Raw genomic sequence first — 288358 nt, 5'->3', positions numbered from 1 at the left:
GATCATCTGATCTGGTAGATCACATTCAAATGGATTGTGGAAGGTTTCCCCTTCATTAGGTGCCCTCAGCCTTCACCCCACAGAACAAGTGCATTTAGTTAACACATAGAGCATTTCACACCACCCCTGTTTCTCCAAAATGGCAGTTCCCATTTGCCTCTAGTGAGGTGCTTATGATTTCCAAAGTGTGGTGCATTTTCTGAAAACATTTCTACTTGGGGCTACCTGTAAGGTTTTTTAATCATCCCTTCATGCAACTCGAGGACTTAAATGTGTACCTCACCTCTTATGTGCTTTACAATGGTCCTCCCCCAGCTCTTTGTGTGTGAGCCGTTTTTCCAAACAGAGATTTATCCTCTGCAGGTGCCTCCCTCTGGAACAGCCTCCCCGCCTCTCTCCATCTTTAGATGGAACACCTTAAGTTCCGGAAACTCCTCAAGACCTTTCTCTTCTCTTCCTCTTTCTCTCTCCCTCTCCCCTGCTAACCTCCTTTCATTTCTCTCCTGCCTACCGCCTCCTTCTCTTCAATAACACTGTTCAGTTTGTTGCAGACTGGTCGCCTGGTTCACCTCCAGAGCCTAACACATCCCAGGCCACCCCTTCAAGTCTCTGCACTTGCCTCCGGACCCCTTCGCATTGTTCAGCACTACCGCATTTCAGCATACCTTCCATGAGAGGGGTAACCTCCCTGTACTTAACCCAGAGCCCTGTTGGAGTGGGCGTTTTTGTTTCCCCCTGCCCCTGCATTCCCATCTGTACACCTACATGACGTGATTTTACTGAGGCCTAGTACGTTCGTTTGTCCTGTTTCCCCATGTGTCTCCTCTACTTAGCTTGATTGCGCTTGAAAACACTTCATGCAAGGTGTTGACAGAACTTCCTTGGGATATTCCTTTTATATTACACCCACACTTGAGGCAGAATACATCTTTTCAAATAGCCTACAACTCACCTTGGCGTTAAAAGATACATATTATAATACATGCATAGTCAATTTGTTCTTGGCAATACTCCAGTTTCACTGTGACCCAATATAGGCCCTCATTCCAACCCAGGCGTTAAGGGTTTAACGGTGCCGTCAATTTCCACCTTAACGCCTGCTTTTAGCAGGCGTTAAGTACCAAGGCGCTAAGCGTCCTTGGCGCTAATTACGGCACCGTAATTTACGGTGCCGTAATTAGCGCCTTCCCCACTCCCATTATGCCCTATGGGTCAAAAATGGGAATGGGGAAGGGTAAATGGGGATTGGGGATTTACCGCCCCACTCACCTTGGAATGGGGCGTTAAATCCGCCATCCACCATGGTGTAAACAGAGTTTACACCATGGTGGTAAAGTAGGGAACTTACCACCTGGGTTGGAATGAGGGCCACAGCGTTGTTTCCAATGCAATTGGCAACATAGAGAAGACAGATCATTGTACAATGAAATTAATTGTATGGTAGCTTTTTATTCTAAAACTTACTTTTCTTCTTCTTTGCAAAGCACCTTTGAATTTTTTGTTTTTAAGAGTGTAAATGATGGGGTTACGCATCGGGAGCACCCCGCTGTAGAATAAGGAGAATATTTTGCTCTGACTCACTGAGTATGTAGAGGCTGGTCTTAAGTTGACAATCATGAGTACTCTGTAGAATAGGACCACTACTGTGAGGTGAGAGGTGCATGTGGAAAACGCCTTGCTTCTCTGAGTTGTTGTCTGAATTTTGAGGATGGATAAGATGATTTGGACCTAGGATGCGAGGATCAGGAGACATGAACCCATTACCACTATTACACCGAGAGTAATAGTGAGTATTATTTCAATGGAGGTGGTGCTGGTGCAGGAGAGCTTTAGCAGAGCTGTTAAGTCACAGAAGAAGTGATTGATTTCATTAGACTTACAGAATGAGAATTTTGACAATAGGATGACATTAAATATAGGTACTAAGAAGCCACCGATCCAGGCTCCCGTGGCTAACTGGAGACACACAGACTTGTTAATTATCATTACGTAGTGGAAGGGATTGCAGATTGCAACATAGCGATCAAAGGACATGATGGTCAGGAGGAAAAATTCTGTAGCAATCATTCCCATGAAAAAGAACACCTCCACCAGGCACTCTTGAAGAGTGATGTGCAGGTTCAGGGTAAAGAAGCTGGTCAGCATTTTTGGGAACATAATTGAAGTGTAACAGATGTCAACAGGTGACAGGTTGGTGAGGGAGAAGTACATGGGCGTGTGCAGATGTGAATCAGAGTAAATCACAGACATGACCAGAAGGTTACCTGAAATGTTAACCATGTATATAATTAGAGCTGCAACAAGGAGGGGTACACGGAGCTGGGGAATGTCAGAAAAGGTCAGAAAAGACCTTTGCATGGAAATATAGCAGTTGAATAAAAGTGTCATAATTTGCTGCCCTCTCTTGCAATGACATTATCTGCCAACTCCTAGTACTCATGGAGCCCGAGGTGGCCAGCCTGAAACCAATAACTGAAGAACAGGCTGTTTTTCCAGCAAAGAGGCAAATGCCTGAAAAAAGATCATGAAAGAAGTTTCAGTGTTCCCTTGCTGCACATCAGATTGTGTAACAGTGGAAGAGCGATCCATGGTGACCCATGTGTCAAAGGGGGAGGAAGGAGACACTTGGCATTGAGCACCCCAGGACTTGAAGATAGTGTCTGAGGACTATCCAGCAGGTTTCGTGTGGAATGGCATAAGGATTGGCACTGGTGGAGACAAGGCTGCCAGGATACCCAATGTAGGGTCCTGGGAGATGTGAGTCTGAGATAGTGTGTTTCTCTAGGTTTCTCTATATCTTGCAGGGTCAAGGCACAGTAATGAGTAAAATCTTGGGGTTTGACTGTATTTGCAGATCAGGTTCCTAGCATGCCTTGAGTGAAATGATTCTGAACGTATCAAAGGTTTTGCAAAATATCTAACATTGGGAGAATAATGATTGTTTGGAAATTTCTTTGAAACACTTGTTGGCAACATTGGGGCCTAGAAAATCAATATGTGAAATGACTAAGCCAGAGATGTCCCAGGAGACATTCTGCTGATGTTAAGTCATGCACTGGGAGACAGATGTCTAATTTCTTACCTTTGGAATCTGCTTTACCAAAGTTCTTCAGAGTAACTCTTGGAATCCTTGCTTTGCAGTCTCTGAAGGAGATCCTTTACAGCAATGTGAGATTAAGCCTTTGTCTCCTGTCTCGTTACACCCGGAACCTGAGAGATTACAGAAGTCATGGAGGGGTATCTGCACTGAAAAGCATTGCATTGATATACATGGCTCTACCTAATGGAAGAGCTACATCACCATCCTGGAGTCAAGCTATGCAAATCTTGACCTTGTGGAAAAACAGTGGAGCAAATGCATTTCCCATCATGTTGTTGCTTAGGCTATAAGGAATTGAGCACAAAGGTTTTCCCCAATCTATATTATCTCAAACAAAGTGTTCACTTGCTCACACATTATTCAGACTGTTTGTTGTACTATACATGCAATAGGCACATTTCTTTTAGTGTAACACAGCAGACATAGTACACAAACAGTTTTATACATGTGTGCCCTAGTGCAAATGCTTTTAGATGTTCAGAGGTTATGTAACAGCAAATTTAGTGTTAAAAGCATTTACTTGATTTTTTTAAACCCTGGTGAATGTTTGACTTACTAAACATTCAATTCAATGTCTTTATTTTGGTGGGAACCCCCATACAGGTTTTGCAAACACAAACAAACCAGCATAAACAATTTCTTAATCTAAAACCACATACTATAACTATCAAGGCAACTGTCATAGAATCCTTGGCAACAGATGCAATATGAACCATACTTCAAACAGTAGAAACACACTACCAATAGAAAGCACACTGTGAATTAGTCCACCCCAAGCATCGTTATGACCCTTATACGGGCGACTCTATCATGTAATTCTAAGGGCCCGTTGAAGCATCAATATTTGGTACATAAGGAGTGCATTTCCCGCAGCCTCCCCTGCTCAACCATACCCCAGCAGGATCATTCTTCTAAGGTCCCAATAGCCCTCTTTCTATGTGGCCACACTCTGTGTAAATAAGAACCCAGCGAGAATGTAACTTTCACCCCAGAACACATAAGTAGAAAAGTAAGGGTAGGTCTGTAGTGTCCGAGTCCACTATCCCTAAGTTTGCCTATAAACCAGGTCTTCCTAAGATCTGCATAAATGGGGCAGAACAAGTATAAATGAACAAGTTTCTCTATAGCCCCACATGGACACTGGGGACTTCCTCCCCCTTTCCTTCTGCAGGTACATGCTGCTAGGGGCAAGATGCCCAACCTCTCTCTAGTAAGCATGATCACAAAGGAGAAGTAACCAGGCAGTAACTGACTAATTGAACACATACCACCACAATGAAAGGGCAGTAGGGAAATAGGGGTGAATTCTTTGACAGGAGAGAAAGCGAGAGAGATAAACAGACAAGACACCATGTACATGTTCACTTGATCAGAGGTGTTAGAAGGAGAGACAGGAAACATGAACCAGGAAATAAGGGGAAAGAGAAAAAAGAGGAGAACAAGAAAAGGAGGAACACGATGGAGAAAAAGATAAAGAAATAATATAGCAAGGGCAATGGTTGATGATTAAAGAGGATCAGAAGAACTGGAGATGGGGTAACAAGAATTCAAGTAGATAAAGAGGGGGGAGAATTCTTGAGCACATGTCATTTTTCATTATATAGAGAATGAACATTTGGCCAAATGGATAGTGTGAATTTAAAACAGAAAAGGAAAGTGAATCATACAGACGGTGCATTGTGGCTTGCTAGGAAAGCACTTAGAGCAGACTTTATCTGGGCACCTAGATAATCAAATTAAAAATGCTTTTCCTTCTCTACAAACCAGATCCACCAAGAAGGGAAGAGCTGCTTAATAGCTGTCAGTGTTTATCCCGCACATTCTTCCACTTTCATTCTGAATATTGAGCAAACTCAGAATTTCCGTGCAAACCCAGCCTGTAAATCTAAATGCTGCACTCATGCTAAACAGGTGGCAATCAATAATAGCAGAGTTACTGCTTCTATGTGTTAATACTACGTGAAGATGTGCGACAAAATTACTAAGAGACCAATTTGTTTGTCTTTTGCTGAACTGCATTCTGGTATTTGTAGTCTCCCAGTCAATAATGTCACAATTGTACACTTTTTGCCTAACATAGTTCTATAAGGATTTATATATTTGAGGGACACTATGGTATATGTACGTTTTAGGTTATCTTTATAAAGCAGAGTATTGTTGAAAGCCAGACGTGGAGTGAGGAGGGGAAATGATGAGAAGGCAAGTAAGTCATGAGTATTTGCCCATGATGTGACAATAGAGTTTGCAATCCTGGTCACTGGTGCAGTTATTTGCCCCTGATTGTGGCTGCTTTTCAGGCACAGGTAAAGGACACAGGTGGGTGGACAGCGTAACTTTTTTTCAGACGGTGGATGCAACCTTTTGGGTTTCTTTGAGGTTGGCAAGCTTGCTCAAGTATTTGGCTACCAGGATTCTTCTCAGGTTACCATGCGCCCAGTGCAGATGCTTACCCACAAGACCACAAGCACTTGTTTCATATTAGCATTGTGTTTTCTAGAGAATTTTTTTGGGCAGATTGCTCGGTTTAAAAGGTTGAGCAGGTTTTATACTTTGCAAGCATATTTATTGGAACATTTCCTCTCTCATGCTATTTTTCCAGTGTTCATTATTTGTTTTTAACAGTCCAATGCTATTTTGTCTTGCGAACTTTCTTCTAAGGAGAAGGTCAATTGAACTACATTTGTATATTTCACTTTAAGATATATGTTGATTTACTGTGCGCATATTCATGGGGGCCAGCTTTTGATTTTTCGCTATGGGGGCAGAGGTACCTGGGCATAGGTTATTCCTGCAGCCAATCATTTTTTACCTTTTTCTGTGCTGCTTAAATGCAGTTAGTTCGGGATGTACGATGTATCACAAAAGTTACCAAGAGACAGGCATAAAACAAGTGGCTTGTAGCACGCTGCTAACTAAAGAGTGTGATCCTTGGCAAATAATTGAATGTCACTGCATACTGCCTAAACACATTGTGAGTTCTCAAAGCCTGCAAAAATGTATACATAACAATACTACCTTCAAAAACAGGTCAAAATCAGTTTGTGATTGATGAAAGTCTTTGAGTGATGGGTTGTAAGTGTTTTCAAATATAGAGTGTCCGTGCCCACCGGCCATGGCTAGTGTTCTAAAATTTACAGTGGGCACGGCTGTAGGAATTGGCCACTGGCTATGTGCCAAAAATATCTATGGAATAACAAAACATTTGATATTTAAAGAAAAAACATTAGTTGCAGCGACGTTAAGGTGAGCAATACATTGTAACAAAACCTTTGAAATTCAAGGAAAAAACACATGTTTCAGGGACATTAAGGTGAGAAGTTAATGCTACAAAACCCCTAAAATGCAGTTAAAGCCATCTAAACTTTGCGCCCCATGTTGCGCAGCCTATCACCACAATGTTATTTATTTATTTATTTATTTATTTATATTTATACCGCACCGAAAGCTCGCAAGCATCCGGGGACAACAGAGTCACGAAGACAGAAGGTTCACAGGACAGTACAAAGAAAGGGAGAAGAAGTAGGCTCTACATGAGCGCAGGAGTGGCAGGGGTATTACTTATTTGGAGAGTGTGGTTTTCAGCTGTTTTCTGAATGATTGAATATTGCTTTCGAGTCCGAGGTTACGAGGTAACTCATTCCAGTGGGAAATGGCCTTACTGGGAAATGCTCTACCTAGGCCTATGGATTTAGCTCTGGGATGACTGGGTTTAAGCAGTCCTTGTTTCGCGGATCTTAAGCTTCGGCTCGGCTCATACCAACTGAATTCCCTCTTCAGGTATGCTGGGGCCGATCCATTTAGACAACGGTGAACCAGTGTCAGCGATTTGAAAATGATAGGTTCCTTCACTGCTAGCCAGTGGAGGTCGTTTCTGTCCTTTGTAATGTGGTCACGCATGGACTTGGACAATGCTGACATCAATGATGACAGGGAAAAGGTAGGGAACAAAGATGGAAGGTGGAGGGCTACAGAACAGTGCATTTTCCAAAGTCACCACCGGGGAATATGTATAGGGTATAGGTGGGCCACCCCACAATACATCTGTGCCTGTATTGCGTGTCTGTTTGGCATGCATGCCTATGTTTATATGTTATATGTTATGTTATTTAGCATTTGTATCATGCTGTTAGGGGGAATTCTCAGAAATTTACTAATTCCTCTCTACCTTAGGGACCCCTAGCTCTTTTGCTGGACTCTAGGACATTTTCATTTTTACCTGGAGAGTGAGACCCTTTTTCCCACTCTCTCATGTATTTTAATGTGATTTTAACTTTATGTTCCTTTTTGTTTTTGGAGTCTGACAAACTCCATAGGCATTTTTTTACATTGTAGCACACATCGCCTTCAGTGCAGTGCTACAGGGAAGTCTTTCAAGAGTTCCCCAAAGGTTTGAATACCTTTTCTCTTGGATAACTACTGTTTCCAAGAGCAGTAAAGTGAAATTGACTTTACTTTACAATAGTAACTATTTAGACCCAACACCCACTATCTTATACTAGAGTGCTGGAGGGACTACCTCGTATCCCCTTTGTCTAACTTCTCATATAACATTTTTATGTTACCCTTTCCTCGATGAATGGCTGGTGGCAGTGGTTTAATTTTTACTACCATGGTATGTCTTTACCGCGGGCTGCGTTTGCAGCTGCAGCAAAGCACCCTTGCATGCCATTTTTGTCAAAATGGCCCTGGTCTTTTTTTTCGCCATTTCTTTGTGGAAAGGTCCTTCTCGAGATTTACTCTGTGCACCAAACTAGGTTTGGTCCCTTTGATCGTTTTTTCTTTGGCGGGCTTTACGAATGAAACCCGGCTCTGGCTTCAGGGTGTCTGGTGGGGGCAGGAAGGGAGGGAGGTGTCCGAAACTCCCTATGCTTAGACTCCTAGGAGACAGAAATGCACTCCTTGGTGATTGGCCAGCTCGCTGTCCGGCAAGGACAGCCAGCCTGCTGGGTGATTGACAGCCAGGCTGGAACGAATGGGAGAAACCTGCATAAAAGGTGAGGCTTTTTGGCTTGGAAGACAGTGTTGACCACTGGACGAAGGAATACGAAGAGGAACTTGAGGAAATCGCCTGCTGCAACTCCTGGACCATTGGTTTGCCCGGTGAAGCCTTGCTGCTATGCTGAAGCTCCAAATTTGTATCAACAGAGAAGCCCCTGCAAGGACGACTTCTCCCTTTGAGTTGGTGGGACGTATCAACTCCAAAGTAAGCCACCTGGACATCCTTCTCTGAGCTGGTTGAAATTCCAAAGAGTTGCTGCTGGAACCGAATAAACCAGGGAGAGGAACACCAGTTTGTGTGCGTTGCTTTTAAGCTGACCAAGAGCTCCAGGAAGATCCACCGGACTCCCAGGAAGCAGGACTGACCGGGCCTGAGCCACCTAAACAGAGTGCTGCACCCCAGATGCAAGGAAAGCCCCTCTCTACTGTTAGGAACCGCAGTGGTGCTGTTTGTGGTAGACGCAAGGAGCTGAAACATAGAATTGCCACTTGTTGGAAGATAGCCGGTTGCTGTCGGTAACCGTCCCATTGCAGTGCAGGCGTCCCCAGACGTCCTCCCTCTTGTCTCCACGACTGAGGCCCAGGAACACCAGGATATGCAGAGCAGCACAGGAACATAAGTTATCTGCTGCTTTTCTTCTAACTAAAGGTACTGTAAACTCTAAGAGCACTTAGCTCTTGTTGTAGATTTGTTTCTACTCTTCACACCTAACAGCTTGTGGCCCTACATTGATTCTTCTTTTTCATCAAAGACTTCTAAAACATTGTGCTAAGACTTTTCTTACTTACCTTCAAGAAGTGCTTCAGCTACATAGACTTTTGCCTATTGACTTTGGCCTGGCCTATTTCCACTGAAAGACTCTTCTCTCCTCTGACATTGGGGAGGGTTGAAAAGTATCTGCCTGCTTAAGAAATATTCGAGATCTCTTGTTTGTTCTAATAACCTTTTCTTCGACACATCTCAGTACTATTCTAAATGCTAACAGTAATATATCAATATCTACAGTGTCCTGACTATTGATGTCACTTGAGGGTGCAGGAAGAGTCTGTATGACATCCCAAATGGGTGTTTACTGGTTTAGAGACTTAGAGTGTGTATTTTGGAGGTATTTGTGTGTTACTATTATATTGCTCCCTTCTAAAGAAGGCGTATACAAATGACCGGTAAATAAATAAATAATTGTTTTACCAAGAAACCTTGGGCGTAATTCATAGAAATCAGTGCACAAGTGGCCCATTTCAGCACACAGCGTATACATGGATTACAACATCCATAACCAGGCGTGGCGCAGAGTGGCGCAGCGACCGTGCAGCAGCACCAGTTACGCCCCCAACCCCACCCTGTGGGCCATGAACAGTGCACAAATCCAGTACATGGCGCAAAGGCCAGTGGAGCAGCATAGAGCCCCCCAACTACGAAAACGCATGTAAAACTCCCCGCGCACGCCCCAGTATAAACGTACCTGACTCGCACCAGCGAAAACACGTGTAAAACACCCCGCGCACCGCTCAGAATACACGTACCCAGCTCGTGCCAGCGAAAACGCGTGTAAAACTTCCCACGCACACCCCAGAATACACATACCCGCTCGTGCCAGGTAAATCGCATACATAAAGCACCCCCCTGTGGCGTGGGCTGCCTGTGGGGCATGCCCAGGGTGGTTGGGGTGCCTGTGTGTATTTGGGGGGTGCGCAGGAACTTACACACGCGATAGGCCCTGTACGAGCGGGGTACGTGTATTTGGGGGAGTGCGGGAATTCTCACACGCGATAGATTTTGTAGGAGCAGGGTACGTGCATTCGGGGGGTGCGCGTGATGTACCACACGTGATAGGCCCTGTGCAAGCATGCTACATGTATTTAGAGGGTGCATGGGAATTCTCACACGCAATAGTCCTTGTGGGAGCGGGGTACGTGTATTCGGGGGGTGCGCGGGAAGTACCATACGCGATAGGCCCTGTGCGAGCGTGCTACGTGTATTTGGGGGGTGCGCGGGAATTCTAACACGCGATAGTCCTTGTGGGAGCAGGGTACGTGTATTCGGAGTGTGCCCGGGAAGTACCACCTGCGATAGGCCCTGTGCGATCGTGCTATGTGTATTTGGGGGTGCGCAGGAAGTTACACACGCGATAGGCCTTGTGCGAGTGGGGTACGTGTATTCGGGGGGTGCGCGGGAAGTACCACATGCAATTTGGCATCCCTGGTGTGCGGTTTTCCTCCACCGCATGCCCTGCAGGCAGCCCACACCACAGGATACTTATCTACAACCCTCCCCATACCCTGCAGGCAGCCCACATGGCACCATGCACTTGTGAGCACACTTGGGCGCCCCGACTCATGTCCCCCTGCATCCACTCACCCACCCAGCATTGAGGGGGACCTGCTAGCAGGCCCCGGCTCATGTCCCCCTGCACCCACTCACCCACCCTGCAGTGAGGGGCACATGCCAGCTGGCCCCGACTCATGTCCCCACGCAGCCACTCAACCACCCAGCAGTGAGGGGAACCTGCCAGCAGGCCTGACTCAAGTCCCCCACCCACTCACCCACCCAGCAGTTAAGGGCACCTGCCAGCAGGCCCTGACTCATGTCCCCCTGCACCCACTCACCCAACCAGCAGTGGACTATGATGGATCATCTGGTGAGTATTGATGCGTGCAACTCAATGACAAGTGTGTTTGTCATGTGTGACCCGACCAGCTACAAGTTGGCTCTTACCCAACCTCAATCTCCCTCTCCACCTGTGTTGTTCACCAGGGTTCTGAACTTTCAGCCTCAATTCACAAAGAGAACGTGGCAGCTCTTGACTACTGCATTATCAGTTTTTTACACTAGTTCTAGTGCTATGCTGATGACAACCAACTCATTTCCTGGCTGCCCTTGGTCACCTCTTGTCCCTCCCTTATTTCAGATAGCCTCATTGACATTTGCATTTGGTGTACTACCAACGGTCTCTGTCTGAATGCCAGCAAGACTGACATCCTCCTCATTGATGCACCTTTTCCATCCTTTGCAATCAATCTCTGGCCAGCCCCACTTGGCCCCCCTCCTGCCTCCACCTGCAAGGCCATGAACCTCTGGGTCACCTTTGACTCAACACATCCCTTTTACACACACATTTGTGACGTATCCTGGAATGGATTAACTTATTGCTCCACCACCTCAAGGGTACTGTGTCCTCCCTAACATTCTCCTACATGCTCACAATCTGTCAAGCTCTGGTTCATTCAAGGTTGAGGTACTGTGACAGTCTCATTCAATAATCGACCGGCTTCCACCCTCCACCACTAATCCGGTACAGGACTGCAAGACTTGTCCTTGGCCACAAGCCCTGGGATCCCATCATTCCAGCTATGTGACCCCTTCACTGGCTACTAGTGGATGCAAGGATGTTACTTCAGACCCTCTGCATTGTGCACAAGGTTTCTTTGGGTCAGGGTAGGAGATGCCTTACACAATCCATCTACTAATTAATCCCCCCTTGAGTCTTTTCATCCTCTACCCCACACTCACTCAAGCTCAGTCGTTAAATGAATAATGAATGAGGTAGAAGCAGATCTGTGTGTACAGCTGACAGCTGGGAGCTCACTTTTGAACTGCCAACTGGCCTTGTTGAATCTTGAGGGGAGATATATCTGCCTCTGGTAGCACCTCAACACCTTCCTTCTTGCTCCTGCAATAGCCCCTCTTCTATGCAGCTGAACAGTTTCCTCTGTTGGCATTGTGCCCCTGCGCACACTCTGTCCATCGGATCAGGTACCTGCTCATCCTGCCTCCCTGCTGCACTGCCTACAGGCCTCCCATATCAATGGGTCCAGTGCTTGTCTCCATACAGTCCAGCACTCTTTGTCTGCACTCATCAGATTTGCCCTGTCCAAATCATCTTGCACTTGTCACTTGCTGGCTGCACTACCACTGTTGGAATGGACATTCTATCATTGCACTTCATTTGCCTTCTTTGGTCTGTTCTGTTTGTCACGTTCCCCTTCTCCTTCTTCCTGGGTCTTCAACTCTTTATCCCTTCTCCATGCACTAGCGTGTTCTGTATGTCACTGTGCCCAGTTTGATAGTTGTTTTGATTTTGTTTTCTCCCTTGTTCCCCTCCCTTTGTTTGTTTGCGCTCTGATCCACTTGTGTACGTGTGCAATCATGATGGTGCTGTGTGATGTTGACCTGACATGTATGTCACCATGTCCCTCTCATCACAGTTTTGAAATGCAGTAGCGTAGATGCCTCCTATGACACATGTACTGTGCAAAGTTGATTGTAGTCGAGTGCTACACATGAACATGCATGTTACATGTATCATGGTGTGTTCGGTTACATTTCTAGCTCTGTCTATCTGTGTGGTAACACTTGCTTATGCTAGGTGCCAACTATTTGTTACCATCTCTCATTTTTGATTAGCATGTATGCCCTCTAGAAGTTATGTGTGATGCAGGTGATGTGCAACATCCAATACATGTGTTGTATTCACATTTTGCACACATCCTTTACTGCTTTTGGAATGGCCATGCATTGCAATGCTACTGGATGCATGTTGGGGTTTGATTTGCCTGTGACATGGCTGTTTCATTATTTGTCTGTCAATGTCGGGAACTGTATGTGTGTAGTATGTGCTACTGACGTGCGTGTTCTTGTGTTTCTTTTTATGTTGCAGGTGATGACACACTGGGGCGGAGGATGAAGATGTCATACCAGACACAGTGGACAGTTCACATGACCAACCAGGCACCAGTGGGGGTCATGGGATGGCAGCCCACGAAAACCCACAGGTGCTCCAGGCCATCATGTCCAGAGCTGACTCTGAGTCAGGCTCTGATGTATCCTCTGACCACTATGTCGAGCCGGATCTGCATCATGACGTGTCATCGCCGGTTGGTGATCCTGTGTCGGATGGTCTTCTGTCTGCAACAACTGCAGTAGGGGGCCTGGCAGGGTTGGAATGTCCACCTGTGGTGGTTACGGGTGCACGGTCACACTCGACACCAGTTGGCCATGTTCCTAGGACATCAGGTCGACAGAGGGATGCAGTCCTGCAGCCGCAGGCGGCTCCGACCCAACAAGGCCTTGGGCCCAGCAGGTGTGATCTCCGGCAACGCGGTGGCCGTGTGGCACTGGGGTCAACTGAGTGGGAGCGTTCCATGTTTGCCATAGCACAGCAACAGGGGGGAGCAGTTGAGATGATTCCTCAAGGTATGGAAAGCGTGGCCCATTCCATCCTCCCTTCCGTTAGGCAAATGGTGCTCCATCAGCGGGTTACTCAGTCCACGTGCCGCTCACTCAGGCTGGGCATGACGGCGTATGACAGGGAGCGCCGGGCTGAAATGGCAGTGCTGCATGAAGCACTTAATTCTCAGGCAGAGGTGCACCGTGAGGCCCTGAGGGTGGAACAACAAGCCCTCCGATCTACTCTAGCTGACCTCATGATGGATCAGAGTAGGCAGACAGAAGACAGGTTTGCACAGCTTGAAAGAACCATCACGGCTGAACTCTGTGCAAGCCGGGAGTCACTCTGTTTGTCATGTGAAGCCATGCAAGCAGAACTTCGTCTCACAAGTCAGTCAATGCAGGATGAAGCATGTGTGACACGTGAGGAAATGCTGACCTCAGTCTCATTGCCCTCCAGGACCTGGCTTACCAGACCCGCATACTTTCTGCCGTTGAGGGGCAAGGCGTGGCTAGGCGTGGTGAGTCAATTGCACCACCTCCACCTTCTGATTCAGATCCAGATGGTGACAATGACAACCTATCTCCCACATAGGTCAGGCCGTGCAGGCGCTTAGCCCAGTGAGTTTTTTTTTACCTCGACATCTACACATGTGGGTGTAGAGGTGCACCCTGTACCTCCCCCCTCCTGGGTGCCCCCCGAACCCACAGGTCATATATGGGCATTTTAGAATTTTTTTTTTCCTGCAATTTTTTTTTCTTTTTTCCAACAGTTTTTAATCTGAATATAATCAACATTGTATGGATTTTGGTAAGTATGTTATCTTTTCATTTTAATTTTTCATTTGATTTAAATTTTCAGTTGTTTTGCTATTATTTTTCAATTATTTCACTTAGTTTGATTTTTATTTTTTTTAGGTTTTCTAGTTTTTTGATTTTGGTTTTGTTTAATTCGTTACTCTTTTCATTTTATTTCTTTCAATACATTATTTGAATTTATTTGTATTTTCTTTCAAATTCTATTTTTTTCTTTTTTATTTTGTCTATTGTGCGTACATGTGACAGTGTGGTGCTTTGTGGCATAGGAATGCATCCACTGTATATTCCTGCTGGGCCCATTCAGGCTTGTCTTGTGTATGTGTTTTGCTTGGGGTCCTGACACATATGCTACTCCTGCTTCCCTTTTCCATGGGCTCGCAAGGATGGCTCGGTGTAACAGCATATCACACATGGGCATTGGGCTTCCTTCATATATGTGGCCAGCCTGCAGTTCTACTTGTGTGTACACCCCTAGTGAGTATTCCAGATGGGTTCGCCTATGCATGTCTTCTGTTCACTTTGGTGAGTATTAAACTGACTGTACATTTCATCATGTTTCTTGAGATGTTTGTTATGTATTGAATGTGTACGTTGATGCACTTCCTGCTGTAGCTGGTACCATGCACCCTTTGTCTGCATACTACACACTGATGGTGGGAGGGGTCCATGTGCTGAGAATGTGGAATTGGGACAGTTTTCCCAGAGTGATTTTGATATGCCACATGAAGGCTGCACACTGAGTTACCCCTGTCACCACACATTTCCACAACCACCCATTCCTTGCTAGCACCACTCTGGCCATTTCCCAGCCCTGGCTGGTGTTTGGATGTGACATTGGAGTTATGACTACGTTGTTTGTCATTTTAATTATCATTTTGTGTCCTGGACCTGATCCCCCCTTCCACTGTTTGCACTTGGCCCTTGTGACAATCGGCCAATCAGGATGCTTGAGCCTGCCACCACTATCAAAAGCCCACTTAGGTGTGCCCCTGTCTAGACCTGTCCACATGCCTTCTCAGTCACTTGAGGACTGCCCTGCCTCCCCTGCCCCTGTCAGTGTCCCTCTGTCTCCCCCCCTTCATCATCACATCCCCTACTCTCCTTACCGGCAGGTTTCTCTCTCTCCCCTATGAGTGCTTTCTTTCACCATCTCCCCCATTGGTCATTTTGAGCTTGGCCCTCTCCTCCCTTCTCTCCTCCCTCTCCCTCTCCACCCCCCTTTGTCTTCCTCCTTGTACTCTGGCTGTCATTTCCAACCACTAGCCCAATTGCCATTGACCATGGTGATACATAGGGGCTTATTCTTTGCTGACATTTGCCCTCCTGCCTCAGTCCTTCCGCGCCCCACCTTCACCATTTTCAGTATTATTTTGACAGCTTATTTGATCATTAGTCCCTCCACCACTGATTACAGGTCATCTCTTCCCCCTTTCCCTTCTGTCTTTCTTCTCTGCCTCCCCAGTACTATGTTGAAACTTTGCAGACCTACCATAGTTTGTCACTTGTTTTGTTACTCCCCTCACCTCTTCCATTCTCTTCCTTCACTCCCGTCCTTATGTGACTCCTGCACTGCGACTATTCCCATCAGGCATGGGAATGTTGATGCTAGTTATATAATCCTACAATCTGTCCCTAGGCTCTCCCTTATTGGTCCTGGCATTTATTATATGTACTTTTCTTTTCCAGTTCATTCTCACACTGTGGACTGTTTGAAGGACATGTAGGAATGTACTGTTCTTCTCTCTTATTCACACCCTCATTGCTGCACTTTGATGAAGTTTGTGTGTTGTTCATTTCATCGATTTCAATGATTCAGTGATGGGTCACTGTCTGCAATTGCCGATGTGGTGTACTCTGTACATGATATGTTCTGCTGGTCAATAGCTGATGCAATATGGTGATTTATTTTGACATGTTAGGGGATTGGTGAGGTTTGAGACACAGGGGGGTCCTTGGTGCTATGTTCATATGTGCTGTTTACGGGACACCGGCATTCACTTCATTTCACAATCATGTATTCTAGACATGTCTATATGGACAAATACACTTAGGCAACACCGACCCCAGATACATTGCACCCAGATTGCCTTCTCATGCATTCTGTGTCACGACGATATATGTTCACTTCCGAGTCATTATTCGAGGAAGGGTGATATTTGGTTGTATGCCTTTTTTGAACTGATGAAGAGGTGTTTTCAGAAATGCAATGCACACTCACTGTGCTGTGCAGTGTTTGATATGGCCATTTGCTATTGTTCAGTGTGCATGGCGAAAGGTATTCAGACTTTTTTTGCTTGAACGACTGGTGGCATGCATTTGTGGCACCATTTTCTGGGTGTGAGATTTGGTCACTCCTTTCTTCCGGTTCCAGGTGAGGTATCATTGTCTGGTGACTACTTACTTTTCTCACATGGCACTTCATGACTATTGTGTCATGTGTGGTGCATATGGTTGGATGTTTTCACGTTGCATGCCATGGTATGGTGTGGCAGTCAGGGTCAAGGAGTGTTGGAAGGGTTTGGGTGGCATGCCAGTCTTTTCATGCCCTGTTTAGCAAGTGGGGGAAGGGGGAATGCCTTCAATGTGTTCCCTTTGGTCACATGGGATTGGTTTTGTTTTAGGTATCTAGGGATGCACACAATGCGGCACTTCCTTGGACACATTCTCAGGTTGGTAAGGTAGTGACAGTTAACTGTCCCTTTATCATCATCGATTGTGACCTGGTATGTGCCAGGCCTGTGTGCACTCTGCAGGGGTTGGAGTTTAGGTGAAAAATGTGGCCACAAGCTGGGTACGGGCTGCCTCGCCACATGCCCTTTCCCCTCCAATGCACAGCGGCCATGCATGTGGTTGGGGATGTGGAGGCAACGTTGTGCAGGACACATGCTGCCACAATGATCCTACACACTACTGGGGTTGCATATAGTAGCTGGCCACCGGAGCAGTCAAGGGAGGGAAAGCGTCACTTGAGCACTCCGAATGTGCGCTCCACTATTGCCCTAGTTGCAATATGGGCTGCGTTGTATCTTACCTGGGGTGGTGTGGTGGGGTTCCATATGGGTGTCATCATGTAGGTGCTCAGAGGGTAGGCACTGTCCCCTGGTAAGGTGATAATAGTTGTCATTAGTGGGGCTTTTGTATTTGTCTGTGTGTGACATGTATGCATGTGCACAGGCATTTGTACTCACCTAGGAGCCATGTGTCGCCATGCGTCAAAGCTTCCAGGGCCCGGCTCAGGGTAGACATTCTGAATATGAAACTATCATGGGCAGACACAGGGAAGTTTGCACATACATAGGTGATGATCCCCTTGGCATCACATACTACCTGCACTTTGATGGAATGCCAGTGCTTGCGGTTTCTAAAGATGTGCTCTGTGGCACTAGGTGGACGTAGGGCGACATGGGTGCAATCTATGGCACCGAGCACTTTGGGGAAGTGTGCCACCCTGTAGAAGTCCAGGACCACGGCCTGCCTTTCTGTGGGTGTTCTGTGCATGTATATGTGCCTGCGGGCTGAGGGGCGCCCAGTGATGATTTCCAACACCTGGTGTAGGCAGCATGACTGTGTGGCCTCTGAGACCCCCCCACTATGGCAGTTGTCCGCTGAAATGACCCAGTGACCAAAAAATGCAGTACATTGAGCACCTTCTCCAAGGGGCTCAATGCTTGGGAGCACAGGGTGGGTGATGTGAGGTCATCCTCCTACTCCCTAACCAGCTCTAGGATGATATGAGGTGGAAACCTATACCTACCATAGACCTGGTCATCAGGCATCCCAAAAAGGCTTATCCTGGCCAAAAAATGTTGTGGGGCCTGGCTATTCTCCTCCTCCTGCATTTTCCTACGATCACTGCTGCGAGGAACAGGACATTCATTGTAGCTGTATATGCTTGTTTGTTTTTTGCGCACATTTTTATGCTACGCGAGGGCACTTCCATCTGCTTTCGTGTGGCGGACGTAATTGTGTGTGTGCGTGTGTTTTGACGTGTGCGGGTTTTCCCTGTTGGATTCCATGAATACGTGTGGTTTGCGTGCGTGTGGGCGTTCCGTATACTTCCCAGCGGTACTTCCCCTGTTACGCCCTTATTTTCATGTGTTGTTCCCCATTCCACATGTTCCACCCCTTGTTCCGCCCCTTTTTGATTTGTGCGCTGACGTTGTGCGCTTTCGCTGTGCGCGTCAGCGCACGGCGTTCGGATGCGTTAATGACACATGCGCAGGTGTGTGCCACGCGCGACTTTGGCGCACATCCCGGAAATTACACACGCAGGGCCATCCATGTATCGCACACGTGCCATTTGCACGAGTGAGCTGGCTTTTTCACGCTTGTGCATGCTTGCGCCACTGATTTCGGCGTACATTTATTCCATGAATTACCCCCCTTGAGTTTAAGTGTTTATTTGAATACTTGTCACCGTGAATCTTGGTGTAACCACTCTATTGCTCACATTGACCCCTCTTGAGATAAGCCTGGCTGCTGTATGGGAGGATTGGTCCAAGAGACCCACCTCCCCTCAACCCTCTCCCCCCTGTGAAGTCCATGGCTCGTCAGGGGTTCCCCCTGCCACCAGGGCCCAGGTGGCGGGTGGACCACTGGCTGAAGACATTGACCAAACATGCTGTATTTAGCTAGGCCCTGGAAACCATTTTGTGGAATCAAAATGGTTTTTGCCCTGTGCACCACAGCGCGGCCCCCACCCCTGGAGAGTCTCACTTGTCCCTGCGGCCACAGCTCCCTGGCAGATCTGCTGAGAGCCCGTTCCCACGAACAGACGGACATGAGCTAGTGTTAAATGCAAACACTGTAACATTTCACCTTCCGCAGTGTATCACTGTTCCCAGTATGACCCGGCCAGCAGGGCCGGGGTGGAAAAGAACTGTAAAATGGTCTCCTGACAAAAGCAGAGCCCCCAAATACTAATGAGCAAACTACCTGTGAGGAAACTCTTCTCTCCATGACCTTTCTGACTAAAAACATGTAACCTCCATGAAGATGGCAGAATGTGTGCTTATATGGCATTCGGGTTGAAGTACCCACATCCCCGTAGCTATGCGCAAATGGTAAAAGTGTCCCGGGGTTTTCATGTTATATGTTTCGCCGAGAAGACTGCACCCCAAGGTCCCATGCCATAACTGAACTAATGCTGCTAGAGTGCAATGGAAGACAAATACAGCCCTATTGGGAGCTCATGTAAATGGTGCACGAAAATGTACAGTATGTATGTCCAAGTTCACCATGTGTCACTGCCATCAGTCTTATTAGCCGGTTGTTCCTGCGTGCTCCACCAACCTTACTACTACCTTGCTTACCGCGCATGTATAGAAATGTAACAAAATGTTATGGTTGTTAAATACTTAACATATAGGTAACACATTTGAAATGGCCATGTAAAAGGCACTAACAATGTTGAAAACATATGCTTTGAAAAGACTCAATGAGTATTGTATATTATATGAATGTTTATGCCTCTTCCACTTAAATCTGCAACACACGAGGAAAATACCTTTATGGGCATATCCAAGGCCATTCCCCCTTCCTCCCATTGAAGCCTGCCAGACGGAAAAGCAGAGGCCTGTGCTGCTCTGCTCCACCTCCCCCAATTCGGCTGGAGCCGCTTCAAACATTCACATTCCCCCGCAGCACCCAAGGCCACGGCCTGCCACCTGAATTATTTACAACCCAGCAGTAAACCCCGGCCATAAACACAGGCCCGAAGGTGCCCTTTCTTAGGCTCCACGACCCACCGGCTCACCTTAGGTTAATGGCCCCAGTAAAATTAGGACACCCAATATTATAGCAACCCTACAGGAACACATTCATAATGACTTTTAACGAGACATGATAACTCAGACAGCTCGTCCCTTGCCCTGAGACCCAACCTCGCGACCTATGATACCCGGTCAACAGGACGATGGTAACCATGTATTGATGTATCACCACAAGACCCCCCTCCTGTGCTGCATTAACCTGTAGAATAACCTATTGGAAGATTTACCGGGGAAGATAATATTGCAATGTTGAATGACTGCGGTGTGCGTGGCCTTAGGGCAGAAAGCCAGGAAAGACGCTCATCACTGACACTGGTCACGGCTAGCACAACAACACCGTCCGGATGAACCCAGCTGACCTGCCCGACGAGGGTAACCAGTGACGTCCACCAACCACGGCAAACCACATCACAGCGGCACCTATAGTTAGTCGTCGCCACCCAATCCCCACAAACTTGTGCCCCCTATAGTATGTAGCTTCCTATGACGTTTTTTGTAAATATATACGCCTGTCTTTGCTATTGTCAGACAGAGCGCTCTCGGAGTTTGCAGAGTCCTTTGCATGCCCTATTCTGATTGATAAACTCCCATTTAAGCTAATCCGCACTTTGTCTTAGCCTTATTCCCATCTTGGGAGAGTCCATTATTGTCTCTCATTGTGGGGAGGATCGTGCTATCTGGGGGACGCTCGCCTTCAGTGGTGACCCCGACAGCGTGATGATTATTTTCTCTTAACATATATATAAATATATATATCCCTACGGTCCCCTTTGGCACGAAAATCTCCGGTCGAAAAGGGATACGCATGGTGCGCCGGCTCCGGAAGGCTGCCCGCCAACGGCGACCGGTACGCTCAGAAGTGCGCACTCAACAGAGAGAGGGTACGGGATCCCGGTTGGAAAATCCCCTTTGAGTACTGCTCGCCGGAGACGGGGCTAACCGTTGAGTGTACAGCAACACCGCCTGGCCGGACCCTATTCGGAGACTCTCGGTTCAAGACGGGCACGTGGGTATTAAGTGCGAGGGAGTAGGGGAGGAAAACAGGACAGGGAATGAGGTTGTTTGAAAGGGGACACTGTGGGACTACTAAGAACCACTTTAGACTTTCTTTACTTTTTCTTCGCATATGGCCATTAGGATTAAGAGGTGAAAAGAGATAAAGAGACGGAAACCTAGCTCCGCGAGGGGGTAGAAGGCGGCGCCGCATAGTGCTATCTTGACTAGTACTGGGAATATATGAGGAAGTGAAAATAAGATAAAGGTGTCTGGTAAAAGGGAGACACGGCGAATGTATTAGGGACTGCTATTCTTTCTATTCTTCTCTCTGGGTTTATGGGGAAAAACAGGGTTAGTACAAAAAAAAAAAAAAAATAATGTAAGAAGAAAGACGAGTGTATATCAAAACTACAAGACAAATTAATATCAGATTAAGAAAGAAAGGGACAGCTAGTAAGGGAGGAAAGGGATTACAAATTGAGCAGTGAATAGAGTGTTGTCTATGAGTGTGTAAGCATCACATGTGCCAGAACATATTTGTCACGTTGAATGTATAAGAATGGTCATAAGTGTATAATTATGGTGTGGTCATGGTAAGTGTGACCAGAAGAAATTTTGCAAGGAAAAGAGCAATACAGTAAGGTGACTGTTTTTTTTTTGTTTTCCATTGGATAAATGTGCTGAAGATATTGGCGGGGTACGAAGGGTGCTTTGCTCTTGTATGTGCCCCCTAAAAGCATATGGGGAAAAAAGCTGTGTGCAGCAATTCTTAGATTGTTCAGGTGACGAAAGCACACGCAGGTCCCCACACACAGTGATACGCAAATACTCAGATATATCAGGTGACACATCTATATATCTATATAAGGAGATATATATATATATATATACACACAAATATACATCCGTATCGAGCAGCCACGAACTATGGGGACAGAAACACCATTAGCGCATATTTGTAAGAATCTACCTGGGTATGCTGAACGCATTATGAAATATCACGATCAGTGGATTACAGAGCTGAAGGGGGAAGGGTTACCGCAAATATGGCCGCCCGAAGGGGGATCGTTTGACAAGAGTGTCCTAGATATGGTAGGTACATGCATTTATTTGAAATACAAGGGGAAGCAGCTACATAATAGGAGAGAAATATTAGACCTATGGAGATTGTTTGAAGACGTACCCCCACCTAAGAAAAGGGAATTAGGTATTGATCTGCCATCTACCACTGACAATCCATTACTGATACCAATAGACGACAAGGTGTTGCCAGAAGGGGAGCCACCGGTAGAGGTAACTAGGTTGTACCCAATACTAAATAAGCCAGTGCCCGCAGAAGGATACAGTGACCCAACATATGTACCCCCAACAACAGTCACTACGACTCAAGGGCCAACAGCACCCCCACCGTATGAGAGTCATAGAGAGCGCGACCCGGTAAGCACACCAATAGTGAATATAGAGAAACTAACAGAAGACCTAGAGTCCAGGCACTCTGTAGCAAAAGACAAACTCTCGAGGATAAAAAGCATTTGTGAACAGACTGCGACTAATGCTGCTAGGTCAGAGCTCACATCAAGAGCGCAGAGTCAGGATAAAACCATTGAGGAGGGGTGGAAGAAGGGGGAGATATTGTTTAGGATCCAAGAAGAACCGGCCCGAATAATTGAACTAGAGGAGAGGGAGGAGCGCACTGACGATGAGATAAGGACCACAGGAGGTAGAGAGGAGTTATTGTGTGATATAGGAGAAGACTTAGAGGAAATTGAAAGATTAAGCATGGCAATGTGAGGAGGAAGTGAGGGGTTGGATGGCGCATGTTCAGGGAGAACCATGGATGAAGAGTGGGCGGGACGACTAAGGAATAGGTTGGGGAAAATGGCACCACTAGGAAAGAACGGAGTGAAGGTGAGTGCAAACAAGACAACAAAGGGGAGGTTACAACTCCCACTAATACACAGGGGAGGAGGGAGGCCGAATTACATACCCTGGGCTCAGATGGATAAGGCCAATTTGTTAAAGTTATTGCCCCCGTTATCAGGAGGGGCAAGCAAGTGGATATATGCATTTGAGAAACACACAGCCGGGGTACCTCTAGCAATAGGTGATGTGAAGAGTCTGCTAGTATCAGCAGTCGGGGATCAAGCTGACAGAGTATGGGTAAAGGCTGGCTTCCCGGGAGTAACGTTAGACTGCGATCACCATGATGGTGCCTCTTTTAACACAGTATGTGCCAGGGTGTGGGACGCATTAAGAGAGACGTTCCCAGACACCCCAGATTTGCAGTCAGTCATGCAATGTACGATGAAGGATGGGGAAGATGCTATGGATTACATTTTTCGGGTCCAGGAGATGTGGAGAGCAGAAACGGGCACGCCCTGGTATCAATCAACATAATTATTCTACTTCATAATAAAGAGGGGGCTCCCTAAAGAGGTACAAAAGGCACTTGACAAAATCACAGGTATTGAAGCAAAAGGATGGCCCGAAATACAGAGCATAATAGTTCACCACTGTAAACGAATAAAAGAGAGGGAAAAGGAGATAGCGCAGAAAAGATTGGCAGATGAGGCAAAATTAGTACAGACGAAGCTGGTGAAGGTCGCTGCAGCAGTAGCCGCGCTCCCACACAGCAGGGAGGGAGAAGAGGAGGAGGAGGGGCTGGTAGCAATACTGGGGAGGATGGCAACAAATTGGGCAGGAGCAGGGCAACGACAGTGGAACGAGCAGGAGGAGAGTGGAGGTCCGCAGTGACAAGAGTGGGCCCCTCGAGGGGGACGAGGTCGGTACAGGGGTCGTAGAGGGGGTGGACAAGGGTACGGGGGAATGGGAGGAAGTGGATGGCAAGGTCCCAGAGGTGCTCAGGGAAGCTGTTGGAACTGTGGGAGGTGGGGGCACTTTTCCAGAGAGTGCAGGAGTAGAACAAACAACGGATTTCCAGAGATAGAACACTATGGCAACCATCACCCGGGAAGCCCATATGGTCTTCCAATGGGGTGACAACAGAGGGAACAAGAGCAGGGTTACCCAGAGCAAAGGCAAGTGCATCACTACAGAACACAGAATCACCCACAAAACAACGACATTATGCACTACACCCCAGGCAACCCCTTCGCAACGAATGCCAATGGAGCACCAGCACCAGCCCCCTATGGTGGTGTGTCAGTAGTTTCAGGAAGTGTCTTCAGCCAGGGGGGATACAACGAGACAACCAGCATAGGACAGCCCACAGAGAACACTTGCGTGTCCTGTTCTATCTACAACCTACGATGCAGCGGAGGAACCATTGGTAGGGGCGCAGATAGGAGACAAGCAGTTCATATTAGGGCCTTCAAACTCCCCATGTAACACCTGTATCTACCCGATCAAAAAAGCAAAGGGAGGGGCTTGGAGGATGATCCAGGATTTATGCCCCCTAAATGACGTCATACAGAAAGAGTTCCCTTTAGTCCCGAACCCTGCTTCAATATCATGCAGCATCCCAAAAACGGCATTACATTTCACAGTGGTTGATTTGAAAAATGCATTCTTCTCCATCCCCTTGGCAGAAGAAAGCAGATACCTGACAGCATTCACATTAGGGTGAAAGAGATACGAGCATTGCAGGTTACCTCAGGGGTACTGTGAAAGTCCAAGCATATTCAACCGCATACTACACGAAGACCTGGGTAATTTATCAGTTGAAAGCACGATCATTCAGTACGTAGACATGAAGAGACATGCAGAAAAGACTCAGTAACACTTTTGACGCTGCTGGCGAATAAAGGGTACAAGGTGGACAAGGGAAAGCTACAATACTGTCAGTCAGAGGTGCTGTACCTGGGACAACTGATATCAAAAGACGGGAAAAGAATAATCCCTGACAGAGTGGAAGCAATAAGGTCAGTGAGAGAACCAACAACAGTGAAGGAGATGCAGAAATTCTTGGGAATGTGTAACTATTGTAGAGCATGGATATTAGATTATGCAGCCTACACCAGGCCATTACTGCAAGCACTCAAGGAGGCCCAGCAAGAGAACAGAAAAATAGAGTGGTCAGAAGAAATGAGTGACTCGTTTAAGTCACTAAAAGAGCTGATTTTGAGTGCTTCAGTACTCGCCAATCCTGATTATGAGCACAAATTTTACCTGTTCTCACATTGTAAGGGAACTCTTATGACAGCTGTACTGACACAAAAGACTTCCCTAGGACACAAACCATTGGCTTACTATAGTGGCACATTGGATGCGGTGATGCAAGGCCACTTCGCGTGCGAACAATCTCTCGCTGCCGCCGCGTTCGCCATTGAGAAAAGTGCCACAATAGTAATGGGGTGCCCTGCCACGTTGTTCGTGGAACACTCATTATTTGCAATACTTGAAAGATCAAAAAGTACACTGACCACACAGCGAGCAACTGCCTATGAAATAATATTGTCCAGCGCCAATATTCACGTGGTAAGGTGCAGGACAGTAAACCCGGCAACATTCATCAAAGAACCATGCACATTAGAGGACATGCAACAACACAATTGTGCAACTTACACAGGATAAAAGGGGGAGGGCACGGTGGTGTGCGAAAATGCCCTGAGCGAGGGAGAGGTGTACTTTGTGGATGGGTCAGCGTCGATTGACATGGACACATGAGAGAAACATGTGGGACTGGCAGTAGTGAGGCTAGAAGACGGTGAGTATGAAGTACTAGTACAGTACCGCCTCCCGTCCCATTTCTCAGCCCAAGCAGCGGAACGTATCGCCCTCATAGAAGCATTACATGCAGCTAAAGGATGTGCCATAACAAAATATACAGATTCAGCCTACATGACGACGACAGTACATGGAGGTCTAGCCCGGTGGGGGCGGAGGGGGTTTCGAAGGGCAGATGGGACCCCACTGCAACATGCTGAACTACTGAAAGAATTGATTGAGGCCCTAAAAGATCCAACAGTGGTAGCAATAGTGAAGTGCCAAGCACATACGTCCAACACAGACGTTGTATCTTTGGGGAACGCAGCAGCAGACGCTGCTGCCAAGGACGCTTCATATTTTGAAAGACATGGAGCAGGTGAGTACCTATTACAGCACAAAACGAGCAAAGAGCTCCCAGAAGGATACAATGCCATGCCCATATCACAAATACTAGAGCTGCAGGAAGGGGCCAGTTGTGATGAAAAGATGGTGTGGGAAAAAAGAGGGTACAGCCAATCGGCAACAGACTTACTATGCCGCCAAAATAACTCAGGAAAAGTAGTAATGCCCGTCAAACTGTTAGAGATAGCATTTCAGCAATTACACTTTCCCGCGCATAACACCAAACAACACATTGCAGCAGAAATACAAGAAGACTGGTTCTTGCCATGTCTCCAAGAACACATATCTAGATTGACGATGGAGTGCACAACGTGCCAAATATAAAACTCTGGAATGACTCTACGAACACTCAGGGGGACAATTCCAAAACCCATATGGCCCTTTAGAGAACTGCACATTGATTATGCAGACATGGGGGAGAGTTGTAATGGGGCACGCTACATGATAGTGGTTGTATGTCCATTTCCGAGGTGGGTGGAAGCAGGCCCATGTGCACGACCTGGTGCTAAAAGCGCTGCAAAGTTCCTAGTAAGGGAAGTGTTCCCGCATTGGGGAATTTGGGACGTAATTCGCTCAGACAACGGCACTCATTTTGTGAACGAGCTCTTCAAAGAAGGGACCACGTTATTGGGAATAAAACATAAATTGTGCTCGATTTATCATCCACAAAGTAATGGCGTTGTCGAAAAGATGAACGGACTGTTAAAAGGGAGACTGTCTAAATTGTGTTTTTCGTTAAAGAAAAACTGGATCTACTGTTTACCCCTTGCGCTGTTTGAGCTGAGGAATCAGCCGAGCAAGGACCACCATCTGTCCTCACACGAAATTGTGACAGGGAGACGGATGCACACTGCACATTCCCCACTACGCCAACACTCAGATGCACACAGAAGCGCCACAATATTGGGAGATGAATTCACAGAATACCTGAAGAAGCTAACTAGGGCAGCGGTGCAATCTCAAAGCAGCTCTCATCGCCATTCACAAGGGAAGAAGGAAACACAACGGTGTCCCTTGCAGAACATGAAGCACAGGCACAATTAATGCCAGGAGAGTTCATTTATGTCAGGAGCTTTGTGCGCCGGTGGAATGCCCCAAGGTTCCATGGGCCGTACGAAGTGGTATTTTGCACCCCTACAGCTGTAAAAGTAAAGGGGCTCAAATACTGGATACATTTGACGGATGTGCGAAAGGCATATAATAGTGTACAGGAAGAGGTGGATGGGGAGGCACAGACAACAGCAAACAAAAGTAATGAAAATGATGAGTGAACGTGAACAAGTGAATGGAGGAGTGTAACTGACAGACAAAAAAGTTAACGAAAGAAATTATATTACAGGTTATCGATCGAGATAAATGAATAAAAAAAAAAAACGTTCAAGTGTCACTAACGATATGAAAAATATGTATATTGTCTGCTCCCTTCTCTGTACTTTTCCCACCTTCCCCCCTTCCCTACCCAACCCATCTCCTTTCCATGACCTCCTGGCACAAACAGTGCCAAAAAAGAATGTTTACATACACGCACTTAATGCACTTTTATATCTCAAACAGGAACTACCATGGCATCTAACGGGCAGCCTGCAACGGATAGAATTGTTAGATATAGAGAAGTTTTAGCTGAAAGATGTAGATATTCGTATGAGTGTGGATTGTCTGTATGCATTACATTATTTTTTACAATGTTGTTTGGCTTGGTTACGTATTGGTTTATAGCGTTCATCTCTATCGAGATGAACGAGGGGGGAGGGAACAACGGGATTAATGCGACAAATGAAACAACAACTGCAAATACTAAAGAAGGTGATTTTTTGGTGTGGGACGGATCTAAACTTGTATGGGGATATTACACGACACCGCCCAATTTTGCTATCTCGCCAAATGGAAGACTGCAGGAAAAAACGCGAAACAGCACAACTTCCCTGCCGAAAGCATCTTATTACAATGCCCACAGTTTAAATGATCGCAACCCCTCTGTTATATCATGGTTATACAACACCCCCACCAGCGTGTCCACTCCCGCAATAGAAAACACACTGCTAGATAGTATAAAGAAAGTGAATGAAAAGATGGCTGTGAGAGACGAAGCATTATACAATGAATGGGGAAAGGGGGGCAAAGGGGAGAAAGGGGGGCCTACACTGTTCCTCGGCCACGGAACTGGGAGATATCTTAGAAATAACAGGAGGAAAAGGGAGGCGGGAAGGAGAAAATACGACGAATATTACGGGTTGGGACTGGACAAAATGGAAGCCCCACGACACCCCCACCAGACAAATAAATGGTATGCGGACATGAGTACAACGGCTAAGCAGACAACAAATGAGAGCTGTTATGTCTGCTCCCTCATTCCCCATGCTACAGGTACACCCAAAGTATTGCTGCCCAAAGAGTTGCCTATTGTCGATGCCCAATGTCTCCTTCATCTCACGTTGTGCAGAATTAAGAACACCTTCCAGGCGCATGAGGTAACTTTTAAAATGCTGCAGAATGAGAAGATATTTTATCCGAAGGCGGTAGGAGTGATATGTTTGGATGAACCATTTTTTATAATACAAGGGACACTATTTTCAGAAAATAAGTGGAAAGATGAAGAGATAATGTGCAAAGCTGAAGCGCTGCGAGGTGTGGCACCAGAGAAACTGCAATGGATAGAAAAAACTTGCACACCAGTCTGGAAGGAGCACATCTCAAAATTGACTTGGGTGACGGCCATTGAAAAGCCCTTCAAGCTACAAAAAGAAATAAACTATGAACTGTGTTTCAAGGGAGACGGGAAAGTCATCATGGGGGTAAACAAAAATTGCAACAAGACCCTCATCATCCCAGATATGAGAAAGGGGACAGCGGCCCTCATGGACACTTATTGGATATGTGGCAACCAGGCATACCTGCACCTCCCACAATCTTGGAGTGGCAGCTGCTCATTGGCTACCCTACATTACGCACTAATGGTGATCCCGGAAAGCCACATTGATGGGAGCAAGAGAATGCGAGAGACCCCTCAGCAGAATGAGGCCCAGCCAACTGCAGAGTCACAAGTATATGTCCTGTATCCCGGTAACAAGGAGGAGATGCTGTCACGAAACAAACGATCATCGAACTACATATCAAAAGCATCATCAGAGCTGCTAGCACAGATCCCGGATAGAAATCGATTATTCAGTTCTGCAGAAACTTTCTTTGCCTCACTCATCCCTAGCATCCAGGCACGAGCAAATGCAAAATGGCTCCAAATTACACGCTGGGAGCTGATCCAGCTGGCGAATGACACTGAAGAGGGATTTAACGTAATAAAGGTGGAACTGCGAGCACTACGGCTAATGACCATGCAAAATAGGTATGTCTTGGACCTGTTGACAGCAATGGATGGAGGTGTTTGCCGAAAAATTGGAAGTGCCTGCTGCACTTTCGTACCTTCCGAAGACGCGGATAATGGTTCCTTGTCCCATGTGATCGAAGCAGTACATAACCTAGGAGAAAGAATGAAAATGGAAGGTGGAGCAGAAGCAAGCACATGGTTTGACAACATCTTCTCCTGGGTCCCATCATGGCTGGGAATGACTGTTAAATTTTTGATGCCGACAGAAGTGTTCCTTCTTTTTATCTTTTGTATGTGCCAGGTGGGCCTTCGATGTTGTGCAAAAGCAGTACCAAATGGTGCAATGATGATGGTGACAATGGGCAACGTTCGCGGTACGGTACAACATATGCAGGAAGTAGAGGTACAAACAGGAACAGAAAACACACCAAGATACCAGATGGTGCCGAGGTACCACAGCGGAGATGTGGTAGACAGGCCGTGGCACACTACAATTAAAGAGCCCCGTATACTTGAATGGTATGAGGAGGTGTGGGTGGATTTGAACGAGGATGAAGGGTGTATATATCTGACGTGCACCCCGGACGAGTATGCTAGACGGGGAGAAAGCCTGCGAGGAGTGTGTAGGGCATGGATGCCCATAAAAGGTACCCCTGCATGGGATGAGGCTGTAGCTGAAGAAGTAGAACTCAAGAGGTTGAGGGAGTTACAGTATTTGTTACTTAAGTAACGAAAGGGGGGAAATGTATGGGAGGATTGGTCCAAGAGACCCCCCTCCCCTGCACCCTCTCCCCCTGTGAAGTCCATGGCTCGTCAGGGGTTCCCCCTGCCCCCAGGGCCCAGGTGGCAGGTGGACCACTGGCTGAAGACATTGACCAAACATGCTGTATTTAGCTAGGCCCTGGAAACCATTTTGTGGAATCAAAATGGTTTGAGCCCTGTGCACCACAGCGCAGCCCCCACCCCTGGAGAGTCTCACTTGTCCCTGTGGCCGCAGCTCCCTGGCAGATCTGCTGAGAGCCCGTTCCCACGAACAGACGGACATGAGCTAGTGTTAGATGCAAACACTGTAACATTTCACCTTCCGCAGTGTATCACTGTTCCCAGTATGCCCGGCCAGCAGGGCCGGGGTGGAAAAGAACTTTAATGGTCTCCTGACAAAAGCAGAGCCCCCAAATACTAATGAGCAAACTACCTGTGAGGAAACTCTTCTCTCCATGACCTTTCTGACTAAAAACATGTAACCTCAATGAAGATGGCAGAATGTGTGCTTATATGGCATTCGGGTTGAAGTACCCACATCCCCGTAGCTATGCGCAAATGGTAAAAGTGTCCCGGGGTTTTCATGTTATATGTTTCGCCGAGAAGACTGCACCCCAAGGTCCCATGCCATAACTGAACTAATGCTGCTAGAGTGCAATGGAAGACAAATACAGCCCTATTGGGAGCTCATGTAAATGGTGCACGAAAATGTACAGTATGTATGTCCAAGTTCACCATGTGTCACTGCCATCAGTCTTATTAGCCGGTTGTTCCTGCATGCTCCACCAACCTTACTACTACCTCGCTTACCGCGCATGTATAGAAATGTAACAAAATGTTGTGGTTGTTAAATACTTAACATATAGGTAACGCATTTGAAATGGCCATGTAAAAGGCACTAACAATGTTGAAAACATAAGCTTTGAAAAGACTCAATGAGTATTGTATATTATATGAATGTTTATGCCTCTTCCACTTAAATCTGCAATACACGGGGAAAATACCTTTATGGGCATATCCAAGGCCATTCCCCCTTCCTCCCATTGAAGCCTGCCAGACGGAAAAGCAGAGGCCTGTGCTGCTCTGCTCCACCTCCCCCAATTCGGCTGGAGCTGCTTCAAACATTCACATTCCCCCGCAGCACCCAAGGCCACGGCCTGCCACCTGAATTATTTACAACCCAGCAGTAAACCCCGGCCATAAACACAGGCCCGAAGGCGCCCTTTCTTAGGCTCCATGACCCACCGGCTCACCTTAGGTTAATGGCCCCTGTAAAATTAGGACACCAAATATTATAGCAACACTACAGGAACACATTCATAATGACTTCTAACGAGACATGATAACTCGGACAGCTGGTCCCTTGCCCTGAGACCCAACCTCGCGACCTATGATACCCGGTCAACAGGACAATGGTAACCATGTATTGATGTATCACCACAAGACCCCACTCTAGGTGCATTCCTCCTGTGCTGCATTAACCGGTAGAATAACCTATTGGAAGATTTACCGGGGAAGATAATATTGCAGTGTTGAATGACTGCGGTGTGCATGGCCTTAGGGCAGAAAGCCAGGAAAGACGTTCATCTCTGACACTGGTCACGGCTAGCACAACAACACCGTCCAGATGAACCCAGCTGACCTGCCCAGCCCGGCCCACGAGGGTAACCAGTGACGTCCACCGACCACGGCAAACCACATCACAGCGGCACCTATAGTTAGTAGTCGCCACCCAATCCCCACGAACTTGTGCCCCCTATAGTATGTAGGTTCTTATGACGTTTTTTGTAAATATATACGCCTGTCTTTGCTATTGTCAGACAGAGCGCTCTCGGAGTTTGCGGAGTTCTTTGCATGCCCTATTCTGATTGATAAACTCCCATTTAAGCTCATCCGCACTTTGTCTTAGCCTTATTCCCATCTTGGGAGAGTCCATTATTGTCTCTCATTGTGGGGAGGATCGTGCTATCTGGGGGACGCTCGCCTTCACTGCTCTACCACACTACCAACCTGTGTAGTTCAGACTTATACCAAAGATTGGGTCCTATTGCCAGGAGGCTAAGGTTGTTGTAGTGCTCCCTAAGGGCACTATCCCAAATTGTGACCTAATATACACCAATTGCCATTGGTATGGCCTTGAAGTGCTGAGTGCTGTGAGGATGAACGCCCCTTTGACGACTGTAGTCAGAGTCGAGAGGTAGTGAGAGGAGTTGTAAAATGCACATGTGCATTTATAGCCTGATCGAAGGTAGGTAGGGAATGGCTGGGTCCCTAACTGCGTCCCATATTGTCAGGAATAATCTGTATGGAATTTAAAATGTACACACCGAGTTGGGAAGGAATGGGATATACCCATGGTGTTAGACATATGTAAGGAGACAGGGGTAGCCAAGAATCTGAGAATGGTATTGGAGCAAGGCAAAGGGGCAGGGCCAGTTTTAGACCAGATTGCGCCCGAGGCGTGATACATCTTTGTCATCTCCATTTAGCTTCTCGCAAATCACCACGGATCACTTCAGCACATCCTCATAAACTCTCTCATTACGGTACACAATGAAACAATATGATCGGGTCTTACCCTTGGGTAAATGATCAGGGTAGCTTGCATTACACGATTCTGACTACCCCGAACAGTGAGGCAAAGTCCCCTTTGATTTTAATTGCAAGCGATCACAGGCATGTTTCAGCCATTTTATGCCTCATCTGTGTGGTGCAACTTGGTTCACATGTCAACTCAAGAAAGGAGCCTATTTATGGTCAAACGCATACCACCCAACTCTCCCTTAAAGAGCCATACTTTTGACACCAAAATACCAAAAACAGATGGATAGAAATCGGTGAAATAATGATAACCACTGGAAATTCCATTGTGTTTTAACTTGTATGTGCCGTTACAGAGGGGGACCTTCCATGTGCAAATTTGTCTTGATACTTTCTCCAATTGGAGCCCTGTCGAACTGCTGGCCCATGTGCTGATTAGAACCTGGATGTGGCTTATTAGTTTGGGACGGATTGCCTTTTTTGGGGTGGGACCAATACTGATATCCTTATGTTTTTTCCTTCTTTGAAAGGCACAGCAGGCTGACAACTATTAACTCAAAGGCTCTCCATAACAATTGCCATTGGTTATGATTAATTACATAGTTTTCCACCCATCACTTTGTAGATTTCCAAACCTTAAGGGACCCTCACAGAATGCCTTGCATGTCCTCATATTGTCGAAGGCATTGCCTTTTTTAACCTTCATAACGCTCTGGTTTAGCTCTGTTAAATTAGGGTTATCTAAACTCTTCACTTAACTTTTAGTGCAGTCACCTTCATATAGCTTGTATCCAAACTGTACTTCTCGAGACACCCTCACATAGCCACTAGAAGACCTCCATGCACTCATTTGCATACTTGTACCCCACCAGCAGATCCTAAGTTTAGGCCCCAGCAGAACACAGCAGAATCCCTCCTCGCCCACATTAGTTCTTTCATTCATTTGACTCGCTTAGGGGAGCGCTTGGAAACCTTAGAAGTGGGATCTATATGAACAAACGTCAGCGATTTCTGCCACCAGAAGGGTCCCCGGTCCACCCAGAGCCGACGTTCCTTGCAAAGGCCTGGTTTGGGAGATGAACAGCGAATGTTGCCTCCGGGTTTGTAACCCAAGGCTATACATCTGCCAGTCTACTTGTGGCGTTCCTCACTTCCTTTATTTTGCTGCAGTTGGAACATGTTTGTCATGGCACATTTGAAAAAGTACATGTAAAGTGCAGGAATGGTGATAGTGAGAGTGGCGAATCTGGTTAATGCAACGTTCTGCCCCTGGTCTTTATGAACAAGCTGCAAACATGGATGCCTCGCGCAAGCATCATTTCTGGTGATGACGATAAGCACTCACATTTACCTGTCACATACGGTCATATTAAATCTAAATGCTTTCACGGTTTTAGTTGCCCTATAAATGGCGGAGGAAAGGACTTTTGCGGCTCTGAACGCTCTCTTGCAAAATTATGACAATGCTCCATAAAGTACCTCTGCAACATATCACATGTTTTCTTTTGAAATAAACACCCGGATTCACTCTGTGGAGTGAGAGAAGCACCCACGGGCGAAGAACAGCTGAAATGTGAGACATGAGTACCGCACCGTGGGCTTGCTGAGAGGCAGTCTGACCGAGCAGTATTGGTGGGGGTGGAGTCCCAATGTAGTGGTGTTTCCTGGCTTTGCCAGAGCTGGAAGCGTGTTTTTAAATATCTCTCGGACAGTGTTTTCCCTGTGGTGCTATGCGGGGTGTTTGGATAGTCTTGCAGCATTTGGGATCATAGATTCTCTACCGGTTCCCCGGTTAGTCGAGTGATTTGTACATTCCTCTTTACGTTACTCATAAAACATTCTACTGTGCCGTTTGCTTGCGGCCACAATGGTGTGATTCGTCGATGTGCAAATCCCATGTATTCTGAGAATTCTTTGAAGTCTTGTCCCATTAAAGAAGGTCCATTATCTGACTTCAGGATTCTTGGGATGCCATATGTGGCGAACATCCTGTCAAGTGCGGGGGTGGTGTGATACGCAGAGGTTGATGGCACAAGTTGTAGATCCGGTTAGCGAGAATATTCATCTACGGCTACGAGGATGTATTCACCCCCTTCCAAAGGTCCGAAGAAGTCCACTGTGATTTCGTCTCACGCCTTTTCTGGTAGTTATGTCATGCACAGGGGTTCTGGCCATGTGTGTGGGTTTATGACCGCACATTTGGGGCAGTGCTTGGGAGGTCTTCTACTTGTGTGTTTAGGGGGGGAAACCATACCTTTTGTCTGAGTATCCTTTTTGTGGATACTATTCCTCTGTGGCCTTCATGAGCTAGATCTAGCACTTTGCGGCGTAGTATTCGGGTAATCATTATTTTCGTTCCTTTCAGCAAGAGTCCTTCATCTGTCTTGACTAGCTTGTCTTTGACTGCCATACAACAGGTGATGTCTTTCTTTCGTTTCCTCGCAGGTGCTCTCCCCCGCCTGTTTAGCCTATTTCCAGTGTCCTGTTTCAATGCATTGAAGTGAGACTTGCAATCCTTGGTCGTTCTCTGTTTCCTGTGCTATTTGATGCGGGTCCAGCCCTCTTGGTGTGTTACCCTGGTTAATGTAATGGATGTATTGATCTGCAATGGAGTGAGTGGTTTGAGGCTCCTTGCAGGGATGACGTGACAGGAAATCTGCTGGGTTGTGCTCCTTCCCTGGTCTGTGTACTATGTTGAAACTGTAGTTCTGTAATCCTAGCACCCCTCTGGCGATTCTCGGTGGCATCTTGGTCTGCAGATTCCCATAGATGAACAACAGTGCCTGATGGTCGGTGACTACTTTAAACGGTTTGCCGTACAGGAAGTAGCGGAAATGCTCACAGACCCACACCACTGCCTGTGAGTAAGCATGTTCCATTTTTGAGAGGCTCCTGCTGGCATAGGGTACGAATTGCCTCGCGGTGCTGTCCTTGGTATCGATTTGCATCAGGATGGCGCCAAGGCCGACTGGGCTAGTGTCCAACACTAACTCTGTTTCCTGTTTGGAGTTGAAGTAGGCCATGTTCTTGGCGTCTGATATGTGTTGTTTGATCGATTGGAATGCCTGTTGACACTCCTTTGTTCAAGTAAATTCAGTATTTAGTTTTGTCAGGGCTCTAAGGGGTTTGCTGATGGAGGCGTAGTCTTGTATGTAAAGGGTGCAGTAACTGGCAAGTCCAAGAAATGAGCGAAGATCTGATACGTTTCTGGGTGGTTCTGCCTCATTTAGTGTCGCAACTTTTTTGGTATCTGAGGTCATACCATCCGATGAAAATATGTGCCCAAAGAACCAGAAGGTTTGCTTTCTCAATTCACATTTGCCTTTGTTCAGAACGAGTTGCCGCATGCAGACTTGAGTAAGTGTGTTGTCGTGCTGTTCCTGGTCTTGCCCGAAAACTAGAATGTTGTCGCTAAAATTCAAGCAATTTGGTATGTGCTTTATTACGTTGTGGATTTCGGAGTGAAAAATGTCAGCAGGTGAGGAGACTCCGAAGCCGAGCCGCTTCTACCTGGATAGTCCTAAATGGGTGGAAAAAGTGGTGATGTATCTGGAGCTTTTGCTCAGTTCTAACTGATGATATCCCTTGTTGAGATCTAGTTTGGAGAATATGCTCATGCCATTTAACAGAAGCACCATATCGGCGATACGGGGAGCTTGGTGGCATTCTCGTAGAATGTCTTCATTCAGCCTGTGCATATCCACGCATAGGCATATGTTTGTTGAGTCCCTCTTTGGCATTGGACGATGGGGGACGCCCATGGGGTGGGCCCTTCTGCAGGTTCAATGATGTCTGCTTCAAGGAGTATGAGGAGTTCTATCTGTCATCCTTTAAATTTTCCAAGTCTTTTGAACAGAGCTGGGAATAGTTGTTACATTTTTGCTGTTGGGTCGAGATATTTGTGAACCATTAGTCTGTATAATACATGGATGAGGCCCATGTCAATGGCTGCCTTGTAGCTCAGGATGCGGCAGCTCTCTGAGGTGGCCTCAAGTACATGCACAGGGATTCTCCTTGACTGTCCTTTGTATGAACGTACACAACACCATAAAATACCCCTTGCATATCAGCTGTGTCTTTGATCCGTACGTGTAAATATGAAATGTTGCTGGTTGAAGCCACGGGGCTTTCGGTATGCTATTATAAACCTCTTTGCCGAAAACGTTGATGGTTGCTCCCATATCTACTAGTAACTCAGCAGCTATCTGGTTTACTTGAATGATGATGGTTGGGCTGTGTCCCTTCAACGTTGGGATGCCTAAAGCATACAGATATCCTTTTCTTCTCAGTTCCTCTCAATGCTTCTCACACCTCCTTGCGTCATCGTCAGATGATGCGCTCGACCTGCTGTCCGATTGTGAGTGCTCAAATAAATAGCATGTGTATCTCCAGGGTATTCTTCTTAACCTTGATGGTTTTGGTTTGCTGTCATGCCAGTCAATCAACGTTCTATCATGGGGTCTTCTCTTTGACTTTTCTTCTGTGGGTCTGCGCTCAGGAGGCTTGAATGTTTGGCTGTGTGCTCTCGGGGGCCTTTCACCGGTCTATCTTTTCCTAGTTTCTGTCTCCCTTCACCCCGCATCGGACCCCCATACATGCAGCACACCGCAGGCTGAGCAATGTTGGGTGATGGCGGGGCATAGGCCCTCAGGCAGAAATTCGTATCCGCACCTGTAACAGAACGGTTCACCATTACCTCTGGAAGTGGTGTCTAGCTTGTTAATACCTTCACATTTGCCATGGGTTATTTTCGTTTTACCCAGACCTTTGACTTGGGAAGCCAGGGCTGCATCAGGGCGTGCGAGGAACACGGTTTCCTCTACTGTGCATGGCCTCTGCAGTAGTCTTTCTCTAAAGTCCGCAAATTCACAGCCCACTATGATTGTTTACCTCAGCGCTTCGTTATTTGAGTAGTTGTTGAAGTTGCAGTGTTTCATGTTCACCCTTAGCTGCATGACAAAGGCATCCATAGATTCCCCTTTGGTTTGTTTGGTCATGTGGACCACGTGCTTTTCATAGTTCATGTTTGTGTGTGGAGTGAAATAGTCTGTCAGGGTCGATTTGAGGCTTGCATACGTGTCTGTTGTGTCATTGGGGAGCTCATCCATGATGTCTCTGACATTGGGGCCGATGGACAACATGAGGAGGCTGTGTTTCTTTTCTTCATCTACAGGCCCAATCGCCTTAATACACACCTTAAAGTCTCTAATCCATCTCTTCCAGCAAGGCCCTAGACTGCTGTTGAGTGATAAGGCGATCCTGCATTCTGTTGGGTAAGGTTGATGCAGGTGTGAGGGGCACAGTGAGTGTGTCATCCCCTGACATTTCATTGTTTGACTGTGCGCACTCTCTCCCTTCTTATGCTCTGTCCTGATGACAAGTCACACACAGTCTAATAGTATGCTTTCTGTGCTTGCGAGTGTGTGGTGTAACTGACCTTGGTGAGGAGTTATTCCCCGGTAGCTGTTGTAGGGGTTCACCAGGGAGAGCGAGAGAGAAAACACGTGGTGAGGATGGCGCTGCATGTTTTCATGTGTGCGCTCTTTTCGTAGTGCTGCCTGTTTCTTTCCAGGCCACGTGGTTCGTGTTTTCAGCGCAATGTGCATTTGTGAGCACCATGAATTGTTTCCAGACCGGCCAGGTCCTGATTCCACACCCACTGTAGATTACTGCAGGCCTCGGCAGGTCGGGCACTGCTCTGCTTAATGCTGCCTTGGAGTGTTCTAATTGTTTCCGGACCGGACTGTTTTCACTCTTCCAGTGACACCCCCTCTACCGCGGAATGGATGCCTGCTCTACACACCTCTGACTGGCGGAGGTAAGCTCCATGCGGGCCTCCACTGCCCCGGGCTAATCACTCGCCTTATCACAGAGGCAGGCCAATGCTCCTGCCCTCTGACAATTTCCGTGCTGTCCTTTTCTCCATTTGAGCCACCGCGAGGAGGGCTAACCGGCTCCGTGGATTCTGAGGCCTCGTCGTCAGTGTAGAATCGGGATCAGGTGTGGCTCGTAACATGCCCACATAGCCTCAATCATGCACTCTGCATTAAAGATTAGATGGAGATGGCAGGATGAATGCACACGTCTTTATTCATCAAACTCCCAACTGTAACTGTCGCTTCCCGCCTCCCACCCATCCCATTCCCGTAACTCCCACGTGATGTGGGAGTTCTCAAGAGGTGACGACGTTGCATCCTCCAACCGCTGACAGCCACTTTCAAGAGGTAGTTCTACTTTTATGTTAGTGGCTCTGTCGTGGTTTTTTACTTTTTAAATCTGGTCACCCTAAATAGCAGGGAGTCAAGAGCAGCAGACGACTTAGTAGACAGTGGTACATCTTACCAGAGCTTAAAAGTCAGAGAGTGTATATAGAGTATGGAAACGGTGAATGGGGAGACCATCACACAAGCATTCACCATTCACTTACCTTACCGCATGCATGGGGCCAGAGGTAGACAACAGACGACGGAGAACACAGCAAGTTGCTTCCTGCACCCAAGAGTCCTTGCTTTCTCCTGGACACACTGCTTCTTACAGCGGAGCTGCTTAATGAACTTGGGCTGCTCAGAGATCACAGGCAGCTAGCCGTCTTTGAGCCATCAAGCCAACCTCTCCCGTCTGTTCCTGTTCTTTCAAATAAGTGGCATGTCCTCTTGAGTCCCACATAGCGCATGCGCTCAATGTAGGGCACATGGAGCATGGGGCCCCGGAACAAGCAAATGTTACTTTTAACATGCTTCAATTGAGTTGCAGCTCATTGGATAAGGCAGGGCCCCTTGCTGAGCAAGGCTGTCTGCTCTGCCAGCCTGAATCACTCGCTGGCAGAGATATGTTTACCTTTGCTCCCTATTGTTGTGGCACACCCTTGAAGCTGGAACCCAAGGCAGCCACCTGGTCTGCCCGGTGCAAAGACTGGCCTTGGAAAGAGAGCTCTGGAGTGAGAGAATAAGGGTTGAGTAGATTGACTAGCAATTGGTGAGGTGTTTTTTGACAAATAAGCTCTTCAGGTCTTACCTGAAATACAGTTTTAATGGCGCCAGTTTTTTCAATGTTGGTACCTTGGTCTAGAGGCAGGGTGCCTAGAAGAACAACCCTGTTTCATGTTTTTGCCAGCCTTTGCAGTTTTTTGATTCAAAGACAATGCAGCTTCTGGTGGTGTACTGACCACCAAAGAAAGCTGATTTCTGGATAAAAAGTACAGGGGCCATGTTAATGGAGGTGTAAAAGCATTGTGTTTCGCGTTTATGCAGCAATGCAATGCTGTGCCCGATTCTGGAGCCCTTCCAAGTCGCAGCAGGGCAAAAAAGTGGAGGGTGCATCTCTGCTTGCTTTCCTTCTCCGTCATGGAGGAACACCCGAGTTTAGATCTGGGTGAGGTTTATTATGCAGGCGTAAAACCTATGAATTTCAATGGGTCTCCCCTCGAGACTGCTCCTGCCCAATCGCTGGCAGATTGCATTGGAATCCATCATAAGACGCTGTCTGCAAAGTGCAATGCACAGTCATTGCTCAGTTTCTCTGAAAGCAGAAAGTAAAAGTGCAGTAAAGGCAATTTCGGCTTATTTTACTCTTTACTTTTACATTCTGCTGTCAGAGTGATCGGAGTTACTTGCAGGGCACTCAGCAGCATGCAAGTGCAAGCGTTGATGGTCCCCTGCACGCACTTACCAATGGCCCCATACATGTTTTCCTTCCTGTTCTAGTTTATGCAATGGCTCCTCCATCATCTTGGGCCCTTGTGCAATTGCATCTTGGCCTCCTAGCCTTGCCCTCGTAGTGGGTGTTCCTGAGTGTTGGCATGCAGATTAGGCACTCTGTTGTTGAACTGAAAGAGGCAGGATGGTCAGATTAGGGTGGTTTATGAGGTGTGCCAACCCATGTTCAGGCCCACCAGCTTGCCTGCCCATCAAATTCAACCCACTTACCAGTTTGCTATGGAACCTGAAAATGCCATGATGCCACACACATGCACTGGATGGAACCTGAAAATGCCATGATGCCACACACATGCACTGGATGGATGCCACACACATGCACTGGATGGAACCGGAACATGCCATTATGCCACACACATGCACTGGATGGAACCTGAAAATGCCATGATGCCACACACATGCACTGGATGGATGCCACACACATGCACTGGATGGAACCGGAACATGCCATTATGCCACACACATGCACTGGATGGAACCTGAACATGCAATGATGCCACACACATGCACTGGATGGAACCGGAACATGCCATGATGCCACCACACACATGCACTGGATGGAACCTGAACATGCCATGATGCCACACACATGCACTAGATGGAACCTGAACATGCCATGATGCCACACACATGCACTGGATGGAACCTGAACATGCCATGATGCCACACACATGCACTGGATGCAACCTCAACATGCCATGATGCCACACACATGCACTGGATGGAACCTGAACATGCCATGATGCCACACACATGCACTGGATGGAACCGCAACATGCCATGATGCCACACACATGCACTGGATGGAACCGCAACATGCCATGATGCCACACACATGCACTGGATGGAACCTGAACATGCCATGATGCCACACACATGCACTGGATGGAACCTGAACATGCCATGATGACACACACATGCACTGGATGGAACCTGAACATGCCATGATGCAACACACATGCACTGGATGGAACTGTAACATGCCATGATGCCACACAGATGCACTGGATGGAACCTGAACATGCCATGATGCCACACACATGCACTGGATGGAACCTGAACATGCCATGATGCCACACACATGCACTGGATGGAACCTGAACATGCCATGATGCCACACACATGCACTGGATGGAACCTGAACATGCCATTATGCCACACACATGCACTGGATGGAACCGCAACATGCCATGATGCCACACACATGCACTGGATGGAACCTGAACATGCAATGATGCCACACACATGCACTGGATGGAACCTGAACATGCCATTATGCCACACACATGCACTGGATGGAACCTGAACATGCCATGATGCCACACACATGCACTGGATGGAACCGTAACATGCCATGATGCCACACAGATGCACTGGATGGAACCTGAACATGCCATGATGCCACACACATGCACTGGATGGAACCTGAACATGCCATTATGCCACACACATGCACTGGATGGAACCTGAACATGCCATGATGCCACACACATGCACTGGATGGAACCGGAACATGCCATGATGCCACACACATGCACTGGATGGATGCCACACACATGCACTGGATGGAACCGGAACATGCCATTATGCCACACACATGCACTGGATGGAACCTGAAAATGCCATGATGCCACACACATGCACTGGATGGATGCCACACACATGCACTGGATGGAACCGGAACATGCCATTATGCCACACACATGCACTGGATGGAACCTGAACATGCAATGATGCCACACACATGCACTGGATGGAACCGGAACATGCCATGATGCCACCACACACATGCACTGGATGGAACCTGAACATGCCATGATGCCACACACATGCACTAGATGGAACCTGAACATGCCATGATGCCACACACATGCACTGGATGGAACCTGAACATGCCATGATGCCACACACATGCACTGGATGCAACCTCAACATGCCATGATGCCACACACATGCACTGGATGGAACCTGAACATGCCATGATGCCACACACATGCACTGGATGGAACCGCAACATGCCATGATGCCACACACATGCACTGGATGGAACCGCAACATGCCATGATGCCACACACATGCACTGGATGGAACCTGAACATGCCATGATGCCACACACATGCACTGGATGGAACCTGAACATGCCATGATGCCACACACATGCACTGGATGGAACCTGAACATGCCATGATGCAACACACATGCACTGGATGGAACTGTAACATGCCATGATGCCACACAGATGCACTGGATGGAACCTGAACATGCCATGATGCCACACACATGCACTGGATGGAACCTGAACATGCCATGATGCCACACACATGCACTGGATGCAACCTCAACATGCCATGATGCCACACACATGCACTGGATGGAACCTGAACATGCCATGATGCCACACACATGCACTGGATGGAACCGCAACATGCCATGATGCCACACACATGCACTGGATGGAACCGCAACATGCCATGATGCCACACACATGCACTGGATGGAACCTGAACATGCCATGATGCCACACACATGCACTGGATGGAACCTGAACATGCCATGATGCCACACACATGCACTGGATGGAACCTGAACATGCCATGATGCAACACACATGCACTGGATGGAACTGTAACATGCCATGATGCCACACAGATGCACTGGATGGAACCTGAACATGCCATGATGCCACACACATGCACTGGATGGAACCTGAACATGCCATGATGCCACACACATGCACTGGATGGAACCTGAACATGCCATGATGCCACACACATGCACTGGATGGAACCTGAACATGCCATTATGCCACACACATGCACTGGATGGAACCGCAACATGCCATGATGCCACACACATGCACTGGATGGAACCTGAACATGCAATGATGCCACACACATGCACTGGATGGAACCTGAACATGCCATTATGCCACACACATGCACTGGATGGAACCTGAACATGCCATGATGCCACACACATGCACTGGATGGAACCGTAACATGCCATGATGCCACACAGATGCACTGGATGGAACCTGAACATGCCATGATGCCACACACATGCACTGGATGGAACCTGAACATGCCATTATGCCACACACATGCACTGGATGGAACCTGAACATGCCATGATGCCACACACATGCACTGGATGGAACCGGAACATGCCATGATGCCACACACATGCACTGGATGGAACCTGAACATGCCATGATGCCACACACATGCACTGGATGGAACCGGAACATGCCATGATGCCACACACATGCACTGGATGGAACCGGAACATGCCATGATGCCACACACATGCACTGGATGGAACCGGAACATGCCATGATGCCACACACATGCACTGGATGGAACCGGAACATGCCATGATGCCACACACATGCACTGGATGGAACCTGAACATGCCATTATGCCACACACATGCACTGGATGGAACCTGAAAATGCCATGATGCCACACACATGCACTGGATGGATGCCACACACATGCACTGGATGGAACCGGAACATGCCATTATGCCACACACATGCACTGGATGTTTGTTTGTTTGTTTGTTTATTTATTTATATTGCGCACCAGACCCTTAGGTTACCGGGCGCAGCAACAAGTATATGCGAAGCTTACAATGTTACAATGTTATATAAATGAATTTACAATATTACACCATATTGCACAAATTACAAGAATGTACAGATAAAGATTTGCCGTATTTACATGAATGTACAGTTAGCAATATACAGGATTTGCGGTAATAAGCATAAAGGTTGATGTCACGTCAGGGTGCATTGGGTCGAACTACACTTGTGAGTGTTCGGGTGTTAAGTCGTTGTTGGCGATAATGTGTTTGATAAGGTTCCTTCTGAAATGGGGGAAGGGTTGGTCAGCTCTTAGGTTAGGTGGCAGGGCGTTCCACAGGTTAGCAGCTTTCACAGGGAAGCAGGCGCCACCAATTTTGGCGAGTCTGAATCTAGGTACTGCCAAACAATTGGAATTGGCGACTCTCATGGGTCTATTAGAAGTTTTTCTTTTTATTTTGTCCATTAAGTAGCTGGGAGCTGCATTATTTAAGGCCTTATGGGTTAATGAGATCATTTTTAGCTGGATTTTATTCTCCGTAGAGAGCCATTTATGTTGCCGTCTAGTCGAGGAGATATGCTCCCTCTTTTTTATTCCTAATGCAGCTCTGAGAGCATTATTTTGTAGAATTTGAAGTCTTAGGGTGGTGGCTTTATTGGCGCTACTGTATAGGGCATTACAGTAGTCTAGTCGGGAAAGAATTAAGGCTCTAGCCAGGATTAGGCAGCTGGTATTGGACAGGAAGGGCTTGCCTGCTCTGATCAATTTACAAGTGTAGGCAGTAGTGGAGGCTAGGGAGTTTACCTGTTTAGTGAAGGACAGGGTAGAGTCGAGATAGAAACCAAGTGTTTTTACTTCCCTCGAGACTTTAATGGCATTTCCGTCTATGCTGAAGGCTGAGTAATCCGGGCCCAATTTGTTAATATTAGCTTGTGTGCCCAGAATGATCAACTCTGTCTTATCATCATTCAGGCAAAGACCGTGAGTGGCCATCCATGCCTGAATGATGAGATACACTCTATTCACCAACTCCCCATCCCTGCTGTGATCCCCAGAAAGTGGGAAGAGAATCTGTGTATCATCTGCATAGTTAGTGTAGGTGATACCGAGATTGTCCAGATCGTCGAACAGAGGTTTGGTGAATATATTGTAGAGGGTCGGAGAGACGCAGGATCCCTGAGGGACTCCACAAGTAATAGGTATAGGGTCAGCTGCTGCCGAAGGGGAAAAGACTCTCATAGTTCTCTCACTTAGAAAGGATTCTATCCAACTGATGGCTTGGGTGGAGAAGTGAGCGGCAACGTCCAGGTGTTTGCAGAGGACTTTGTGGTCCACAAGATCAAACGCAGCTGAGAGATCTAGTAGGAGGAGGAGGGCTGTCTTGCCCTGATCTCTCAGTTCGTCTATTTGGGCCTTTAAGTCAATCAGGGCTGTTTCCGTTCCGTGTAGTGGGCGGAAGCCAGATTGTCTAGTTCCTAGTAGTTTGTGCAGTTCAAGGTAGTTTTGAATCTGTATATAGGCCACTTTGTCCAGGATCTTTAGCAGAAACGGAACTGTAGTGATTGGGCGGTAATTGGTGGGGATAAGAGGATCTAGAGTTTGCTTTTTAAGCAACGGGAGCACCCAGGATTGTTTTAGATTAGCTGGGATGATGCCTGTAGAGAAGGATGCATTGACCAGTTTGGAGATAAATGGTGATAGGTCTCTGGCAGCGTCTTTTATTAGCTGTGCTGGGCAGATGTCACCTTTGCAGTTAGATGGTTTGAGGGTGAGGATAATTTTTTCAATCTCAAGTGTGGAAGTTTTGGTGAAGGAAAATTTGGTATGTTGAGGCATGTGGATCGCCTTAGGTGGTGACAGTGTGGGGAGTTTAAGCGAGTCTTTTTTCAGTTGAATTTTGTTTTGGAGGGTAGTGATTTTATTAGATAGAGCATATTGGATGTCAGAACACCAGGTCTGATCTTTAGTGCAAGTGTCTGGTATGGCAATAGGTGACTCAAGTTCCTTTAGGATGGAGAAGAGTTCCTTCATGCTTGATTTAGAATTGGCGATACGATCGTTGTATGAGTTTTTCTTAGCCAGACAGACTGCGTTTTTGTATTGACGGGAGATAGATATTAGGTTAGCCTTGTTCTCAGCAGTTGCACATATTTTCCAGTTGGATTCATATTTTCTCTTGGTGAGGCGTAAGGCCTTGAGTTCGGGCGTGAACCATTTATTTAGGTGGGCTTTGGGTTTACTTGTGCGCATTTTAAGTGGGGCAATTTTGTCCAAGGTATCAGTCATAATTTTGTTATACTCGTGAACTAAGGTGCCGGGGTCTAGATTGTCAGGCAAGGCGTTTAAGGTTGGAAGAATAGCGGGTATGACATTATGTATTGTCATAATCTTTTTATTTCTTGTGGGGCATGAAGGTGCCATGGGGACGACTGTAGAGGATGGTTGGGAGGTTAGGAGGTCAAAGGACACTAATGAGTGGTCAGACCATGATAAAGGCGAGATAGAGGAGATGACTGTAGTACAGTTAGAGTCAGCGATCCAGTCTAATATTCTACCTTTGGTATGGGTAGGGTTGTTGACTTTTTGGGAGAAGCCTAGGGAATTAATAGCTTGGGCGATGGTCGCGGCATGCACATCTGTTTTGTCGTTAAATCCTAAGTTAAAATCCCCTAATACCAGCAATTGAGAGGTGGTTTTAGTATTGAGGGTTAGTAACTTGTGTAGATCCTCTTCGAAGGTCCCAAGCGGGCCTGGAGGTCTATAGATTAGGTGAATAGTTAGGGATTGATTATTATTTATAAGGAGTTTAGCAGTGAGGGCTTCACAGGAATGTAGCGTTGGTGCAGGGGCTAGTCTTAGTGAGAGGCTTAATTTAGAGATAATGGCAATTCCGCCTCCGCGGGTGCCCTCTCGGTCTTGTCTGCATATAGTGTAGCCGTCAGGTATGGCTAACATAAGTGATGGGCCTGCTGCCTGGTGTAGCCAGGTTTCAGTTATAGCAATGAAGTCCAGGTTATTCTCAGTGATTAAATCAGCTATCTCAAGGGCATGTGCAACTAGTGACCTGGCATTGAGAAGTGCTCCTTTATAGGAATGGTCCTTAGTTTCCTCTTTGGTAAGTGTAGGATTAGGAGTGTTTTTAGCACTGGATTTAGTCTTGGGCACAGGTATTTGGGTGAGCGTTGAAGCTCGGGTGCGGTTGGAGGCGTAGCCTGTATTGCCAATTTGGTGTTTCATATCAGAATTTGTAAGAAGGAGGAGTCGTCTAGGTGTATCATGGAGTTTGTTAAGTCTAGCGCGTAGTTTGCTATTTCTATCGCGGGTGGAGCTAGGCTTGGAAGTGTAAGCTAGAGGTTCTGGCAGAGCTTGGTGTTTGGAGTCAGTATATGCATGCGTGTTAGTCATAATATCTGGTGATATATGTAATAGAGGTGCGAGTAAGTGTAGTGGGGTCTCTGTGTAGCTGCCCAGCTTGCTAGTAGCAGGAAGTGTAGCAATAGCCATGATGCAGTAGAAGCTTAGTAGGCTGGACATTGTGCGTAGCTAGTACTTGGATTGGTGGGTAGGTGGTTTACAACACAATGGATGGAACCTGAACATGCAATGATGCCACACACATGCACTGGATGGAACCGGAACATGCCATGATGCCACCACACACATGCACTGGATGGAACCTGAACATGCCATGATGCCACACACATGCACTGGATGGAACCTGAACATGCCATGATGCCACACACATGCACTGGATGCAACCTCAACATGCCATGATGCCACACACATGCACTGGATGGAACCTGAACATGCCATGATGCCACACACATGCACTGGATGCAATCCAGGCAGATAGGGCTGATACTGAAAAGCATGGCAGTCTAATGCTGATAAGTAAAGGTTGCATTCTTAAACTCTGTCCCACTGGATCATGCAATCAACAGTTCTTGCTTTTAGAGTATCTCCATACATGTTCTGCTGCCAATGCCTCATTGGGTGGTTTATTAGTCAGGTTTACACTAAATCTGACACAATATCAATTTATGTATTTATTGTGTCATTTGTTTCTGGCGCAACCGGGCAGCCGGGAGGCAAACGGGCGCCAAGGACGGAAATTAAATTAAGTGAAATTAAGTTTTTGTGCCATTGCTGGATTCCTTTAGAAGCTAGATTTGGCAGTGTGCCCCAATGCCAACCCAATACCATCTGTGTGCAGATCAGTGCTGCCTAACCACAGAATGCAAGGACAGCATGCAATAAGCGAAGAGCGGGCATGCAATGCACCACTGTGCACTGCACATGTCTGCCTGTGCAATCCACTCACGGTTCCAGGACTGTCCTCTGACGTTGCTGTAGCCAGAGTAGTGAAGGTTTGCACTTTCATGGTGCTGTGTGGGGATGCCTTTCAACAGGAATAGTGATCAGGCTGCACACTCAACACTAGAAATGGTCATATATTCTTGGACTACAGTCCTTCATTCTGCTAAGGTGCCACCTAATCTAACACCCCCTATTGTAAAAATCCACCCCCTTAATTCTGAAAACAGAAACAGGCTGCACTTGGAGTTAAAGGTTCCATTTTATTTAAATTAAATCAATTCAAAGGTGGTCCCATAACCTGATCTTGGGAAGGCACTCACAATATCACACAATCGCAGCAGCGTGTCTACACAATGGAGAACGCACCTACCTGTAAACATCTCACTACTTTTACACACTCACACAATTCTGCGAAGCAATCACTACTATATATAGACATCTATTTCTAAATAGCTTGATGCAACACAGAGTCCCATTTGAGCATTGTCGCTTTTTGGCCAGTATAAGTTAACAACATTCACAAAGCATATGCTGTTTGAATCACTTTAATCTGACCCAAAGACAGATTCTTAAAAGCATTTTATTTTCTCTAATATCAGTATCAAGGATTGGTATCAGAGAATGGGTACATAAATATCACAACCCAATAGGCTAGTGGATTTCTCACACTATGCCATATGACATCATCATTGCTGATTGGTTCAGAGAAAACACCACTTGATTTGATAGGTTCATCATATGTAAGAAATGTTAAAGGATTTGGTCCTGTGTAGTTCAGCAGACTCATATTAATATTCATATTTTCTTGACATATGGATTTTTGTGATTTGCATACTCATAACATATTCAGGGGTATGTGAGATGGTGCTATTCATATGTATATGATTTATTCATTATTAATAATTATGAATATTCCATGAATGGTCTCATGTTGTGGGGCAGGCACTCACAATTCCAGGACATTTGATTTATTTCTGCTTGGATCTTTGTCAATTACATCCAACATGATGTTCTGTATGATACCATGTACTTCAAAATAACAAGCTGCATGCCTGCGCATTCTACACATGGACGCTTTGTGTCAGAATAATGACTCTAGCTGACAGGGCCCCTTTGTGAAAGGTTTCTATTTGTCATGCAGAGATGGTGAATTTATGGCTGAGCTAAAATCAAAGATTAATACTTAATGGAAGCCAAGTCCTTTGAGGCTCGGTCTCTGAAACTAAGCCTCCCCACCATATGCTCATCTGACAATAATACAATGCAGGGAGACAACACATTGAGTTTTCTTGGAATGTAAATTGAATATATGTTAACTACTTTTCCAAGATGGCTATATGATTCTTTTCTTGTCCTGAGGCTAAAGTGTTACTTTGATGAAAGATAAAGGGCCTCATTACAAGTGAGGACGTAAGGAGTTAACAGCACCGGTAAAGGTGCCAGCGCCGTTAACCCCGTACCGCCTCATTACGGGGTCCCCTCGCGGGACCCGCTCTGGACGTCTGGACAGACCAGACCAGGGGACCAGCATGCTAACAACGGGCCCGTTATTAACGGGCCCGTTGTTAGCATGCTCCCCATTCCCATTGAGCCCTGTGGGGGCTCAAATGGGAATGGGGATAGTCTGGGTCCGGGTTCCCGGAATGGGGAAATACCAGGCCCTCCAAAGTCAGAATGGCCTGGTATTTCCCCATTCAGGGACCACGGACCTGGACCCGAGTTGGGAGGCAGCCATTCCCTTATAAAGGGCATGGCTACCTCCAAACTCGTAATGAGGTGCAAAGAGTTGTGGTCATCACTCATGACTGTCTGGACCACCCTTTACTTGTTGTTGAAATAGAATATGAACTGAAAATACCTTGTGTCATAGGATTGGCAGTGAAACAAGTGCAAAACCAATTTCAACACAAGGATACTATAATACAGATAATCCAATGTGTGTATTATTTCAGATATACTAAATGCAGTTATTTCTTTCCAGTGTGTTTACAGTATGCAACCCTTACTTAAAATGGTATTACAGTGATCTCTGCCCCATGTATTTATTTAAAAAGACAGTACACTTGGCAAACCCGTTGCTGTTTGGAAAAATATTTCACATTCATCATTGGGTTATGTATTTTGAATGAGAAAGACATTATAGATTTGAAAGCAGTCTTCCTTTTCAAGTGTTCTGTGTAGGCAAACGTTCTGATACTTTGAGCCCGGCTTTTCTTCATTTTTATGTGGAAAATCATGCCTTAGTTGAAGCCACATTGCAACAAGTTTATGTTCATGTGCAAAACAAAATAGCTGCCCTTTGGAACATATTTCCTTATGTTTTAGTAAGCGCAAATTCAGCAAATGTTCATTCTGGATCACACTCCTTTTGGTATTGAACTGTCCATTGTCAGTCCAAACTCCACAGGCTCCATGTTTCTTGTTTATGGAGTTTGGTGAAGTAAATAATGATTGAACGTTGTAAAGCATCACAATTTTGGTTTGTGGTTGGACTTAAATGCAATACCAGTCAAGCATCTACCCAGCCAAAATATGGATTTACTAGTGAAAGTAAAAAATGGGCTTGATGTAAGATTACACTTTGGCATAATGACAGCTGGGGAATTTTTCAATTGGTGGGAATAAATATTTGCCACAAATTTGGAAGAGGGAGCGATGGAGCCCGAACTCAACAAAAACATGTCCATAGGCTTGTCACCCAGATAACACATTTTGAATAATAAGTTAAAATGCTGTACTAAATACTTTCTATGAAATATTGGGTAAAAAGCCAGACAATTTGTAATCTGTTTTTTTAGAGTAATTAATTACAAAATCCAATAGATGCAAGTTACCAATAGTGCACGAGAGCCTTTCTATGATGCCTTTTCCCACAATATATGCCAGTATAAAAACATGTTCACACTTGCCTGGCCCATAACTGCACCTATGTATGCCAGTATACCCATACAAGTACATACACATATACGAAAATACTAATGTTTGCTTTGCACATTATGCCAGTATTGATACCATAAGAAAACAAGTCTAAACTGGCTCTGACAATACATGCCAGTAACAGCACATATGCCAAAGAAATACTTCTGCTGGCTTTGCCCTTAAACATCCTATGCCACAATAAGAAAACATGTTTAAACTGGCTGCTCTAATGCATGCCAAGCCAACCACATAATAACACTTATGTTTGCTTCATCACAAATGCCCAATAAAAATGCCATGCTAGACTGGCTGCACTGAAATTCCAGTCTAGTGATGTAATAACATTCATCATGGTTGCTTTCTCATAAATCCCAGTAAAAAATGTCATGTCAAATAACAAACGGCTAGACTGGCTGCACTAACATGCCAATCTAGCCACAAAATAACACTTATCGTGTTTGCTTCATCATGCCTTTGAAGGAAGACACAATAAATGGTATCATATGTTAGTCGGTAAGGTAGCTTAGTGGGTTGAGCGCTAGCTTCTGAGATTGGTGTATGACCTGCAGTTCACATATTTTATTCCCAACAAGGTCGACTCAGCCAAAAATCCTTCTGAGGTCAATAAAGTTAATACCCATTTTGATTGGCTAATGATACCTTATTATTATTATTATTATTATTATTATTATTATTATTATTATTATTATTATTATTATTATTATTATTATCATTATTATTAGTATTATTATTATTATTATTATTATTACATGCCTAGACTGTCATTTTGTTGTAGTAAGGCTTCTGTGGCATGACATTTTTCACTGGGCATCTATGATACAATATCATAGATGCCAAGTAAAGAGTGCCATGCTACGGTAAGAATTGGCTAGATTGATTGCATCCAACTGCCAGTTGAGCCACTTAATAACACTTATCATGCTTGCTTTATTACGCTTTTAAAGCAAGCATGATAAGTGTTGTCACGTGCGTAGCCTGGCATTTTGATGCAGTATGTTTAGCCATTTCTTACTGTGGCATGACATGTATTCACTGGTCATCTATCATGTCTCATAGATGCCCAATATAACAGCTCTCCTCTTCCTCCTTCCCCCCAGATCCCACCCCTGACCAAATCAGCCTCCCAGGTTGGCACAAACCCAACACAAGCACACCCAAACTTAATCACTCATTCAAACACAGATTCACACAGCATTCATTTAAAAAAGCATTCACACAGCATTCACTCGCTCATTCAAACACATTTACTTGCCCAATCAGGCAGCATTCATTTTAAACAGCATTTACTAAACACATATTCAATCAACATTCACACATCATTTACTCATCATACAAACACATATTCCTGTATTCATACAGCATTCACACGCTCATTTAAACACATCTCAAACTCTGAACTAAACACAGCCTCGCCTCTACAGCACAACAAACTGTACACCCTTCACTACACCACAACATGAAAACAAACCAGACATAGCCTTGCCCAACAGCAAATGGCTTGTTCCAACCGAAAAACACACCTACGCTCAGTGAATGGTGTCAACAGAACTGAAGCTGTCAACAGCACATCAAAGCTCTAGTGCTCTTTTCTCCTGCTCAGTTCTACTAACTAACCACCCGCCCTTTGCTTAACAGATCCACCAGAACAACAAGAAACCATGCAGGTGGTAATAGTACATGGTATAAAAACATTTACCGTAACATAACATATTCACTCATTTGAACCTCATTCACACAGCATTCACACGCCCATTTAAACATATATGCAGTCATTCAAACAGCATGCAGATGCTCATGTGTACATATATTCACACAGGGCCGTTGCTAGGTCTGGAAAAGATCTGGAGCTACGCTAATGTCGGGACTGTCTGGACTCGGGGCTAGCTAGCCTTTTGGTTGTAGCCCCTGAGCTCCTACATGGGGCTACAACCAAAATACCAGGCACTCAGCTACTCCCGAGCAACACCTCTGTATTCACACATCCGTTCAGCATTCGCTCGCTCATTTAAAAACAATAGTCATGCATTCAAACAGAATTCACACAGTATTCACTCACTCATTCACACTCACCCAACTACCCATTACACAAGCACACACACAAACATACATATCAGCATACACATACAAAGTGACATTTTACATTTTCCTCAGCCCGGTTCCAGATCCTGCTCCTCTGGCTCCCGCCGGAGCGCTGACAACATCGCACCCATGTCTGTTTCTATGTTTGGAGCGGTGCAGGAGCGTCACATCACACATACACACGTGCAGTTCCCCAGCCGACATCCCATATGGAGAATTCAAGGCTGGGGATGCAAAATGCTGCCCCCCCCCCCGCATTTCAACGCTCACTGAGCAAGCGCTGGGGAACTAAACTTTAAAAGGGGTAGCCAGGAGTTCTGGACTGGTGCAGCTCATTCATAATAGGATGGGGTTTACGTGGGTCAGCGCCCCCTCAGCCATTATGGATGCACCGCCCGTTCTTTGGCGGGTCTGCAGTTTTTTTTTTACTTTATTTTTTGGGGAAAGACAGCAAAATAAAAAAAAGAACACTTCCCTACTCCCCCCAACTTCCATGAAATAAACCATTTCACAACCAAAGGGACCATAGGAGCCGAACCCAGCAACAAAAGATGACTGATACGGATCGTGTTACACAATACCACAAGAATGACTCTTTGCTCATATGATAAAAGACAGTGTCCTCCCCTGTCCTATCCCCCCAAAGCAGCACAACCCATCACCGCCCTATGAAAGGCACAACATTGAAAGGAAAACCCCTAAAGGATAACTTCCACTCTTCTTAAACTCTAATTTCTCAACATTCCTATACATGTCTTTGCCACTACAAGGTCCAACCTCTGTGAACAGTCCGTTGCCTTAGAGTGGGCCTTAAATGGAATTAGAATTACAACAGCGCCAGTCGGATTCTTCTTGCATCATCACATGAATCTACATTACCACCCAGGTGGGGGACCCAGCCAATCAGATGGCTAGGAACGCAGGCTTGAACCGCTGGTACAAGCCGCGTTCCAAGCCGCCTGACGATCGGCTTGCCGGCCGCCATCTTCCCCCCACACTCTGTTCCCTTTTTTTTAATCCTTCCCTCCACGTACCCTTTTTCAGCAGAGGCGAGTACCGCCACTGTATCAGCTCCTTATCCATACGTCCTGCAGGCCGCCATGGAAAGGGAAGAGGGGCTCTGTACGGATCAGGTGTTATCGTCCCGGGGCCCTCTTTAAACATCCTTGCTCCGTTAGGGCCTTTAACTCGTGTCCATGCCGAAAACACCCGATCTGGCCCGCCGGATCGGGTATGTTAACGCCACAGTGTTCTTGTGTACTAAAGCAATAGCACTATGTAGCTTCTGTTCCATTATTAACAGTTCAACCATTAAAAACAAAAGACTGCACCACCCTGACTAATACCCTTGGAGCTCCAGCGTCAAGCCTCATTCTTGCTACTCGTCCCTAGCTCAGCTGGTGCCAGGCCCTGCACTGACCCACTGTTTACAGTGTCTCGCCAACTTTCCAGTGTTATAATGGAAGAGTGAACTGTTAGGGCTCCTCTAACTTTCTCTGTTAAATGTCTCATACCGAGGCACTTCCTTAATTTGCAGAATAATGGGCTGCATTCATCTATTGCCACAGTGATTGCACTGCCATGTGAATATACGGATGTCCTGATAACCTCCTGTGAACAGGTGGTCCCAGATAAGTGAGCCCTGTTGTCTGCAGGACAGTGAAAGGGAATGTCCTGCGACCATGTTCTACACATAGTGACATGTGATTACTCAAAGCTACGCTTTATTGTCTGAGTGTCCTGCAGCGGTGCTGTCCACGAAGCGTGTTGGTGCTGCATCAGATCAATTCAATACCTACAGTTGATTTGTTTAGTTTTTATAGGTAGTTTATAAAATGTCAGGCATGCAAAGCTTCTCACTCCAGGGCGTGCAATGAAGGTGTGGGTGTAGGGTAACATGGGTAGAAGCTGCAGCACTGACAGGTCTGAATCTCTTGCATCTACTTATTACAGTTATTCAGGGACCAATGGCTCTGAGAGACCAGTTCAGTACAGCAGCTGTTAGGTTATTACTCAAGTGTCAAGTGCCTGCGAATTGGCTTCTTGGGGCTATTTCCTCTGCAAAGGCATCTCTGCATGACTTCCACCCAGCTCACTTGGCTAAAAGGCAGGTCCTAAAGCCACAATGGTCATCAACTGCCACCTTCACGAGTGATAAGAAGGCTGTGCCACAGACTAGGTGGTCATGTGTTCTGCCATCTGGCCATGCCTTTTTGCATGTGTGTGGCTGTAACAGATCGGCTGTCTAGGACTGTGGAATGAAGAGCTGTAATGTGTGTGTGTTTTACATTAGGTCGCTGTCATGTTAGGCTCGGTCTACCATGTAAGATCATATGCTGTTTAAATGGAACATATGGGGCACTGTCAGAAGTGTAAAACACACGCATGCACATATTAAAGGCAGAATATCGACCAATATGCAAATGAACTTACCTTTGTGTTTTAATAACGGATGTGAATAGCTGTGTCAGTTTTCATGTGAATAAGAGAGAAGTAGGCATGTGGATTTTAAGCACTAGCTGAAAAGATACTTACAAGTTACAATACTAAAAAGGTGATACTTAGATCACAGCAGCAGGGATGCTAACCCACTGAGCTATGTGTCAGCTTTCAACACCACAGCCCCAACCCTTCCCCTTTACTTGGCATTGCCTTGGAAGATGTGGCTTCAAAAAGAACAGTCTGGAAACATTGTAACTAACAGCGTAATACTGAGGAGAACTAAACAATTACAAAGATCAAAACAAAATCATTAATCTGCTATTTCCTTAAAAAGAAAGATGTACTAAAAACACCTGCAGGGCGAGAAATGCACTCTAGGAGGAGAGTCAACGATGATGAATAGAGACAGGCTCACTAAAGGCGAGATTTCTACTACAGTGAGCATCCTGTAAATACAAGGAACACGTTACAGTAAAGGTCCAGACATGGAAGGGGAGTGCGGAGGGGTGTCGGCAGGATATGTAGGAGTTGGGGTTCAATAGTCTATTCCTATTCAAATGTATGCATGATGGGGGCCATACTATACCCACCCCCACTATTCCATGGATGGAGAAACAGTACAATACACAGGCTTCAGCTCAATAATTGGTCAGTCTGAAAATGTTATAAAAAGCTTACAGCGCAAGGAGCCTCCTCCAATGGCAGATCAGCAGCTTCACCTCCTAAAAGAAAGTGCTCAGCATTGGGACAAGAGAAAGGATTTGGAGGATATTAGATATCAGAATTCACATCAGGATCCTGGCACAGGAAGAAAGCTGCTCAGATGAAATTGAGCTTGGCCTGCTCTATGAGACCACCTTTTCTTTCGGACATGGTAATATAGAGGTGGAGGGCACATCCTGTGGGGAGCTCCGTCTCTGAGGGTTAGAGCACATCTAGCCAACACCTGCAGATTTTGGCTGAGGTAATTGTTAGCCATAAACAGCTGGAGACCAAGCCCTGAAAGGTTTTAGACATCACCTGCATCTGGAGACCATGCCTTATTAAAAGTTTCAGCCAAGAGGACATGCTTGAGTAAAAGTTGTTTTCCTTAACTGCAGCTTGAGTCAATCCATGTTTAAAAGTGTCAGCATCCAGAACTTTCATGATTAAAAGTTAAAGTTGGCTATGTGACTTGTGCAGTGGCTTAGGGGACTGGCCCACGGGGGACAGCAAACACAGTGTTCTGCATCTGTTGTCACGTCTGATGACACTGCAAGATATGCAAGCTAATGAGGGCTCAGTTTGGTCCTGAAAATTGTAACCAGGAATGGAACCACAAGTCTCGAAACACAGGGATAGTGTAAAAAAAAAATGATGTATTTGCGGATAAATGTAATGAAAATGCATCTGGTAAAAGTGCAGAGGGGCAAAGAACCAATAGGTGTGAATATATTTCACAAAGATGCTCTCACTTTCTAAAAGAGACTCTCTAAGTGCAAGCTATATTGATCAGAAGATTTCAAACAAGTCTTGAAGCCAGACTCAATGTTCCGAGCATGAAAACATCAAGCACTGTGTTGTGATTAACTTTGCATGCATCTGGAGCAAGTGACTAGAATCTTGAGATGGAATGCAGGGCTTAGAATGTTTATCTATGAGTGAGTTCCAGGTTTGTTAGTTGCAAGGATGTAAGCCCTGAGAGAGGATGCCGGTGGGTGTCCTATGTCCCCTTTTACTTACCTGACTCCAAGAACTGTATTTCACGTACCTGAGCTTAAGTAAATAACTCAACAGTTCACTGGAGTGTCAGAGTCATTTATGGCCAGACCCTGAATTCAACACACTGGTCTGGATCAGCGCTTCACTCTGGCGAGTTTGGGTCTATGAACACATGTCTGATAAGTTCCCTTCGGTCATGAGCGTATGGATAAGGCCTATCATTATGAGCCCCGCAAGGCCACGGCAGAGTGTCAGCAATCGTTTGCTTCCTGACTCTCTGGAAGTCTTAACAACCCCACTAGATCCTGCATGATTGCTACCAGATAATATTTCTATATTAAGGGGTGAATGCACATGGATCCCACCAGCTTCCAGACAAAGACTAACAAGGCTTTCAAGACACATGGTCTAGTTAGTCGTACTTGGCTAAATTGTATGCCCACATGGCACCACCCCTGATCTGTTTTTCTCTGCTGCCTCCCAATAAATGCCCCTCTCTAGGTTTTTCTTCTCCTCCTCATGCCTCCACTGAGGTTCTCCTCCATGTGATCTATTCCTTTCCCATCAGCGACTTAGCCCTATTTGTTCCCATTCAATCACTTTTCCTTCCGGGCCTTCCTCCTCTCCTTACCATCTTCCATCATTTTCCTTTCCCTGTTTCCGCTTTCTAACTGCTTCCTGTTTTCTGGCCTCCACTCTCCACCCGCCTCCAAGTTCCTTTTTTCTCCTTCCTCTGAGTCTTAATTGGAGTCATGATGGAGGCATTGTGGGAACCTCTGTGCAAAAAAGCAATTGGGCCTTCCCATTGGCTAGGGCTGGATTGGACCTCTGATATCTCATGTGTATACTTGACTCATGGGGTGAGTCAAGGCTCCAGGACAGGAGTGCAAAAACGGTGGATCACCATATGGAAGTCAGGCTGGTATTTAGTCACCCTCGACCCACCTCCCACATTTTGAATAAGAGGACATCTAAGGTGGGGCTGTGGCCACTCCTAGCACCCACGGTCTGCTATCCCCACCAACAATCTCTCCCTAATTCCATCGGTGAGCTTTGCAGTTTCACATGTGCAATGCTCCCAAGTAGATGTTCTGTTCTCTGCTTGCAGGAAGTGTGGTTTGTTGGAACCTGTAATCAGAGCTTGCAAGTCATTTACCTAATAGGGTAAGGGTACGAACATGGGGTCTAGAGGAGGCGTAATGTTTTGGGTGCTACAGAGTGGTCAGGCGCAGGGTACATTCGAAAGGACTGTCTCAATGGATATCTCCTTGCAAATACTCACTGCGGTATTGGCACGATAGCTGGTGTCAGACTAGGCACAGTCTCATGTCTCCAATACAAGGGATGTAGGGGGGCAGGATCTCCTGCAGATGTATATATCTGCCCCTCTACAAACACAAACCTTCCATACATAATGTCGGTTTGGACCAAGGTTAAGGATCGTGACAAAGGGTCAAGAAGAGGCGTAGTGTTTTGGGCGATACAGAGTGATCAAGAGCGGGTTCTCGCATCCAGATGTGGGTAGGGTCAGGCGAGATGGGGGCTACTATTACTTAAAATCAACCACGATCCGACGATAGGTAACTGGGTTGTTCATGGTGCTTTATCATATGACCGATGCAACATACTGAGAACAATTGATTTCCAGGCTACAAAGGCGTCAGTGGGATTACGATTGTGAGAGTGCAATGACCGAGCCCATGCTCTCATTTTAGCTTCACACCAGGTTTCAAAGTCATACAACCATAATTTGAATTGGGGGCCTCTCAGGGATCTCCAAGACATGGCAATTCTCCTCTTGACAAGTATAAATCTGTCCATAAATCTGATGACATGTTTGTGTCTGCCCTGTCTGGAATATGTACACAACAGGCACTCCATCGGGTCCAGTTGTATCTAGAAACCCCAGCCCCTATGCCAGCCAGTTCGATTCGGGACCAGAAATCTTGTACTTTCATTCATTTGCAGAACATGTGTATAAGGTCTGCGTTATCCTGGTAGCACCAGGGGCAGACAGACCGAGTGTTTTTCTTGAATTTGGCAACCTTGCTAGGGGTCATACAGGTGCGGTGAAGGACATTCCGTGATACGTTTTTAGGGAAACCTAGCACACGCTCCCACTCCTTGTCAGTGAGTACGGCGCCATATCAGTCTCAGACCAGGTTTTCTAATGCTGGATCTACCCAGTAAGAAGGTGTATAACCTCATTATAGGCCTTAAGCCATCATCCAGTGAGGAGACCAGGGCCAGGAATGTTGATTCTGCTGTTTCCTCAGGCCACCCACTCCATCTAAGTTTTGATACCCCCCTCACCTTCATATACCTAAGAAACTGTCCCTTGGTAAGGCCTAACTGGAGATTCAAATCCACCAGGTCCTTGAACCTTCCATTATCATCATATAATATCACAATAATCAGGGTGAGAGCAAAACACACACTTTCATCATTCTGAACCTATGTGCAAGAAAGACATTGGGCCTCATTAAGAGTGAGGCGTAACGGGTTAACAGGCTCCGCTAAAGGAGGCGGACCCGTTAAACCTGTTCCGCCTCATTACAAGCTCCCCTCGCGGGACCCGGTAAGTAACGCCTGGTCAAACCAGGCGCCCTTACCGTGTCCCGCAAGGGGAAGAGGGAGCAAACAACGGGTCGCTCGTGATCGGCCCGTTGTTTGCACCCTCTCCCATTCCCATTGAGCCCCATGGGGGCTCATATGGGAATGGGAAAGGTCCGGGCACAAGTTCCTGGAGGGAGGAATTACCGGGCCCTGCAAACTCGGAATGGGCTAGTAATTCCCCATTCTGGGAACCCGGACCTGGACCTGATTTCGGCGGCAGCCATGCCGCCAATAGCGGCATGGCTACCGCCAAAGTCATAATGAGGCCCATTGTTTCTCAAACAGTTGTGGCAATCGCTGGAGTTTTCACCTCAAGCCTTTAATGCACATATGTGAATCACAGTGTAACAGAAAGGACACTATAAACTTTATACAAATGAGTACAACATATATACAAGTACAGTCCAGTCAAATTGACTGGAATTAATGAACAAAGGCATGTTCTTTCGTTTTGAAATTTTGCAGGATTCAATCAACAGATAACATGTCCGCACTACACATGTTCACAGTGCACAGGTAACAGTGTTGATGTTGGACACTAGTGACAATAAAGAAGGTAGTCGACACGACTGTGTTTCGGCCAAAAATAAGCTGTAGAATGAAGCTTGAATGTAGTTGGCCTTCATCAGGATGATAGAGCAGGTTGGAGGAAAGGAGTATCCTTGTGGTCTCTGTCAAAAAATGACGAGAGAGAAGTGGTTCAGAAAGTGTGTGATCACATAAAGAATTACTTATTCAAAGAGGCTATTAATGTTAATATTAGCAAGAAAGGCAGTAATGGTGTTAGAATAACACCTCACTTGGCTTACCGTGTGCAGGAATACGCTACGGTAGGAGGCTCATGAGCTGATCTCCTGTTCCAAATGTAGGAGATTGGTACCACTTGTTTGCTTAGTGGAATCTGGCATGTCCGAGTGCCTTTAGAGAAAGACAAAAAGGGGATATCCAAGAGACTGTTATTCCAGGTGGAGCGCACTTAGACCAGATTCTTTGCTTCATCATGACTTCATTCATGTGTTTATAGATACCACTGAGAGTAGATAGCAGGTGTTGCTTCACTATTAGATAGTATTAGCAGTCCATGCATTTGACTTGTTCTAGCCACATTTGGATTCAAAATAGTTTTGCAAGATGCAATCTGTGTAGTACATACATTATTCTCATCATTGATGTGTGCCCACTCATTTTTAACGCAAACATGCCATTTTCAAAATGATCATGCTATTCACGGAATTTGCCGAAAACATGCCATCACTTTCATACTGATGTCCAGTCATTTTACGACTGGCTTGCTCAAACACATACAGATGCAACATTTTGCAGGATGCAATCTATGTGGTACATACATTATTTTCATCACTGATATGTGCCCACTCATTTTTGAGTGATGAACATTAGTGATGGACATTAGTGAAATTGTAAAGGAACCTAGGAAGGACAACCATTTTGACAATGCCGATTTTGCCCATGAGAGACAGTGGCAACCGAGACCACAAGGACATGGATTTCTTGTGGCCACCCACCACTTTCATTGTATTATGTTTATGTGTGTCCTCTGGTGTATGTGTGGTCTTTATTCCCAAAGAATACATCACCCAGAGGAGACCCAAGTCAGTTAGGACAACCAGGTTTTGTCCACAAAGACTGTCCAAAGGGAAGAGAGAGGATTTCCACCTAATGAAGTAGATTCCGGATAATTCTGCAATTCTATTCAGCACATCTAGGATCATGGGGAGATTGTGTTGCGGTTCACGTAGGTAGTGCAGAAAATTATCTGCATACATTGATATTAACCGTCCATGATGCCTGGTTCCAGGTATTCCTGGTGCAAGAATGCTGTTAGGGGTTCCATAGCTAGTATGTATAGCATGGGTGGAAGAGGGCAACCATGACGGGTCCCCCGGCATAAGTTCCATACTCCAGAAATCTTGCAGCCAGATTTCACCCACACTGTTGGTGACGTGTACAAAAACACTACCCGTCTGATGAAGCTCTCTCCCAGCCCAAAACTCCTCAGTGAGGCAAGCAACCATTCCTAGTATACCTAGTCAAATGCCTTGATGGCATTTCTGGACGCCACCACATAGCGTTCCTCTCGAGAGTTTGTTTGGTCATTAATAGGCTGAAGTCTGGGGAGGTTCAGGGTGGTACTGGGACCTGGTGTGACACCAGTTTGGAGCGTGTGTATCAGGGAGGAAATTAACTTGCGAAAGCGCACCGCCAGAACCGTTGTGAAAATCTTGATGTCATAGTTCAGCATTGCAAGAGGGCAATAAAATCACACCTGTCCATAGGTTTCCCAGGTTTGGGAATGGGTATCACCAGGGTCTCCCTCATGCTAGCTGGCATTATGCCCTTCTTGAATGCCTCTTCAAAGACCTTTATGAGTATTGGGGCTTGAGTAGGGCCATATGCCTTGTAGAACTCCAGAGGGAGTCCATCACTACCTGGCCTCTTACAGGTAGCGAGGGATGTGATTGCTTCACCTATTTCTTTCACAGTGATGGGCTGATCGAGGGAGGTTTGCTGGTCAGCAGTGAGTCTCTGGAGGCGAATCAGTGAGAGAGCTTCTTGGGGAACTAAGTTATCGTGGCTGTACAATTGAGTTTAGTAAGCAGCGAAGATATCATTGATCACCTGTTGAGATCTCCAAGAAACCCTGCACTCGTCGAGGAGCAGCGAGGTTCGGGGTCTAGGGTGTTGACATTTACAGAGCCACACCAATAGTCTCCCAGGTTTATCTCCCTCCGTGTGGGCCAGAGCCGTCTTGTGGCATAGTCAAATTTAGACAGTTCCCCCATGCCTCATGACACTGAGAACAGATCTCAGCCAGTTTATCCTCAGTCACTTCACAGTTCTGGTATTTGGCTTCTAGCAATGTAATCTCCTTCTCAATGGCCCCCAGCTCTTTCCTTAGTTTTCGTGAATGCCACAGGCACTCGCTATGGCCTCCCCTCTGTTTACTACCTTCATTGTTCCCCAGATGGTCCCACAGCTGTCCATGCTCCCGACATTATGATAGAATAGGTTAGTCATGGATGTTAATAGCTCTCTCCTGAAAAAATCTTCAGTCAACACACTAGTAGGCATGCACCATGTCGGGAAAGGGATGAAGTTCAAATCAACCATGAGGGGAGAGTGATCTGTCATTGTACGGCCCATGTATTCCACGCTGCAGAATTCAGTTAAGTGCCCCGACCCAACAAAGAGATGGTCAATTCTAGTGTGTAGTTTGTGGGAAGAAGAGTAATAGGATCAACCCATCGTATTTGGATGCAGCTCCCTCCAAATGTCGACTAGGTCTAGATCTGTTAAAGTGAGATTTAGGGCCTTGTTAGCTGGGGGGGTTGTCACGGGGGTAAAGGATCTGTCGAGCGTTATATCTCACACAGTTAAAGTCACATCCCCATAAAGTGAAGTGTTGCCATGGTATTGCCATGTGCCTGTGAGCCCCGACAAGTTCCAGGGGGCTCCCCTGCTTGTTCAAGATGAATTTCCCACTCAATCCCGACCCCCAAAGAGCCAAGAGTGTGTGACCTTGGTTTGTAATGCGTAAAGCGTCATCCCAGCGTCCGCCAGTTATGCCAGACATCAACCCCTGTGTGCCGTACTGCATGGAGTAAACAAAAATGTAACATTAACAACACAACTTAAAAACTTTGCCCAACAAAACCACTTTGTTCAGACATTCCGGTGCCGACGGGGCCTGGAGAGGCCGTTTTTGTACCAGCTAGCCAGACCAGCAACAGGCCGGTACCCAGTGTCAACTCATGAGCGGTTGAGTAAGACCAACAGTGGGTAACTGAATGTTGCCCCCACTGTGTACAAGAAGTATTTGTAGCAGCATCTGGTCTGAGACCCAGTAGCACTAATCAAGGGAAACCAGCAAAATGGGCCAGGAGTTACAGACTTGCTTTCCTGTCCAATAAGGAGCAATGCATATGCTAAGTGTATATGCAGCCTCAGGACTGTCCAAAAAGTATGATTTGCCATTGTAAAGGATGTTCAGTCTTGTAGGGCATATATGCATATATTTGAGCCCTATTTGCCTGAGCCTCGCTTTGATAGGCGCAAATGTGTTTCTGTAGTATAGTCTGGATAAATAGCGATTATGGAGTTGCCGTGTAGTATCTCGCCCCCTTCCGAGTGTCGTGAGATTACTTCCTGTCTCGGAACTTAAGTATCCTAGCAATCACTGGTCTAGGGTGGGATCCAGGGGGTGACCTCTTTTGGAGGGATCGGTTGGCTCGTTCAACTGCGAAACCCTGTAACAATTTACCTGGGCCAATCTCTTGTAGTAGTAGGTTTTCAAAGTAGGAGGTCAGATCCTGGCCTTCAGTTTCCTCTGGTACCCCCAAGCACAAGTATATTGTTCCTATATGATCTGCCTTCGGCATCCTCAAAACGCATTTCCAGCTGAGCGTTCTGTCTTTCCAGCTCCTTGACTCATACTTCTAGGTCTCTAGTGGGGACCAAAGTGTCATTCAGTAGGGACCCTGCAGTTGTGACTCTCTCAGACAACTGCCTGATGTTCTGTCTGAGTAGTAGTACATCAACTATTACCACATCTATCCTGTTCTGTAGAGATGTTTGCAAGGCAGCAATTGTGGCTAGAACGTGATTTTCCTGTGGGTCGTGGGTGGGATCTTGTGGCATTGTCTGCTCAGTGCCCATCTCCTGAGGTACCCCTATATGTTTGTTTCGGCCCGCAAACTAGTCCAGGATAATGGGTTTCTCTGTGTGCTTTGGGGTGGCATCGCAAGCGGTAAGTCACAAAGGCAGGGTGGGGAATGTGACTGCACACTACATTACCAGATAATCAAGACTGGGGTTATGAGGAGGCACAAGGTGATGTGATTGCTGTACCCCCCAGTTTGCACAGCATGGCCTTTGCTGCAGGAGGGTCTCACCCGGACCAGGTGGGCAAAACCAATGGTGAAGTCGCTGTGTGGTTGTGGTCGGGTAAAGAGATGGAGGGTACAGTGTGGGTGTAATACGCAGGCGTTGCCAGTAGTCCCCCACCCCCAAAAAGGGAAAAGCTGTATAGTTTGCAAGTCTCTGCTACCCCACCAGCTCGGGCTGGGAAGCAGCTGTTATCATCAGGAACAGCTTGTTCAGGGACCCCCCCTGCATGATTGACGGGTCGGGCCCTCAAAAATCCGACTCCAAAGCCAAGGTTCCTTGCAAGCGGATAATGCAGGCAGCTACTGCTGGGGCCACCATAGCAGGAAAGGAAACACAGCAGATAGACCGGGAGCATGGATATTTGGAGGTGCACTATGCCGGTGAGGATGCAGGCTGCTGCGTGGCTCCTGCCATTGTCCAGGCAGCTCCCACTCCAGGCCTGAGTATAAAGGCACAGTTCAGACCTGCAGCACCTTGCCGCAGCACACCAACCCCAGAATACAAAACAGCTTTCCAGGCGAGCAGCACCATAGCGTGCGCTGATGGCCGGTATGTCCGCTCAGTGTCCCAGCCCTGGCTCCGCTCCACCGAGGGCGGGATCTGCTCTCCAGCCCACACACCCTGTGGATTTTATATACCAGCAACCAGCTTCATTGGGTCCCGGCAGATGGCCACTCCAGATTCAGGCTGGACGTATGGACGTCGGCTCTCGGGCAGAGGTCAGATCAATATGGGCAACGTAGTTTGACCCCACTGGCAATTTTCTCTTTCAGCCACACTGATTCATGGCAGCTGCCATCTTAGTGAGTAGGGGTCTCCACTTCCAGTGCAAGTTTCTCCGCCGTGCCAGCATTGATTTGGGTTGGAATAAGGATGACCAGATGGGCGTCTGATTCTCTTACATTGGGATGTTTTCTTAGTGCAAATTCAAGCAGCATTGCTAACAGCTACCAGGATCAGGCCAGGATCTCGGTGGGAGCTCTAAGCAGTCACAGCCTCACTGCACGAGCTCAGGCCACGCCCCCCGAGGGGTCCACCATATACCTCCTCCAGGTAGACATTTCGGAATGGTGCCAGGGTCTCCTGAGTCCCTCTATATGATCCAGGTCAGTGACTCAATCACATACCCCACATTTCCATTAGACCCCATACCCCTAGATTATCTTTCCTATTTTATGGGTGTGAAAGGGGGTGATGACTCAAAAATCAGCAATCGACCCAAGTTTGCCTTTCCAATGTTCCACCCTCAAAGGTGGGCATATATATTCGTATGTCATGATAACATTGCGAATGTCGCATGGGCTGTTATATGCCCGAACTTTTGGACCCTTAAATAATATTTTAAAGCATCCATTGCCCATTTAATTGTGAGCCACAATGAGAGCATAGTTCCGCTACCTTGGAAATAATGTCCTGCTCACATGTACAATAGATGCTCATGTCTCTCTCTCTCTTCTGATAAAAAAATTCCCCACTAGGAATTAGTTCATGAATAAAGGTTGAAGAGAAGTATCTCAAAGTGAAAGAGATGTTCGCTGAGGGTGTTGATTAAGTAAAAAAGAAAACAAGTACGAGGGCAAATGAAGTGTCAAGTAGCAACATGTAGGCAAGGTTTTCATTGCTGCAGATGGGTGTGGGGCTAATATGCATTTCAGTAAATGAAATATTGGAACTCTAACTGCTTGACTCACAACCCCTTGCCCACCTCTACCAAACAATCAATAGAGCGCTCAACCAAGAGCTTTCAACTGCTGCTCAACTGAACTGAAGTTGAGCACTGGTTGAGATTTTCACATGCAAATTAGATTGCTGAACTCCAAGCAATCCTTGTAAGTGCTCAATCAAAGCTCAACTCCACCTCAACAGGTCCTCAACTTAACACATTGAGGGTTTGTTGAACATTGGTTTACTGAAAGTGCTCACATGTGAGTGCTCTACTTGTTTCACAGTTTCAATGGGACTAACGGTGGTGTGTAACTTGCATTGAATATATGCTTGGTGAACGCTCATTTAAAATGTTTGCATCGGCAGGGTTAAACTGGGAAAAGTAATGTGCACGACCCACATTTGCAAATCTTTTTCAGAACACACTATGGTGGGATAGTGCGAATGGAAGGCAGAAGGGTTCCCAATGTGCCCAGAGATGACAGTGCAGACAAACCACACTGATTGCCTTGATCACGGTCCCATCTTCTCAGGCCCTGAAGCGTTCTTCTTCTGGCACGCTCTTCACTCTTTAGTGTTTAATTAGAGACTTCTTGCTTGAAAAGAACGTCTACTTCAGCTGCCAGATGCTTAGGAGTACTCCCATTTCAGCTGCCAGATGCTTAAGAGTACTCCTATGTCAGTTGCCAGATGATCTAAGTCTGGGACTCAAACCTTTGATAATTCAGCATGTTTGATAATGGGCAAATGTGCATTTTACAGGAACCTTACAGTGAGCATTTAAGAAGTGTGTGACTTGTATCCAAAATCAAATGTACTCTTTTACAGCAAAAGGACAATATGAGTATTCACATTCAATAAATGCAGTTGTCCGTAACATATATGAAAAGGTTTTCTTGGATAGACAATTTGGCAAAAAATGGCACCTGGAAACAATACATATTGATAAACCATGTGTCCCTACAACAGTGCATTTTGTGGTTCTAACAGGTAAGTTATCTCTAGATTGCACACTTGTTTGAGCCCATTCCGTCCCACAGACAAGGGCATAAAGGCTTTGGGGCTTTCCTGGAATAGGTGATTTGTCAGGCAATTCAATGGCCAACAGTAACCTTGGACATGAAGGCCCACAGTTCAACTCTGTCAGTTTTCTGTTTGCATTTAGATGTGAGGTCCACAATATGTGTATTAACCAGTGAATCATATATACTTAGAGCTAGAAGGTGTTCAAGAAGGATCCCATGACCCTGCTTGACTAGTTTTCTTTAATGCCCATCCCATGGATAATAGACTGTCTCTTCCCCATTTAGTAAATGTAAACCAAACTCTTTCAAACGCGATTTTTGCTTTTCAGGATGAATTAGCCTGGTCATTTACTCCCATCTGGCCGCCAAAATGCTTACTGTGCATTCATTTGCTAAGGTTGGAAGGTTGAATTGGGTGATTCTGAGATGAATGTCGACCAATCTGCAGACCTCCTTTTCCTGGTCTGTCTCCAAACCTGGCTTCTTGAGTCTTCTGCATTTCACAAATAACAGACACCAGCCACTTTGTCTCAGGGGAGACTCCTCCTGGCATACTGATTACTGCCACGTCATCTTTGTGGACATCTTCAACATCCCCCATCAAGGGATCAGGGGCATTACAGCTGGGTAAGTGTGATGGGACACCATCAGTGAGGGAAGACTAGCTTGAACTTCATTGACCTTTATTAATAAAATTATACAGGTAGCTTTTTGTCTCTGGAAGTGAGGTCTGCTAATCAGCCCATTCCTTTCATATTGTTCCATACTAGAAAAGCATTATTCACGCATGTGACCTTGCTAAGGTGTCTACTGACACCTCTGAGCAGCTGCCTCTGTATTGGTAGCATGACAAAGCGATATGCGCATTCCTTTCAGCAACTGTTGCAACCAAGCATCCTGCATATCAGGATATTCCTTTAACTATGGACAACCTTGAGCCTAAATTGAATTATGTAATTGTGGGCCCCAGGAGCTGCTGGTAGGTGGCAAATATACAATTAAGCGATGTATGGTTATGACAGGGTGCTCTCTAGGACTTCAAAATTATTGTGGCCAAAACCTATTGATGTTTTTTTTATTATTAGCCAGGTTACCTGTGACCTTCCTGGTCAGGACCTCTGGTGTGTTCACTGCATGGGGCTGAGCTCCAACCAAAGCAAGCCAGTTGGGTGTGGCCCTAGCAAAAGACTGCCTTCCATGGAAAAGGTTTGACACCTCCACTATATATTTTATTTTTCATTTATTGGTCATTTGTTAGGCGCTTATACAATTAGCAAAAATTGTTTCAAAGCAGGAATAAAGGCAGGAATGTCCCAAGGAGTCACAGACAGGTCCAGCTGTAGGTAAACCAGGCACCCTACCGGCCAAAAAATCCCTCATTGTCGGCAATGGTATTGCTGGTTCCAGTAATGACGGCAAATCCGCTCATGCAGTTCTCTGAGACTACATGAATGGGGATTTACAGCATCACTCCGGCACATGTAATTGAGCGGCAATGGTAACTACATTTGCCGGTATCCTGGCAGATCTACTGCCAGGATACCAGCAAGCTTAGAATGAGGCCCATTCTTCACAAATTGTGGGTAGCGCGGTGTACCAAGATGAAAGGTCTTAGTTAAGTTCTGAGATTAATTTAGGTACCATGTCTCATCGAGGTCCCAGGGTAGTCTCACTAGTGCAGAGCTGGCGAAAAGAAGATTCCTTCGAGAGGAAAGGAGTTAGGCCCCAGCACAACAAAAGAAAATTATTGAGAGGCAGAAACAGAAGGATTGAGCGATGTTGCACAGGTTAGAACTTGAGGGCCAGAGTGAGGCATGCAAACAGACCTCTAGAGGGGAGGGGAGAATTTCAAGCAGTGTCACCCAAGGAAAACTTAGGTGACACCTCATTTAGGACTTAGTCCTGCCAGATGAGGTGGGAAATACAACTATAATTGGCTTGTAGCTCTGGAGTTAGCCTTCAAGCTAAAGGATGTGGAAATAGGATTATGGGGTACAGCACTGATGAGTTGCTTACCGGCACAGCATACTGTCATCATCATTCAGTTAGCCCCTCAGGAGAGGCCCATATGTGATGGCCACCATCATTAGGAAGTTCACCAAGACCAGAGCACACTACATAAGAGTTTTAAAGCAGTCACCAAAAGACACAACCACACGTTTGAGGCATTTACTAATTTACCCTTGAAGTATCTGTGTGGGTGCATCACTTGTAACACATTTGACAGATTGGAGGGAATGTATAATTGTGGTGGCACACACGGATTGCAATTTGTGAGGCATTATCACAACAATATCTAGTGGACACAAATATCACAGATACTAGGGAGTCTAAAGGCTGCTGATAGGTATGTGAGTACTTGTATGCAGAAAAAGGCTCAAGTGAGTATACCCAAACTAGAAGAAAAAGCTTCTGATAAAGGTCAAAGGTTATTGGGTTTCTTCAAAGAAAAGCCCCAAAAATATGATAGGAAATCCTAGCTACATGGCTCATCAGCACCAACAGAAAAGAGGAGTGAGGGTATTTCTAACACTGAGACATCAACACCCTCAATATACGAAGGCTGTCATCCATGTGGGTACATTATCCATAGGAAAGGCGATGCAGTCTGTAAGGGCAGAGCCAGACAGGCAATAGTCCCAGCTGGCCTCATGGAAGATGCCATCCTCAATGTGGGCTTCCTAGTGGATGTGTAACTCTGAGTGGGAAAGGTATCACACCACTTTAAGGGGATGTAGGGTGCACCCTATGACACCAGCCCAGATTGCAAGCTCAGAGGGTTTGATGGTCCCAGCCAATGCCCACTGGAAATGGTAGAATCCTGCTGAAGAAGGGAAACCTCCAAGCAGTGCATAGCGGTAACAGACTCCAACAGATTTCCTGTTACGGAATGACCATTCTAATCCCAAAATAATTGTGATGGTCACCAGATGTACAGCTAAGGAAGCAACCAGAGGAGAAGCACTTGAGACTATGGGCCCCCGAGGTTCTACCTTCTGGATAGTGCATGAGACCTCTCTAGTGCCTAGTCCAGATCCCAATCCCACTGAGGCACTTGCTCATATGGGACAGTGCTATTATTCTGACTACTGTGATAGCATTGGCCTCAGTGATCTCAGGGTTGCCTAGTGGCATAGCAAAGCAACCTGAGATGTAGGCCATGACAGCATCAGGCAAAGTGGACCTCCTAGAACTTAGTTAGTTGTCTCGCCTAAACCCCCAAGTCAGCCTGACTGTTTGCAAGGCACAGAGAGACTGCCCTGCTGCAGCAGGTCTGCAGACGCAGGCAGATGAACATGCTTTGGATGAGTAACCTTTGTTGCTCAAGGTTAACTGGGGGAATGGTCTTGTGTATATTGAGCCTGCAGATTCTGGGGCAGAAGGCGACCAGGGATTGGTTGTTCCCCAATGGCACAGGAGGGCTCTCCTATTCTTGGCTCATGACTTTCCTTTATCAGGTCGCTTAGGAGTGACTAAGGCAGGTGGACTGCTAATGTTGACTGGCCCCTATGGGTGCAAGTCATGAAGGGTGGCTTGCAAGAGCACCCAAGGAGATCATGGGATGTTCTCCTACTCAACCTGATGGTCACCTACGGATAAGTGCCACAGAACAGAGTAGGGTTTATTGTATTTGTTCTTCTGCTTGGCCATCATGTGCGGGGTCCCCTAAGTCTAGTGCAAGAGTCATACATGTCACCCCCACCTCGATCAGATAATGTTCATCATGACCAGTGCAGTCCAGGTGGAAAATGATTCCCTGTCTACTCTACAACTAAAAACCGATAGCCAATGGGATGTCTGTCTCTTTAACCTGACTCCAGGCCTACTGGATGTGACCAGCCACTCTGTCCTACACATTTCTGACAAAAGATACCTCAATTAGCACTACCTACACATTATGGCTAACTCAAAATTATTGGATTCATTTATTAGTTTGTCAAAGTATATTTGATCTACCCTCAATAACTAACTAGTTGGGCGGAAACATCTAATTTTATGCTTGATTAAGTTAAATGAGAAATTGATGGCAACATACACCCATAGTCCTCTTTCCTGAAGCTCATTCAGAAATTGAGCCTGAGTTCTCCAGCCTTTGAACATGACTATCTGGACCAATAGCAAAGGCCTTCTAACCAAAGTGTGAGTCTCCATCTTTGATGCGTATTATTGAAATCATCTGCACTTTCACTTCAAAGACACATTTGCGTGTGTTCCTCGAGTAACCATGCGCTAGTGACTCAATTTGTGAAATCAATGTATCAATGGCATTTTTGGGCAATGATGGATGCCCCGTCTCATAAGCACTGTACATTATACAACTCAAATGAGCAAACAAATAAATAATCCGTTTTGTTTTACAGCTTGCTTCCAATGTTCATTCAATCTTTGTTAGCAGCAGATCATGATATGTTTAATTCCACATCTAAGACCATCCCTTTCTCAAGTGGCTGTGAAAACATAAAGCCACGCAAGACAAACATCAACATGTTTCATTCCCATTGCCCTTGCTCAGGCGGACCCTTAAAACATGTTCATCATTAAAATTAGGCCCCGGTGCCACTTATGCCACTTGCTGGTTGGATAATAGTTCACAGAGAGCATCCGCTCTTGTCCCGAAAATCAATGACTCAAGTGTGCCAACCCTGCACATCCAATTTTAATTTAACCAATGAGGACCCTCCCTCCTGACCATACAAACCTCTGTGCATGTTGCGTGTGGGAGTGCCCTCCTCTCGATGAAGCAAAGGGACCAAATCCAAAAGGTCTCTCTTAATGTCTGCTCGCGTTTGTGTCTTTCTGTATTAGTCCTGATTTTACTAGGATGTTCGTGATGTTGCATGCATGTTTGTAGACATACATTGGTGGAGTATTTGGTAAATTTACCCAGTTCCAGACCCATTTGTTGAATCCTCCTTTGCTTAGATTGTATGGCATATTGTGTAAAAGGTTACTGGACACATTAATCTCTCTTGTCATTTAGGTTTAACTGGATCAGCTAGAATGTCATCCCGCTGCATAGCTTTTGCATGATCCGAACTCCGGTTCTTCATGGAAACCGTGTTCCATAAATGCTTGAAATAGCGTCGTCCCTACAACCACAAAGTCGCCATCTTTGCTACTGGTCCGGCTGGCTCCCAAGTATTGTAAAAATGCCAATGCATTGAGCAATGCCAGTGGATGAAACCAAGTTACTTGAAAATATGTATTCCGATCAGTCTATGCTCTGTTTACTCGCCTGCGGAAGAAACGGAGCCAACACAATAATATTTTTTAAGAATTGTAAGAAATTGAGATATTTATTACAGTTTGCTGCAATAAGAAACATTTGATAGTATGGGCCCTTCTAAAATTCCTGCATCAACTTACGTTCCCATCCCCTGTACACCTTATATATCAAAAGTGATGGGAACGAAAACACTAAAGTGCATAATCTAATTCAAGCTTGGACCATCCTGGGGAGGTGCCTTTTTCTGCTTAAGAGGCAATTCCGTGCTAAGTCCTTCTTCTGTTTCTCTCGTAGTCCATCATCATCCGAGGCACCTGCAAAGCCTTATCACATGACCAATTCCATTGCTAAGCAATATACAGTTTTCCAATAACGCACCTACTCATCACATTTCAGTGCAAGTCCTACACTGTTTCCCAGCACCAAAGTCCTTTATCTTAACATCGCCAGTTTATATTAGCAGCCGCCTAGAGCAGCTTGGACTGATAGAAGTGAACAATACACTCTAATAACTGCGTCCTTATATAAATGATCCACCAACCTTAATCTCAGGGGTGGCAGATTGTGCTGTTTTCATTAGCTGCAGAATACGTCTGTGTAAAAAGTTGAAACGGAGCTATACACATAAGGAATGGAAGAAACCTAAAACAGCCGAATTAAGAAAGCCACAAGACGATAACATTGAATTATTCCACCGCATGGCTTAATAGTTTGATGTTTGCTTTTTAAAACTCTGTGTCCAAAAAACGTATAAAGTTGTTGCAAAGTTTCAGCATGGACTTGCTATCATGACTTAATGCATCCACAACTGCCTTCAAATCCACCTACCACGCAGGGCAAAGAAAAGAACAATACCAGCAAAGAATGTTTTGTACAAAATAAGTAAGTTTTCTCCTCCACTCAAATTGTTCTTGAACATGATGCAGAGTGCACACCCCATGCTTTCATTTGGGTGATGTTTATATCCAAAGATGTTACGTCAAGCATAACCAACTAGCTTGTTTAACAGGTAGCATGTTCTTAGAGAAAATGTCATGTCCTTCATGAAATAATTCCCCTTTACTATCAATTGCTGTACACAATAATCAATTGGACATTGATAAGGGTTCAAACATGCGTTTTGTTTGACATACGAATGGTATATTTGGGTGCAGGTGGGGTGTGGGGGCGGGGTTGTAACCTCTTGCGGATTCGTGGGTAAACAGAGAAACCTTCTGTTTTAGACTAAATACATGCCTGGTGTGTGCCTGTGTGGACACCTTATTTGAAACATTTGGAGCTCTACTCCAAAGGGTCATGGACGTTTTGTGTATGTTTGTGTGCCTGACAATAATCTTTCTGTCTCATTGATGGAACCCAACCTGTGTAGAAACAGAACGGTTCCCCATTGCTCAGTGTGTCTTATTTCTCAAATGCTACCAATGCGCGGCCGAGAGTTTTCATTAGCCACTTAAAACAAAGAGGATCATTTTCTTGGTGTTGCAAATTCCACTCAGCCAAATCCAATGTACACTTGTCTCTCATTGTAGAAGTTCTAATATAGACCCCATACCAATGCTGAACTATTTGCATTGAGTCAAACAAACAGTAAATCCAACTGTAATATGAAATGAATACACCGTCCACTGGGCTTGACCAAATTTGGGGAACATTGCTCCTCCTCTTTTTCAGAAGGTCAGGAGTAACATTGGACGAACTCTTCAAACAAACACTTGCCGGGCACCTTGATTCATTTTGGAAGGTTGAGTCCCTACCACAGGAATGGGAGTTTTCTGTTGGCACCGACACCTCCTGGGTTGAACTCATGGCAGACTTCCAGTTTTTAAAGAGCCATTTGTCATCCAACCACGAGCTTCGGATCTAAGATCACTTTGCAGTTTTACTTAGCTAGTTAATTTATGCAATTAGAGCCCTGCCTACCTAATTGATTGAGTTTATTCAGCCAATCAGATTTGTGGACTCTCCTTAAATATGTTCAACCATATATTCAAGGCCCAGCTCACTTACGTTTGCTTTTTGGGCCGTGTAGGCTGTGCACTTTCTGCTCTTGTGCACTTTCCCTTTAGTGACCCTTTTTAAAATGTAGACAAGTTAAAAAAGATTCCTGCCCCTAATGCCATTCCCCCAAAAATGCAAATACACAAACAATGTTTTCATGTACCAGTTTCTACTTGTGTGTTTGTTGTTGTGGCCTGTTCTCCTCCCTTTCTGTTCTGTGTGTTTGCATGAGTAGTATAGTAGCTATTAGGATTTGTTCAGTTGTTGGAATCCTGGGGTTTGCCAGTGACCTGACTTACCTGAGGTTGTAGCTGGGTTCGGGGTATTAAGAGATAAGTCCTGTCTCTTTGGGAAACCACTTATTCAATGCCTAGGACAGGAGGAAGACTGGACTCAAAGGGGGCCTGCACCCAGAGGAAAACCTCTCTGCTGGTTGGTAGGAACTGGAGCTTGTTTGAGCCTGAGATGATCGGCCCATGAGATGGCTGGTAGGCAAGCTTTTGGATAGTTGGTGAGGAGAATGGACCAATACAGAACTAGACCAGGCATGCACAAGACTGAGAGAGACCCAGGAGGAGGATGGCAGCATAGCCTGCAGGGGAAATTGCTGCTCAAGCAGCAAAGGATAACCAGGAGAGAGAGAGAGACGGGAGGGGCATTGAGCTGTAAGGGGGTACGTGAATGAGGAGAGATACAGTGGGGAAAAAAACAGCATGTAGGTGATGGGCCAAAAGGGGCTTTACTGAGCAGTTATGACGAACTGGAGGATGCCGGCAGGGTGTAGAAATGCCTGCAAATGCTTCAATAGGAACCAGAAGCAGACCCACTATCTTAACAGGAACGCATGCGTGGCTAGCGCAGTCACCATTTTAGGTTGGGCCCATGCCAGTTCTAGCATCAAAGGCACGGCAGTTCCCAGTTAGCTGAGGTATCGTGCTGGGTCCTAACAGGGTTTTAATTTGGCTTGGTTTGGTTTGTTGTTTCATATTTTTAGGTTCTAGGGTTATGCTCATACACAGTTCTCAACTTTGCTATTTGTGGTTCACGTGATGAGCATGTGATGCTGGGAGGAGAGGAGGGATACAATTGTTGGGGGGGGGTGGATTCCCGAATTTTGGGACCTGGGACACGCAACATTCCTAATCCTCTGAGTTCACAGAGGAGGTTGAGACATTATGAGGGGTCAGAAGAAGGAGTGGGGAAAGAGGCAGGACCAGCAGTGGAAGCCTTGATTAGTAGCACAGAGGCTGCAGTGACAGGGGAGTGGTGGCCACACCCACTGAGGCAGGGGAAGCAGTGCCCCTAGTATATGCATTCACAGAGGAAGGAGAGCTAGGTCCTCTTTTGGACCACCCACAGTGGAATGGGAGTGAGGGCTTTTAATGCATATCTCCACAGGGACTGGGCCAGTAGTGGAGCAGGGGGCATGCTCCTGATCTGGGAGGAGGGGCGAGCAGCAGCAAGTAATTTGAGGGGGTATGGGGCAGCTCCTATCTGGTTGAGGGACATTGAGGAAATATTGGAATCCACCATCCAGGTAGAGAGTGCTGCTGATGATAAGGGGGTTGTCCGACTGGAGGAGAGTCAGGGAGGAGCGGTAAGCAGATATATGACACCCATGAAAGTGACATAGGTCTGTGGGATCACTGGAGAGCTTTACTAAATGCTCTGAGAGAGAGTTTGATGGCTTTAGTGGGCCCTTTGAAAACATAATGAGAACCTTAGTGGGTGGTGACACCCTATGAGAGAACCTTAAAATGGCATTGGGTAAATCTCCTATTCCAGATTTACAGGTGTCTGTCTGGCATTCAATTCACTGCCCATAATCTGGAAGTTCAAGAACCGGCGCCCTGCGCTAAACATATTTCCACTGCTGAAAAGTTGTTTGGCAGGCCTGCTGTCAATTCTGTGCTAGCTGCATACGCACAGACATGACATGGGGTCTCATGTCAGATACGACTTCTTGGGGGTGTCCCACTTGAGAGAAGTTGTCTTTCCTCTCACAATGCTACGCAACCACAGGTAGTGGATTCAACAGGGTCTTAGTTTTCATCTCCTCTCTAGCTAGTTCCTATGCAAGGTGGGAATGAGTGCAATAATTATCCCCTTTTAAAATACACCTGGGATGTGTAGGAATGATCCGATAAACTGTCTGATGTCCCAGGCACCTATAGGCGACAACAAGTGCATCAGGAGCAATGTCCAGTAGGAAACTCATTTGTCCTGGGTGCACAACCAATGCTTCACTGTACCCTGCATCAAAATTCTTGGCCTGTCAGTGATCATGTCAGCCCTTTTGCCTTGCAACTGCTTCTGGTTTGGAGTAGGCCACAGATCTCGCTCAGTTCCTGCTCCTCTTGTTGCAGTAGGCCAGGACTCTCATCCGGCACCTGTTTCCCTGTCTGCTTCCAAAGGCCTGCTAGAGTGGGACAGGTCCACTGTTCTGGGGAAAGATCACCCTGACCTTGGCCTCCAGCTGAGGACCACTCGCTCTGTTCTGGCAGGCCCCTCACGGCTGAAACCACCATGCCCACCATCTCAGGTGACTTTTCTGTGCCATTATGCAACTCTGAGATCACTGAATCCCGTGCTAAATCTGTAGACACCTCAGTGGCCACATGGCCTAATCCCACAGTAGTTGGGACCCCCTGGGACTTCAGGACTGGACTGGGAGTTACCAGTGATACCGGCTATTTGCACACACCAGCATGGAGTGCTTCACAGACTTACCTTCAAGGGCGTCCTCAATCATGGCTCGGTAAGTTCCTCAACTACGACCTGGGTCAGGGAGGTCATTACCCAAAAGACACGCTACTGATGTTGAGTCTTTGCAACACAGTGTAGGACAGTTTTACCTATATATATGAGGTCTCCCATTGCCATGGGATAGTCGCTAAGACTATCAAACACCCTCATCGGCTAGTTTCAAACTGTGGCATACTGTCCTTCCTTCACCCATTGTGTGGCAGCAGTGATTCTAGCCGCAGTGTCATGAAAACAGGAGATTCATTTCCCCTTTTACGGAGACGTGTTCCCGAAACATTTGAGAATTGGCAGGAACTGTGGCCCGCTCTCGGCTTTTGGTACTGATCCCTCTAAAATGCATTATGGAACTTTTGGTCACTACCTGACTTAGTGGGACTTTGTCTGCTAAGGTGCCCACACCGACTTTGGCCTCATCTATGAGAACAACAACCACAATGGCATTTTTGGAGTTACCCTTGCAGGCTGCATCTCACTTTCTATGTGTCAAAATCCCACACAGAAACAACCTCTTTGTGTTGAGGGTGCTATAAGTGGGGTTGGGGGGAATTACTGTAGCAATCATTTTGCCTCGCCCCATGTCCCCATTGCAAAAGGAGGTGATACCTCCTCTAACCACTTCAATGTTCAGACCCATAATTGTTCTGTAAATGGGGCTAAAACAGGTGGCACCATTAGCCTCTTAATTTCTTTAAAATGAAATGTAAGTAGCATAATTTAATGGGGGGAGAGCCCCTCCTTCTATCTTCATTTCTGTTACACAAGCCTGTTGAACTTTGTTGAGGCATTTGCTCTCGTGTAACCCCACATTACTTGTGAAGATACTACCCTCAGCTTGTTAAGCACTAGCCTCCCACATGGGACTAGCCTTCAGAAGGCATATTCAAATCCTGACTGGGCCAGCTCGACCCTTCAGGATATTGTGATTGTCCCATTGAGGGGCTTGGGAAAGGAAAGGATGGACTCAGGTGCTGTTCAGGGGCCTCAGACTATGTGAATAAAGGTCCAAACGATATCTGAAAAAGCCATGTCTTCGGTATTCTGTGGAATCTCAATTTTTCGTAGTAAGTTGAGGATGGAGAAGTGAGATTGTATTAGTGACATGAAGACACGTATTTTGCAATATAACACTTTTCTTTTAATGCAGCTGCAAGAAATTACAATTCAATCAAGAAAATGTGCTACTCCTACGGTACTGTTGGAAGGGCTATGAGCTAAATAATTTGTACATTTATTTATGTATTTATTTATTCACATTTGTTAAGTGCACAGCAGCCCGGAGGCATTGTGGCGCTAGTTACAGACAGTTCACATGGTTACAGAATGAAGGAACAATTGCGGTCATATATACAAGCCTGAGGCAAGGCAAGCGGTAGGTCAGTTGAATAGTAAGGTCTTGAGTTTTTTGCGGAAGGTGAGAAGAGAGTTTTCTGTTCTGATGTCAGTGGTGTGATGTCCTCACTTCCTTATCTAAGGACGACAGTCCTCTGTTTATGTTTGATCCGCGGGCTGAGACCCGCCTATGTTGAGGGGCGGGGTTACCGCCCAGAGGTTAGTCTAACGCATGGTCTTCAAGAATAAAGACGTGTTGCACCCCAGCTCCTTGTGCCGACTCTCCTTGCAGGTATGCACGTATGAAAAGGGCGACACTTGAGTACGAGCGTGAGGAGGTCCACGATTGACTACATCACACTGGCGACGAGGGAAATAAAGTTCCCACCGTGCCCAAAATCGTCGGTCCGCTGCTCGTGGTACATCCCCTGTCACCACTGGGAGCCCGGACCTTGATCGCACGTGGGCCCATATCGGCCCAAATCTCCAGCGCGAGTTTTTCGCGCGGGTGGAGCAGCTGTCAGCTCCCCGCGCAGACACCTTTCCGGGCGGTGGAGGAGTGGCCTCCCGCCAACGGCAACGCCCGGGGAGGCCCGGCCCAGCACACGAAGTAATCGGCGGGTGGAGCAAAGGCTCCCCGCGCGGGTGGAGCAATTGCCAGCTCCCCGCAGACACATCACCGGGCGGTGGAGGAGTGGCCTCCCGCCAACGGCAATGCGCACGAGCGGTGGAGGCGAAAACCTCCCGCTCCAACAGTCCGACAAAAAGGGGTAAGAGCGAGCCCTCTCCCCTCAGGCACAAATTAAATCACACCACGCACCTGTCGACATCAGCAGCTAAGGCCCCAGTTTGCAGCACCCCTGGTGGCAATAAAGTGCCACCGCACTAGGAATAGAAACCACAGCGCCCCCCCCTGCTGGCAACAGGGTGCCACCGCGCCAAGACTTTCTACTAAGACCCTGAACTACAGCGCTCCCCAGCTGCAGAGTGACAATCACACCCGGCTCAGCCAAATAACCACAGAAACAGTTTCATGAGTAATTCGGAGGAAGACTCACTAACCATCCCGGTAACACCAAGCAGCACAGGCTATAAGAAAATGACAGACAGCCTCCTAACACAGCTACCAGCAAATTTCGACCTCACCGACTCCGGCACCCTAGGATCAAGGTGGAAGAGGTGGCTGAGGGACTTTGAGGTATGCCTGAAAGCGGCAGGCGCACTGGAAGATGACCAAAAACTCAATCTTCTAAATCATGCTGTTGGACCAAATGTCCGAGACATTCTCGACGAAATTCCCGAGGACAGCACAGACACGTACGTCAAGCTAAAAACTACGCTCACGGAATATTTCACACCTCACACCAATGTGGACCATGAGCGGCACATTTTCCACACCACCAAACAACAAAAGGGTGAAACCATAGATGCATTCGTCATGAGATTACGAGCAAAAATGAAGCACTGTGATTTCAATAATTACTCTAATGAGGAAGCCCTCAGGTCACAGATCATAGTGGGATGTGAAAGTGCCGACTTCCGCAAATGACTCCTGCAGAAACCGCGCAGCCTTGACGAAATTCTTCGACTGGCTCGCTCGGATGCAGCCCTAGCTGCACAAGTGGAAGGTTTGGATGACATAAAGATTACACATGGAAAACACGAATGCCTCAACAAACTGGAAGGGACTGCAAGAAACAGTGATCCGTTCTGCTACCGGTGCGGACACTAATATGCCCACGAAGGAATATGCCCTGCAATAGGACAAAACTGTTCCGCGTGCGGTGGTGAAGACCACTACAAAGCCGTATGTCTGATCTTCCGCAGCAAGATGAGAGGGGCTGGAAGGAGCCACAAGCCCATACCAGAACCAGAACAAAATCAAACAACGCCCTACCGCAACCATCGAGGGTCACACCAGACCCATGAACAGGGGCGCCACAAACATCACGACGACCAGACGGAAAGAAGGTATGAGAAGAGAGAATGGAGGGAGAACAGAACACCACTTCCCAGGTCAAGGAGAAGACCACGGAGATACGTACGGTGCCTCATCGAACAATCACAGTCTGACAGCGCGTCCAGTGTTTCGTCGGATGAGAAAACATCTAAATCGGAAAGACACCCGGAAACACCAAGAAGGAAAGGATACCTATATGCGCTAGGAAACAGCACAGCAAAAGAGCATAGCCCAATCCTCAGAATACAAGTGAATCAAACGGCAGCAGAATTTCTAATTGACACGGGAGCAACCGTAAACGTGATCAGTGAGAAAGTCTACGAGAGCATACCTAATGCCCCCCGCCTGCAACCAGCGCGAACACTCATTTTTCCCTATGGATCAAAGACCCCGCTCGCATGTAAAGGCTTCTTCATGGCCTCGTGCCGATACAAAGAACATGAAAAGAAGATACCCATGCACGTCCTCGAAGCAGCGACTGAGAGCGGATGCATACTGAGTTATCAGGCAGCAATAGAAATGGGACTAATACACATATTGTACCGTCTTATGGTACGCAAATACCTAGACCCCACTGCAAACATAGAACATAGTCCCCTCACTATTCAAAGGCCTCGGGAAGCTGAAGGACAGGCAAATAGAACTCCACATTGACCCCAAGGTCCCACCCATAGCCCAACACTATCGAGGAATACCCATAAACATTCAAAAACAAGTGGAAAAGGAACTATCAAAATTGCTGGATGCAGACATCATTGAGCCGGCAGAAGGACCCACGCCATGGGTCTCCCCAATTGTACCAGTACCCAAAAAGGACTCTCAAGACATCCGAATATGCGTGGACATGAGAAGGCCGAATGAGGCAATACTAAGGGAACGCCATCAAGCCCCGAGGATAACAGATATGGTACATCTATTAAATGGGGCAACTGTGTTCTCTAAACTGGACCTCAACAAAGGGTACCATCATCTGGAACTATGCAAAAGCTCTCGATATATAACAACTTTCGCCACTCACCTAGGACTCTTCCGCTACAAACGGCTAAGTTTCGGTGTGTCGTCCGCTGCTGAAATCTTTCAGGCAGAAATTCACAATATCATCAAACATGTACCCAACTGCCTAAACTATAGGGACGACATCCTGGTGTTTGGTCAAACTCAAGAGCAACACGATGATACACTAATGAGAGTGTGCATGGCCCTGGAAGAGGCACGACTCACACTAAACAGAGACAAATGTGAATTTCGCAAGAAAACGCTCCGTTTTTTTGGTCACATATTCTCTGAAAAAGGAATGACACCCGACCCGGAAAAAGTGAGTGCACTCCGAGAAGCCCCGCCACCCGCGACTACATCAGACCTCAGGTCCTTCTTGGGCCTTGCGAGTTACTGCACCCGATACATACGAGATTTCGCATCCATCAGTGAACCCCTCCGAGCACTCACCAAACTCAACACAGAGTTTACATGGTCCCCTCAGTGCCAGGAAGCATTCCAAACGATTAAAGATCGCATATCCGACACCCAGAATATGGCATACTTCGACCCCAAAAGAACGACAGAACTCATTGTCGACGCCAGTCCAGTAGGCCTAGGCGCCATCCTGACACAACTCGATGAACGAGAAGAAAACAAGAAACATATCATATCTTATGCCAGTCGAAGCCTCTCCAACACCGAGCAAGCCTGCTCCCAGGCAGAGAAAGAAGGCCTGGCCGTGGTGTGGGCCTGTGAACATTTCCATTTGTTCCTATACGGAAAGCCTTTCGTAGTTGTAACGGACCACCAAGCCCTCATTTTCATTTATGGCAACCCTCAAGCTAAAATGCCACCACGCATAGCTCGATGGGCCCTCCGGCTACAGGACTATCAATTCTCCATCACTCACAGACCCGGAAAAGAACAGAACCCTGCCGACTTCCTCTCGAGACACCCGAAGGACGCGTGTGGACCAGAACCATCCATAGCTGACCAGTACATAAGATATGTCATTCACAGCAACACACCGCAAGGTCTGGACATGGATCGCATCATTAGTGAATCAAACACGGATCAAGGGATACAAACCATCCTCCGATGCCTAGAGACAGGGAGATGGAAGCATGCCAAGCAAATTCGAGAAAACATGAACGAAAATGTCAAGCGGGATCTCACCTGCTTCCTAGCTGTGAAGAAAGAACTGGCAAAATCAGACGAAGGGATGCTGCTAAAAGGAACAAAGCTAGTGATACCGCGCAGTCTGCGCCAGAAGATACTCGAACTTGCCCATGAAGGACACCGAGGAATTGTGTCCACCAAAAGGATGCTGAGGCAGAAAATATGGTTCCCACAGCTAGATACAGCAGTAGAAGAACTGCTACAAGACTGCCCCAAGAAATAGCCATCGATCACTTTGGGCCCATGGAAGGAGGAGAATACATTCTGGTGGCAGTAGACGAGTACTCAAGATACCCCGATCTACAGATAGTCCCATCAACATCTGCACACCACACCATACCAGTCCTAGATCGGATGTTCGCAACGTACGGAGTACCCAAAGTAGTTAAATCTGACAATGGACCTCCATTCACAGGACAGGACTTCCAAAGATTTGCCGAATACATGGGTTTCAGACACAGAAAGGTAACACCTCTGTGGCCACAAGCCAATGGGACCGTCGAACGGTTCATGAGCAACATCAAACGCACCACACAAATTGCTCACATCACGGGCGAACCTGTGGAAAACTGTTAAACCAACTCATGCGAGACTACAGAAATACGCCACACAGCACCACGGGGAAAACACCTTCAGAAGTGATGTTCGGGCGAACAATAAGAACAAGAATACCACACATAGCCATTGAGGAAGACCACTATGCAAGGGACGCAGAAATGAGAGTGAAGGATGCACGCATGAAGGAAACCATGAAAAGGGCCGCGGACACAAAACGACAAGCCAAGACAAATGATTTGGCGCCAGGAGATATGGTGATAGTCCGCCAGCCCCAGCCTCGAAAAAACGTAGCCCCATTCAGCGAGGAGCCTCTCATTGTCATCCGCAGGAAAGGATCACTCATCACCGCGGAAGGAGACCGCAGAACCATAACAAGGAACTCATCCCACTTCAGAAGGGTATCGAGAGCCCCAGCCCTAGGTGACACAAACCTGAGTGATGAGCTTAATCCATGGGATGCTCCATATGAAGGAGATAGAGAAGACTCCGAAGGAGAAGTGAATCCTGAGACATGGACAGATCTTTCGACAAGAATAGAAGGTCGACCAACCAGGACGAGGAAAAAGCCCCACCGCCTCATTGAGGAAATGAGCTAAGTTGGACTTAAAGTTTAGTAACGGGGGGATGTGATGTCCTCACTTCCTTATCTAAGGACGACAGTCCTCTGTTTATGTTTGATCCGCGGGCTGCGACCCGCGTATGTTGAGGGGCGGGGTTACCGCCCAGAGGTTAGTCTAACGCATGGTCTTCAAGAATAAAGACGTGTTGCACCCCAGCTCCTTGTGCCGACTCTCCTTGCAGGTATGCACGTATGAAAAGGGCGACACTTGAGTACGAGCGTGAGGAGGTCCACGATTGACTACATCACAAGTGGGTAGAGTGTTACAAAGCTTGGGGGCTAGGAAGGGGAAACTCCTACATCACATGCAGTGTGTAGTGTTGTGTACATGGATTATTAACATAGGTGCTCCCATTTAGCATTTGGGCCAATAAACGGGGGGTAACTTTGGGCGCTAACAATTAGTATAGGGGTGAGTTGCGTGGGCTAGATTTGTTGGGTCACAGAATCTGATAGTACTAACACTGCAGCAGGTGCTCAAACTCCATTGACTCTGCCAGTTTCAAAAAATAGATGAATGAAACAGCAGTGTGGTGAAATTCAGAATGCACAGTCAAAGACCTTGACCATAAATGCTCATTGTTCAAACAAAGCAAGCGCAGGAAGAAAGGAAGGGAGAATGTTTCAGTTTTCTGATCTGCAGGAAGAGATGATGAGCAGGAATGCAGTTTAGAGTTTGCCAAGAACCAGGGGGTGTGAGTTAGACTAGAAAAGGGGTGAGGGAGTCAGAAGATACTGTAAAGTGCTTGAATGTTCACACATGTGATGAAGTTAGAAGTGACTTCATGAGATGGGCTGGAGACTAATTCGGTGACATCACAGGGTTGGAGACAGAAATGTATAAATCCATAGGAGTGATATGATTGAGAAGTGGTGTTCTGGCAAAGGTTTAAAAGGAAAAGAAAGGGAGAAGGGAGGGGTTCCATTGGTTCTTCCTGGGGCCTGGCCCTGTCAGGTATGCTGTTGGAGTTTCCTGAAGAGAGGGAGCGCTGCCTGGTGCTTTCTGTCTCTTGCTGGGCTCTTGCTGGGCATTGACAGGTGAATCCTGTGGAAAGAGAGGCTGGGCTTGGAGAAGGGAGGGGGAACGCTGCATAGATGTGTCTCTGAAGACCGCAGCGGAGACTGGTGTAGCTGCCAAAGGGAATTTGGAAGGCCATGTTGAGTCAAGGGCAGAGCTGGCAGAGACGAGCTGATTGTACCTCGGAGCCAGAAAAAAATAAAGAGCTTAGCCTAGAGTAAGTATAAACAGGGCAATAATCATTCAATCATGCAATGAATTAGCTAGGACCCTTTCTGCAGGGTACTGTAATTTGGCCCAGTGTCAAAGTGACACAAAAGGCACATCTTCATCTGTCACTGAGGTACCGAGTGACAGATGAAGTAGCCTGATTCAAAATTTAGTAACTCGGAGTGCTGTTTCTTTCACACAGAAGGAGTCACTATCTTCATTATCCATAATTTCTCAAACTCAGTCTCGCAACAAACCCAACATTAGCTAATGGGAGGGGAAAGTTAATGAATCTATATCTATATCTATAGTACATTTGATTTCATAGCCAAAGTACTAGCCAGTGGGTCTAAGTGTGGTACTCAACCAATGCAAAGTGTTTCCTGTTTTTTCTCATGTGTTCATTCAATGTTTATTTCAAATGTTTCTATGCTTAACACTGTACCATATTTGAGATGGTTCGATGGACTACATATGCACTTTTTATCTCACTGATTTAATGAATTTAAAAGCGCCTTAGCGCATAAATATGAAAACATGTGGTGGCTATTATTGTGTCTGGTCTTTATTGTGCAGCCTGTCCAGTTGATGGTTTCCAGTGTAACAAGAACATGGTGTGTGCCTGGCTCAGTATAAAGGGTTCCATGTGTTAAAATTGCAGCAAAATTGGCTGTGGACACAAAATATCACGGCAAAAAGGCTGTGGTTTTTCCACAGCAATCCATGTAAAGGATGGGGGGACACCCCCGCAACCCCCACACCCATTATACCATCTATGGTGAGCGGGGGACACCCCGCAACCCTTGTTCCGCTTAAATGGTGTAATGGGGTACACCTTTAACGAGTCAAACCATGGCATTTTTGCCGTGATTTTTTGTACAGGCGCCATTTTTGCTGCGATGTTATCACTGCATACCGTATAAAGCCTTTTGGTGTTTAGCCAAAGATCCTGTTAATGTAACAAAATTGTGTCAAAGATTCCTGTTGTCCAAAATCCTGAGCAAACCACCAACTACCTAGTTGAAATGCCCATAAGAGTTCATCTTCCATCAACGTGTCTTCGTTCATGATCCACTGCCCTTGTTGAAAGCCACCAGTTTGGGAAAGAAAACTAGGCATACAAAGAGAGACCACCGTCATCTCGTTATTGGCCACTACCTCGTCGCCCGACCTCAGGAGAACTGCTGAGCTCCACTAAAGCAGGTGGCAATTAAAAAAATAAGACACAAATAACATCCTCCTTCTCTGATATAAACTTACTAGGAACAATCACAATTCTAATGCATGCTATGGAGGCTTCCTCCTGTGCATTCGTAAACCATCGGAAACACACTAGATGCAGCATGTACAGTAGGTTTGTAATACAATTCGTAGTGCAAAGCAGAGTTCAGCACCATGGTAGTACAGTTTGAAAAACACACACGATAGTGTTAATGCCTGTAATTAGACAAACTGAAAATTGCATGCAGAGGTCTTTTCATCAGATGGTGCAGAGTGAAAGGATTGGTACAAACAAGGCCAGAGGACAGTTCCTTCTCAAAGCAAAAAAAGAGCATTTTAAACTTCATTGGTTGAAGGAATATGAATCATGGTATGCAGATCTGCAGCGTCTGTCTTATCTGAAAGACTGCAAAACTCCTGAAAGCAGGGGGCACACATGAAACTGTTGGAAAGCCATCCACATTTCCAGTAATCAGTTGCATTGTAAGAAAACAAACCTTGTTCACATGTAACTGATGAATGTGATATTTTTTCAAACTTTTTGATCCTGCAGAAATAATGTTGGCTCCAGTCATTTTCTAAAATTAACGATTTATAAAAAAACATATTGAAATACAATGTTTAAAAACACATATTTGGAGAGCAGGGTCAGTAATATATAACAATGTGTGTTTTGCATACTCTATGTGGCATCAGAACATTGCCATACTCATTTTCCTTCTTCCAAGAAACTAAACTGTGGACACCCTAGGCAGGGGGCGGTGCACCACTTCCCTGACCAGCCTAGACAATCTTATACTCTATTGTGGTGATTTGGTGAAAGTGTAAAAGCAACGTGCAAGGCATGTACTCCAAGGCTCAATTTCACTGTCATGCACGCTGTCCCTGGTATTTGGCTTGGACTGAATAGCTTTTTCTTGAGTGCCTGGAAAAGACACTTGTCCGGTCCGAGTATGTTTAAACTTAAAGGCAGGGATGCTCTATAGTTTTTAGTCTTGGATTCCAGCTATTCTAACTTTTAAGTAGATCAGCTGCCATTTTGGATTATTTTTTTCTGTAGTGCTGTGGGCAGCTTGGTTGCTGCTGCTGTTTTGAATCTTCCCTTCTGGCTGCAGGACTTTACCTTCAAGGAGCCCATTGTGGCTGTCTCGTAAACTCTGCAGGTAAATGAAATCCTTTTTCTGGAACTGTGAGACCGAAAACTCATTCAGCTCTATTATGGCAATGATAAAGAGTTTGGTGGGCTTCACCGGACGGTAACAGCCCAGGGCCCATGCTATAGGCCTGAGCAAAGCAACCCCTCCAGGAGATAATAGCAATTTAAAAAAACAAACCAAAGATATCTGTGCTGCTCCATTCGCAGCATTGGGCAGGGGGAGTCAGGAGTGCCATGGAAATGGAAGGCGTGGCTCCGCTCGGAACCCCTCTTCCGTTTCCATAGCATAAACAGGAAGCCCGGCGTTGCAGCCAGGCGGAGGAGCCCTGTGTAGGCAAGGAGAGTGGAAGTTGTTGCGGGGCTGGATATGCGTGTGGGAGGCAGTGGAGGAAGGAGAACAGGCACCACCAGGTGGAGGATGAGTGCACAGAGCACTCGGGTTGCTCCGAACCCAACTTGCATCATTAAATTAAGGCCATGTTTGGAGCAACGTGATAGGCTGACGCATATGTCAACAGTGATAGTGTGTGTTGGTGTTTCTTCTGTTCATTTCAATGAAGTTGTTTGATATAGAAGACTGTCTTCTGTCTGGATTCCATCTGTAGAGAAACATGAGCTTCCCTTTCCTCAAGGCTCTCTGCAGTTCGGGCAAGGATAGTGCTCATCTCGGAGAGTCTGTTTCATTTTCAGAGGGAACAGTAGCACTTGTCTGCGTCACCCTCTGTGTTTAGTGCACTCCCCCCCCTGTTAGTTCTCCCCTTCCCTCTTCCCTGCACTTGCGCGATCCGATTAACACAAGGCCTAGTAAGATTGTTGGTTTGTCCTCCCTGTGTTCTCCCTCCTTGTCTTGTTGTGCCTAGAAACACTTGTGTACAGGCGCGTTATCAGATCATATATCATACCATGTGCCGGTCCTCCATAATTGTTCTCTTTAGAGTGGGGAACACATTTCTCTGGGCTGAACGGAAAGGGGAAACCCAGATTTCTCTGGGTTTCTCCTCTGTGAGAGAGGGGCATTCTGGGCTTGTAGTCCTTGTTTAGCTGACCCTTCCCAGTGCTCTGAGAAAGAAGTCCTGGGATATATTTATAAGGCTATTTCCTGTCTCGTAGACTTGTATCTACCACTTCCATGTACTTGTGATAATGACTTTGCGGTCACTCAGTCATACACCCCCTTTTCTATTCAAGACCCTAAGGTACTAGAAGCAGACAAATGAAAGTTTTTGTGTAGATAATATATCATTTCGTCTTAACATCAGGCTAAAAGAAAATGCAGCAAAATAAAATGAATTCCGATCCCCTTTGTGGAGACATTACTTTGTTGAATCAGACAGTATACAAAATGGCTGATAAAAAGATTGCTGTGAGAAATCAAAGTGTGCCACGTTGAAAAAATCTATTTTATTCATGACATGTAAAGAATTGGCTGCAGAAGTACTGTGTCATCAGATAGTAATGATGCTTCTATACTAATGTGTTCTAAGGTTACACAAGTTTCCCTTTTCACAATTGACCACATACAGAGGAAAATCATTGCACATTGTGACTCATTGTGTGGTAGATGTTGACTCTAACATTTCCTACATTTTATCCTTTGCAAGGCTCCTTTGAATTCTTTGTTTTTAAGAGTGTAAATGATGGGGTTACACATCGGGAGCACTCCGCTGTAGAATAAGGAAAATATTCTGCTCTGGCTCACTGAGTACGTCGAAGCTGGTTGTAAGTAGACAAAGATGAGAACTCCACAGAATAGGACCACTACTGTGAGGAGACAGATGCAAGTGGAAAACGCCTTACTTCTCTGAGTTGTGGTCTGGATTTTGAGAATCGATGAGATGATTTTGACATAGCACGAGAAGACCGGGACACATGAACACATTAGAACTATTGGCCCTAGAGCAATAGTGATTATTTCAGCGATGCGGTTGCTGGTGCAGGAGAGCTTCAGCAGGGCTGTGAAATCACAGAAGAAGTGGTTGATTTCACGGAACTTACAGAATGAAAATTTGGAAAATTGGAAAATAGGATTACATTAAATATAGGCACTAAGAGGCCACCAATCCAGGCTCCAGCGGCCAACTGAATGCAGACAGACTTGCTCATTATCATTACGTAGTGGAAGGGATTGCAGATAGCAACATAGCGATCAAAGGACATGATGGTCAGGAGGGAGAATTCTGTAGCAATCATTCCCATGAAAAAGAACACCTCCACCAGGCACTCCTAAAGAGTGATCTGCGGGTTCAGGATAAAGAAGCTGGTCAGCATTTTCGGGAACATAATGGAAGTGTAACAGATGTCAACAGGTGACAGGTTGGTGAGAAAGAAATACATGGGCGTGTGCAGATGTGAATCGGAATAAATTACAGACATGATCAGAAGGTTACCTGAAATGGTTACTAGGTATATAATCAGAGCTGCAACAAGGAGGGGAACACAGAGCTGCGGAATGTCAGAGAACCCTACCAGGATGAATTCTGTCCAAGATGTAAGGTTGTCGTCTCCCATCTGCAGAGAGGCACTCGTAGTTTTTCTAAAGAAGTATTTGTCTAAATGGAAAGAAAAAGACAATTCATGTTCCGAAAACGCCATTGCATGGATATAGAGCAGCTGAAGCAAAGTGCCATTTGTGCAATGGAGTTCCCAGTCAACACTACTAGGTGGCAGAAGAGCAAGCTCCCTTTTCCAGCAAATAAACAGAAGCCAATGCAGTAAATAAGATAATGAAAGATGCCTCAGTCTTTCATATTATCCCATTATATATATGTGCAGCAGTGGTACAGAGACCTAGAATGGCCCATGTATCCAGGAAGGAGTGAGGAGCAATTCTCGCCTTTGCGTCACTGCAGCCAAGACAAGAAGACAGTGCGTGAGTGAAGTATCTCCTTACACAAATTGAATGTTGAAATGTCTTTATTTATGCATAGGGATTACAACCCACTGGTCATCATAACACACAGAGCATAACTGAAGTTTTCTTGTGCATCATTCCTCCTGCAATTCCATTCTATCATTCTAGCACCCCCCCTTCCTATAACATTCTAATTCCATTACTATAGTCTCTCTGCATAAATGAATACACATACAAAGTGAATCATAAAACAAAAGCATACCTAACTAACAATAACAAGTAGACACTATAGTAAGCCCTACCTAATGCTTGAGATTTGAGGAGCATCATTGGTTTCTTGAGGAATTGTGTAAGTAGTGGCACTGGTGGAGATAAGAATGCCAATATTTCCAATATAGGGTACTCTGAGAAATAGAGCTTAGCCATTACCTCTCTGTAGGTTTTACTATATCTTATTGAGTCAAGGCACATGTTAGTGTTTGAGGTTTGCGTTAAGGGTGTATGTATTTTTTGAGAATCTTTCAACATCTTTTTGACAACATTTGTGTCTGGGGGCGTGATAGGATGAATGTGTGATAGGATTATGCCAGAGTTCTCACTGGAGACAATCTGCTGATTATTAGCAATGCGCTGCATGTTTTATGTGCTTTACCAAACCAATTCAGAGTCAGTCCTGGGATCCACACAGTTCAGTAACTGAAAGTCAACCTTGACAGCACTGTGTGATTAAGCATTTGACTCCTTTCTCCATTATTCCTGCAAGTGAAAGAGTACAGAAGGCACTTGAGAGGTCACTACACCGGACAGCATTCTTCACTGACTCTTTTCACTAACCCACAAACACCTTCCCGGGACATGTTTGTGCACAAACATGGAGAAATGCATTTGGCCCGAGTGTTGGTGCTTACCTTACATGGAGTTGAGCTAGACACGTCTTCACATATTTAGACTATTTATTGCAGTATGCATGCCATTAAGCATGCAAAGAAATTCAGTCAACACACTTAAAAAAATGATATACAGAACAATTGCAAAAACAGTTGATTCATGTTTGCCCAAAATATGTTTGAATGACACTGATTGTTCAAAACACCTGTTTGATCAATTCCATGTTATCTAGGCAAAGTAGTTGGTGTTGATTTCATTTGTTAAATTTATAGCACTGTTGCAAATATTTTGCTTACTAAACATTATAAGCCTGTTAAAAACATGCCGCTGTATTGAAAGGGCAAGTGGGAGGGAGAGGGTGAATTCTCAAAATGCAGATAAATTCAGAGAGAGATAAACTGCCAGGACACAGTGGATATTCTCCTTGTATAAGAAGTGGTGGGAGTAGAAGGAATAAACATTAACTGTGGAATTAGAGAGAGAGAGAAAGAGAGAGATAGAGAGAGGGAGAGGGAGAAAGACAGAGAGACCAAGAGAGAGAGTGAGAGAGAAGAACTTGACGAGAACAAGAAAAGGGGGAATCATTGTTACAGGAGAACATGAACAATAAGAGGTTGCACTAAGGACTATGGTTAATGGAGAATAACAGAATCAAGAGAATTAGATACGGGTAAGAACAATTTCAGGTAGCTAAAGAGACGGGAGAGTCCTGGGAAATAATGGTATTGCATTAAATAATGAACACATATTTTAACAATGGGAGAATGTGAGAATGGTTTCAAAAAGGAAAGTGAATCATAAAGAAGGTTCAGCAATAAACAACAAAACTGGTGATGACCACTGAGAGTCAATCATAGCAGAGATCCTCTGAGCCCACAGTCAGTCAAATCAGAAATGTGCCTTGTGCTCTACAAATCAGCTACATACAATGGCAGGATTTGTTTAATATCCACCATTATATTCTAGGACTCTCGTTCTGATTGTTTAGAAAAATATTAATTTTTGAGAAAATTCTCCCTGTTAAAATAAAAGCTCCCCTCATCCTGAACAATCCTAATCAATACACATAGAGTTTCTGTGTGTTGCTACTGTGTGCATGTGATATTGCCAACTGAAGGGAGAAATCTGGCATGCCTGTGTGAAAGCCACCTGTGGGGGTGATGTGGCATACAGGATATGTGACCTGACATAGACAGCATCACTGGGTTGATATCAGAGCATGTTATAACACTATCTGTTTCAAGTCTTCTTTAGGCTATTCTATGTATTTATTTTTCTTTGTAGCACCTCCTGGGAAATTTGGTTGAGGTATGGAAAATTCAAAGAAGGGAGATAGCAGAGTGGGTTTGTTTAAAATGCAACAGTGGAATAGGAAGGGGGTATAGGTGGACATATTCATAATAGGTCTGTGGCTGAACTGCGTATGTATTTATGGGATTTATGAAGTGTGAATCCAGCAGGGAGGCAGTGATATATAGGGGACAGACACATGGGCTAAGTAATTAAGGGTACATGAGTAGCAGAGTACCTGGGATGGGTAGGTAGATCAAGGAAGGGGAGGAGCCTAGAGGGGGAGAATAAGTGCTGACCCGATTGGAAAATGATTGGTGGGATGCTCTTCGAATTCTGGGATCGCCAGATCCTGCGTGAAGTGTATGGAGGGGGGTAGGGGGCACAATCTTATCTATGTTTGTACCTTTTCCCAGGGACAGAGTGCATTGGAGGAAAATACCTTATCCAGTTGTTCAGCTCTTACATTTAATTCTTTCCAACCTGGCAACATGGACTGTATTCTGGATATACTACACAGACATGTGTTACACAGTTAGACATGGACCTTCTTTAAAGTGCAAGTGTCTAAGATTCTTATTTTATCGAGAAGAACACGGTTACATTTGTTACATTTAGTTTCAAGTGAATTGCCTGCAGTTGAGATTTTTAGGACATCAGTTGATGGAGGTGCATTTGAGCAATTATGTAGTATGTTCTTTAATGCATTGTGGTCATTCTTCTTCAATGATTAGCTTTTGCAATACATGTTCCATAGTTGTGGGCACATGTACAATTGCATATTACCCTTTGTGACAAATCCCTGGATGGTGTCCCTTCTCCCCTAGGTGCAGCACCTTCCCATGGTGCCAGGGAGGTGAGGTTGCTACCCTATAGTTCCCCTGAGGGTGGTTCTCAGTGGGTGGATCTTCTGGGAGTAAATCCCCTATGGGGTTAGTGATGAGCTGGGGAGAATTATGTATCCCCATAGCCTACCTTACCCTGACCCACCTTCATCACCAACCGCACACAACACACTTCCCAATGTTCCTATCTGTTTCCTTAAAACCAATAAGGCAGGAAGTACTGGGACGAGGAAGAGTGTGGACTACTCAAGGGATACATATCCCTTATGACTGAGATGAGGGTGAGACCAACAGACTCACTAGGAGACCCTAAGATCAGTAATGAGATGAGCAGGAATGTATAGAGCACCTCTTTGAACCTCAATGAACTGTATAGTCATTATAGATTGTCTTTTGGCCAAGCAACCAGTGAAATAGAAGTGAGAAATTCAAACACAGAGATAGATCCTCCGAGGAGGAACCAGGTGCTGGGGAGACTATGGCTGGGAGTCGAAAGAAGCCAGCAAGGACAGCACGCTTCCCTGTCCACAGAACCTCTCCCCAGAGCTCCATCATGGTAGGGCTGTGTTTGAAAGCAGGAGAACGAAGCAACAGCTGTTCTAGAGAATCAGAGAGCTTGGCCTTATGTGACCACAAAGTCACTGCACAGTCACCACAGAGCTTGGTCGAAGAACGAAGTTTCCGAACAGGGGACATGAGACACAGAGAGCCGCGTGAGTACAGTGAGCAACCAGAGAAGGCTTGGGAGACTGAGAGGCTTGCTATGAAGCCTGAGAGACTGTATTGTTGTGCAATACGGGTTTGGTACCTAGAACCTGGGAGAAGTGGCATTCAAAGTCATCTTCTTCATGGCAGTCCCTGTCACACAAGGAAATCAGAACTGCCTTGATCACTAATAAAAGAAGAGAAGAAAAAGGGTCTGGAACCCGAAAGAGAAAAACCAAAGGGGTCTTGGACCCAAGAGAAAGAAATGACATCCCGGGTCATCTTCTTTGAAGCAGTCCCTGTCATCCAGGGAAACCAGGGCTTTCTTTATCACAAATAAGAGAAGCGAGCAAAAATGGGTTTGGGACCTGCAAGAGAAAAACCAAAGGGGTCTGGGAGCCTAGAGAAAGAAAACCAAAAATTAACTGAATCCAAAGCCATCACACTAGTCACAGTACCCGGCAGGATAGTGAGCCAGATGGACTGTGAACACAGAAGCAGTGTGGACATTGCAGGGGAAGGAGGAAATACCCCCTGGAGTTTCTATACATCAAGGAAGACGCCAAGAGAAGGTACTTGTTTCCTTGTACCGGGAAAGCTGTTGTGAGAAAGGACAGGGAAAGGGAGGCATACTCTCTGGTGTTGATTAACATTGTGAAAGGAGTCAAGAGAAAGGAGTCACTCTCTTGGCACCGTGAAGAGCCTACGAAAGATCAGGGAAGGGAGGCATGCCCCCTGGTGTTGATAAACATTGTGAAAGAAGCACAGAGAAGGGAGTAATTCTCTTGACATTGTGAACTACACTATAAAGGCCAAGAAGGATACAACGTTGGGGACGTCACTGAGATGCCTGAAAAAGGCTAGGAGTGGAGGGAGCTATCCCTCCCCTTGGGGACATCACAGAGATGCCTGAAAAAGGCTAGGAGTGGAGGGAGCTATCCCTCCCCTTGTAAGAAGACACAAAACGTTCTTTATATGTGCCTTATTGGAGTCCCAATCCAAAGGAAACACTTGAGACGATTTGATTTGTACTCCTTTGAGAAAAACATTTAATCTGGACCAAGAATACCACCCCTCTTCCTTAAGTATTAGTTCATAGTGTAAGGGTTGGAAATAGGTTGGACACAGGACGACACATTCTTTTTCTCTGAACTGATATCCTGACACATTACTTAGTATTTAGTTGAGGCAGGGAAATCCCTCTTAGAACTAGGGCCAGATAAGATTTTTCCTTTTTGATGTCTTACTAATGAAGGTCCTTAGCCAAATGCATGCCACCTGTATGTCGGTCTACTACTTCTACACCCTTGCACCTTACAGATCATTGCTTGTGCTTTTCAATTGACAAAGGTGGAATCTTCAGAGTAGAATACCCTACACGCGGTGCCAACCGAGGTGCATGCTCACCAATATGTCTGTCAATCAAATTGAGGCCAAATACTAGTTAGATATGAACACTATGAATCCCATTGTGCCACACACACACACACAAAACTGACACACAAACTACACACACAAACACATGCACAAAACAGACACACACACACACAAACACACACACACATACTCACACACACAAAACAGACACACACACAACACACACCCACACACACACGTGCACACACCGACAGACACACACACCGACACACGCACACTATAAAGATCAAATCTCCAGGGCTGATATTTCTAAGAGAAGGGATCTTTCTTAAATACTGTCTTATTGGGTCGTGAAATAATCTTACAATGTTTTTAGACAAATCCTTATACCATTTCTGCTGGAAATCCGACATTGGCTGGTTTGTCAGTCATGGTTACACCTACGCCATGTCAATGAAGTGAGGACGTTCAGTGTTATTGCTGGACTCAGAATGGGGCTGACGGCAAATTATACATGCAGTGCAAACATATGTTGCAGCCCTATACATTACACAATTCGGCATGTCTATGGATCCAGAACTGCCCTCTAGTTAATGGATCCTGAATAGTCAAGAGTTGCATTTTCCTGATGCTTTGAGCGAAAGCCACTCGCCAGTGCATTAGAAGTTCACCTCATGATCAGCCAAATATTCAAAATCAGAAACATGTATTTTACAAGTCAAAGTCAAAAATGGGCTTAAAGTAAAATTTCTCCTTCGAAGGTTCCTCTTAAATTCTCTGGAAAATCCCCAAAATGAATGCATCTTTCACTGGTACTAAACCCTCATTCCACAACGTTATTATTAATGTCTTTTCTACTGAAAGGTGCAGCCCCTTTGACCAGTCCATTAATCTAGAGCCGGTCATGACAGCAGTGCCAGACGGTATTCTGCCTCCGTCATCATGTGAACATGCATTGCCCCTGGTCCATTTTAAAGGGCTAATACTATGTCTCCTCTTTTCTATTCTTAAGCATCCAAACATTGAAGTTAATCTACTTCGCCACCCCTAATGTATACCTCGGGACCTCAATGGTTAACCCTCTTAAACTTCCTGCTGCTCATTGCTTTTAAGGACAGGCTGGAAGAGGATATTCTTTGTGAAATTGCTCACGGCCTAGTCTATCACTGACTCACTTCAGCAGGAATCTTTCTACATGGGTATCACCCATCTCATCTAATAGTGACGTCATTCAATGCTGCAGTTCTTTTCAGTAATATCTGCATGCCAGGAGATAAAGTAATTGTTATTGAACTGTTTTTGTTTGAGCCATTCCATTGTGGCATCTTTTGCCAATTGTGTTTTGATTTAGTGACAGTTTACTCAACACATTCCCAAAGTTCTGTGCCTCCATATTTTGCCGGTACCACCGAGCCCCAGCTCCCTGTGCATAGTTTATTCTCCAAAACTCTTGAGGAGAGTTATAGTCATCTAGCTTTAATCATGTGCTTGACTATGGATCTTGTCTCTTAGCTTCATCTATGTTTTCACTTCCTTATATTTGTTTTCTTATATTCGTAAAATTAGATATTCTCTGCCTGATTCATGGAATTATTTGCGCAGAAAATTGTGGGCATGCGCTCAAGTCCCTGTTCGTCGACTAATGGAACACAATGCGTGGGTCTTACCAGGGACTTGCAAGGAATCCGTGCCGGTCTTACACGTCACTGCGACAACAGAAATACCTTGTGCGAGACTCCTAGTGAAGGGCTGGCCAGGTCTGCGAAGCCACCTAAAAAGGATGCGGAACACATGGAATGGGGAAGAACAAGAAAAAATGTGGGCGTAATGAGGGACGTTCCGACAGGCAAAACAACCATATTCATGGAATTGAACAGTGATCGACGTCACGCAAAAAAGCACGTGCAAATCCCGAAACACCTACGCCACACGATAGCCGGCATAAACGTCAATGCACACACAAAGGAATGCATAAAAAGCATGCACGATCAACAATCACATGTATACAGCTACAATGAATGTACCATTTGTTGCAGCAGTGATGGTGGGACACCACAGGAGGAGGAGGATGGCCAGGGCCTGGATCTTCCACCCAAGAGCCAGCCTTTTTGGGATGCCCGAGGACCAGGTCTATTCCAGGTATAGGTTCCCCCCCATCTCATCCTAGACCTGGTCAGGGAGTGGGAAGATTACCTCACATCAGCCACCCTGGGCTCCCAAGCACTGAGCACCTTGCAAAAAGGTGCTCACTGAACCCAATTTTTTGGCCACTGGCTCATTCCAGCAGACCACCACCATAGTTGGTGGCATTTCACAGCCCACACAGTCATACTGCCTACACCAGGTGTTGGCAATAATAACTGCACGTCCTTCTGTCTGCTGGCATATCTATATGACCAGAACACCCGCAGAAAGGCAGGCAGTGGTCCAGGATTTGTATTGGGTGGCACACTTCCCAAAAGTGCTTGGTGCCATTGATTGCACCCATGTTGCTCTACGTCCACCTCGAGCAACAGAGCATATCTACCTCAACTGAAATCACTGGCACTCCTTCAATGTTCAGGTTGTGTGTGATGCCAAAGGCATCACTACTTCAGTCTATGCCAGCTATCCTGGCAGCACCCATGATAGTTACATCTTCAAGATGTCCCCCCTACACCATGTCCTGCAAGCTGGGAAGCATGGCAACACACGGCTCATTGGTGAGTATGAATGATATTGCACATGCATGTTGCACACCGAGAAATATACACGGTCAACAAATGACAAACATTCTCACCTCTACAGAAGACAGTGCCTACCCTGGGAGCACATACATGATGACTCCAATATGCCACCCCAATACACCTGCTCAAGTAAAATACAACACTGCCCAGTTCCCGGAACTTAAGGAGATAATGCTCCAGATAGAGGGCAGCAGGGAGCCGATTCCAGAGGGAGGCCCCTCCCGAGGATAAAGATCTCCCTCAAAATCTCTGCCTTGAGAACTGGCTCAATCGAAGAAGCTTGGATATAGATGAGGGAAGGGTTTGGGAGGGAGTGTATTAATGTAGGCATTGATGCAGGAAGGTAGGTCCCAGGCCCCAGAAAGCCTTTTGGACAATGCATAGGGCCTTACATTTCAGACTTGCAGCCACTGGGAGCCAGTGCACGGGGTTCAGCGCAAGAGAGATGGAGTCCCTGGGCTTGAGCCCAGGATAAATCTTGCAGTTATGTTCTGGATGAGTTGTAAAGGGCAAAGAGTAGAAGCAGAGAGGTTGAGAAAGAGGCTGTTACAGTATTGCAGCCTGGAGATAAGCAGGGCTCTGGTGACAGTGACCCTCTGGGTGAAAGTGAGAAAAGATAGAGTACCTCTGAGGAGGTGGACCTGATAGTTGGACTATCTACAGATGTCTGAAATGTGATATGAGAATCAAAGAGTGGAGTCGAAGAAGCCCACAAGGAATTTTCATCCTTGCAGGTGGGTGCGGCTGTAGGGCCAATGGAGTCTGGGCAGAGTGAAAGTGGGAAAGCGGGAGTAGTGGTCTCAATGTAAACGATCCCAGTCTTGCTGCCGTTAAGGCAGAGGTTGTTTGCAGCACACCATTGTGGACAGACAGTCAGATATGAGTGAGGAAGAGGAGGAGAGTGAGGGTAGCCTGAAAGAAAGTTGTCCCATATCCACATAAAACTGGACGCTACAGGTGAAAGTGGCAATTCCATGTGGTAAGGCAGCCATGTTCACGTTGAAGAACCAGGGGTATAGTTGAGATCCCTGGGGGATGGCACAGGTTGAAAGGCTTTGAGTACCACCTGGGATGGTCTGTCAGAAAGAAAGGAGGTTAACCACGGCAGAGTCTGATCGGTGAATCCTGTGCACCATACCCTCTGTAGTTGTCCCCTTCTGGTGCGGTGGGTCTGAATAATCAATCTATATGTCAACTGTGTAATCATTGAGAAATCCTGAAACATCATTATCCGAGCTCAGAGTGTGCATGATGCGCACAAACATGCCCCTATTGTGGGGTGTACAAACGAAGCGCAGTATACACCAACCAAATAATCACCATCCATAACTAACTATATAAAATCACATTTTACCTGTCTCCTTGGCATGCATTTGACAGTCAAATTTCATTCCATGAAAGAGCCATCATTCCCTGATGTAAGGATCTGCATATAAAAAACAAAATGAAACATAGTTCAGCTAACACATACAGGCCCCTAAAAAAGTAAAATCCACGGGCACCCCTCAGTGACATATAACACATGCAAATAGCAACTCCCAAGACAACCATCTACATGTCTCCCAGCACACATGTACAAACACCTGCACACTGCATGCAAATCATCCCCCACAATGCCTGCCCCCCTCAAAGACAAGCAACAAATTTGCATGTCACATATCCCAATTCATTACACAATGTCACATACACAATGCATGCATCACTCAACATGCTGCATGAACATGTAAAGACATCACATATGCAGATAATTGATCACAACAAATAGCTGGTACACCCCTGGCTGGAAGACTACCAATGCCATGAGAAGGCTGGCCATCAAGTGCGTACATTATCAATAAACATATTAGTTGTTCATTTGTCCGGCACTCATCCAACAACCCCAAATATTTCTAAGTGCACGCAGGGCAATAGGGTGGGGACAGGGGAAGGTAGCGAAGCAATTACTAACAGAGATTAATAATACAATCAAAACTACAAAGAAATCATGACAATAAGTAGGAGTGGAGACAAACCCACAATGCCCTGTGAGTGTTTACAACGTGCAAGTGTCCAGTTGAGGGTGGTAAGGGAAAAGCTTCTGATTAGTTCATGGAGAACAGCTTGGGGTGAAGTGCCACAAAATGAAACATAAATGTAAGTGCAACCTCCTGTGGTGAGGCTGAGCGTGAGCAGGTGCAGTATATACACAGATCATTGGATGATACATGTGGGGGTGGGGGGGTAGGGCTCCAAGGACTCATAAGTACACTGTACATCATGCACACTACTGTATCAATAGCACAGCAGAGGGGGGAGAAGGAAGAAGGGAAGAGGAAGGACTTGAGGATTGTTGTAAACTTAAGGAGGTCCTGCTCAAGATGCAGAGGGAGAGTGAGGCTATTACACAGAAGGCAGCACACAGAGGAAATTGATCCACCAACAGCCCTTTCTATACCAAAGTGCTTCACACTCAGGGAGTAGTTGTCAGAGGAAGGCAGGAGTCTAGAAATGTAGTATTCTATCAGTAAGCGTTGAAGATAGAGTGTACCCAGCCCCAGATAGACCTGTGGATGATACAGAGAGATTACAATGTCATCTGTGCTGACACTGAAGGCTTTCTAGTACAAGAGAGATGCAGTCCATGGGCCTGAGGAAAAATCATGTGCCTTGGGAACCTGCTCTGTGCAACCTGGAGGGGTCACAGGGTGGACCAAGGAACACTAAGGAGGAGGCTGTTGCAGTAGTGTAGGCTGGAGAGAACCAGAGCACGGGTAACATTGAGTCTCTGAGGGAAGGTGTGGAAGGTACAGTTACTTTGAGAAGCAAGAGCTGAAACTGGAACTTCTTGACAATATCATGAATATGAGGGATGAAGGAAAGGGAGGTGTCGGAGATGACTCCAATTTTCCTGACATCGGATGAGGGGGCAGGTGGTGAGCCCATGGAGGAAGGAGAGAGTGAATGGCAGAAGTGGGCTGCAGGAGATCCAATAGGGACAGTCTCGGTTTGTATGGCGTACAGGCCGATGTCAATAGCAGTGAACCAGGCCAGGATGGGTGAGAGGAAGTCCGGGTGAAGTTCAAGTGTGTTTGTAGGAACTTTGCAGAAAGTTGTGTGTTGTCAGCATAGCACTGACATTTGTGGGAGAATGACTCAATGAAGCATAGCAGCAGGGAAATGCATATGTTAAAGATGCATGAAAAAAGAATGGAGACCTGCGGGACGCCACAGGTGTAGAAGGAAGTAGGGTAGGAGAAAGGGCACAGAATGTTTTCGTAGGAATCATTGGTTAGGAATGAGCTAAGTCAGTCCACTGCCCCTTCCGAGATAACAAGTGTTGCATGGATCATTTCAATGAGGATGGAATGGCTCACTGTGTCAAATGCAGATGATATATCAAAGAGGATGAGGACATCAGGGGATTATGAATTAAGGGAGGCTAGCAGTTCTTCATGGGTGTACTGGAGATCAGTGTCTGTTGGTCAGGAAGGTTGGAATCCACACTGGTGTCCATGTACACTGCCAACAAGTACGTCATGGACGTCCATTTGTGAGAGGGCAAACTACTCAATCAGTTTCCGCAAGAATGCAGGGATTGAAATAGGGCAGTAGTTGGCGGGCCAGGAAGGCTCAGCAGATGGTATAGTAAGGATGGGGTGGGAGGGTTTGAAACCATCGAAACCGGTCGACCTCACCTGTTGTGGCTTCACCACAACATTTTATGATACCCCCAAGACCAACAGGGGTTACTGCATGAAGTTGAGAAAAACCCAGAAAGCATGGGCTTTTCCATCCCATAACTAGTGGGATAGTGCATTTTTTAGTGATAATTTGGTATCACCCAATCCACCCCCCCGGGCAACCACCCTCTTGCAAGGAACTTTTGAGTCATCAATGTTAAAATAAAATTACATGACCATCCCGATGCCTCCTTTTTTGCACTTACCATCTCTAGCTGTCTAGATTTAAGAATACGAGATTTAATCCCCCTCTCGCACTCTTACAATAGTGCAGGTTGCCCCCACTCACATCCTGGTTTTCCGCCCCCTCGCCCCTTTCCATCCTCCAGGTTGTTGGTGACCAGACACACCAAACCAAGCCAGACTACCCTCCAGCCAGGTAGCACGCCCAACTTTGCTTGGGGCCAGATATCCCACACGACACCTTCCTCCACCCAATAAAGCACCAGACCAGCTCTTTACCCTGTGTCCAAGAGAATAGGACCACGGTCAATACAAATCTCATTAGTTGTTTTGTCTTGCCCTTATCGGCACGTTGATGAACCTTTTCCCCAGTAAACCGTTCCCTGTGTATCAGTATCTCCCTACGGTTTGAGAAGGCAATTGCCACTCTGGCTCTTTGAGCTTTAATTTACCCTGTCGTTTTTCCTGATTTTCGCACAACTGGATTCAGTTGTTGGGTTTGATTTATTCAAGCAGTAGAAAGGCAGGACCCCCTCCAGCCGTTCGACACATTTTTGTTTACTTATCGCCTCTAGACAAACCAACCTTCCCTCCCTCCCCCTTTTTCTCCCCACCTCCTCCACACCATGGCAGAAGGTCATTACCTAGCATTTGCCGAAGAATTAGTTGACGACATCCTGGCCAACCCATCCCTGTTAGGGATTGACCTGGCACCAAACATCAACGGCAACACCGATGAATGGAACGAAATAGAAATTCTCAAGAAGAAGATCATCCGCTCCGAACTCCATGGAGCCCTTATGACAGAATACCTGAGGGCCCACGCTGCCCCAAATGGACTCATCATCCGTATAGAACCATGGATTTTCTTAGATAATCTCCAGTTCAGAAAAGATTGGTCCTTCATTGCGAACAAGTGTACTCGAGATTGGCTGATCTTAATCATCAATACAGCAAAAACAGTTACAGATAAACTAATAGCAGAACTCACGCTCAAAAGTAACACTCTCAAAACTAAAATTGCAATAGACATATATACAGCTAAACTAGCCCTTTTGGAAACATCTTTGAAAGAATTTAAAGACACCAATCTTAATAGAAAAATCTTGAAGCTTAAAAAGAACTTGCAGAACTTTACCCACGTACAAGTCTACCCGTATGTCGCCGACGAATATTTCACAGATGAGGCACGACAGTCAAGGAGAGATGCAGCACAATTGCACTTTCAGAACTCACAGAGAGGCCAAAATAGGTCATGGTCTAACTCCAGTTCTAACTCCGGCAACAGCTCTGGCAGCTATGGACGTCAAGGCCCAAGAGTCCACTACAACATCCCCGTACCACACAACACCCCTGCGGTACCTTTTTTGGGCCAGCGAGGCAGAGGGCAACGCGGACCCAGATGGCGCGCACCACCACAGTCGATGGTTGTAACACGCAGCAGAGGACAAGCAACAACTTTCCCACCTCCCTTATTATGAACAAATCATCGCACCAATTGACTCGACCAGAGGAAGAGATCCTACAAAAGGGTCTCTCATTTATACCCACAGCCAGATACGATCCTTTTCAAACCCGGATCGAATGTAATCAACTCCTACGGAAAATACATCTGCAGCAATTTTTTTAAGACAAATCTAATCCACAAAAGGACGCCACTGGTCTTAGACCCACCTCCCAGTTCTGCGTACCCTCTAGCGCCTACACGGCCGAATCTATCACGTTTCAGCAAGCCCTTATGAAAAAACTCTCAGAAATTGAAGACAATATTCCCTTCGTTCATAACAACTGCACCATAACCCAACTTGATGCCCTCTCTGCCCTTGCCAAAAATCAAGCAATAACCATCAAACCGGCAGACAAAGGAGGAGCTACAGTCATTCAGAATACCAATGACTACAACAATATGGTGGAAGCATACTACTTCGCAGTGACCGAACAGCCTCCTTGCAGGCTTTGATAGCACCTATCATTGAAGAAGCGGAAGCAGAAGGATATGTGAGCTCAAGGGAAGCAGCTTTTTTGATGCCACCGCATCCAAGGACTCCAGCCATGTAGGCTCTTCCAAAAATACACAAAACCACCCTGCCCACTCCGGGCCGTCCCATTGTTTCAGGGATCCAGTCTATCTTGGAACCTTTATCTCAATACATAGACTTTTTTATTAAGGACGAAATTCTGAAAATGCAATCTTATGTAAAAGACTCTACAGCAATGCTCATTCTTCTTGACTCTGTGCAATTCAACCCAGAACTTGATTGGCTAGTCACCATTGACATCGAATCTTTGTACACCAAGATCCCGCAACAAGAAACTCTTACCATGCTTAAAGATCTCTTGGACTCAGGCATTGACCTTCACGAGGTGCCTTCCACTTTCATATCCTCCTTGGCCGAAATAGCCCTCACAAAGAACTACTTCATGTTCAATGACCAATTTTACCAACAGATCTCGGGTACCGCTATGGGTGCCGCCTTCGCACCGAGCCTGGCCAATCTCTATGTCAACTCTTTTGTGCTCCAGCACATATATCCTCCTACCAACCCTTTTTGTGATAAACTGCTCATCTGGCGCCGCTATATAGATGACATCTTTATCATCTTCAGAGGCTCCAACGAAGAACTCTCGGCTTTTCATGAACGGCTCAATACACGCAACATCCATTTGCAGTTCACCATGGAACAAGACAGAAGCAAAACCCATTTTCTTGATTTAGACATTATGGCCTCACAAGGCGGGCTCATCTCCAAAGTTTACCGCTTGACACGGATAGGAATTCCCTCCTTACTTACTCGAGCTACCATCCCCAATCTCTCAGAGATAACTTACCATTTAGCCAATTTTTGCGGTACCGTCGTCTCTGCAGTAGGACGGAAGACTACACTGCTCAGTCTAAGACTCTCAAAAATCAACTCATTGAACGAGGCTATCCGCAGAGGATTGTCCAGAATACATACAGAAGGGCCAGAAGCATCCCACGCGCTTGTACCCTCGAACAACATCAGAAGGACCCAGATGTCACAACCATCACGGCTGTACTGAGTTACTCTCCTCTACTCAATAAAATCAAAAAGGAAATTAAGTCTCTATGGCCTATTCTCAATACTGGTGCGTCCAACATGCCCATGCCGAGTTTTGCACTTAAAAGAAGACGCAACCTGAGAGACGCCCTCGTCAACACGGTGCGGCCAGATACAGACACTGCCAAGAACACACAGGTCACCCTATGGAACCAGACCAATCCTGTGGGCCATAGTCCGTGTGGCCTTTGTTCAATGTGCACCCAGACAGTTCGGAGCACCAGTCTGGATATTGGCTGGACCACTCCCTGGATTCAGAAATTTTTCACCAACTACAATACCAAGGGAGTAATTTATATGATTACCTGTCCGTGCCACTTGCGATACATTGGGATGACTGCCCGAGAAGTAAAGAAACGGATGATTGAACATAGATCTTGCATCCGCACTAGGAAATTGACAGCAACTATTGTTCCGCATTTTTTGGCGGAAGGCCACACAGCAGAGTCTTTTCAATGGACCATTTTGGAAAAAATCAAGCGCCCAAAGCGAGGAGGCAACTATCACGCTATACTCTTTACTCAAGAACAGAAGTGGATTTTTCGCTTGAACACCTGCAAACAAGGGTTGAATGAAGCAATGCAGTGGCAAGAACTGGCGGTGCTACAGCATTGAACCCCGATATTCCACGAATCACTGTCCACTGGCAGATGTATCTATGTGATCAACGGGATAACATACAAAACATTTGTTGCATTTTCTATCTGCTATATGGTTTTCTGTTTCATCTACAAATGCCTTTTTCTTCCATTCATCCTCTCCACTCATTGGTATTTTCCTTGTTTACTCACTCGTGTTTCATTACCAACTTTTCTTGTCTTTTGCTTCGTTCTATCCCTCTGGCGCACCGGTGCACTCTACCCTTTTGATCATTGCACTTGTTAATTCCCTGGCATCACCCCCCCTTGCCGCATGTCCGTCCTGATCACGCACCCCTTCAATCGTTCACCCTTTTCACCCACCACACCTGACTCAGGCTCTTAGCCTCGCAGCCTCCCCTGCGACTCCACACGAGGATCCGGTTTCCTCCTCTACCTTTCACTCGCCCGCACCGTCACCAGTCCTAGTTCCCTCAACACACACACACCCACTGGTGCGCGAGCATTCATTGGCTCTGCGCGCGCCCATATCACTCCACGGGCCACGCCTTGTTCGGCCCCCTCCTCAGCCGTCTCACTCGCTATGTGGCTACTCTTGCTTAGCCCCAGCCCGGCAGCACACACACCTCCCGGAGTGTGTGCTCTGATTGGCCGCCCGCGGTGCACACTTCCGCCCGGGTTGCGCCTTGATAGGCCACCGTTCCACTGAACACGGCCGTGACGTGTTCACCGCCGATTGGCTCACGCGCCTACGACGGGCGTTGCCACGCCCCCATGCAGCGTCAGACGCAGCAGATATTCATCGCTGCAGCCGCTCAGTATACCTACAGTCTTGGGACTGAGCAGGCCGCAGCGTTCTCCGTCCCCGCCTTGAATTACCTCAGGTATGTGATTTTCCCCGCTTTTCTTAGCGTCACTCCAGGCTCATCCAGCCTCTCACTGCTTCACTTCCCCCGCAGACACGCCACTGGTGAGAGCTCATCTGTTGCTCCCAGCGGACCTCCTGGACAGCTTAGCCATCCTTTCCAGGTAGGTCCCTCTCTCTCCCTGCACACCGCACGGCTTTTTCTCTCTCTCCCCCCCTCCTCCCCTTCTCCCACGTGCACAGGTTTTGCCACATCTCCCTTCCTTCCCCCACGGGGTTGACTTGTCTATGTTTTTAGCCACCAATGCAGTGGCTTTCTGCTCTGAATTGGCGAGCACCTTGTTTGTGTTTGCATTCACTTGCCTTGCAACAGGTTCTGTAGCTATACTCTGGATGTACCATTGTTGCAACATTGCAGCTAGAGGTTAACTCATGCCCTCTCTACAATTATGTTTCTTGTGTCTCCCATTCCAGGATCCCCTTGCAGCCTGTTACTCCTGCCCTACTAAGAGGACAGACACTATTCAGTAGCACATGAAGATCGATCTTGTCCTGAAGAAGATGGTCGGTAACCACTCACGAACCATCGAAACCGGTCGACCTCACCTGTTGTGGCTTCACCACAACATTTTATGATACCCCCAAGACCAACAGGGTTACTGCATGAAGTTGAGAAAAACCCAGAAAGCATGGGCTTTTCCATCCCATAACTAGTGGGATAGTGCATTTATTAGTGATAATTTGGTATCACCGCCCCGGGCAACCACCCTCTTGCAAGGAACTTTTGAGTCATCAAGGTTAAAATAAAATTACATGACCATCCCGATGCATTCCCATCCTCCAGGTTGTTGGTGACCAGACACACCAAACCAAGCCAGACTACCCTCCAGCCAGGTAGCACGCCCAACTTTGCTTGGGGCCAGATATCCCACACGACACCTTCCTCCACCCAATAAAGCACCAGACCAGCTCTTTACCCTGTGTCCAAGAGAATAGGACCACGGTCAATACAAATCTCATTAGTTGTTTTGTCTTGTCCTTATCGGCACGTTGATGAACCTTTTCCCCAGTAAACCGTTCCCTGTGTATCGGTGAGTGGTATGGGGCACGATGTGTGGAGTGGTATGTTGGAAGAGCCTGTCACAATTAGGTTGTGTATGTCCTGGGTTTCTAAAAATAAATTACATGGAAGTGCATCATACAGGTACTGTGAAGGAGTAGGTGCATAAGATACAGTGGATGGTTTTGGAAGTACATAAATACTTACCTCTTGCACTCCCACCAGGACCATGCATGAGCTCACAATGGAATGCTGGCCACTGAGGGAACTGCTATGGAAGAGATTAGCAGACAACAGAACGCAATGTGATGAGGAAGCAACACTAAATGCATGCCAAAAGTAGGATTCAAACCAAGAAAGCATGGTCCTTGTCACAGCATACAAATGGTCATATACTGCATTCAATCAAATGCAGCAGTACCATGCACCCAGCTGTGGTGAATTTGATGCTGCAAACACCATGGTGCATGCATGCATGCCAGAACACCAACAATAGTAACACTAATATGCTGGTACACAATGTAGAATTCCTAACAAAAAAACAAGAATACCCACAGGATTGAAACTGGTGCTGCACACCATAATGGTTGATTCATAATCACGACATGCCAAAGGTGCCACCGAGACATAAACCCACAAATACTGCAAGGGATGTGAAGTGTCACTCATTGCACATGATCAAAGTGCCATGAGAAATACATCACAGAACCAGCAACACCTGTCACAAGCCACAAACAGTCAGCAACGCTACCCACTCCCAATCAACAATGAAAGGCCCACACAGTTATAATGCCCACATATTATAATGTGAAAACAGCGTCCCCACAAATCAATGAACATGACACCATGTCCAGACACATCATTAGAAACACACCCTATGAACCATGCACCCATTAAGAATTACTGGTGACCCACAAGACAAGTCAATCCCAAGTGAACAAATACAGTGCTACACTCCCATGTAAACACCACACCTACTGACCAGTGCCTCCCTGCACGCTCACTTCTACTTCCAGAGCGTCGGCAGGTAGTTTGTGGGCTAAGTGACACTCCTGGGCCTGCTTTGTTTTTGAATTTGCCTCCATTTTCCTATACCCAGACCCGTCCAAGCCCCTTGCTGCTCCCGACACCTTCCACATGCCTCCTCCTCCCTCCTCCCACCTCCCAGCCTGGCCCCGGACCCTGATTGGGCAATTTGGTATTCAGTATTCAATTTGGTGCTCCTGTTTCCCATCTGGAGCTCCGAGGTAAGGTTGCATGGCAAACAGCGTCCTGTGCTGCACTAGCGCACCCATCTAGTCTGCCCTAATATTTGAAACTTAGTAAAAATCCTTCTGGTGCTCTCTGCACCTTAACTAGCCCCGACCAACCTCCTGATTCTCCCTCCCGCCTCCCGACCTCCTAGCTTGGTGAATGGGCAGTGTTTCTTGCACCTGAACATGCCCCTCCAATACTCCTGACCCACCCCTCCTAATTAGGCAACTCCCGTATTTAATAGTCCTTCCCAGGGCAGCCCTCGGCCCGGCAGCCCTTACGGCTAAGGGCCCTGAGGCAAAGGGCGGCTCGTACAATGGCGGCTCCAAACTGTGTCAGCAGGTGTCATCAGGCGAAGGCAGTGAAGCCAACAGTCAACCGACACCAACAAAAACTGTAAGTGTGGCATGGGTGGGGCGTAGAGCAATTACTCTACTCCAGAAAGCTCTGTCACTCTACCTTACCTCTCCATAACATAGACTGCCATAGACTTACACCATGCATACTTAGAAAGATTTGTGACCACCAGCCTGAATCTATTCATGACTGGATTGTAAATGTTGCCTTGCATTGCATACAAACATACATGTCAATGTTAGCATGTGCCACACCTAGACGGAATTGTTAACATTAGCCTGTGTCGCATCCAGATAGGATTATGAATGTTAGCATATGCCACTCTTAGACTAAATTTATGAATGTTAGCATGTGCCACACTTAGACGGAATTGTTAACATTAGCTTGCATCACATCTAGATAAGATTATGAATGTTAGCATGTGCCACACCTAGATGCAATCGTCAACATTAGCATACACTGCATCTAGATAGGACTATGAATGTTAGCATGTGCCAAACTTAGACGAAACTTGTGAATGTTAGCATGTGCCACACGTAGACGGAATTGTTAACATTAGCCTGCGTTGCATCTAGATAGGATTATGGATGTTAGCATGGGCCACACTTAGCGGAATTGTTAACATTAGCCTGCGTCGCATCTAAATAGTACCATGAATGTTAGCATGTGCCACACTTAAATAAAACTTCTGAATGTTAGCATGTGCCACACATAGACGGAATTGTTAGCATTAGCGTGTGTCGCATATAGATAGGATTATGAATGTTAGCATGTGGCACACTTAGATGCAATCGTCAACATTAGCATGTGTCGCATCTAGACAGGATTATGAATGTTAGCTTGTGCCACACTTAGATGCAATCGTCAACATTAGCCTACGTCGCATCTACAGGATTATGAATGTTAGCCGGTGCCATACCTAGATGGAATTGTGAAGATTAGCATACACTGCATCTAGATAGGACTATGAATGTTAGCATGTGCCACACTTAGAAGGAATTGTGAACATTAGCCTGCATTGCATCTAGATAGGATTATGAATGTTAGCATATGCCACACTTAGACGGAAATTGTTATCATTAGCCTGTGTCGCATCTAAATAGGACCATGAATGTTAGCATGTGCCGCATTTAGACGAAACTTCTGAATGTTAGCATGTGCCACACTTAGACAGAATTGTGAACATTAGCCTGCGTCACATCTCGACAACTAGATAGGATTGTTAATGTCCGACATAGCCACAGTTAGATAGAATAGCGATTGTTTGCCAGTGGCAAGACTAGACTGCGTGGGGAATACTATCAAGGCCGGATTTAGATAGAACTGTGTATACCAGCTTGCTTCACATATAGACAGGATTTCAAAGGTGGGCCAGGGCCACATCAGTATACAAGGGTTGAATATTGATGGGCGTCATATATAGGAAGAATTGTGAATATTAGCCAGTACCGGATCTAGACAGAAATGCAGAGATATCCACACGCCACATCTAGAAAGAACATGGTAATTTAGCACATCACGTCTAGAGAGCGATGCCAATAACCAACCCACTAACAATTTCTCCCCTCTGCATACACCTCTCAAACTCTAACACAACCACAACCCTATAGCACAACAAACTGCACAAACTACACTGCAACAACAAAACAAGCCACACATAGACTTGCACAACAGCACACAAAGGCATCTAACCGGAAAGCACCCCAAGCCCAGCCAACTGTGTTTACCGGGCTGAGGCTGCCAACATCACATCACTGCTCTCTTGGACTTTTCCTGCTCGTTCCCACTAACTCACCACCCCCCCCCCCTTTTCAGAGCCACCAGAGTGCCAGGGGATCACTCCGTTGTTGATAGTGCACGGTACAAATATCCTTTAACATTAAAATTAACATTAACAAGTGAAACTCGTGCTTCAGACACAAGCACATGTTTAGAAGAACAGAGTCACTGATATCACTGATGCAAGTAACTAGATAGCACGTTGTGGTAGCATGTTGCAAATGTTGGTTTGGTATGCTGGTGGGGATGACTACTGTCACACGACCACGTGCAACAGATGTACAAAACATGGGTTTTAGCCACTCTTGAGTACACTGGACATGAGTCAGTGCACCATGAAAGGTTCAGCAAGGACAGTCATCAAAATGCAGGCAGAAATGCAACACATACATACATCTTTGTTTGGTTTCCCTACACGTACTCAGGATACACAATCTTGGTCACTCACCGGACATGCCCTCATAATCTCCCATTCATTGCACCTGATCCATATGAATGAATTGGCTCATCTCCTGTTCATGCAGGGGGAGCTCTTCCTCCTCTGATGAATCCCCTCCAGTTGCCATAGCAGAGGCGAGGTTGGCACCCATCTTTGACTTGGAACAAAGGTTGAGGTCATTCCAGTGCTTCATCACTTGAGGAGCAGTACGCTTCTCAAACCCTAAGGCATTTATCTCATCTGTGACATGCTGCTAATGCCCCATATGCTGAGCAGGTGTATGTGTGCTCCCCGGTTGCAGGCACATGTCATGGTGGTGCTCTGTCAGTTAGTCCGGACCTGGAGTTCTTCATCGTTGAAGTTCCTCTTCTTCAACGTGCCGGTATCCTGTGATGAGCCATGGGGCTGAGCCTGTTCTTCTTGGTTCGTGGTCTTGGTGTTTATCTTGTGTGGCGGGGACCACTCAGGGCCCCAAATGCTGTACCACTAGTGGCCTGGGACGTAGCAACACCCACTGGTGTTTAACAGCAGCTTCCAGTGAAGGTACCTTACCCTTCCGGCCTGGGACAGCAGCTTCCACTGCACATTGCTTACCCTTTGGGGCTGGGACAGCAGCTTCCACTGCATGTCCTTTACCCTTCGTGGCTGGGACAGCAGCTTCCACTGCATGTCGCTTGTCCTTTGGGTCTGGGACAGCAGCTTCCTCTACCCATCCCTTACCCTTTGGGTCTGGGACAGCAGCTTCCAGTGTACGTCCCAGGAAACTTGGGGCTGGGACAGCAGCATCCACTGCATGTCCCAGAACCCTTGGGGGTGGGAGAGCAGCTTCCATTGCAGGTTCCGGAACCATTGGGGGTGGGACAGCAGCTTCCACTGCAGGTCCCTGAACCATTGGGGGTGGGACAGCAGCTTCCGCTGCATGTCCCTGACCTCGGCCACATCTGCCACCTTTCCCTCTTGGAGCCTTTCCACTCATGTTACAGGTGTACTTGAACAATGGAAGGCAACACCAAGCAATTGTCTTGGGCAATTCTAGTGAGGGGGCAGTGTACGTGATGGAAAATGTACTTCTGTGGTCTAGCAAGCCTCAAAAGTACCCCAGGTGATACAAATACGGGATGTGTAATGCACAGGCACCCCAATTATGTAACAAATGTATACGCAAGGCCTTGATAGCTTCTGTAAAAAGAGAAATCATTACATGATATGCTGTGGCACCCAGCAACACAAAAAATCTGTATGGGAACCCCAGAAAGCTACTGTAAAGTTAAGAATAGAAGTACACGATACACAGGGGCACCCAGAGTATGAAAAATGCATACCCAACTCACCATTAGCCTCTGAAAATATAAAGGTAGATGCACGTATGTGCGGAGGAAAATCCCCCACCAAAATAAGAACTTCTTCCAGTCCCTGAAGTGAACGAATTGCCTGGCACCCCAGAAATTGCAGTATTCCACTTGTCTGTCTACTCCTATTCGCACGTACGATCGGAGTTGCTTCTACGCATACTAATGTATCCCCTATTCTGGCATGCTCAATGCCAGTGCGCAGCAAGTGTGACGTATATTACGCTCTGAGGGCCTTTCCTTGGATTTCACGTGTGCACGCTAATTTCAAACACGCAAAGTAAAACGTCACTCTGTCTCTGGCTGCCCACGCTTTATATACGGAAGACCCACGCTACTGTCTCTGAATCATTTTACCTGCTTCCTAACGCCCTAAACTGCCGCCTACCAAGCCATCCGTGGCTGTCTGCCCAGTGTGTGTGCCTGCTGCCCACCTGCCCTGCGTTTTAAATGCCTGCTGTCCAGCCATTGCCAGTGCTCCTGTCCTTGCCCTGTAATCACCTCAGCTGATTTACTGGACTCGCAGCATGCCATAACACAACCACCGCTCCGCAGCCTATTTCCAAGACCAACTTGCCCACCCACACCTGCCTCTGGGGTTGCCATGTGAGCACCATCAACCTCTGACCAGAGTGGTAACCCCCTGGGAGTGAGGCAGAGGCCTGTCAACTTCACTGCCAGAACAGTGACATCCTGGTAGAGAAGGTCCTGGAGAATGATGATGTCTCTTCAACCCATCGATGCAAGTTGGCAAGAAAGGACGTCAGCAGATCTGGGACGGGATAAGGGATGCCATCAATGCAGAGGGGGGGCATCCCAGACCTTCAAGAACGTGCATAAGCTCTGGGAGGCCCTTAAATACAGGACCAAGAGCAAGGCCCTGCGCTTCATTGAGGTTGGTGCATCCTTGGAACATGATGCACCGACATCCAACCAACATGCGGGTCCTGGAGAAGTTTTACCTGGCGCTGCACACACAGGTCTGCGAGTTGCTCCAACGCCTGGAGTCGACTGGTTAGTAGCCATGAGTTGCTGTGCTGTACAGTGCATGTGCATGTTGCTGCATGTTAGGAGTAAGCCCCTTATGGTTGCAGCAAGTATGTCTCTGAGACAGATGTCTGTGTGCATGCACCAGGCATTGCTCTCCATGTGTGCATTGGACCATATGTATTTTGAATGAGATGTCGCTTGCATTGTGTGTTGAAGTGCTGCCTTTCAGACCGTGCACATGTTTTGTTATTTGTGTCAGAGACGTGCCCATGTGACAAGTGTGACAGTTAAGGTAGTGTTGCCCACGTCATGTGCATGCATGATGGTCATGTGTATGTGGTAAAGATGGGAATGTGTGACTGGCCATCACTGATGCCTGGATGCAAAACGTGGATTTAGATACCTGATGTAGTCATGTAGCGGGATTACAGTTAAGGAGACTGATGTGATTTCTCACCACACTGCTTGTGGACTCTCTGTTGATGTGTATGCATGACATGTGTATGTGCACATGATGCATGTGTGTGTAGCATACACAATTGATTGGTAGTGAGAGTGCCATGAAGCCTGATGTGAATGTCTGGAGTGATGGGCACACATGTATCTGCGTGTATGTGGATTACATGTCCATGTTTGTTGTGGTGGAGAATGATGGTTGTTCCCTTGAGTAGTCAAGTTCATGTGACTGCTGGTATTGTCACAATAACATTGGTGCAGTCCACTAGTGTTTCTGTTCTGTCTCCTTTTCCACAGTTGCATCTGATGAAGAGAGCAGAAGCAGTGCTGTGTAGCACAGCAGCAGGGATACCTCCACCAGGCAGAGGCGCAAGGCACAGCTATTCCCGCATGAGAGCACATTTTAGGGGAGCGAGTTGGTTAGGGCCGCACCAGTACCATTGGGTAATACTGCTCGGGGTAAGTCCAAGAAGGCAAATGTGGGACAGGTGATGCCACATATGGGCCATCCATTGTGGAAGATGCCCCAGAGTCATCCAGGTTGGTGGGGGTGGAGGTGGAGGAGGTGGCCGTTCAAGCACAGCCCATGGGGTCAGGTGGAGGTGCTGATGTTGGCGTGCCTACTGCAGTCCTGTCCCTGGGGCATGAGGCTGTGCAGGCCACCCTTGCAGTGCCTGTGCACATTCTTGTCCCAGCGGATGCAGCTGTATGCACCTTCAAGGATGTCTCCACCCAGACCCAGCCCCTGGTGTTGGCTGTGTCCACCCAGACCGACACCCCCTTACCATTTGCTGTTACACCCAGGAATATGTGCTACCCCTGCAGACTGGGGTGGTAAGGGTACAGCTGTCATCCGTGATGATGTGCAGGCTACGGTGGTCAGTGATAATGTGGAATGCAATAATGTCGACAGTCAAAATGTCGAAAAAAATAATGTAGAAAAGCAATAATGTCAAATTTGTTCTACATTTTTTCGAATTTTTAGAATAAAATAAATAAATATATATAATTAAATTGTGTTGAATATGAGGGGTGAGAGGGTGGTGGGGGGGTGGCAGGGGGGTGTTTGGTGAGGGGGGTTGGGGGGTTGGGGGGACCCCCCCTAGTAAATTATATTTTCCTTATTTATTTATTTATTTATTTATTAAATAAATAAATAAATAAAATGTGTTGAGTATGAGGGGGGAGAGGGGGGTGGGGGGTGGGAGGGCAGGGGGGTGTTGGGTGAGGGGAACCCCCCCTAGTAAATGATATTTTCCTTGTTTATTTATTTATTGAATAAATAAATAAATAAATATATAATTAAAATGTGTTGAGTATGAGGGGTGAGAGGGGGGGGTGGGGGAGTGGCAGGGGGGTGTTGGGTGAGGGGGTTTGGGGGGAAACCCCCTAGCAAATGATACTCTTCTTGTTTATTTATTTATTGAATGAATAAATAAATAAATATATATATATAATTAAAATGTGTTGAGTATGAGGGGTGAGAGGGTGGTGGGGGGGGTGGGGGGGGTCGCCTGGGGGTGTTGGGTGAGGGGGCTTGGGGGGACGGTTGGGGGGACTCTTCTTGTTTATGTATTTATTGATAGTGCTAAATGACATTTTTTTTCGACATTTTTTTTCTAAAAATTGACTCTTTTCATTATATGTATAGGTATTCGACATTATTGTTTTCAACATTTTTTTTTCGACATTTTTGTAAGTCGACATTTTTTTTCAACATTATCACTATAAACCGCAGGCTACACGTAGACTGCTTGCACATCATCACAATGAGGTATGCCTTCTTGTCAGCTGGCTTGCAAAATGCTTGTTCCAGTTTGTGCTGCATGGGTTGTTTACTAATGCAACCCCCTCCTTGTCTTCCTCCTCTGTGCGCCAGTCGTCCTACGGGGTGCCTTTCCGGCCCAGATACCACCAGGGCCCCATGTGCACCAGTCCCACCCACATTGCCCAGTCTGGTGGAGCCAACATCCCTGACCAAGTTTGGAGTTGAAGGTCAATCAACTGAGGTGGTCAACGTGCCTATCCAGGCAATGACAGGGTCACTGGCAATAGAGGAACAGCAGGCACCCACACGCAGGGCACAGGATGTACGCCCCCAGGTATCGTCATCAGCCAGGAGAGTGTACACACAAAGCAGGCACCGGGCTCTAAGGCAGCAGCAGGCATTAAGGGGGAGTCTACATTTCTCAGGGCCTGACATCGAAATGGGACAGGTGCACGACGTGAGGCAGGAGGAGAACGTGGACCTCAGGTAAAGGATGACTTCCATGTTCCAGCATTATGGGCAGCAAATTGGAGTGGAGAGGCAGCAGGTTTGGGAGGCAAGGATTGTGTTGGCCATGGCTGGGATTGCACTGCGTTGGGCAAAGAGGCGGGCTGCCATCCTGGAGGAGACTTGCAGGGAAGCCAAGGTTATAAACATATGCTGGAGGCCTGCAAGCCCTGGAGGCAACAAACAGAGGCCTGCCTGGGGAGTGAGGACGTGGCGCTTGACTCAGCCCTGGTGGAGAGCCTGAGCGAGATTGGGGATGAAAAGATGTACTAGCCCACTGCCTGTGTAAATAATTATTTAGGTGTAGGTTTCCTTTCTTCATTTATTATATTTCCAAGACTTTTCAGACATTCCTTCCCCTTTTTCTTCTGTATCTAGTTATTTAGGAGTAAGGTATATCTTTTATTTTACAATTTGACATGGACAACTTTGGCATCATTGGAAAAATGTTCTTGTAGATAGTCATACAATATATTTCATTGTGTTTGTCAAATTCAACAGCTTGTGCAGTTCATTTGTGTGTCAGCTTGTTTGCTAGTTCGATTTTGAGCCAGTGCATCTCACCATTGCAACTCATGTGTCTTGTTGCATGCATGCTTGTGTGTTTTTGTTGATGGAATGGCTGTGGATGGTAGGATACACATGTGCCTGACATGTGGTGGTGTGTCAATCAGACTATTGGGTGTGCACTGTATATTTGGATTTGCATTGATATGTGCTGCTTCACTCTGTGTTTGGCATCAGTGTGGTTGGGATGGAGGGAGGTGGGCTCACTGTGGGAGTGTTCCATGTTCACTGTCAAAGCACATTACTTTGTTATTGCTCTTTTAAATGCACGTCATCCATACACCTTCATCAGCATGTATAATCATGCAATGCCTTCTCTCATGTGTTGATCAACGTCAACCACTGGAATGCAGTAGTGCCACATTTTTGATATTCCATAGCGTCTGAACAATTCACCAGTCTCTGTGAGTCATGCTCTCTGAGACTGCCATACCATCACCCATGCATTGGCCACTCATGTGATAGTTCCCTGACAGCTATTTTTCCACCCAGCTCACTCATGCTCAGGCTGTGACATGCCTGCCCATTGTGTGTGGATCTTTCACCAAGTTTTATTATGTTTGCTTCTGTCTTGAGCGCACATTCTGTCACCGTGCTTTGATGCCTTGGCAATGTGGCATGGGCAGCATGCACATGTTTTTGCACTCACTTGTCACATGTGTATGTTGGGGGATGATTAGAGCTTGGAAGGGTGTGTGAGCAGATGCTCTACTCATGGATGGACCTCCGGTGATTGCAGTTGATTTGAAGGATACATGTTCAGGTTGAAATACACAGTGCTGTCACAATACAGAAGTTCAGGTGAGCAACAGACATTCATTGCAGTGGTGATGTGTCATACTGTCAGGGTACTGCCTGTGGGGAGTGTCACAGGTGAGTGGGGCTGGTGTTCCATCTGGAGGGGGCTGCCTGTGGGAGGTGCCCCGTCTGGTAGGGGCTGCCTGTGGTGGGTGTCAGCAGTGATGGGGGCTGAAGGTTGGTGTCCCGTCTGGAGGGGGCTGCCGGTGGGGAATGTCCCATCTGGAGGGGGCTGCCTGTGGGGGTGTGTCCCGTTTGGAGGGGGCTGTCTATGGGAGGTGTCAAAGGTGAGTGGGGTTGGTGGGGGTGCACAATATGGAGGGGGCTACCTGTGGCGGGTGTCATCAGTGATGGGGGCTGAGGGTGGTGTCCCACTTGGAGGGGGCTGCCTTTGGGGAGTGTCAGCTGTGATGGGGGCTGGGGAATGGTGTCCCCTCTGGAGGGGGCTTCCTGTGGGGGGTGTCAGCAGTGATGGGGGTTGGGGGGTGTCCCATCTGGAGGGGGTTGCCTGTGGGGATGTCAGCAGTGATGGGGGATGGTGGTGGTGTCCCATCTAGGTGGGCTGCCTGTTAGGGGATGTCTCGTCTGGAGGGAGCTGCCTGTGGGGGTGTCACAGGTGAGTGGGGCTAGGGGTGGTGTTGAGTCTGGAGGGGGTTGCTTGTGGGGGGTCTCACAGGTGTGTGGGGCTGAGGGGTTGTCCAGTCTGTAGGGGGATGCCAGTCAGAGGTGTCAGCGGTGATGGGAGCAGGGGGTGGTGTCCTGTCTGGAAGGGGCTTCCTGTGTGGGGGTGTTAGCATAGATGGGGGCTGGGGGTGGAGTTTGTCTTCCGGTATAATGGGGACTGGGTCTGGGGTCGTATATACCAAGTCCTCAGTGCCTGTACGAGAGAGTGCGTCAGCTTTTCCATTCTTGACCCCTGGTCGAAAAGTGATGACATAGTCATATTCGGCGAAGAAAAGGGCCCACCGCAATTGGCGTGAAGACTGGGCTTTAGCTGTTTTAAGGTATTGCAGGTTTCGGTGGTCCATGATAACTGTAATGGTGTGTCTGGCCCCAGAAGGTAGTGCCGCCAGGCCTTAAAGGCGGATTTGATCGCCAAAAGTTCTTTGTCCATGATGGCTTCATTCATCTCCGGAGGAGAGAATGGTTTCGACCAAAAGGCCAATGGATGTAACTGACCTGTTTCTGGATCTCTTTGTGAGAGGATAGCTCCCATGGCTATACTGGAAGCATCTGTTTCCACGATATAAGGAAGATCTGGGTGAGGATGTCGCAGGATTGGTGTGGAGGTGAACCTTTTCTTGAGTTCCTGAAAAGCTTTTTCTGCTTCTTCGGTCCAGGCAAACTTTTTGTTATTTTTTCGTAGCAATACGGTGATCGGGTGTAGGACCTGTGAGAAGTCTACTATGAACCGGCGATAGAAGTTCACAAAGGCCTACATGCTCTGTACCTCTTTTACTGACGTTGGTGATGGCCATTTCAAAACGGCGTCTACTTTATGCAGGTCCATTCTGATGCCTCCTGGAGTAAGAATAAAACCCAGAAACTCAACTTCGGTGACGTGAAAGAAACACTTCTCCAGCTTTGCATATAAACGATGTCCCCGGAGCCTGGAGAGGACTGAACGGCCGTGCTTGATATGATCCTGTTTTGAAGTTGAGTACACTAAGATATCATCTATGTACACTAGGGCGCAGACATCAATTAACTCTCTCAAGACGTCATTCATGAAATACTGAAATGCTGCAGGAGCGTTGCATAACCCAAAGGGCATGACTTGATATTCGTACAAACCATATATGGTGCGGAAAGCAGTTTTCCATTCGTCACCGCTGCTGACCCGCACCAGGTGGTATGCTCCTCGAAGGTCCAGTTTGGTGTAAATTTGGGCATCTTTGACCTGGTCCAGCATTTCAGGGATGAGCGGCAAGGGGTAACGGTTCTTCACAGTGATCTGGTTTAATGCGCGGTAGTCAATACAGGTTCTTAAGTCCCCTTCTTTTTTCGGTACGTAGAACAAAGGACTAGATGCAGGGGACTTATATGGGTGGATGAATCCATTTGCGAGGTACTGGTCTAAGTAAGACTTCAGATGAAGGTTCTTGGGTTCCGTGAGAGCATAGATTCTGCCACAAGGAACTTGAGCACCGGGAACAAGGTCGATCTGGCAGTCATAGGGCCTGTGCGGCGGCAGCGTGTTTGCTTGGTCCTTCTGGAATACATCCTGGAAATCGTGGCATTCCTCAGGCAAGGTATTAGTCACTCCCAGGGTTGCCACTTCAGGAGTCGTGGAGATACTGAAAGCAGGTTTCTGTTCTTGGTAATAACAGGCTAGGGAGCAGTCGCTGGGGAAGGTTAATTTTCTTGCCCGCCAGTCAATCAAAGGGTTGTGAGCGACTAACCATGGCATCCCTAGTATGAGCCGGAATTGAGGTGCCTGATGAGATCGAACGAAATAAGTTCCCGATGTCCGTCCTGGCACAGCAAGGTGTTCTCGGCTGTGCGCTGGGTTACGGGTCCGAAAGCGATTTCTGTCCCATCACTGTGGTTACCTTGTCTGTAGTCGGCTTGGAACACAGGGGAAGCTCCATCTCTGCAGCCAGGTCCTGATCTATATAATTCCCAATGGCTCCGCTGTCGATGTATGCTTCAATGGCATGCATTCCTGACGATTGTTGGTTATTAATTAAGATCACCTGTATTGCAAAATGTGAGGTCGGTGGCTCTTTTCTCTTACTTGACAAACTGACCTCTACGTTTGCCGAGCTGGGTAGTTTCCCGACTGACACTCCTTCTCTTCATATTTTTTCCGTGGCCCTGACGATCTTCCTCAGAGGTTTCTCTGGGCAGTCCTTCAGGAAATGCCCTGACTTTCCGCAACACAGACATAGTTGTTGTTGTCTCCTTTTATCTCGCTCTTGTTTTGTTAGTGGGGGTCGTACCCCTCCGATTTGCCTGGGCTCCACAGTATTTTCTTGCACCCGATTTACACTGTCTCTAGGTCGAACGTACACGTGCCAGGGTCCATTTTAGAACGGTCTGCTTTTCGGTCTTGCAACCGGTGGTCCAGTTGCATAACCAAGTCTATGAATTCAGAACAATCTCTAGGAGGATTAACCACTTGAGCTAGAATGTCTTTCAATTCGCCGCGTAAGCCCCGATGAAACAACGTGGTTCTTTTGTTTTCAGGCCACCTAGCTTCAGCAACCAATCGGTTGAAAGTAGCGATGTAAGTTAACAAATCCTGATTCCCCTGTCGGAGGGAAAGGAGTTCATTGTCCACAGCTTGTTCTCGGGTATGGCGAGCAAAACGTTTTTCCATTTCCCTCTGAAATCCCCCAAAGTCGTGTAATAAAGGATCATCATGGGATACCAATGGTACCAACCAATCTGCGGCGCTGCCACTTAGGTATGATAAAACAAAGGCTACCCGGGCTTGGTCATTTGGGAATGCTCCCGGCCTGCAAAGAAAATGAAGGCGACACTGATTCATGAAAGCTGCGTATTTTCGTGGATCACCAGGAAACGTCTCTAGTGGTGCCAAAGGAAATGTACCTGGTAACACAACTTGTACCGGAGTAGAGACAGTGGATGACATGGTAGGATTTTGCATCGGTGGGTTGTTCCCAGGTAGAGGCGTCTGACCCGCTTGTGATTGCAAGACTTGCCTGCTGATATCTTCGGTACGCTCTTTAGTGACCAATAAGTCTCTCCGGGGAGCGTTAGTCTCCTGTCGGGCAGAATGAACCTTGGCACGAAGTTCTCCTAACAATTGGGCCAATTGGTCTAATTCTGATGCTTCTATGGCGCCCAGGTGGATTGGTTTGGCAGGCTTCCTGTTCTGTTACGCTCACCTGGTATCCACGGGACGCCACCCAGCTGTGTGTATCCTTCTCAGCGACTCCCAGGTATGATCAGCAGAGAAGTTCTGCCTGGAATACAGGTGGGCAATGTTCAAGACTGGGCAACTGGGGTAAGAGCCTCCCAACACCCTGTATGCCCGCAGCCCCCCCGGACCTTTCCTCACCTTGTTGTGGGTTTTGGCGTGCTCTCCATCCTGCCTTCTTGGCAGGGGCACGTTGTCCTTCGTGGGCGAGTGCGATCTAGTTACTTCACTGATGCTGGCCCTTTTGAGTCTTTCAGGTAGGTCTTATTACTGTTGTGCTGGTATGCCTTTCTTTGGTTTAAATAATGTCTTTTGTCTTCCCTCAGGTGCGCGGATGTTCACTGTGGAACGTTGGCTGAGTTGGGACTCGCCGGTAAATGATGGTGCATCGAGAGCGCCTTTATGTGGTAAGTAGGCGCTATGCGCAGCGCTATGATGCCCTGCCTTTGCTAACCTGTTGCCTTTTCATTCCCGTCGATTGCGGTGCTCAACCGGAGCAAGAGTCCCAAGGTGATGCTGGTCTATGGGCGACTGTTTCTCCCTTTTTTGCAGATCCAATGGTCCGGGAGGCCCGCTGATCCTTGGATGCTGTTTGCAGGAGCTGAGGGCAGCTAGCGATGGAATTACAGGTAAACTGCTGCTATTAACAATGTCCTTTTGTTTTTCAGATGCTGTTCTTCCGAGGTGCACAGGTACAGCTGAACACGATGAGCGTCACGTTGCAGGATTGCAAAGTAACGAGAAGCGTGTCATTCAAGTCGGGTGTGGTTTAAATAGCTTCAGAAAAGTAGTCCAGGTAAAGTAGTTCCTAGGCTACCACACCCAAACCACAATACCGCATAGCTTGGTTCCAAGGGAACCAAGCTATGTGGGTGCCTCCATGTTGGCTGGCACTGCCAACAAAGTAATCCCAAAACACAAGTCCTCACGAAGTATGAGCCTGGAACCAAGAGGGCTTCAGCAAAGGATACCTGAGTTTCTTAGAGACCCGATCTAAGGCCCCTCCTGGCCCATGGGCTGGCCAGGGTTTTTTTTTGATACGTTCGTGACAGATAGGCTGGTTACAGAAACACAACCCCACCATTAACTGGACCAAGAATCTTCTAAGTTTCCATTCCGCACTCTGTAAGGCTGAGTGTCTGCTTGTGCCCAAATTTGAGACTGTGAAAACAGAAAGCAGCTGTGAGCCCAGAGTTGTTCATTGCTTACCAAACCATCTTCAGGAATTCAAAGAGGTAGTTACCGAAAAGACTCCCCTAGATCTACCTCCCCACCGACCGGAAGACTGCTGCATTGACCTAACTCCAGGAGCCCTCATACCCTTTTGTCGGATGTTTCCTCTGTCTTTGGAAGAAAAGCGTTATCTTAGAGAGTATTTGGATAACAACCTTGCCAACGAACTGATTAGACCCTCGAAGTCTCTGGCTGGAGCCTCTTTGTTCTTTATTCCAAAGAAAGAGTCTCAGGAATTACGACCCTGCATAGACTACAGGGGCTTGAACAAAGTGACCATCAAGGATCGTTATCCTATGCCTTTGATAACAGAAATCATTCAAGCTGTCTAAGGTTCTACCATATTCACCAAACTCGACCTACGGAATGCATATCATCTGCTCCGAGTCCAGGCTGGGTATGAGTGGAAGACGGCCTTTCGGACTCTGTTTGGGCTATACGAATACCAAGTGATGCCCTTTGGGTTAGTCAATGCCCCTTCTATTTTCCAGCGCTTTATGGATCGCATCTTCTCGGACTTGTTGTGCCACACAATCATAGTCTATCTTGATGACATTTTGGTGTTTTCTCGGGCACAAGAAGAACATGAGGAACATGTTAAGGAAGTCTTCCAGAGACTAAAAGACAACCATTTCTCAGTCAAACTTAACAAATGTGTATTTTCCGCTTCCTCCATCTCATATTTGGGGTTTATTCTTTCCAGCAAAGGCATTTCAATGGATCCCCAGAAGGTTGTCTCTATCCTGAATTGGCCTTCACCTAAGTCTGTCAAAGAGGTTCAAAAGTTTCTTGGCCTTGCAAACTTTTATCGAAAGTTCATTCCCAACTTCTCCCAGAAAGTCTTTCCCATCACTACCCTGCTCAAGAAATCCTCTGTTATGTTCTGTTGGTCTGCAGAAGCCGAAGACAGTTTTCATCGTCTTAAGGAAGCCTTCTGTTCTGCTCCCATCCTACGTCAGCCGGATCAGAGTTTTCCCTTCATCCTGGAGACAGATGCTTCGGCTGCAGCCATAGGAGCAGTCTTGTTACAGGTACACCAAGATAAAGAGCACCCTATCTCTTACTTCTCCAAAACCCTCAATGCCAGCCAAAAAAACTATTCAGTCATTGAACGAGAATTACTCGCCATGAAGTTGGCTTGTCTGGAGTGGCGCCATCTTCTTCAAGGAGGCGAACGTCCTTTTACTATCATGACTGATCACAAGAACCTGCAAGTCTTAAGGCAGTTTGAATGCTACAATACTCACCAAGAAAGATGGCCGCATTTTTTTGCCCAGTTTGACTTCATTATAATCTACATCCCAGGTGACCAGAACTTGGTGGTGAATGCCCTTTTGTAACGCTCACCTGGCTCCCACGGTGGCGCTGATCTGGTCTGGATTGCTGTGACCTTTTCAAGCGTGATGCGCAGGATTCGAAACACTGACTGAACTGGGCCCCCAAATCTGGCTTGTCTGGCCCGCAGAAAAATCTTTCTGTAGGTGGAGAAAGGGGATTAACTGTCTGCAGAGTATTGTGATTGCTTCCCACCTCCCCTTTGCTCTTCTCTGACCACCTCCGAAATCCCCAATCAAGGCTCACCTTAATGTTTGAATGGATGAGCTCTCCATCCTGCTTCTGGTGCAGGGGCGTGTATTTGACCAGTTACTTCACTGGTTTCGGAAGGCGAAATGCCGTAAGTATGCAGTTTAAGAAGTTCCAGAGTAGAGTCTTCTCTTTGTTTGCTTTTCTTAACCTGCGATCTGTCCTTATTTTCAGGTGCAGAGTGGAAGTGATGCTTCGAGGGATATTGCCGGAGATAAACTCAGGTGAGTTCGTGATAAAATGATCCCTTTAAATGTCTTTGAATTCCTCTAGTAATGTCTTTCTTTTTTCCCCTTAGGGGCTGGGATGCGGTACCAGGCCAAGAAGGGGCGCCAACCCGAAATGAGGAGTGGTTCTGTCAAATATGGCCAGGTAAGTCTTGTGACGGAAAATCAAGCTTTCCTCATTTGTTCCTCCTGCTCACACCTTTTGTCTCTTCTTCTCCCCTGCAGGTGCAGAGATGTGGCGGAATGCCCAGAAGGTCGCGGTGGATGGTGAAGAGCCCACGAGGCAGCTGAGTGATGCGCGGCGCTGCAACAAGTAGCGCGATGCTTTTTAAAGAATGTCTATCTTCAGGATCGCTGGCGTGATGGTTCCGGACACAGGTAGGAAGTTAGATTAAGTTCTTGGTTTTCACCCTTTTCTCTTCCCTTCCTTCCTTTCAGGTATCCCAAGATCGAGGCGGGCGTGGCTGGAGGCAAGATGCAGGAGCAGGCATGGTGAGCGTTCAGCTGCTAGATGCAGAGCAACGCGAAGCACGTGTGGCAGTCCGGGCGTGGTTTAAATAGCCTTGGAAGAAGTTCCAGGTAAGTATTCTTCCACGGTCCCCACCCAAGTAAAATAGTTCCTTTGATAAAATAGTCCCTCCTAAGCCTCATTTGGCTTGAGGCTTCATGCAGCATGGTCTGCGTCAGGTAAGTGCACCAAACACCCTCTTTTATGAGCCTGGCGCCTATGGCGCCATGATTGATGTCCAACATGAGCCTGGCGCCAAAGGCGCCAGGACAAAGTCCAAAGAGCCCCTATTAGGGGCCGCTGGGCTTTTACCCGAGGGCATGATGCCTGCTCCCGGGGGTGCTGGGCCTGTCCTGGTGCTCCGGGGGTAGGCATCATGACAGCACTCCCCCCCAAGGCCCCTCCCAAGGTCGTTCCCTCTGGAGGTTTCGGTTTGTTTGGGAAATCCCGATGGAACTTTTTTACCAGCCGAGGTGCATGTACGTGGTCGCTGGGTTCCCAAGACCTTTCCTGAGGCCCGTACCCTTTCCAATCAATTAGATAGAAAAGTTTTGATTTTGAAATTTTAGAATCCAAAATGTTCTTCACCTCGACTTCAGGCTCCCCATCTATCTGAATTAGTTCTGGTGGCTTTATTAATCTGGTTCCTGGTTGCACTGGTTTCAAAAGTGACACATGAAAAACGGGATGAATCTGCATGTTAGCTGGCAGATCGAGCTTGACTGCCACTGGATTAATGATAGCTTTGATCAAATAAGGGCCCAAATACCTTGGATTAGAAGTTCGAGGTCCCTTGAGCAATAAATCTTTGGTAGCCAACCATACTTGGTCTCCTAATTGGTATGAAGGTGCCTCCTTCCGATGCAGATCTGCATTTTTCTTGTATTTCTCTTTCGCTTGTTGCAAATGGGCAGTTGCATTCTTGAATGCTTGAGTTATAGTGGAATGCAAATGGTCTACTGCGGACATTTCAAGGCTCAGAGGAGAGTCCAGGTCTGAAGTACGAGGGTGATGTCCATATAGGGTGTAAAAGGGGCTTTGTCCAGTTCCAGAGGGCACCGAGTTATTGTATGCATATTCGGCCACCCATAACAAATCCTTCCAATTACCCTCCGATTGGTGCAACATACACCGTGGGTATTGTTCAAGGGTCTGGTTCGTTCTCTCCGTCTGACCATCTGTCTGTGGGTGATGGCTGGTTGAGAGTCTTACGTCGATTTGTGCCAGTTGACAACACCTTTTCCAAAAATGTGAAATAAACTGGCTTCCCCGGTCGGAGACTAATATGGACGGGAATCCATGCAAGCGGATGATATTTTCGAGGATTCCTTAGCAAGGACAGAAGCTGAAGGTAATCCTTTCAACGGAATAAAATGAGCCATTTTAGAAAATAGATCCACCACAACCAGAATAGTATTGTATGCATTACAAGGGGGCAGGTCCGTCATAAAATCTAGTGACAAGGTGTGCCAAGGCGCTGGTGGAATGTCTAAAGGCTGAAGAAGACCGGCGGGTTTTGTCTTTTGGCCTTTGTTTTGGGCGCAAACTCCACAGGACATCACGAAAGATTTAATATCCTTTCGCCAGGAAGGCCACCAGAATTGTCGTTTAATTTTTTCCTCAGTTTTGGCAATGCCAGGATGTCCTTCCATCAGGGTATCATGATGACGGAAAATAACCAGTTCTTGTAATTCCTTTTCTGGCAGAAATAAGCGTCCTTGGAAGTAAGGTAGACCATCGTTGACCGAAAAGTAAGACCCCCTTTGGATCCAATCCTGCAAGGCGGTAGAGTTCAGGAGTTGTTTTACTCGTGCTTGAATGTCTTCAAAGGTTTGTAAGGAGGTTAATCCCAAAATTCTTTGTTCGGGAATGATCGGCGAAGGTTTTGAATTAGAGTCTATTTCTCCCATTCCTATTCTAGATAGTGCGTCTGCTTTGCCATTTTTACAGCTGGGACGGTAAGTGATTACGAAATCAAACTCAGCAAAGAACAAAGCCCATCGGAGCTGACGTGATGATTGAGCCTTGGCAGTCTTTAAATATTGTAAATTTCGGTGATCAGTGATCACGGTGATGGTGTGCCTGGCGCCAAGAAGATAATGCCGCCAAGCCTTAAAGGCGGACTTAATGGCTAATAATTCCTTATCGGTAATTGCATAATTTACCTCAGGCGGTGAGAACTTTCTGGACCAAAATGCTACAGGATGCAGTTGGTTGGTTTCAGGGTCTCTCTGATACAGGACAGCTCCCATGGCTAAACTGGACGCGTCAGTTTCGACTATGTATGGGAGATCGGGACGCGGGTGCTTCAAAATAGGTGCAGACGTGAATTTAGCTTTCAATTCCTGAAAGGCCTGTTCGGCTTCCTTGGTCCATTCGAAACGTTTATTTTTCCGCAAGAGTGCAGTGATGGGTTGTACTACACGTGAAAATTCCGGAATAAATCTGCGATAAAAATTGGCAAAACCAAGCATGCTTTGGACCCCTTTTACCGAGCTAGGAGCTGGCCATTTCAGGATGGCCTCCACTTTCCGTGAGTCCATTCGGACCCCATTAGGTGTCAGGATGAATCCAAGAAACTCCACCTCGGTGGTATGGAAAACACACTTTTCCAGCTTAGCAAACAGTTTGTGCTGGCGCAATTTCTCAAGGACGGCCCGGACATGCTTTCTGTGATCAGATTCCGAAGAGGAGTACACAAGAATGTCATCGATATATACGACAACACAAACATCGCTAAGTTCCCGAAGGACATCGTTCATGAAGAATTGGAAGGCAGCAGGCGCGTTGCACAACCCAAAAGGCATCACCCGGTATTTGAATAAGCCATATTTTGTACGGAAGGCCGTTTTCCATTCGTCGCCTTCTTTTACTCGCGCCAGATGATAAGGCCCCCGGAGATCTAACTTGGTGTATACGCAAGCGTCCTTCACCTGGTCAAGGAGTTCAGGGATCAAAGGCAGAGGGTAATGGTTTTTAACCGTTATCTGATTCAATGCGCGGTAGTCAATACAAGTTCTAAGGTCACCTTCTTTTTTGGGCACGAAGAACAAAGCCGAGGATGCCGGGGACTTTGACGGGCAAATGAAACCATTGGCTAGGTATTGATCTAAATATTGTCTCAAATGCCGGTTCTCAGGTTCAGTAAGGGCATAAATCCTGCTACAAGGGGGTTGTGCACCGGGCACCAGATCGATTTGGCAATCGTACGATCTGTGGGGGGGTAACGTGTTGGCCTGTTCCTTTTGGAAGACATCCTGAAAGTCTTGGTATTCCGGAGGTAGTTGCATGGAGACAGAGGTTACAGATGCTAGACTAATCTTCAGATTTTCTGGGTAGCAAGTTTGTGCACAATCCGGGAAGGTTATTCTCTTTGCTCGCCAATCAATTCGAGGATTATGTGTCTCTAACCAAGGAATTCCAAGAATAACCTGGAACTGTGGGGCCTTCATTACGTCAAACACAACTGCCTCCCGATGGCCGTCCGGACCAATAAGAGTCACCTCAGTAGTGGAATGTGTTACCGGTCCTGAGGCAATTTCAGTTCCATCGACTGTGGTGATGACATCTTTGCTGGTTTTTGGACGCAGAGGGAGGTTAATCCTAGAGACCAATTCACGATCCACATAGTTTCCTATAGCCCCACTATCAATGTATGCCTTTATTGCATGCAACCGCTTAGGCTGTTCCGGATCTACGAGAACCATTGGCACAATGAAATGCGAGGTCTGAGAGTTAGTTTTCAAGCTCGGCAAGCGGACCCCTACGCTTGTCGGGCGGAGTCGTTTCCCGAAACAGAATCTTCATGGTTTTTATCAGCGGCTCCTACCACCTTCTTGTAGACCCCGATAGAATAATGTGATTCTTTTATCCTCTGGCCACCCAGTTTCCACGATTAGTCTGTTAAAGGTTGCTATGTAGGAGAGGAGGTCTTGGTTGCCCTGTCGCAGGGATAGAAGTTCATCATCCAGAGCTTGTCCCTGAGAATGTCGAGCAAATAATCTCTCCATGCTTGCTTGAAATCCTTGGAAATCCCGGAGGATTCTGTCATCTTGAGTAACCAGTGGTACTGACCAATCGGCAGCACAGCCGCTAAGGTATGACAACACAAAAGCTACCTTGGTCTGGTCATTAGGGAAGGCCCCAGGTCTGCATAGGAAGTGCAAACGACATTGATTCATGAATACGGCGAACCGTTTGGGGTCCCCAGCAAAGCGTTCAGGTGGGGCCAGCGGCATATTTCCAGGTAGATTGATTTGCACAGGGTTACTTGAAGCCACAGGAACAGAATTCCCCCGGAACCAGGTAGAGGGGTTTGCCCAGCTTGACCTTGCAATACCTGCCTAGCCAGGTCATCAGTTCGTTCCTTAGATACGATTATTTCCCTCCTGAGGGCATTAGTCTCTTGACGAGCGGCATGTACTTCGGCCCGTAATTCCCCCAGTAATTGGGCCAACATATCAGTCACAGAAGTTTCCATAGCGCCTGGGTGGGAATTTGTAGGAAGGCTTCGCGTTCTGTAACGCTCACCTGGCTCCCACGGAGGCGCTGACCTGGTCTGGATTGCTGTGACCTCTTCAAGCGTGATGCGCAGGATTCGAAACACCGTCTGAACTGGACCCCCAAATCTGGCTTGTCTGGCCGCAGAACAATCTTTCTGTAGGTGGAGAAAGGGGATTAACTGTCTGCAGAGTATTGTGATTGCTTCCCACCTCCCCTTTGCTCTTCTCTGACCACCTCCGAAATCCCCAATCAAGGCTCACCTTAATTTTTGAATGGATGAGCTCTCCATCCTGCTTCTCGTGCAGGGGCGCGTATTTGACCAGTTACTTCACTGGTTTCGGAAGGCGAAATGCCGTAAGTATGCAGTTTAAGAAGTTCCAGAGTAGAGTCTTCTCTTTGTTTGCTTTTCTTAACCTGCGATCTGTGCTTATTTTCAGGTGCAGAGTGGAAGTGATGCTTCGAGGGATATTGCCGGAGATAAACTCAGGTGAGTTCGTGATAAAATGATCCCTTTAAATGTCTTTGAATTCCTCTAGTAAAGTCTTTCTTTTTTCCCCTTAGGGGCTGGGGTGCGGTACCAGGCCAAGAAGTGGTGCCGACCCGAAATGAGGAGTGGTTCCGTCAAATATGGCCAGGTAAGTCTTGGGACGGAAAATCAGGCTTTCCTCATTTGTTCCTCCTGCTCACCTTTTGTCTCTTCTTCTCCCCTGCAGGTGCAGAGATGTGGCGGAATGCCCAGAAGGTCGCGGTGGATAGTGAAGAGCCCACGAGGCAGGTGAGTGATGTGCGGCGCTGCAACAAGTAGCGCAATGCTTTTTAAAGAATGTCTATCTTCAGGATCGCTGTGGTGATGGTTCCGGACACAGGTAGGAAGTTAGATTAAGTTCTTGGTTTTCACCCTTTTCTCTTCCCTTCCTTCCTTTCAGGTATCCCAAGATTGAGGCGGGCGTGGCTGGATGCAAGATGCAGGAGCAGGCACGGTGAGCGTTCAGCTGCTAGATGCAGAGCAACGCGAAGCACGTGTGGCAGTCCGGCGTGGTTTAAATAGCCTTGGAAGAAGTTCCAGGAAGTATTCTTCCACGGTCCCCACCCAAGTAAAATAGTTCCTTTGATAAAATAGTCCCTCCTGAGCCTCATTTGGCTTGAGGCTTCATGCAGCATGGTCTGCGTCAGGTAAGTGCACCAAATACCCTCTTTTATGAGCCTGGCACCTATGGCGCCAGGACTGATGTCCAACATGAGCCTGGCGCCAAAGGCGCCAGGACAAAGTCCAAAGAGCCCCTATTAGGGGCCGCTGGGCTTTTACCTGAGGGCATGATGCCTGCTCCCGGGGGTGCTGGGCCAGTCCTGGTGCTCCGGGGGTAGGCATCATGACACCTTTCCCACCGCAGTGATTACACATCCAAAACTGAATCCACGAAGGAACTCATGTTTCCCCGAATCAAGAGTATTGGAGTACTCTCCACATTCCTAAAACAAGTGAGAGAATCTTCCAGAGGGCAATTTGAGGTAGAAAGACACGACAAAGATACCATATATGACATCAAGGATGGTTTCTATCTAGTAAAAGGTAAACTGTAAACTGTATCTACCCACACAAGCCCTAAGGAAGACGGCATTGTCTTGGTGCCATGATTCCAAGATAGCAGGTCACAGGGGCAACAAGGGTACTCTGGACTACCTACAAAGACACTTCTACTGGCCAGGTATGAAAGAAGATATCGACCAGTATGTACAGTCCTGTATCGTTTGCCTTCGCAACAAGCTGCCCCATCAAAGGCCGGTAGGGTTGTTAGAACCCTCTATGGTTCCTACGGGTCCTTGGAATACTATCTCGACCAATTTCATCGTCGAGTTACCCCGATCCCAGGGATGTACTTGTATCATGGTCGTGGTAGATTCATTCTCTAAATTGGCCCATTTTTCCCCCTTGCCCAGGGTTCCCTGCGCAGCCGAAATGGCTGAGGCTTTCCTAAAAGATGTGTTTCGGCTACACGGGATACCCACAATAATCATCTCGGATCGAGGTAGCCAATACACCTCGCGGTTTTGGAAGGTCTTTTGCGAAAGGTTGGGCGTTGAGAGAGCTTTGACATCGGGCTACCAACCTCAATCCAACGGACAGACCGAACGGCTCATTGGTACCCTAGAGCAGTATTTGCAGTGTTTTGTAAATCAACAAGATAACTGGGTCCCACTATTGCCCTTGGCCAAATTTTCTTATAATAACTCTACCCACTCTGCTCTTGGTACAAGCCCCTTTTACTGCACTTATGGTTATCACCCACATTCCATTCTACCCCTTTCAGTCACATCAACCAACATACCCTCTATTAATTCTTCTCTCTCACTTATTCGGGAAGCCCACGAGAAAGCGAAGATGATCCTCCAAGATGCACAAGATCGATATAAGACACAAGCAGACAAACACCGGAGACCGGTCCCAGGGTGGGAAGTGCTTTACACAAGATATTTACCCCGATGGGTACGCCCCTCCAAGCTGTCCCCTAGATATATAGGGCCATAGAAGATCACGCATAAAATAAACCCCGTGGCTTTTCGACTTCAGCTTCCTGTAGGTCTCCGGAGAGTACATTCTGTGTTTCATACATCCCAATTGAAACCCTTTCAAGAGGATAAATGATCACGCAACCCTAAGAACCCTACCTTGCCCACAGACTCTACACAGGAAGAATACAAAGTCGCTCAGATATGTGACTCGAGATATCATAGGGGTAGGTTGGAGTATCTTGTACATTGGAAAGGGTATCCCTGGTCAGAGAATTCCTGGTAACCTAAATCCCATATCAATGCCCCTCTTTTGGTACGTAAGTTTCATCACTATCATCCAGGCAAGCCCGGACGGGTGCATCTTAGGAGGGGGCATACTGTCACGCCTTGGGGGAGATGGCGGGTTTGGAATCACTGGCGCTGCGGTCCAACATTGAATGTCCCTTCACGTCTCCCATTACGACCCGTACGGGTCTAGTTCTTTTGCTTCGCGCGTGTAGCCGGCAGTACTTAATCAGCTGCTTCCGGTTCACGGGCGCGTTGCAACGCTGCCTAGGTTTCGCCTGTGTTGCTATCGCTCGTGTGTATTCCCTTATTGCGGTTCGCCCGCTTCCTTCTAGTTCCTTTCCCTTGCCCCCCTTTGGGTTCCGCTTTTTATGCAGCCCGCTCGCTCCTTTTCTTCCCTTTTCTGCCCCTCCTCGCTCTGTTTCCTTCCCTTCTTTTTCGGACCTTCCATCCGTTTTCTGCCTCCCTTAGCTCTTCCGGTTATCTTCCTCCTTTGCTTGTTCTTTTCCCTCTTCTGCCTTTTCCTATTCAGCTCACCTGTGTACCGGACCCCTGCTTGCTTTTGGACTGCTTCTGCCATTCGACTTGTATCATTCAGCTCACCTGTGCACCGGACCCCTGCTTGCTTTTGGACTGCCTCTGCCATTCGATTTGCACCATTCAGCTCTCCTGTGTACCGGACCCTTGCTTGCCCCGCTACAGCCTTTGGAATTCTCATAGGGGTTTTTTATTTTTTATGCCGTTGGATTTTTCCCCTCTTTGACGGTCACAGAGGATTGCCCACCGCCCCACCTATACGGTGGCACTGTGGCGTCCTTCTGTGGATGTCTATACCTGCATAAAAAAAGGAGTGACCCGGGGGCAAAGAGAAAAGGAAGCCCAAGAGAAAAGACAAAGGTGAGGTGGAAGGGGAGGGAGGTGAGACGGAGTCCTCTTTCGAGGAAGAGGACATTGCAGACCCTTGTGACACACCCTCATGGGCCGCTACTGCGTCACGCGCCGAAAATCAAAGATGGCCGCCATCACTCGTGTCGGGTCCGGACTGCGTCCGAGGAAAGATGCGTGTTTGACATGCTCACGCGTATCAAATGACTTCCTCGTAGCAGCCGTTCTCGTCGCCAATGTAGTGGTTAAGCCTGTGCCTCGGGCCGCCTCACTCGCACGCATGCATGCACTCACACAATGAGACACTGGCACACATGTCTGCTGCTCGTAAGGTCCCGGCGGCAACTGCCGTCTTTATTAAAACAGCGCATGTGCGGCCGGGAACGAGGCTCGCGCATGAGTACCTTCACTTTACGAAGTAACATGCCCTATCTTAAAAGGGCAATGTACTTGGGAGTGCCACACATAACACGGCCCATCTTAAAAGAGCAACACGCTTGGGAGGGTTACACGCCACAAGCATATTCATTTATGTGAGGGAGCATAAATGCCAACGCTCCCGATTTAGGCGGGAGTCTCCCGATTTTTTCATTAAAAAAGTACTATGTGTTTCTATCTCCCGCCTAAAAGAACAATATCCCCAATGCATTCCTATGGGGAAAATGCATTCTCCCGATTTCGGTACTGAAATCTCCCTCTCCGTGGCTTCAGAATGTTGGCATGTCTGAGGGAGAGCTGTACTGCCCTATTTCTCCTGTCCTCTCTCTGTGTCTATGACGTGGGGTACAGATAGGGGAGTGTTATGAGCCGGAAGAGGCAGGGCAGTAGTAAGTGTTGCCAGGTCTGCTTATTGTAAGCGACTTTGGGCTTGTTTTTGCCCAAAGTCGTGTATAATATTTGGAGGTCGCTTGTCGACAGTCTGTGCGCGTGTAATTGGGCTTGGTTACATTGAACTTAAGCCCCATTACATGTCGCACAGAGAGTCCTGCACTGGGCTGCTGGCAGCACTTAACAATATATATTTGCTCCTTTGTCTTGCTCCTGGGTGCTCCCTGTGTTTTGCATATGCTTAGGCGTTTGGCATTGATGGGATCGTTACCTGCCCCACTAGGTGGCCTATCAACGCCAAATGCCTAAACATATGCAAAAAGAAAGCTTGCTTTAAAAGTTTAGTCATGCTGTCAGACACACTGGGCCTCATTACAACCTGTGTGGTAACCATGGCGCTAGTTGCGCCATGGTTGCCGCTAGTATTTTACTGATTCCGCCATGGTGAATCGCGGAATTACTGCCCCATTCCAAGGTGTGCGGGGCGGTAATTCCCCATTCACCATGGCTCTTCCTCATTCCCATTTTTGCCCCCATAGAGCTCAATGGGAATGGGGAAGGCGGTAATTACGGTACCGCAAATTGCGGTACTGTAATTACCTTCAAAGTCCTGGTAAAACCAGCCGTTATGGTAGGGACCCGCAACGGGACCTCGTAATAGGGCGGTAAGGGATTACCGGTACCGGTACTCTTACTGGTACTGGTAATCCCTTACCGCCTGGGTCGTAATGAGGCCCACTGACATTTAAAGAAGGGTTTGTTTCAGTTTACCAAATGTTTTTAAGAACATGGTCCCTCTATGTTATCCTGGTAATATCCCCACTGCTGCTGCATTATCCACTAAAGTTCTTTATTTATTTATCTATTATCATTTTTTTTTATGCAAGACTTGGTTAGATACTTGGTTAGATATTCAAGGATTCAGTGTCATTGGAGTCTATATAGAACATATTCTCAGAGAGAGTTTATTTTCAAACTTCCAGTTGGCCATGTACAATGTATTTAAAATTCTTCTAATTCGGTTCATCTTGTTAGTTACCCTGTTCAACCCCCACAATATGCACAGTTCCATCTGAAATTGTCAATCTGTAGAACAAGTGCTGGTCGTCCATCGTCCACACTACAATTGGCAGATGTTGCAAACGGATGACCAAAGCCATGTGGAGCTTAATCAGTAACACACATCTGTAAAAACAATAGATGTTTTCTTAACAAGTAGTAGTGGAGACCAAGGCAAACCAAGTTTAAAATTTTTTGTGCCCCATTTAGCCTTCTATGGTGATCAATTTCAACATAGATATACTTTGTGATCAGCCGTCAGGATTACCAGTTTTTCAAACAGCTCTCTGACACAGGTTCCTGTCCACTCACCTCCGGGAGACGGTGAATGCTCTATACCCAAACATTTACCGCCAAAATGGATTGCTATGTATTGAACATAGTCAGCCGGCGTTTATGATAACCATTCTTTAGCCAAATTATGTTGCTATACAACGTTTATTAACCAATCTCAAAGTGAATAAAATACAGTAGTCATAGCTCTCAACCATTTGTGTAGCAAAGGTGGGTGAAAACACCCGATTTTATTTTTGGCGGGTGAGAGGCCAATTGAAATGAATGGGCGTGCTGGAGGCTTGGCCGGTGAGACCACTGTTAACAAGGCAGTGACACCCGCCAAAAGCGTGTGAGTTGAGAGCTATGCAGTAGTGGACAGTAGTGTAAAAAGAAAATATATTTCAGGCCAGCATTATTTTGCATTCTGGGACTTCTAGTCTCAATTCAATAGAATAGTGTTGTTCTAACACACTGTCAGTGTACTGTCTATGTATATTTTTGCTGTTGTGTTATGTTTCTTACTTTTGAGACCTTTCAACAACCTTTTAGGTGCATGCTTGTTTTTCCAGCTTATTTGGATGGGAGTCAGCTTATTTTTTCCTTCCGACCTGTAATCACTAGCAGTCGTAAGTAGAGAGGGGAATAAAGAAGACGTGTAACTTGTTTCTCTGTGTGGTGGTCATTTGTTTGCTCTGGAGACCCCGTTCCCAAGTAATCCTCGTGCCCGATCACTCCCCGAGAACACAATTCATGATGTTGGCCTTCAACGGTCGCAGGGCCAGAAGACGGTCCCTTAAATCCTGGCATTTGATGAATTACACTTGCTTGAAACAGATTGGATCCGTGCTCACCATTAGACGTTTTGAAACTGAAAAACGTGCTTAATAACGGCACCCATGAGGTGCCCCCATGCAAGGACGAAGAAGGTGGCATTCCTAGCAAAGTGTTAGGTTTTGCATTTAAAAAAAATGTTTGTTACAGATGCTGTAAATGCGATTACATAAGTATACCACTAGATGGCAGAAGAGCCCTCTGTTTGTCGATTGCGCCCAGCCACATTTCACTTTACAGAAAGTGCTTTCCGAAGATCTGCCAGTCAGGGACCGATTCTGAGCTGCACTTTTGCATGTGCCTGAAATAGGGCTTGACAACAGACCTAGCAACCATCAGGAATGAAAGGCGGGCACTGCCAGTGGATTCTTCTTCCAAAAGCCCTGGTTTTGCACGTCAGGAAAAGAGTTAAAATACGGCGCCAACTCTATGGCACACATTTTCCCTTTATAAAAATAGCATTTCCTAGACTGCAGCACCACTTTTCTAGTTTACTGAAAGCTGAAGGACACTTCCGTAAATGAGAAAACTGGCAGTCATTTAGGAAATGCTTGCAGGACCACTGGTGCAAAGGGAAAGGACAGGTTTGAGCAGCTTTTGCTGCTGGAAAAAACAACATCTCCTCTGTAATTCATCCGGCCACCTCAGAAGGCGGTGCTGGAAACCGCAGGGAGAATGTCCACTTTCCTATCACGAGCTCCGGATCAGACCATCAGTCTGAAGCTCTGAGACAGTTTTGGTGCAGCATAAATGAGGATAGCTCAGGGGCAACGTGCTCGCCTATAAAACAAGATGACACGAAGCAACACAGGTTCGATCCCCAAGTCTGCGCTTAAAGAGACATATTCCTGTAACGGGTTGTGTGACAGCTTTAAAAATGGAAAATAATAATGCGTCTTTGAAGCTTGGGCCCCACTGTTCTGTGCATGGTACCTGTTATGGGGGCCTGCTATGGACACCCAGCAGGCCCCCTGAGTGCCATGGGCAGCCGGCACTCTACAAGCCCAGTGTCTGGGGGGATATGGGGCCTGCCATGGACATCCGGCAGGCCCCCTTTGGTACTACCAGACATCAGCACCAATGGGCTGGAGGGCTGCCGTTGGAATCTTGGAATGACCGCAGTTGCCCCCTCTGCTTTACAAGCCCTCCGGGAGTGCAGGTGGAGCTGCTCACCTCTGTACCGGCACACGGCCCCAGACCCACAGAGCTGCCATACACAGCAGGACGCTTCAGCTCTGATGTTGGAGCCCTCCCCACTGCCCTGCTCCAGACCGGAGCACACCTCATGCATCCATTTTTTCACCGCCTCCTGGCCCGGGTATACACTGGGGCTACTCTTGTGAGTGCTCCCGTGAGCCCAGGTTACCGGAACCCAGCACGCACTCTGTTGAATGACCCGAGGTCCTCGCTGAGCAGAGCCTCTTTCTACACCCTTCTTGTTGCGGCATGGGCGCTTTCTTTGCTTTTCTTTTTTTACTTGTTCCTGTGTTGTGAGCACAAACACAGCACTGCCAGATGGCTGGGTTCTGCCGAGGCCACTCCTATTTTCTCATGCACGTTCCGATGTGGCGCATGTTGCACTTCAGTCTCCGACACCCTGGGATTACCATGGGGCTTGCTAGCACGGCGGGTGTGCAAGGATGTGCTCCTGCCTGGTATCCATAACTGTCAGCAGCTGCAGTTGTGGTTTTTCCTCACACTGATATGGAGCATTTGATTATATTCCCCGCACGTGCTGCCTGGGATCTGCAAGTGGCGTCTAACATTGATTTTTCTTCGCGCTGCCACCCCACACACGAAACACATGGAAGGCACCTTTCTTTTCTTTTCTCCTTGTCCACTAGGGGACCGGGATCACTGTCTAGCTCGGGAACGAAGTTGGCACAGCGAGGCTTCTGTTTATTTGGAGCTCCTACTACAGCTGCTGGTCTACACTTCCACTATGCTCATGATAATTTGGTTGTCCATAACGCCCTTGACAAGGGCAAGATTGCGTTGGGCATAGGTCCAGTGCTTAAAGTGGGCCGGGGCCTGCCGGGGCCGGGCCCCGGCAGTCTCCAAAAAGTGAGACTGAGCCGGGGCCCTGCCTGGGCCCCCCGATCCCACCAAGCCACGGCGGGTGCATCTCCCGCCACAGACGCAACGGGAGATGAGCCCGCCGGCCGGCCATCAAGAGGCCAGGCATGGCAGTCAGGCAAGCCTGTGACTGACAGACTTGCCAGCCAGTCACAGCCCGAGCGACGCTGTGACTGGCTGACACTTCTGCCAGTCACAGCTGCCTGCTGCATTAATGCCGGAAGAGCACTTCACTAACTTCCTCTGGCAAACCCTTGCGAGGGTTACCAGAGGAAGTTAGAGGGTCCCAGCCTGGGCAACCCAAATAAAAGGGTTCACCACGGTCGCTCGCATTTCTTACCTTGGCTTTGACTCTGGATTCTGCCGCGGCGACGACGACCACCACCAGCACCACCCGACGAGAAGGAGAAGGAGAAAGTCACAGTAAGTGACTGCTGCCACTGGCTTTACTGTTCCTTGCTGCAGTTTCAACTGGTCGAGGTTCGCACTTCAGTGTGTTCACCTCGGCCAGCTGAAAGTGCTTTCATTCTCTGTATTTTTCTTTTTTTCGAATTGTTTCCTTTACTTTTCTGTCCGCGCGCATTTGCTTTGATTTATTTTCCTTGATCTAAACGTTCTGCTGTTTGTTCCCTCGCATTATAGAATGCGAGGGAACAAACAGCAGAACGTTTAGATCAAGGAAAATAAATCACTAGACATGAGCATCCTAACAAGTTCGCATTTTGATACTGAAAATTGGCTATGACACACCCAGGTAGGCCTATTTTAAAAATGATTGGGTGCAACTTTTAAAATTGCCCTGTTCTAGGGCATGAAATGATCAGTTTAATGCATTCCGAGAGGCGCATGAGTATATGGTTTCTCTTGGAGACCAATTTTACCATGTCGCCTTTAGGCCCCTCCCACCAATTAGGCCACGCCCATCATGTCTTAGGCCACACCCCCAAATGAGGGCCCCCCCCCAGTTTCTTACCCCACTTAAAGCCCTGCATAGGTCCCTCAGACTAGGACCAGTCTTCCAAATCCAAATACACACACACCGAAGAACGTAATGTGTTGAAGTTGTGAACTGTGTCCCGAGGTAGCACTGTAGGGGTCATCCAATGTAAAGTCCTTCCGTGATTGGCGGGGGCACACACCTCCTCCCTCTCCGACAGGAGATGCATCTTTTTTCCCCAACGGGTGCTGTCACAGGGGCAGTGAGGCCCGTAGGGGCTGCGGGCTGACACTCCCCTGGCCGCACGAGCCCCCTCTGTACTGAGGACCACGGTCAGGGAGGGTCTGCCAGCAGGGTCCTGGGCTTCCCCCCTTCTCCTATTGTTTGTTGTCGCAGCTTCCTTCCTAGCCGCGGGTCCTCCCTCCATGATTCCTGCGGTGCACCGCCGCCTCTGTTGGAGTGGGGGCTGGCGCTCCACTTCTACATTCTTCTTCCCCCGAGTGGGGCAGCAGCACACTTCTCCCTCCCCAGGTGGGAGGTGTTACATTCGTCGCGCCTGCCGTTGCAACATTTTCCTTCCTCCCCCCACGGCGGCAGAAGCCGCAGGGGCTTGCAGGTAGGCTCCCTCCCTGCTGGACCACCTCCTTATTTCCACCGCCGGGCCCGAGATCTCAGTGGGGGCCCGGACGGTCTTCTTGTTCGCTCTGGCAAATGATACCCCGGGGGCCACAGATGCGACCCTGGTGCCTCACGTTGCTGTGGGCGGGTGCGCATGGGAATGTTTGCTGGATCCTCCTACGCACAGCTAATTTCTCAGGGGCATGTTGGCTCTCTCTCCCCCTCAGCACGACGGATGCCGCGGGGATGGCTACTTCTTCCACGCCGTTCTCACCGCAGGGGCTCCGGACGGATCCTCACCCTGGCCAGGGGGGGAGACGGTTGGCAGGGTGCTGGAAAGGCCTGCACTCCTCTTCTTCCCTCTCGGGGCCAGGGCTGCTCACTCCTCGGTTTGTGTCGGATGGCACGTAGGAAGGGGAGTATCACTCTCTCTCCATAGGCACCGTCATTTTCTTCGCGGCAGCAGCTGCTCACCATCTTTCTTTCCCCAGTGCTCACGAGCAGCAGGGACCATGCCACGTGGACTCATCCTCGTCACCAATGTTATGGGGGCCCGCTATGGACAGCCAGCAGGCCCCCTGAGTGCCATGGGCACCGGCACTCTACAGGCCCAGCGCCTGTGGGGATTTGGGGCCTGCCATGGACATCCGTCATGCCCCCTTTGGTACCACCAGACATCAGCACTAATGGGGCGGGGGTGGTGGGGGCCCAGCCAACCATGCCCCTGACCGTGCGGGCATCTGTCACCGCGCTGGCACGAGGGTCCCACGTCATCGGGGCATGCAGGTCTGGGCCTCCCGCAAGAAAGGAGACACGGACTCAGTCGCTCCTCTTCTGGAGTCTGCAGCCATTCTGGCGCACGTGCCTGCAGGGCTCCCTTTTATTAGCTTGGCCCTGGCCATGACGAAGTCAGGGTCCATCTTAAAAGGGCAATACAAAGGGGGAGGGACACATCCCCTAAAAGGGGCAACACACGGGAGGGTTCACCACACAACAGTACCCAAGGAGTGCTCCTTCGGCGCCCAGTTTACATATTTCAGGCTGTGCTAGCTTGTGTAGACTGCTTGCATGTGTGCCCTCTTGTGGTCTTTTTCTGTAATATCTCCTTTTACTCTTAAACTTCGTTTTTTTAAAGCAAGAGCTTAACACTTTGTAAGGAATTCAGTCCTTCTTCTCCACTGCCACCTCCAGGGGGCCCCCGATTCTGAGGCGCATGCAATAACCCAAACCTGTTCTTCCATGCAGGAGGAAGACTTTTCTTGCACGCACCATATTCTTACAAAGAAATAATGTGGTGCAGGGACATGAAAGCCTCTGTTAGCATGTGCCTGATTTACGGCTGGACAACAGCACTGGCAACCATCAGGAATGCAGGGCAGAGATTGCCAGGGGATTCTCCTGGCAGGGGCACAGCCTTTACGTGTCCAAAGCAAGAGGTAAAATATACTGCACATGTTTTCCCTTTGAATAAATGGCATTTCCCAGACTGAAGCGCCACTTTTTGCACCTGCTGAAAGCTTAGGGACACTTTCGCAAATTAGAAAAGTAGTAGTCTTAAGAATTTCTCACAGCACCACTGGAGCACATGTTTCTCCCACAATGAGAAATTTGAGCCACTTTTGCTGCTGGCTGGAAAGCACACCTCCCCTCCAAGCCTTCCACCCACCTCAGAATGGCGGTGCTGGAAACTGGAGGCGAGAATGTCCGCTTTCATCACAAGCTCAGAGTCAGGCCCAGGAGGCAGTAGATCACCACCTATTTTACCGCACGTGTGCAAAAGTGATGCTTGGCATGCGCAATCAGCCCACACCCGCATTTATTGCGGTTACGTCAGGGTGTAAAACGCTGACAAGGGACATTGACTAAGTGGTGGAAATGGTGGCATTTAGAAAAGTATTGTTCTGCCGCAGAACAACACTTTTCTAAATGTGCATCCCCTTCTTCAGAATTGGATCCCCGGTCTTTAAAAGCTCCATCGCACATTTCCTGGCAGGAGTTCCTAATCCAGTTTTTTTCGAGGACTATGTTGACTGAGGAAACTCACAATGCTAGGCTCAAACAAGTGCTATGTAGGAGTTAGTCCAGGTGGGAATACAATTCCTGAAGGAAAGTCGAATACTAGGGCCCTGAACTGTCCTTGCTGCATTGAAACTGAAGGCAAGCGTCCCCAACCAGCACGATCCTCCCCGCAATGAGAGACAATGAAGGACTCTCCCAGAATGGGAATAAGGCCAAGACAGAGTGCGGGTGAGCGTAAATGGGAGTTTATCAATCAGAATAGGGCATGCAAAGAACTCTGCAAACTCCGAGAGCGCTCTGTCTGACAATAGCAAAGACAGGCGTATATATTTACAAAAAACGTCATCAGAACCTACATACTGTAAGGGGCACAAGCTCAATGCGATTGGGTGGTGATGACTAGCTATAGGCGCTGCTGCGATGTGGTTGGCCTTGGCTGGAGGATGTCACTGGTCAGCCTCGTGGGTTGGGCTGGGCCTGGCAGGTCGGCTGAGTTCATCCGGGCGGTGTTGTTGTGCCATTGTGGCCAGTGTCAGAGATGAATGTCTTTTCCTGATTTATTTGCTCTAGGCCATGCACACCGCAGTCATTCGGTCATTGCAATATTATCTTCTTTAGTAAATCTTTCAATAGGTTATTCTACAGGTTAATGCAACACAGGGGGAATGCACCTTGTGAGGGGTTTGATGGTCATTCATCAGTGCGTAGTTACCAGTGTCCTATTGACCGGTACCATAGGTCAAGGGGCTAAGTCTCAGGGCATGGGACGGGCGGTACATGCCTTTCTGTCTTGTTAGAAGTCGTTATGAATGGGCTGCTGTATGTTGCCACAGTATTGGGTGTCCTAATTGGACAGGGCCATAAGTCTAAGGTGATCCGGTGGGTTGCGGGGTTTAAGAGGGAGCGCCTTTGGATTTGTGTATTCAGGCAGAGGTTTACTGCTGTGCTGTAAATAATGCAGGTGGCGGGCCGTGGCCTTGGGTGCTGCAGAGGGGACTACAAATCTTTGAAGCAGCTGCAGCCTGGTTGGGGGAGGTGGAGCAGCGCGGCGCGGGCCTCTGCTCTCTTGTTTGGCAGTCTTCGCAGGGTGGGAGGGGGAATGGCCTTGCACATATTCACAAAGGTATTTTCCTCGTGTGTTGCCGACTTTAGGTGAAAACATCACAAACATTTGAACACTCTATAATACTCGTTTGGATCACTCGAAAGCATACATTTCAACTTTGCTAAATGTCTCTAAAATATAGCCATTTGTACACTATGTTTTAACAACTACAGCATTTAGTTATATGCATATACATTTGCAGTAAGTGAGGTAGTAGTGTGGTTGGTGGAGCACAAAGAAAGGGATTCGCCACCGTGCCTGGCGGTAGTGGCACATAAGGGCTTAGACATACACACATGACGGGTGCATTCTCGTGCGTCTTTCACATGAGCCCTCTGTATGATTACACTTGTCTTCCCTTGTACTCTAGCAGCATTAATTCGGTTATGGCGCGGGACCGTGGAGTGTAAGCTTTTCAATGATACATATAACGAATAGTCCCCCAGAGCGCTGTTTATTATTTGCACACAACTGCAGGGGTGTGGGTCCTTCATTGCTGGTGTCATGTGAGCATGCGTTCTACCATAATTACACATTTTTACAGGTTTCTTTAATAGAAGAAGTTTTATGAAGAGAATGCGCGTATTACAAGTAGTTTTGGCATTAGTATTTGGGGACTTTTCTGCTTTCATCCGATGACCATTTTACAGTTCTCTCCATCACCCAGGCCTCGCTGGCGCGGGTCATGCTGGGAGCAGTGATACACTGCGGAAGGTGAAATGTTACAGTGTTAGTATCTTACGCTAGCTCATGTCCGTCTTGTTCGTGGGAACGGGCTCACAGCGGATCTGCCAGGGAGCTGCGGCAACAGGGATAATTGAAACTCTCCAAGGGTGGGGGCCGCGCTACAGTGCGCTGAGCTCACACCATCTTTGTCAGACAAAATGGTTTTTGAGGCCTAGCTAAATTCAATACGTGTGGGCAATGTCTTCAGCAGGTGAGCCCCCCACCACCTGGGCCCTGGTGGCATGAGGGGACGCCCAATGAGCCATGGCCCTCACCTGGGGAAGGGATGTAGGCAAGGGGGGTCTTTTGGACCAACCCTCCCCTACAAAACGATCAGGAATGCAATTTTGAACTTTTTGCAGATCTGACAGAATATTAAGCTAAGTTTGGGGAAGGTTTTGCTTTGGAATCTACTGAAGAAATAATCCATATTTAAGTGAAGGTTTGGGTCTCAAGCGGATGGGGGCAGCATAGAAGCAGCACATTTTGTGTTGAGATGTAAGTAAAGTGCTTAATGTGAACTACCTGCTTTGGGGTCATGAGAAACAGTACTTGTGCCTAGACAAACCTGAGATCCAATATTCTATGAGACTAAACTGTTCTTTTGGACTGCAGTTCTAGGCACTAGGAACTAGCCAGGAGTGCCCATTTCTCCTTCCTATATACCTCAAGAAATGGAAGACCGCATGGGCCCTTGCCTACGGCTATTGAACAGATGAACTCCCTTCGTACAATTCATGGTTTCTTTTTCCACCCCTTTAACCCCCACTTTAGAGAGGCCGCAGGCAGGAAACTACTCTCACCAGGAGTAGACTAGACCCCAGAATCTTTCTAAATCTTCCAGCCTCTACTCTTCGACCTTTACAACATATCCAGAACAGGACTGCAAGACTAGTCCTTGGCCTCAAGGCCAGGGATCATATCTCTCCAGCTCTAGAATGTCTTTACTGGCTGCCTGTGGCTGCAACGGTTAGGTTCAAGACCCTCTGCATCGCCCACAAGGCTTTCTGGGGCTTAGGGCCGTTCTACCTCCAACTTTCTCTTCCTAAACATCTTCCTTCTCGGACTCTCCGCTCCTCTACCTCCAACTCTCTGACGGTCAGATGCTTCTCCGAGCAGAGAGTTGGGGGCAGATCCAACTCCTCACCTGGGGCCTCCATCTGGAACAACCTCCCTGCCTCTCTCAAACTTGATCAGAACGCCTACCCGTTCCGGAAGCAACTCGAGGCCTTCCTTTTCGCTTCTGCTTTCTCTCTTCCTCTCCCCTGCTGATGCACCTGACTGCTCCGCGCACTGTTCACCTGGTCACCCTCTGAACCCGGGCCCTGGCTCCTGCATGTCCAGTTGCTCTCGCAATGCCTCTGGGCCCCCCAGCACTTAAGGGTCTGTACTTATTAGCCACCCACTTACTGCACTTGTGAGTTAACTGTATTTGCCCCTTCTCCTCTCCCCTGGCACTTTTCCCCTTCCTTCTTCTCTGCACTTGCGTGATCTTTATGACACAAGGCCTAGTAAGATCGTTATTTTGTCCGCCCTTTGTTTCCCCTTCCTTGTCTTGTCAAGTCTTGTCTACAGGTGTGTTTTAAATGTCACATCATATCATTGCCCGAGTTAGGTGAGATTATCCTCAGCATTTCCGGGGGTTTGTAGTGATAGTATCGGAAAAAAAAGTGCTGACAAACAAATGTTTCAAATCAAAAGTATCGAAAGTAAAAGTTTCAACATCAAATAGAAATCATGTAAAAAGTCATTCGATCAAAACTAAAGCTTTGAACGTCAAAACCATATAGTACTAGAAAACCCGATCACTTAAGGGTCAAAACACTAGAAACGAAAGACGAGTAAAGAACCTTATATAGACACTGACACACTGTAAACAGAATGAATAATGATAATGAAATGACAAAATGAGAAAAAATGACCCATATAAAAGACACACAAAAAAATTAACCAGTACTTTTGATATTTCAGATACATGATGAGTGCCATAATTGATTATGTGAAATCACAAATGGGAGGAAACCAGTTGGTATGTGAAGGTTAAACGTACAATCGTGAAATGAAACGTCCCATTAGGGGACCAGGGTGCAAATTACGGGCCTGCCATAAGCAGGGCCGTAATTAGCGCCTTCCCCATTCCCATTGAGCCCTATGGGGGCTCAAATGGGAATGGGGAATGGCATTTGGAATGGGGACATACCGGGTCCGCCTAGGGCGGAATGTCCCGGTAAATCCCCACTCCAGCAGATCGGACCCAGACACGATTTTGGAGGCAGCCATGGTGCTAACAGTGCCATGGCTACCTCCAAAGTCGTAATGAGGTCCTATAAATGAAATACAGAAAACTGCAAAAACGCATCAAAATGAGGCAAGTGGTTCAATAGTAAGCAGAACATGTAAAAAAAAACCGCTAAATGTTGCGGCTCAAATGCCAAATACAAAACTGCTCCAACGTAGCATTAATAGAAAAAAACAACAAAAAAAAACCTACCAATGACACCGCATACATATGCAGAAATAGATATACCAGACATATTGCAAAAAACTGAAAAGGTGGAGCGGTTTCTCTTCGCCACATTAGAAATAAAACAAGAAAAAATACTAATTTTTACAACTAATGACAATTTACTACATATTGGAAATTCAACAGTATGGCATGGCGATGCAACCTTTTAATCATGTCCTGAACCATTTGTACAGTTTAATAGTATACACGGCAGCATAAACGAGACAGTAATACTGTTGGTATGTGCATTAATGCCAAATAAAACAGAGGAATTGTACAGATGTCTATTTGGAAAAATAAAAGAAGCTATTCCTGAAAAAAAAAGTCTAATACAGTGGTAATGGACTTCAAGCAAGGACAAATAAAAGCATTTAAAACAATATACCCTGAGACAAATATCCAAGGATGTTTTTTTTCATTTTGGCCAAGCCATTTGGAGAAAAATACAAAAACTGGGACTGCAAACAAAATACATTGAAAACTGATTTTCAACACAACATAAAGCAAATATTTTCATTAGCACTTGTTAAAGAAGACCAAGTAATTGCATATTACGAAACACTAATTGATACGGAACACTTTAAGATGCATGAGGAACAATTTGCAGATTTACTAGACTAGGTGGAAAGCACCTGGATAGGGTAACTAACACAGAATGGTACAAGGAGAAAAGCCAAATAAGAAAACAGAGCAAGAACCAACATCAAGAAGGATGGCAGAGCAGAATAAATAAACTATTTAACATAAATAACACAAATCTGTGGCATTTTATAAAGCAACTTAAAATGGAACAATCAACACAAGAAATAAAAATCGCTCAGACTATTTCAATGGAAAATACACATTAAAAAAATACAGAGATTATGAAGAACGTATAGCGAGTATCGTGAACAGGTTTGAAACAATGGATGCTATGAACTATTTACAAGCACTATCATATAACTTAAAATGATGAAAAAATAAGTAAAAACTCACCAAATACACCGAGTTGCAGCATAATCCAAAATCCACAGCAAGAAATAACCATAAAAATCCAATTTCACCATAATTCCGCAATCCAAACAAGATTGCACATGAAAAATGTGCAAAAAAATACAAGTTGTCCATCCTGATCCAATCCAAGTAAGCGGGAATCCAGAAAATTTGCCAAAAATCCATCCAGTAATAGAAAACTGCATTCCACAATACAAAACCATTAAAAAAAACAAATCCATCCAGTAGTAGAAAACTGCATTCCACAATACAAAACCATTAAAAAAAACAAATCCATCCAGTAGTACCAAAAAAATAATCCATTCCACGATACAAAATGCCGTATCCTAAGAAAAAAAAACGCTCCAAGTTAAAAAAACAAAAAGGATCTAAAAAATCGAGAGAGCACCAGCAGAAGCACCCAATGCAAAGAAAGGAACTCACAAAATGGTGTCCACGCACAAATGCATGAACGTCATACGTTGCACGTTGGACTACAAGAATATACAAAAAAAATCACCAACATAATAAATGATCCAATGGCGCCATCTACTGTTCAAAATATAGAACAGTTTTAAGTGATTAAAAGTTAAATATATATTAAGAAAATACATTATTATAAAATAAATGTAATATTGGAAATAAAAAAAGTTACATTCAACCAATAAGTATCCATGTAATTTTTTTAGATGTAACAGTCGAAAATGATTCTCAAAAATGTACTATTCGAAAAAAAGACTATTAGGAACAATGTATCCTCAAATATTGTATTCGAAACTTTGGTATTCGAAAAAAAATGACTGGACACCATTTCCGGGTGCCCACTTGGTTTCTTCAGGCTAGACATTTATCAGGATCGGCCTCATCCCAACAAGCAGGAGACGACAGATTATGTGAAAATGATCACTGCTCAAGCAATGAACGGCTACCATAAGAAACGTATTAACGAAGTCAGCACCTCTTCTCCACCTGCTTTGGCTATTCCCGTTATATTGGTCCAAGCAGCAACTATGCTGCCAGTTGACTCTTCCCCTTTACCCCCCCACCCCCCGTTGCTTCCTGTTCATAAACCATCTACTTTGGAATCTCCTAAATCCATGGAGCCGGCGATTCAGCCGTACACCTGCCTGACCAAAACATGGGGTGGCATTTCTGACCCACAAGATGATGTGGAGGACGATCTTCCCTCCTTCACCGAGGTGTGAACCTGTGCTTGGAATGATGGGACACTGGGACCTTCAGGAGCATCCTTTCAGTGCTACGGTGCTCCCAGTGGACGTACATCCTCACTTTAAAATAGTTAAACACATGAGATATAGTGGCAGGGTTTGTGACTCAAGAAGATCAGTTTCAAGGATTTGTACTGGCCATGTCAAGACGGTGTAGGCCAAATCCCCACCCAAGGCTTGGGTGGGTCCAAACAAGGGATGGAAGCATCAGGCTTTCGAATCTAGGGATGCAGCATCCAGCTCATTTCTTAACTTCTCAGTCTCATGGATATAGCACCCTGCACGCTTGGCAGGAGAAGTTAACTCTCCCTGGGATATAGTACCCTGCAACCTCAACCATATACCTCATGGTCCAGGGGATATCGCCCCCTGCACGCTTGGCAGGAGAGGTTCACTCTCCCAGGGATATAGTACCCTGCAACCTCAACCAGATGCCTCATGCGCAAGGGGATATAGCCCCCTGCATGCTTGGCAGGAGAGTTTCACTCTCCCAGGGATATAGTACCCTGCACCCTCAACCAGATGCCTCATGCTCAAGGGGATATAGCACCCTGCATGCTTGGCAGGAGAGGTTCACTCTCCCAGGGATATAGTACCCTGCACCCTCAACCAGATGCCTCATGCTTAAGGGGATATAGCCCCCTACACGCTTGGCAGGAGAGTTTCACTCTCCCAGGGATATAGTACCCTGCAACCCCAACCAGATGCCTCATGCTTAAGGGGATATAGCCCCCTACACGCTTGGAAGGAGAGTTTCACTCTCCCAGGGATATAGTACCCTGCACCCTCAACCAGATGCCTCATGCTCAAGGGGATATAGCACCCTGCATGCTTGGCAGGAGAGGTTCACTCTCCCAGGGATATAGTACACTGCACCCTCAACCAGATGCCTCATGCTTAAGGGGATATAGCACCCTGCACGCTTGGCAGGAGAGTTTCATTCTCCAGGGATATAGTACCCTGCAACCTCAACTAGATACCTCATGCTCAAAGGGATAGAGTACCCTGCATGCTGCACAAAGTTTCTTCAACATGTTGTAACTCACCACCACTCTGCTTCTGGTAGACTCTTTACTCCATTCTCCAACAGTGAAACTGAGATTATCATGCCATTTTTTATAGGAAGTGATCCTCACCATAATTGGCCCAGCTGTGCCAACTCCAAAGGGACAAGCCTTTAAGTTGGTAAGCGGCTATTCTGAAGTCAGACGGAAGCTTCCCTCATCCTCCATGCTGGCAGGCTTGCTGGATTATCATGTCCTCACTCCTGCTCTGCTGTCCTACTATGAGGGTACCTCCATCTGGTGTTTCCAAAAGAGCTCCCTCTGACGGTCTATCATGGAGTGTCCGACTACCCCAAGATCCACACTTGTATGATTGTGTTTAGGCACCCAGGGTCTCCCCTCTCCATGTGAAGGGCGGTCAGGTGCTTTGAGGATTCACTTATGTGGATCTCCTTTGGAGCGTTAATGCCAGGGATGAGAAGTGGCAACATGGCTGGTTTTATGAGCAGAATGTAGGTAGTGAGTGCAGCAGCCATCCCAGGCTCTGAGAGGATAATGCTTATGTTTCAAGGTATACAGTAAGAGGATTGATTGACCAGGGGCAAGTCCTACAGATACCCTCTTCCTCCCTCTTCCAGGTAGTTCACAGCACTGATCGGGCATTGTGATAGACCAGCTTGACTGGTCCACAGGACCCTGAGATTCCGCTCCATCCCTGACAGACCATGATTATCCTGAAGGATAACACTCCAGCCATGGTTTACGTGAACAAACAGTGAGGAACAAAATTCCCTCTTCTGTGGGTATTGATGATGAAGCTTTACCTGTGGGTTGTGTAGGGAGGGCATGGTATCACAAGTATGATAAAGCATGCCTGATAGGTGTTATTACATGGCTGGACTGGCATTTTGGTGCAGCCAGTCTAGCCATTTATTATTGTTTTATGACATTATGTATTGGGCATCTTTAATAAAGCAAGCATCATATGTTATTATGTAGCTAGGCTGGTATTTTGGTGCATCCAGTTTGGACATGTTTGCATACTGTGTAATGTATTCTTAATAGTAAACCCAACTGGAGTATGTCCTTGTGTGGGGATACTACCAAATATCGGCAGAACAAGGGTGGACATAGTTTCCTATAGTATCATTACTGACATTGTGCGCAAAGCAAAGGTGAATATATTCTTATAAGGGAATACAGGCATATATTGGTGCAGCCAGCATGGACATTTTTTTATACCTGCACATACTGTGGGAAAAGGCATCATGAAAATGTGTTGGAGAAATGCTCATGTGCACTGTTGGTGACTTGCATCTATTGTATTTCTTTCACGAGTTATCCTACCAATCATTTGCAAACTGTTTGGCTTTTTACCCAACTTTTCAAACAAGTGTTCTGTAAAATGCACCATTTTAACCCAGACACCCACAAACAAAAGACTGTTACCTGCTACCGTGTCGTGGAGCTGTCCAGTCGGGATTCTGGCATTCTGTGTACGCTGAGAAGAGTATTCATGAAGTACAACACTGAGACTGTTGGGTTCTGTAGCCTGTCACCATTACTGAAAATGGCAGACGCGTGCATCAGAAAGAGGTGGGCTTAATCCCTCACATTATTGACTTTATTCACCTGTAATCCCTCCCAGGTGGGAGAGGAAGTCTGTGGTTGGCCTGGGTAACCAGGTGAGGGAAGTAGCCAATGGTGAGGGAAGATTAAGAATAAATGGAGGAACATGAAGCAGGAAGGCATGGCTTATTCGGGTAAGGTTGAGGAAGGATAAAGACCAAGAGGCCGGGCAGAGGAAGGATGGTGCAAAAGGGCCTAGAGAACTAATGAAGGAGTGTGCGAGGTGAGGTGTTGCTAAGTGAGAGAAAGCGCTATTAGGTTGTGGGTGTGTGCGAAAGGTGTGAGAGTGAGACTGATAGAGTAGCGAGGGCGTGGCAAGTTCAGTGGAAGGCTGAAAGGAGGATGACTGAAAAGGTTTGGGAAGGAAAGAGATAGCAATAGAGTGGAGAGGGGGAGTAGATGAGTGGAAGTAGTGGTGTGGAGAAATAGTTGGAGGGAGGGAGCTTGAAGGTTGAAGGTAGGCAGTAGGGAGGTGAGGAGAGAGGAACACTGATGGGAGAGAGCAGGAAGTGAAAGAGAGATCAGCTGTTCCCCTTCTCCTTGAGCCACAGGGGCAGAAGTCTAATTCTGCACCTGTGGAGATTCTGCAAATCTTTGCTCTGGGTGACCTAAAAGGGAAAGAAAAATGCATTGAGTGTCGTAGTCATCTAAATCACTGGAAGATAAAGGGCTTTTGGCTGCCCTTCTGTTGGGCGCAGGCTGGGTCTTAGCGTGTGTCTTGCAAAATTGGCAAGTGCTGCTCACTTCTAAGTGGAAAGGCCGCCTCATCATTGGACCCCCTGAAACTTGATAGGAGTGGTGGATGGGGCACGACAAAGCTGTATGGCAGGAACAGGAGAAGTAGGAGATCCCAAAGCAGAATGCTGCAAAGACAGCTCAGCAGGTTAGGTGGTTGTTGCTGCAATATTATATGTTACACATTCCTGTAAAGCCTATGGCTTGTTTCCGATTGCTTTTGTAAAATGTGCTGTAAAATATGTTGTTTCGACCTAGGGTTGGGCAGGGCTCTGCTGCTTTCCTTGTGGGAATTTCTGCCCCCAGAGCAAACATACAAATTTGCCACCCATCTGCACATACATATATTTATTTAATTTTTGTAGAATCAGCCAACTCATCTAACAAGCTGGCCACCCAGTAGCATCACCGTATGTAAATTTCAAATTCAGAGCCTCAGAGAAATGTGTTGTCTATGCAAATTTGCTGTGTCTGTCCAAGACGGTCAGCTTTCAAGGATGCTGACAACCCCATAGTTGTTTCAGCTTCTGTAGGGACTACTGTGGTACAGTCTGATAGCCTTCTGATTGGAGTATGTTTAGCAAACACCATCAACGTTAAAGGAATAGTGTGCTCAACATTTTTATAGTCTCGAGCGTTCGGCATCTGGTTTTAAGCAAACTGTGATCGATCATAAAGGCATTTCCTATGCACCTTACCTTAGTTTTCCTCACTTTTATACATGCAAAATCAACGAGCGGGGCGCGGCCATCCTGTGCTAATCTTATCCGTTGCCACCTCGCCCTAAATTCAACTGCTCTCGCTGCACTAAATCATATCACCCGCCCCTGTAGCTGACATCACTAGACGCGTACGGGCCATTTCGCAACATGAATGCATGTCTCGTGTCAACGTTCTCTGTGCGCCAGCTAACGATGTGTCTCCATGGAAATGGCAGGACACCTCTTTTCTCAATAAGTATAAACAAACTGCTTCTCATCAGACAACATCAGAGTTGCTTTTTCAATCGTTTCACTGCTTTTTTTGTATAGCCTGTGACTCATTTCTGCTCTGTTCAGCTATCTCCGTTGCTCGGAGGTCGTGCGAACAGATACTTGTACTAGCATTATTATCAATTCTAATTTTGTGATATAATGGCAACAATACAGCCATATAGTACGAGTCAGAGTATTCCGAGGCAGAATTAGTTCATAGAGAAAGATGCGGAAACGATGGGGCATCGGACGACAGTTGAGAAGACCAGGGTCGTAGGAGACCCATAGAATCTGGGGGGGACACGGGACACCTTGGACTTTTCTTTTTTTTAATTTATTTATTGTGTTTTAGTCAAAGAACTCGACTTTTCGCAAAATTAAAATAGCAGTATGTATTAAATCACATATATCATCACTGTGTCAGTGTGTGTGTGTGTGTGTGTGTGTGTGTGTGTGTTATAATTCATATTTTCTGTGTCTCGCTCTCCACGCAGGGCCATTCCAAAGACTTGTGGAATTCAAGTGTGGGAGTGGGACCAATGCAATGTGTGTAGGGTGACCACAGGAAATGAAATTACGTGGAATTACATCACTAGAAAAATAAATTACTTACCTCTATAAACATTGTTTCTTGAACAAAGCAAGGTGCCCGGGCAGCATGCATCCCTAACCCATTTCTTCCTATTCCCATGTTTGGAGGGAAGGGCAGCAGGACACACAGATGAAAGGCATTCTTAATTGGGCATTGGCAATGCAAAAAGGCTTTGTGTAGGTATGGGAAAGGCATTTGCCAGGCACTGTCATAGTGGTCTTAACTGGATTCTAGCAGCTTCTAAGGTAGTGAGAATACCTGGGCATTATGGGCATATGATAGCACTGCTTGGTGAATGCCTGATATTGATAAACAAGCTGAAATTGTTGGCTTTGCCAACGCATGTTTTTAACAGAACTTCAGTGAAGGACATGCATAGTGCTTATAAATCGAGTGGCTGAAGGTAGCCCTGGGTACATCATTTTTATTACCCCAGTAGCGGGTTTGCAGCTGCTTTAAAAAACACTGACAGGCACTTGAGTGCAAAGTTTGATGGTAAGGTTTGAATAATGCGAGCACAAACAGTTCCCATGAGAAGGTGGTGTGGGCAGCGCGGGAAATAAAAACAGTAATACCTCCAACCAAAAACATCAGTACACACAGGATCGGAAAAAAGAGGATTGCAACATATATAACATTCTGTTAATCAACTTGACTCACTTATTATGCTGTTACGTTGTCTGCTTTCCTGTGTGAGGTTCGGCTGCTGCAAGTAACCGAAAATCAGCTCTGGCACATGCGCTTCACTGCTTCAGGTCTTCAAAGTTCCTCTTTCACCAAGTACATATGAGGCACAATGTTAGATGCGCACAACACAACATATTTATTTATGACGTTTTGGAAAAATCTGTTCCCTCTCCATCCATCCTCTCCTCCTATACTCTGTTCCACTAATCTGCAGACTGGAGAACCAGGCCACAGAAAACATATTCCACACTTCGGACACGTGGAAGCACAGTATTCATGTATATACTACAGAGGCAACTGCTGCAGTATATAACTGAATAACAAATTACATTGACTCACCAAACCGATCACACATGGAAATTGAGTACCAGCTTGGTCTACTTTCCCGTTACACACTATCTGAACACGACATTACTTCCACTTGCTTGCAAAATACAGCATAAGTCCACCAACCTGGCTCTTGCAAAGCATAAAGTGCATCTCTCGATACAAATACATCAAGTTTCCTTGACACAAAACACATACAAATATACTAGAGCCTGCATGCATCAATACAGCATCAAAGCAATCCTGCACTGTTTCATGCTGTGAGTACTAACGAAAGCCAACCATGTTCCCTTACATATCCCAGAACATCAAGAGACCATGCAAATAGCAGCAGTGCTCCCAATAAATCCAATAACATAGCCTAACTCACACTTCCATGTGTGCTCACTCACTATGCTTGCACGCACAACTCCTCCACACAGACCATGAGGTGAACACAGTTCTGTTACCTGTGCTGCACTCATGCAGCAGCCACACACTTCTGCTGGCACGCACCATGCCACACGTGTTCCATGAAATTGTGTGCATGCAGGTGTTTCTGAAAGTCTAGGGGTGTGCATGCATACTGGGGATGTTCAGTAGTGGAGTGGCAGCGTTTTTTCAGCCCATCCAGGCTGTTTCTTTCGTTGAAAGGCAGGATGGGGGGGCGCTGTTGAGCAGCCAGCAAGATGGCTGCTTAGCTCTAACGCTCCATGGCCCGTCAGCTGAAAATCCGCCGGCATCAGCGGTTCCACTAATATTCTGGAGCTGAGACCATGAGCATTGTGCTGCCCAACGCCTCTACATCATCCAGCCCTGGTTTGGAGCGAAATCGGAGCTTTGTGGCTGCTCCACCTCCGGCTGAGGCCTCCTGGGCCGCGTGATCCCTCTGCAGCCCATACCCCCCCTGCGCCCTGCGGGGAAACGTTCCGCGGCGGCGACCGGCTGCCCGGCTGCCCGGCTGCCCGGCTTCCTCATCTGCCTGCGGGGTGCACTGCCGCTTGGGGCACCGGGCCTCCCCTTCTCCGCCTGCCTGCCTCGGACTTCACCTTTGCGCGCTGCTGGGTGGCGCTGCCCTTCGCGCCTCCGCTCACCCCGTGTGGGGGTGCGCTTGGGCTTGTGGTCTGTCGGCGCGACTTCCCTCGCCGGCCCGCTCCTGCTTGTGGGCGGCAGTGGCGATGCCGGCCCCCTGGTGGGCGGATTCAATCCAAAATATTGCGGGGGCTGCTGGAGCGGCCCCCCTGTAACGACGACATCCCGACACTTCTGCCTGGCGGTTCCACCATTGACGTCCCTGGTCCCGTGGGACAGCCGGGGCTGAGCGGCGCTGCCGGGGCCCCCCTGTGGTCGTGCTCCCACTGCAAATTGGAGCCCCGCTCCCGCCCAGAGTACCATCTGTTAATTCGAGCCCCGCTCCCATCCGGATCGCCATCAGCTTCGCAGCCTACAATACTCGATTCCCTGGTCCCGTGGGACGGCCGGGGCTGGGCGGCACTGCTGGACTCTCCCTGTGGTCGGGCTCCCGCTACTTATTGGAGCCCCGCTCCCGCCCGGATTACCATCTGCTAACCGGAGCTTCGCTCCCACCTGGATCGCCATCTGCATTTCAGCCTACAATACTCAAAGGTGAGGAGGTTGGGGGTTCAGATTGCTGCGCACTGCGCCCAATAGAGACGGCCTTATCCACAGGCTGCGCTTGTCCCATTTCGCGAGGAACAGTGGCCCCCACACATTCCAGGCTCTCCCAAAACCATTCGTCTGGCGCCGGTGCGACTCTGGGTGCTCCATCATTCTCTTCTTCCTAGACTGTGCAACTATTATCTATGCGTTTCTGACTGTGATGCCCTCCATTGCTGGCTCCTTCTGCCTGAGGTCCCCATGGCTTGGGGGCGGGCGCCGCCTGATACTATCCCTCCCAGGTTATACTGCCGCTTGGACACCTCGCCTGCCCCTCAGAGTGGGCCCATCGCCCTGGAACACACCTGCTGGGAGTACTCCTCGCTCCTGCCCCCTAGACAGTTGCCGTCCCATCGCTGATTGAGTGCTGAAGTCCCTCCATAACCCCCCGGGGCCCCAATGCTGACCTACTGCAATATATACCCTGTTGATCCCAGTGTGCCCCCAAATATGTCCGGCAAAGCACATGGGGCTAACAAGGCTGGAGCAATGGACAAGTTTGCCAAATCACTTGCCAAACAAGACCAAGGTGGGGCTGTCCTCCCTCAGGACGACCCAGATGCATCCTCATGTTCTCCTCAGCCAGACCTTACGACACTTATGGAATATATGGCCAAAAACTTTGCGTCATTTCATGAAAAATTAGATGACATAAACGCCAATGTAGCCTCACTACGCACCAAATTGGATCAGCATGGCACTAGGCTGGTTGAGGCCGAGACTAGGATTGGGGCCACCGAAGATGAGGATATGTAGCAGGTCAAGGCGAAGTGTGACGACTTAGAGTCCAGATCCCGCAGGAATAATATCCGCATTGTGGGGGTTCCGGAGGCAGCCCTCAAAGGCAAAATGGAACTTGCGGTCGAGACCCTTCTGAGAGACCTCCTGGGTGATCCTCAACTTTCCCCGTTTTTCACTATCGAGCGCGCCCATCGTTCACTGGCCGCACGCCCCAAGCCGGGTGATTTCCCCAGACCAATTATTGCCAAGGTTCTCAGCTTCAAGGATAGAGACCACATTCTACGTCTAGCCCGCGAAAAAGGAGAACTAAAACTTGAGTCCCAGACTATCCGTATCTTTCCCGACTTCTCGGTCAACGTTCAAATGGAGCGCAGACAATTCAATGGCATGAAAAAATTGCTTAGAGAGAGGAAGGTGGAATATGCCATGTTGTTCCCTGCAAGGCTGAAGCTCACCCACCGTAATTAACTGTACTTTTCACATATACCTGTCCCAGGGCCAGAGGGCAACCCTGTGGACGAGGGTTGAGCCGGCCTGCCATGCTCCCACTACTTGAATCATATGTGGTACCATTACCACGCCTGTCATTTGCATTTTCCTTGTAAGCTTATGTATCCTTTCCTTTGTGTATTCCTTCATTATCGTAACTCGTTGTGAAGTTTCATGAAACGCAATATGGGTCACAGGTGTATGTTCTACGGTATATTGCACCTTAACTGGGATCCTCTACTCCTATACCCTCTACTTACCGTACTCTACTATGGTATCTCCTCTAAAACTTAACTTAGTTACCGCTGCACGTTATCTGGTGTACTCCACCGTTCAATCATCTTAATCGGGCTCATGGCAGCAGCTACCCCGCTGCAGTTGCAACGCCAAGTTTGGCTTGTTTTGTTCACTGGTTGCTCCCCTGTTGGGTGTGGGGGCCGGTCCTGCCCCGTTGGGTTAGGCACAAAAGCCATGAGACTTTGGGTGGGTTTTTGGGCACTGCTGTGTTGGGGAAGGCAGTGAGGGAGGGGGGGTGCAGTTGGGGGATGTTTTAACAAAAATGGTGAGACAGTGGTAGCTTTTGGCACGATGTATCTGGCCACTGTATTGGTGACCGGCACCTGTTCGACAAAACATGATACACATTACTCAAATCCCCCCTAAAGTGCTACTGAATGGCCATTAGGCTAATGTCTTGGAATATCAGAGGGCTCAGCAACTTCACAAAGGCTCGCAGGATCACGGCTTATGTCCAGAGGTACGGGGTCAAAATACTTCTCTTACAGGAAACCCACGCCCTCGCACATCTCTCGTCCTCTCTTGCCCCGGCATGGGGCCCCAACAAATACTACACGGTGTTCTCCTCACAGTCCAGAGGTGTCCTCACCTTGATTCACAAGTCCTTGGAGTTCTCCCTTTGTACCATCCATATAGATGACCGGGGTAGATATGTGATCCTCCACTGTTTCCTTGCTAACACGGAATGCCTCCTGGTCAACACATATGCCCCATGCATCGATGCACCCGATTTGTTTTTACCACATCCTTGACATCCTCCTAGGTTACGTTGGGGTTCCCATTATCTGGGGGGGGGACATGAATCTCATCCTAGACTCCGACTTGGACAGATCCGGTGTTGCACCTAGAACACTGTCCAGAGCCGCTCGTCGCCTTCATGCACACATGCTCACTGCCGGTCTGGTAGATGCCTGGAGGGTACTCCACCCAATGTCGAAAGAGTTTACATTTTACTCCTCTGTCCATGACAGCCATTCCAGATTCTGCCGTGCACATTACCCGATCACTCCCCGATCACATTGCACATTGCCCTGCACCCGGTCCTCCCCCAGCACTCTAACTGGCGGTTTAAGTCAGACGCACTGCATGATATTGTTTTCAAGGCTGACATCCTCGCAAATATCATCTCGTTTTTTGATAATAACAAACGCCACAACACAACGGATGGGGTGAGTTGGGAGACCTTTAAGGTCTACATCAGGGGCATGTGTATCTCTAGGGAGGCTGGGGTCCTGAAAGACATTAGAAACTCTCTGCGCCGTTCTGAGTCCAGACTTAAGGAGTTAGAGCGCGAGTATGGGACCACCCCCTCCCCATCCGAGCTTGCACTGATAAGAACTGAACTGGATGCGTTTGAGTCCTTTGCCCTCAGTGAGATAAGATACCTTGCCCGACCCATTGCGGCCAGAAAGTATGGTGAAGGAGAGAGGCCGGGCCGTACCCTTGCCCGCCTTTCCCGGGCCGAGGGAGGTAGAGCCCGGATTGATAGCACAGCTCGCAGGACATAGACGACCTCCTAGATCGCATCCCAATGTCCCTTATATCTCTAGCCACCAAAGAACAATTAGATGCACCCTTCACCCTTGACGAGATCACCGCTGTTATTTCGGCCCTCCGTAAAGGTAAAGCCTCAGGTCCAGACGATCTAACCGCTGAGTTCTATCAGGAACATGTTGCCCTCCTTGCTCCACGCCTTCACGAGGTTTGGGAGGAGTCGCTGCATCTTACTACCCTCCCCCGGTCCCTGCGCGAGGCTGTCATCACCGTGCTCCCCAAGCCGGGTAAGCCTCTTGATGAATGTGGCTCCTATAGACCTCTGTCCCTCATCAACACCGATACCAAAATCTTCGCCAAAATCATAGCAAATAGGTTCCTCCCCATCATGAAATATCTGATTCATCCAGACCAGAGTGGTTTTGTCCCTGCCCGTTCCACTACCTTAAATATTCGGCGACTGTTTAACGTCATCTCTAGAATTGACCCCCAAGCCAACGCTGTGGCTGTGACGCTGGATGCCCAAAAAGCGTTCTACATGGTGCTGGAGAAGATGGGGATCGGCCCATACATGATGTCCTGCATTAAACTGCTATATACTAACCCTGTGGCCAGGGTCCTGGTTAACTCTCATCTGTCGGCTCCCTTCTCCCTCCACAGAGGCACACGGCAGGGGTGCCAGTTTTCTCCCCTGTTATTCGCGATGGCCATCGAGCCCATGGCGGATAGTGTACGACACAACCACGTGCGCAAAGGGATTCGTCTGCGGGATACCCCCGAAATTATATCATTGTACGCCGATGACGTGCTTCTATACATTAGAGACCCTTCAATCCACCTTGACCCGATCATGCGTGAAATTATCAAAATTGGCACATTCTTGGGCTTCACCATGAATTACACTAAATCGGAAATCTTTCCCCTTACGCCCGCAACTTCCCAACCTGCATGCAAATTTCCTCTCAAATGGGCACCTGAGGGCATCAAATACCTAGGGGTCCAGGTGTCCCTCTCAAAATCCTCCTTATTGTCTGATAACTATGGGGCTGCCACGCAATATGCTGATGCCAGGATGGAAAGATGGTGAAACCTCCCCCTCTCACTATCAGGGAGACTGTCCCTAATAAAAATGATCATAGTTCCGAAGCTCCTATACATATTCGCTAATGTCCCACTCTGGCTCGGAAAACAGTACTTTGCGGACCTGCATGCGGGGTCCGCCCGCTTTCTATGGCATTCTGGTGCCATGCGTAGAAAGTGGCAACATATAACCCTACATTATGAGAAGGGCGGCTTCAGTACACCTGATCTCACCCAGTATTGGATAGCCGCTCAGGCTCAGCATGCTACATACTGGTACCATCACCGGGACCACACCCCCGCATGTTAAGCTTGAAATCCTGGCGCCCGGGGAAATAAATGTCATGTCCTTGATCCTTTTTCACTCATATCGCTCGGAGGCCCCTGCTAACCCAGTAGCCTCCACTATAAGGGCGTGGCGACGGATTCTGGTGCCTGGTCCTGGTTCTGGCCCCCCCCCGTATTACAAATGGCTTCCCCTCTGGTCGTTCCCTGGCCTCACCCCCACACAAGATAAGCTCTTTATGCGTCACTGGTCAGACCTGGGATACAGATCATTCTCCGACTTGTTCCCCGATGGGAAATTCATCACCCCAGATACGTGGAAGTCAGGGCACTCCAAGTCTTCACTGGAGCTGCTGCAATACTTTCGACTTAGGGCAGCAGTCCAAGACATGTGGCCTTCGTATCCGGACGAACCCCCGGAGTCCCCCGAGATCTGCTACATTGCCAATTCTGCTGGTGGTAAGGGCATTGTGTCCTCTCTGTATAAAATGTTGATTGTGCGAGCCGTAGAACCCGCCCACACTATTCGGGATGCTTGGAGCTGGGTTCTGGGATTAGACATCACGGATGATATGTGGACCAAAATGTGCTCGCATACACGCAAGGTTTCTCTTAACTCCAGAGTTAGATGTGTTCAATACAAGCTACTCAATCGTCTTTACTATACTCCCTATGCTATTGGGAAATTTGCCCGGGATCAATCCCACCCCTGTCAAAGATGTAGATTTAACGATGCAGACCATGCTCACATGTTCTGGTCTTGTGGGGCACTGGCCCCGTTCTGGGATGCGGTGCTTGAGACCCTCTCCGAAATGTTGGGGTTCTGTGTTGACCCTGACCCCCTGTCTCTTCTGTTTGGGCTCTGGGAGGGGGCTGAGGCGAAATGGGAAGCTAAGTTTCTGAATGTGGCGGCGATTGTGGCCAAGAAATGCATCCTGCAATGTTGGAAGCGCAGATCCCCCCCTTCCCTAGAAATGTGGCTGAGAGCCCTTACCTGGACACAATCTTGTGAAGAAGACTACATTAACATGTTGCCTAGTAATGCTCGACCTAAAAACATATGGACAGAGTTTTGTACCTACTTGAACCGCAAGGTTGACTTGGAGCTTCTGTCATCTCCCCCATCTCCAGATCAGGGGACTGATCGTACTACATGATATATGGCTCTATTGTAATCAACCCGCTGTTAGGATCATATGTGACCTTCTGTAGAACCTGTGCTTTATCATTCACGCTTCAAATATGCAATGTGTTATTGGTGTAACCTGTGTAGGGGAGGAGTGGTCCAAAAGACCCCCCTTGCCTACACCCCCCCAGGTGAGGGCCATGGCTCATTGGGCGTCCCCTCAGACCACCCAGGCCCAGGTGGTGGAGGGTTCACCTGCTGAAGACATATTGAATTTAGCTAGGCCCAGAAACCATTTTGTCTATCAAAGATGGTGTGAGCTCAGCGCACTGTAGCGCGGCCCCCAGCCTCGGAGAGTTTCAATTATCCCTGTCGCCGCAGCACCCTGGCAGATCCGCTGTGAGCCCGTTCCCACGAACAAAACGGACATGAGCTAGCATAAGATAATAACACTGTAACATTTCACCGTCCACAGTGTGTCACTGCTCCCAGCATGACCCGGTCAGCGAGGCCAGGGTGATGGGGAGAACTGTAGAATGGTCATCCGATGAAAGCAGAAAAATACCCAAATACGAATGTCAAAAACTATGTGTAATACGTGTATCTATTCCATAAAACTACTTCTACTAAAGAGACCTGTAAAATTGTGTAATTATTGTAAGAAACACATGTTTACATGACACAAGCAATGAAGGACCCACACCCCTGCAGAGGTGTGCAAATGATAAAAGCATTCCGGGGGATTATTCTCTATATGTATCTTTGAAAACCGTACACCCCGCGGTCCCGCCCCATAACTGAACTAATGCTGCTAGAGTACACAAGAAGACGAATGTAACCATACAGTGGGCTCATGTGAAGGATGTGCGAGAATGCACTTGTCATGCGTGTATGTCTAAGCCCCTTGTGTGCCACCACCGTCACGTACGGTGGAGGGTCATTTTCTATGTACTCCACCAACCTCACTACTACCTCGCTTACTGCAAATGTATATGCATATAACTAAATACTGTAATTGTTAAAACATAGTGTACAAATAAGTTGCTCAGACTGGATATAATCGAGACACATCCAGCAAAGTTGAAATGTATTCAAACAAATATTATAAAGTGTTTAAATGATTGTGATGTTTTCACCTCTAAAAGCCGGCAACACACGAGGAAGATACCTTTGTGAATATGTGCAAGGCCATTCCCCCTCCCACCCTGCGAAGACTGCCAAACATGAGAGCAGAGGCCCGCGCCGCGCTGCTCCACCTCCCCCAACCAGACTGGAGCCGCTTCAAAGATTTGTAGCCCCCTCTGCAGCACCCAAGGCCACGGCCCGCCACCTGCACTATTTACAGCACAGCAGTAAACCTCTGCCTGAACACACACTTCCCCTCGTAAACCCCACAACCCACTGGATCATCTTAGACTTATGGCCCTGTGCAATCAGGACACCCAATACTGTGGCAACACACAGCGGCACATTCATAACCACATCTAACAAGGCAGGAAGGCATGTACCGCCCGTCCCATGCCCTGAAGCTTAGCCCCTCAACCTATGGCTCCGATCAACAGGACACTGGTAACCATGCCCAGACGAATGACCATCAGACCCCTCACAAGGTGCATTCCTTCTGTGTTGCATTAACCTGTAGAATAACCTATTGGAAGATTTACTAAAGAAGATAATATTGCAATGACTGAATGACTGCGGTGTGCATGGCCTAGGGCAAATAAGTCAGGAAAAGACATTCATCTCTGACACTGGCCGCGATGGCACAACAACACCGCCCGGATGAACTCAGCCAACCTGCCAGGCCCAGCCCAACCCACGAGGCTGACCAGTGACGTCCTCCAGCCAAAGCCAACCACATCACAGCAGCACCTATAGTTAGTCATCGCCACCCAATCCCATCGAACTTGTGCCCCCTATAGTATGTAGGTTCTTATGACGTTTTTTGTAAATATATACGCCTGTCTTTGCTATTGTCAGACAGAGCGCTCTCGCAGGTTGCAGAGTTCTTTGCATGCCCTATTCTGATTGATAAACTCTCATTTAAGCTCACCCGCACTCTGTCTTGGCTTTATTCCCAACTTGGGAGAGTCCATCATTGTCTCTCATTGCGGGGAGGATCGTGCTGGTTGGGGACGCTTGCCTTCAGTGGTGACCCCGAAAGCGTGATTATTATTATTATTATTTTTTCCCGACCTAACATTACCGTCCCCTTTTGGCACGAGAATCTCTGGTTGAAAAGGGATACGCACGGTGCGCCGGCTCCAGGAGGCTGCCCGCCAACGGCGACCGGTACACTAAGAAGTGCGCACTCAATAGAGAGAGGGTACGGGATCCCGGTTGAAAAATCCCCTTTGAGTACCGCTCGCCGGAGCCGGGGCTGACTGTTGAGAGCGGACGGCAACACTGCCTGGACGGACCCAGTTTCGGAGACTATCGGTTCAAGACGGGCACGTGAGTATTGAGTGCGAGCGATCGTAAAGGGAGTGGGGGAAGAAATCTAGGACAGAGAACGTAGAGGGGTAGAAAAGGGGGTACGCAGATCTACTAAGGATCATCCTAAAATTTCTTTGCTTTTTCTTTGCATATGGCCATTAGGATTAAGAGGTGAATAAGAGATAAAAGTGATGGGAACCTAGCTCCGAAAGGGGGTGGAAGGCAGCGCCGCATAGTGCTATCTTGACTAGTACTGGGAATATATGAAGAAGTGGACAATAAGATAAAAGTGTCTGGCAAAGGGGGACACGGAGAATATATTAGTGACTGCTATTTCTTCTTTCTATTCTTTTCTTTAGGGTTGGGGGGAAATTAAAAGTGAGATCAGTACAAAACATTAGGGAGGAAGTAAAAGAGAGAGAGAGTCCTACTACAAGAGGGAAGAGCAGACCAATATATATATATATATATGCGCATCCATATATCTAAATAAGACGGACAGGGACAGCCGGCTAGGGAGGAAAGGGAGGGCAGCTTGAATTGTGAATAGAGTGTTACAGAGAGGTGTGTGCACCTCGTATGCGTCGGAAGACAATTTGGTGCTGTGGGTGTGTAAAATGGTTATAAATGTATGGTAATTGAATGGTCATGGTAAGTGTGGCCGGATAAAGCTTCTTGAAGACAAAAATGACAAGGTGAAGTGAGTGGGTACCTTTTTGATTTCCGGGTTAATATTGTCAAAATCACTGATGGTTTGCTCTTGTATGTGCCCCCCACCAAGAGAATAACATAGAGACTGTGTACAGCCAGTTTTGCAGTGCGCAGGCAGGGGGAAGAGCACAACGGAGCCCATTATTGAATGTGAAGAAGAAGACGACACCCATATTGGTAATAGGTTTACATTGTAATTGTGGACACACAGAGATAGACAAGTACTAGGAAAACACAAAGATGGGGGCCGAAACACCCTTATCACATATCTGTAAAAACCTACCCGGGTACACGGAGCGAATTAATAAATATCATGACCAGTGGATAACAGAGCTGAAGGGAGAGGGGTTACCCCAGATATGGCCCGAGGGAGGGTCATTTGACAAAAGTGTTCTGGATATGGTGGCCACATGCATTTGTTTGAAATACAAGGGGAAGCAGTTGCACAATAGGAGGGAAATATTAGATCTCTGGAGGTTATTTGAAGAGATACCACCGCCTAAAGCACCAGCATTAAATCCTGACCTACCCTCCACCACTGACAATCCACTGATGATACAGAAAGATGGTAAAGTATCGTCAAATATAGAGCCACAAGTAGAGGTAATAAGCTTGTACCCGATATTAAACAAGCCTGTGCCCGCAGAAGGGTACAATGACCCCACTTATGTCCCTCCTCCCCTGACAACTACTACACCCCACCGGCCAACGGCACCCCCGCCATATGAAAGTATAAGGGAGCGAGCCCAGGCATGTACACAAAGGGTGGATATAGAAAAGCTAACAGATGATTTACAATCAAGACTCTCAATAGCGAAAGATGAGCTCGCGAGGATAAAAGACATATGTGAACAAACAGCACTTAATGCAGCAAGATCAGGGCGCACGTCTAGAGCGCAGAGTGAGAATAGAACACTTGAAGATGGGTGGAAAAAAGGTGAGATACTGTTCAGAATTGAGGAAGAACCGACGCGAATAATCTAAGTAGGGACACGAGAGGAAGGTATTGATAATGAAGAAAGGCCTATAGGGGACAGAGAGGAACTATTATGTGATATAAGGGACGATTTAGAAGAAAGCGACAGGTTGAGCATGGCAATGGGTGGGGGAAGTGAAGGAGTGGATTGTACATGTTCAATGAGAACACTGGATGATGAGTGGACAGGGCGATTAAGGAATAGGGTGTGGAAAATGGCATCACTGGGAACCTCAGCAGCCAAAACGGGTGTAGATGCAACGACAAAAGGAAGGCTACAGCTCCCATTGATACATAGGGGAGGAGGGAGGCCGAATTATATCCCATGGGCTCAGATGGATAAAGCCAATTTATTAAAGTTATTGCCCCCGTTATCGGGAGGGGCAAGTAAGTGGATATACGCCTTTGAGAAACACACTGCTGGGGTACCCCTAGCGATAGGAGATGTGAAGAGCTTGCTTGTATCAGCAGTGGGGGAACGGGCTGATAGAGTATGGGTCAAGGCCGGTTTCCCGGGAGTAACATTAGACTGCGACCGCCATGATGGGGCCTCCTTTAACACAGTGCATGCAAGGGTGTGGGATGCCTTGCGAGAAACGTTTCCAGATACACCAGACTTACAGTCAGTAATGCAGTGTACAATGAATGACGGGGAGGAGGCTATGGATTACATTTTTCGGGTCCAAGATGTGTGGAGAACAGAAACGGGCACGCCCTGGTATCAATCGACATCTTTATTTTACTTCATTATAAAAAGAGGGCTCCCAAAAGAAGTGCAAAAGGCGCTCGACAAGATAGCAGGTATTGAAGCAAAGGGATGGCCTGAGATCCAGAGCATAATAGTACACCATTGTAAGAGAATAAAGGAAAGGGAGAAGGAGGTGGCACAGAAGAGATTGGCAGATGAAGCAAAACTAGTGCAGACAAAGTTTGTGAAGGTCGCAGCGGCTGTAGCCGCACTCCCCCACGGCAGGGAGGGAGATGAGGAGGAGGAGGGGCTGATAGCAATACAAGGAAGGATGGCAACTAATTGGGCTGGAGCAGGACAGCGGCAGTGGAACGAGCAGGAGCAAGGCGGAGGTCCGCAGTGGCAAGAGTGGACCCCTCGAGGGGGACGAGGTGGGTACAGGGGCCGAAGAGGAAGTGGACCGGGGTACGGGGAATGGGAGGAAATGGATGGCAAGGCCCTAGAGATGCACAAGGGAGTTGCTGGAAATGCGGAAGATGGGGGCATTACTCTAGAGAGTGCAGAGCCAGACCCAACAACGGGTTCCAAGAAGTAGAACAGTATGGCCATCCCCACCCGGGGAGCCCATATGGTCTTCCAATGGGACAACAACACCCGAGAAACCCAGGCCAAGGTAATAATGAGCAACAACAGGGGCACCAGTATAGAACACAGAACCACCCACAAAACAATGACAACATGCAGTACACACCAGGCAACCCTTTTGCGACAACAGCAAACGGGGCCCCCGCACCAGCACCTTACAACGGAGTGTCAGTGGTTTCAGGAAGTGTCTTTAATGAAGGGGGGGCGATGAGACACCCTGCATAGGACAGCCCACAGAGAACACTTGCGTGTCCAGTTCTATCTACCACCTACGATGCAGCAGAGGAACCATTGGTAGGGGCGCAGATAGGAGACAAGCAGTTCATATTCATGGTGGATTCGGGAGCGGAGAAATCATGTATCAGGGAGGGCCGGTTCCCGTTATCTAACCGGAAGTTAGAGACGCAGGGGTTCTCTGGGGCTGTAATTGAAGTTCCTTACACAGAAGCATTGGAAGTAACGGTGGGGGGAAGACTGTAAAGACACCCTTACTGTATTATGAACACTCACCAATAAATTTACTAGGAAGGGATCTCCTGAGTAAACTCAACATGACCATATCATTCACTGAGAGAGGTATAGTGTGTTCAACACCTGGAATATGCCCATTGCATGCAATGTTGGTAGTACATGCCCACACGACCAAACAAGAAGTACGAGGTTTGCCGGAAAACGAGGAAATGTTTATTGAAGGGCTAAAGACATTGGCCCTCATAGTTCCAGAGCTGAGGAAGATGGATTGGAGGATTCCAGCAGAATTCCTATTCCGCCCCATAGTGTGCCCCGACACAGCACCAGGGTCAGTGGTATCATTAGACTTGCACGATGTACAGGTGTCAGCAAAAAGGATTGCGGTGATTGGAGTAGATATGGAAGGATGCGAATGGCGTACAGTACTGTGCATGAAGGCCAACATCGCCCTAAGAGAGTTAACAGATGAGGATCTCTTTTCAGATGCAGAGGGGGATGGTGAAATTGTAATGGAAATAGCGATGCCCTGTGACATTTTGATTCAAGCTAGGGAAATCCCCGCTCAACTGATGGCAGTGGTAGGAGCACCGCCGTCATTCTTTGATGATGACATGAGACTCGTACCAAATAATTTGTGGACAAAAGGCCCCCATGATGTAGGCCTGTTGCATGGAGTACAACCTGTAATAATAAGACTAAAGCAAGGAGCAATTCTACCCCGAGTGAAACAGTATCCATTGTCCCGTGAAGCTGAGTAAGGGATAAAAGAAACAATAGATGCACTACTAGTACAAGGGATAATAGTGCCTTCAAACTCCCCATGTAACACATGTATTTATCCAATCAAAACAACAAAGGGAGGGTCTTGGAGAATGATACAGGATTTACGCCCCCTAAATGATGTAATTCAGAAAGAGTTCCCTTTGGTCCCGAACCCTGCATCAATATTATGCAGCATCCCAAAAGCGGCATCACACTTCACAGTAGTCGACTTGAAAAACGCATTTTTCTCAAACCCCCTGGCTGAAGAGAGTAGATACCTGACAGCATTCACACTGGGGGGGAAGAGATATGAACACTGCAGATTACCGCAGGGATACTGTGAGAGCCCAAGCATATTCAACCGCATATTGCATGAAGACTTGGGAAACCTATCAGTTGAGAGTACGATCATTCAGTACATAGACGATTTACTAGTGTGTGCACAAGACGAAGAAACGTGTCGAAAGGATTCAACAACGCTCCTGACTCTATTGGCCAATAAGGGGTACAAGGTAGACAAGGAAAAGCTACAGTACTGTCTGACAGAGGTCTTATACTTGGGACAGCTGATATCAAAAGATGGAAAAAGAATAATCCCCGACAGGGTAGAAGCGATAAGATCAGTAGGAGAACCCACAACAGTGAAAGACATGCAGAAGTTCCTGGGAATGTGCAACTATTGCCGAGCATCAGGGGCGTTGCTAGGGGGGGGCTAAGAGGGCTATAGCCCCTGATCTTTTGGTTGTCGCCCCGGATAGAATCTCAGGAGCTACAGCCAAAAGACTAGCTAGCCCCCAGTACCAACAGTTCCGACATCAGCGTAGCCCCGAGTCTTTTCCAGAGCTAGCAACTCCCCTGCCGAGCATGGATATTAGACTATGCAGCATACACAAGACCCCTACTACAAGCACTCAAAGAAGCACAACAGGAAAATAAAAAAATAGAATGGTCAGAAGAAATGAGCGCGTCATTCAAATCATTAAAAGAGTTAATTTCAAGCGCTCCAGTACTAGCAAATCCTGATTATGGACGCGAATTTTACCTATTCTCGCACTGCAAGGGAACACTCATGACAGCTGTTCTGACACAAAAGACGTCCCTAGGACACAAGCCTTTGGCTTACTATAGTGGTACTTTAGATGCCGTGATGCAAGGCCATTTCGCGTGCGAGCAATCACTCGCTGCAGCCGCGTTCGCGATTGAGAAAAGTGCCACAATAGTAATGGGATGCCCTGTGACATTGTTTGTGGAACATTCACTATTTGCAATACTTGAGAGGTCAAAAAGCACACTGACGACACAGCGGGCAACAGCCTATGAGATAATATTGTCTAGCACCAATATCCATGTGGTGAGATGCAAGACAGTGAACCCAGCAACATTCATTACAGAGGCATGCACACTAGAGGACATGCAGGACCACGATTGTGCAACTTACACAGGAGAACGAGGGGAGGACACAGTGGTGTGTGAGAACGCCCTGAGCGAGGGGGAAGTGTACTTTGTGGATGGGTCTGCATCGATTGATGTGGACACGGGAGAAAAACATCTTGGCATGGCAGTGGTGAGGTTAGAAGACGGTGAATATGAAACACTAGTACAGTACCGCCTCCCATCACATTACTACGCGCAAGCAGCAGAACTGATTGCGCTCATAGAAGCACTACATGCAGCAAAGGGTTGCGCAGTAACAATATATACAGACTCAGCTTACATGACAACGACAGTACATGGAGGTCTAGCGAGATGGGGGTGGAGGGGATTCCGACGGGCAGACGGAACACCAGTACAGCATGCAGAATTGTTGAAAGAGTTAATTGAGGCCCTACAAAACCCAACTGCGGTAGCAATAGTGAAGTGCCAAGCACATACATCGAACACAGACATTGTGTCTTTGGGAAACGCGGCTGTGGAGCTGCTGCCAATGAGGCTTCCTATATTCAGAAATATGAAGCCGGTGAGTACATGCGGCAGCACAAGATAAACAAAGAGCCCCCAGACGGGTACAACATGATGCCTATATCACAAATACTAGAATTACAGGAAGGAGCTAGTGCAGACGAAAAATTGATGTGGACAAAACGAGGGTGCAGCAAGTCGGGGACAGACTTACTGTGGCGGCAAAATAACTCAGGGAAAGTGGTAATGCCAATCAAGTTACTAGAAATTGCGTTTCAACAATTACACTTCCCTGCACATAATACCAAACAGCACATGGGAGCAGAAATACAGGAAGAATGGTTCGTGCCCTGTCTCCAGGAGCACGTATCTCGATTAGCGCTGGAATGCACAACATGTCAGATATACAATTCAGGAATGACATTACGCACGCTACGGGGAACAATTCCAAAACCCGTTGGCCCATTCAGAGAGCTACATATTGATTACGCGGACATGGGGGAAAGGTGTAATGGAGCACGGTACATGATCGTGGTTGTATGCCCATTCTCAAGGTGGGTAGAAGCAGGACCGTGTGCACGACCTGATGCCAAAAGCGCTGCAAAGTTCCTAGTGAGGGAAGTGTTCCCGCGCTGGGGAATTTGTGACGTTATTCGCTCAGATAATGGCACTCACTTTGTAAATGAGCTTTTCAAGGAAGTTACTACGTTATTGGGAATAAAACATAAATTGTGTTCGATTTACCATCCTCAAAGTAATGGCATAGTGGAAAAGATGAACGGACTGTTAAAAGGCAGGTTATCGAAACTGTGCTTTTCATTGAAAAAGAATTGGATTTACTGTCTGCCCCTTGCGCTATTTGAGCTGAGAAATCAGCCAAGCAAAGACCACCATTTGTCCCCGCACGAGATCGTGACTGGGAGATGAATGTGCACAGCACACTCTCCAATGCGCGAACACTCAGACGCGCACAGAAGTGCCGCGATATTGGGAGAAGAGTTCACAGACTATTTGAAGAAATTGACAAGGGCAGCGCGCGCAATATCAAAGCAGCTCTCTCCACCCTTCACGAGAGAGGAGGGAAACATAACAGGGTCTGTCACGGAACCTGAGCAACAGCTACAGCTGATGCCGGGCGAATTCATTTATGTGAGGAGTTTTGTGCGTCGATGGAATGCACCACGGTTCCATGGCCCATACGAGGTAGTGTTCTGCACGCCCACGGCCGTAAAAGTTAAGTGCCTAAAATACTGGGTACACTTGACAGATGTACGAAAAGCATACAGTAATGTGCAAGAGGAGGTAGATGAGGAGGCACAGACAACAGCAAACGATGCAGCTGAGCAGAATGTCTGAATATGAACTTGTGTATGTGTGACAGTAATGGACCTGAATGGGAAAATGACTGATAAGTATACTTGCATTCTTTTTAAGATGTTACTGAAAAAAAAAAAACGTTTTTCCTTTTTATCTTGTGGACTTATATGTAATTAATGAAGTGATCAAATTATGACGTGTTTACACCCTTGTCTGTGAATACCCTTCCCTGCAACCCTGCCCGCTTCCATTCCCCGTCAATATATATTGGCACTGATGGTGCCAGCAAAATGTTGACATGCATGCACTTAATGCACTTTTATATCTCGAACAGGAACTACCATGGCATCTAACGGGCAGCCTGCAACGGATAGAATTAGTAGAATGAGAGAATTATTAAATGAGAGATGCAGATATTCGTATGAGTGTGGATTATCTGTGTGCATTACGTTGTTTTTTATAATAATGTTTGGCCTGGTTACATATTGGTTTGTAGCGTTCATCTCTATCGAGATGAACGAGGGGGGAGGGACTAACAGCACTACTGTAAGTAATGCAGCCACGAGTGTAAATACTAAGGAAGGTGACTTCTTGGTATGGGACGGGACGAAACTTGTATGGGGTTATTATACAACACCATCCAATGCTGTCATGATAAAAAACGAAGAGCTACAGGGTGAAATGCAAAATAACACAGTGTCCTCGCCAAAGTTATCTAATTACAATGCTCACAGTTTAAACGACAGAAACCCCTCCACCATATCCTGGTTGTATAACACCCCTACCAGCCAACCTGCCCCCATAGCTATAGACACAGTGTCAACTAATAGGATGAAAGCAACACATGAAATATTATATGATGATTGGGTGAAAGGGGGCGGGAAGAAGAAAGGGGGCTCTACTGTGTCTGTCACCCTTGAAGCCGGGAAGTACATTAGGAAAATAAATAACAGAAAGAAAAGGGGAGCGGAAAGGAGGAAGTATGATGAATACTATGGGTTAGGCTTAGATAGAATGGAAGACCCATGACACCCCCACCAGATGAATAAATGGTATGCGGATATGAGTGCAACAGCTAAACAAACAACAAACGAGAGCTGCTATGTCTGCTCCCTCATTCCCCATGCTTCAGGTACACCCAAAGTATTGCTACCCAAAGAGTTGCCAATTATAGATGCCCAGTGTCTCCTTCATCTTACGTTATGCAGGATTAAGAACACCTTCCAGGCACATGGAGTTACTTTCAGAATGCTGCAGAACGAGAAAACTTGCTACCCGAAGACGGCAGGGGTGGTATGTCTGGAGGAACCATTTTTTGTAATACAAGGGACACTTTTTTCAGACAACAAGTGGAAGGATGAAGAAGTAATGTGTAAAGCTGAAGCACTAAGAGGTGTGGCACCGGAGAAATTGCAATGGATAGAAGAAACATGCACACCAGTATGGAAGGAACACATTTCAAAACTAACTTGGGTGACCGCCATTGAAAAACCCTTCAAACTGCAGAACGAAATAGACTATGAACTATGTTTTAAAGGAGAAGGGAAAACCTCCATGGGGACAAACAAGAACTGTAACAAGACCCTCACCATCCCAGATCTGAGAAAAGGGACAGCGGCCCTGATGGACACGTACTGGGTATGCGGCAACCAGGCATACCTGCACCTTCCCCCGTCATGGAGTGGCAGCTGCTCAATGGCCACTCTGCACTCAGCCCTAATGGTTATACCAGAAAGCCACATCGATGGGAGCAAAAAGACACAGGAACGCATACAACAGAGTGCAGCCCAGCCGACTGCGGAGTCACAGATATCTGTCCTGTCTTACGGGAGCAAGGAAGAGGTGCTGACCCGTAACAAACGAGCATCAAACTACATATCAAAGGCATCATCAGAACTGTTGGCTCAGATCCCAGACAGATATCGATTATTCAGCTCAGCAGAAACATTCTTTGCCTCACTCATCTCAAGTGTCCAAGCAAGGGCAAATGCAAAATGGCTCCAGATAACACGTTGGGAATTGATTCAGCTGGCAAATGACACTGAAGAAGGGTTCAACGTAATAAAAGTGGAACTAAGGGCTTTACGGCTGATGACCATGCAAAACAGGTATGTCTTGGACCTGTTGACGGCAATGGATGGAGGTGTTTGCCGAAAAATCGGAAGTGCCTGCTGCACTTTTGTACCTTCTGAAGACGCAGAGAACGGCTCCCTGTCCCATGTGATCGAAGCAGTCCACAACCTAGGAGAAAAAATGAAAATGGAAGGTGGAGCAGAAGAGAGCAGGTGGTTCGATAACATCTTCTCCTGGGTCCCCTCATGGCTTGGAACAACTGTGAAACTTTTGATGCCAGCTGTGGTGTTCCTCCTTTTAATTTTTTTGCCTGTGCCAGGTGGGTCTTCGATGTTGTGCTAACGCAGTACCTAATGGTGCAATGATGATGGTGACAATGGGCAACACCCGTGGGACAATGCAAACTATGCAGGAAGTGCAGGTACAAACCGGAACTGATGATAAACCCAGGTATCAGCTAGTGCCCAGGTATCATGACAAGGATATCATAGACAAATTATGGCACACCACCATCAGAGAGCCCCGTATACTAGAATGGTATCAGGAGGTATGGGTAGACTTGGAAGGAGAGAGCGGATGTATATACCTAATCTGTACCCCAGATGAATATGCTAGGAGGGGTGAGAGCTTAAGGGGGGTGTGCAGAGCCTGGATGCCGATAAAAGGCACACCAGCATGGGATGAGGCAGTTATGGACGAAGAAGAGTGTAGGAGATTGAATGAGTTAAAGAATTTGTTACTTAAGTAACAAAAGGGGGGAAATGTAGGGGAGGAGTGGTCCAAAAGACCCCCCTTGCCTACACCCCCCCAGGTGAGGGCATGGCTCATTGGGCGTCCCCTCAGACCACCCGGGCCCAGGTGGTGGCGGGTTCACCTGCTGAAGGCATTGCCCACACGTATTGAATTTAGCTAGGCCCAGAAACCATTTTGTCTATCAAAGATGGTGTGAGCTCAGCGCACTGTAGCGCAGCCCCCACCCTCGGAGAGTTTCAATTATCCCTGTCGCCGGAGCACCCTGGCAGATCCGCTGTGAGCCCGTTCCCACGAACAAAACGGACATGAGCTAGCATAAGATACTAACACTGTAACATTTCACCGTCCACAGTGTATCACTGCTCGCAGCATGACCCGGTCAGCGAGGCCAGGGTGATGGGGAGAACTGTAGAATGGTCGTCCGATGAAAGCAGAAAAATACCCAAATACGAATGTCAAAAACTACGTGTAATACGTGTATCTATTCCATAAAACTACTTCTACTAAAGAGACCTGTAAAATTGTGTAATTATTGTAAGAAACGCATGTTTACATGACACCAGCAATGAAGGACCCACACCCCTGCAGAGGTGTGCAAATGATAAAAGCATTCCGGGGGATTATTCTCTATATGTATCTTTGAAAACCGTACACCCCGCGGTCCCACGCCATAACTGAACTAATGCTGCTAGAGTACACAAGAAGACGAATGTAACCATACAGAGGGCTCATGTGAAGGATGTGCGAGAATGCACTTGTCATGCGTGTATGTCTAAGCCCATTGTGTGCCACCACCGTCACGTACGGTGGCGGGTCATTTTCTATGTACTCCACCAACCTCACTACTACCTCACTTACTGCAAATGTATATTCATATAACTAAATACTGTAATTGTTAAAACATAGTGTACGAATAAGGTGCTCAGACTGGATATAATCGAGACACATCCAGCAAAGTTGAAATGTATTCAAACAAATATTATAAAGTGTTTAAATGATTGTGATGTTTTCACCTCTAAAAGCCGGCAACACACGAGGAAGATACCTTTGTGAATATGTGCAAGGCCATTCCCCCTCCCACCCTGCGAAGACTGCCAAACATGAGAGCAGAGGCCCGCGCCGCGCTGCTCCACCTCCCCCAACCAGACTGGAGCCGCTTCAAAGATTTGTAGCCCCCTCTGCAGCACCCAAGGCCACGGCCCGCCACCTGCATTATTTACAGCACAGCAGTAAACCTCTGCCTGAACACACACTTCCAAAGGCGCCCCCTCATAAACCCCACAACCCACCGGATCATCTTAGACTTATGGCCCTGTGCAATCAGGACACCCAATACTGTGGCAACACACAGCGGCACATTCATAACCACATCTAACACGACAGGAAGGCATGTACCGCCCGTCCCATGCCCTGAAGCTTAGCCCCTCAACCTATGGCTCCGGTCAACAGGACACTGGTAACCATGCCCAGACGAATGACCATCAGACCCCTCACAAGGTGCATTCCTCCTGTGTTGCATTAACCTGTAGAGTAACCTATTGGAAGATTTACTAAAGAAGATAATATTGCAATGACTGAATGACTGCGGTGTGCATGGCCTAGGGCAAATAAGTCAGGAAAAGACATTCATCTCTGACACTGGCCGCGATGGCACAACAACACCGCCCGGATGAACTCAGCCAACCTGCCAGGCCCAGCCCAACCCACGAGGCTGACCAGTGACGTCCTCCAGCCAAAGCCAACCACATCACAGCAGCACCTATAGTTAGTCATCGCCACCCAATCCCATCGAACTTGTGCCCCCTATAGTATGTAGGTTCTTATGACGTTTTTTGTAAATATATACGCCTGTCTTTGCTATTGTCAGACAGAGCGCTCTCGCAGGTTGCAGAGTTCTTTGCATGCCCTATTCTGATTGATAAACTCTCATTTAAGCTCACCCGCACTCTGTCTTGGCTTTATTCCCAACTTGGGAGAGTCCGTCATTGTCTCTCATTGCGGGGAGGATCGTGCTGGTTGGGGACGCTTGCCTTCACCTGTAATGTGCCAGATACTACTTCTTGCCAATAAAAAAAAGTAAAAAAAAAAAAAAAGAAAGGCAGGATCAAAATGTATTAAGTTTCAACGGAAGTAAAAACCAGGTTGTGTTGAGAGGTTCAACAAGGAAACCGAAACAAACATAAATGCTCAAAATGCTTTGAAAATGTCATAATTCAAGATCCAGCCTCTAAATACATGGCAGGATCAAAATGTATTGAAAGATTCAGCGGGGTGGGGGCGGTGGGGAGAACAGCTCCAGAGCAAGACCTAGTGCTGAAAATGCATTCAAAGAGTCATCAGTGAAAAACTAGCCTTTAGACGCATAGGAGGAGAGAGGGACAAACTAGCTCTTGAAGGCAAGCGTCCCCAACCAGCACGATCCTCCCCGCAATGAGAGACAATGAAGGACTCTCCCAGGATGGGAATAAGGCCAAGACAGAGTGCGGGTGAGCGTAAATGGGAGTTTATCAATCAGAATAGGGCGTGCAAAGAACTCTGCAAACTCCGAGAGCGCTCTGTCTGACAATAGCAAAGACAGGCGTATATATTTACAAAACACGTCATCAGAACCTACATCCTATAAGGGGCACACGTTCAATGGGATTGGGTGGCGATGACTAGCTATAGGCGCTGCTGTGATGTGGTTGGCCTTGGCTGGAGGACGTCACTGGTCAGCCTCGTGGGTTGGGCTGGGCCTGGCGGGTCGGCGAGTTCATCCGGGTGGTGTTGTTGTGCCATTGTGGCCAGTGTCAGAGATGAATGTCTTTTCCTGACTTATTTGCCCTAGGCCATGCACACCGCAGTCATTCGGTTATTGCAATATTATCTTCTTTAGTAAATCTTCCAATAGGTTATTCTACAGGTTAATGCAACACAGGAGGAATGCACCTTGAGAGGGGTTTGATGGTGATTCATCAGTGCATGGTTACCAGTGTCCTGTTGACCGGTACCATAGGTCGAGGGGCTAGGTCTCAGGGCATGGGACAGGCGGTACATGTCTTTCTGTCTTATTAGAAGTCGTTATGAATGTGCTGCTGTATGTTGCCATAGTATTGGGTGTCCTAATTGTACAGGGGCCATAAATCTAAGGTGATCCGGTGGGTTGTGGGGTTTAAGAGGGGGCGCCTTTGGATTTGTGTATTCAGGCGGAGGTTTACTGCTGGGCTGTAAATAATGCAGGTGGCAGGCCATGGCCTTGGGTGCTGCAGAGGGGACTACAAATCTTTGAAGCGGCTCCAGCCTAGTTGTGGGAGGTGGAGCAGCACTGCGCGGGCCTCTGCTTTCTTGTTTGGCAGTCTTCGCAGGGTGGGAGGGGGAATGGCCTTGCATATATTCACAAAGGTATCTTCCTCGTGTGTTGCCGACTTTAGGTGAAAACATCATAAACATTTGAACACTATACAATACTCATTTGGATCATTCGAAAACATACATTTTAACTTTGCTAAATGTCTCTCAAATATAGCCAGTCTGAGCACATTATTTGTACAGAATGTTTTAACAACTACAACATTAAGTTATATGCATATACATTTACAGTAAGTGAGGTAGTAGTGAGGTTGGTGGAGTACATAGAAAATGACTCGCCACCGTACGTGACGGTAGTGGCACATAAGGGGCTTAGACATACACGCATGACAGGTGCATTCTCGCGCGTCCTTCACATGAGCCCTCTGTATGGTTAGATTTGTCTTTCCTTGCACTCTAGCAGCATTAGTTTGGTTATGGCGCGGGACCGTGGGGTGTAAGCTTTTCAATGATACACATAACGAGTAGTCCCCCGGAACGCTTTTTATTATTTGCACACAACTGCAGTGGTGTGGGTTCTTCATTGCTAATGTCATGTAAACATGCATTCTGCCATGTTTATACATTTTACAGGTTTCCTTAATAGAAGAAGTTTTGTGGAGAAAATGCACGCATTGCAAGTAGTTTTAGCATTCGCATTTGGGAACTTTTGCTTTTATCCGAGGACCATTTTACAGTTCTCTTTTTCACCCAGACTTCGCTGGCTGGGTCATGCTGGGAGCAGTGATACACTGTAAAGGTGAAATGTTACAGTGTTGGTATCTTACACTAGCTCATGTCCGTCTTGTTCGTGGGAACGGGCTCACAGTGGATCTGCCAGGGAGCTGCGGCCACAGGGATAATTGAAACTCTCCGAAGGTGGGGGCCGTGCTACAGTGCGCCGAGCTCGCACCATCTTTATTAGACAAAATGGTTTCTGAGGCCTGGCTAAATTCAATACGTTTGGACAATGTCTTCAGCAGGTGAGCCCTCCACCACCTGGGCCCTGGTGGTAATGAGGGGACACCCGATGAGCCATGGCCCTCACCTGGGGAAGGGATGTAGGCAAGGGGAGTCTTTTGGACCAATCCTCCCCTACACTCTGAGAAACACATACACGTGACGCTCAAAATACATTGAAAATGTCATTATTCAAAATGCAGCCTGAAATCTGCAAGGGAGTATGCACACATGCTGAATGAATGGATCAAAGGATGGTAAATACAAGCTCCAAAACACTCAGAAAATCTTAAAATGCATTGAAGATTTCATCAGTGAAAAAGCCTGTAAACAGCAGTACATTTTGATCCTGCCTTGTGCGGGAGAAGAGAGTTGTTAAATATACCAGGATTCGAAGAAACAAAGCATGGAAACCCAATACAAAATGGGAATCCACCAGAATTCGCATTTACCAAAACGTGAGGGAAGGATGTATTTTGAAGCTGTTTTGTTGGTCTTTGATACGTTTCAATACGTTTTGTTTCTCACTAGTAGTTTACAGGCTGTATGTTGAATAATGGATTTTTCAATGCATTCTGATCACTTATGCGTCTGTTGGAGCCCATTTGTTCATCTCTTGGCCTATCAAGATGTGGTAATCCTTCCTTCTAGTTTACAGGCTGGATTTTGACTTTTGAATGCATTTTGAGCATTTTGGCATATTTTTTTTACCTATTTCTTTCCTTCTGTTTCAATATATTTTGATCCTGTCTTGTGTGTTTCTAACAACAGAAAGTGCTAGAAATACCTCAGGATTCGAATTTCCAAAAAGCACAGAAACTAAATGCATAATGTGGCTGTAGAGTTGTTAGAAACCTTCCAGAATTATTTACCAAAACGCAATGACATGAAGGAAGAAGGCAGCAAGAGGGAAGGCAGGTGAGAGGAAGGGAAAGGACACAGGATCACTAGCGTGTAAACCAGAGAGCAGGGAAGCGAGTGGTTGCAATACAAGGCGGTTCAGTGAGCAGGGACAGGTCAGGACAGTTGTTAGAAACTTTCCAGAATTATTTACCAAAATGCGATGACATGAAGGAAGAAGGCAGCAGGAAGAGAGAAGGCAGGTGAGAGGAAGGGAAAGGACAGGACAGAAACCTTCCAGAATTATTTACCAAAGCGTGATGACATGAAGGAAGAAGGCAGCGGGAAGAGAGAAGGCAGGTGAGAGGAAGGGAAAGGACACAGGATCACTAGCGTCTAAACCAGAGAGCAGAGAAGCCAGTGATTGCAACACAAGGCGGTTCAGTGAGCAGGCACAGGTCAGGACAGTTGTTAGAAACCTTCCAGAATTATTTACCAAAACGCGATGATATGAAGGAAGAAGGCAGCGGGAAGAGACAAGGCAGGTGAGAGGAAGGGAAAGGACAGGACAGAAACCTTCCAGAATTATTTACCAAAGCGTGATGATATGAAGGATGATGGCAGCGGGAAGAGAGAAGGCAGGAGAGAGGAAGGGAAAGGACAGGACAGAAACCTTCCAGAATTATTTACCAAAACGCGATGACAAGAAGGAAGAAGCCAGCGAGAAGAGAGAAGGCAGGTGAGAGGAAGGGAAAGGACAGGACATGAAACCTTTAAAAATTATTTACCAAAATGCAATGACATGAAGGAAGAAGGCAGCGGGAAGAGAGAAGGCAGGTACGAGGGAGGGAAAGGACACAGGATCACTAACGTCTAAACCAGAGAGCAGGGAAGCAAGTGGTTGCAACACAAGGCGGTTCAGTGAGCAGGGTCTGGACAGTTGTTAGAAACCTTCCAGAATTATTTACCAAAACGCGATGACATGAAGGAAGAAGGCAGCGGGAAGAGACAAGGCAGGTGAGAGGAAGGGAAAGGACAGGACAGAAACCTTCCAGAATTATTTACCAAAGCGTGATGATATGAAGGATGATGGCAGCGGGATGAGAGAAGGCAGGAGAGAGGAAGGGAAAGGACACAGGATCACTAGCATCTAAGCCAGAAAGCAGGGAAGCCAGTGGTTGCAACACAAAGCGGTTCAGTGAGCAGGGACAGGTCAGGGCAGTTGTTAGAAACCTTCAAGAATTATTTACCAAAATGCGATGACATGAAGGAAGAAGGCAGTAGGAAGAGAGAAGGCAGGTGAGAGGAAGGGAAAGGACAGGACAGAAACCTTCCAGAATTATTTACCAAAGCGTGATGACATGAAGGAAGAAGGCAGCGGGAAGAGAGAAGGCAGGTGAGAGGAAGGGAAAGGACACAGGATCACTAGCGTCAAAACAGAGACCAGGGAAGCCAGTGGTTGCAACACGAGGCGGTTCAGTGAGCAGGGACAGGTCAGGACAGTTGTTAGAAACCTTCCAGAATTATTTACCAAAACGTGGTGACATGAAGGAAGAAGGCAGTGGGAAGAGAGAAGGCAGGTGAGAGGATGGGAAAGGACACAGGATCACTAGTGTCTAAACCAGAGAGCAGAGAAGCCAGTGATTGCAACACGAGGCGGTTCAGTGAGCAGGGACAGGTCAGGACAGTTAGAAACCTTCCAGAATTATTTACCAAAACACGATGACATGAAGGATGATGACAGCGGGAAGAGAGAAGGCAGGTGAGAGGAAGGGAAAGGACAAGACAGAAACCTTCCAGAATTATTTACCAAAGCGTGATGACATGAAGGAAGAAGGCAGCGGGAAGAGAGAAGGCAGGTGAGAGGATGGGAAAGGACACAGGATCACTAGCGTCTAAACCAGAGAGCAGAGAAGCCAGTGATTGCAACACGAGGCGGTTCAGTGAGCAGGGACAGGTCAGGACAGTTGTTAGAAACCTTCCAGAATTATTTACCAAAACGTGATGACATGAATGAAGAAGGCAGCGGGAAGAAACAAAGCAGGTGAGAGGAAGGGAAAGGACAGGACAGAAACCTTCCAGAATTATTTACCAAAGCGTGATGATATGAAGGATGACGGAAGCGGGAAGAGAGAAGGCAGGAGAGAGGAATGGAAAGGACACAGGATCACTAGCGTCTAAGCCAGAGAGCAGGGAAGCCAGTGGTTGCAACACAAAGTGGTTCAGTGAGCAGGGACAAGTCAGGGCAGTTGTTAGAAACCTTCAAGAATTATTTACCAAAACGCGATGACATGAAGGAAGAAGGGAGCGGAAAGAGAGAAGGCAGGTGAGAGGAAGGGAAAGGACAGGACAGAAACCTTCCAGAATTATTTACCAAAGCGTGATGACATGAAGGAAGAAGGCAGCGGGAATAGAGAAGGCAGGTGAGAGGAAGGGAAAGGACACAGAATCACTAGCGTCTAAACAGAGACCAGGGAAGCCAGTGGTTGCAAGATGAGGCGGTTCAGTGAGCAGGGACAGGTCAGGACAGTTTTAGAAACCTTCCAGAATTATTTACCAGAACGCGATGACATGAAGGAAGAAGGCAGTGGGAAGAGAGAAGGCAGCTGAGAGGAAGGGAAAGGACAGGAGCGAAACCTTCCAGAATTATTTACCAAAACGTGATGACAAGAAGGAAGAAGGCAGCGAGAAGAGAGAAGGCAGGTGAGAGGAAGGGAAAGGACAGGACATGAACCCTTCAAAAATTATTTACCAAAATGCAATGACATGAAGGAAGAAGGCAGCGGGAAGAGAGAAGGCAGGTGCGAGGAAGGGAAAGGACACAGGATCACTAACGTCTAAACCAGAGAGCAGGGAAGCGAGTGGTTGCAACACGAGGCGGTTCAGTGAGCAGGGACACGTCAGGACAGTTGTTAGAAACCTTCCAGAATTATTTACCAAAACACGACGACATGAAGGATGCTGACAGTGGGAAGAGAGAAGGCAGGTGAGAGGAAGGGAAAGGACAAGACAGAAACCTTCCAGAATTATTTACCAAAGCGTGATGACATGAAGGAAGAAGGCAGCGGGAAGAGAGAAGGCAGGTGAGAGGAAGGGAAAGGACACAGGATCACTAGCGTCTAAACAGAGACCAGGGAAGCCAGTGGTTGCAACACAAGGCGGTTCAGTGAGCAGGGACAGGTCAGGACAGTTGTTAGAAACCTTCCAGAATTATTTACCAAAACGCGATGACATGAATGAAGAAGGCAGCGGGAAGAGACAAGGCAGGTGAGAGGAAGGGAAAGGACAGGACAGAAACCTTCCAGAATTATTTACCAAAGCGTGATGATATGAAGGATGACGGAAGCGGGAAGAGAGAAGGCAGGAGAGAGGAATGGAAAGGACACAGGATCACTAGCGTCTAAGCCAGAGAGCAGGGAAGCCAGTGGTTGCAACACAAAGTGGTTCAGTGAGCAGGGACAAGTCAGGGCAGTTGTTAGAAACCTTCAAGAATTATTTACCAAAACGCGATGACATGAAGGAAGAAGGGAGCGGAAAGAGAGAAGGCAGGTGAGAGGAAGGGAAAGGACAGGACAGAAACATTCCAGAATTATTTACCAAAGCTTGATGACATGAAGGAAGAAGGCAGCGGGAAGAGAGAAGAGAGGTGAGAGGAAGGGAAAGGACACAGGATCACTCGCGTCTAAACAGAGACCAGGGAAGCCAGTGGTTGCAACACAAGGCGGTTCAGTGAGCAGGGACAGGTCAGGACAGTTTTAGAAACCTTCCAGAATTATTTACCAGAACGCAATGACATGAAGGAAGAAGGCAGTGGGAAGAGAGAAGGCAGCTGAGAGGAAGGGAAAGGACAGGAGTGAAACCTTCCAGAATTATTGACCAAAACGCGATGACAAGAAGGAAGAAGGCAGCGAGAAGAGAGAAGGCAGGTGAGAGGAAGGGAAAGGACAGGACATGAAACCTTCAAAAATGATTTACCTAAATGCAATGACATGAAGGAAGAAGGCAGCGGGAAGAGAGAAGGCAGGTGCAAGGAAGGGAAAGGACACAGGATCACTAACATCTCAACCAGAGAGCAGGGAAGCGAGTGGTTGCAACACGAGGCGGTTCAGTGAGCAGGGACAGGTCAGGACAGTTGTTAGAAACCTTCCAGAATTATTTACCAAAACGCGATGACATGAAGGAAGAAGGCAGCGGGAAGAGAGAAGGCAGGTGAGAGGAAGGGAAAGGATAGGACAGAAACCTTCCAGAATTATTTACCAAAACGGGTTGAGATGAAGGAAGAAGGCAGTGGGAAGAGAGAAGGCAGGTGAGAGGAAGGGAAAGGACACAGGATCACTAGCGTCTAAACCAGAGAGCTGGGAAGCGAGTGGTTGCAACATGAGGTGGTTCAGTGAACAGGGACAGAAAGAAAGGAAGAACATATACGTACCTGAGAGCAGCAGAAAGTAGTCTTCTAGTCTTACCACCGTCTTCACCGAGTCAGGCTCACACTGAGTCTCGGAAGCCTAGCAGGACGTGTCGCTGCCTGCTGGCTTCTGAAGGTGAGGAGGAAGCTGGCAAGCTGCGCAGCAATGCACTGCGAACTCCAGCCCAGCCTGCGCTGGCAGTCATGTGCCGTATTCCCCGGTGATGGGGGAGGAGGGGAACGCACGAGCAAGAGTTGCTGGCAACAACTCTTGCTCGTGGTCCTGCCTTGTTCTCCTCCCCGACTGTTGTTGTGTGAAATGATGAATCATGCTATGGAATCGAATCCACGGCCCGCACCAAATGTGTCCAAACTTCAGACAGAGTCTGAAGTCTGATGTTTGCACGCATCAGAGCACATGAAGGCACACACAGGACACAAAAACTGGGGTGGATAAAGGCTATTGTATTCCCCACTTAAGATTGTGGGGGGATTTGTCCCCCCGTCTTGCCATGTACTATGCCCATGGGGAAGACAAATCACTGGATCCTGAGCCAGAGCTTAGTAGCATGGAAGACATTTCCACCTGGTATACCTGCAATCGATGCAAGGTCATGCTAACCGAGCAGGAGAACTGCTGCTGCAGAGAAAACTCTGGATGCTTGGCCTACATATCGGAAGACGATACACGGCCACAATGCGTTACCGAGCTGCATGATTACAGGGCAGCCTGCCTTACAAGGTCTCTGTTGAGGATTATGATGGTGCTTATGCACGAACCTTGCACAACAGTTCACCCTCGCAATCCAAGTAACGAGTAAGTGTACTCCAGGGGTGATGTCACTTTGTCCACTGAGGCCACTTACATTTCTTGTTTGTCTTCTATATTGTTGTAACTTTGTTCTATCACTGACAAATGAATGTAGTCTGGCAATTCAATACATCTCTCACGCTTTGGGGAAATCATAGTGATCATCTTATGTGTCTTTCAATTTCAACTAAGAAACAATATTTCTCTGTGCCCCAAACGTTATGGAATGCATGGGGGTTCAGTTTTGTGATGTGTCTACACTGTAAAGCCCTAGTTGATTGATCCATGAGTTAACATTTGTATGGGCAACTATGCCACAGGATAAAGGATGAATTTGCACACTTATCAGGTTCATTTAAATACAGTATGTATGTTTCTCTTCCACAGGTGCTACCGGCTGGTGGCCCATTGTTCCTTTACATGGTGGCTTCATGGGAGGCTTGGATACCGCGTTCGATGAGTAATACCCGCCTGTGTCGTTGGAGCCATTTGCGCCAAATTCCCCAGTAACAGCAGACAGTACAATGGATTTTCCCACACTGTGCTGCAACCCGAAGTATACAATGTGTAGTATATTTGTGCCATCAACACCAGCAACAAAATAAAATACAAAAGAGCTTTCATGAATAGTTGTTTCAATTTTTTAGTGAATCAAGGACAGGCTCACTTGTCAATGGGGGATGTGAAAGAATGGTTGGTGCCCTTTTACGCTCACCTCCTCTGCAACAATCCATCCCCCTCCATTATAAATGGCTAAGGTGCCAAACACCATGTACACTTCAAAGGTATCTTCCGCACAGGGGGCATTGTACACATGGCCTCCCCACACCCCGTGTCTCCAGGCTCCCCTCTTGCAGACCCCGCCAGAAACATGTCACACATTTACATACACACCCACTTTTCGAATCCTTTATAAACCCCTTGATATTTATCCACAGAACATCTCGGAACATTGGAAGTCGACTCTTGATTGTGCTACCTGTTCTCCTGCTACTAACTCCCCTGCTTGCTGAAAGTAATTGTTTGTTAGTCAAGGTAAGAGCAGGTCACCTATTAACTTCACTATATTCATCTCTTTCTGATCTCAAAATTTCTATCTATTTTGACCTAATGTACCCAGTAGTGTAATGTGCATTCATCTCAATGACTTTACCATTGTCTAATGTTTCAAGTGTTCTGATCTCGATATACAGCACATTTCATCAGTGTCAATGTAATAGAATTGCATCTTTCTCAGACCATGTGTAATGCTCACCTGACTCCCACGGAGGCTCTGGCCTGTTCCACGCTACTGTGACCTCTTCTAAGGTGATGCGCAGGGTTCGGAAGACGGACTGGACCGGGCCCCCAAATTTGGCTTGTCTGGCTCGCAGAAGTTTCCTTCTGTAGGCGAAAATAGGGGATTAACTGTCTGCGGGGTAATGCAATCAGCCTCCCACTTTCCCCTCTCACCCTCCTCGAAACCCTTCTGTGATTCCTCATAGCGTCTCACCTTAGGGTCTGGAAGGACGAGCTCTCCATCCTGCTTCTGATGCAGGGGCGCGTTGGTATCCAGTTACTTCACTGGATTTTCGGATTGGTGAGAACCAAACTTGCTTGGCTTCCAGGTAAGTTTTTTGATAAGAGGTTCCCCTTGTGTCCATGCATTAATGTACTAATGCTAGTGTCTTTTTCCCCATAGGGGCCGGGGTACGGAATGCCGGGGAACAGGCACCGACCCGAGATGAGAGGTGAAATCCTTGTAGAAATCAGGTAAGTCTTTAATTAGCGTTTTTTGGTAATGTCTTTTGATTCGCTCATTAATGCTGATGTCTTTTTTTCCCCTTAGGGGCCGGGGGCCGGAAATGCCAGGATGCGGCGCGGACTCGAAATGAAGAGGGAATGAATCAACAGGTAAGTCTTAACATGGAGATTTAGCTTTCCTTATTCCCTTCTCTCTCTCACCTTTTGTTCTGGTCTTTTTCTCCCTAGGCGCTGGGGCGTGACTGCGAATCCCGATGATTGCTGCTGAACATGGAGGCGCCCAGTAAAGGTGAGTGGAATGCGGCGCTGCAGCGATCGTTGCGATGAACTTTTAAATAAAAGTCTTCCTTTTCAGGATTGTCGGCGAGATGTCTCTGGGATGCGGATTTAGCAGGTAAGGACTTTTCCTTCTTCTGTTCTCTTCTTCTCTTCCTTTGCAGGTGATCCAGGATGCTGGCAGGCGTGGCAGAAGTCAGGATGCAGGAGCAGACACGGTGAGCGTCCAGCTGCTAGATGCAGAACAACGCGAAGCACGTGTGGCTGTTCGGGTGGGGTTTAAATAGCCTTGGAAGAAGTTCCAGGTATGTATCCTTCCTCCAATCAGGTATGTATCCTTCCCCGACCACGCCCGGATGGTAAATTAGTCCCACAGGTAAAGTAGTTCCTTTCAGGCCTCAAGGAGGCCGGGATCCTGCAGCATCGTCTGCATCAGGTAAGTGCACCCAAGCACATCCATAATGAGCCTGGCGCCTATGGCGCCAGGACTGATGTCTTTTATGAGCATGGCGCCATAGGCGCCAGGACACTGTCCAAAGGACCCCTATATGGGGTTGCTGGGTCCTTCCTTGGGGACTGGATGTCCGCTTTCAGGGACGCAGGGCTTGAACCGGCTCCCCGGGAGCGGGCATCATGACACCATGTCTATAGGCATGTTTCCTTTTGATGCATGAAAGTACATTCAACGGACAAGTAAAACGTTACGATTTGTGACACATCAATCAATTCTGTATGATAGTTAGCTCAGTGAATATTCGACTACGCTACACAGGTTTTGCTTCTTTGACCAAAACAAACATTACATAGAAAACTGTAATATAATTCCATCAATATCATGCATTCAGTACCATTTTTTGTAATTATTTATACTTTTTTTATACAGATCCTATAGATTTTTCAAGAATGCCTGCTTGTATGGTTTTGGGTGCCGTTCTTGGAGCCATGTCAAATGTCGTGACACAATCCTGCATACGTTCCTGAAGGATATTGGTTTCATAAGAAGATGAGTTTGATATTGTGGTTTTGTGGTCGACGAGATTGAAAGTAGAGCCCAGGCTGTCTTCGGAGACTTGAGAACCAATTGATTCCGTATCTGCGGCCTGCACTTTACAGATGATGTGTACGACCAATCAAAGTACACAAAAAAGCATTGAGCCAGAATGTTTCGTAAATTGCTTCCAAATGCAATTCCAACTCTATTGATGTACACGCTGCCTCAGGTGAGTCCCGGATGATGAATTAGCTGTAGGCAGTGGGGTACTGAACAGGTAACTCCATGAATGCATTGGTGCATTTGCTATAAATGTGTCTTACAAAATGTTGCATATGTACCAGATTGTATTCCATTTTAACTATACCGCATTTCACTATACAGCTGTCCCTGGTTTATGGAGCCTCAAATGTAGTAATTATGACCATGGAAAACAATGCCATAGTGCCCTTCACAAGAAGCATAATGTTTTCGTAATCATTTGCTTGACATGTACATTTTTTAGGAAAGCATACTGACGGAAGCACAGACCCTCGCAAGTGACAATTCCACTGACACTTCCAGTATACCAATGGCAAGTCCTACAGACTTGCAGAAGTTTATATTCTCGACAGTTGGATTTTCCTGCATATCTAATGCAAATATAATTTTCCCTTTTACCACATGATGACAATGCACTGAAAATGAAGGAGCAAGATTCTGCATTCATTTATTTTCAGGCGTCAACCACAACTTCAAGCGCCTATCAGGTAATTTTATTTCACTTTTCAATAACGAGAATGTATTATGCTTGGAATTTCAAATAATATGAAAGCGTTTATGTATCGGGTTGGTTGTTTACACTAGGTGTCATTTTTGGGTTTCTCTTTATATGTACCTTTGTCTGCATCCCATTGTCTCAGTACCGTTTTGCTGTTTTCAACCATACTAAAACATGTACTGTGTTACAGGGGGATGCTGGTACTTTGACTTCAATTACATCGTCTTTTGCAGCTAGTCCAGAGTATGAGGTATGCGTACTTACAGTTCCCTTGAATGAAAGAAAGTGCATCCTACATAGGATACTATTAGACAGTGATATTCATATAAACGTGCAGTGTTTCAAACTTTTTTGATTTCAGTTCTAACGTTACACTTTCTCCCTAATGCAGAATACATTGCAAAATCTTTGAGGGCAACATTACAATCAGTATGTTTTGCACTATGATCTCTGATCAAGTACGCTTGCCATCAATCGGGGTGACATTAGTGAGCTCATGAAGAACACTGTTGCAAATCATTTATACCGGGAAGTCAACTGTTCAACAAGTTCTGCTTTAGGTGGACAGGGCTCGTTTGCATTGTTTTGTGGCAATGTGTGTGTCCTAGGAGCAAAATCAGGATCGATTCCATGAGTATGCATGGCCAACACAGAATTTCAAAGCTATTAAAAGTATTAAGAAGTATCCTATTTTGCAGATTTAATCCGGTTTATGACTCATTAATTTATATCTCGAACGATAACATGCATGCCTGTGGTTGCTTGAATTCTGTAAAGCTGGACATAGGTGGCCATAGCATCCAAATTGTCAAATGTATCCTCTTTGTCAACTTTTTTTTTTAAGTAGTGCCTGTTGTAGGATGCCGTACAGTGTAACTCTGTGTTTTGCCCCCTCCCACTTTCGCCCTGCTCCTTGAATGATCAGGGCATGGGAGGGTCAGATAGATATCCGCATGAAAGGAACTGTGGGCTTTGAGCTGGTGGGCTCAGGCCTGGCGGGGTGGAGGGTGTGAGTGCACAGGAATTTCAGTGGAGATTTTTTTTAAAATGTATTGCATTTGTTTACGCCCTTGGTTTGGGCACTTGGACTTTTGACTTGTCAGTGTCTCAAGTTATCCTCAGAGCACATTCCTCCGCGAGAACAGGCCGCAAGCAGATGTGGCAATGGGGAGTAGATGGTGTGGGCTGGCTGACCTAAGCGCCGGGGGATGGGAGAGCTGCATTTGTGCAGAGAGATGGATTTTCTGGCCTAGTAGAAAGATGTAATTCGGCGTATTGGAAAATGGTTTCCTTATTATCTGTTTTACTTACCCTAACTGTAACTGTTGTCCAAAAATATCTAAATCACTAGCACTATTGATGGGTAAAAAAGTATTCATGATAGCGCAGCATTGGTGGATGCCAGCAAACAATTTGTTTATTTGTCAAACATATTTCAAATGCCACGTTGGTCGGCCGGGCTAATCGCTCCCATGGAGTGAAGGTCACTTTGTTAGATGTTGCTTTTGGGCAGTTCACACCGATGCGTCTTGTACAGTATGTTTTTGATTTGTGGCTTTCCTTCACAAAAACTAAAGTTACCAGGCATACACGCTCAAAGCAACGTTCAATTGTGGTTCAGCCTTGGAAGAAAGGGAGGATTCGCTATGGATTGAAGGATGGAAGGTGTTGAATACCCACAAAAATGATAAGGTTCACTATTTTACAACTTGACACAGGAACAATTATTTTCATTCTATGAAAACAGTCTTTCTGAGCAGACACTCTGCGTTTCGCCAAGAGAATGGAAATACCAAATATAAGGTAAGTGTGAATGAAGACGAGTTTATAAACGAACAAGTAAAGATTTCATTTTCTGACCGGTATTGCTTGCTAACATTGTTATGGGTTGTTGGTTGGGGTATATTGTGAGGACACGCAAACAACGTTTATGCAGGCTAGTGATATCCAAACCACTTTATCCCATGCCATATCAGTGTGTGCTATCAACATTGTATTATTGGGTGAGCCGGGTGCTGAACATTTTCCAAGAGGACTTAGTTCGCTTTTCGAAATGTTTTTGTTGCCTGTTCCGTTACCTTTTTTAAAAAGTAGCAGGCGACCCTCTCCAGAAAGAACATGGCATGATAACCGGTTCCATATTTTTTTCTCACTTTGATAGTCCACAGCCATTGCTTTTAGCTCACTGTACCTTTTACAGAGGGGAAATATCCGTTTGCATATCAGGCATTGTCCCGCCCACATGGGCAGACCAACACTGAAATGCTATAGCAATTCGCTTCTGAGCTAGAGTACCTACAGCAACCAAATACACGTTTCAGCCTTGTTGTGGCTCATCAGTGAGGTGGAGCTGTGCCTCTCTGAGCACAGTGGGCATGTAGTCCAAGCCTGGGTTCCCCCAGGTTCCACCAAACCCAAGTTCGTTGGTAATATTCTGTTATAATGCCGTCTATGTGTTGTTCGAATTTTTCCGTTAGCTTCCTCATCCCATTGGGAGATAAACATACTGCACAGTGCTAACCTCTCAAGCACATCATAGACTCCAACTTTACCCGATATTTTCTGTGTTTTTCCATTGTTTGAGGTTTGTGTTCATTATTAGGTTTCACCCGGTGCAGAATTAAAGGGTAAATGGATCAGTTTGAATAAAGAACTGCTACTGAAATATATTTTTATTATGTTTTCTACACAGCTACATTCTTCCTTTCTGCAAATGTCATCGTTTCCAGATACCGAGTGATGGTTTCTTTAGCCAGCAGTGGCAGATACACCTAAACGGATGGATTTTGATTACGCTGATATGGGACGATCGCCTGGGACTGATATGCCCTTTAGCAGTACCAGCGACAAGAAGCAACCTGTCATTGTTTACGGTGGTCTAGCAAGAAGCTCATGCCGAAGCCTTGCGATTAAAGGTGCGTCGAATGCGCATTTTCTCCCGAAAGGAACACTGTGAGCCTAAGGACTTTCAATAATTGGTGGTAAATTGAAATCACTGGATGTTCTCTGAGCGTTTTTTGTGAAATAAAAGCACATTGTAAATTGCAGAGTATTGATGTTTCCTTTAAAAATAGTGTTTTCTATTCTGATTTGGGACACGCTGTGCTATGAGAGGACATTAACTGACGTTAAGACGTAGTGATGACTGGGCACATTTGGCCACACAGCCCACTAACGTCATGAAAATAGGTGGAGAATATTGCTAGGAATAGTGATATCAGCTTCAGGGGCGTGTGATATGATTTAGTGCCGCAAGGGCAGTTGAATTTAGGGCGATGCAGCAAAGGATAAGATTAGCACAAGATGGCCGCACCCTGCTTGTTGACTTCGCCAGTGTAAAAAGTGAGGAAAACTAAGGTAAGGTGCATAGGAAATGTCTTTACGATTGATCACACTTTGCTTAAAACCACATGCCCAAACGCTCTGGACAATACCATTTTTGAGTGCATTAATCCTTTAAGGTGGATCTAAAAATGCATGAAAAAACCTTCTATCGAAAATGTGAGAGTAGAATATGCCATTTCAGCTAACAAACCACAGATGTCACAATGCTACCCCACAGGAGTAGTACTAAACTGTAGCTTTCATCAACTGACAGGCAGTAACCACGCCCTATCCGGATGTCCCGCCTCTTTGGCGTGTCCATGGTAACGGATGTCCCTGTGCTGTAGTGACGTCATGCATTGTGTTCGGGGGCGTGCAGGCGTAGGAAAGGGCATTTCCCGGTGTTGATGTCGTGGGTTAGGTATGATTTTGGGGCTAGGCATGGCCCAGCAGGGATGGTTGAAACATAAGGGTGGCGTCCTGCCACACAAATTCATATAGGTATTACTCTGCATTCACATTTGCTGCAAAGATTGTACCATTTAACATGCCAAGTATCAAAGAAACTGTATACTTATGCTAAATGAAGATGTAAGGAAAGAAACGCATATACATAGTGGCCATTAGCCTATTTATTTAGCTGATGTCGAATAAACATTGGGTTTGGTTTCCCATAATCTTTTCTAATTTTTTTGTTTTATTGGGGGACAACACCTGCCTAATATTTGGCAGACATGTTGGAAAACAGAAAAACAAACATAAAAATCAGTCCAACTTGCTCATAAGTGAACATAGAGATGGCAATACATAGACATAGATGCAGGGCAGTCGTTCCGCAATGAATGCTGGTGGGGGTAGTAGCCTCTATACAAATCATATCCAAATCATGTTCCTATAGAGAAGCCCCCCTATATGAGCACATAGCACTTGGAAAGTGAATTTATAAACATAGAGCTGAGACTAGTCTTCACAAGTACATCCTAATTGGCACTTGAAGAGTGAATTTATAAACAGTGGACTGAAGCTAGTCTTCACAGGTACATCCTAGTTGTTGTTTCCAAGGTGTGCTTGATATTGGGAGGTAACCAAGTCTTTGGTCTAAACAGAGAGCACATGAGTTTATTGTCTTTCACAGAGATAATAAGATCAAGCAAATTGACAGCTTGATTGCTCTTGTCGAGGGTGAATTGGATTTCACAAGTTTGTTCGTTCGCCCATCTCAAGAAATTGACCAAGGAGGTTTCATTATCCTTCCAGATGAAGATGATGTCATCTATGTAACGGAACCACCGTGAGATTTTGTCTCTGAAGGGGTTGTTGGTGTTGAGGATAAACTGTTGTTCATATTCCGACATAAAGATAACAGCCCTGCTGGGGGCAAAGGCTGCGCCCATTGCGGTCCCACTCACTTGGAGGTAGAAGGTTTCCTCAAAGGTGAAGAAATTGTTCATGAGAGCCAGTTCGAGCAGCTCTACTAGAAAGTTAGTTGGTACTCGAGTTTGTTTCATGTTATGTGTTAAGTGATATTGTATGCATTCTGTGGCAAAGTCTTGTGGGATACTAGTGACACCCTGGATAAATATTGTGCAGCAATGTATAAATGTACAGGGACTACAAAACCTTTTAAATTGAATCATCGTGGCTATAAAATGCTTAAATGTTATGAAAAATATGTCTCTTTAATTTCGAAGCGGAGCAGAAATCTGATTTTTTAAACGGTAGTAGAACCAAGAATGTTTAACATGGGTTTGTTTTAAAGGGGCTGGTGCAACCTTTAAAGGGCATTTTTTAGTTTGCATAGGGTTATGGTGTGGCTGTTATACTGTATAAAGACACAAGGTGTTTTGTAAATCATATTTTACAGTGTTGTTTTTCTTTGAACACCTAAAGCATTAGGGCATCAGGATTTAAGGTGTTATCTCACAGGAATTAAAATATATGCTTTTGGATTAACATTACAGTAGACCATGCCTATGGCAAAAAGGCTTCAAAGAAGAGAAAGCATATGAATGCTATAGTTGAGGGTGGCAAAGGTAATAAAATATTTTTATTTTATTGTGTGTGCGTGTGTCTGTGTGTGTGTTATGTAAGTTTGGATTTATGTTATAAAGTTTTTTATATAGAATTACAATTGGTGGGCTAAGCAGAACATTTTGAGGGTCCGCTGAAAAGGAAGCGTTTGGAGACAGATACGCGTGGTATGTTGTTTATGTTTGCTACCGAAATATTTTTGCAGCTTTAAGATTTATTTTTAAAAAAAAGGTATCTAGGCTGTATTTTATTATAGGTTTTTTTTATTTTTAATGGTTTTTGGATGGCTTAGAAGGAAACAATCATTAGGATTTATGAGGTTATAAGGAATAAGACTCATGTTTTTAGTTTTGTAAATATGTATTTAATTATGTTATAGTAATTTTTTTAGGGCCTAGTGTTGTGCACAAGGGTAAAGCTTAGCACATGCTACCTAAGGAGGCCAGGCAATGGATCGTGTGAAAAAAACAGGCCAGATCTTAGAGCGTTTTGAGGGGATTTTGAAAAGGAAGCATTTGGAGACAGATACGCACGGTATGTTATTTATGTTTGCTAACTAAAATATTCTTGCAGCTTTAAGTTTTATAAAGGTATCTAGGGTGTATTTTATTATAGTTTTTTTTAAAGGGTTTTGGATGTTTTAGAAGGAAACATGTATCAGGGGTTTATGAGTTTGTATGTTTATAAGGAATCAGACTCATGCTTCTAGTTTTGTAAATATGTATTTAATTATATTATGGTCATTTTTAGAGCCTAGTGTTGTGCACAAGGCTAAAGGCTTAGCCCATGCTACCTCTAGAGGCCAGGCAGTGGATCGTATGAAAAAAACAGGCCCGACCATAGAGCGTTTTAAGGAGATTTTGAAAAGGACCTATTCAGGGGACAGTACGCACAGTATGTTATTTATGTTTGCTAACAAAATATTTCTGCAGCTTTAAGTTTTATAAAGGTATCTAGGGCGTATTTTATTATAGGTCTTTATGGGTTTTGGATGTTTTAAAAGGAAGCATGTATTAGACTTTAGGATGGTGTATGTTTATAAGGAATAGGCTTTTGCTTTTAGTTTGTAGTTTGTAATTATGTATCTAATTTTCTTTTAATTATGTTTCTTTTTAGGGTCTAGTGTTGCGCTTACGACCTTTGCGGTCCCACCAATGAATCGTCTGAAGAAAACAGGTCAGTCCTACACAGAACACTTTGACACAACAACAGATGGGGGTTATGAGGAATGTGTGGGGCTCCAAAATATTTGAAAGAAAAAAAACGTAAATTAAGTTTGAAAAAGATGTACGGTTTAAAGGGGTTCAACATGTTTTAAATGTTACTAACTCTGAAACTGTGGAAGCTCAAAGTATTCAGGACACTCTGGCAGATGACCCTCAGGCCCAGTCTGTTAGCTGTGATAAAAAATATATGGTCCCGGGTAAAGGTAATAACACCTATAGACCCATCAGCTGATAGGTCGTGGCTGGAGAGTATAGGTTGTGGCGAGATTACCCCACCTCATGTGCTTTCATCTTTAAAGGCCGGAACCCCTTTATACCCAATATCTGCCGTTGCTAGGGCACAGTCTCCGGATTATGGATACTGTACACCGCCCCATACCTGTTCACTCACAATCCCCAACAGTGAGAGGTATGTTGATATTCCCTAAAATTTATAACAGGCCTTGGTGGTACCAGGTGTACCAATAGCCCCTGATTCTGAAACTGTCATAATAATTATAGACTCCCCTATAAAAGAACCTCTTGGAGATTTTCCTGCTTTAGACCCAATACCGGACACCGTTAGGCAGCGGTCTCTGGATTGTGGAGATCATACAACACCCCATACGTATTCACCCAAAATCCCCAACAGCAAGCGGTATGCTGATATTTTCCAAAACTTAAAACAGGGCCCGTTGGTACCAGATATACCAACAGCCCCTGCTTCTGAAACTGTTATAATAACTATAGACTCCCCTGTAAAAGAGCCTATTGTAAATCCCCCTATAAAAGAGCCTATTATAGTTAACTCAGACTCCCACATAAAATTAGATTGTGAAGAATGTATATATGCCTCTGTTATTTGTAGGTTAAATGATCCCCCTAAGCCGCTAGATCTTTCAAGCACAGGGCCAAATGGTGTAAACAAACGGGTGTGTACAGTGAACAATTTTCACAAGACTGATAACAAACCATTGTCTGCCCGACATACCTTTAAACATGTTAACACACCAGCCGACAGGGTGACTGTTCCCGGCTATAAAAGGGGTGGCGCTGCTAAGCGGTTATTTGAGGTAAATGCATTAAATAGTAAAAAAGGAAAACATTTACCAGCTTTACATAAGAAAGTAAACCTATGACGCCAGAGGTATAGATTCAAGCATAAGTGTACTAAAAAAGCTTTAATTGATATGCGTGGATGTGTTTGTAAGGCCAATCACTGTTTGTTCAACATGAAATCTAAAACCAATGCATTGGCTCAAGACTATAAAAAGCAGTCTTTAAAAAATAAAGCTAGGACTGCTAAAAAAACAGTTGACAACCCCCATAACCGCATTAAGGACTGGGCTAGGTCTTGGGAAGTCCACAAACGGTGTAGACGTAATGACACCCCCTAGCACGACAGGGCATGGTTTGGAAGAGGTGCATATGCCCCCTGAGCCTGTAGACATACCACATTTACCTATAAAAGCTACAGAGGCCTTGCGTTTAAAATGGCTTCGCTCTAGAAGACAGAGGAAAAAGTTTTTGAAACGTTTATTAGCCGCTGCGCAAAGAAAGATTTAGAGCTTCACTCCCAAATACACATGACATGTCTGATACAGAAACTGTTTTTTTACAGAGTTTGGGAACATACCATCATGGTATACCAAAATATTAAAGTGTTGAATACTATGAAGTTTTTCGTTTTATGAATCTAGATCGGATAACCTCAACAGGTCACGCACTATTACTGATAACAGAATCGGTTGAGAGGCTTGTTTCCCACATTTTGGAATCAGATGGTGCTATTGACTTTGTCCAGATCCGTTTAGACAGTTCTACTTTAAACAGACCTCTTTTTACTAGACGATCTCACCGCCAGATGTGTGATGTTTTAGAGTTTTTAGAAAACATTGGCCGTTTGCTACAAAGTAAGGCGGAGCTTCTTGTAATGGAGCCTTAAGAATTGTAACTGTGATTGTTAGATCTAGAGAGGGAGGCGTGTACAGGCCTTTAAAGAAAACACTCTACAGTATGATTGTGGCTAAGAAGAAGCGTTGGCTTTTGGATTTTAACTATGGGGACTGTGACAAGGCGGTGGAAAGGAAGGAAGATCAGAGCCAGGACAAGACCTCCAGCAAGAAGCCAATCAGACCTTGGGGGATGAGGTCATAATGGAGGGAGGCTACAACCTGGGAGACCTTGGGGGATGAGGTCATAATGGAGGGAGGCTACAACCTGGGAGAGACAGACAATTGGACCAATGGTAATGCTCTAGAACAAGAAAGATTCCAAGGATGTCATACTGATACAGGTCTCTGGTGTTTGTCTTTTGAATTAGAGAGAAGAGTTGGAGGAGGGCCCGGGGCCTGAGGAGTAGGTGACCTGACCTATGAGTGGGCCTATTGACGTCCGACCATAAGGAAACAGAAGTCCAAGTTGCACCCGTTGTGCCCTATCCTGTTATAACTCGTTTATAGAGACTTACTAAGACATTTATCCCCAAAGAAGAAGTTAGCCGTGAGAGAGTTGCTGCTGACGGCCCTAACGGCACTTGAGACCCAGCTGGAGGCCTCTGTCATCCGGAAACAAAGGTGAGCGTCGAGTGAATGAGAGGAAGACTGAATGAACAGAGAGGCAGAGGACCGTGCTAACAGTTGTCCAGGAAGCCTTTCCAACAAGGGGAGGGGCTGGGCCAAGGAGGCTGGAGTACAACCAACACCAGTGAGGGTGTGAGCTGGAGACCTCATCTCTGGAGAACTATAGAGACATTAATAGGGAGGCTTGAGAGACAATACGAGACTTTAAGGAATTGATGATGAATGATCCCTAGGAAAACAGTTTCCAGAGAATAAAAGGCAATAGAGTCTTATCACCTGGAGAAGAGTCCCAAACACTGTTAGCCTCAACAGAATGATTTGTGAACAGTATCTTCACCTTTTTGAGAGAGAAAAGCAAACGGCATGTTGTCCCCCATTTTACCCAGAATTAATGAAGCTTGTTGTTTCTGCAAATATAAGTCAGTAGGTCTAAAGTGTTGAAGGCTGGTCTTCTCATTTCCAAATACCTACATTGGGACTTAAATATATGTATGGCTGCCATTATCATAGGTCTGCTGGAGCCTAGAACTGTTACTAACAGTTACATACAAAGAAAGGCCTTAGAGGTCCACCAGACTCTGGGTATACCCCCCGACGTCATGGTTGGTTTTAATGAAGTGTGTCTATTTGAAGATTACTTTGGGGTGCCAATAAAAATTTTGTATAATGAAGACCGGACTTGGAAATATTTTCCCCAGGGTGACACTTTTAATAAAAACACTGTCTACCTTTTACATCATGAGAAACACTATTACGGTATTTTAAATCTACAAGGTTGTCTAGGGGTACAGAATGCATGCCCTTTTTGTTGTCATATATACAGCAATTGAATGTCTCACAAATGTAGATTTCATGGTCACATGTGTCAAAGAGACGAGTGTCTTGTGATGGATGAATCGAAGTTTAAATGTCCCAAGTGTAAAACCTTTGCCCGGTCTGAAGAATGCCTTGAAAAACACTTTGAGAAAGCAGCGCAGGGTTTAGCCCAATGCTATTTGAAAACGGACTGTGTTTCATGCGGTCGCTTTATAAAAGCTAATCATGAATGCCGTGGTAAGATTTGTCTTAGATGTAAAATTGAAGTTGTTTCATTGGAGGACCATTAGTGTCACATGACCATTCCAAAAGATGTGGCTAAAACTGGGGATTACATTGTGTTTGATGTAGAGTGTATGCAAGAGACAGGCATACACATCCCAAACTATGTTTATGCCAAACATTTGACGGGTGATAAAACATGGTCCTTTTATGGTATAGACTGCATTAAGCGTTTTATTACTAATTTCTTGGATCAAAAATTTAGGGGGTATAGCTTTTTGGCACACAACAGTCAAGGGTATCTTCATTCTTTGTTTTTGATACATGAAATTATTAAAGAACGAGTAGCAGTCAAACTGATAATGCAAGGTGCAAAGCTGAAACTTCTAGAGGTAATAGACTTTAAAATTCAGTTTATTGACAGCTTGAATTTCTTGCCTATGAAGTTAAGTAAGTTGCCTAAAGCTTTTGCATTTCCAGGGTCGAAAGGTTATTTTACACTTTCTTTCAATACTCAGCAGAATCAGAACTATGTGGGCCCTATTTCCCCTGTGGAGTGTTATGGTTCAGAATTTATGATGTCTGAAGAAAAGGAGGCATTTCTAAAATGGTACTCAGAGGCCCGTAAAGATGTTTTTGATTTTAAGAGGGAGCTAAAAAGGTATTGTCGCGAAGATGTCAATATTTTGAGAACAGCCTGTAACATTTTTAGAAATGGTATCATTGAGCTAACCCAAAAGGAGCACATTTTGAAACCTGATACTCCTGAGGAGTTAAAATATGTGACGTATGTAGATCCATTCACTTTCATCACGCTAGCTAGCATGTGTATGCATATATACAAGCAACTGTTTCTAGAGCCTGAAAAAATAGCCCTTGTGCCAATCAACTTGTACCATGGAAAACAAAAACGCTTTTCTACCCCTTCCATACAGTGGTTGATGTATGTGTCCCATCAAGATGGTATACCTATACAGCATGCCCTGCATGGAGAGGAAAAAAAGATTGGTCCTTATTTTTTAGATGGTTATGCGTGTCTAAATGGGAAAGAATTGGCCTACGAATTTAATGGTTGTTTTTTTCATGGGTCCCCCGCTGCTATAAGGAAAATGACTATAACACCATGATGGATTGTACTAATGAACATCTACAAAGAAGAACACTTTTAAAAAAGAATTTTCTTGAAAACAGTGGTTTGAGCATTATTACACTTTGGGAACATTAATAGACAGATATGCTAAAAGATGATGAGGGGCTGAACAGTTTTCGAAACAAACAAATCTACCAGAACCCAATGCTGTTAAACTTTTCCCCATGATAGCTCCTGGTGAAAAGATACATTACTTGGACTACAACAGTCTCTATCCCTTTGTTAACAATTCAAAACCATACCCATTAGGGCACCCCCAAATATATATAAAAAATATATAAAGATTTTGGAGATGTTAAACAATATTTTGGGCTGATTAAATGTCAGTTGTACCCACCTAAAAAACTTTATTTTCCAATACTCCCTAAAAGAGTTTCTGGAAATCTAATGTTCCCACTATGTATGACTTGTGCCACTACAAAACAAACTGAAAAATGCACACACAGTGACGAGGAACAATCTATTACTGGTACCTGGTGCACTGTTGAGCTAGAAGTGGCCTTGCAGAAAGGATACCGGCTGGGTAGGATTTATGAAATATGGCACTTTGGGAAAGCTACAGTAGAGCTGTTTACAAAATACATTTGTCTTTTTCTTCGAGACAAACAGGAAGCGTCGGGTACCCCGAGAGTTGCATGGATGCTGAATCCCGGCAACAGTATATAGACGAGTATTACAAACACCAAGGGATACAGTTAAGACCCGAGTTTATTGAAAACAATCCTTCTAGACGCCAGTTAGCTAAACTGTGTTTAAATTCCTTATGGGGTAAATTTGCACAAAGAACCAACCTTCCAAACACAGCCATTAAAACGGACCCCGAAGAGTTGACCGCTTATCTTTTTGACCTGGGCTATGACATTTTAAGCTTACAGTTTATAGAAAAGGAAACAGCGTGTCTTTGTTGGAAGTATGCCAAAGAGTACCCAACGTGCTCCAACAACATAAACATTTTTATTGCATGTTTTACAACAGCCCATGCCCGTTTGGAGCTCTATAAAGTCATGGATGCCCTCCAAGAACGTTGTTTGTACCACAATACTGACTCTGTTATTTTTGTCAGCTCACCCGGTGACGAGGACCCGCCCCTGGGGGATTATCTAGGTAATTTGACAAGTGAACTAGCTCTGGGCGAACACATTGTAGAATTTGTTTCTGCAGGTCCCAAAACCTATTCCTATAGGACATCCAACGGTGCTGTTTGTATGAAAGTAAAGGGAATCACTTTAAATGTCAGCAACAGTATAAAAATTAATTTTTACAGTTTAAAGAAGCTGGTGCAGGAGTACTCTTTAAAAAATATAACCAGAAATATCACAGTTCAACAAATTTCAATAGTGCGAAAAAGGAAACAATGGGAGATTAGCAGTGAAACGCTGAAAAAAAACTTGAGGGTACTATTTGATAAGCGTGTGCTCACTGCTAATTACAAGACATTACCCTGTGGTTATTGAAAAGGGAACATCGTATACGATGGATACCCGGTTACAACACCGTTTTTCATGCATGTTAGCGGGACCTTCTAGCTGTGGTAAAAGTTATTTTATTAAACAGCTATTAGAAAATGCACCCTCTGTTATGAATACGATTCCTGAAAATGTGATCTGTTTTTTTTCTTGCTGGCAGCCCTTGTATAATGAATTGGCATCTAAAATACCACATCTGAAGTTTGTGGAAGGCTTACCAAATTCTTTGAATGACGACCGCTTGCTACCACCAAATCTTGTTAATATGATTATTGTAGATGATCTTATGATGGAAGGAGGGCATAGCTCAGAAATCGAAAAAGCCTTTACACAATACTCACATCATCCGAGCCTTAGCATGTGTTACATTGTTCAAAATGTATTCTACCGCGGAAAGGGCAACCGCTCGATAACATTAAACGCCAGTTATATAGTGTTGTTTAAAAACCCTAGAGATAAACACCAACTAACCGTTCTAGTGAGACAAATCTACCCGGGTAATACCCGTTTTTTTATGGAGGCTTTTGAAGACGCTACCTTAAAACCTTACGGTTACCTGTTGGTGGATCTAAAAACAAACACTTTACAAGACTACAGATTGAGGGCCGGTGTTTTCCCTACAGATATACCAGTGGTTTACGTACAAAAGACATCTAGAAAACCCCGGTGAAAAACAATCTTTCCTCATTAGAAACGAGGACCAGCTTCCATGACGGCCCATATACGTAGGAACTTTGCTCTTCTTAAAATGCTAGTAACAGCTCCACCCCAACAACGAAAGGCCACTTTGTGCTCAGCCTCTGATGATATAGTATCGGCTATAGCAGAGATTGCCTTCAACACTATAAAGGGTAACGCTCCGTTATCCACCCGGCAGCTAGGTGCTTTAAAAAAGAAAAAATCTCTCCCTAACAAGCTGAGTAACAAGTGGTCGTCTATAAAAACCAAAAGAAAGCTTTAAAAACAATCTGGGGGTTTTATAGGGGCACTTCTAGGTTTGGCATTGCCTCTAATTACTAGGCTTTTAGGGGGTGGTTAATGGAGCATGCCCAAAAGATGTATTTGGTTGACAAACGCCAGTTGGAGGGTATAAGAACTCCGAAGAGGGAAGAAGCAGATATCTGAAAATCAGCCACTTTAAGGCTTGACTCTGAAATGCAAGAGGTTTTAAAACAACATGATTTATCAGACTATGATAAGGTGGGGCTCTATTCAACAATTCTACAAAAATACTTAACATACTTTAGACAGGCCGAAAATGAGAAAAATAAACTGACCTTGTACATGCCCCCCGAAGACCCTGCAATTAGCTCTAAACCCTCCCTATCAACTCTGCCCTGGATCCTATTGTAATGGAAGTCTTGGACACTGTTAACCCCCGTTATCGGAAAAATGCAGAACTCTTGCTGAACAAAATGGGAAGTGAATAAAATGTGGCAACATGGAACAACAAGGGAGAATTTGTTTATAAAGGAACAGTTGTTAAAGGATCAAATGTTCACGATTTAGTTCGCAGCATTACCAATCCTCAGGTTTTTGGAAGACACACAAAACCTCGGGGGTGGGACCTGTTTATGCAATCAGCTGCCAATCTGAACCTGCCCGCAACCTTAATTGGAAATATGGGACATCGCGAACTGTTGGAAAATTTAAAAGACTCTGAGATCAAACCCTTAACATCAGCTATTGAATCATCTGAAATGTCAATAAAAAAAAAAAAAATCCAGTAAACGCGCCTCTTGGTTTAACGTGTAACCTCTTTTTTCTTTAACAAATTCTTTAACCGTTGTAAAATATGTATATACATGTATATTTTTTAAATAATATTAGCTTTCCATTCTGTAAAAAAAGGTTATAATTACAATAAAAACATTATTTATACTTTCAAATGCGTTACGTCTAATCATTTCAATCATGTCTAACTATGCATGCTTATAAAATATTAAACAAATGAAAAATAAGACAAAAAAGACTGTTTCAATTAAATAGAAATTGTGTTTATTTATATGCGTACACAATGTTAAGGTTTAGTAACAAGAGTACATTTTTGCCAATGATCAAAAACATTTACACAGGATCTCCGAAAAACTGTTCTTATTCACAAAAGCAGTAACCATGACATCATTTTGCCATAGGTCCAGTGAATATGTCTGCATAACCCTTATCAGAGAGTGTTTCTCAGACATGTTAGATACAAAGTAACAGGAGTGCTGCCCACACGTGATGTCTTCAGGATGTTGCACAGGTGTTCTATTATAATGTATGACGGGGGCTATATCCTTCACATAGTCCAGGATTGTGCCTCTGTATTTGGGGTGGCTTGGGAAACACCCCAGGCTGTCAAAGACGGTTATTGAATCCTTGTTTATAAACATACCTATCCAATGGGTGCCTTCCTTATCTTGGGGATCGGTGTTCACCACAAGACTAATGGGTCGCTCATTACTTATGTCTCTTGGAAGGTTATCACATGAATACACACCCTTGAATGTTTTCTTAGCGCGTTTGTCTTTACTTAGAAAACGTTTGATCTGGTAAGTATCCATTACATGTCGTACAATACTTGTCATTGATTGTTGAGTTCCATAACCGAGTCAAATAGAGCCATAATAATTAGATTCACAGTGTTGGGTAAATTTGCCGCAAAGCGTACCTCTATGCATAGATTACCATTCCTAATAAGATTATAATGTCCGGTTGATGTATTATCAGGTCTCAAATCAAAAGCTAACAGAGTATAACCCCCATCATAATCGTCACAGGGTATCACAAAACCTTTATCATGCAAGTGTTTCCCGCTGATGGAGACAAGTCCCAAATACTCCCTAATTGTATTTTTTTGTTGAAAACTGGGGCTGCAGGCTTTAGACGGTATAACAACCCCGTCTTTAAAAAGAGCTGCATAGTTGATGTTGTAATGTTTAAAATTAAAAGGGTTGCTGGCGTAAGCCCCAGAAAAAGCAGTGTTGTCCTCAAAACCAATGATGATTATTTTCGGTAACTGTCCAAGGAATAAGTTATCTTGACTGGCGACACGGCTACCTGCTGGAACACTGAACATTTTCAAAGATGTCCGCCCCACCGGATATTTTAAGTTTGATACTTGTAGAGCATCTGCATCAGCTAATCTGACCGTGGGGGACACATTCACCCTTTTAATAAATAAACTAGCTGATACTATGATCAGCTTGTAGGCTTCAGCATCATTACTGTTGAGGCAAAAAACATCTTTATTTCTAGAAAGTTTAATTTTCAGATCCACGCCGTTTACCATTAGTTTCTACTGGAAAAATAGATCGGAGTGTAGACGGCCTAGTAAATAAAAATTTCTGCTCCCTGTGGCATGTGCCGCTCTTTTTATAAAACCGGCATTAGCCCCATCTAGAGCATAATCCTCCATATGGCCTGCTGTGTTCTTATAAAAAAGCCCCGCTGTAAGTTGAGTGTCCAAAGCGTCATTGCTTTGTTAAAAATGCTTTCCATATAGGCCCTATAGGCGTACATGTTGTCGCTCTGTTTAATCAGATGGTCGCCTAGAGTAATATCCACCTGATTAAAGAGGGTAGCCATGGGGTAAGCAATCGTAGCAACTTTAGCCGTTGATGGGATAGCTGATCCATCAGCCTTTGTTATTTTACAAGTGAGGTAAAGTAACGTGTCATTTAAATCCAGGTACATCTCTGTTGAGCCTGATATGTAAAACTCTATAGGCGCTAGTGGAGATAGTGCAGCAAGGGGAGCCACTTCCATGAAAAAGCTGTTTTCAATGCTAGTTTGGGTCAGTGTTATGATTAGCTCTGCCTGCAAGAGAGTGGAATGTTGAGATGGAAGGCAGAGCGCAGAATGTTTACCCATGAGTGAGTGTTCCAGGGTGGTCAGTTGAAAGATGTAAGCCCTGAGAGAGGATGCCGGTGGGTGTCCTATTTTCCCCATGACTTATCTGACATAAGAACTGTAACTATTAAGCCCAAACTAAGTAAAGAACTTACAGTTAACAAGAAGTTGTCAGAGTCATTTGTAACCGGACCCAGAACCTAACAGTCAGGTGTACAGCAAACAGATCGAGTTCAGATTTGATACATTCCCCCGACGCACAATGGATAAATGCCATCTTTTAGAAAATATTGATGATGGGGCTAGTTTTATTTTTCTTGGTCGATCTGTTCTTACGAGTTCTTTTTCTCTTCTGAGCAGTTTTCGTTGCTAATCCTGGTTTTTTATGCGGCCCTGGAGGCCCCCATCTGTGCGATGTTTTCCTTTTTCTTTTGTTTGTGTTTTTTTTCACATAAACCAGGCCAGAACCCTCTTGAGGTGGTTGGTAAAAACAATTTGTGATGGAGGTTGCAGCCGTAGACACCACATCCTTAGCAATATTTGTAGCTGCTGTTTTCACATGTGGTTTGGCTAATTCAAACCCCTTTCGTAGAAACGGCATAGCCCTTCGAAAGAGGCTTCTAAAAATACTTTCTAAACCCGCTCCATACATAATGGGCGCCCATTGAAAGTAAGGTTGATTGCCATAACCAGCTTGTCGGCGGTAATAATCCCTATAAACATACGGCTCCCCATAGTTTTTCATAAATACCATGTTTTTAATAGTCTTTTTCGCTCCTAGGGCGGAGGTGTAGTTTCACTAGGACTTTCCCGTATTTACATGACACCAAGTCCCCCTGATCATCCCTTATCTGTATATTGATGGTGTCAAAATGACTCTTAGAAACCGGTATATAATCAGGTTTAATATATTGTATATTAACAATGCCATTTTTTTCACCTTTCACCTGGGCTGTTCTCATTAGGGAGGTGTAGGAGTCACCGTCCCTTTGATATTCTACTATATCACTATAGATCACCTAGACATAGACTGTAAAAGCCCCCATCAATATCAGCACATGTTCTGTCCAAATCTTTAGTACTTTTTACACGTTGAACGGATCCCAAAACCCGAAAAAGTTTCCCAGTACATATAAACTCAGTGGTAAGATCCATCGATTTTAGAAATACTTTTCTCTGCACCTTATCCAGAAACAACTGTATATCAGAATAGCGTTCAATGTCTGTGAGACTTATTGATAGCCTCTAACAAAGCTTGTATATTGCTGTAAAATCCTAGAGGAAAGCTGGCGTGTAACAGTTCAATAGGACCTTCACGCTTGATGGTAAATCTGGCCTCTCTTCTAGACACAGTGTCCCAGGTATGGGGGTATTGAATCTCCATTAGAGCCGCTTCCCACAATCCTTGTAAGTCAACGGGTTTGGCCATTTTAACACAATAATTTGATATTTCATTGTTGGGGAATGTATCTAGAGAAGCGTTACTCGGTAAGGTGATATAAAATCCACTGCTTTCCATCTTCTCAGGGAGCGTCTTTGCTTTGTAGATCCTTTAGAGATGAAGCGCTAACCCATAAAAGTGTTGGGGCTCATTGGTGACCTTCTGTAACTCTTCGGTGTAAAAATTACCGCTCACACCCTCACCATCATAATCAACCAACTGGTAGATGTAAACACCCTCTTTCACAGACACTTTGGTCACTATACATTTTTCATCAGTAAATGATTGCTGATACCCCTTTGTAAAGACACCTTTAAGCTTGGAAACTCGGACATGGTCCCCCACACTCGAAAGAATGGTTTCTTGACCTTCTTCATTACCATGTCAGTATACAAGTTTTTCCAAACGGTTAGGGAATTTTCAGGCGTTACAGAATTTGGAGTCATTTTTATAGATCGATGATAGCTATCGTTGTACACCTCTATAAAGTGTTGTAATACGTCCACATAACGATAGGTATTCTTTGCTGTAAAAAATCTCCAAATCTTAGATTTTAAGGTTCTATTAAAGTGTTCAACAATAGCAGCCTTAACCTCATACTTTATAAAATGATACACATTATGTTGTTTTAAAAGATTTTGGAAGGGTCTATTTAAAACCTCCTTGCCGGCATCCGTTTGTAATTTTACAAGCACCCAGCCTTTGCTAAAAACATGTTTGAAAGCGGCCGTCACTCTTGATCCTGTCTTATCCCTCAAAACTTCGGCAAAGGTGTATTTTGCTAAAATATCAATAACCGTCAGGATGTACTGCGCCCCATCGTTCTGCTTCCCATAGGGCCGCATATCTACTAAATCACACTGCCATTGTTCGTCTCTTTGGGAAACCACAGTTCTTCTTCTTTTAAAACGTTTTCTAGCATTTTTATGAAGACTATATGCCTCTTCACCAGATAACCACTCCTTATCAGCTCCGTGTGTGATAGGTTTCTTGTCATGTTGTAGTTTTTTATAAAGAGCATCAACACCCCCATAACTGCCAATGCCGCTTTCATCATAATAGCTTTCATGCATGCTTCAATAAGAGCTGTTCACCGCTGAAACACTTCAAAAAATAAACAATGGCATAATGGGGGAAAGATGATTTTATTACAACTCTTATACATATAGCACCTGCCACAAAGTCACCCTTTCTGATATTTTTTCTGCAGCCTTATAAATAGCATTATACAAAATCCCCAGTTCCCCCCGCATATAACTCTGTATGCATAAAACGCTTGAGGCATTTAAAAGTTCATACAATTCGCGGTCCTGTAAAATGTATTCTTTAATGCTAAAGTAATGTTTATACAATTTCTCCAAAAGCTGATGTAATACCTCTCTAGGGTGTAGGTATAAAGAACCCATATCATATTTGTAAAGATGCCAGTAGTCATCCAATACCGGGAGCCAAGTGTTGGTACATATGTTACCTATACACATCAAACGTTTACAAAACGGCTCTGGTCGGGGGTAGGTATCTGTAGATATTTCAGGGTATCTGGGGCTTTTTCCGATATCCGCTCTTTCAGCATAGCACATAACAGTTTTTCCACACATACACGGTGAGGTTTCAGTTTACGATCCACACGCCTTGCTGGCCCTTCAGAAATCTTATCCTAGAAACAAATATACACATATAAGAAACAAACTCTGGATATTTCTTCTCTCTTTAAAACAGTTTCCGGCATGCTACACAAGGCTTCAGGGGATTCCCAAAAGTGTATAGGTCACAAAAATCTTCATCCATTAAACGGGCTACCTTGTTTCTAAAAAGCACAGGACCAGCCATGTGTAAAGATCTACATTTTTTCTCAGGATTGCGGCAATGGTATATTTCTATCCATGTTTTAGATAAAACACTCTCCACACTAGCATGTACACGCATGCCCATGCCTTTATATACAGCTTTAAGCAAATGAAAAGCTTTATATGAATTCAACATAAAACATATCCGACGTATTGCTCTAGCGTGATAATTTGGAAGTAAACAGTCATGAGCATCCTGTTGCAGATCATCGCATTTATGTCCATAACACCAGCGGTAATAATCACGCTTCAAGCATACTTTCACTACACAGGCCGCAAAAGCCTGAGCAGCTGAGGTTTCCAAAAAAGTCATAGCGTCCTTTTCTTCTTCTTCATCACAACTTTCAAAGCATTTTAAACAAACACACTTCTTACACTTATTACGGGCTTGTGTTGCTGGACTTTGTATAATTTTTTAACAGCACACACAGTAAAAATTGACGGTATTAAATGAAGAACGCTGACTTTCAGTGCCGTCAACTTTATCTGCTGTTTTCTGCAATTCAAAAAAAAAAGAAATGTAACTCTTCAATATATATATATATATTTTTACACATAGTTCACACAAACACACCCTTTTCCTACATACCAAATTGCACAGAACAGGGCCCTCCGCTTCCGCCTCCATAGCAAAAGCGGCATCCATAGACAATCCGCCTCCACAGCATTAGCTGTCTCCATAAACAGCCTATCTTCATCAGGACTTGTTTCCAACTCCAGGGTCATGGCCACCTCTGGAAACAGCTCGTCCAAAACCCCCAGATCCCCATACAGGGGCTCTTCAAGAGTCTTCATAGATTCGTTCATAGCCTTCAGATCGTACTCTGTATAGTCTGCATCCATTATACCAGCCTCTACACCATCAGCATCTTCAAAAGGGTAAGAATCAGGAGGTGTCATATCACCCAGATTCATTAAAAAAAGGCCCTGGCTAAACTCATCCTCATACGCCATCCCACTACCAGTGGGGCATTGCGATTTCTCATCAGTGTTGTTGGACTTCTAGGACTATTGGCCTTTTCAACGGTGTTGCAGGCGTCTTTCCCTACGGTATTCTTAGAGTAGTAGCTGTAACGCTTCATGATTCAGGGGTATTGCTAACGTTATGCAAATAGTACAGTCACACTCCAAGAGCACTGTTTACCTCTCTCCAGAGTTCCTTCTCTATATATACACCAATCTCCACCCCTCTGGGAGGGCCCATAACTACATCACTCCCACAACGCCCCCCGGCCTGCCCCCTGACATCACAACTTCATGCTTACATCATCTCCCCAGAGCCCTGGACCTTGACACTGTCGGGATGTCACCATCCCTGCTGGGCCACACCTAGCCCCAAAATCATACCTGACCCACGACATCACTACCGGGAAAGGCCCTTTCCTATGCCGCACACCCCCGAACACAACACATGACATCACTATTAAGTTAGGCCTTAGGGGAAACTTCAGGGACACGCCCGTGATGTCACCATCCCTGCTGGACCACGCCTAGCCCCAAAATCGTAGCTCACCCACGACATCACTACCGGGAAACGCCCTTTCCTACGCCTGCACATCCCCCAACACAACACATGATGTCACTATTAAGTTAGGCCTTAGGGGAAACTACAGGGCCACCCCCGTGATGTAACCATCCCTGCTGGGCCACGCCTAACCCCAAAATCATACCTCACCCATGACATCACCAGCGGGAAACGCCCTTTCCTACGCCTGCACGCCCCCGAACACAACGCATGACGTCACTATTAAGTTAGGCCTTAGGGGAAACTACAGGGCCACGCTGGTGATGTCACCATCCCTGCTGGGCCACACCTAGCCCCCAAAATCATAGGTCACCCACGACATCACTTCCGGGTAACGCCCTTTCCTACGCCTACATGCCCCTGAACACAACACATGACGTCACTACAGCATAAGGACATCCGGTAAGGAGGGAATTCGGTTACCATGGACACGCCAAAGAGGCGGGACATCCGGTCAGGGCCTGGTTACTGCCTGTCAGTTGATGAAAGGTACAGTTTAGTACTACTCACAGTCATCAGTGGAGGTTCACCTCCAGGTCAGAGGCATTGTGAAATACATTGTGGCTATGCAAATTAGATGAAAAGCATGTGTTTTTCTCCAGAACTGTCTTGCCTGCTGCTTCCCTTGGCCCTTAACATTTGAATATGTTCTTTTATGGCAAACTTAAACAAATGTTTTCCTTACTATATGCATCCAGAATCTGGGCACTACTTTCCTGCTTCCACTGACATCTTATCTTCGAGCAATAGGAGATGGTACTCGTGCTCTATTCGAGAAGCCATGCAGCTAGGAACAATAGTTAACCAACAATCATGCCACCATGCCACCCTGCTCCTGCACTAATAGTGTCACTCTAGGGAATATTGTTTGCACTGGCCCTGATGCAAGTGCCTATTTAAGGCACCGTATAAAAAGAAATGCGTATTCAAAAAGATGACCGGGCATAGAAAATATACTTAAGTTGTACGATTTGCATTCAAAGGGCGAGGAACCATATGCGAGCCAAGTTGCACGTTGCGCACATGGCTGCGCAGGAAGAAAGTGCACACGAGTTACAGACTGAGGCTGTAGGCTGCACAAGAGCCTCTTCCCTGTTGAGGTTTCAAGGAGGCGTCCTGGGGAGGCCCTACTGATACACTCTCTTTAGATACCCCTCCTTTTCTGGGAGTCGGAAGCTGGTCAGTGGTCATTGGTGGTAGTCCTATGTTACTTTCCTCCTCCCTGGTGTCATCAATGTTCGACTCGTCGCCCGAATCTTTTTTTGCAGTGAAACCAGATCATCTTCAACAGGTTGGCTTTGTCTTCTGAATTTCTTGAAACTTTATACATTTGAAGGGACCATGGCCTCCACTTTCTTGGTGGTCACCATGGTTCCTTTGAGTTTCACCACTGTGAGAGGTTTTGCCGCAAACAGTATCTGGATCTTCTGCCCCATTCCCTGATATTGTTCTTGCAACCAGAACAACGTCTCAAACTCTGTTACCCATTGGTGCACTCCTTGACACTTAATTAGTCGTTGTGTTGTCTCTTCTTTCTCTGTTCTGTCCAGAAGAAGTAAATGTGGGCGCAAAGGAATCCACATTCAAACTTGTACCACACCTTGTCTCAGTCATAAAGGTAAAATAGTCGAAATTAAGTAGTTAACCACCTTTAATTCTGTAAAGTTCTTCATCATGAGTGGGCTAATGAAATGTTGTAAGTTGGAGCAATTTCCAATACTTTTGTGTGAGGAGGTATCATTCCATGGGGCTGGAGTGACCCTGTCGCTACCCGAATTGCTCTCCAAAAACAGAATTCTCAGGCACTTGTAACAGATCTACATCAGACAGAGCACCCATTGTCAGGCTGAGACAAGACACATTTGGTGAAACTACATTTCCCAGAAGGCCATGGTGCTGCAGAAGCAGTCTGCAGAGTTTCACTGACTAAAACTGCTCACCGGTAGACTGAGAATGGACTAGGGAAAGGGGGAACCACACAGTAGAAGCCACCAGCTGTATGGAAACGCTGCACTGATTCGGCTACTATCTTTGGGAAAATACAGAATGATGCAACAGTGTATTTTCCCAATTCTGCTTTCAAAATTAAATTGTATCATTGTTTTGTCAATGAGAAAGGCATTAAAACAGTTTACAGCATGTAGCGTGTCGCATTTTATAACCTCATAAGCCTTCTCAACCTCTCCCAACCCCTCCCCCCAGCAGCAGGCACTGACTGTAAATACAATGTAAAAGACAACCATGAATGTGATCCATCATATAGTCTAGTTCCATCTGTCTAGTGGGTTATTTCACACATTGAGTCAAAAAGGGTAGCCAAGTCTCTTCAACACCCGTCTTCCACTCATTTAGGACATACGTTAGGTATTCCATGTCGTAAATCCCCCTAACTCTCCGCCCGGTAGTATGCTTCCACTCTGGGAATCCAACCCCTTCCTCATCCCTCTGCAGCGTAAGAACCCTGCATGCTATTCTAGGTCTGGCCCTGTGCTGCAGAAATTTCAGAAGTCTCCTTGTAACCGATCCAAAAAAGGAAGCTGGAGTAACAATCAGTAGCATCTGGAAAAGAAAGAGAAATTTGGGGAGCACCACCATTTGTATACAATTCAACTTTGCCATCCAGGAGAGATTCAACCGGGCCCAGCGATCCAGATCCGCCTGTACCTTATCCCAAGGGGGTTGGGGGGGGGCTCTGCACGAATAAGCTACCAGGACCCTTAGGTATCAACACCCCCAAATATTTGAACCCATCCGACCAGATGTGAAAACGAAGCCTCTCCACATAGTCCCAACCAAGTAGTCCCAGGGCCCAATCTGATAAGCCACTGATTTTACAAAATGTATTTTGAAACCCTATAACTCTCCATATCTGGTCAACCCTGTCAGTAAATTCACAGCTGTTTTGAAAAGCTGCACTGATTCGCCTACAATCTTTGGACAAGCACAGAATGGCGCAATGGCGTATTTTCCTTATTCTTTTTTCAAAATCAAATTTTATAGCTTTTGTGTCAAAAATGAGACAAGCATTGAAACAGTTTACAGCATGTAGCATGTCACATTTTAAAACCTCACAAGCCTTCTCAACCTCTCCCTCCCCCAAGAATGTGCACCGATTGTAAATACAATGAAAAAGACAGTCATAAATGTGATCCATCATATAGTCTAGTTCCATCTGTCTAGTGGGTTATTTGCCATATTGAGTCAAAAAGGTTAGTCAAGTCTCTTCAACACTTGTCTTCCACTCATTTAGGACATATGTTAGGCATTCCATGTCGTAAATCGGCCCAGCTTTCTGGATCCATTCCTTCTCCTTAGGGGTTCTATTCCGTTTCCACATCTGCGCTACACAGCACCTGTCTGCCACCAGCAGGATGCTTACTGCATGTCTCCTTGCTTCTTACACCCCATCTTCCTCATGTACCCCGAACATCATCCAACACAGTGTGAGGCGTCGCAAGATTCTGTCAATCCCCTTGATCCAAGAGAGAACCTGCCCCCAATTTATCTGTTTATGGGCATATCCCCACCACATGTTATAGTAGTCGGCCTTTGGGCGGCGACACCTCCAACAGTGAGAGTCCACCCCAGAGTACATCCTGGCTAAAATGGCAGGTGTGTATTGCCAGCGGTGTATGAGCTTGATCGCCTGCATCCTATACTGTAGGGATACTGTGGAATGTGAGACCCTCCTACGCATGTAAAACCATAAAGCATCAGCTATTTCTTTCTGCAGGTCTACCGTCCATTTTTCTCTGGCCTTTAGACAATGAATAGTTTACGCCTGTAACAGCATCTTGTAAATGTTTGCTATTAGGCCTCTAGATCCTGTATTCTGTGTATGATGTGTTCAAAGTTAGTTAGGCCTCTCTGTAGTGTAGGCCATCTCGGGTCATTCAGGGCCCCCATGAATTGCAAATAGCTGAAGGGACAGAGCTTACCAATGCAAAGGCACTCCTCTAATCTGATAATAGATACAAACTTCCTGTCCTCCCATAATTGCCCAGCTCTACTAAGACCAGCTTCGTACCAACATTGAAATTGTAGGGGTTCAGCTATTAGATTTTGCAGAGGAGGAGCCCAGACAGAGCTGAAGGGTGAGGGCCATGACGATAGCCATCTTGTGCCTCTGCTTTCCTTCCATATTGTCCAAAGCGCCACCAGCATTGGGTGTTTCACCACTCTAGGGATCTCCTTCTGGGGCCACTCACACAGTGTTAGTGGGCTTAATATTGTGTTATTGATCTTCACCCATTCTTTTTTGTGTGCCCGGTTCTATGTGGTCTATCATTATACGCAGTTGGTCCGCACGGTAATATGTGTCCAAATCTGGGAATCCAACCCCTCCGTCATCCCGCTGCAGCGTGAGAACCCTGCATGCTATGGCCCCAGCCCACAGAAAAGTCAGAAGTCTCTGTTTAACCAATTAAAAAAAGGAAGATGAAATAACAATAGGGACCACCATTTTCCTACAATTCAACTTTGCCATCCAGGAGAGATTCAACCGGGCCAAGCAATCCAGATCCGCCTGCACCTTATCCCAATGGGGAGCGGGGGGAGTTCTGCACGAATAAGCTACCAGGATCCTTAGGTATCACCACCTCCAGATATTTGAACCCATCCGACTAGATGTGAAAACCAAGCCTCTCCATATAGTCCCCATCCTAGAAGTCGCAGGGTTGACCTGATAAGCCACTGATTTTTCAAAATGTATTTTGAAGACTAATAACTTTCCATATCTGGCCAACCCCGTCAGTAAATCCGGGAGGAAAATCTGTGGCATTGTTATGTGTAAGAGAGCATCATCCATGAATAAGCTTAGTTCATATTACTCTTCCCCTATTTTTACCCCCTTAATGTACCCATTGGTTCTGACATCTATCACCCATGGCTCCATAGCAATATCGTAAAGGAGGGGTGACAGGGGGCATACCTGTTTGGTACCACTTCCAAGCGGGAATGCCCTGGATTCCTCCACATTTACAACGACTTTCACCCTCATCTTAGAACAGTGAGTGGAGACCCAGTTCTTCAATTTTGAGCCCATCCTCATCGTGGACATAATCCCCTTGAAAAAGCTCCAACTAACCCAGTCAAAGGCCTTTTCGGCATCGAGGGACAGTATCAGGGAACCATCCTCTTTGACAGTAGAAGAATGTAACAAATAAGGGGTCTTGCTGATATTATCCACTCCTTTCCTGTTCATAATAAAGCCTGTCTGGTTGGAGTGAATCTCAAGCCGACTCAAGGCCAATATTCTAGTGAATAATTTATCGTCCACGTTCAATAATGAAATAGGTCTGTAGGCCTGGCACTGTGTGGTATCTTTCCCTGGTTTTGGAACAATGACAATTCACGATTCAAGAAATGTGGGTGGGACTTTCCCTACCTCGCAGATGGCATTAAAGATCTTAACTAACGGCTCCGCCTGAATCTCTTGAAATGCTTTTAAAAGGCTGCCGTATCGCCATCCTCTCCAGGGGCTTTTCTGACTTTTAGTTGTCTTATAGCTAGAGACACCTCCCCACCGTGATTTCAGCTTCCATGATGGCCTCTTCCTTGGCGTCAACTTAGGCATTACAAGACTATCTAAAAAGTCACTGATGGCTTGATCCCCTGATTCTGGGGCCTATTCATAGTAATCTGCAAAACACCCTGAGATCCCTTCTTGTGGGCCTACTAGTGCCCCCTTGACATTGCTAATCCTTTCCATTCTCTTTTCCCTTCTACTTACTTGAACCCTGTTGGCCAGTAGTGTTCACAGCCGATCTTCCTTCTCATAATAGGTTTACCATGAATTCATTGAATCCGAAATGACCTAGGGAGACAAAAATAACTTCTGGTTTTTCATCCCACAGTCATTTCAGATAGCCCACTCCCAGCCACCCCTTACTTATCCTTCGGTGTCACACTTTGCTGTGTGCCTCCGACTCGCTGTGCCCCTGCAACGCCTGTTCCCTTCACTTCCTGTGATCGGAAACCGGCGCAGCAGGAACCGCTTTTATTATTTTTAAAAATGTTTTAACTTTATTTCTCGAGAAGTGGGGGAGAGCCCCGCAACCCCCAAAGCCATTGTAGTGAACAAGTATACGGGGGATACTCCCGCAATTTTTGCTCCCCTTGTTCACTGTAATGGCACCGCATGGGAGTCTTCATCGAAATTTTCGTCCGGACAAAATTCGATAAAATCTTCCATTCTTTTTTTTCTGATTTATTATACGAATTCCCTCATAATACCTTTACTTAATGTATCACATTTTCTTGGCCACCTCGCCTATTAACTGTTAAGAGGGATTTCTAAACTCTGACCTGGTGGGCAGAAGTGTAGGAGGCCACCCTCGGCTTAGTGAAACAGGGGAACCTTCTGGGCAAGCTAGACCAATCTAGGCAGCTTGGCAGGTGGTCAAGACTAAGTCTCAGAAGGGGTGAGAGTGATCGGAAGCCCACAACGAGCAGACACAGTAGCGAACCACAAATTACTCTTAGACAAGTGTATATAAAACATACCTATAAATTTATTGTCGGCCGGGCCAATAGACACAAGTAACCTTAGTTATGCAAAACAGGTATACTATACAATATTTATATATTACGTTTCGTAATGCAATTCAGTGGTAGAATACAGCCACAACCTGTAAAGAGAGGCTTGAATTGGCACATTAATAGCATCAGGCAATTCTTCAAAGTTGTTCCCTAACTTTTTGAGTACAGCCATAAGAAGAGTGGAGCCTTGTGCTCAACAGTACAGTTGTGCGTAACAAAACGCACAATCACGCAGGTGAAGCAAGGAACAGGTCTTCTTGGGAGGGCTGTAGCAAGTCAGGAACAGACTTGAGGCGATGAAGAATTGGTTGCCACTATTCGAGTAGGCCCCACCCTTGGCGGCAAAGCAGTGTTCAAATGGCGAGAATAGCTAGGGAGCGCACGCAAACCCAGCCAAGTTTGAATATCTTTTAAGGGATACCTGTGTGTAAAAGTGTTTGGTTGTGCTAGGAGGCCACCGGTAAGTGATGCAAGTACTCACTGACCCTCGACACAGTCCGCACCATACTTTGCCAGTTTAGTCGAGGTCGCTAGTAGGTTCGATTCCTGCAGTTTCGCGACAATCTGGCTCTCGAGATTGCGGCGGTTCTGCAGGATATCCTGAGTCACAGCTGGACAGTTCTCTGGATGGCCTAGGAACACTTCCGAAGGGGCTCATTCGGTGGATAATCAGGGGGCGCCAAGAGTAGTTGATCCCACTACTCCAAAGGAGCGAAGCGCCTTGACAGGCCTTCTGGATCGAAGAAGAAAACAGGGGTCCAACGGGACAGCAGAAGGCAAAGTGTGCCAAAACCTTCCAAAGCATCTCCAGCGGTTTCACAAGTCTGTTTCTTCGTGTAGGAGGCTTGGCTCCTTCTCTGGTTTTGTAAGAACGCAGGTGATCGACCGGGAATGGATGGAGAGCCTTTTCTCTTATCCAAGATTAGCTTCAAGCCAAAATGGAGGACTTCTAATCTAAGATCTGTTCTCTTGCAGGCATCCCAGTCATGGACCAATCACGGTCCACGGTGGTCTCAGTCATTTAGGCACTTCAGACATCCTGGCACCAGTAGTGTGGATTGGGACCACACAGTCCCAACCCGCTTCCTGGGCACACACACACGTGATTGGCAGAAGCCTGCGAAAGAGATCGGTTTTCGCTGGAAGCTGCATGCCCAAAGAAGGAAAACCTGGGTTACTCGACCCAGGTGAAGGCAAGGGACAAAATGGCTATATCACAGAACAAAAGACTTTGTTGCTCAGCCATTTTCTGACCTGGCCACAGTCTTGAACCAAACGCAGTAAACGGGGTGTGATTCAGTAAAAAGAAGTGAAACATTATAAAAATTAACTGCTGCCACCAGTTCATCCCACACACACTCGTATAATCACCAAAATAATCCTTCGAGGGTGTCTAGGACCATAAAACAAAAAAGGGATCCCAGCGCACGGTACTGGAACGTACATTGTGCACTGTTAAAAAAGTGACCAAGAAATGGCAACATAGCCAAAGACTAAGGGAAACAAGGTTTCCCAGTACTGACAGTCTGAAGGATGTGTCAGTTTCCCCATAACAAGTGATCAAAAGCCCAGAGGAGTTCAGCTGAAGGCTGGGCTCCAGCTGAAAAAGTCAGGCTCGGAATGCCAAACAAAAGCAAAATGTTTGGGGGGGTCCATAAATGGAGGGAAAATTACACCTAAATGGAATCTTTCCTAACATTAACGTGGAGTGTTCAGCCTGTTTTTCTCGCAGGTCTTTTAACAGACCCTCCCTATCCTGCTTATTCCTTTTTAGCTGTTATCTCAGCCACTGTATCTCAGCCCGCAGTCTGTTCTCAATTAGTCCTCTCTCTCATTTCGAACAGCAAAAGACACCACTAGCTACCCACCTCAACCACACTATAGTTGTAGGTAACCTACTCGACAAGTGATATTGAATATCATCAAGTTACATATTCAACCAAAGGCATAATATCAAAAAAACTATTTGAATTCAGATATCTCAGACAATTTACTCACATAAAAAACGTTTTAAACACTAATAAATGTGAGCGTTGCTTGAAGAACAACACAGAGAACATAAAAAATGGAATGAAACCCACATTTTCCAAATGCTGGTTTCCATGTTTTGTAAATATCTGTACAAGGCTTAAGTCACTGTTACTAACATCATGTAACCATAAAATGCTCATTAGCTGCATCTGCATTTGACATAGAAACAGCTGAAAATGTGGGTTTCATTCCATCTTTTATGTTCTCTGTGTTGTTCTTCAAGCAACACTCGCATCAGTGTTTTAAACGTTTTTTTATGTGAGTAAACAGTCTGAGCTATATGAATTAAAAAATATGTTTTTTTGATATTATGCCTTTGGCTGAATATGTAACTTGATGATATTCAATATCACTTGTCGAGTAGGTTACCTTCAACTATAGTGTGGTTGAGGTGGGTAGCTAGCGGTGTCTTTTGCTGTTTTTCATGTGTACTCCTCAAACACCACAGCCCCTTTCAAAAAAGAGAATCCCTCTGTTTGCTGAAATCTTTTTCTTACCTCTCTCTCATTTCTCCTCGCCCACTCGGCTAAAAGGAGTCCACTAGCTTTGACCACATCCCATACTATATTTGGTTGATTCTCCCCTCTATCATTGGTTTAAAAGAAACTGTATTCCTCCTTCCCAAGAAAGTCTTTAAAAACTGGATTTCTTAGCAAGATATCATTGCACCACCAGCCAGGGGTAACCCGTCTTCTATTTTCAATCAGCCACCCAGCTGTCACATCTCATGATCTGACCATGTAACCATCTCTAGTTTACGAGAAGTCATGTTGCCCTCCTGCTCTTGTGGGACCAGTGAAAGATCTATTACGTCACACACATAACCATCTTTAGTTAGCGATATATTTTATGTATATATCTTTCAGTGATCAGATAATCTTGATGCCTCCAGACCGAACTCCATGACCAAATAGAAGGTTAGTGTAACATAGCATTTAAACATGTTTCAGTTTACTTACTTGAATATATACAGTTAGAATATTGATTTATTTTTTCTGTAACCCATTACAGGGTAACTTCTAAGAACAGTCATCCAGTATTTTAAACCTGAAGAAGGGCTATATATGCCCGAAACGCGTAGTTAGAAGAGAGGACTACGGTTATATTAGCATGTAATAACTGGAGCGTACTCAAATATTGGGACTGACCTCGTGAACTTCACTATGGAATTGAATCATTATTGAATGTTATAGTAACATATTTGTGCATCATGTTTTGAAAAAAGAAAAAATTATGGTTTGCTTGAACAACAGTATCGTACAACATTAATGAATTGAACAAGTACAATTAGATAGTTGCATTTAGAAGTGTGCCCAATAGCCTCTCTGCAAATTGAATTTATAAGTGTGCCCAATAGCCTCTCTGTGAAAGCTGAATTTAGAAGTTTACTCAATAACCTCTCTGTGAATTTTAGAATCATGCCCAATAGCCTCTCTATGAATTAGAAGTCTCTGAAAGGGCATGTAAACCATCACATCTCACCAACATGCTTACTCTCTCCTTACATCACCACTCAACTAGAACACAGAGATACTATGACACCATTCGGTATAACTGTTCTCATATCAACATCCGCCGCTCACTCCACATCACTCTAAATAATCAATGCTGGTTACACACCCCCAGAGAGGCATTCTCCTCAGGCCTAACGCAGCCACATCCGATCTGGATAAATCCTGCCAGAACGAACACATACTCCTGACCTCTCAACCACCACACCTACCGCTAGAAAGCAGCTATTACACGATACCGCACGAGCTGAACACATACCCGGTGCTCACACGCACCTTTTGACTCTATCTACTCTCTCTACTGATATGAACTTCGGTTCCCAAGGGCGTTCAACCTACCAGCGCCTTCAGACCATACCAATGGTATATAAGGCGCTATATAAATGCAAAATAACATAACATAACATAACAAGTGTAGGAAGTTTAAAAGAAATACACAGACATATTCATTTTTATAAAAAATGGAATCACTGTATTGCCTGATTTATTGAAAATGTTAATAGAGTAATGAATTTGAGCAATTAATTTGCTTTTTGTTGTGCCCTAGTTTATTCACTGTGATTTTGCAGTGAATCTCCCCAGTTTTTGCATTGTTTCCAGTAAAGGTAGCACTTTACTATCTGGATGCACCTTGAGTGGTCCATTTAATTATTGCTATATCATAAATGTTATTGAGTTAAACAGTTAGGAATCAAGGAACGGTATATGGTGTGCATCTCTACACACAACCCATTTCGCTAGATATCTTTGTTGCTACACCGATTTTAGAGATTGCACCCTACTCAATATAAGTAATGTCATTTTCAAAGATAGGATCATTAACCACAAATAAAGCTGAGAACTTAGCATTTACTGAAGAAGAAGCTTCTAAAATTTTGAAACTGATAAAAGACATTGGGCCTCATTCCGAGTATGGCGGTAAGGGATAGCGGCCACCGGTAACGAGACCGGTGGCGGTATTCCCTTACCGCCATACTCCGAGTTCCCTCTGCGCCCTCGCCCTTAACGCCTGCTTTGAGCAGGTTTTAAAGTCGAGGGCGCAAAGGGGCCTCCAAGCCAATAACGGTGACCGTAATGAACGGTCACCGTTATTTGCATCTTCACCATTCCCATTGAGCTCTATGGGGGCTCATTTGGGAATGGGGAAGAGCCTTGGTGAATGGGGAATTACCGCCCCGCCAACCTTGGAATGGGGCGGTGATTCCGCCATCCACCAAGGCGCTGCCGGTCCGGGTACGGCGTCAACCAAGGCGTTAATAGCGGCATTGGTTAGCGCCGTACTTGGAATGAGGCCCATTGAACATGATTTAGGTGTTACAGCTAAACTGGAAGAGTTGGTATATCAACTGGAGAGATTAATCAGGCGTGAAATAAGTCAAAGATTACATGCAACCACATTATCACAATATTACAAATCTCAACGCATTATACGTGGACTCAGAATAGATCTAGAACCAACCCTCTGCAAAGAGAATCCGAAATTTGTCAAATGGTGGAGACTTATCCTCAATAAATGTTCTTTAGATTTAATAAGTTTAACCATTGAGGAATTGTCGAAATCCTTTACATCCATAGAGGTAGACCTCGAGAGTACAAAGAAATCCCTGACGAAATTTCTGACTAAAGATGAACTAACATCACTTCTCGCAGAGGTTGATAATAAATTAGAATCTAATAAAAGAGAAATTGAATCGAAAAAGATCTGAAAATTCAGAAGAGACACGCTAGATTATAAATTAGACATCGTCTATACGTGGAAAGCATATTATCACAATAAGGATAACCAAAGAGGCCAAAAACCATCATGGAACAAGAACAAGAAAACACCCATCAGTGGGACAGCACCCACATCATCAGACGTTTCAAGTGAAGAAACAGAGAATATTGAAGCCATCACAGAAATTGAACCTGAAGAAAGAAGAGAAACAAGGGGAGCAAGCCAGACCCCAAGCACTTTAAAAAACGTCCACTGAATCGACAAACGTTGCACATTCTTTTTTAGACAGATTAAGACACAAAGAGGGAAAAAGAAAAACCCAATAAGAAAAGTGAACCATCCAACCAAGAAAACTTAGTAGTCAACATCTCTAATTACAAACTGTCCAAATTCGAATGTGCAACATTACAAAAAGGTGTTTGTTTTGTACCTCAATATAATACAACTCTATTGAAGGAGAAGATATCCTTCTTCAAATTGATGAGGAAAATGAAATTAAAACTATTCTTCGATACTATTGACGATCCAGACAGAACAGAACCATCTGAATATCTGGAAATGAAGCCTAAAAGCACATTTAAGCCACCCCCACAGAATTCGACCCTGGAAGCTTTCCAGAAATTGGTATTAAAAAATTTGAAGAAACTCAAATTTCAAAGTAGACGAAGAGGTAATCTCACACATAGAGAGAAACAAGCATTGGACCGATTAAGGCAGAATCCGGACATTATTTTGAAACCTGCTGATAAAGGGGGCACCCAGGTCATCATGGATACTGTGAAATACAAGACGGAAGTACTAAGACAACTTGAAGACCATGAAACCTATTTGGAAATCTTTCAAGATCCAACAGAAAAGGTCAGAGCAATGATAAATAAGACTCTAGATGAAGCAATGGATGCAGAAATTATCACAGTTAAAACCAAAAAGTTCTTGAGTAATCTATATCCCATCATGCCTGTGATTTATATATTGCCTAAGATTCATAAAAATTTGACAAATCCACCAGGACGACCTATTATTGCAGCTAACAACAGTCTGCTAGAACCCATCGCACAGTACATAGACAAGATCATCCAGCCATTAACACGTGATTGCAGTACATACATCCAAGATACTCATGATATTTTGAGAAAAGTAAAGATGGTCACCTTCAATTCAGAGATAGACCTATTGTTTACCATGGATGCAACCAGTTTATACACCAACATTACACATCAAGCAGGATTAGAAGCAATGGAATGGATGTTACTAAAAAGTGGTGAATCAGTGAAGAGTGATCCTTTATACATTATGAAGCTACTAAGCATAGTACTTGAAAAACACTTCTTTGCCTTTGAAGAGAGATACTTTATTCAAATCTCAGGCACCTCAATGGGTGCAGTGATGGCACCTAGTTATGCCAATATATACATGGCATACCTGGAAGAGACAAAAGTGATCAATAATCCAAGATGGAGTTATAAGTTGACATTTCTGACTAGATTTATTGATGACCTGTTCGGAATTTTGAACGGTACCGAAGATGAAATAAAAGCCTTCCTCGAATATATGAATGAATTGGCACCAAGAATTAAATTCACAAACAAAATAAGTAAAACTGAAATTGAATTTTTGGATGTCAAAATATACTGGAGAACCGATAAATTGGCTACAACAATTTACACAAAGGAAACAGATAGGAATAGTGTACTTTTGGCAACAAGCTTCCATCCCAAGAAAACTATCACAAGTATTCCTTTAAGTCAATTTCTAAGATATAGAAGGATCTTATCGGAAGAAGATGAATTTGTGACCAAATCTTTGGAACTCAAAAGAAAATTCATCAGCAGAGGTTACAGAGAACAGGTCCTATCTGAGCATTACTCCACGGTGAGCAATATTACAAGAACACAGGCCCTTAAGCCCAAAGAAAAACATAAAGATAATGATATGGTTTACGTCACCACTTATTTAGAATAGAGTGGAAAAATCAAAAGTATCATTAAAAAGAACTGGAATCTATTAACATTAATTCCTACACTGGAGAAAATCTTTCCAAGCCCTCCTCTGTTTGCAGACAGCAAAAGTAAGTCAGTGAAAGATCATCTGATTAAATCAGACTTTATTCAAAAAACCAAATGGAATAAAGAATACAAAGGTACAGTTCCGTGCAACAATTGTAATTGTTTCTAATAATTTGCTGAGAGGTAACTCAATATGCCACCCATACAATGGACGGAAAATCACACTGAGGCACACTGCCACGTGTGATACAAAAAATGTGATATATGGCATCAACTGCCCTTGTGGTATATATTACGTGGGGTTCACTAGCAGGAAAGTAAAAACAAGATGGGGAGAGCATAAGTCGAACATAAGGAATCTTTCGACTAAATCACCAGTTGCACAACACTTCATCTCAGAAAGACACACAATAGCACAAATTAAATTTGTCATTCTTGAATCAGTGAAACTTCCCAGAAAGGGGGGGGGAGGGGACTTCATGAAACTGTTACAACAAAGAGATATTTTGGATCGAAAAATTAGATTCTATGGAGCCCCGTGGAATGAATATCGATTGGGATTTATATTGTTTTTCATGAGTTTCTCCATCTGTCATAGTGTGGTAATACTGATCGAGACTTTTTTATTCTAAAATGGTCTGAAACACATGTTCTCCAATCTGCATAATTGATGTCCTAATGAAAAAACATCTGTTTTCATTTCTGTTTACATCATATTAATATGTGTCATCAAGAACATGCTGATGTATTCTAACAGCACTGTGAATACCAAAATGTTATCAATAGCATTGTAAAATACATGTAGAGGTTGCCTTAGTTCCGATTTACTGTGAGAAGAGGATGCTATTGAGTACGCTTGTTGGTACCAATTTACATTAGAATTACCTTTATATGGCGCTCAGTATTTTGACGCCGTATAAAGAGACATTTTATGTAAATATAACATTATTGAGGCTGTGTTGCTCCCATTCCTTAGTTCTCATAGAGGATCGGTAGGCACAGAGTGTTTTAACTATTAGCATGAGAACCATTCCAAGATGGCGCTCATACTTGGAAGGCCATCAACAGAGTGAAAGGGCAATGCAAACATGATAAGCCCGCGACTGCGGACTTACTGAACCCGAGATGTTTGGGAGGAGCTACAGCTACGGAGCGTCCATGACAACTAGCTACGCGTCTGAACAGTTACACAGTACAGGTGAATTGATTTTACATACCATAGGGGCTTTGTGAATTTAAATACATGAGAAGAAATACAAGGCTTGACTACTTGCCTTGTTTATATTCACAGGGAGACAGAAAGGACCGTGCTTACCCGGCGTTGGCCGGTAATTAGACTGAAATTAACGAACGAGGAGCAGCTGCTCGCATATTCACTGACTTGCAGACAGGTAGGCGGCATTTCCGCATATCTAACACATTTAGCTACAGATAAGATTTTGACTTTCTAAATGTATGTATTTACATCTTATAGGACAGAGCCCTTAATATTCTTCAACAAGACGTGAATCTATCCGTGACTCACAATTGTCCCTGACAATCTCACAACACTTGCGGGGTGATAGTAAGCATATATTTTTACCCTCTAAGAACAACAAGACAGATTGATTTTAGTGTTACATCAGGGGGACCCAGCGCTATTTTGTAGAACCTGGTCCCCCTACGTCACACACATAACCATCCTTATTTAGCAATATTTTTTATGTATATATCTTTCAGTGATCAGATAATCTTGATGCCTCCAGACCGAACTCCATGACCAAATAGAAGGTTAGTGTAACATAGCATTTAAACATGTTTCAGTTTACTTTCTTGAAGATATACAGTTAGAATAGTGATTTAACTTCTATTATTGGTAACTTCTAAGAACAGTCATCCAGTATTTTGAACCTGAAGAAGGGCTATATATGCCTGAAATGCATAGTTCTAAGAGAGGACTGTGGTTATAGTAGCATCTAATAACTGGAGCCTACTCAAATATTGGGACTGACTTCGTGAATTTCACTATGGAATTGAATCATTATTGAATGTTATAGTAACATATGTGTGCATCATGTTTTGAAAAAAGAAAAAATTATGGTTCGTTTGAACAACAGTGTTGTATAACATTTAATGAATTGAACAAGTGTATGAAGTTTAAAAGAAATACAGACATATTCATTTTTATAAAAAATTGAATCACTGTATTGCCTGATTTATTGAAAATGTTAATAGAGTAATGAATTTGAGCAATTAATTTGCTTTTTGTTGTGCCCCAGTTTATTCACTGTGATTTTGCAGTGAATCTCCCCATTTTTTACATTAAGTTTTAGGAACAGACTATACATGAATAATCTTTTGTTGGGGGAATTGAGCCATTTAACATTTAAGGTTGCTACATTGAGCTCAGCCGTACTCCTGTCTTGCAAAAGGTGCTGCCCTATTCACCCCAGACCAGTACAGAACCAAATCACCTAGAAGGGAATTCCCCTCCCCCTACCCTCGCCCTAGCCTCTCATAACCCATTTATCCACGTACCCTCGCCCCAGCCCAACACGCCTCATTTACCCATCAACAATAGAACATTTAATCAACTGTAAGCAACCAGGATATAGATAACCATCAAATCGAGACACCTGAATGTTTCCAGGTCACTAGGTAGTGTGGAGGCCAGTGCCCAGCTGTTTCTCTCATTTCCAGGTAAGTAGGAAAAGTCTCACAATTCAAACCAATCTAGTCCAGCAGTTATTCTAGGTCTATGCCCCTCCTATCATCTCGGAGGCGACGGTTGCTGGATCTGGGACTTTCTAGGTCTTGTGGAGCTTCCATCTCTTCTGAAAACTTTCAGTTGAGCAAACCCGTTGTTAAGCGAGATTGTATGCAGTACCCTGTGGGAGACTGCACCAGCCTTGTCCTCTTGGCAATAGTTAACCCAACCTTTGGTATAAGCATGTACTCTACAAGTTGGTAGAGTGACTGAGCAGCCAGGTTTATCTCAAGAGGGATCAGTATGAGCTGTAGGTTGTAAAACAGAGGTTCACAGTGACAAGTATCCAGATAACACTTACACTCAAGGTTTCTTGATTAAACAATTATTCATTTATTTTAACAGCCATTTGTATTACCCTTCTTTAGAAGGGAGCAAAGCATGTAACACCAAAATATACTTCAATAACTACACTCTCAGTATCTCTAATTCAGTAGATACCCATTGGGATGGCACACAGACACTTCCTACACCCTCAGGTGACTTGAATAGCTAGGACACTGTGGACATTGATCTGTCACTTGTACATTTAGAGCAATACTGAGTTTAGTGTCAAAAGGAAAAGTTGAGGGAATAACACAATGGAAAACAAATATTCTAAAACAGGCAAGTACTTTTTGAACCCCCCCCCGACCCCCCAAAGTAAATTAACCCTTTCCCAGCAACACAAGTTATGGAATGTGTAACTTTTTAGAGGGACAGATTCAAGCACAAAGTCAGAGGTTAGAAGAATCTATCAGGGAGCCATGACAGACAATGTCAATTTAACAAAATTCTTGGAGAGATGAGGCACTTCTTGAAGGTAAGTAAGAAAAGTCTTGTACAGTGTTTTAGACATCTTTGTAGAAATGAAATCACTGAAGGGCCACAGGCTGGGAGGCTTGTGAGGGGCAAAGCTGCAAGTAACTCTGCAAAAGACAACCAACACAAGTCTCAACTGACAGCTAGCAAGGCTATACAACAAGAGGTAAGCAACCCTTAGGTTACAGTACCTTAGGTCTGAAGAAATTGGTTCCAGCTGGCTTCTGTCCCTGTTGTAGTGTGGCAGATCCTGTTGTTCCTGGGCCTCAGTCGTGGGGACAAGAGGGAGGACATCTGGGGACTCCTGCACTATGGTTTGAAGGTCGGCAACAGCAATGGGCAATCTTCGGATCAGCAGCACTTTGCGGTTTCAGCTCCTCGCGGCTCTCGCAAATAGCACCACCGCAGTTCTCGGATACCTTACTGGACTTTCCTCACATCTGGGGTCCAGCACTCTGTTGAGGTGGCTCAGGCTTGGTCAGTCCTGCTTCATGGGAGTCTGGAGGATCTTCCTGGAGCTGGGGTTTGACTTAAAATTATGCACTCGATCTGGTGTTCCTCTCCCTGGCAATCGGTTCATGCAGCAGCAATGGAAGTACAGCCAGCTCAGAGAGGATGTCCAGACGAGTTCGCTTTGGGGTTGATTGGTCTCACCAACCCAAGGGGAGAAGTCGCCCTTGCGGGGAATCTCTAGTCAAGGCAAGTTTGGAGTTTCAGCACAGCAGCAGGGACTCACCGGGCAAATCAACGGTCCAGGAGTTGCTGCAGGCATCTCTTCTAAGTTCTTCTTCATATTCCTTTATTTAGTAGTCAACTCTGCCTTCCAAGTGAAAGACCTCGCCTTTTATGCAGGTTTCTGCCATTCATTCACAGCATAGCTTTCATTCACACAGCAGGGCGGCTGTCCTCCAAGGACAGCCAGCCAGCCAATCACCTTTGGGTGCATTCCTGTCACCTGGGAGATTAAGCAAAGGCAGTTTTGGGAACCTCCCTCGCTTCCTGCCCTGCCAGTCACGCAGAAACCAGAGGTGGGCTTCAGCAGTGAACCTCGCCAAAGATAAAATGAACAAAGGGGCCAAACCTGGTTTGGCGTGCAGAGTAAATCTCAAGAAGGACCTTTCCAGCAAGACTTGGGAAAAAAAGAAGATCAGGGCCATTTTGACAAATTGGGCACCCATGGGTGCTTTACTGGGGTGCAATTGCAAGTAAAGTCAATTTCGCTTCACTGCTCTTGGAAATAGTAGTTTCACCAATAGAAGGTATTTAAACCTTTGGGAAATCTGAAAACCTTCCCTGTGTCACTGCATTGAAGGTGCTGTGTGACACAATGTAAAAAGATGATGCCTATGGAATTTGTCAGACTCCAAAACCAAAAGAAACACAGAGTTCAGTTTAGAGAAAAATACACAAGAGGGTGGGAAAAAGGTCTCACTCTCTCCAGGATAAAAATGAATAGTCCTAAAGTCCAGCAAAAAGTGCTGGGAGTCTCTAAGGTAGAAGGGAATTAGCACATTTCTGAGAATTCTCCCTAACATACGTCCCCCCCAGACTAAGGGACAGGAGGATTTCATCCACTCCTGGATGAATCTCCTTACTCCAGTCGGTCATACTTTCTGGAGAGACCATCAGCATTTTGGTGATTACACCCTGACCTGTGTTCTAAGGTGAAATCAAACCCCTGAAGGCTGATTGACCATCTTAATAATTTAGGATTGTCCCATCCATCTGCATTAACCATCTCAAGGGTTGGTGGTCTGTTTGAATTACAAAAGTAGATCCATACAAGTATGGTGTAAACTTCCTCAAAGACCACACAATGGCAAAACATTCACGTTCAATTGTTGCCCACCTTGTTTCATGATCCTACAGTTTCCTACTGATGAAGCAGATAGGGTGTTCCCTGCCTTTCTCATCCAGCTAACTCAGAACTGCACCTATTCATGTATTTGAAGAATCAGTTTGTACAATAAAGGATTGGTTGTAGTCAGGAGCTCTTAAGAATGGAGCTTGACAAAGGGCTTTCTTAAATCCTTCAAATGCCTTGGTGAACTCCTCATTCCACCTGACCTTCATGGGGAATTTGGGTAAGGAGATCACATTTAAGGAAGTTCCTATAGATCCTATAGTAACCTCTGAGGCCTAAGAAGGCTCTCACTTGGGTTTAGGTAGTAGAGGAGGCCCAGTCTTGTAGAGCTTGTACTTTGCTAGGCAATGGCCTTATTTCACCTCCTCCTACCTCATGTCCAAGGTAGACCACTTTACTCTGACCAATATGACCTGTGCTTGCCTTTATGGTCAAATGGGCCTGTTCAAGAGCCTGTGAAACATATCAAAGGTGGTCAAGATGCTCTTCCCAAGTGCGACTGAACACTGCAATGCCATCCAAGTATGCAATGCAGAAGTCCTCCCTCCCACTCAGAACATGATTTACCATCCTTTGAAATGTAGCAGGTGCATTTCTGAGTCAATAAGGCATAACCTTAAACTGGTAGAGGCCTCCTCGGGTAGAAAATGCAGTTTTCTCCTTGGCATGATCTGTCAGAGTTATTTGCCAATAGCCTGATGTTAGGTCAAATGTACTGAGGCACTTGGCTGAACCAAGTTTATCCACCAGCTCATCTGTCCTAGGTAAAGGATGGGCATCAGTTGTGGTGACTGCATTAAGAGTTCTATAGTCCACTCAGAATCTCAACTCCTTGGATTCTGCCTTTGCCACTAGTACAACTGGACTAGCCCATGGACTTGTAGATGGCTCTATTACCCCGAGATCAAGCATCTTCTTGACCTCTTCCTTTATGTGCGTTCTTACATGGTCTGGCTTTCTGTAACCCCTGCTTTTAACAGGGAGACAGTCACCACTGAGTATCATGCTGGCCCCAAGGGGTCAAGTCTGGTGTCAGTGAAAACAGGGAGGCAAACTGATTTAACAGAACTTTGCACTCCTCCTGTTGTTTCAGAGTCAGATCAGAAGAGAGATTAACTCCATCTATTTTTCCATCTAAAGGCTGTCTCCTGCGAAGGTCAGGTAGAGGTTCACTCTCCTCCTCCTCTTGATCAGATGCTAAGAGCAAGCTCCCAGTTCTGGTCTGGATACACATGCCTTTAGGCGGTTAGTGTGAAAGACCCTGGGGACCTCCTTGGGATTACCCAGGTCCACTAAGTAATTGACCTCTCCAAGTTTGCCCACAACCTTGAAGGGTCCCATCCATTTGTCCTGTGAGGCCTTCTGCCTTGTAGGTACCATAACTACAACTAGCTGGTCTTGAGTAAACCTTCTGGTCATGCCAATGTTGAACTAGAGCCTGACCTGCTTTCAAGTTATCTGAAGCTTCTGTCATCATTTGTGTCATTCTCCTTCGGAGATCTAACACATTGTCAGTGACTCTCACTGGCTTGAGGGAGTGAGCACTCTCCAACCCTTCCTTGATTAGGGCCAATGGACCTCTACCCGGATGACCATAGAGGAGCTCAAAGTGGTAAAGCCAACCCTTTCCTGAGGGACTTCTCTATCAGCAAAGAGAAGGCATGGCAGTAGAAGGTCCCACTTTCTTCCAAGGGTTTCTTCTAAGGCACCTATCATGCTCTTCATAGTTCTATTAAACCTCTCCACCAATCCATTGGTTTGGGGATGGTAGGCCGTTGGGAACTTGTAGGTCACTCCACAGTTTTTCCACATGGCTTGATTGGAGTGGGACATAAATGTGGTCCCCTTGTCTGAGATAACCTCCTTAGGAAACCCACCCTGGTAAAATACCAAGGAGGGCCTTAGCCAATGCCTGAGCAGTAACAGTCCTCATAGGTTTGGCTTCATGAATCCTGGTAGCGTGGTCTACCACACCAATATAGATTGGTTGCCTGAATATGTGGAAGGGTCTAGGGGACCAACTATGGCAATCCCTACTCTTTCAAAATGAACTCCCACCACTGGGAGGGGCACCAAAGGTGCCACCTTCTTGGCTCCACTCTTGCCAGAAGTCGGACAAGTGTGACAGCATCTACAGAACTTATCTACATCAGACCCCATCTTGGGCCAGTAGAAATATAGAGAAACCCTCTCCTTGGTCTTCTTAAATCCTTATTTTTCTCTTTTAAAAAAAAATATTTTAGTGAAGTTTTACAAGTATAATTAAACATGTTCGATCACTGTACAGATACATAGTAACTGTTAAATTCCCTTTGCCACCCTCCCTTCCTTACCCGCCCTAACCCCAAATTCAAACAGTAACTGTGTGCATGAACTATATTACTTAAAGCTACAAGTTCCTTGGGTCAGATTGTCATTGAGAACGGCTTGTTGGGCCTGGTGTTTCCCCCATATCTTCCGTCAATGTCTTTTCACAGAGTGCTGTATTCAGGGGGTTTGTTGTCTGATGAGGTAAACAGTTCATGCACAAGTACATTCCACAATTTGATGTCTGCAGAGCTTTCCCTTCTTTCCATTCCTAGCGCTTCGTACCAAACTGCTGTCTCCGCCATCGTCCACCTTTTCAAGTCTTTCCACCATGTTTCTATGCTCGGTCCTTCCTTAGCTTTCCACACCATTGCTATTCGCTGTTTGGCCAGCGCCCATGCTAGTTCTATCATCAGTTTCATTGCCCTGTCTTTCCCTAGGAATTTGTATAGTCCTAAGAGACAGGCCTCAGCCGACCATTCTTGGCCTTTTATTCCATTCCTTCGCAGGCGCTGTTCAATATTTCGCCAGTATGTGCGTATCTTTGGGCGGAACCAGAACATGTGTCCCACGTCTGCTTTTTCCTCTCTGCATTTTGGGCAGCTCTGTGTGTTTGATCCTGGGAAGTGCGATACCCTTTTAGGTGTCAAGTACGCTCTGTGTAGTATGTAGAATTGTAGCTGTTTCAGCCTGGCATTTCTGGAGTCCTTTTTGGGGTACAGCATCGGTTTGGACCATTCTTTAACTGTGATTTCTCTTCCTATTTCTGCTTCCCATATTTGCTTCCCTTTGTATAGGTCTTTTGGTATTTTTTCTTAGAGCGTTTGATATATTCTGGAGACCATGTGTCCCCCCTCGGGTTACGTCGTACAGCTGGCCCAGTACCGGGTTTTCGGTTTGCAAGGTTGCTGGAGATGGCCATCTGGTTCTCAGATGTCTGATGGATCTTGCGTAAGTTATGTATTGGCCCTGGTGTGCTTTGTGAGTTTTAACTGGGTCTTGGAACTCTACTATGGTCCCAGTGAGGGCAAGATCTCCCGTCGTGGTCAGTCCTTTATCTTCCCAGTAGGTTCTACTTTGTTTGAGGTGTTCTTTGCTGGTTCCGTTCAGGGCTGCCAATGGTATCTGGGGCGAGTATGATTCTTCTACTTTAAGTATTCTCTTTGTTCTGTTCCATATCTGTTGACCTAGCTGCAGGAGCGTTGGAGGTTGTACGATTCTCTTTTCCTATAGCCATAGCACTTCTTTGAGGATGTATGGAGCTATGGTGGTGCTCAGTAGGGCATGTTCGACCGTTTTCCTGTCTGCTAGCCAGCTAGCTACATGTTGGAGTTGGCCTGCTAGGTAGTATATTTCAAAGTTTGGGAGGTGCACACCTCCTTCTGAGTAGTCTCTGCATAGTAGCTCCATGGCAACACTTTTCTGGCTTTTTTCCCATCTGAAGCTGCTTAATACCTAATTTAAGTCTCTGAAGAAGGCCTTTTGTATGAGGTATGGTACGTTTATAAAGTGGTATAGTAGTCAGGGGAGAGCTATCATTTTGACCAGTGAGATTCTTCCCAAACCTTTATGGATGCTTCTAGGCCCTTTTTTGCCCTGAGTGTGTTTGTAGGGTGGGTGTCTTCAAAGTTATGGCATATGTTTATGCCTAGATAACGAAACGTGTGTGTGTTCTATTGGAGGCCAAGGCGGGGAAGTCGATCTTGTGCTATTCCTAGCTACCCTGCCAGGGGGAACAAGCAGGATTTACTTCTGCTAATTAAAATTCCTAATAGCTGTGCAAAATTATCTAGTACTTCTAAATATGTCTCTAGTTTGTCCTTTGGGTGTTTTATATACAGCAGTATATTGTCTGCGTAGAGGGATATTATATGTATGGTTCCATCTACTTGAAGCCCTGTGTCTATGAATGATTCTTTCATGTAAATCGCTAAGGGTTCCAGTGACAGGATGTACAATAGGGTCAACAGAGGGCAGCCCTGTTTAGTGCCTCTACGGCTCAGAAATGGGTCTGATATATGTTTTCCTATGTGGATCTTGCCGATGGTCTTGCATAGAGCATGCATATCCACCTCATAAATCCGTGTCCTATCCCATACTGTTCTAGGGTGGCAAACAACTTTCCCATTTCACAGAATCGAATGCCTTGATGGCATCTAATGCCGCTACTGCACAGCCCTCTGGTCTGCCGTGTGTCCTATCTATGACTTCCTGAAGTCATTTTCTGTTGTGGCTCTACCCAGAACGTCACCTGTCAGGTCAGGGTGGACTAACGTGGTGATTACTTTTTTTAGCCCCTCGGCCAATACTGCCGTGAGAATCTTGGTGTCTTGATTCATTGGCCGGTAGGCTTTGCATAATGTTTTATCTTTCACAGGTTTTGGGATAGGGAGTATCACTGCCTGTTCCATCGTATCGGGCATGGTACAATCTCATATGCCTTGTCTAGGACTAGAAGTAATTGTGGGGCTATTAGATCTGTGTATTCTTTATAAAATTCAGCTGGAAGTACGTTGCTTCCCAGTGTTTTTCCAGTGGGCAACATGGTGATAACTCCTTGTATCTCTTCTATGGTGAGGGGGTATCTAGCATCTCTCTCTGTTCTACTGTTAATGTGTGTAGTCCCATCCCCATTCATCGTAAAACCGCAAAAAGAAAGGGTCACTACACAAGTCAAACGCCTTCTAAACGTCTAATATTGCTGCCACCATGAGGTAATCCTGGCAGACCGCTGACATTAACCCAAATATGCAGCACAACCTATATGAGATAGAGCGTCCCGCATAAACCCTGATTGATCCGATTTAACACATTTTGCCATCAGGGAGGCTAACCTTGTGGCCAATAATTTCACCAGTAACATATTATCTAGGTTAATGAGCGAAATGGGGTGGTAAGAGGAACAATAATCTGTAGCCTTGTCAGGTTCAACAACATCATGACCACGGCCTCCCTCATGGACTCTGGCAGATTCCCATCCCGCAGTGCCTGCTGTTACACATTCAGAAGATGTGGAGCCAACCGTGGTGCAATGTACTTGTAGAACTTGGCTGTGAATCCATCTGGCCCAGGGGCTTTTCCGGAGGCAATGCCTTAATTGCTTGAAGGGTTTCCTGCTCTGTGATGGGTTGGCACAGCCATTCCCTTCCGCCCACCTCACGCCAGTAGAGCGTCAGCCTATCTAGAAAGTCATTCACCTCAGATTGTGAAACTTGGGTCTGTGAGGCATACAAGCAGGTATAGAAATTACAAAAAGCCTGCATAATATCTCTATCTGCATATTGTGTATTTCCCTGTCCATAGTGGGGTGAAATTATCCCTGGATGCTATAAATAAAGGCCATAGTCAGTGGGGGACATGCCCCTAAGTAAAAGGCCTGCCCTGAACCAAATGTGGAAAATAAGGCTGTGAAATCAAAGAGAGAAAGAGTGAAATTGAGCCTCAAAATGTCATAACATTTAAGAATGGCAACATTATTGGAAAGCTGAAATAAGATTTGCAGAGGCTACAGTCCACAGAACCCTCAATGGGATGTCAGCATTGTGTGCTGCAGTTGCAGAGGAGCAGATTGTTTTCAGTCATGAACATTAAATAAAGTGAATCCTTCTGTTTTTTTCCCTTTGAACTAAAGTACTGCTCATCAAAATGTCTGATTTTTAAAATATGAACTCAGTTTCTGTCCAACACGAGCCCATCAAAGAGAAAACAACAGTGTAACGAATCCATAAGGTGATGTTGAGCCATAGTAAAATGAAGGCCTTTCCACTGTTGAAACTAACAATGACATTTCGATTTTTACCTCTAAAGTGACACTATGCACAGCCAGATGTGCACTAAAAGCCTCTAATTATGTAATTATGTTGCCCTTCTTTAACCACCGTGTACAGGGAACTACTTTGCAAGGGTTTTTCATGTTAAAATTGTGTGCATTTCCAAGAGTTCATTTTAAAGTTAAATGGAGTTAAAAGGCCATCTTGGCTAAGCGGTGGCAGGCCTAATCTTGGTTTTGTTTCTCAGTGCTTGTGTCGTCAAATGTGAAACTAGATTCCAAAGCCCATGTTGTCATGGGGATTTGGGCCTGGCTCACTTCAAACAGGAGGGATTTCCCTTAAATATACAAAGAATTGAAGGCTCTGAGATCAAATTCACGGTGTGGGCAAGATAAAGGTAGTTCTGCTCTCCAGTTTTATGACCTTAGGCCACTTAGGCCGCATAAACCTGGTTTTAGCTGGCAATTAGCTCTTGGAATGTGCCAGCTAATCTCAACACATGATCCCTCTTGAAGTCACAGTCAGGAACAAGTGCATGGCAATGGTGGGGGCCAGAAGTCAAGGAGGGTGTTGATTTCCCATTGTGTAAAATGAGAGAAATGTTTTTTATCACATAAAATCAAGAAAATGTACCCTCACATTAGTCATGGTAGGATCTCTGAAAAGCTGTCAGCAAGCCGCTTCTCACCACCTAAAAACAATTTTTGTGGGCCCAACATATCAAAAGTTATTAATAAAAAAAAGTTCATGTGGCTTCCGTATGAATGTGAGAACCATACAAATTTGATAAAACATGTAACATATGATTCAAATGCTGCCCACCAAGGAACATTTTTTCACATTTTGGAGTATATGGGGAAAACTGTAGCTCCGCACAGGAATGACATACAAATTCCTGAGTTGCGTCCTTTGACTCGCAGTAAAATATAGGTTTAAAAATGCTGTCATATGTGTCAAAATATGTAGAGCAAGGGCACTTGTCATGTAGTGAGATTTCTATGTCTCTGAACCAGACCAAGCCCCCTGTCGAAGGACGATGATGAAGTGGTCTGCTCCCCTAGCCAGTTCAAAACACTCCTTCATTTTCTAAACCTGTCAGCACACAGATGAGAATGGAATAGTCACACAGCACCAATCCCTTTTGCGGGAACTCTGACACATTTGTGATGTCACTTGTCTTATAACTAGGTAACTCTTGCCACTAACCCCTGAGGTGATCTACATGCCAAAATCTGAAGCAACATCCAAGCAGTGAGGCCCAAATCTTGCAGAGGAGCCCAGAGACCTAGTAGCTGTCTTGGGACGCCTTGGAGGAAGGAGGAAATCCTTGACTGACCCCATTGGCTGTCCGAGGAGTGGTGCTCTGATGGCCCCTGATGTCCAGTCCAGTCCTCTCCTGTAAGTAGCCCTAAATTACATGCACTCTTTATTCTTGTAGCATTGCATTCAATATTTCCCCCATTGAACATTCCCCATTGAAAACCCCCAATTGCCAGTGCATTTTAGTCATCTTCCCATCGAAGAATCCTTTGTTTGCCTGTGTATTTCAGACATCTCACCATTGAAGAATCTCTTGTTTGCCTGTGTATGTTAGCAAATCCCCATGGAAAAAATCCCTCATTAGTATATTTTTGTATTCATTTCCCCATTTGTTTCACGGAATTTTTATGGTGGGAATTTGAAACCCACCATCTCATCCAAGTGCCTTGTGAATTGGTATAGTTATAAAGTGTTGCCCAAAGGAATTAATCCCATTGTGATCTGAGGAACGAATATGTCCCTGTGTTTAAATTGTGCCCTGCTAAATGAATTTCCATTTGCCACTGTAATTTCTCTTTGCATCTGTTATCCTAACCCAAAACCGATTTTCCTTTTGTGAGATAACCTCTTTCCCAGAGCCTACATGTTATTTGCAGCCTCAGTAAAAACTATTTCCATTTGCTTTTTCTTTTCCATTGAAATTAAGCTTAACATCCCAAAAAACGATTTTCCCCTTCTGTTCCTCTTTCCCTATTGTGTGGTCAAAACGAATTTCCATTTGCATTGCCTTTCCATTGCCCATGTGTTGCATATTCTAAAACCAATTTCCTCCTTGTGTGCTGCCTAGTATTCCCTAAAAGCCCTGCCTGTCTTTCTAAACATAAGCAAACAAGTTCCCTGTCTTTCTATTTCTTTCCCATAGCAGTGGTGAGAAATAATTAAAAACCCCATTCTTCCATTGGTGATCCGAAGATGGATTTTCCCCTGCTTTGCTCGCTCCCCATCTTGTTTCTGTGGACACCACCCCAAAACCGATATCCCCCCTGTATTCTTACTCCCTGCCACTGCCTTCCATTCATAGGAATCAAGTCCAATTGATGTTTGGGGGTTGAGTGTTGCAGGCAGATCGCTTAACTGTATGTGCTATCATTTTGTGGTAAATTGTTCTTCTGTTTTGCCATTAAAAAAGGAAGTAATTCTGACAGTATACCGTAACCTAGTCTAGAGGTCACTACATGTTTGTGTTGCTACAACATTGGTGACTGTTGTAATTTGCTTATTCTAATTGGTCATTAAATAATAAAGTAATACATATCTTATTCATGCACACCGGCCTGGTTCCTAGTCCATTGTGACATGGTGTGTTTGTGGAGGTTGGGTGTGAGACGGGTTGGAGGCCTTCTTAAAAAAAGAATCTGAGGTAAAAATTCAAGCGTGTTTATTTTGCGCCACATTCATTGTAGGGGAAGGAGATCCCTGACTTGCTTGTGCCGTGTAATATATCGCGACAAAGTGGGGACTTGTGCCGTGATTGAGAAAAGTCTTTTCACCCGTGACAGTGCAGCACAGCAGACTAGCCATTGAAGGTATTGTTCCATTTAGTGTATAGAAAGCTGGGTTTAATTGTGAAGGCGCCATCCAAACCTGTACCCTGAGTTCAGGGCTGTGTGTGTAAATAAAGCATTGTGAAAATGAACTAAACAAAAGCAGGGTTGAGGTTTTGCCCTTGCATAAAGAACCCATTAGGTGCAGAACACATTTCATAATGAGGACCATAGAAATTAACAAGGCTAGTAAGCACCTTCTATCCAAATTGTTCATTAAAGGGGAATGGGTAGAACAGGAACGTGAAGCATGGCAATTTAGAATGATGCAAGAGGTTACCTTTATAAAAATGGATGTGTGGCAGGATAGTGGCCTGTTACAACAAGCCCTGACATATTTTTATATGACGCAGACCACCAGAGATGAGCATATTAAAATGGCCCCGCTCACAGCATACATGTACTTCATATGATGATCATGGAAGAAAGATACCAGGAGAATGTAGACTCTGTGAAAAGGGTTAAGGCAAGTAGAGGAGAAAGTGCTAAAGAGCCAAAAATCAGAGTTAAAATTAGAGGACACCATTCAGCAGCTAAAGGATGAGTTAGTGGCACAGCAACAAATGAATTCAGAGCGAGAGACTCAATTTTCTGCACTAATAGAGGAGTATCAAGAAGGTGTTGAGAACCTGAGAGTCAACTAAAATTGAATGAACAAGTGGTACACAATAGAGCCTGCTTAGAGGACATGTGTGCATTTCAAATACAGATTAGGCAACTGAAAGATGAGAATAGCCATGTTAATTATTAAGGAGGTCCATTCCCAGGCAGAATTCAACCAGGAGTGCCAGAATTTGAGCACTATGAAGTGCCAAAGAGATCAACTCAGTGAACAGAAAAGCACATTGTGTCATTAAAAAAATGCCCTGTGCCAGAAAGTGTGCCAGTTAAAGACAGACCTTGAGAAAAGCGAGTAATGTTTTCAGGAACTGACTAACATGAGGTTAGTAAATGAAAAATTAATGGGACATGTGAGACAAATAGAATTTGACCTAGAGCAGACAACACAGACCAAAAATGCACAGAGTGAGGAGATTAGTCTCCTGCAAAAGAAGAGGTCTGAGTATTCCCAGATGATACAAGATTCACAGAAAGAAAATTAGGCCCTTTGTGAGAAGAGCAAGGGACTCCATGGCCAAGTAGTGGGACAAAGCAAGGTCATAGAAGCTACTCACTCCCTGGTAGTGGAGCTCAAACCTCAGGCCTCTATATCCCACCAAGAGATAGGGTCTGAGAAAGATAAATCAGAGAGATTAGAGAAGGAACTGGCTAGATTTGATCAGGCCTTGAGGAAATCCGAACAGTTAGGGTATGGAAGGGTAAACCCTGACCACGGTGGGATGTCCTCTGTACTAGGGGCCTCAAGCCAACTCACCACCTTACGTGCGCAGGGCGCTGCTAACATCATGTCTAACAATTTACAAGAAAAGGGAAATATGAGGCAGCTGGACACAATCAATCCTAGTATAACTGAGCCTGAAGGCCAGTCCCTGTCAGATATTAATGGAGGTTCTTCTTTATTTAGGTTTAAAAACCTCTTAGCAAATACATCTGACCACGAGGGCTCCTATGATGAGATGATCAGGGAGCTAGACTGGCAGAAACACATGTTACAAAGGCGCCATCTGGTCCACTTTGCAGATAGGGAAGAATCAGAGACCAGGCCTCAAACGAGCATCTTGAAAACCTCCACCCTTTCAGGGAGGTGGGGGGAGTTCTCCACCACATCCAGAAGAAGGGAGGAGCAAGATGAGTACTCCCATGTGCGAAAGGGAGAGCCCAAGGGAAGTGGCCCAAAGAGCCCAAAGCGGCTCAGGGGCGAAGAGAACAGACCCCGTCATTCTGGGAGGGATTACCAGTCTCAAAGAATCATGGAGCGCCTAGAGGACAGGGAGTAGATCACAAATAGTAGCAACTCTCAGTCTGAGGGTGAATGGACTCAGCTGCAGCGGAAAAAGAAGGCTGCCAAACAAAAGAGAAATCTTGTAAAAGACCCAATTTGGCAAATAAAAGCCATCAGAAGCTTCATGACTCCCTACCACAAAAATGCCAAGTACTCAGTATGGGAGCATCTGGAGCTGTATGACCAGACGATGACATCATTTGGCATTAAAAATGATCACACTTCCATGGAGTTTGTCTGTGGACATTCTCCCCGGAATACTCCAGCCTCTTTGCTGGGCTGGAGGATCAAGATCATTCAACATGGTCTTCTTACAAGGCAGCCATCTTGAAACACTTCTCTGTGCATATGAACCCTCAGGTGGCCCACAAAGTGGCCTACAACCTGCATTGCGGAGAGGACCAGGCACCTAGAGAGTTTGTGCAAGAACTAAAGCGGGCATTTGCCCAGACCTGTACACGGGTGCGCACCAATACTAAGGAGTTTATTAATACGTATATTCATGCCCTCCATAAGTATATCATGACCCAATTGGTAGGGGACTTCCATGAGTAAAGGACACTGGATTGGGTAATAGAACAGGCTACCTGGATCTATGAGGTCCAGAAGCCTGTTGAAAACAAAAATACTCCCAAAATCCCAAACCATCCAACACCCCTGCTGCTGCCAAGATGGCAGAGGTGAAGAATACCCCCATTTAGAAATGGGGGGCCCGAAAATACTCCTCCCTCTAATAAGCCAAATTAGGGGCAAAGGAGACCCTATGATCAATCCCAAGCGGGTGGTAGCCAGGCAGGGTATCCAAAAAATGCATCACCTGACTCTGCTACCTACGTTAGCCCAAGGTACAAGGGTAACAGACCCATCTTGGGATATGTATGGACTCCACTGGCACAAGGGGGTTTTAAATCAGGTAAGTAGGGCTCCAAGAAACGTCTCTCCAAACTTCCCACAAAGCATCCCGCAAAACTGTCCACAAAACATCCCTGGGGAGGGATGAAATTTTCTACCTTCCAAATTAAGTTTCCTCCCCAGGTACCCTCCAAACCCCAACCTTCAGAACAATCCTCCTCTCTCTCTCCGCTTTCAGGACTCTAGACCCCAAAATCAGGGAGAAGGTAGACCAAGGATGGAGGGCTACCAGGGAAACCCTCAATACACAAGCTGCTCTGGGAGAAGGTACAGCTACCCTTCCCAAGAGCAGCAAAGGTATGACCCTAGACCACCATACCAACCAGAGCAGATGTCACAACTGGAGCGCCAGGTCCACAGCCTGACCCAAGACCTGAGTCACATATTTAGGGCTCAGCAGAACCCTCAAATGGACATGGCTGTGCAGGACAGCTCAGACCCAGGGTCTGGTTCCCCAGAGCAATGACTGGGATAGACCCGGATAAACAACACGTTCCAGAAGAGGAGGCCCGGGTGGAGGGGGGTGAAAAGCCCTAGAGGAAACTTCCTTTCTCACCTGAGAAAAACTACTAGAAAACTCTGAACCTGAACCCAAATATCCTACTCCCTAAAAGTTGCAACCTAGGGAACAGAGGGTAAGTAGGAGAAACCAAGGGACAAAGAAAACCCATTTCGTGGAGGAAGTCTGTGTAGGCCAGTATGAAAGGGAAGAAGCCCTGGAGGATTCAGGGAAGAAAATCTTCTCGTTCAGGGTATGGTATGGGGACTGACCCAGAACCACCGATCTGAACCCCAACCATGTCACCCAGAAGACCCTGAAAGAAATGAAGGATCCTCCCCCCAAACCGGTTCAAGTGACTATCTGCAGGAAAAGGGGGACAGCAAAGAATCAGGGGGAAAAGGAGATAACCAAATCCCAGAAATATCTGGGTGCCAAATTTTCTTTACAGTTTCCCGGACTCCGACAAAGAAAACTGCCCAAGATCATACAGTGTCGGAATTCAAAATAAAAAGCTTAACGGCCAAGCTGGCAAATAATGCACATTTCCTTTGCCCCCTTGAGGAGAGAGAAGGCAGATTTTATGCCTCCGTCAAGGTACAGGGCCAAGGTGCATTTTCAACGCTGGTGGATACTGGTTCCCAAGCCACCCTTCTGCCCAAAAAGGATTTGACCAGATGAATTCAGGAAGGGGGGAGTCACCGAATTCCTCTCACACCTCTTCCTGGACAACTCCAAAACTTCGACGGAAATACCATTTCTGTCGAGGGGACTGCTGATCTGGAGATCAAAATTGGGTGACATAGGGTGAAACACCCGGTGATAGTCATCACTCCAGAGGGCACAACTTGTCTCCTGGGGAATGGCCTCCTCCGGAGGTTATCACCCCTAACTGACTGTGTGAACAAGGTCCTTTGGACACATACTAAGTGGCCAATGAAACTGAAACTATGTACGTTTAAATGGCACATGCCAAATGATCGAACAATGGTCTAACCAAATCAGTTTTCACTTTAGGATCAATCAAGTCCCGACGTAACTGTCATCTCGGTAGGAGAGCAAACTGGTGATAGGAACCCTTCTCCATTTTTGAAAATCAACCTTCCTCCCAGTTTCAAGTGGCATTCCACACTGGAAGGAAATACCCTAAAATGTTATACCGATCCACAATTAGAAGAAACCCCAAATCCAATGACAAAAGATGATAACAAACCAGCTCAAAGTTTGGCAGATATCCAGAAAAAGGGTGAACAGTTGTTTCTCCCCATTCAGGTAAATGAGGGGGAAGGACAGCCTGTTCTAGCGAGAGTATGCCTGAATAATCTCTGGGCCTAGTTGGGATATCCGACTACCGCTTGTCCTGATGGCCATCAGGTCTACACCATCTTCTGCGAAAAAAATGTTTCCATTTGAGCTAATGACTGGACGAAAAATGGAGCTATCTCGGCACCTGCTCTACAGAACTCAAGAGCAGACCCTGATCAATCCGTCCATGACACATGAATATATTGAGAATTTGCAAAAATACCTTTAGCATGCTTTTGTGTATGCTCAGCGAAATATGGAAAAGTCAGAAGAGGGGATGAAAACCCACTACGATTTAAAGACCATTAAGAAAGAGTACTGAGTAGGAGAAAGGGTCTATTTGTACAATTTTCCAAGGAACCAGACCAAAGAGCCGAAGTTCCTTATTCCTGGCGCAGCACCTTGAAATTGTAGATAAAATCTCACTTGTCGCCTATAAGATCCGCATTCCTAAAGGAGACCATACGGAAGAAAAATGGGTGCACATCAATCAGTTGAAGTGTTGTCACCCCAGGCGACGTATTGTAGAACCCAGTGAGGGTAGAGCCCATGAACCATCCGAAGGGCAAAGGTAAAGAATTGGAACCCAGATGAAGAAAATCATACATTTACAGGGAATAAAACAATTATCCTTATTTTTAAGTGTTTGCAAATGATTGGCCTGTAAAACAATGTTTGTAATTGTATTTATTGTGATGTCTCTTGTTCTTTTGTTATCAATTTTAACGTCCCTACCTGGAAAAATTGTTTTGTATTGTATGAAATACTTAATCTCTCCGTTCTTCTTGGCAGATAAAATAACTCCTTGCCTCTGCAGACCAGAGGGGAGCCGCCGGAACGGGAGAGGCCCAGGCCCCAAAATATAACGGGAAAATAAAAATCCGAAAAGAGTGGAGGACCGACCAGTGCACCACTCCATCAGGACCAGGAAAAGATCAGACGTGCTCTGAAGGAGAGTCTCAGGAGCAGTCATGCTCCCAAAGAGATCCCTGGGACGAACCCATGCAATACAAAATGGACACCCCACTATCTCCTAGCTCTTCTCTCTGAATAAACTCATCAAAGTGCTCAGAGGGGGGATTATGTGGGGTGAAATGAGCCGTGGATACCATAAATAAAATGCCAGAGTCAATGGGGGACATGCCCCTAAGTAAAAGGCCGGCCCATAACTAATGTGGAAAATGAGGCTATGAAATCAAAGCGAGAAGGAGTGAAATTGATCTCAAAACGTCATAACATTTAAGAATGCCAACTGCCCGACATAAGGGAAAGATAAGAGACAAGGTTTGCCAAAATTATTGGGGAGCTGAAATAACATTTTCAGAAACTGCAGTCCACAGAACCCTCAATGGGATGTCAGCATTGTGTCCTGCAGCTGCAGTGGAGCAGATTTTTCTGTCACAAACATTAAATAAAGGGAATCATTCCTTTTTTTTACTTTACACTAAAGTACTGCTCATCAAAATGTGTGCAAGTTTTTTTAAATATGAACTCAGTTTCTGTCCATCATGAGCCCATCACAGAGGAAACAACAGTGTACCGAATCCCTAAGGTGATGTTGAACTACATTAAAATGAAGGCCTTTCCACGGCTGAAACTAACAATGAATTTTTGATTTTTACGTCTAAAGTGACACTATGCACAGCCATATGTGTACTAAAAGTCTCTAATAATGTAATTGTGTTGCCCTTATTTAACCACTGTGTGCAGGGAACTACTTTGCAAGGGTTTTTCATGTTGAAATTGTATGAATTTCCAAGAGTTAATTTTAAAGTGAAATGGAGTTAAAAGGCCATGTTGGCTAAGTGGGGGCAGGCCTAACCTTGATTTTGTTTCTCTCTGCTTGTGTCTTCAATTGGGAAACTAGATTCCAAAGTCCATGGTGTCATGGGGATTTGGGCCTGGCTCACTTCAAACAGGAGGGCTTTCCCATAAATAAACAAAGAATGGAAGGCTCTGAGATCAAATTCACGGTGTGGGCAAGATAAAGGTAGTTCTGCTCTCCAGTTTTATGACCCCAGGCCACTTAGGCCGCCATAAACCTTGCCTTAGCTGGCAATTAGCTTTTGGAATGTGCCAGCTAATGTCAACACAGGACCCCTCTTGATGTCAGGAACAGGCACATGGCAAGGGTGGGGGCCAGAGGTCAAGGAGGGAGTTGACTTCCCATTGTGTAAAATGGTGTATTTCAGTCATCTGCCCATTGAAGAATCTTTTGTTTGCCTGTGTATGTTAGCAAATCCCCAATGAAAAACCTCTAATTTGTCTGTGTAAATCCTTAGTATATTTTTGCAAGTAAATCAATTAATTTCCCCGTTTGTTTCACAGGATTTAAATGGTGGGAAATTGAAACCCAACATCTCATCCAAGGGCCTTGTGAATTGGTATAGTTATAAAGTGTTGCCCAAAGGAATTAATCCCATTTTACTCTGAGAAACAAATGTGTCCTTGTGTTTAAATTGTGCCCTGCTAAACGAATTTCCAGTTGCCACTGTAATTTCTCTTTGCATCTGTTATCCTAACCCAAAACCGATTTTCTTTTTGTGAGCTAACCCTTTTCCGAGAGCCTACCTGTCATTTGCAGCCTCAGTAAAAACGAATTCCATTTGCATTTTCTTTTGCATTGAAATTGAGCTTAACATCCCAAAAAACGATGTTCCCCTTCTGTTCCTCTTTCCCTATTGTGTGGTCAAAACGAATTTCCATTTGCATTCCCTCTCCATTGCCCATGTGTTGCATATCCTAAAACCGATTTTCTCCTTGTGTGCTGACTAGTTTTCCCTAAAAGCCCTGCCTGTCTTTCTAAACATAAGCAAGCGAGTTCCCCGTATTTCTATTTCTTTCCCATAGCAGTGGTGAGAAATAATTAAAAACCCCATTCTACCACTGGTGATCCAAAAGCAGATTTTCCCCTGCTTTGCTGGCTCCCTTTCTTGTTTCTGTGGACACCACCCCAAATCCGATTTTCCCTCTGTATTCTTACTCCCTGCCACTGCCTTCCATTCAAAGGAATCAAGTTCAATTGATGTTTGGCGGTTGAGTGTTGCAGGGGGAGTGCTTAACTATACGTGCTATCGTTGTGTGGTAAATTGTTCTTCTTCTGTTTTGCCATCAAAAAAGGAAGTAATAGTGACAGTATATCTTATATCTTAACCTGGTCGCTTTATAGAGGTCACTGCATTTTTGTGTTGTCACATTTGTGGCCTTTGTAATTTGCTTATACTAATTGGTCGTTAAATATTGAATTAATAAATATCTTATTGTTACTCACTAGCCCATTGTAACACGGTGTGTTTGTGGAGGTTAGGGGTGAGACGGGTTGGAGGCCTTCTTAAAAAAAGAATCCGAGGTAAAAATTAAAGCGTTTTTTATTGTGCGCCACATTCATTGTAGGGGAAGGAGATTCCTTACTTGCTTGTGCCGTGTAATATATCGCGACAACATACTTAATGGAAGTGATATGTGATCTATGAATATCCATTCTGGCGGCCTTCACCCCCAATATCCCAGACCGATGACCATCCCCATATTGCCTAACAGCCACTTTCCTGGATAAAAACATCACCTCCCGCTGAGCCGCAGCCCTAATTTTCCTAATTCCTTCTTTAACCGTGTTCTGCTTGAATCAGTATTCAGTCAATAGATCAGCGTCCCAATGTAGACTCCGAATACGGGCCTTGCTGTTAGTAAATTCACCTCTTATCAATTTCAACACTCCAGGCTCCTCCGAGATACATTCCCCTTGCACCACACATTTAAAAGTTTCCCACAACACTGGGCCTCATTACGAGGTTGGAGGTAGCCGTGCCGGTAAAACTGGCAAGGCTACCTCCAAACTCACAACCCGGTCTGACACCCACGAATGGGCAATTACCGGGGTATTCTGGCCCCCAGGACCCGGTAATTGCCTTTTCGTGGGTGCCAGAACCGGTACATCCCCATTCCCATTTGAGCCCCATAGGGACAGACACCAGCAAGTACAGCTCGTCTAATGGCGGTACGGTAGCAACGGTGCCGGTAGCGCTACCGGAACCGTTGTTTCCTTACCGCCATACTTATAATGAGGCCCACTGACTGTGAGGTGACCAAGCCTACATTTTCAGTAAAGAAGTTAGCTATGATTTATGAAATCCTGGCCGAAAACACTGTCTCAGACAAGCCATCACTCTTAGACACAAGGGCTGGTCTCCCACCTATTGGCAACAGCACATCCTTCACCATAACTACTGGTGCGTGGTCTAACAGTGTATGCACTAATATATAACCTCTACCATCCATCCAGTAATCCTCTCCGAAATCAAAAAGTAATCCAACCGTGATGCAGACTGATGGACAAAGGAACTAAATGTATACCCTTGTTCGTCCCTTTGCCTACTCCTCCAGATGTCATTCAGTTCCCATTCTGAGCACAATTCTTACAACTTACTGGTCATCTTCGGTGGGGATCGCATACTCCACCCATTCTGTCCAAGGCCGTTTGCATCACCACAATAAAATCTCACACCCAGATAACCACCCCTGGGGAACGCTGATCTAGTTGCTGAGCTATCCATTCCAACTATTCCACTGTATCAATGTTGGGACCATAGTAATTGACCAGAGTGACCGGCTGTCCATGCACTACTCCTTTAACCACCAGTGCCCTACCCTCTTGATCTTTGACCATATGCGTCAGACGAAAGCCATTCTGAACTATGTATCAATATACATACCCCTGTATAAAAGGAGGAATAGGACGAGTAGTAGCAATGACAGCCCCACCACTGCCAAAAGCGTGAATCCCCCGATGCAGTCAAGTGCGTCTCCTGCAAAAATGCCAAATCTACGTGGTGACGCCTCATGTACAATAACACCTTGCAGGCTTTGGATGGGTAATTCAACCCACTAATGTTCCAGGTCATGCACTTCAGCCCCTCAATCATACCCGTGCGGGCTACACAAATAGGCTCCAAGTGTTCCATAAACTCCCACCCTATTTTCCCATTTGTGAGAAACAGCAGCATCCCCATGTAGGCCAACCCCAATCATCTCCAACTGAATCCTTTTGCATGGGAAATGAAACCCAAGCATCAAACGGGGATGACCCCCGTACCATCACTCCTCTCCACCAACAGCTCCAACCCCCGACATTCCCATTCCCCCAGCCCACCAGCAACCCCAACAGGCCAGTCCCAACCCTCCCCCCTCATCCCATTAAAAAACTTGGGCTTCCGCATGAGGTGCAGCTTCAAATTCAGCAACCCTTTGCACCCCTACCACACCAACAGTCATCTCCCGATCGCTGCCACCTATAGTCATACAAAATAACAGCCACTCTCAGCAGATAAGCCTACATCACAGTAATCACAGTCTCACTCATTGTTCCCTCATCACCAGGGAACTCTTGGCAATGATTTGAGGGCAGTGTTCGTCTCAGACAGGTTTTGAAAAAAATAGTACTTGTTCCTCATGTTCCACCCTGAGCATGGCAGAGAACAGCATGGTGTACCACATGCCCCTCACCCGCAGTCGCTTTTCACATCAGTGTATGTCTTTCTAGATGCCTGCATTTTATCCGAGAAGTCTGGGAAGAGCTTGATAGTGTTACCTTTGTATGTCAGAGTACCTTTCTACCTGGCTTTATGAAGAGTGAGATCTCTGTCTCGTTAGTACAGCATCCGAGCTATAATCGGGTGGGCTGGAGCTCCCGGGATCAGTTTCTTACCACTTGGTATCCAATGCACCCACTCTACTATGAACACTGCTCAGAAATCCTCTGCCCCCGTGCCTCACGCAGTATCGATTCGACCAAGGACTCCATTAACCTCTGCTCTACCATCTCAGGAACTCTATCTTCAAGTTATTCCTTCTAGATCTGGATTCAGGTCCTCCTGTTTATGAGCTAATTCCTTCAAGGCTCTCTTTACTTGAACATGCTCCCTATATGTGGAGAAAGACTCATCCTCGACCAAGAACACACGCCCTTCAACCTCGTCCAATCTCTCCCCGTTTGTCTTGGTGGACCTGCATGTGGTCTGCCTTAGATGTCAGCATGTCCATTTTACCATCCAATGATTGTATACTGGCCTGAGGCTGGTTGAACATCATTTTATTATCATGAAAGACCCTGAAGCATCCTGAAAGGGGGGTTGAGAGTTCGCACCAGGGGAGTCCTCCATGACGTTGTGGCTTTTAACCTGTGATGGTGTATCCAAGTGTAATTTTGACTGCTGTTTCCTGGTTTTGCCTCCCTAATCACGCATAGGCACACACCCAACCCTTCTCTTGCCCCTCAGTGCACCAGAATCACAAGGGCAGTTGCCCAGGCCCACAGGCAGTGACCAGAGCACGCTCCGCTGTAGTCTGTTAGTGGCATGACCGCACAATTGACAACCTCCTTTACAGTCACTGCATGCCCGTCTACTCGGGAGCACACCATAACAGTGCAACAGCCTCATGCCAGCTCACTGCGCCAGTCCTTGCCACCCACTGAACGGGCCACCCAGCTTATGCCCCAACAAGAATGAACACTACGCACTGATGCCCCAACTGTAGTAGCTAATCCTAGTCTCCAGACTCCTCTCCAGGTCGTGCCCCACCATGCCAGCCCAGTACTAGTGTGTCCTCATAATGTACACTAGCTCCCCCCTTAGCTATAGTATAGTATTCCGCCATGGGGAGAGGTGACACTTGTTCCAATCGCTCAGATACAGCTCAAGTGGGGTGATCAAAGCAATTCCGCTGAGGCATAAGCATGACCACCACCCTCATCACTACCTTATCCACTGCAGCTCCAGCCACCTGTGACGTTCCCAGTGCGCCATGCTGCACCAAGACAAGCAGAATCCCACAGGTCCTTCTCAATGAATCTCTCAATCAATGATGTCCCTTCTACTCCAGTACTCTCTTGGACCGCCCCCAGCGGGTGTCTCCTGGGGCGACTGGAGGATAGCACGCCCTGTGCATGCAGCAGCCCTCCTAGTCTGGACTCAACCCCAGGCTATGCCAGCACATTCCTGCCTGGTCAACACTCCCCAAATGCCCCTGCCACTCCAGGGATTACAGCAGCCAACTCACCGAATATCCGTACAGTCCGTGTTCACTGCTCATGGCATCCGCCTCAGCTGTATATATGGGCCAATGTTCTGCATCCCAGCTGCCAGCAAATCTTGCACAGGAGCTGCAGCAAATCCAGGAAGAAGACCAGTGGTACCCACTTTCTCCAGGGCCCACTCTTTAGCCGGTCCCCGCACACCCCGACTCAAGGTTTGAAGAGACGTCTCTGCAGCAGGGCCTCCGCCACTCGGCTACTTGCTCCTCACTGCAGCACTATGCCGATGGTGGCTCCATCAACTGCAGACTGCCGGTCCCCCCTCCGACAAGGTCCAGAGATCTGCCTCTCCTCACAGGCCCAAGCCGATCTGGTGGACATCCCTATGACCCGGTGCCGTGGCGCATTAATGCTCTGTGATGCAGGTGGGCGCACACTCCACTGCGTCCCCGCGCCTTGCTGCCAATACACTCTGCCCAAGGCTCCATCACAACAGGGCTGATGTTACTGGCGCTAGGCCGCCCCAGCATTCGCCTTCAATTTCTCCACTCCACCACCAGCCAGGAACTTTAATTTCCTCATAGATGTTGGTGATGGTGTCCCACAGCAGAAACGCCTGAAAGTACAGCGTGAGCAGGTCGGGAAATGCAGGATTCTGTCCAAATATGCCTGGGGTGATCAGGAGCTCAGAGGCTCGTGCCCATCTTGGCTGGGCTCACTAGCGCCCTCTTCTATGGCTAAGATTCCATACAAGGTCACGGGCGAAGCAGCTGGATTTCATTTCTATAGCAAATTTCCCCCAGGAATAGAGTTCTAATAAAGACTGACCTGTCTTGGCGAGCCAGGCTCTTGGAGGCAATTATAAAGAAAAAGGCTGTTGGGGCTGGAGTAGTAGAACAAGACCATAGCGTAAATATGATGGTTTTGCTCTTAGCAACAGAAATACCCCTATCCGCTCGGTACAACGTCCTTTCATCGCAGGACGAACTTTTTTGGGCGGTTAGAAAATTATATATATGGGGTTTGGGAATAGATAAACAATTAAAGGGAATGGGGGTTTGTCACTTGTCATGGTGCAATAGTTTTCTAATGTGTCCCATTGTTTTCAAAACTAGGTAAAACTTAGCCCTTGTGCTAATACCGTGCAAACTTTGCACTTGAACAGGAGCAAAGTTTCTGTAATCTGGCCCTGCAGATGTCCAATTTATGCGAAAGTTTCGCTCTAATCCGCCCAATGGTTTAGGTTGTGGCAAATGTTTTTCTGTGGAGAATGATGAATGGGGAAACGATGTGGGACCCAGCCTATGACTTTGCAACCTTTAGGGATAATTGTGCTGCAATGCACAAATTGGGCCCACTTTTTGAAGTTTGATTTGAGCAGAGGAACCCCCTCCCCAATCCTCCCGGATGGAGTCGGATCCTTTGATTCGGTCGCTTTCTGGGGGGCAATTCAGGACAGTTATTTAAACCCCACCAATGTGGACATTGCCAAGCAAGCTTCTATGTTGAATGCTAATGCTCTCTTCCCGCCCCTGTTACTAGCAATACACGTTCTGATTGCCTGCTGTGCCTGTGCTGGGTATATGGAAAACAGCCCTTCTTGGAACAGGAAGCCTCAGAGTGCTTCATTTGCATGTCACGTGCAGGCCACTTTCAACCACACTGCCTTGTGATAAAACCTTTAGAATGTGATTTGTGTAAGCAGCAGGTTAATCATTTCGAACGGGTGTCTCCCTGTTCCCTTTTATAATTGTATATTTTAGAGAGTGATGTAGAATTTTGATTTTTCAATTTCTGGTACCGATCATGTTTATGTCTAGTTAAAGAGACAGCTTTGACCGTGCCATATCCTTTGCATACCAACCACCCAAGCGTCAATAAGCTGCCAGTCTGATATATGTTTATTTTACCCTACCTATTAATTACCCATGCCACAGAAATGGTACCACAAAGTTACCTAATACTTAATAAAGAAAGCACTAAAATGGAAACACAAAAAGGTCAACATTGCTGCGCTCAAAACATCAACATTAGAAAATAGTGATAGGATGGGGACCCCTGGGATCCCTCCCCCTCTTCTGCCGCTCCTGCACCAACACCCTGAATTTGCCAAAAAAAATAAAAATAATGAACAGAGAGAGACAGACGGAGAGCACAAGCGGTAAAGTGAAATAAAGAGAGCAGAGGAGAAAGCATTTAAAATGTAAAAAAGCGACAGAACGAAAAGTGAAAAAGGAAAGCAATAGAGAGATGATGGCGGAAGTTGGAAGTTGCAGAGAATGAGAGAGAGGGAAGGGAGAAAGCAAGAATGGAGACATACACCGTCAAACACAAGCAAGTGAATGAGAGAGCGTGAACTTGTAGAAAAGCGAGAAAAGGAAGGGAGAGAGGGGAGGGAGAGTGCAAGAGAGCTGGGAAGAAAGAGCACAAGGAATATAGTAACTACAAGTGAATAAAGCAATAGGCCATTGAGAAAGAGAGAAACAAAGAGACAAGAACAGAAAAAGAGAGGAAGGGAACATAGAATGAAGGTGAAAGAATGCACGGATAATGCTGTATCGTGACCAAAACAGGAGAGCGAAAAGTGAGAAAGGACGTGATAGAGTGGAAGAAAGAGTGAAAGAAGGGACCAAGAGATAAGGAAATGCGAAAGCTGGAAGAAACAGAAAAGAGAGAGAAATATTTCTTTCTTAACATATTTTAAAATATGATAAAATAGGGACTGCTGAAGAGAAAGGCATGAGGTCCTTTTAAGAGGGTCTGGGAGGTCTTTAAAGTGTATTAGAACTATTATAACATTGTGAGGGTGCTGTTGGGAAGGCCGAATCCCATAAGGGCAGTGCCATTTATTTGGTTCTGGTGCATTTTGGCTGCACAGAAGAGAGAGGGATATAAGGGGTGCTGGAAACCAGAACATTTGGTGGGCTAGTGGCATGAAGCGGTTAAATCACCATGTGTCAATGTAAGTGATCTTCTGACACTTATACCAATGTGCAGGCATTTTGCATGAATTGTTCCAATCTTGAGTTGCCTTTGAAATCATGTGTTTTCATTCTGTTTTGGTACACAGTAATCCTTTCTTTGTTTCTGTTCAGCCTTGTACATGCCTCCCACTGCTCCATTCCCAGTACAGTGTCTCCCTGTGACTCTGTCTCCTTAAACCCATTGCCCCCATCTTTCCCACAATCTCTGGCCATAACCGTCCCCCCATCCACTTCTTGACAGTGTTCTCGAAATTAGGTCTGCCTGTGCACCCTGCTGTCCCAACAAACATAACAAAAATAACTTACTTTGTGTCAGGAGCACACAGGGCAATAGATATATGTCTGAGTACATGCTGTAGTTTTAGGGTGACTCGGGAGGTAACACTTATGCATATGACAGAAGCAAGGTAGATACCAGGCTGGTCTTTGTGGAGACAGGTAGTCACAATTACTGTAGGGGCAGGAGCGGGATGAAAGCAAAGTGACACAGAGAGAAAGAGAAGGCAGGCAAATATAATGGGTAACACGGATTGATCAGAATACAGGGTGTACTGGAATATGATAAGGGGTCTCCATGAGATATGGGAAAGCCCTTGGGATCGGTACCAGCAGATTACTCTTAACAATCATGCAGCAACATCATGGGTAAGACATGCGGATGAGATGGTTGTACTCAGTGTAAGGGTTAAAGCTGGAGACCATATTCTGAGACAGGTAAGGCTCGAACGAACTAGAATAAGACAACCAAAGTATTTTCCTTATCTGATATTAACAGAGACCAACCCAGGGGTTACACTGTATACGGATACAGAGCTAAAACTCAGCAGTGGATCGATTTGTAATCAAGACGGAAAAAGCAGAGTGAATAGATATAACCAAGTACAGGCTAGGCAGAGAAAAAAAAACAAAGAGTAGAAACTGTAGACAGAGGCTGTAGGCAGAAGCTATATAAAGACAACACATGATTGCTGGCATTGAGGAAATATTGGACCAAGAATCAGAACAGGTATCAGGGACTTAGGCAAGGAAAGTTGCCACACATAAACTTGGAAACTTAAATTTCTAGGAATATCATGAAACATAAAGCTTTAGTCATAGGAATGGTAGATGGTCACTGCCTACTCAGTGAATACATAGTTCAAGAAACTTAGTGCACTATACATAAACAAGAGAATGGGCCATAGCCAACTCAGCAAATATGTGGTTTGTGAAACTCAGTGCACTAGTAACAGACAAGATAAGCTGTTGCTGCAAACACGTGATTCAGAAAGCTAAGTACACTAAAAAGCAGTTACTTAAACTATAGACAAGGGGCTTAGCAAGTAAAGCATGAAACCTAGATTGTAAAGCAACATAGGAAGGGGCAGCTTTGTCACAAACAAGTTCATCCTGTGAGCCGGGGGAGGGCGGTCTGCTCACAGCAAAACAAGGGTTGAGGAAAGACAAAAAGGCAGTGCAAATACTTTCAGAAAAAGGATTAGCTTTAACTGCAAACAAGACAGAAACTGGAAAGCAGTTGTAGCAGGACGGATTTAGTAACCAAAAGCAACATAGCATGGAATGTTCAAAAACCGCATGAAGCAGGAACTTCAGGTAAAGGCAGTTGATAGAACACTGGGTTAACCTCAGGGTGAGCTTATGATGCCCTCCAAGCCCACAGCCCAACAGGGTGGGGCTGATTGCTGGCTGGGGCAGATGTGTCCAATTAAGTCCAGTCCAGGCTTTAGTAGCTTACAGCAGTGGATTACAATTAAAGCCTCGCCATCTCTTGGTAGTCTAGCCTGCAGGAGCTAGTAACAGGTGAATGCAATCAGGGTCTCTCCAGCTTGTAGCAGCTTGTTGCAAGTGAATGTATTTAGTATGCTTCCCCCAGCTATTGACGTTTGGACAACATACATCTACCAGAAGGCATCAGCTGGTTTAGTCCAAAACCCTGAATGCCACATGAAAGTAGTTTGGTCCAAACCTGCAACAGTAAAACGGGTACATGAATGCCATGACCATTTGTGGGAGTTATGCTATGAACAAATTTATGAATGGGTGCATACAGTGGTACTGGGTAGCAGGCGGGTATATTCCTAGCACTTTGCTGCAGTTGGGACCCTCACATCATTTTTATGCTTTCACACATATTGTGGTTCTCTTTCTAAATGAACTTGAGCTTGATTCGAGAAAGCAAGCCTGAATTCCCATGGAGAGAGAACCAAAACATGTGTAGAAATACAATAATGGAGAGGGATGTGATTGAGACACACGCAGACAGCCACAATTTATTTTGTTGCGTCTCCAGTTTCTTGTCAGCAAGGAGGGATATTCACCTGTGGGGCAATTGGGAGTGGAGGCAGGGTGCCAGGTTGGGATATTTGGCTGTATGCACCACCACCCCACTACACACCATTAACATGTTCCACCAACACCACTCCCCTACATCTCCACACCCCTATACCACCAAGCCCCACTTCCCACTATCATCCCAAAATCACTCCACACCACCACACACCTCTACACCACTCCTCCACATCAGCACTTTACACCACCCTGCCCCCACATCCGTCCACCTCCACACTCCTACACAACCTCTGCACACCACTGTCATACCCTACACCTCCACACCCCCAAACACCATGCCCCCACTTCACACCACCACACCATACACCACAACCAAAATACACACCACCACTACTCTACACCACCACACAACACCACCAGGCTCCCACACAACCCCAAACTACCACTTTACACCAACACACCAGTACTCTACACTGCCGCACCCCACTCCATACCAGCACCAGAGAACTTCACATTACCACACTACTCCACACCACTCCACACCTCACCACCATGCCACACCATCACCCCACCTACACCAGCACACACTGTGACAAATCCAGGGAATGTGTTCTTTCTCTCCAACGGGGAGCCACCCCCTTTGGGACTAGGGAGGTGAGCCTGTAACGGGATATGCTACGTAGGGGACAGGGCAAGTGGGATCCCACTGGGGGTGACCCATTCTTTGGGGACAAGGAATGACCAAAGAAGTGTTCCCCTTCACCTTCCTTCAAGACAGAGTCCCAAGCATTCATGGTTTATATGGGAGCTGAGCAGGGTCCCTTTAAGGCGGATAGCTTGGTTTCTGACCTATTGACGTTGAAGCCCCTCGGTCAGTGGAACTGAGGACCAATGGATTCTTCTCCTCTGCTCCAAGGAGGCCTCTAAATATACCTGCCAGGACAGAGAAGGAGAGAGACCTCACTGGAGAGCAGGAATCACGGCTTGCAGCAGAACACAGAGGAGAAAGTCCATCCCCGAAGGAGGAATCCGCCAGGAAAGTTACACAGTCGGCATGGTGCGGTGCAACCCCGAGAAGCCCATGAAAGACTGCCACTTCGGCAAAGGTGGAAGCCTGGACAAATCCATGACTGCTCAGAAAGGAAGCAGTCATAAGCAACCCAAGAAGTATCAGCGGCCAGAGACACAGAATGTGCAGTCTGCCACCAGGACAAGTATGTGAATTTACGAAGGCCGAGAGACTGCTTCCACAGTCAAGCAACTCCGGTGGATGGAGGTTATGCAGCATTGTTTGAGTGACCGGAGGATGGCAGTGAAGCCACACAGTAGCCCATGCAGTGCTGATTACCAGAAGACCCCTGAAGGGGGTAAGCAAGATTACAACCACAGCAGAGCTGTGCGAGCGCATAACCCATCCCGGGTTGACAACCAGAAGACCTCTGAAGGGGGTGAGCAAAACCACAATCGCAGCAGAGATGAGCGAGACCCGTAGCCTATGCAGGGCTGATCACCAGAGCATCTCACAAGGGGTAAGCAAAACTGTAACCACAGCAGGGCTGAGCTAGCTTGTAGCCTATGCAGGTCTGATCACCACAGGACCTCAAAAGGGGGAAGCAAAACTGCAACTGCATCAGGGTTGAGCAAGCCCATATCCCACACAGGGCTGTTAGCCAGAAGACCCCAAAGAGGGGGGGAGAAAAAGACAATCGAACCAGGGCTGGCCGCATCTGAAGCCCACCTGTGTGCTGACAACCAGAAGAACCCTGAAGGGGTAAACGAACCGGCAACCGCAACAGGGCTGAGCAACCCATAGCCCACGCATGGCTGATCACCAGAAGACCCATAAAAGGGGTAAGAGAAAACTCAACCAAAAAAGGGCAGAACAAGTCCATTGCCCAATCCGGGCTGATAATCAAAGAGCCCCAGAAGGGGGTGCGAGAAACCATGACGGAAACAGGGTCGAACAGGCATGTGGTCCATGGCGGGCAGAGCATCAGAACACCCCAGAAAGGGGTGAGAGAAACCAGAACCAGAGTGAGAACCAAAGTCAGGCCAAGAAAAGCCCTTGGCTTTTGCACAGGTAGAAATCGAGTTATCGGTGCAGTATTTGGAGAACATTGATTGGTACAGAACTGGTTGTGTTTAATACATCCCGTGACAGGGGGGCAAACAAAGAACTGTTTAGATGGACTGACAGAAATCTGTTTGCTCTAACAGGACATTGAGATACATATTTTTTCTTTGTTGGAATTACCAGGCCCAGACCTGGAAAGATTCTTGAGAACTGTGATGATCCTTTAGATGGTGTCACTTCTCCCCAGAGGGGAGCCCCTTTCCATTAGGCTAGGGAGGTATGGGTGCTAACCGATAGTACCCCTAAGGGTGGCAACATGTGGGAGGATCTCATGGGAGGGACTCCCCTCTTTCGGACAAGGACGTGAGTCTGGGACACAGCCCCTTTATCTCCCAACCCCAAAGGGTCATAATAACACCCAAACCTTCCTTAAGTACACTGAGGTCTGAGACTATGTGTTACTGTAATGTGCCAGACAGTCTCACTATGACAGGTACTGGGACGAAGAGAATCTAAGAATGCTACAGACAAGCATGAAGTGTGTTCAACCAGCTGTTGTCAATCGAATTGACGTTATACTGGGGCAGTTCCAGCAATTTAAGCTAAACAGTAAAGAAGGACAAGGAGAGCGACATCCGGAAGGAGAAGTCGGCGAGCTAAGAGGCTGCAAGAAAGCCCGCACCTTGGAAACAGGGCGATCGACGGCTATATCGAAGCAGCAGTGTGGAGTACCGAGAAGGAATCAAGGGACGCAAGGAAAGCATCTCGCCAATCAGCTGAGAGTCAACACTCTTGAATCTGACAATCAGTGTGGTGGTGGTGTTACCTGTGGTGGGTGAACCGTGCAGTCCAAGAACTATGCTGAGACCGCCAACACTAGCCTACTGCGTAGCCACGTATGTAATTGCATGGGAAGTACAAGGAACTCTGGTGGTTGCACGAACTGTAACCGGTGGGCCATCTAGTCGGAAACTTGCATCCAGACCGCCAAAGGAAATAGACTGCAAAGTCAAGCAGGCCGAAGTAGAGCAGAAGAAGAAAGAGAAATATCGAGCACATAACCCCTGGTAAACTCGCTAAAGAGTTCCCTGAGAGAAGGTAACGGGAACAGTAATACGAGGGGGCTGGGAAAACTTTAGAAAATGAAACAAAAAGACACAAGAGAAGTCAATCATTTTGTGAGGCAACTCCCTGGACAGTTCCATAAGACTGTGGTATCGATGAGTCAAGTTTGACTCACAGAGCTTCTTCTTTGTCCCGGTGGGGGCAATTTGAGGATCACTGGTAAAACGGTGAAAAGTCAAAGGGAGCCTCCCCCTTGTCCAAGTGGGGGCAAGCAGAAGGACAGTGATCAATTGAAGTTAAAACAAAGTCTGTGGAAAGAACTTAAAGAATTGAGGAAGAATCTACAATTAAAGTAACTGAAACAAACCTATTGAAAGCTGGGTGTAAACTAGGAGAAGGGAGCCATTCTCCTAGTCCCAAGAGCTGAAACTTTGGGAAAACCTGAACTTTGAGAGATTTCTATCCAGGAGAAGGGAATCATTCTCCTGGGTTGGGATTAGAACTCTTTCGTTAGTTTAGCGATTTGTATTTAAGTGACAGGGACAGTACATTTCTTTTTTAGACAACTGACTACCTCACCGGGCCAAGTTTTAGTTTTGTTGAGGTAGTGAAAGTACCTCTAATTTTAGGGATGGATAGGTTTGCATTTTCTGTTAAGTGAATGTTTGTAGCAACAAACATGCCTTCACTTGTTCAGACTTTCCATTCCGGGTCACCAGAGAACTCTGTGGTGGGGGTCAGAAAACCAACCATCACCTATTCACCAGAAGGGAGAGAGTAATCCTTTTGCAATTTAAGACTTTGAGCCTCATTACGAGTGTGGAGGCAGCCATGCCCTTAATAAGGGTATGGCGGCCTCCAAACTCGGGTCCGGGTCCGTGTTCCCTGAATGGGGAAAATACCGGGCCATTCCAACTTTGGAGGGCCCGGTATTTCCCCATTCAGGGAACCCGGACCATCCCCATTCCCATTTGAGCCCCCATAGGGCTCAATGGGAATGGGGAGCATGCTAACAACGGGCCCGAAAATGACGGGCCCGTTGTTAGCATGCTGGTCCCCTCGCGGGACTCGCAAAGAACGTCTGGTCGACGTCCAGAGCGGGTCCCGCAAGGGGACATCGTAATGAGGCGGTACGGGGTTAACGGCACCTGCACCTTTACCAGGTCCGTTAACCCCTTACCGCCCACCTCGCAATGAGGCCCCTAGAGTTTCTTTCTTTCTTTCTTTCTTTCTTTCTTTCTTTCTTTCTTTCTTTCTTTCTTTCTTTCTTTCTTTCTTTCTTTCAAAAAAAGGAGGTTATCATCCAATTAAAGACAGTGGTAATCTGTGCAGTTCATTCCGGTTTCCAAAACCTGGGAACAGATAAACCGCCCCATAAGTAGGCTCCCCTAAAATCTAATTATTTCCAGGTTACTCTCTGGACCTTATTTTCCCAAAATCATGTATGAGATTCGCTCTGCAAATTCACAATCACCTTTCTGGGAACTGCTATAGACTGGGCCTGGAAAATGTAGAGTAGCCCTGGAAGAAAGTTCAATTTAATAGAGGTGATGGCCCCACACCATAAAACCACCAAGCCACTGTCATGCGTGAGGGTGCAGTGTGTCTCTGTTAGGAACCCGGTGTGCTATGCTTTGCCAACATATAAGGATCTTTTTCATTTGCCCTTATGAAGTTACAGAGCCAGATTCTCAGAACTTTTTGGGGCGCAAGTGAGAAGAGGCGCATCTCCTCACTTGCGTCCCAAAAAGTTGCAGCCCAATTCACAAAGATTCAGATGTCCACCCCTTTTGTGCAAATAAAGTGGTAATTATGGAAACTTTAAAATGCATCCCGAATTTACAAACCGGATGCCCTTTAAAATGCCCAGAAACAAGGTTCTTCCAGCTGCATCAAAGCTTCCATTTGTGATGTCATCTTTGATGTCCTGGGTGTTAGTCTTAGCAGTGCACGGTGGTGGCGCGAGTTATGGTTGCTTCGCTTACCATAACTGGCGAATTTCAAGGGTTTTTCGGTTTTACTTGGAACCATAACGTCCCTTTAACAAAGTTTTTTTACTGAATTTCATAGGGTTTTAGTAGCGCAACTTAACCATAACGTCCCTTTAACAAAGTTTTTTCACTGAATTTCATAGTTTTTTAGTAGCACAACTTAACAATAATGACGTTGACTTTATATACATGTCATATGGAACTGACTAGATCTCTTCTTATGAACTTGATGTCCGCGAACTTATTTAATGTTCGCGGACATGTTCGGAGAACAGTACCACTACCTAAAAACTGTGGGGGGGGGGGATATGTTTGATTGTTATATCATAATATAGGAACATTTAACAAATTCAAAAAGCAGCACACAAACACGTTATATATAGTAATACATAAGAAATGTAACCCATATATGTAACACACTAACCATTCATTTAAATACAATATGTTCTGAAATGGAATATACCACAAGAAGATAAATTGGCTTCCAACATAATTACCTCACAGACACAACAGAACTGAGAACAAGACCAGACCCACTGAATACATAGGATTTATCTTACCAGAAATAGTAAGTGTACTTCATTTTACTCATATATTTATAAACTTTCTGTATTAGATTAAAAAATATATTATCTTTTTTTTTTTTCTCACAGAAATGTCTAGTACTCTGGAATGGCTAGAGGACAATTTCCCACATGAAGAAATGTCACAAGATAGTGAAACTAATGGTAAACACTTCATAATATAAACCATTCATTTATTATTTTTTTTATATACATTTAACATATATATTATTTTTTTGTACAGAGCATACCAAAATAGAAAAAACTTCAGAAAACCCTGTTATGGATAACAGTCTTCACAATATAGAAGAAAAAATTGATGTATTGTTGGCTAATTTTAATAATTTAAAAACTTTTGTAGAAAATCATTTCAAACCAAAAACCTCGTACCATTGCCCCACATGTACTTGTCCCTCCTCACCATATCCCAGTCAATTATCCCCAAACCCTCTCCATAATCCAAAACGTTTTGATGAGACTTCCATCCCTTCTTCACCTAATACCAATCATGTTGAAACCCCAAATTCTCCTGTTTTTGTTTCTGTTTCTGCCTCACCTTCTCTGTCATAAATTATTAATATATGTTAAATAAAGTTTAACTTTTATATTGTATTGTGAATAGTTTCCGTTTTTTTTTTTAAAAAAGCAATAAAAGTGTCCGCGGACAGTGCGAGTGTTCTGAAATGTTCGTACATAAACGAAAATGGAGGTGTCCTGAAGAACACCACACCTGTTCGTACTGTTCACCAGCAAGTCACCACAAGGACCACCTCTGTGGGACAGCGTCTTCCTCAAGCTGCCTCACAGGCCATACAGAATGCTGATGACCCTTACCTTTCGAGGGTCACAGTTGTATGTATGTATGTACTGTGAGGCAGTACTCTGCAGGGGGGAGCGACTTCGGAGTGCTTTTGAGACCATCGTCTCAGAGCACGAGAAGACCTGCTCACTACCCAAATAAAACCCACTCTACATCTTCCTCTCTCAGCTCGCCCTTTCTTATCCCTGTGGTTGGTGTCCTCCCCTTTACCCTCTTTTACCCTCCTCTCCTAGTGTGTCGTGTCTGAAAAACCCAAAAAAATACAAATTTACAAAAATAAAAAAAATAAGGCTCTTTTCAGAGCCGCCTTTCCCAGTTAAAAAATAGAAATGAAAATAAATGAAGCAGGGCTCTTTGTATTTTTTAGAAGTCCACGGACAGTTCGCGAACATTAAAAAAATTGGGTTGCTACTCCATCACAAACATTGTAATTTTCTCTGGAAAGAAGTGGTGGCTCTGAAAAGAGCCTTTGGGTGGTGTTTGTAAGTCAAAAATTGTAAATGCTTAACATCTACTTCAAAATCGTTGTTCTAATTCCAAAAAAGGTCGCCATGCATTTTGTACATTTCTCAGAAAAATCTGATTGCCAGCATAAGTAAGATGGACTCCATCTCTGCGAAAAATGTATGTACTACAAAACATAATATTTCATTGTGAAAAGAAGACATGCCAAAATCTCTTAGAAAAGCACAAACAGCCTTATTAACATTGCGCCTTGCTTTTTCCATTTGTGGACCAAATGAAGAAGAACGAAGCCACATTTGTCTCTGCGCAATCCGTGAAAATATCACTTGAGAATTAGGAAACATGTCCATCACCTTCCTAAGTCCTTCTTTCATAGCAAATTGCAAAAAAATTCCAGTCACATGTCCTAAACTGTTCCCTCCACAATGAATTACAATTATGTCTGGATGTTGCTCTGTCTCCAAAGTAGCACAGAGAGGTAGCAAGTCCAACCACTTCATTCCACGTACTCCATGCCAGTGTACTTCCACATGTGGGAATCCAAGATCTACAGCTACTCCACAGCTTTCTGCAAGCACCTTCAACCAATGTATCCACGAATCTCCTAAAATCCAAACAATCTGTTTTCTGAAACACACAGCCATAGCTATCTTTTGTTCTCTCAGCAAAAAGAGTATCTGAGAAAATCTCTCCTGGCACAACACACCCACCAAACTTTCCTGACCAATCCCTTTCAGTGCTTATTCTCATTTGCATGACTTCTGAACCCAAAAATCCCCGGATGTAACTCCCGATGTCCGCGAACTACCGCCATGTCCGCGGACATATCGTAACATGAACAGCCCTTCTACCATTTCCACTACACCCTCTCTACCATTCCCTCATTGGATGTACCTCAAAAATCACATGACCATGCACCAATCACATTCAAGACCTCTACATCTAACTGCATCATCATAGATCACCACTGCAAATGTACTCTGAATCTCTCTGAGTACAAGTGTCATATCATTGGCAAGCAGCATCTACCAGAAATACTGTACAAGTCTTCAAGATGTCTACTTGCAGCTCCATGCATATCCATATGCATGAACACAAACTTCAGGTATACATATTTTCGGTATAGTAGATGAACACATGTTCAAACAGACTTTTACCTTGTAAAATCTGTAAAATGAATTTACTGTACTTTTTTCAATTTCCTAAAATCAACTATCACTTATAAACCTTTATACTATTTACTTTCTTTATACACACACACTCAAATCATGTTAAACTAACATTTTTTAAATGAAATATATAGACTACATATATTCAAACAAAATTGCATGCAAACACAATCTATGTTTAAACCTTTATAAAAATACTTTACTATTTTTTGTTTTTATTTATTTATTTACTTAATTACTTTAAATTAGACATGACATTGAGGCGCTATTACCTAGAACAGTTTACTTACAGAAATAGTGGTATTCACTAATATATTATAAATTTCACAAGACATAGTAAAGATATTTTTTTTTTGCTACAGTTAGTCATTCAATACAATTTGTTCATTAAGAACATATCATATGTACTGAACTGATGAAATGTATCTTATGTAAATAAATTAGTTTAATGGTTTTAAAGAAGGCACTGAGGATTTCAATTAAAAAAATCAATATCTAAATTAAAAACATTGTTATATACAAACAAAGTTACTAATTTGAAGCTTTTACAATTGCAGTGAAGACCAGTTTCCTGAAAAGAAGCAGCCGAATTCGAAGAAGAAAGAAAAACTAAGAAGTTACCTGTTAATTTTTTAAAAAAGTAAGTAAAATATCACCATAATATTTGTATTATTAATCAAATATACTATAACGTTAATACGAGCTATTTCGGTTTCTAAAAATAGAGATTTTGTACCATTTTGTCCAAAAATTTCCATGTCTTAAACAGCGATTTACAGCCAGAATGGCCCACAAATTTCTATTTTTGGACACACAAATTACCCAACTGAACCACTACAATTTTCATATTATAGAACACACAACTGTTTTAATTGTATACATTAGATTTACTATTTGTACTTTTCCACACCACTAGCTTACTTTTTTTTGTCATCTGAACCCCAGTTTAGCAACACATAAATTCAAGAATACCTATCCCTACTAGTTTTAGTTCCCATAGCACAATCACACACCATTACATACATCTTTATCATCTTACTCAAACACTCATGCACACAGCACACATACATTCCAGAACACCCCAACCCATATCTTCTTTATTTTTTTCAACAGACCCTAAAGAATGCCTACCAAAAGTCAAGTCCGTAGAAAGCAACGCAAAAGTAGAGCAAATGAAAATAAAGGTTTCCAACATAAGCATCCATCTCTAGCAGAATTTGTTAAAAAAAGTTGAAACAAAACAGCTAATACAATTATTTAGTGAAACACAAGAAGTTTCAAGTACAACTACTTCACTTCCTCTATCAAAATGTAAAACAAACCAAAAAACAATTAACAGAAAATCAGCTATCAGTACAGATAAAACTACTTCTTCAAATTTTAATATAGTGCAAAGTAAGCATACCAAGAAAAGTATTTTAGCCAAAATATACCGTCACAAGGTCCTTCAAAATCTTATAAAAACAGGAGAGAAATTAGGTTCAATGCTTAAAACCTATCGTAGGAAATTAATCTTAGAAGCATTGATGGACAGTGCAATTCTTCTCAAAAGAAATGTATTTATTTTACTGTTAAACAAAATGAAACCACTAACAAAACTAATAACTAAATTACAAAAAAGACTTCTCAATAAGCGAAATATCAACAGAAAGAACTTCTTAAGTATCAGCGGAGGTGAATGGAATCACGCTACAAGCACAGAACCATATTTTAATGAAGAAGCATACAAACAAAAGCAAACGAATACAATTGCCATACATAGCAGTGGTCGAGGTTATGAAAAAGTGAATAATACCATAATGGAACAAGAAGTACTTCTTACAAAAATATGCCCTGAAAACTTAGAATTACCCCTCCATTCAACTGAATCAGAACGTCTAGTGTACAAATGGCCATGCACGTCAATGTGTAACATTCCCAAACAATGTTTCAAATCTTTACGCCAATTCCTCAATAAATATGTAAAAAGCAAAGACAAAATCAAAATTAAATTACTGCAAAATATAGATACCTGTCCAGTGCGCAAGTACACAGTACTACAAGGACATTCATTGGCCTGCATTACAGGACCTACTTGTAAAACCACTTTCCATGATATCAAAAGGATATCAACACATCATTCAACTATAAGAAATCTAGTCTATAAACTGTACTATGCTAAAAGTCCTGCTTTAGCACTAGCAAAGTTAAATAACATCCTTCTACATGGTACAGCAAAAGACCTACTTGAAGAAATTCACTATATCCAGAAAAAATATTTTGGAGGTGAAAGCCATTTACAGAATGAAATAGCTTTAAACCAATTAAGCAACAATTCTACACATGGCAACCTTTTGCTAAACACATACAAAAAAGAAATACTAAAATTTAAAAGTACATCAGCTGAAGTACCAAACCATGTATGTGTATGTTGCCGTAGAATTTTTTATAAAAGTAACACAAAAACTGTGGACCTATCATACAAAATAGAAGACAATGAAGATTCTAAATGGTTTGAATTAGCTCTCTACCTTGTAGCAGAAAACAAATATGAAATAACTGAGTCCTTAATACTTTGCAGTTATTGCACTACAAAACTTGACAACAACCAAACTCCTTCACGTTCTATCACAAATAATTTGGAATTATACCCAGTACCAAAACCTCTACAACAACTTAATTTATATGAGAGCATCATAATTCAAACAGTACACCCATTTCAAGCAATAATACGCCTTCAACCAAAAACAGCAAAATTACCTCCCTCTGAATTGGTAAAAGGCATTCGTGGAAAAGTAGTTTATTTACCGTTAAATCTAAAAGAAAATGTGCATACTCTAGGAGTGCAACGTCCAATGCAGCAATCTTTAATTATATTAGTAAATGGAGTACCTACAAAAGACAAAAAAATATGGCAACAGCTGGTAGATTCATATAAAGTTAGACAAGCCTTCCAATATCTTAAAGAGAATAATGAATATTACAAAGAAATTAATATTGAAGAAAACTTGAAAGATACAACTGAAATAATTCAAGAAACACAAGAAGCTGGTCAATTTGAGCTACTTGATCCTGCTACAATATCAAATACTTTAGACCATTATACAATTCATCCTTTGCACTGTAATGACACCGTACAAGATGTACTGGAAACTTACCAAATGCGTCAAACAAAAGGATCGCCAATCAGTAGATGGGAAAAAAGTATAGAAGCACGTGCTTTTCCTCTACTCTTTCCTACTGGCAAAGGAGGAAGGTATGATGATAGACCTATTCAAATATCAGCTTCAAAATACAGCTCATTACGGATGTATTCTGAAGATCCCAGATTTAGACAAAATGTGGAATACATATTACACCTACTCTTTGAAAGTGAACTAGCAACTTTATGTTACGGAGTTGCACACATATTAAAATCAGGATCATACTTTCAAAATATGACAGCTACACAATTATTAGAGAAAGTGCAACAAAAGGATGAGGTTTTACAGTCAAATATTACAAATCTATTAGCAAATATGCGTGGTACTAAAGAGTACTGGTTTCGACGTCATGGAGATGTACGTTGTATGATCAGAAACCTTGGCCCACCCACTTGGTTTGTTACATTAAGTTGTGCACAATATGCATGGGAAGATTTACATGATTTCCTACGCATATCAAATAAAAACAAAACAAACATGGATATTCTAACACCTGGAGAACTTTGTTCTTTGGATCCTGTTAATGTTTCAAGATATTTTCACCATCGCTTCATTGCTATGCTACATTTTATTTGTAATAAAACTGTTCCTCCCCTTGGAGAAGTGCAACACTTCTTTTGGAGAAAAGAATACCAAGCCAGAGGAGCACCACCTATCCACATGCTTTTATGGATTAAAGATGCTCCTAAATTTGGTCAAGACAGTGATGCCACTGTTTTACAGTTTATTGAAAAATATGTCACTTGTGAAATTCCATCAGAAGCCACAAATAGTGATCTTCATGCACAAATTTTACAATTTCAAAGACACAAATGTGGAAAATATTGTCGTCGCAAATACAAAAACAAAGACAAATACTACACCAAATGCCGATTTGGTTTCCCTAGACCAGTTACAAATACAGGTCAAGTAAACAACCTCATGTCTTCAGTTAGACATAGTGTTAAAGGTAAGTCACCTAAAAATACATATTACATAAAAAGAAAAGAAGAAGAAAAATATATCAATGATTATAATGCAATCATTGCCCACTTATGGAATGCAAACATAGATGTGCAGTACATTGCAGACAATTCTACTGCAGTTGCACGATATGTCACAGCATACTTAACTAAAGCAGAAAAGACAGAGCTCCAAGACCTCTGGAATGACCTGTCATCAGATAAAACAGTATCTCAGAAATTATACAGCTTGGGCATAAAAATGCTCACCCATAGAGAATGTGGATCTTATGAAGCAGCTGATCGTTTAACTGGTACTTCATTGTATGGTAAATCTGAAAATATAGTATGGCTAAGTCTTGGTCCAGCTAAATCTAGAAAAAGAGTTCTAAAATCATATGAAGATATAGAAACAATAGCCAAACATGATCCCAACAGCCAAGACATTTTAAAAAACAATGTATTGGACACATACTACCCAAACAGAAGTAATACTTTGGAAAACATGTGTCTATACCAAATAGCCCAAAACTACACATACAAAAATAATATGAAACCTGATGAAAAAAAGGTAAATATAGAGTGACAGACTGTGAAGGCAGCTTAGTTAAACTCACTAAACCAAATTTAATTAATCATATCAAATTGTCATTGAAGACTCCTCAACATAAAGAAGTATATTACATGTCCCTGCTACAACTCTTCAAACCATGGAGAAAAGAAGAACAATTACTAGATAACTATGACTCATATGAGGATGCTTTCAAAGCAAATGAAAGCACTATAACTGATGTAAACTTTACACAGTACAAAACAATGTTGCACAATGAACAGCAACATGAAGAAGAACTCCAAGCCCAACTAGATAAGGATACTCCTGACAGTAGTCAACCTTCTGTAACAGGAAGCCAAGAACCACTGGGAGAACCACTAATAACAAATGAGGCAGAATTAGCTATGATAGAAGTAGAAAACACCATGTGTCAGTATGAAGATAAGGAAGACTTAACTATACTACAATCAAAACTAAACAATGAGCAAAGTAGCATTTTTCAAGAAGTAACAAAACAAATTGCACATGGTGTAAAACAAGAAAATAAAGAATGTTCCTGCCATAATTATAAACCTATACTACTGTACGTCAGTGGTGAAGCTGGTTCTGGCAAAACATTCCTAATCAAAATCATTAGTAAGTTCCTTCAATAATTGACAAACAACAAACTGTCAGTTGTTGTCACTGCCCCCACAGGTTTGGCTGCCTACAACATAGGTGGTGTTACATTACACCGATTACTACTATTACCAGTAGAACACCAGAACAAATTAGACTATTACAAACTTTCTGCAGAAGCTGCAATGGAATTACGCAGAGTATTGAAACAAATGAAAATGCTACTAATAGATGAAGTGAGCATGGTCTCCAACCTGATGTTAGCTTTGATTCACCTCAGATTATAAGAAGTACTCAAAACAGACTATGAAGAGCTATTTGCAGGAAAACACATTATTGTTTTTGGAGATCTGCTTCAATTAACACCAGTAAAAGGTGAACCTATTTTTAAAACATAAGGGCACAAACTCTGCCGTAAAACTGTTGGCAGCATTGGAAATGTCAACCTTTGGCAAGATTTCCAACACAGAGAATTAACAGAAAACATGCGCCAATCTGCAGATCTAACTTATGCCAACATTTTAAAAAGTTTGAGAGTTGGTATACTTTCTAAAGAAGCAGAAGCAACATTGAAAACCCGGCACATTAATGCACTTTATGGCGATAATGCATGTGCTACAGATGTTATGGAACAATTAGCCCACAAAAATGTCAATTGTATGGCCTTAATGCCAACTCTTGCAAGCTGTCTCAAATTCAATGAAATAATGTTAAGTAAAGAAATGCAACCAATAATGGAAATTAGCGCCACAGACAAACTAGATGTACATGGTATGACACTACCCATGTGTGACCAAGCCACAACAAGACTAAATAATTTAGAAAAATCAATCTCAAAAGATGTTAAAATTATCCTTAAATTGCAGAGTAATGCTTAAACGTAACCTTGACGTGGACAAGGACTAGTTAATGGAGCACTGGGTACAGTTGTTGGCTTTCAAACATATCCACGTGACAACAAAATTCAGTTTGTCAATATACTCTTTGACAAACTTTCAGAAGTAAAAATGATAGGACGCTCAACAGCTAGATTCCTTCTCTTCAAAGATATGTATGTACGCAGAGAACAATTTTCTCTAACTCTTGCATACGCAGTCACGATTCATAAATCACAAGGTGTTACCCTAGACAAAGCAATGATAGATATTGGTAACACAGTCTTTAAAGAAAGCATGAGCTACGTAGCACTATCACGCTTACGTACACTTGACGGTCTATTTCTAATCAACTTTGATGCAAGTAAAGTAAACGTTGATATTCCTTGCATTTTAGAATATAATAGACTTCGCTCACTATACACTCCCCATCTAAACACATATTCTGTTCCACAAAAACTAAAACGTTGTAAAAGAAAACTAAATCAAACAGAAATGCAACAGGACGTCACTGCAAATCCTCCAAAGAGAGTAAAAGAAACTAATACTTCATCAAGTACCACAAACAAAAAAGAATCAATTAGAGAAAGTAAACCAGATACTTCTTTAAAGAAGGAAGACAAACTCCAAAAAAAGCAGTTAGATACAGAACTACCTGGACCATTTAAATTCTCAAATATAGTTGGTGTAAGTTGCTATGCAAATGTAGCAATGAACATTCTATTTCAATTACCACCAATTGTTGACAACATTTACTTACACTTTAGAGACCCATTGTGTATGCAAATGTTAGTACTTCATAGAAACGCAAAAAACAATCCTGACAACACATATAGTGTTTATGGAATAAGGCAACAATTGGACTACTGTGCTGGAATGGTGAAATTCCCTATAAACTCACAGGAAGATCCACAGGAATTTTTAATGTACTTACTACAAGTACTGGAAAACAAAAGCATACCTATAAAGGAAACCTTCCAGATTTCATACATGTGGAAACATACTGTTAGGAATCGAGGGTGGAAGCTGTGGGATCGATGGATGCTCTAGTCCTCACCCATCATGGCTGCCTCCACTATAAATCTAGGCTCTGCCCCCAGCTCAGCGAGTTGTATCTGTGTATTGCCTACACTACTACCAGCGCTCAGAGTTGCTCGTAACTTTCTTTCCGAGTTTTCCTTCACGCTCATGTTTTCGGCGTGAGCTTGTTTTTTCTCCTGTGTCCCTCTCCCCTTCTGTCCGCTCTGTGTTTGGTTCTGTTAGATTTTATTGTTTGAAGTTTTCTCTTCGTACGCCATTTGTTTTTCTACTTGCCTACGTGGTTTTAGTAACCGACTATCTGTGTTCTGCCTTTCCCGCTCGCGATCCTTTTCGCGCTCCGCTCCTTGCTTACCTTCCTGTTTACTTTTTCTCCGCTTGCGAAACCCCTCGCACTCTGCTCCTCGCTCTGCCTTCCTGATTCCTTTTCTCCGCTCGCGATCCCTTTCGCGCTCCGCTCCTTGCTTACCTTCCTGTTTACTTTTTCTCCGCTTGCGAAACCCCTCGCACTCTGCTCCTCGCTCTGCCTTCCTGATTCCTTTTCTCCGCTCGCGATCCCTTTCGCGCTCCACTCCTTGCTTTACCTTCCTGTTTATTTTTTCTTCGCTTGCTAAACCTCTCGCACCCTGCTCCTCGCTCTGCCTTCCTGATACCTTTTCTTCGCTCGCGATCCCTTTCGTGTTCCGCTCCTCTCTTTGCCTTCCAGTTAACCATTTCTCTGCTAGCGAAACCTTTCGCACTCTGCTCCTCGTTGTTACCTTCCTGTACCTTATACCGCTCGCGGCTCCTATCAGTTTCTGTGTCCGAGGCATCTGGCACTCCAGGCATTCTACAGTGTCCTGACTTTAGAGAAAGCCCTCTCTTCTCGGTCCATCATTCCTGCCTCTTCATCATTTCAGCCTGGGAGAACCTGCCTTATACCTTGCCTTAGGAACCACTTCTCACCTCGCCTGCAGATCTTCATTCAAGGGTTGTTTCTGCCGTTCCGGCTTCTTCCCTTGGGCACCGAGGCTGGCCCACTGGGAGCCCCCCACGGCAGGTTTCCACCACTGCCAAGTTGGCCTCCGGAGGGGCCAGACCTTACTTGCACAATAAGAAGGTTAGAACACCTAAGGATCTTATCTCAACCAAGAAGAAGGAACGTCCCCGAATCCGGGCTACGGTAAAGGACTCAGTATCAGAAGATTCAGGTGAGGAGAAGGGGGAGGTGGAGGCGAAGTCTGACAGCATACAACGCCCAACTACAAACATGGCATCCTTGGAACAATACCAAGAACTCGTAGCGGCTATACAGAACCTGACAGCTGAAGTACAATCCCTAATAGCTGAAAACATAGTCCTTCGCCAACAAGTAGTATTGCGTCGAGATGACCACGGAGACCTACCCACGATGCCTCTCTCGTTCGGGAAGTATGATGGTCATCCAGGAGGTCTCAAGGATTTCCTGGACGCCTGTAAAGTATACTTCACATTCAGGCCTCATGCATATGAGACTAGCCGTGCCAAGGTCGGATTCATAATTGCCAATCTCTCTGGGAATGCCTTATCATGGGCAACACCACTGGTCTCCAATGATGATCCATCCCTGAATGTCTACAATCAGTTTGTGACAGCCTTTAAGGATAGATTTGATAGACCTGAGGTTTTATACTCCTCATTAGAAGCCATTCTTGATGTCCGTCAAGGAAATACGGATGTGCAAACATATATCTCACGCTTCCTCAGACTGGCTGCAAAGGCGGACTGGCCGGACTCGGCTCAACAGACGATCTTCAGAAGAGGACTTCCGGACGAGATCAAGGATGAGCTTGTGAGGATAGCCAGACCACAGTCATTTGTGACCTGATGACCTTGTCTCTCCAGATCGAGTTCAGGCTGCATGAACGCCGACAAGAAAGGAGACGCCCACGGGGAACCTCACAGACGATAGGCCTGCCCTCCCAGACTCCAGTTCAGAGACCGGTATCGTCCACCGAAGAGTCAATGCAGATTGGAGCAGCTCGCGGACCTCTGACTCCTGAAGAAAGGAGACGGTGCCGAGAGGCGGGATTGTGCATGTATTGTGGATCCTCTAAACACCTGTTGAGAAACTGTCCAGAAGTTCCTCCTAGGAAGAAGGAAAACTTCCACCCCCGGGCTGCTGCAAGGGAAGTCTCAGGGGACCTGCCAGTTACCCTTGCAACCACTCAAGAACCCTAGAAGAGGGCGAAGACAATAGTTTAATGGTTTTCAAGGTCCATGTGAAGTTATCTGAAGCAACATCAGTAGAGGTATTGGCAATGTTGGATTGTGGGGCCACGGGTAACTTCATGGACCCTAACTGGGCTAAGGAGAACCTAGTCTCTACCAGACCCAAGTCCAGACCCATACCTGTTGAGGGTGTTGATGGTGAACCTCTTTCTTCGGGTCCTATCCTGAGGGAGTCGATTCCATTACAGATGAGAGTGGGCAATCACCAAGAACTCCTGGTATTCGACCAGATACGTGCAGCACATTTTCCTTTAGTTCTGGGGATACCTTGGTTGAGGAGGCATAATCCTCTTATCGATTGGTCTGCCAACAAGGTGTGCTTTGACTCCCAGTACTGCAAATCCAACTGTCTAATTACTGCCGCGGCTATGGTGGTGACTGGGGAAGGTCCCGAAGCTCCCAGCTCCTTAACTGTAGCAACAGTTCCGCCCCAATACCATGAATACACTGAAGTCTTTCTGGATACTCTCCCCAAGAAGCTACCCCCACACCGGGCAGAGGACTGCTCTATCGACCTGGTGCCTGATTCTATCGTGCCTTTCGGAAGGATGTATCCCCTGTCCATTCCGGAACCAAGGGCCCTCAGGGAATATCTGGACGCTAATTTAAAGAATGGGCTGATTCAGGAATCCAAGTCATCCTGCGGTGCATCATTGTTTTTTATCCCCAAGAAGGATTCGGATGAGTTGCGCCCATGCATAGACTTCAGAGGACTTAATAAGATCACTTTAAGGGATAGGTACCTCATGCCCCTGATACGAGACATCCTGGAGGCGGTTCAAGGGGCTATGTATTTCACCAAGTTAGATCTAAGAGGGTCCTATCACCTCCTTAGGATCAAGGAGGGGGACGAATGTAAGACCGCCTTTCGCACGCCGTTCGGCTTGTACGAGTATAGAGTCATGCCGTTCGGTCTTGTCAATGCCCCGGCAGTTTTCCAGAGGTATATGGACAAGGTGTTTGCTGACATGTTATACCTATCCGTGGTGGTCTACCTAGACGACATCCTCGTCTACTCCAAATCCCTTGATGAACACAGATCACAGGTCAAGAAGGTGTTGAGAAGACTCCTTATCTATCGGTTGTTGGTCAAGCCCGAAAAATGTCAGTTTGAAGCTACTTCTGTGTCCTACCTTGGGTTCATCCTTTCTCAAGAAGGTATCGAAATGGACCCAAGAAAGGTTAAGGCCATTCACGATTGGAAGGAACCCGGAAACATAAAGGAGCTACAGAGCTTTCTGGGTTTAGCCAATTTTTATCGGCGCTTCATCCCCAACATCTCACAAACTGTGCTCCCCCTTACCTCTCTACTTAAGAAGGGAGCGCGGTTTTCTTTTGAAGGAGAACCTCAGAAGGCTTTCCAACTCCTTAAAGAAAGATTCTCCACGGCTCCCATCCTGATCCAACCTGACCAGACAAGACGGTTCATCATGGAAACTGACGCCTCCATTGGAGCAGTGGGAGCCATACTCCTCCAAGAATCTGAGGACAATCTTGCGCATCCTGTAGCTTATTTTTCCAAGACCTTAACATGTAGCGAACAGAACTATTCCGTATTGGAAAGAGAGCTACTAGCCATCAAGCAAGCTTGTCAGGAATGGCGCCATCTCCTACAGGGAGCTGCTCATAGCTTCTTGATTTGCACCGATCACAGAAATCTCAGGGTACTCCAGCAGATGGAATGCACCAATGCCCGTCATGCCCGATGGGCCTATTTCTTTCTACAGTATGACTTTGTGATAACCTACATCCCTGGGACGGAGAACAAGAAGGCTGACGCCTTGTCCCGAAGTAAGGGGGAAGTGTCAGGATTATATCAAGGGCATGACTTTGTTCTCCCCAAGCTCAGGAATGTGGCCTCCACGACCACTTTTCTCAAGGAGCTTATACCCCTGTATCAGAGTTGCCCAGAGCTCGCGCCTACTATCACCAAAGGGAAGGATGGATTGTATTACCATGAGGAGGCGCTTTATGTTCCCACCAAGAAGCTTCAAAGAATGGTTCTTTCCTGGTGCCATGACTTACCTTTGACAGGTCATCCTGGCATCAGAAAGACATATGACTTATTAAGTAGGGGTTTCTGGTGGCCAACGCTAAGAAAGGACGTGAGTCAATACGTCTCTACTTGCTCTGTTTGTGCTGCAAACAAGTATCAGACGGGTAGGCCAATAGGTTTGTTGCAACAGCCTCCTCTAGCTAATCGCCCCTGGGAACATATTTCCATGGATTACATTGTGGATCTCCCGGTGTCTTCTGGTATGACTGTAATTATGTCACTTGTGACTCCTACAGCAAGTTGGCACACTTTTCAGCCTTTCGGCAACTGCCTTCGGCTTCAGAGACAGCTACCGTCTTCCTCCGTGACGTAGTGCGCCTGCATGGTTTGCCTAGGACTATAGTCTCTGATCGTGGTTCCCAATTCACCTCAAAATTCTGGGCCACTCTGTCGGGTTCTGGGAATCCATAGGGCTCTCTCCTCGGGCTATCACCCCCAAAGCAACGGCCAAACGGAAAGACTCAATGCCAGCTTGGAACAGTACCTTAGGTGCTTCTGTAGTCCACAGCAAGAGAAGTGGTTCGAATTTCTCTCCCAGGCCGAGTTTGCTTATAACAATGCAAATCACACCACCAAACAGATGAGTCCGTTCTTTTGTACATACGGTTTCAACCCACACCATCTACCCTGGGTTAATACACGATCGACCAAGGTTCCGGCCTTAGATGAGGCTCTTAGAGATCTGCACGAGGTACAGGAGACAGCCAAGAAAGCTCATCTAGCCAGCCAGGGTGCCCAGAAGAAGTGGGCAGACAGGAGCAGACGCTCAAACCCCGACTGGAAGGTGGGACAATTGGTATGGCTGTCAACCAGATTTCTTCACAGATGGATTCACAAGGGGAAGTTTTCTTCTAGATTTCTAGGACCCTTTCCCATAGTTCAACAGATCAATCCGGTGGCTTTCAAACTTAAACTCCCGGATTCCCTCAAGAGGATTCACCCTGTCTTTCACACCTCTCTTCTCAAGGCGTACAAGGAAGACCCATTTCAGAGGCCTGTTCATAAGGGACGCCCTAAGGTGGATCCTACCCCGGACAAGTACGAGGTGGCTCATTTGATCGATTCCCGGTATCGTAAGGGCAGGTTACAGTACCTGGTACATTAGAGGGGCTATCCTAAGGAGGAAAGAACCTGAGAGCCTGACTACCACATACATGCTCCTCATCTTGTGAAAAGGTTCCATCGTTTTCACCCAGGCAAGCCGGGGGACCCCCAAGGAAGAGGGGGTATACTGTCAGGAATCGAGGGTGGAAGCTGTGGGATCGATGGACGCTCTAGTCCTCACCCATCATGGCTGCCTCTACTATAAATCTAGGCTCCGCCCCCAGCTCAGCGCGTTGTATCTGTGTATTGCCTACACTACTACCAGCGCTCAGAGTTGCTCGTAACTTTCTTTCCGAGTTTTCCTTCACGCTCACGTTTTCGGCGTGAGCTTGTTTTTTCTCCTGTGTCCCTCTCCCCTTCTGTCTGCTCTGTGTTTGGTTCTGTTAGCTTTTATTGTTTGAAGTTTTCTCTTCGTACGCCGTTTGTTTTTCTACTTGCTTACGTGGTTTTAGTAACCGACTATCTGTGTTCTGCCTTTCCCGCTCGCGATCCCTTTCGCGCTCCGCTCCTTGCTTACCTTCCTGTTTACTTTTTCTCCACTTACGAAACCCCTCGCACTCTGCTCCTCGCTCTGCCTTCCTGATTCCTTTTCTCCGCTCGCGATCCCTTTCGCGCTCCGCTCCTTGCTTTACCTTCCTGTTTACTTTTTCTCCGCTTGCTAAACCTCTCGCACTCTGCTCCTCGCTCTGCCTTCCTGATACCTTTTCTTCGCTCGCGATCCCTTTCGTGTTCCGCTCCTCTCTTTGCCTTCCAGTTAACCATTTCTCTGCTAGCGAAACCTTTCGCACTCTGCTCCTCGTTGTTACCTTCCTGTACCTTATACCGCTCGCGGCTCCTATCAGTTTCTGTGTCCGAGGCATCTGGCACTCCAGGCATTCTACAGTGTCCTGACTTTAGAGAAAGCCCTCTCTTCTCGGTCCATCATTCCTGCCTCTTCATCATTTCAGCCTGGGAGAACCTGCCTTATACCTTGCCTTAGGAACCACTTCTCACCTCGCCTGCAGATCTTCATTCAAGGGTTGTTTCTGCCGTTCCGGCTTCTTCCCTTGGGCACCGAGGCTGGCCCACTGGGAGCCCCCCACGGCAGGTTTCCACCACTGCCAAGTTGGCCTCCGGAGGGGCCAGACCTTACTTGCACAATAAGAAGGTTAGAACACCTAAGGATCTTATCTCAACCAAGAAGAAGGAACGTCCCCGAATCCGGGCTACGGTAAAGGACTCAGTATCAGAAGATTCAGGTGAGGAGAAGGGGGAGGTGGAGGCGAAGTCTGACAGCATACAACGCCCAACTACAAACATGGCATCCTTGGAACAATACCAAGAACTCGTAGCGGCTATACAGAACCTGACAGCTGAAGTACAATCCCTAAGAGCTGAAAACATAGTCCTTCGCCAACAAGTAGTATTGCGTCGAGATGACCACGGAGACCTACCCACGATGCCTCTCTCGTTCGGGAAGTATGATGGTCATCCAGGAGGTCTCAAGGATTTCCTGGACGCCTGTAAAGTATACTTCACATTCAGGCCTCATGCATATGAGACTAGCCGTGCCAAGGTCGGATTCATAATTGCCAATCTCTCTGGGAATGCCTTATCATGGGCAACACCACTGGTCTCCAATGATGATCCATCCCTGAATGTCTACAATCAGTTTGTGACAGCCTTTAAGGATAGATTTGATAGACCTGAGGTTTTATACTCCTCATTAGAAGCCATTCTTGATGTCCGTCAAGGAAATACGGATGTGCAAACATATATCTCACGCTTCCTCAGACTGGCTGCAAAGGCGGACTGGCCGGACTCGGCTCAACAGACGATCTTCAGAAGAGGACTTCCAGACGAGATCAAGGATGAGCTTGTGAGGATAGCCAGACCACAGTCATTTGTGACCTGATGACCTTGTCTCTCCAGATCGAGTTCAGGCTGCATGAACGCCGACAAGAAAGGAGACGCCCACGGGGAACCTCACAGACGATAGGCCTGCCCTCCCAGACTCCAGTTCAGAGACCGGTATCGTCCACCGAAGAGTCAATGCAGATTGGAGCAGCTCGCGGACCTCTGACTCCTGAAGAAAGGAGACGGTGCCGAGAGGCGGGATTGTGCATGTATTGTGGATCCTCTAAACACCTGTTGAGAAACTGTCCAGAAGTTCCTCCTAGGAAGAAGGAAAACTTCCACCCCCGGGCTGCTGCAAGGGAAGTCTCAGGGGACCTGCCAGTTACCCTTGCAACCACTCAAGAACCCTAGAAGAGGGCGAAGACAATAGTTTAATGGTTTTCAAGGTCCATGTGAAGTTATCTGAAGCAACATCAGTAGAGGTATTGGCAATGTTGGATTGTGGGGCCACGGGTAACTTCATGGACCCTAACTGGGCTAAGGAGAACCTAGTCTCTACCAGACCCAAGTCCAGACCCATACCTGTTGAGGGTGTTGATGGTGAACCTCTTTCTTCGGGTCCTATCCTGAGGGAGTCGATTCCATTACAGATGAGAGTGGGCAATCACCAAGAACTCCTGGTATTCGACCAGATACGTGCAGCACATTTTCCTTTAGTTCTGGGGATACCTTGGTTGAGGAGGCATAATCCTCTTATCGATTGGTCTGCCAACAAGGTGTGCTTTGACTCCCAGTACTGCAAATCCAACTGTCTAATTACTGCCGCGGCTATGGTGGTGACTGGGGAAGGTCCCGAAGCTCCCAGCTCCTTAACTGTAGCAACAGTTCCGCCCCAATACCATGAATACACTGAAGTCTTTCTGGATACTCTCCCCAAGAAGCTACCCCCACACCGGGCAGAGGACTGCTCTATCGACCTGGTGCCTGATTCTATCGTGCCTTTCGGAAGGATGTATCCCCTGTCCATTCCGGAACCAAGGGCCCTCAGGGAATATCTGGACGCTAATTTAAAGAATGGGCTGATTCAGGAATCCAAGTCATCCTGCGGTGCATCATTGTTTTTTATCCCCAAGAAGGATTCGGATGAGTTGCGCCCATGCATAGACTTCAGAGGACTTAATAAGATCACTTTAAGGGATAGGTACCTCATGCCCCTGATACGAGACATCCTGGAGGCGGTTCAAGGGGCTATGTATTTCACCAAGTTAGATCTAAGAGGGTCCTATCACCTCCTTAGGATCAAGGAGGGGGACGAATGTAAGACCGCCTTTCGCACGCCGTTCGGCTTGTACGAGTATAGAGTCATGCCGTTCGGTCTTGTCAATGCCCCGGCAGTTTTCCAGAGGTATATGGACAAGGTGTTTGCTGACATGTTATACCTATCCGTGGTGGTCTACCTAGACGACATCCTCGTCTACTCCAAATCCCTTGATGAACACAGATCACAGGTCAAGAAGGTGTTGAGAAGACTCCTTATCTATCGGTTGTTGGTCAAGCCCGAAAAATGTCAGTTTGAAGCTACTTCTGTGTCCTACCTTGGGTTCATCCTTTCTCAAGAAGGTATCGAAATGGACCCAAGAAAGGTTAAGGCCATTCACGATTGGAAGGAACCCGGAAACATAAAGGAGCTACAGAGCTTTCTGGGTTTAGCCAATTTTTATCGGCGCTTCATCCCCAACATCTCACAAACTGTGCTCCCCCTTACCTCTCTACTTAAGAAGGGAGCGCGGTTTTCTTTTGAAGGAGAACCTCAGAAGGCTTTCCAACTCCTTAAAGAAAGATTCTCCACGGCTCCCATCCTGATCCAACCTGACCAGACAAGACGGTTCATCATGGAAACTGACGCCTCCATTGGAGCAGTGGGAGCCATACTCCTCCAAGAATCTGAGGACAATCTTGCGCATCCTGTAGCTTATTTTTCCAAGACCTTAACATGTAGCGAACAGAACTATTCCGTATTGGAAAGAGAGCTACTAGCCATCAAGCAAGCTTGTCAGGAATGGCGCCATCTCCTACAGGGAGCTGCTCATAGCTTCTTGATTTGCACCGATCACAGAAATCTCAGGGTACTCCAGCAGATGGAATGCACCAATGCCCGTCATGCCCGATGGGCCTATTTCTTTCTACAGTATGACTTTGTGATAACCTACATCCCTGGGACGGAGAACAAGAAGGCTGACGCCTTGTCCCGAAGTAAGGGGGAAGTGTCAGGATTATATCAAGGGCATGACTTTGTTCTCCCCAAGCTCAGGAATGTGGCCTCCACGACCACTTTTCTCAAGGAGCTTATACCCCTGTATCAGAGTTGCCCAGAGCTCGCGCCTACTATCACCAAAGGGAAGGATGGATTGTATTACCATGAGGAGGCGCTTTATGTTCCCACCAAGAAGCTTCAAAGAATGGTTCTTTCCTGGTGCCATGACTTACCTTTGACAGGTCATCCTGGCATCAGAAAGACATATGACTTATTAAGTAGGGGTTTCTGGTGGCCAACGCTAAGAAAGGACGTGAGTCAATACGTCTCTACTTGCTCTGTTTGTGCTGCAAACAAGTATCAGACGGGTAGGCCAATAGGTTTGTTGCAACAGCCTCCTCTAGCTAATCGCCCCTGGGAACATATTTCCATGGATTACATTGTGGATCTCCCGGTGTCTTCTGGTATGACTGTAATTATGTCACTTGTGACTCCTACAGCAAGTTGGCACACTTTTCAGCCTTTCGGCAACTGCCTTCGGCTTCAGAGACAGCTACCGTCTTCCTCCGTGACGTAGTCCGCCTGCATGGTTTGCCTAGGACTATAGTCTCTGATCGTGGTTCCCAATTCACCTCAAAATTCTGGGCCACTCTCTGTCGGGTTCTGGGAATCCATAGGGCTCTCTCCTCGGGCTATCACCCCCAAAGCAACGGCCAAACGGAAAGACTCAATGCCAGCTTGGAACAGTACCTTAGGTGCTTCTGTAGTCCACAGCAAGAGAAGTGGTTCGAATTTCTCTCCCAGGCCGAGTTTGCTTATAACAATGCAAATCACACCACCAAACAGATGAGTCCGTTCTTTTGTACATACGGTTTCAACCCACACCATCTACCCTGGGTTAATACACGATCGACCAAGGTTCCGGCCTTAGATGAGGCTCTTAGAGATCTGCACGAGGTACAGGAGACAGCCAAGAAAGCTCATCTAGCCAGCCAGGGTGCCCAGAAGAAGTGGGCAGACAGGAGCAGACGCTCAAACCCCGACTGGAAGGTGGGACAATTGGTATGGCTGTCAACCAGATTTCTTCACAGATGGATTCACAAGGGGAAGTTTTCTTCTAGATTTCTAGGACCCTTTCCCATAGTTCAACAGATCAATCCGGTGGCTTTCAAACTTAAACTCCCGGATTCCCTCAAGAGGATTCACCCTGTCTTTCACACCTCTCTTCTCAAGGCGTACAAGGAAGACCCATTTCAGAGGCCTGTTCATAAGGGACGCCCTAAGGTGGATCCTACCCCGGACAAGTACGAGGTGGCTCATTTGATCGATTCCCGGTATCGTAAGGGCAGGTTACAGTACCTGGTACATTAGAGGGGCTATCCTAAGGAGGAAAGAACCTGAGAGCCTGACTACCACATACATGCTCCTCATCTTGTGAAAAGGTTCCATCGTTTTCACCCAGGCAAGCCGGGGGACCCCCAAGGAAGAGGGGGTATACTGTCAGGAATCGAGGGTGGAAGCTGTGGGATCGATGGACGCTCTAGTCCTCACCCATCATGGCTGCCTCTACTATAAATCTAGGCTCCGCCCCCAGCTCAGCGCGTTGTATCTGTGTATTGCCTACACTACTACCAGCGCTCAGAGTTGCTCGTAACTTTCTTTCCGAGTTTTCCTTCACGCTCACGTTTTCGGCGTGAGCTTGTTTTTTCTCCTGTGTCCCTCTCCCCTTCTGTCTGCTCTGTGTTTGGTTCTGTTAGCTTTTATTGTTTGAAGTTTTCTCTTCGTACGCCGTTTGTTTTTCTACTTGCTTACGTGGTTTTAGTAACCGACTATCTGTGTTCTGCCTTTCCCGCTCGCGATCCCTTTCGCGCTCCGCTCCTTGCTTACCTTCCTGTTTACTTTTTCTCCACTTACGAAACCCCTCGCACTCTGCTCCTCGCTCTGCCTTCCTGATTCCTTTTCTCCGCTCGCGATCCCTTTCGCGCTCCGCTCCTTGCTTTACCTTCCTGTTTACTTTTTCTCCGCTTGCTAAACCTCTCGCACTCTGCTCCTCGCTCTGCCTTCCTGATACCTTTTCTCCGCTCGCGATCCCTTTCGCGTTCCGCTCCTCTCTTTGCCTTCCAGTTAACCATTTCTCTGCTAGCGAAACCTTTCGCACTCTGCTCCTCGTTGTTACCTTCCTGTACCTTATACCACTCGCGGCTCCTATCAATTTCTGTGTCCGAGGCATCTGGCACTCCAGGCATTCTACAGTGTCCTGACTTTAGAGAAAGCCCTCGCTTCTCGGTCCATCATTCCTGCATCTTCATCATTTCAGCCTGGGAGAACCTGCCTTATACCTTGCCTTAGGCCCCACTCCTCACCTCGCCTGCAGATCTTCATTCAAGGGTTTTTTCTGCCGTTCCGGCTTTTTCCCTTGGGCACCGAGGCTGGCCCACTGGGAGCCCCCCAGGGCAGGTTTCCACCACTGCCAAGGTGGCCTCCGGAGGGGCCAGACCTTACTTGCACGATAAGAAGGTTAGAACACCTAAGGATCTTATCTCAACCAAGAAGAAGGAACGTCCCCGAATCCGGGCTACGGTAAAGGACTCAGTATCAGAAGATTCAGGTGAGGAGAAGGGGGAGGTGGAGCCGAAGTCTGACACATACATGCTCTCTGTGCAACAATGTGACACAAGAAGAAATTCCCAATGAACGCTTCATATATATATCAATACCAAATTGTGAATCCATTCCATTTCAGCAACTTGTACAAAATGCAAACCATGGTAGATTATGCTCTACCTGCAATTCAGATAATCGCTCCACGTTAGTAATACAAACACATAGTAAATACGTAATACTAATGCTTTTACGTTACAATGCAGATGGTACCAAAAACAACTGCAAGCTGACTGGATTCACACATAGTCAAATATCACTTGGTAAGAAAACCTTCACAACAATAGGTATAATCTACCACGCAGGAGCCACAACCAATTCAGGGCACTACACGGCATATATAAAAAAGAAATGTGGATGGTTTGAATGTAATGATAGTACCATTACTCTAAAGCAGAGATTACCAGCAAATCTTACAAAGGCTTATTTGATGTTCTTAAAACCAAAATTTGATAAATAAACTGTATTTAAACCTTTAAGTAAATTTGTGTTAAAAAAATATAAACTGTTAGAATACTCCAAAAGCTATCTAACTGCTCAAAGATTCTACAACAACTAATCAGATAAATGAATACCACTAAATTAGACCAAAAAATACACAGTTAGAATACGCCAATTGGTATCTAACTGTCCCAAAATTATAAATTTGTGTTAAAATAATATAAACTGTTAGAATACTCCAAAATCTATCTAACAGCTCAAAGATTCTACAACAACTAATCAGATAAATGAATACCACTAAATTAGGCCAAAAAATACACAGTTAGAATACGCCAATTGGTATCTAACTGTCCCAAAATTTAACAATATCCAAATAGATAAATCAAAACCACTAAAATATATTTAAAAAATACACAGTTAGAATACGCCAATTGGTATCTAACTGCTCCAAAATGTTATAATATCAAAACAAATGAAGAATCTGTTACTGCTCCAAAAAAAATACAACAAAGCAAAGTATAAAGCATTAGCCAGAAACAAGTGAACACTGGAAACAAACAAACAAATAAACTGTACATAACAGAAAAAGGGTTTTTTTTTTAATCCAACATGGATTTTATTTTCTCCCACAGACCCAATGATTTTAGCAACAAATACAGAAACTGAGCAAATTGCACAGTAATCTGATTTGTACTCTACTGAATATGAGGGTAAAAAAAAAAAAAAAGTATATTGCTTATACAATGTAATAAGTCATTACAAAATACTAATACTAACATGCTATTTTCTTTTATCACAGAAATGAAGAAGAAAAACATGGACTCCCATTACTAGACCAAACAGTAAGTATACAATAATAAGGACAACCATAGGAGCATATCACATCCATAGTATCTAATACCTTTGTTCCTTATACATTTGTTTTTCACCCAAAGTTATAAGCAAATATGAATCTGATATGCTGCGGTGGTTGTTGCCAGGGCATAGAGTCTTGGGTGCATGGCCAAATGGCCATGCACCCAAGACTCTATGCCCTGGCAACAACCACCGCAGCATATCACATCCATAGAGTCAAACATTTCAACTATGATCTATGGGAAACTTTTAATGTCCGCAAACAATGTGAGTGTTCTTAGAACACTTTGAACTTGCCAGCAAACAATACGGACACCCTTTTCAGGACACACCCTACGAACATTTCAGAACAACGCGATAGTTCTTGGAACACTTTCAACTTAACAACGAACAATACGGAGAGCGTCCTAAGGACACCCCCTACGAACATTCCAGGACACCGGGAGTGTTCTCAAAAACGTCTTCAGAACACCCCCATTTTGTTTATTTGCGAACATTTCAGGACACCGCGGTTGTTCTTGGAACACATTCAACTTGACAGAGAACAATACGGACAGCGTCCTCAGGACACCCCCTACGAACACTCCCCGGACACCGCGAGTGTTCTTAGAAGCGTCTGCAGAACACCACCATCTTATTTGCGAACATTTCAGGACACCGCAAGTGTTCTTAGGACACATTCAACTTGACAGAGAACAATACGGACAGCGTCCTCAGGACACCCCCTACGAACATTCCAGGACACCGGAAGTGTTCTTAGAAGCTTCTTCAGAACACCACCATCTTGTTTATTTGCGAACATTTCAGGACACCGCGAGTGTTCTTAGGACACATTCAACTTGACAGAGAACAATACGGACAGCGTCCTCAGGACACCCCCTACGAACACTCCCCGGACACCGCGAGTGTTCTTAGAAGCGTCTTCAGAACACCACCATCTTGTTTATTTGCGAACATTTCAGGACACCGCGAGTGTTCTTAGGACACATTCAACTTGACAGAGAACAATACGGACAGCGTCCTCAGGACACCCCCTACGAACACTCCCCGGACACTGCGAGTGTTCTTAGAAGCGTCTTCAGAACACCACCATCTTGTTTATTTGTGAACATTTCAGGACACCGCGGGTGTTCTTAGAACACATTGAACTTGACAGAGAACAATACGGACAGCGTCCTCAGGACACCCCCTACGAACATTCCAGGACACCGGTAGTGTTCTTAGAAGCGTCTTCAGAACACCACCATCTTGTTTATTTGCGAACATTTCAGGACACCGTGAGTGTTCTTAGGACACATTCAACTTGACAGAGAACAATACGGACAGCGTCCTCAGGACACCCCCTACGAACACTCCCCGGACACCGCGAGTGTTCTTAGAAGCGTCTTCAGAACACCCCCACTTTGTTTATTTGCGAACATTTCAGGACACCGCAAGTGTTCTTAGAACACATTCAACTTAACAACGAACAATACGGACAGCGTCCTAAGGACACCCCCCTACGAACATTCCAGGACACCGGGAGTGTTCTCAAAAACTAATTCAGAACACCCCCATTTTGTTTATTTGCGAACATTTCAGGACACTGCGGGTGTTCTTAGAACACATTCAACTTAACAGAGAACAATACGGACAGCGTCCTCAGGACACCCTCTACGAACACTCCCCGGACACCGCGAGTGTTCTTAGAAGCTTCTTCAGAACACCACCATCTTGTTTATTTGCGAACATTTCAGGACACCGCGAGTGTTCTTAGGACACATTCAACTTGACAGAGAACAATACGGACAGCGTCCTCAGGACACCCCCTACGAACATTTCAGGACACCGGGAGTGTTCTCAAAAACGTCTTCAGAACACCCCCATTTTGTTTATTTGCGAACATTTCAGGACACCGTGGGTGTTCTTAGAACACATTCAACTTGACAGAGAACAATACGGACAGCGTCCTCAGGACACCCCCTACGAACACTCCGCGGACACTGCGAGTGTTCTTAGAACAGTTTCACTTTGCTTGCGAACAAAACGGACACATATTGAGTCCTTAGAACACCTCCCAGTCAGTTTATTTAGAACATTTCAGAACACCCGTGATGTCCGCAAACATATCGAACACAAAAAGAACGTCTAACACATAAAAACACAACTTTCATCCTATCTCATACACTCCCACCCTCCCCAAACACTCCTACACACCAACACACTCTACTAAATACACATTTTGAACAAAGTTTCACTGCGCTGTCCGCGGACGTCCGCGAATCCAAGATGGCGGGCGCTACTGAAAAATCTGACGTGCTTCACGCTCCACGCCGTCCAATCAGCGAACACGTTGTATGTCCGCGAACATCACGCAAGACGATTAGCCAATCAGGACACTGTCCGCGGAGCGAACAGGGAAGTGTGTCCGCGAACCGAACACAGATATCACTAATTTTTTTTGACCTACTTTTTGGTCATTTTAAAAAAAACTACTGGACGGATTTTGACCAAATTTGCAAAAGCACGCTTTCGGGACCAAGCCGCTGCTCCTGGTCCAAATTTGGTGGAAATCCGTCCAGCGGTTTGGGCTGTAGGCGCAAGCAAAATTTTTTTCCCATTCAGTCTATGGGAAAAAAAAAAGTTTTGGGACCCCCCCTATAACTTTGCCCCCCCTGGTCGAATCCTCACCAAACTTTGGAAAAAAATTCAGAGTGACCCAAATACTTTATTTGCAAAGTTTGGTGAGGATCCGTCCAGGGAGAGCGAAGTTATAAGCCACCCAAAAAGTGCTCTTCCTATGGAAACAGCAACTTAACCATAACTACATGGCCACTACCGTGGCCATGTAATATATATATATATATATATACATATATATATATATATATATATAATGGGTTGGGTTGGGTTAATAATAATAATAATAATAATAAGGGGATTGGCTGAGGGGTTGGGGGGTGGATTGGATGAGGGGTTGCGGGGGGTTTCCCCCGGCATATATGTCCTAATTGACCGTTTATATTTGGTCAATTGTGCAGAAGGTCAATTGTCATTCGGACAATTGTAATACAAACAATTTGTATACAACCTTCAATTCAAATTTCCTGGTAAATACCCTGCCCGCTGGAATCACCCTACAAGTGAAATTCAGCTTCCCCACTAAAGACTGTAGCTCCCTCAATGTCGCCTTGTTCCTGCCCCTCAATCTCTTCATATTGTTTTTTAGGTCCTCCACTTTGTCTTTTGGCAGCCTAGTCTTCCGGCTCCTCTTCAGAATCAATGTCAATCCCTACGAAAGTTAGCCCCGAGAGAGGGCCAACTGTCTTTCCTTTCGTCAGAGGGACCCCCAGTTCCTGTGTTATTCTCATGAACTTCCCCATTAAAGCACCACTTTCCTCTGCACCTCTCCTACCGATGAACAGAAAGTCATCTAAGTAATGCAGAACTTTCCCGTCCCCGGCCCACTCTTTCAGTGCATTTTCCAATAACATTTCTCAAAGTATGCACAAGAAATTGGGCAGCCCATGGGCAGGCATTTTTCATAATAATACTGCCAATCGACCATGAAGCTCAGCAAGTGATTGCTTCCATTGACAATTGGCAATAGCCTGACGGCGGATTCAATGTCTGCCTTACCCATCAATGACCCTTTCCTCATGACCTTCACCGGTTCCACAGCATCCTCAAAGGAGGCATAGGTCACCCTAAAACTTTCCTCTGGGAGGCCATCGTTCACTGATTCTTCTTCCGGGAAAGATAGGTGTTGAATGAGCCGTAATTGCCCCTCCACTGTCTTGGGCACCAAGCCCAGGGAAGATACCTTGAAGTTCTCAAATGGGGGTGTGGCAATAGGGCCTGCTACTCTTCCTAAACTGAGCTCTTTAGCAATCTTCCGTTCCACTATTTCTGGGAGTTTCAGTGCAGACTTCAGGTTCTCTGTCTCCCTGTTGTCCTTCGGACCAGAGTAGGGGATCACAAAATGCCCCCCAAAATCCCTCCCAAATTAATTTTGCATCTACACTCTTTTTTTTTTAAATATATTTTTATTTTCTGATAAACAATACAAACATAGT

General features: G+C 45.7%; 2 long non-coding RNA genes across 5 annotated transcripts; one reads left to right on the top strand and one right to left on the bottom strand.

The window, feature by feature from the left end:
- Nucleotides 1–60238: 60238 nt before the first annotated feature.
- On the bottom strand, nt 60239–148437 carry LOC138580211 (uncharacterized). 2 transcript variants are annotated; one of them, XR_011304206.1, is made up of 4 exons: nt 147785–148437; nt 90221–90303; nt 60750–60858; nt 60239–60611 (listed from the first exon to the last, which is right to left on the bottom strand). It is a non-coding gene; the product is annotated as an uncharacterized lncRNA (long non-coding RNA). The 2 variants fall into 2 exon arrangements; XR_011304207.1 differs by lacking the exon at nt 90221–90303.
- Nucleotides 139142–246459, top strand: LOC138580210 (uncharacterized). Of its 3 annotated transcripts, none has more exons than XR_011304204.1 (5): nt 139142–139321; nt 195442–195501; nt 197854–198106; nt 236895–237104; nt 243982–246459. It is a non-coding gene; the product is annotated as an uncharacterized lncRNA (long non-coding RNA). The 3 variants fall into 3 exon arrangements; XR_011304205.1 differs by lacking the exon at nt 197854–198106 and adding an exon at nt 194717–194859; XR_011304203.1 differs by lacking the exon at nt 197854–198106.
- Nucleotides 246460–288358: the final 41899 nt, after the last annotated feature.

This window comes from Ambystoma mexicanum, chromosome 3p, assembly GCF_040938575.1.
Source record: "Ambystoma mexicanum isolate Mex_15411 chromosome 3p, UKY_AmexF1_1, whole genome shotgun sequence".
NCBI classification, from domain to species: domain Eukaryota; kingdom Metazoa; phylum Chordata; class Amphibia; order Caudata; family Ambystomatidae; genus Ambystoma; species Ambystoma mexicanum.
The sequence above is the reverse complement of the archived record's forward strand: the minus strand, read 5'-3'. Positions and strand labels throughout refer to the sequence as shown.